General features: G+C 37.8%; 6 protein-coding genes and 1 long non-coding RNA gene across 10 annotated transcripts; 4 read left to right on the top strand and 3 right to left on the bottom strand.

Moving 5' to 3' along the window:
* Positions 1-71,355: 71,355 nt before the first annotated feature.
* Positions 71,356-84,196, bottom strand: DTWD1 (DTW motif tRNA-uridine aminocarboxypropyltransferase 1). 2 transcript variants are annotated; one of them, XM_076347821.1, is made up of 5 exons: positions 84,116-84,196; positions 81,559-81,840; positions 80,342-80,485; positions 78,792-79,065; positions 71,356-73,857 (listed from the first exon to the last, which is right to left on the bottom strand). In XM_076347821.1, exons 2-5 carry the CDS (start codon positions 81,832-81,834, stop codon positions 73,628-73,630), a joined length of 924 nt encoding a protein of 307 aa, XP_076203936.1. In that variant the 5' UTR covers positions 81,835-81,840; positions 84,116-84,196; the 3' UTR covers positions 71,356-73,627. The 2 variants fall into 2 exon arrangements, with proteins under 2 accessions (XP_076203936.1, XP_076203935.1); XM_076347820.1 differs by lacking the exon at positions 84,116-84,196 and adding an exon at positions 83,807-83,845.
* A 2,131-nt stretch (positions 84,197-86,327) lies between these two features.
* FAM227B (family with sequence similarity 227 member B) lies at positions 86,328-88,910 on the top strand. The gene is given in 3 exon segments (XM_076348690.1): positions 86,328-86,449; positions 88,054-88,100; positions 88,103-88,910. Coding segments are annotated over 3 exon segments (375 nt in total). The 5' UTR covers positions 86,328-86,397; the 3' UTR covers positions 88,379-88,910.
* Positions 88,911-90,124: 1,214 nt separating this feature from the next.
* Positions 90,125-210,836, top strand: LOC143164831 (uncharacterized). The gene is made up of 5 exons (XR_012996151.1): positions 90,125-90,223; positions 93,317-93,415; positions 96,461-96,592; positions 178,132-178,270; positions 210,186-210,836. It is a non-coding gene; the product is annotated as an uncharacterized LOC143164831 (long non-coding RNA).
* Positions 105,624-134,549, bottom strand: FGF7 (fibroblast growth factor 7). The gene is made up of 3 exons (XM_076348689.1): positions 134,258-134,549; positions 106,370-106,473; positions 105,624-105,971 (listed from the first exon to the last, which is right to left on the bottom strand). The coding sequence occupies exons 1-3, from the start codon at positions 134,541-134,543 to the stop codon at positions 105,777-105,779; spliced, it is 585 nt and encodes a 194-aa protein (XP_076204804.1). The 5' UTR covers positions 134,544-134,549; the 3' UTR covers positions 105,624-105,776.
* Positions 171,911-222,310, bottom strand: GALK2 (galactokinase 2). 2 transcript variants are annotated; one of them, XM_076347819.1, is made up of 11 exons: positions 222,189-222,256; positions 221,461-221,674; positions 219,409-219,497; positions 217,871-217,994; positions 212,700-212,790; positions 209,642-209,788; positions 196,467-196,565; positions 193,587-193,739; positions 188,310-188,520; positions 179,218-179,419; positions 171,911-172,388 (listed from the first exon to the last, which is right to left on the bottom strand). In XM_076347819.1, exons 3-11 carry the CDS (start codon positions 219,476-219,478, stop codon positions 172,181-172,183), a joined length of 1,305 nt encoding a protein of 434 aa, XP_076203934.1. In that variant the 5' UTR covers positions 219,479-219,497; positions 221,461-221,674; positions 222,189-222,256; the 3' UTR covers positions 171,911-172,180. The 2 variants fall into 2 exon arrangements, with proteins under 2 accessions (XP_076203934.1, XP_076203933.1); XM_076347818.1 differs by lacking the exon at positions 221,461-221,674 and having other exon boundaries at positions 222,189-222,310.
* A 1,682-nt stretch (positions 222,311-223,992) lies between these two features.
* Positions 223,993-247,096, top strand: COPS2 (COP9 signalosome subunit 2). Of its 2 annotated transcripts, none has more exons than XM_076347817.1 (13): positions 223,993-224,098; positions 234,000-234,113; positions 235,185-235,262; positions 235,863-235,988; positions 237,389-237,478; positions 237,597-237,674; positions 238,535-238,709; positions 239,761-239,939; positions 240,094-240,146; positions 242,415-242,512; positions 244,360-244,442; positions 245,489-245,547; positions 246,341-247,096. In XM_076347817.1, the coding sequence occupies exons 1-13, from the start codon at positions 224,045-224,047 to the stop codon at positions 246,483-246,485; spliced, it is 1,332 nt and encodes a 443-aa protein (XP_076203932.1). In that variant the 5' UTR covers positions 223,993-224,044; the 3' UTR covers positions 246,486-247,096. The 2 variants fall into 2 exon arrangements, with proteins under 2 accessions (XP_076203932.1, XP_076203931.1); XM_076347816.1 differs by having other exon boundaries at positions 237,368-237,478.
* A 7,368-nt stretch (positions 247,097-254,464) lies between these two features.
* Positions 254,465-286,458, top strand: SECISBP2L (SECIS binding protein 2 like). Its single transcript, XM_076347814.1, has 18 exons — positions 254,465-254,634; positions 266,087-266,265; positions 267,659-267,983; positions 268,487-268,622; positions 268,929-269,158; positions 269,247-269,271; positions 270,054-270,169; positions 272,030-272,161; positions 272,717-272,800; positions 273,569-273,736; positions 273,904-274,045; positions 275,696-275,865; positions 277,123-277,255; positions 278,251-278,413; positions 279,104-279,324; positions 279,993-280,147; positions 280,639-280,858; positions 281,866-286,458. The coding sequence occupies exons 1-18, from the start codon at positions 254,617-254,619 to the stop codon at positions 282,537-282,539; spliced, it is 3,291 nt and encodes a 1,096-aa protein (XP_076203929.1). The 5' UTR covers positions 254,465-254,616; the 3' UTR covers positions 282,540-286,458.
* Positions 286,459-288,358: the final 1,900 nt, after the last annotated feature.

Genomic DNA, 288,358 nt, shown 5'->3' with positions numbered 1-288,358 from the left:
TACATATAACACAAAACATAGCTCATGATAGAGGGTTTCTGTCCGAGTGAAAACAATCTGACAGGAAAAGAAATGTTTGTGTGATATATTGCTGTCTGATGGAAAAGCTTAGATGACATCTTTAGCAACAACTTTAATATGAAAGAACTTAATTATATCAAAATGAAATACATACTTTTTTGGGGGGTGAAACCAAATGTGCTTTAGATTGCATAACGGGCAATTATTGCACATTGCATTGGGCTACACAGTTTAGCAATCTTACATTAACCAGTGTAGTTCAGTTCTGACACTTTATATTGCACTTCACTTTTAACCTTCAGGGTATGTGAATTAAGGACAAATGCCTTGTTAACTTGGAACCAGTGACCAAACTTGGGGTACTTTATTTATATCACCTCTGTATATGTGGGTGGCCTGTGATTTCACCCTCAGCTTTCTGTTCCTGCAAGCTGTAGGTTGCTGCCTCTGTTGTCACTGTAGAAGAATTGATTCCAGTTGGCTGCTACAAGTGTTTGCTTTTGTCTTACATCACATGATGTCCAAGATGCTGTTAATGGAATCTCTTTAGAATATCTTGCCATCTGCTGCACAGTACTGTATGTTTGCTGGTTTTTCCAAATTTGAGCATTGCCTAATTAGGACCATGGAAAAAATTAAACAAAAGTTGAGGGGGGGAAGTAATGGGACAGCTGAAAAGAATCACTGGCATTCCAAAACGCTCTTTAAATAAACACAAGCTGTGTTCCATGGTTAAACATGCACTGTACTTGTCTTGAGCCTCAGTTTTCTGTCTGCGGTATACAGCATTTAGCCAGAGGATCATTTCTGTTTTTGCCAAAACATTTAAAGAAAGTGTTCTATCATAATGCCACTGAAAATGCAGCCTGACTTTATAGCACAACAGAATTAGGAGCTCAATCACAAGCAGAATACTAGAAACGTGAATTTTTCACTCCTCCCCTCCTATTTTCTTGAAAACCTAAATATTTAACTGTGAAAGTTTGAGGCAAATGCCTGATAGGTGGATGTTTCAAAGGACAGGTAACATCGTTTCACTCCTAATGCTGTCCATTTGATCCCAAGAGCAGGTTTGTTTTATTGTGATAGCTTAACAGTGATGTTTCTCTATAGGGGAAAAACAATTATCAGGTGCATCTGGAACCTGAGCTCTAAAGAGTAATGAGACATGTTCTTTGCTATGTGTAATCTTTGTTTAAAAGCAAAGATATGGATCTTATTGGCCAGTTTTCTGTTTATTAGTCTTTTTTTATTATCTGTGGATTTAGAGTTCTTTATTTGTAGTGCATAAGGCTGTCCTACTTCTCTGAGCCAACCAATGCAAGGAGCCTGAGGTATTCACGAGTCAAATTTGGGACCTGATGTAATCAGCTGAAACTAAACTAGGAAGTCTCCTCAGTTTCCCCCTGAAGTCAGTGGAGATAAATTTTAAGATCCTTTAACAAGTGATTCAGAGAAGTCTTGCATGTCTGCTGACTTCTTTTTAATGGCTTTAATTGCAGTTTGGAGAACGTGCCTGACAAATTCAGGTGCCTAAAGTTGTTATATTTCTTTTTCTCTCCTCTCATTTGTAGACACTCAACTTATATGTTTACAAGCCCCCAACAGCTGAAACGATGAGGTGACTGCCACATCAGTCGTGTCACAGGACAGTAAGATAACTACTTCATATTGTAAGATTAATGTCAATATTGCTTCCTTCATTCATGACAGGCAATCTAAAATTTTGATGTAGTTCATCTTGGTGGAACTTGTGACATCAGCAGCTTCTACCTTTTACCTTTGTTTACCTGCTGTCTCTCCCTTGTGTATTTGGACTGCTGAATTTTTCACAATGTCTTTACAAAATACCTGGCTGTCAGCACCACCAATATGAAAATAAATTTAATAATTATATTTGTATCTACAGAATACCACTTCATAAGTTTTAGTCAAACTTGCTTCTTATGGTATGAAAAGGTTTGCTTGTCTTCTGCTTAGAGGGAGGAATGTTATTGCAGAGTGATACATAGTATAAAAAAAAAATATACCTAGTCTTTATTGGATGTTAGTCCTAAGAACTCTCTCTCCCTCTTGTTTTTCTTTTTCAGGGGAAGCTGCTAGTGAAACTCCTAAAAACAAGTTAGATAAATTCACAGGAGTTCTCCTTTGGGAAGTTAGTAAGTACTCTGAATAATGAAAATGTTACTTCAAGGTTGTATGGTGAGAAACACTGGTGTTTTGGGATGGTTTTTTTTACATGTTGAGGGGACCCCCCCATCCCCAAACCCCCAAAACGCACTTTGATTTCTTTGATTTTCTTTCAATCTTTCAATTCCTTACATACGCACATCTTGTGTTTTGTATGAGTGTATTAATAGCTGTGTGTCACCAGTTCTGTGCCTCTGAGCAGAGGATAAGTGATATTAGCAGTGCAGGTACCTAGCTTAGTGCATATGCATGAATTTTTGAAGGTAGACCTTCTGATAAATCAGGCTTCTACATAGGATTCTACCCACTGATTTAACTCGCTATGACTATTCAAAGAGATAATAAACTCCAGAAGGTCGTGTTACCCCTCCTAACACAGTACTAAAATAATTGGCAATTCAGAATCGGCATTTTTTTTATATTTGGTTATATCATCTCAACTTGCTTTGAAGAGATTGAAAAACCAGTTTATTGTACTTCAAATGAAGGAATGCTGTTCTTCTGGATCGCAGTTGACATTCTGGTTATGCTTCCATCTTTTATTCTAAACTCTAAGCACAAATACAGCTGCTATTATAAGCTTGATTATTTTTAAAATGTTTTTAAGGTTTTTGAATAACATTTTTGTCGTATTCTCAGTGTGGAAATTTATATATTTATATAATATATAATTTATAAAGATATTTATTCACTTTCTGCTTCAGTCTGTCTTTCTAGAGCTTTTGCTCTCTTGTTTTCTCCCTCTGACTTTGAGCTTCAGAGCAGAAGACTATTCCAAAGAAACAAATGACTGTGATTCAAGGAAAACTGTCTAATCTGTGTCAACAGGAAAAAAGAGAACAGAAGGAGGAATATAGGAAAAGTAGTGAGGAAATACCCAAGAAAGGAGATAAACAAGACTTTTGAAAGCAAGGTTTGTAGAGAAACTAAGGTAGTCTGAGCCTTCTTACTTGATTTGAAAGTGAAGTATGCTTAACCTAAAGTTAGGTTCTTGGACTTGAGATTTAAAAAGGCCCAGGATCATGCAAAGATTAGCTACGACTTGCAACTTGTGAAATTATAACCCAAAATATTAATAACTTTAAGACTATATACTTTTTAAGAAACTTGGAAACAAATAAGGTGGACTGAAAAAAATGGATCTGTAAGTGAAACTGGACTGGAAGTTTCACTCTGTGTTACACATCCTTTCTCATACTGAAATGTTGTTTTTCGTAATGATATCTTCTGTTCCTTTTAAAAATACACTTGGACTATTTCTGTGTAATGGCTATTTTTTTATTGGTATGTACAATAAAATTGTAATTAGACCTGGGAGATCAAACAACCCATTAAAAAAACCACATGAAACCCCCAACAAAAATGATAACACATTCTTGTCTCTTCTTTCTCAGTTAAAAATCCAGATGATCAGATAAAGCTTTGTTGTAAAGGGCAGATACCATTGTATTTTAACAGCTTCATCCATCCAATGGAGTATTAATGTCTTTAGCATCCAACTGTCTTGGTGTAAGTGTTTCTACCTGGGATATTAATTCAGAAATTCCCTTAAATAGTCAACTTATTCAATTTAAATTAGAGGCTTAAACTTACATGGTCTGAATATTTTTCTTAGTGTGAACATAAATGCAGGAGGACTTTCTGAACCAGGACTAAAATGTTTTCTTGCTGTAAAGTTAGCCAAATGTTCTAAGTATTTTGTGATTAGAGAACTAAATCTACCTAAATATGGGTTCTGAGGGTTTATGCTAATATTGAAAACACTTTGAATATTTACATTGTGCAAGTAATCCATATCTTGGCATTCCTAGCTTGAAATCAGTGCAAGTCTATGAATGTGAATACAAATTTTCCACTTTCATGTTTTTTTTAAAAAGTATGCGCTCTCTGCTTGTTTTCAGAGGTCTCCCCTAATGTGACCTTAAAGGAAAACTGGATAAAAAGTTCATTTCTTTCTTTAAGAATGCATGTTCTCTGTAAGTGTCCATGCTTAATACAAACCATTCCATGATTTTTAAAATGTCTGTGACATTACTAAACCATCATAACATATACTTAATAGGGGTTACAAACATAACTATTATTTTCCTTTCTGTAATAGAGCTTTCTTGGCTTTCTTTTAATCTTTTCCAGAAGGCCAACATGTTTTATATGAAAGCAAAGCTGGAATCATAAGCATCTGATCTTTTTTTTACAGTTCCTTAGATGCTAAAACCTCGAGTTTCCATACTTATTCTGTAAGGTTAAGAGGGGGCTGTATGTTTGTGTGTGTGGCCAGGGCACAGCTGCCATCTGGACAAGGGGACACAGTGGTAGGCTGAAACTCCAGGGTATTGTACAGCATGCACACACTGAATTAGATGATGATGGCTGGCAAGACTTGTTCATTTAACCTCTTTCTGTCAGCTTGCACCTGTGTCTTTATAGTCAGTCTCCTCTCCCTTTCTCTGTCTCTTCCCCTCTCCTTTCCTTCTACTATCTCCCCTACACTCCTGCAATTTTTTTTCCCAAACAAATATGGCTTTCCCTTTATTTCATTTATTCGGTTACAAAACTTTGTTACTTTGTAGTCCATCAGTTGTTGATGTTTAATGTTCCTCTTTGTTTTTCCATTGTAATATCTTATACCAGAATATAGGGAATGATCCAGCTACACTGGTGGTGGTGGTGAAGCATACAACAGTTTTTTTGTTGACATGTGTTTAAGGTGAAAAACACTTCCTGACATACTCTTGCCTTTTAACAGTGAAACTGCTCATGATCTTTGCACTTCAAAGACATTTACTCACTGAAATTTTAAGTTATAAATACTGCAGTATATTTTGCTTAATAAAAATGCCTCATGTACAGAAAAGTACAGTAAAAGTACAAGTTTTTAATCCCATCACATGCATAGTAATATTGATATTCAAGAAGTAAGTTATCTGTGGATTTTTGAAGACTTTCCCCAGTGCAGTTGTAATGGGCATGGGTCTTTGGAATATCAATATGACGGATGAAAATCATCACATCTGTTTCTTAATATATTTGGAAGTCTTGCAATTTGGCAATAAAGTATATGTATCTATGTGTACTGGCCAATATTTACTTAATTATATCCTTATTTTCCTAGGTGTTAACTAAAGCTCAAAATGATCTTGGGGCTTATTGCAAGGAAAACATAATTCACTTGGCCATGAAACAGTAATGTGGAAGTGTTTTAATCACAGATTGTTCTGTCTTTGCAAATATATTTGTACAGTTGGTATCATAAAATACACCATTGAAATTAGGCTCTTATTAAGAGCTGTAGTAGAAATAATAATTTTTGTATTTCAGGTGAAAGGGCATCTTTAGTCCTAAAGTAAGTATAAAAAATGGTGTAACTATATCGGACAATTTAGTGTCATGGTAATGAAAGATTGTCAGGATAAATTACCTGTGAAAAGAAGTCACTTTAATTGCCATCACACTAAAATGGCATTAATATCTCTCAAACTGCCATGAATATTAGTAACTCCCATCATATGCTGACAGGTGCGATGAAGGAGACTTTCATAATGACTGGTCACACAGTGGTGAAGTACATAAAGAACGCTGTTAAGTAAATATGAGAGCAACACTTTTTCTGTCCTTCCAGACCAAATATCCCAAATGAATTCCTTTCTTCTAGAGGAAAAAAAATAATTCCTTTCAGTAAGAGTCTATTAGTTTTGTTGGTTTAACTAGAACTATGCAGACTTGTTTTGTCTTATTTTGCTTTGTAGAGAAAACTTTTTTCCACTGTTTTTAAATATATGAAAAAAATTGCATGTGTATTGAAGTGTCTTGAAGCCCATATGGTCCCAGGGTTTGGTTATTTGCCAGTCTTAGAAGTACACACAAAAACTATGTTAAAAGGATGATATTAATGATACAAAGACAGCCTCAAGAATTGTCAGCCTTTGTCATTGCCTAAACAAAGTTCAAGTTCTACCTCTTTCTGAATACAATCTTTAATTGCTTATCTTCAACTTTTGTTTATAAGATGTTTGTATTATTAATTTTGAAGAATAGGACAGTTCCACAAGTGAATTGTGGCTTTTTAATGTATTAAGCTTTCTCCAGGGGTGCACCTCACTTATTGCAAAAGAAGAAAGAAATGTAAAGAGTGATTAAGGCTTTTCAGGGGGTTAGTGTGAATATAAATTTCTTAATATAAATGGTGCTGACATACTGTAGTAATAAATGATCGAAAGATCTAAAAAAGAAAATAGATCATACTGTTTTCAGAATAATTGGGTCAGTGATTGTGCTTGCATATTTACTGCTTCAGTGTCTGCATCTATATTCTCCTATGAAGAAAGGCTGAGAAGAGAGTTGGGGTTGTTCAGCCTGGAGAAGAGAAGGCTCCGGGGAGACCTTATAGCAGCCTCTCAGTACTTAAAGGGGGCTTATAAAAAGAGATGGTGGAAAACTTTTTAGCAGGGCCTGTTGCGACTGGACAAGGGGGAACGGCTTTAAACTAAAGGGGGGTAGATATAGACTAGATAGAAGGAAGAAACTTTTTATGCTGAGGGTGGTGAGACACTGGCACAGGTTGCCCAGAGAGGTGGTGGATGCCCCATCCCTGGAAACATTCCAGGTCAGGTTGGACAGGGCTCTGAGCAACCTGGTCTAGGTGAAGATGTCCCTGCCCACGGTGGGGGGGGTTGGACTAGATGGCTTTTAGAGGTCCCTTCCAACCCAAACTATTCCATGATTCTATGATCTATTGCCATTTGCCATCCCACAGTGATTTAGGTGGGGTTCTTGTTTTTGCATTGCAGTCAGCTGGCTTTCTCTTGACCATCAGAAAGGGCATGGGTTGCTGACAGGCGGTATAATTAAGACTGTCCCTTTTCAGTCTGTTTTGGGTCCACCTTAGCTCTGGGGAAAAGAATATTTCAGGGAAAGCGTAGCTCTTCCTTGGCTAGAGCTTAAGTCCCCCTGTGTGGCTGCCGTAGCTGCTGTCTGGTTGTGCTGTGGACCCTGGGTACTACTAGCCACTCTAATTGTACGTGCAGGGAGGCAGACTTAATTTGCTTATACAGATCAGTCATGCAGCATGTGTATAGTAGATGCTGTCTGTGCATGTCAAACATAGCGTGTGCTTGCAGTTGGCTGCTGAGGCTGCTTCCTAACTGTTTTAAAATGTTTTAAAATGACAGTGTGCTCATTTGTTCTTTGGAGATGGTGTGTGAGCATTCTCATCAGTGCAGACGATGACATCTGAAAAGTGACAAACACCACAAACAAAGATTCCTAGACACTGTTACATTTAGCTTTGCCATGCCTAATGGTCTAGCAGCCTCTTAACAGCCCACCTATGCATGCACAAAGAACCTTTGTACTTCTAAAATGTTATTTTGATAATAGATTCCTGAAGAGTATTCAAGTGCCTTTGAACAGCCTGTTGTTGGGGCTATAAGACCCAGGTGTACTCGGAGTAGACTCTTCAGATCTTGTAACCCTCAGAGCATAACCAATTTCTCATCAGCATGTGATTTTTGAAGGTTTTTAACTGAACTAAGTATTATAGGTATTTCAGTCTTAGTTTTATAGTTAATATACGATAAATCTAAAAATGGAAAATATATTTGCAAGAGTTACTCTTTCATTTCTGCTTGTAATGTACATGTGGTATCGACATGTTATATCCAAATGCATAGTTCAGACTGAAAATTAGTTTTGCTAAATTTTATTTTTTATTGTTTCATAATTTATTTGAAATAGTTGGACAAGCAGATGCAAAATACAGGGGGAAAAATCCAGCATGAATACTAATCATGGAGGATTAGGATTTGAGAGGACATCTTGTCAGAATGAGATAGGAACAGTATAAAATAAGCATAATGATTCTTTTTCTCTTGGAAATACATTAGTGTAAGATAAATTCATGGGGGTACAATATGTATTGTCACAGTCGTCTTCTCTGTGTAATATAGAGACCTGAATCCTAGTGATGTATATTATTTTACCGAGCAACATGATGCAGTTTAACAAATGATACATAGGAAAATTTGAAATTATTAGTGGTCACTGCTGCCATCAGGTATTTTAATCCACTTGAATTCCACCATTTCTCTGAAGTCATCTGCAAACAGACAAGTGAGCCTGATTTGCACTTCACTCTTCTTTGGCGTGAACAACTTTCAAAGAAAAACGAAAAGGGAAAAAAAAGTAAGAAAGATTAATCTGCACTAAATTTAAAAGCCGAATTAAGAAACCCAAAATTCATCGTAGTTATTTCTGAGGAATAATTTAGGCAATTTTTGTATTACTGAAACTTAAAAGAAGTGTTTGAAATCGCTGAGGATGGAGAGACTTTGTGGTGAATGAGCGGACAAATGACTCCTAACTTGGGTCTTACAAATTCCTTTCCCTACCTCATTCACTGTGAAGCTTTTAACAATGTCTTTGTAATCCTATAGTAATTTCCACTGTGTTGGAGTGGCCATAACGACTGTTTTTATGCACTGAAAAAGTGCATCTCAAAGTTGTTATTAGTGAATGTACATCTTGCTTGGATGTGAAATTACTTAATAAATTAAGTAACTTTTACTACAATATTCTCTCTTATTCAAGGCTGTGGAAATACACGAAAACTTGTACAAGTAGTTTCCTCCTTTAGCTAACAACTTCCGTGCCACTCCTGTGGATCAAGGCATGCCTAACTGTTCGCCTTCATACACCGAGGTCGGTTTTTGTTTCTCCTAGCGCGTTGTCTCTACCCTTGAGGCGATTTTGAGCTGGAATGTGCTTGTTATCGCTAATCACAAATTCAGCCACCAGGTGGCCTTCAAAGAACAGAAGTCGGCCCTTCCCTGGGCAGCAGATGCCTCACTGCCGTGGGCCTCTTCCCGGGCTCCCGTGCGTGACAGTCAGATTGCTGTCAGGTTTACCGCATGGCATCATCGTGCCTTGCAAACACACGCTAAATACTGGGTTTTTTCAATGAAAACTTTCAAAGCCTCCTGCGAAATATGGTGGGAAAAGAAAAAGCTCACCTCTGCTCACCAGCGTTTATTTTAGTGTTTCTTGACTATCGTTGCTACTATCGCTACTGCTGTTGACTGCTGCTATAACTCTTGATACTGCCTACTTTTGTGCAAGCTCATTCTTTGAATTGGTAACTGAGCAGCCTTTTGAGAAACATATATAAATTTTTGGAATGAAGCATCAAGGCGTGATCTATGAAGATCAGACCTATGTTGTTGTGGCCATTTTTAGAATTTGGATATTCTGCGACTAGTTTCCTTTAAGTCTATATTATTAAAATTTAAGAAAGTAAGCTGAGTAATTTCTAAAACAAAATAACTAAAATTAAATAATAGATATCTGTAACAACATATTAGTTCTTTCAATGCTAACAGTTACTAAAAGGGCAAAAAAGGGAAAACAGCAGATATCAGTTTAATAAAGATCTCCCTTCATGAGACATATGAGCACTCAGATATGCTCTAATGCTGTAATATTCTACCAATTAATTGTCTATACAGTAGGTCAGCTAGCATGTATTGTGACAAAACGTTCTTAAATAAATGTTATGCCATAGGAATAAGACATTTAGAAAACACATAAAAAAACCTCCCTATGCATATTCCATTTGTAATAGTGTTCCATCCAAGGAGAGCTTCTAAATAACACTTTAATTTGTAGCTGTATCAGCATGATTTTGTAGAACTTACCAATAAGTGTTTCCTTGCTGTTGAGAGAAAGAAAATTTCCTTCATCTGGGGAAGGCTCAGAAGGATGTCAAGTAAGCTCATGTAACCCAGTGCTTGTTCTATTGTCCTTGTTTCAACTTACTTTTCTCCTTTCATATTCCTTTTCTACTCATAAATCATTACAGTATATTCATACAACAAACATCCTGGCAATGAGATTAACATTCAGTTTTAATAAATTTCTACTGAACAGCATAACTCAGCCACAAATTTAAACTTACACACAACATTTAGAAAACAAAAACAATAAAGAGATTCCAGGCCAAAAAATAATTCTAATACTAAAATAAAAAAACTCTAAAGTTAAAGGCGAGCCAGATCTGTAGACAGACTCTCTGGTGACACCTCTAAGTCATTGGTAGGTGGCCATGTTAATTTCTTACCCTTTTTCTTTAAAGGAAGCAAAAGAATACCTATTTGGACAAAATGAAGAACTTTACAATTCTCAGCTAGTCTGTGGAAAGAGTGCAAAAGTCAAACCAGGGCTCATTTTGGGACAAATCTGTCATTGCTGATTAATTAACTCCTTAGTTAATGGTTATGGCCTGGTAAGTAGTTTTATCATGTTTTGTCCTTTCATTCCCACTCCAATTGTATATATGTTGATGGTTGGACTCAATGATCTTAGAGGTCTCTTCCAACCTTAATGATTCTATGACTCTATGTTCTGTTCCAGGAAAGCCAGTTTTTTTCTCCAGAACTGCTCCAGTCTTAAAAAAAAGTTTTTAGATTGTTTGGAACAGAAAGAAAATTACTATTCTGTACAGCTTTTAAAAATAAATTTTACTAAAGAGGGTCTTGCAGTCAAAAATGTTTCACACAATCTTATCCATTAATTAAAATAAACCATTGCTGCTGTTAAGTGCTTGTGTGGGAGTAGCAGCACAGGACCAATGCCAATTAACTGAAATGCAAGTAGGCAGATGTAACACAACTATTTTTTCCTCATTTTGCTTAAGAGCACAACTTGACCTTAAAATCATTACTACATCAAATTAATGTCATTAAGTTACCTCCAGTGGATTTTCTAAATATTAGCATTTTATGGGAGTGCCAAAACAATTTGCTTTGATTAGAAAATCTGGTTCCTGTCATAAGAACAAGCTTGTGTTCCTTTCATGTACTTGGGGTTTGAACTCTTGAACAAAAATCAAAGTTTTTTTATTTACTAATTTAATAGGGCTTCAGGCTTCATTCATGAGAATGTAGCTGCATTAGAAGATAGAAGTTAGTAGTTCTAGTCTCCACCTGTTGTTCTGACTCTTCTTGAGTCTGCAATGCATACTTTCCTTGTTCCTGTGCGTTTTTCCTCATAATTTCACTGCCGTATCCTGTGACTTGCAGCACTCCAAAGCTTCTGAGATTCCTACTCTTTCATTTCAGAAAGATTTTCTCTTTACATTATATTTTAATGTAACAATTTTCATAAGAAATTAAATCCGATGATATATATGTAGATGCTACAGAATTTGTGCTCCTGGCCACATTCCTTATGTGGTTAGCTGTAGTATTAAATAGAAATCCAAAAGAGAACTGTCTGAAGGCATGGCCGAACATTATGTAATGATAACTGCAAAAGTTAACAACGGGACATTCTTCCAAGTACTGAATCGGAGAAACACACATTCCTGTACTAAATGCCTATTGAGTTGATAGTTCAATTTAGTAAGTCTCTTTGTTTACTCTTTAATCCTCAGTGTCAGCTGGAAAGCTGAATGTTTTTCTCAAGTAGCCAATTTTAGAGAGTTGTTTTCTTTTTAGCATTTAGTAGGTAAAAGTGAAATCAAATATTTTTGCAAGAAAATGTTTTATAATCTGATTGTGTGTGTTGAGATTATATGTGCTCTATATGTGTTTATATACACATAAGAGGATGATTTATGATGCTGAATAGGAATGAGGTTTTCTGCTAAATGCTTGAGTTGCTTAAAATTCCTTTGACTTTGCTACAAAAGAAGATACCCTGCTCACTAAATGCAAGAAATGACCAACATCATGCTGTCTTATAGTTACGAAACCAGCTGACTTACCAGAAGTTTTCAGGCTCTTGCTATTGAGGCTGATTTGGAGAAAATTCTTGGAACTTGATTGTATGTGTAAAACTGACTTGCTGTTGAGTCACTCCTTTACAAAAAGCATGAGTTTCAGAGCTGATTAGGAAACATAGGAAGGCAGTCATATTGGCATTAGGAGATGGAGCTAATGACATCAGCGTGATCAAAAGTAAGGGGAAATTTCAAATTTAACATGTCAATAAAAATGATGGTATATTAATGAATTTGTACTTACAGCAGGCCCATTACTTAGACATTTTTTATTTGAAGAATTGCTTTTCCTTTTATAGAAAAAATAAAACCAACTCAGATCAACCTTTAGACTATTATTTGGCACTTGACAGGAACTATGATAAAGAAATAAATTAGTTTGTGTAGGGTGAACTTAAACTGAGTCAGACCAAACATCCGTCTAATCCAGGGTCCTATCTTTAGCAGTGAGCAAGAGCAGACACCTAGGAAAGAACAAAAGAACAGGGCAACCATTCAAAGTTGCTTGCGCAGCTTCCTCCGCTCTGTGTCCCAGGAAGTTGTGTGGTTTTTTGTGTTTACTAGTTCTTGATGGTTTTTTTTTGTCCTATAACTTCCTTTTAAATATGTGGGAAATTATAGGTTCCACAATACTCTCCCAATGGTTATTATTTTGCTAAAATGCAAGGTTAGTTACAAATGTTTACATTAAACATAAGTAATGGAATATGACTGAAGGACTTGAACAAGTTGGCTGTATTTCTCAAATGGGGAGGCTGATAGCTGTCACTATTGTGCAATTTTTTTCATGACCCATTGGTTAGGTGTAGAATACAGCCCATGTAGCAACTGAGAGTATGAATAGAATTCTTATTCTCTGCCTGCCGTCATGGACTTCCATTTCATTCAAGGCATTTACTAAATACCGCATTGAATCTTCTTAACTGCCATCCTGAAAGCTCGCCTTTTGTCCTGCTTTAAGGAGAATTTTTGAGTAACAAATGGTGCATCTTCTGGTGTTAGCTGAAATGTTTCTTTTATTGCTTTATTTTGCTTATAGCTGGGTCTTTGGAATAAAAATAATCCAAGTCTGTTGCATAAAAATGTAGTTATTTTACCCACTCTGAGCTGAACTACCAAATGCTGGACCTGATAGAACTCCTACTGTATTACTGTTCAGAGGCACCATGAGCCTCAGAATGCGTAGAGGATATCCTTATTTGGGTCTCATTTAATTGCATGCAGGCATCTCAGTCAGAATTAATGTTTCAAGAAAGTAGAATACTCTTGTATTAAACATATGTTTTGATATCCTGTAAAATTTCCCACCTGACTGATGTTCCTATTCAGAATGCAGCGTGGCAGGATCAGAACATCAGACACTATTAAGCACAGGAAATGCTTTATACTTAAGTTAGTATTAGTAACTGCTCTGTTTATTTTACTATCAGAGACTTGGAAGTTCCTTTTTACAGTACAATAGCTATGTGAAGCTATACAGTAAATATATAACTTTCTAATTAATTGATGGGCAGTCATAAAATGATAAGATGACTTAATGATGTATAATGGCCTGAGTTGCTTGCTTACATTGTTTCATCTTGCTCCTACTAGCCTTGCCCCGTAAATTTGGCAGAACCTCAAATTCCAATGGCATATTGTTGAAGCAGGAAAAATAGCAGAATAGGTCTCCACAAAATATTCACAAAACAGAACTGTTCAGAACAATCCATTTTAAGTTTTGCTGTTGCCATCTAAACCTGGAAAAGTTTATAGTTAGTATAAAGTTAAGTTGCATTTGTTCATCTATTTTGGTGTGAAGAATTGGGAAATGGTTTTCCAGAGGCAACAACGGAAAGGGGAAGAATCAAAGAGGATGTGGAAGGAGAAAGAAGAGAAAGTATAGATTAGATAAAAAAAAATGATAAGAAATTAGTTTGCACAGGGAGCTTCTTAAGCTCCTGGAATGGGAGGGACTGTATAAGTGAGTCATGAAAGCAAGTGTTGATGTGAGACCATTCCCTCTTTGATAAACACTTTGGCTCTTATTTCAAATTTCTTTTAGTCTAGGACAATGTTTTCCACTGACAGTAATTATATCTATTGCCTGAAACTGTCTAGTGGTAGCTTAATAAGCTGACATCTGTTTTTCAGCTATTAGTAGAATTAAGTTTCCTTTCTCTTTGCTTGCAGGTGCACACATAGGAGTTGGCATCAGTGGCCAGGAAGGAATGGAAGCAGTCTTGGCCACTGACTGTTTGCTCAGTTCAAATACCTTCGGAGGCTCTTGCAGATTCATGGCAGGCATTCTTGTTTGAGAATGTAGAAGAAATAACACAAGAACTTGCACAAAACCTTTGCTTTCACACTGCTGCATTTCTGGTTTGTCTTCTGTGGCTTTTCTGCTCAGGTTTGTTACTGTTTTCTAGGTTTATAAATGAACAAAACAGTGATTTGTACACTTTTGATACCTACAAGTACTAGAAGTCAGGAGAATGAGTTAAGCAATCTAAATGTCTGAGTACAATTTTTTTGGAAGTTAAATAAAATAATTAATATTTCTTTTTCTGTTTTGAAAACACAAATGTATTTGACTGCAGTTATTACACTTAATGATCCCCTTCATTTTCCAAGTTTAAGACATACCATTTTCATATGCTATATGCTTCTGCCTTATATTTAGAAGGAGAAGAGAACCATATGTTCTGCTTTAATGGCAGAATCCATTAAATCCCAGGGCTTGTCTGTGGTTGTAAGGAGTGTGTAGATAAGCTATGACTAAATGGCTGCCCCTAACTAAACTACATCTACTACTAGCAATTATACTAAGGTAAAGAGCTGTCTTGGAATTTCATGCTTTTTTTAGACACAACCTAGATTTTTTTTTCTCTTTTTTTTCCTAATGTTCGCTCTGTAGGCATTTTTCTTCAGGAAACATTAAGTTGGTGATTTAAGAACTATTGAAGGGGACCAAGAGTGGAATCCTTGCAAGCTAAACATGTTTTAAAAATTATTAGTATGTTGGACTGAGTTTTATGGGAGACTATATTTGGAGATGTTTAATCAGAGTCCTAAATTTTGTCTCCTGAGCATTTCAAACATTTTTTTATGAGAATGAAGACTTAACCTCCCTGTTTCCAAATTTCTTCACTTGGTGACATTATATATACAAAAGAAAAAAATCATCTTTTTAAACCAATATTTAATAGAATAAGAAAAAACTGGTTTTTAAATTTTGTATGCTAGATTCCATAGACTCTAAGGAAACAGGGGTTTTGATCTGTCCCTTGTAAATTCTTTGCTGTTCAGAATCTTCCACCTCTGTTTAGGGGCTTTTACTAGACCTTAAAAATGGCCATACTAGTCAGACCAATGACCACCTTGTCTTGTCAGAAGCCTCTTTTCAAGTGTCCAACAGCAAACAACTACAGAAGAGTATAAAACTGGGGCAAACATGTAGTGTTACTTTCCTAGCTTCCAACAATGTGCAGCTGAAGGACTTTCTGAACCAAAGCTGGTGTTTGTTCAGTAAGTGTTGAAGGTTTTGTCTTTGAACATTCACAACATACAGCAGTAAGTTCTACAACTTAAGATTCCTTTCCTGCTTGCACCTGCTGTCTACTACTTTCATTTAATACCCCTTAGTCCTTGCCACTGAATTCATCATGATTTTACAGACTTCTTTCCTCTATACCTGCTCACCTCTTCCAGCTGAAAAGTCCTAGTCTACTTATTTAGTGTCTGATAAAGCAAATGGTGATTGGAATATCCTCTTCAAGATACTCATTTCCTAATTACTTTTCAGTAGGTAGCTTTGGTTATTAAGGTGGGTTGTTCTAGTAGGGAGAAAGAATGAAAAAAGAAATGTCTTCCTTGAATACCTTGAAGCATAGGGTTTTTTCTGTCCACATATAACTCCTGAAATCAGACAGAGGAATTGGGGAAAAATTCTGAACTGCAGCTGCAATGCATGTTTCTAAAAGTTATGCAGAGGTAACTTTAGAAGAGGAAACCACTCCTAATGCTACTGGCATGGTTCCAGAAAAGAGAGAATCAAGGATTGTGTGAAAGCATGAATAATTGAAAATGTTAGTGTTCTGAGCCTTGGTAAATAACCTTTCTATGTCTGTAGAAGGGAATGTTTTTCAATAATTGCAGCAATTAAACATTTGATTACAATTTCTAGAATTACACAGTATCGCAAAGCTTCTAGTGAACACTAGAACAACCAGTGTGCTTCACATGAGTATTTTTGCTGTTTTGGCTCACCTTAGTAAATGTAGTACACAAGTTTTTCATTGTTTTTGTTTGTTTTTTTATCAGAAGGGTTAAAAAAGCAACCACCCTACTTAAATTTTGTATCTATATGATTTGTTGTTAGGGCTTTTTTCCAGAGTTTTGGTTTGATTCAAATTTGAAGAGATTTTCAGACTTGTTTTGACTTCCGGCCTTTTTTATTCGTCTTTCATATTATCAATGAGCTGTGCTTACTGTGATAAAGAAAAGTGTTTGCTGAAAATGAAAGGGCTTTGACTGTAGGCTAAAGATAGAGATTTAGATGTAGACTTTAGAAGAAGTGCCATGGGTATTTTCCTACATGCTCATTCAGGAAATGGAAGTCTGTAGAATAAAATTAAAGAAAGTTTAGCATATAATCAACTGCCAACATACTAAAAATCCTTCAGTCTTGTTAAAAAAAAAAAATCTAGCACTTAAGCTTTTGTATTCAGGAGGCTGGCATGTATGTGTCATGCTCAGGTAATTGCTACTTTGCACTACTTCATGTTGTGGGCACAATAGACTTTGATTACTGTTGGTCCCTTATGTGCTTCATTCTGTTCCAACCAAAATTTCTCAGCAGGTGGGCTGTATACACCAGATGACATTTTCTGAAAACTTTCTGGAATGTAATCTTCTGGTGATATGCACATCTGAAAGCTGTTCTCTTGTGTGGCTGTGTGATATAAATACTGATGGTGGAGTGTGCTGGTTTTGGCTGGGATGGAGTTAATTTTCTTCCCAGTAGCTGGTACGGGGCTGTGTTTTGGATTTGTGCTGGAAACAGTGTTGATAACCCAGGGATGTTTCCGTTATTGCTGAGCAGTGCTGACACAGAGTCAAGGCCTTTTCTGCCTCTCACCCCACCCCACCAGCGAGCAGGCTGGGGGGGCACGAGAAGCTGGGAGGGGACACGGCCGGGACAGCTGACCCCAACTGACCCAAGGGATATCCCACACCATATGACGTCATGCTCAGCATAGGAAGCTGGGGGAAGAAGAAGGAGGAAGGGGGGGCCATTCGGAGTGATGGCGTTTGTCTTCCCAAGTCACCGTTAGGCGTGATGGAGCCCTGGGGATGGCTGAACACCTGCCTGCCCATGGGAAGGAGTGAAGGAATTCCTTGTTTTGCTTTGCGTGCGCAGCTTTTGCTTTACCGCTGTTAAACTGTCTTTATCTCAACCCATGAGTTCTCACTTTTACCCTTCTGATTCTCTTCCCCCATCCCACCAGGGGGGTGGGGAGTGAGGGAGTGGCTGTGTGGGGCTTACTTGCCAGCTGGGGTTAAACCATGACATGGGGCAACTGAGGCTAATAGTGCAGTAGTGTAATTTATCTGGCATTCATGGATAGAATATTCCTTACGCTTTTTTGCCTGATATAATTTCAAATGTGATTATTTTAGTTCCTGTTTTAGGAGTATATAGTATAAATTCTCCTATATAATAGGTATAAATTCTCCTTTAACACTAAGTATAGTAAGAATAACTTGTACAGTAACTGTAAAATCTCCTTGTATGACTTGTATACAGGAATAGTGCAGTGCAATATTCTTTCCTCTGCTCTGATCTGCCTGTGTTGAAAAACAAGCCTGACTGCAAGCTCTATGAAGAAGCAAGCATCCTGTAAAATAAGGCATTATTATTCACAAAACTTTTCAGCTTGGTTTGTGAGCAGATCTGTATCAGCTTTCATGCATTACATGAACAGAAACTAGGGTAAGTTTCCAGAATTTCTACAAAATGCAAACTCAGACTTTGAGGAAGCTGTTGCATATTAAAACATTTCTGGACTTTGAATCCATGACAACCTGCAACTTATGTTTGTATATTGTGAGTATTTGAGGCCAGCAGGTATGTTGCTACATCAACTTTGGGGACTTGTGGGATTAGTTTTATATCCTTGATTCAAACTGTTTCACATCACACAGCTAGCCTAGGCTGGGACTCATTTTGGAGACTTATAGATAATTGTCCTAGACAAGGCTCCCTCAATATCCAATGGAGTGAGAGAGAGGCCTCCATGAATGACTACTTAAATGGGGTCACTGAATAGACTGAGAATTTTGTAAATTGTATCGCTAGGAAATGATTGTAGCTTCAAATTGCTCTGAAGGTCTGGGCAAAAGGTAAAACCTGCTGCTTGTTGAGGATCTTGCTTTTACACTTAATTCAGTTGTGGCCAGTTTTTCTCTAGTGGATCCAGGTATCCTCCTTGCTTCATTGCTTAAGATGTAGCCGGTTTGCCCAATGGTTGTAAGAGAATGACTTCAATGGAGGGTGGCTATACCGCATACCCAAACCCTAACAAGCAACACAACTCTCTGGAATAGTAACACTCTTAATAAATAATCTTTTGTCATTGTCACTTTCAGACTGCATATATACTTGAAGCCTTTTTCTTGTACAGAGAAATGCTTATTGAATATTTCACTTGTCCTAATTATTCCATTGTATGTTACCAGCACTATACGATGATAAACCACTAAATCATTAGATATCTTTTACGATGTCTGTTATGGAAATTCGTATATTCTGTTGGAGGATTTTGTCTTTTCTTATTCCAAGAATCTATCAATGGAGACCTTTAAAATGGTTTTGTTGATACAGGTTTTTTGCATAAGCTGTCATCCTTTTAGACTGTTGTCCTGGTTTCAGCAGGGATAGAGTTAATTTCCTTCCTAGTAGCTGGTACAGTGTTCTCACCCTAAATCCAAAACACAGCAATGTTGATGACACACCAGTGTTTTGGTTGTTGCTGGGTAGTGTTTGCACTAGTCAAGGACTTTTCAGCTTCCCGTGCTCTACTGACTGAGCAGTCACTTCACTGTGATGCCCAGCCAGTCCCCGAGCAGCGCCCCCCCCCCCCCCCCCCCCCCCCCCCCAGGCCAGCTTTCCCCCAGTTTATGTACTGGGCATGATGTCCCATGGTATGGAATGTCCCTTTGGCCAGTTGGGGTCAGCTGTCCTGGCTGTGCCCCCTCCCGGCTTCTTGTGCACCCCCAGCCTGCTCAGTCGGCAGAGCATGGGGAGCTGAAAAGTCCTTGACTAGTGTAAGCACTGCTCAGCAACAACTAAAACATCGGTGTGTTATCAACATTGTTCTCCTCCTAAATCCAAAACACAGCACTGTGCCAGCTACTAGGAAGAAAATTAACTCTATCCCAGCTGAAACCAGGACACTGTACTCGATACGGCGTTATTTGACCAGGTACACTTCTATTTGATGTTTAAAATACAAGTAGTAATATGACAATAACACTGTGACAAGTGCTAAAGTGGTCCCAGCATCAGGTGACAAGTCTTTGAAGAGGCTACTTAAGGATTCCTATTTTTTTGATTGCTTTGACTGTACTATCCATAGCTTAAGCAATGAATTATCTAGAAGCTGGGGATTTGTGGATATGTTTTTTTGCTGATGCTAACTTTCTTGCCCTGATTCTTCTTATCCTGAGGATATGATGAGTGGATATAGTACAGAAATTACTGGAGATTTTTTTGGCAGAGCAATGTGTATGAGATGTAGAGGGTGAAAGACCGTTTCATCTGCTAGTGCTACATACAATCAAGTGCAAAGAAGACAGAGCAGTTGAGGATATCTTTCTCTTTGCTCATATTTAAAGACAGACTAATAATATCAAGCTCAATAAGGTCTGCTTATGCTTTTTCTTATCAAGAGGGCTATGGGAAACATGTCATCTGGAAGGAATGATGTACATCAGTAACTTGCATTTGTCATCAGGGTTATTGAGGACCATGCATAATAACACCAGTGGATTGATTACTTAAGGGGACAATAGAGACAGTGAGTAGTTTTAGTAGTGACAGAAATCTGAAACTCTAACAGGAAAACAAATTTTTTCTAAGTTTCTACTATTAATTTTCTAAAGTTATTGCTGTATCTTCACACTGTTTGCTATTTTGACAGCACTGAGCTCAGCATTACTGTTTGCAAAAGACTGGGATCAGGTGACTAACCATCTGCATTTTTAGGGCATGTTCAGTGGTACTGTGAACATTATTCCAGAGGCTATTCCTTTTTATTTTTCTGAAAATAACTTACCTTAGCAAAATAATGTGCCTTGTTCATTAAAGAGGTAAAGCATTGAATGGATAACTTTCCATATTAAAAGATTAATGCAGTACTTTTATATTTGTATTAGATATCTAACCTGAGATCTTTGTTTAATTCTGTATATACTTACATTCAATAGAGACATTATTCATTTGCATTCAAATGCATTGTTAGGACAAACTGAAATTTAATTTTTATTTTGCATTATTAGAAAATGCATACATGGATTAAAAGGACTTCAGAATTTTGAAACATGTTGAAGTCAACTGTTTTCGAAAGGTACTGCCTTTTTAAGGACAAAATTTGTAGGTACTGGTGATATCTTTTGTTAAATCAAATTTGTGTAGCTGCAAAGTGAACTTTAGGGTATACAAACCCTTCCTCAGGATTTGAGTTTGCATTCTGAAAGTCTTTTTTTTTTCTCCCCAAACTATATCAGATAATCTCTGCATGTAATCACCTATTATCAATGGCTCATCTAAAGTGCTTTTCTATGTTAAATAGACATGAATAACAGCATAATATTCCTACAAAATTGAGTCCCACACATCAGTTCTCATTTAGATTTTTAAAATATTTTTCAAAGCTCAGGTGTATTGGAGAGAAAGAAGCAATCCAAGCTGCACATGTAAATATGTACCAATAGCTTTGCAGAGCATGCTGCAATTTTATCTTGTGAGGTACTACTGAACCAAACATCTGAGTGTCAATTTTTTCCACCAAAGAACATTCATCAAAATCCTTTTTGACATTTATTCTTTTGATCTAATAAATTCCTGTTTCTTGATTATTAACAGAGACACTTTCATTTAAGGGAGACCAAAGGTGCCCTTGATAATGTTCAGTTGTGCCTCTCAAATTTTTCCCATTCTGTTCGCTGGATGTGTGCCACCATGTCTCTGCAGTTTGCTTTCTCATAGCCCACAAACAATATTTGCTTCATTCACATGAGTGTGTTTTCTAATGCACTGCCTTAACTAGTGGCCTTTTATCAGACACATGACTGTCTGTCTTATTGAATCAAATAATGTGATTTATTAATCTGTTTTGGATCTATTAATCTGTTTTTTGGATGACTACATTGCAATACTATTGACCTTTGCAATATGAGACTTTACATAAACAACATTTCATGTGTAACCTTTTCTGCTGAGATGCTGTTTGGAAGTTTCTAAATCCACAACTTTAAGCTTTGCAGCTCATCTTCCGGACACTATTTGTAAAATGTAATATTGCATTTTCTTTCATGCTAAGGATTAATACATCCAATGTAATCACTGTGCTGAATAAGATACATCGCTTCATCTAGCAGCTGCCTTTTAGTGGCTGTATTATTTCCCTAAAGTTCTAAGTTGGATGTCCTACTCCCTTATTTAGCATATTTTCTAAATATGCTTTCTAATAAAATCAGAATTTCAACTTGACTTTCCAAGATTAAACAATAGCTAATAATTCCTAGATAGGGTTATATGGAGGATACAGCTATCCTCCATAGCTGTCATAATTATGTATTAATAGCCTTATCCTGTATAGCTCACAATTTAGGTTTGTCCTGCACTTTTTGAAGCCTTGTTAGGCTTCATGCTCTACAGCTTCAGTTGTCCATGTTTTGAGAAATGAAGCCAGATAAATAATTTAGCACTTTCTGCAGTTTAAAATTTTCATCAAAATTAATATGACTATGTCAGGGAAGAATTCAAGCATTTGGTAAAGTTTTTGTTAAATTATACAATTGCTTATTAATTGGCTACTTGCACTTTTAAAATAGCTCTCCATAACAAATTCCTCTTGTTGTATAAAGCAGCTGCTCAGGATTAACGTTACATCAATGTTTCAGGCTCCAGGAAAAGGATAGATGAGTAAAGCTCAACCTCAAATGTCAGTGAGCTCTTTGTTTTTACAACAGAAATCTTTTCTAAGCGATTGAAACAGCTCTGTCAGGTTAAGTGAAGGAAAAAAGTCAATGACTTGAATACTATAGTGCTTTACCAGTGGCTTCTTTTTTTTAAAATATAACTATCTTAATGTTACTGTGTCATTATAATGAATAGGAACTACTTGCAATTGATTGTAATAGCAAGAATCGATCATTATCTGCATTATATGCTGAGCACCTTTTTCTGACACTTAATCTGGCTCATTGACACTCAATTTAATTTTCTTACTCTAGGCTGCCATATGCAAGAGACATGCAAGCAATCCGTTTGACAGCAAAATAACACACTTAATGTATCTGTATTGAAGTTTTATATTACTGCCTGTTAATGAATTAGGGCTTCCACATTATCCATTTGAACTACTGTAAGGTGGGTACTGGTCTGTTTTGTAGAAGTATTTGGAGTTAGCTATCAATGCTTTTCTCTCAAAATGGAAAGTTAAATATTGAGTAGAGTTTGGCAGGAATCAGTCTTGGGTCAGGTGCTACTTAACAAATTCATTAGTGATCTGGATGATGGAATAGACTTAATGAGTAAGTCTTTTGCATTTGAGATGAAGCTGCAGGGCACTGAGGTTTTATTCTAGGACAGGATTTAAATGGAAAACTAAATTATATTTGTAAGCTGGGAGGCACTCTGAGAAAAAAAAAAATACAAGTAACAGGAATGACAGCAAGCTCCCACACTTAGAATTTAGGAGAGATCTGCTGCCTAAATACAATGATGGCAACAATTGGGTGAATAACAATTTTGTAGAAAAAGCTCTTTGTTATAGTGTGCTAAGATTCAATGTGAGTTGACAGTGGTACAAAGTTATAAGAAAGGGAGCTATCTTACAGGGTGCATAGTGAGATTGACAGCCTGCATGACTGTCCTGATTTCGGCTGGGATAGTTAATTTTCTTCCTAGTAGCTGGTACAGTGCTGTGTTTTGGATTTAGCATGAGAATAATGGGATAACACACTTAGTTGTTGCTGAGCAGTGCTTATACTAAGTCAACGACTTTTCAGCTTCCTATACTCTGCCAGTGAGGAGGTGCACAAGAAGCTGGGAGGGGGCACAGCCAGAACAGCTGACCCCAACTGGCCAAAGGGATATTCCATAGCATATGATGTCATGCTCAGTATGTAAGCTGGGGGGAGTTGGCTGGAGGGGCAGTGATCACTGCTCAGGGACCGACTGGGTGTCAGGTGGGTGGTGAGCAGTTGCATCATCTCTTGAGTTTTTTGTTTGTTTTTTACCCTTCCTGGGTTTTGTTCCTCTCTCTTGTTTCCATTACAATTTGTTGTTGTTGTTGTTATTATTATTCTATTATTTCAAGTATTAAACTCTTATCTCAACCCATGAGTTTTCTTGCTTTTGCTCTTCTGATTCTCTCCCCCATCCCACCGGCGGTGGGTGGAGAGTGAGCGAGTGGCTGTGTGGGGCTTAGTTGCCGACTGGGCTTAAACCACAACAATGACATGTGAAGTAATCAGTCTAGTCTATTTAGGATTGGTATGGCCTCAACTTTAGTGTGATCAGTTTTGGTTGTCACATTAAAGGGAAGATGTGGACCAGTTGAAGAGAATACCAAGGTGAAGAGTAAGAATGATTAAGTGTTTAGGAAACATGACTTACAAGGAAAGAGAAGTGGAATTGGGCTTTCTTCGCTTAGAAAGGCAAGCTTTTATATCAGTCCTTAGATATGTAAAAGGTTGTTGCAAAACCAAAATTGATGTCGTTTGTGAATGAGATGTATAAATGCAGCTAAATTAAATTAGATACTTGGTAAATTAAGATAGTGGGTTTCATATGGAAATGTTTCATTTTTGCATATCTTGGGGCAAGAAACACCTGTAGTGATGATGACTTATAAGCAACTTAGCTCACCAGGTCAGTGAAAGTACATTTAAATTGCAGTAGTATAAACACCTAGCTGTACGATGTATCAGGACCAACCTGGATAAGATCTGGAGTGCCTGCTAAAATGGAATAAAGAACTGTCATGTTGTTCTGCACTTCCAGGAAGTAAAATATTTACATCAAAAGATGGAAGTACTGGAAATAAATTGAGAATGAGGAAAAAATGATGTTACTTGTAGAAATAAGGAGGGGAAGTAGAGCTTCTTGGTGTGTTACCACTCACAATCCTGTAATCTTGCTATATCTCAAACTGCTTCTGGGTGTTGAGATAACATCTTTAGCCAAAAGCAGGTTATAAATCAGGGTAAATTACTTTAAAAATAATTATGTAACCTGTGTCACTTGCACACTGGATCAAATAATGCATTGGAAGATAATTAATCCCATGCACTATTTTGTCATTTTGATTTATATTAAAATTCTCCATTGAATTTGTAATGGGTAAGAAAGCAAGTTAATATTTTTGGGTTTAGCATAGCTGTTTTACCCAATACAGACAGGAAAGGTGACATTAACTTTACCATTTGCTATGAAATCTGTATACTTAATTTGTATACATAATCTGTATACTTAGAATATTTTGAAAGGCTAAATTATTTGTGGAATAAACAAAAAAAGAACTTTCTACAGTTAGTTTTCATGAAATACATCAATGACAACTCAGATCAGTTAGATTGTACAATAATATGCAGGATGTGGTGGTGTTGTAATAAGGTATTATTCATTTGTCTTGGGAAAGTCTGAGAACAAGTCTTACTCAATGTAATAATTTTTAACACACCCCCCCCCCCAAAAAAAAACCCCAAACCCAAAACACCACCGTGTCTTTTACTTCATAGGTCAAGAGTTCCTTTTTTTTTTTTTTTTGCTGTGAAGCAGATTGATTTCAGTAGATTTCATTTTTAAGTGGCTGAGTAAGGATGAATGCTTACTAATTTTCCCTCGGAATCATTCCGTTCATGTGGTTTTGGTAGTCCTTATGAAGAGAGATTGTTCTATAAAGAAACTGCTTTCACAATACTGTTGATGTACTCATAGGTTTTTTTGGGGGGAAGCGAGGGTGCATTAAGGATGCCATGTTAACATTTCAAAAAGTTATGATATTACATCTGTAATGTCTGGACATTTGTATTATAACAGTATTGTATTTGCATATTATTCTTTCAAATGAACAATGCTCATAGAATACTGTTTTTTCTCCTGTTACTGTTCAGTGTGCGGTTCCCTTTTTGCAGACATTTATTGTCATCTGGAGGGACACAGTGAGAATTGACATCTGCCTAAAAAAAGCCTGAGGCAGGGCAACTGAAACACCGTGTGAAAATGTATCTTTCTGACTCTGAAGGAAGTAATTGAACTAGTTCAGGCTACACATCTAAAAGTTAGATGTCTAGAATTAGTTAAAATGGATCCCACTCATGAGTGCCTCAGGCTGGGCACCTAGAAGGTGAGAAACTTGTACACTGTGAGAAGGTAATTCTTTTCAGTCTTTAATGTAAATAAATGATTTAATATTAATAAAATGGGGAGACAATTTGCCTCCTTACTAATGATGCAGACTTACAAACAGGCCCAAGAGCCACAGCAGTAGTAATAACATGATGGTAAGACAATTTGACAGGACACTCCTACCCAGAAATAGGGCACTCGGAGTGGGTGTGAAAGGGCAAGGATAGCACTGATGTTAGAAAGGAAATAGTACCAGCAATGCAGAAAAGTTTATTTTCTTTGCTTAGCTTTGTCTATAACATTCATCTAACTTATAATAATAGTGTAAAAACAATTCTTCCAGTATGAGGACCCAACCAAGTCTTGGGGTAAGTAGTTCATGATACTGGCTGAAGTTTGTTTCCCTACATTGTCTTATTTGTTGCCTAAAATCTGAATGCTTTACACTGAAGGAAGAAATCAGTCTTGTAGGTTTTGTAATCAGCCTGTAAAGACCTTTGCTCTTTAAAGGTCTTTCCTCTTTATTTGAAGGATGCTGCTGATATAAAAATGTGGTAGTGTCTGGCTGTGCTACAAAGCAAATTCACAAGTGTGCTGAAAGAACTCAGGCTATTTGTGCATCTCTTCAGAAGGAAAATGTGGGTAGGGTTTAGATGAAAGCTGCTGCTTGTTGCACTAGACCAGTTAGGAGAGAACTTGGCTGATAACATATGATCACAGTTTTCAGAAAAAAAGGGTTACGTGAGCTTATTAAAAATACAATAGAACTGTGCATTCAGGGAATGAGTTAAAGGCTTTTAGTATTAGGGAGATCAATCCAAAGGAAAAGAAAACAATTAGCTGTATTTTTGACAGAGGCCACTCATGATTTCTGTAGGTTGTCAACCCTGAAGCTCATTCAGATGACATGGTGTGCAATGGAACACAAATTAAATTGCAAAACTGGTATCAAAGGAAAAATTAATAAGAGTATAGGAAATTTGTACTAATTTTTTCCACTATCCGTTAATATACTGGTGGTGGTTAAGGAAACTACCTGAAGGAACAGAAAGATGAAATTTCAGAATAAATTCTGCTAAAGCTCAAGGGAAACAGACAGCAGGCAGAGCTGTAGGAACTTGGTGTCATAGTGGAGTTGGTGTTTTGTGACAAACATAAGATGAATACTGTGTGCTATTCTGTAAGCATTTATAAGAGCTTGTTTGTTTACTTAAAGCCCAGTTGGATTGGATGCTTATTGTATTTCAACTCCTAATGAGGACAAGATGAGGTCATGAATCTCCCTGATAAACATGAGTATATACATATGCTTTGAGGAACACTGATCTACAGAGCCTTTTTTCTTGGCTGATGAATCATAGAATGGTTTGGATTGGAAGGTATCTTTAAAGATTGTCTAGTCCAATCCCCTGCCATGGGCAGGGACATCTTTCACTAGATCAGGTTACTCAAAGCTCTATCCAACTTGACCTTGAACACTTCCAATGCTGGGCCATCCACAGCTTCTCTGGGCAACCTGTTCCAATGACTCGCTATCCTCATTGTAAAAAAAATTTCTTCCTTATATCCAATCTAAATCTACCACCTTTCAGTTTAAAACTGTTGCCCCTTGTCTTGTCACTACAGGCCCTGGTAAAAAGTCTCTCTCCATCTTTCTTAGAAGCCCCATTAAGTATTGAAAGGTCTCCCCAGAGCCTTCTCTTCTCCAGGCTAAACCCTAACTCTCTGTCTTCATAGAAGAGGTGTTCCATCCCCCTGATCACTTTTGTGGCCCTCCTCTGCACCTGCTTTAACAGGTCTGTGTCTGTCTTGTGCTGGGGACCCCAGAGCTGGATACAGTATTCCAGGTGGGGTCTCACAAGAGCAGAGTACAGGGGGTAGAATTGCCTCTCTTGACCTGCTGGGCCACACTTCTTTTTATGCAGCCCAGGGTACAACTGGCTTTCCAGGCCGCAAGCACACATTGCCAGCTTGGAAAATCGTATCCAATTTTTCATCCACCAGTATCCCCAAGTCATTTTCCACAGGGGTGCTCTCAATCAGTTCATCCCCCCACCCTGTATTGATATTGGGGTTTGTACCAATTTGGTGCAGGACCTTGTGCTTGGCCTTGTTGAATTTCGTGAGGTTCACATGGGCCCACTCCTGAAGCCTGTCAAGGTCCCTCTGGATGGCATCCCTTCTCTCAAGGTAACAACTACACCATTCAACTTGGTGTCATGCGCAAACTTGCTGAGGGTGCACTCAATCCCATTGTCTGTGATTGAAGATATTAAATAGTATTGGTCCCCGTATAGACCCTTGAGGGACACCACTCATTACTGGTTTCCATTTGGACATTGGCCTGTTGCGTGTCTCTTTGGATGTGGCCATTGAGCCAACTCCTTATCTAACAGTCCACCCATCGAGTCTGTATCTCCAACTTAAGAGGCAAGAATGTTGTGGGGGACTGTCAAAGAAGTCCAGGGAGATGACATCAGTCGCTCTTCCCTTGTCCACTGATGCAATCACTCCATTGTAGAAGGCCACTAGATTAGTCAGGCATGATTTGCCCTTGGTGGAGCAACACTGGCTGTCTCTAATCACCTCCCTGTGTTCCATATGCTTCGCCATAACTTCCAGGAGGATCTGTTCCATGATCTTACTGGGCACTGAGGTGAGGCTGACTGGTTGGTAGTTCCCAGGGTCCGCATTATCCTTTTTAAAAATGGGTGTCATATTCCCATGTTTCCAGTCACTGGGTACTTTGCCTGACTACCATGACTTTTCAAATATGATGGAGAATGGCTTGGCAACTACATCAGCCAATTCCCTCAGGACCCTGGGATACATCTCATCAGGTCTGATAGACTTGTTTATGTAATGAAACTGTCAACTGAATGAATTGAGATGCATGGTTATTCATGCAGTTCTACATAGAACAAAAAGTTTAGAGGATATCCCTTCTCAGCCTGTCTTCATCAGTCCCATCTTCTTTTGGTTTCATGTGGAGTCTTTCAGTATCTTCAAATAGGAATGTTAATAGGTGTACTGTTCTTGAACTTTAAGGAAACAAAACCCCCACAATCTCTCCCCCAAATCTATCTGTGATAGCAAGGATTTACTTTATACGATGCTGAACGATTTACAGCTTATGGGCTGCATTTTTCCAGTGGTCTGAGACTGGTTTATCTATATCTGATTCTATGAACGTAGGGGTCTGAATTCTGAAGTGACTAGAGCCTGCCTTGTACGTGAATAGTGATGCAGGCTGCCTTTAAGACTTGTGTATGTGGTTCCAGAAGATCATCTTAAGGTATGTTGGGCTGAAATAACGATTCTGACACCATTTTATTGCTGTGAATGCCAATAACGAGAGGATGAGCGCGTGTATGTCTGTCCGTCTCCCAAATGTCACACTACCTCCTGAGGAATGTGTCTGGTATAAGTTAAAACAGCCATTTGGCCGCTGTAATAGTTATATCTGGGAAACAATCTTGTTCATAATAAGACCAAGATTAGGAGTCCTCTACAGTGATATTACACTACCTTTTTGCATCCTTTCTTCAATTGCATTATTTACTCCTTGGCTAAAGTTTTTTTCTGTATTACTTGGTTATCACTGTGATATTGCGATCATCTTCTCTGCACTGTGAACTGAATTATTTGGTATTTCTCAACTACAAATGCATCACTACAAAGTTCCAAGCCATGTCTTTTGTAATTAGACTCTGTTTCCAGTTTACTTTACTTTGCTTACATTATCTGGTTAGGCAATCATTGTCTGGAACATAATAAAATAATCTAAACTACTGTTCTTGTAAGAACAAACCAAACAATTAATATGCCATTGTTTCCTTAGGGACATTCTTTGGATATTTCAATGAAAAAATTGAGAAAACATGAAGAGAAATCAACAGAAAATGGAAATCAAGTTGCTATTAAGGAGTATTTGAACAGTATATTTCATTCAAAATGCTTAGAGAATGTTAAAGAATTAAATAAAATGTAAAAACTAAAAGATTTCCTATGGCAGGAAGCCTTTAAGGCCAAAGTCTAATGAATCATGTGAGGAATATTGCTCAAGTGCAGTTCGTGTTCTTAAAATCAAATGAGCTAGACCTTTACAAAGTTGTGGTATTAAGGGTGTGTGCTTTTGTTTACACGTGTGTGTGCGCGTGCAACTTTTTTATTCAGTCTAATGTAGACATAGTTAAACTAGATTAACCTAGTAAATGTGCTGCAAACAGTGTAACAGCAGCACTTTTTTTTACTGTAATCAGTGGTAGACTTTTGAAAGACAGAGTAAATATACAAACAAGATGGCTGCAATAAGGCGAACTGCCACAGACAGATACATGCTACTAGCTGATCTTGAGCTAGCCACTTTAAAGCTAATTGTGTGAGTAGCTGAAATCACATTTCTAAACATTTTTCATAATGTCTGTCGCATTAATTTCTGTTCCTAAATGAGGCCTTTAAATCTCTCGCCATACAAATAATGACAACTCCCCCTGAAACCAAATTAAAAAAAACCCAACAGCAAGAGATATGATAACCCTTCTCTAAAGCAGACTGCAAAAAGTATTTCATACTATTACTGCTTCTGTGTTTGGAATAGACTTCATAGATTAAGTCATGGTTGAAAAGATGGTGCTTTCTCTTGCTGGATACTCTACCTGTATGTAAATGAGTTAAATGTTCTGTGCCTCACTATATACGCCTCAAATATATTTGCCTTCCCACTGAAAGCAATGGCAAAACCTCAGAGACTGCCTTGGTAAATTGTTGGATGTCACTGTTCAGCTAGAATGAAAATGTTTTAAAAATGCCTATTTTTTTTCCTTCACAAATTTTTAATTGACTTTCCTGTTTTTTGACTATGAACTTCTCAAGGGCTACCTTTTCCTGAATTCGTAGAAAACTGTTAGTATATTCTGTGAACAGATATGGACAAATAACACAATAAATGGCTAACCCTGAGTAGCCACTATTTTTTAATAGATCTTAAGGCATATTGCAAAAATATTGCTTTACCCCACTCCAGGCCCAAGCTCATTGGGTATGTGTGCTGTTATATAATTTTTTTTTTGCCCTAAACTAAGCTATTGGAGTTCCTTTAGACTATAAGATGACATAAGGATGTGGTTTAGGTTGCTGCCAACTATATCCAGACTGAGAAGAGCTGTGGAAAATTTTAATTTTCTGGAGGAGATCTGATCTGGATGCACCAAATTCTTGTTGCAAAGGGATTTTAAACCTTTAAGTGTCTGACAGATGAATTATGTCAGAAAAGAACTATAAATGATTAGAGTGAATGCATGATCTACGATCTGTGTGGAATGAAATAATAAAACTAGTGATCTTATTACTAGGAGAATGAACATAAATTTAGAAAGCAAAATCTACTAAAAACAAACGTCCAAGTTCAACAGTACATTGAATTATATGGGAGGCCTACTACATATAAGAGACAGCTAAAGAAGATTTTAAAACAGAAGAATTGTACAAATGATTTTCAGCAATTTACAATTATCCATCCGTTCTTTCCTAACGGAAGGACATAACACTTGTACAGCAAAGATACATAACTAATGAATTTACTGACTTGCAGAAAAGAGCATGATTGTAGCTAATCTTGTACACGTACACTGGCTCACAGTCTTAATGAGGTTGTAAACTTGCTTTAGGGCATAATTATTCAAAACTATGTTACTAGAAGGTCCCAGGAGCATGACATTCAGAAATATTCCTGTGGTTTTGCTCATGGCACCTGAAAAATGTAATTAACCTACTTCATATGCATCCTAGTTAAAACCATAAAATAAAGGAAATTATCTGAATTCTTCAAAATACAGTGGTAAAGTTTCCTGTAATTATTCTTTCTGCTGTACAAGTGGAGGACTTAGTTTACCCTATGCTAATGTTAATTATTCTTAGGTAAATGTTCGACATTCGAGTGTGTTGTTTTCTATAAGCTCATTCACTGACTTCCTGTCTGTAGTCTATTGAATGTGTAATACACAATGTACCTTGGACCATTTGGTAAAATGTGCTCAAAGGAGGGTCAGGCCTGAAATAGGTATGGTTTGCAAGTGAAGACATTATTCATGGGAGCTCGTGCAGCTCCAGATTTATGACAGCGCTGCGTTTCATTAGCACAAATTTGAAATGAATCATCAGCTCGGCAAATGAAATGAACAGGTGTATAAGGGAAAGGAGTAATACCCAGCTCCAGATCCCATCCTAGCCTGATTACAGCCTGTCTTTAGGATTAGAACTATGTTGTTTGTTTTTGTTGGTGGTTCATGGTGCCGAAGAAATTTTTTTTTTTCCATTTGGGGGACAGTTACAGTAGTGAGCTTTGAAATGTATAAAAGTTTAGGCTGAGAATACAGGTGTTCCAGTGACCAGTTTACCAGAGGGGAGAAGTATGAGCCTTGAACATATCTGCTTCACAGGCTTGCTCTCAAGCTAAACTCTGCCAATTTTCAGAAAAATCTTATGGAGATTGGGATCCTGTTGATTCTAGGGCTGCCAGAACTTTTACTGCTTTTACATATATAGAGATAATAAAAAGATTACTTTTTATTTCCCCCAAAAGTGGCTATGGGAAGAATTGTATTAACAGAAATAGCAGGTTTAGAATGCTTTTTATCAATGCAGTCTATACTGCGCAAACTTATAGAATTGTATTTCACTTTAAGGTGATAGTCAGTTGCGTGCATGACACTGAAGCAGTGATAGGTCATGCAAGAGATTTGAGGATTCAGCCTTTTCAAATTTGGTATATGAAGGAAAATACTATTTCCAATCTAAAACTCAAATCTAAATCTTGAACACCAGATGCTGATCTGTAGTGCTGTCATAACATCAAAGAATGGAAGGTGATATAGGTGACCTATAGAATTGACTACAGATTGAAGGCTAGTGTTGAAAACCAATTCCTCCTATATTGTGCAACCAGTTTGCAAAGTATTAGAATGTTCTTATGGATAAAAAAAAATTAAAATGAGAACAGTGTTTGTGTGTTTGACCTTAAAAGAATCTAGGATACAAAAATTACCATGGGTTATACCTCTTGTTTCTTATATTTGTATAATTCCATTAGCCACATGGGGTAGAACAGGATATAGGTTAAGCATTTCCAGAACCCATTCTTGCTTCTCCTTTGGATTACTTAGATCTTGCGTCAGAGGTATTCTGTGCTTATTTCCTTCCTTCCTAGAGTAAATGGGCAGGGATTAGAGGGAGATTTTGCTTTACTTTACCTGCTACTCGTTAACCAAGCAACTGAGATACTGCAAGTGCATTGTGTATAGTAATTGCTGATAGTGATGAATTACTGTCTTCCTCCCGAAGGACAGGGAAGAGCTATTAATTTGAGGAGTGTATCTGAAGCATATTTTCTTTCCTTAACAGTTTGTTGTGTATTTTCCCAGGACTGTAACAGAAAGCTTCTGTTTTCTGTAGCACTTTACGTATAAAGGTTTTCCTCTTTAATAAAAAAAAAAAATATTTCTTTTAGCTTAATGGCCTGAAAATATCATGCACACATGTGCAGGATGAAACTGAGATTTTTCCAGTGAATTTGTTATGACACTTTTCTTTGTAGAATTATAAATATTGGCAGTTATTTCCTTAGTGTCAATTAAAGTTCTTATAGTTGTTCCCAGCTTTGCTCTAATGCCATGTGTATATCTTTTAAGCAAAATGTGCTCTGTACTAAATGGCTTTGTTTAGAATGTTTCTAATAGAAATGTCCCTGCCACATGTATCTGCTTGGTCTGTGTAATCTCTTGTAGAATGTCTTCTGGCATTGAACTGACAGTGTATGTTTAAGCAAGCGTGCTGTAGTTTTTGCATTTGTGCTAGTATTTAATGTATAGCTTGGGGTGTATCTAGTTAATTATGGGGACAACCAAGTTTTAATGAGATGTATGCAGTCAGGTGTTTGGTTGTGTGTAATATTAAAGAAAAACATTATCTGCAGAAAAAAAACTTCTGTGAAATGGTGTGGGTGTGGTGAAACATTTGATTCCCTTTCTTAATTGGTCTGTTTTGGGGCTAAATATCAGGTCTACCCAACGTTTGTGAGAACGTTCCTGTTGAATTGGACGGAACCAGTACTTGGATGAAACTGATTCATCTTTCAAGGCATCTCCCTGGTTCTCTGCGCATATTACTTTAACAGACAGCATTGGGTTTTGACAATATTCTGGAGGATCAAGCCATACAGGTAAATCTCTAAATAGTTCAGGGAAGCAGTATGTAGCCTTTCTATCACTTAAACTCTGTTTTGAAAGCACAGGCAGGATTTGGGTGATATGTAGCCCTCGAACTGCGATCAGCATAGGGGGAGTGTAATGCTTAGAAATCCAGCTTCCCTGATGTCAATGAAAACCTTCCACTGCCTGCAAGGGATAGTGAGTGAGGAGAATAATAATCTAGGACTTCATCCTTCTGTGGATCATCATATTTAGCATGGATATGTGTGTACAATCTGGCATATATATATATTTATATATTCCTCTCTCTATATATAAATGTTTATGTGCATATATGTGCTAAGGGGGAAGAGAGTTGTTCCTTAGTCTGCTTCACAAAATGACTTCACTTCTTTATTAACAAAACACGGTTTATTCACACACAAGCCAGGAAAAACAAAGTGTCCTTTCCTAATCCTGCATTTTTGTTACTGGTTTTCCCACCTCATGTGCGAGTGGAATTGAGGTTGTCACCTCATTGTGGTCAGTTCCACACCTTTTTCAGGGTAAACAGCATGCAAACTTGTATAAGCAGCATCTAAGCCAAGGCCCTTTTATAAACGAAACTTTAATTTGTTATTGTTTTGGCATCTATGAATGTGTGTGTGAGACCATGTGGGCTGGCTGTGGAAGACGCACTATAAAAACTAACAGTGGAATGTTCATCTGGAGATGGTCTGTGTTATTTATGAAAACTTGGGGCCCAATCCTGCCACCTTCTCTCACGCTAACCATCCCACTAAGGTCAGCCAGTGATTATACTTCTTTAAGGATGACTTATGCGCATAAAAATTTACCGGATTTGATATATGGATGGAATTTTCAAACTTCATAAGGGGATTAGATAAACCGTGTCTGCTGACATCCATTGGATGTTGAAATGCAATCTGTGTCTTTGGAATTAACTAAAAACTAAGTTGACACAAACTAGGGGAGAAAAGTCTTTGTATTTAGTTGTATCTTTTATTTTATAGGTGTTCACTATAAGGACCTGGTTATGGGAGTTACCAAAGAAACGTAAAGGTGAGAAGTGGGTTGCGGACTCTCCTACTGGTGTCCAGTCCTTGGTAAAACAAAGATTAAAAGTGTAAGTGGAACATAAAGCTAACAAAAAGGCAAAGAAGCCTGAGCAGTAATTAATGTTATGAAATCTATATTTGGTTCAGATATTGTTTTAAAGGTGATTTTTTCATTTGATGTGAATAATGTAACCATATTTATTCTGAAGACCCAAAGTTTCTTTTCATATTTGTACCAAATTAGTTGAATTACCTATAGTATGAAATCATTCAAGCAGATGTAGCTTCATACATTTGCAGGAAAGGAATGGATATTTTGTATGCCAGCACTGTAGATTTCTATTAAATTTCTTGTGTTAGAGATCTCGTTTTATGTATCTCCCAGACCATTCTATTAGTGATCTTTTAGCTTGTGTAACCTTTAGCCAGATGAGTCACCTGCCTGACTGGTGGAATTCTGGTCACTTAAAGCAAATGAATTTAGTTTACTTTTGTGTACTATTGCTGGTCCTAGAGCCTCAGTCCTGTGCCAGGATCTGTTACATCTGTACTTAGTATAGTGAACATATTGAGAGCATAGTAGAGGGCAGCACAAGGCAAAAGATTCTATATGATTACTTAAAGCTGAATCTTAAATTATACTAGCTTAAATTATTATTAGTATTGTGTTTAATTAAACAAGCATGATAGGTTTTGTATCCAAGCCTAAATGAGGATCTAGGAGTGCATGAAGCAACTTTGCTCAAGAAAAATGCAACACTTGTCAGCCTTATTTATCCAGCTCAGAACCCAGTCCTTCTGACAAACTTGCTGAATGCAAAGCTACAGCTCTAGCAATGGACTAAGTTGCTCAAGGACATGATGCCCTTAGCATCATGGCCAACATCTGCAGAGTACTACCAGATAATGACATTGGTGCACTACTGTTATTCTTGCACGCCAGATCACACCAGATTATTGTTTGTTCTGCTGTGGGCTTTACCACACAGGTAGAATTATCTCAGAAGGGAGATTAGAGCAATGCTGGCAGTTTTGAGAACTGGCTTTCCAGATGGGCACTGGGAGACGAAGAGCCAGCTGAAATATTGTCTACATGAAGCAAAAACAGAGCTAGCAAAGGATGGTTTTCCTCACTGCTTGGGGCACCCAGTGCAACCCAAAGGAGGGAGTGAAAAAAACCTGAATTAACCTAATCTGTTAGGTTAATCACAGCTAAATGTGATTGTCAATTTAGAAACTAGAGTACTTTGAGCTTTAGGAATACTCCCCTGTTTTCTGGCTTCTGCTTTACACAAGCAGTCCTAAAGAAATGGTTTTGACCACTCTACCAAAAGGTTGAACTTTTTTTTTTAGGGCTCATGTGTCATGTTTTCTTTTTTTCTGCTGCTTAAGCATCACTCTTTCTTTTTGTAAAATATAGTATACATGTCCTCTCTAAGAACGATAGCTACTATAGGTACAGAACAAAACTCATTTTAGTAAATCCATTGAGACATATCGTAAGAAATTCCATTGACAGCATGATAAATGTGCCTTACATTTGGCATAGCTTTAACGTACCACTTTTTATTATTTTTCCATGATAATCTCTCAGATAAGTAGGAGTGCAATGTAAGATTGTTTGCAAAGGAAAGTGTGAACTGATCACAACATGCAAACAGGATTGTCTTCAGCTTGGAGCGGAACCTATAATACTGTCTTTGAAGTCACTGTGTTTATTTTGAGGCCTGGCCCGGGGGACAGTATGAACTGGTTAAAAGAATCCGTTACCCTTCCTAAACTTGCAGCCTCTGACAACTAAAGGTGCAAACTTCTCCCTGCTAGTTTTGAACTCTGGTTCCCCATGTAGTATCACAGTGCGTTACTGGCCAAACAGTCAAGACCAGTCGTCGTTCAGTATAAGACACATTTTGAAACAATTCAGAAATGGAACTGATTTCAAAGCCATTTAGATTTCTATAAGGAACTCGTTAAAAAAAAAAACCAACACACAAACAACTAGTTTAAACACTCAACCAATTATTTATGTACATAGGCTACATATTGAAATGGATTAAAATTTGAACCAGTTCATCTCCAGCAGAATCAATTTGGTAAAGATACCAAACACGTAAGTGCTTCATTGAACAAGGCATTTCCCCTGCCACTTGCTGCCTTGCCACTCATGTTTTATTAGAAATAATCTGAAAAGTTTTTCATGTCACTACTTATGATATCATAGCATTCCACTGTGGAGGTACAGAGTGAATGTAGTCCTCTGTTTTCCACATCATGCTTAACATGCTGTAGAAAAGTAATTTTGTGTTTCAATTTTATGTATTCCTTTTCTGTTCTCTGTATATCCAAAAAAGTGAAGTGCTCTTTAATAGCAAGAAGGATGTTTGGGCCCATCCCTGGGCCACTCCTGCTTAGCTGTTAACATCCTATATGCAGAAGAAAAACAACTCTTTCCTGGGATTTTTATTTCTGCAAACCCTGTCCAGGGCTCGGATATCTAAGTGTCTTGTAAACAATAAGCTTAATTTTTAGTGATAAATTGTAAAAAAATTATGTTTTTATGCAAGACTTTCTTTAAATCTTGACTAGGTAGGTACAGCTGGCCTGATGTAATCAGAGGCTAATGCCTTTATCATAGTATGTCTAACAAAACAGCAATGGGACATGTAGGGAGTTAAGCTGAATCAAACCTAAATAGTTTGCTTTCTTTAAATCTGAACAACAATTCAAACCAAGATCTCATGTCGCTTTATAGGAGACCCGTTTGACAAAAAGGCTCAGCACTTACTGCAGTCTGCAGAGCAGCAATTCGTCCTCTCTTTTCCCCACTAGAGGTGAACACTGAACTGCTATTGGAGGGAGAGAACTGATTCACTCTAATACCTGTATTCTCATGCTGTTACTCCTTGGACTGCCCTGTAAGTGTTTGAGGTCACATCGGCTTTCACCCAAACACTGCCTCAATTCTATTGTAACTGTGTGTCGTCATGTGCATGTTTATGTTCTGTGCCATGTATATACAGGCTTAGATTTGCTGAGGAGAAAGGAGCTAAAAGAAATTCAATCCTCTTCACCATATTCTCCTATTTCCCACTTTACTGTCACAGTGCTGTCACCACTGGTTTCCAATGAAGTTCAGTTGCCAGCGTTTCTCTCGATCCTCAGCCTCACATCCTACACTGAGGGAGCTGGAACTACATTGGGATGCTGTTTTAAGAAGGTGGCAGCTAAGAAGAGACAGGGTTAATCTCTTGTGTTTTAAGTTTTCTGATGTCAAGGTTTCTCACATCATCCCAGTGAGAAACCTCACTCTGGTTCTGATGGAACTAGCTCTAGACAGATGGTGACAGTGACACCTTTGTGCAAGTATGAACCCTGACTCTGGTTCGCAGGCTCAGCACAATGACACAAAGCAGTTGTTTTCTGTGACCCCTGTCTACTTGCAGGTGGATGGAAAGAGGTTGCTTTACTATGTACCCTACCTGGTTTGGCCCTCCACACTTACAGGAAATCATAGGAAATCATCTACCAGTAATCTTTCCTTCCTGGAATAAGATTGACCCAGTAGAGAGGTCCATCTCCTAGTATTTCTTATTTCCATACCTTCTGAATCCATACAGTCCATGGACCTTTTAATACACCTATTAAATATCTTATAAAATACCAGTGTTCAAATTTCTCCATGTCTTCCCTTCTGGCAGTAAGCGTGTCTAGGATGAGTTAACTGATCAGTATGGTGGGAGCAAGCGAAAGCTAAATAAGTGAGAAACCCCAGTTTATGATTTAAAAAAAAAAGGGGGGGGATTCTGCTACTGCTTTAGTCCTTCCAGACCCTTTGGACTAAAATTTTTTATTATTCTTACTTGCAAAGTATAAATTATCAGGGTCTTTTATGTCTTTGAGGGAAAACACAAAGAAGTGGCTAATGAACAAAACTGTGCAGAAGTAAGCAGTTAATTCCAGTATGATCTGAATTAGTGTCTGGCTATGTAAACTGAGATAGTCGGAGATGAGCAAACTATCCGCTAACAAACATTATAGCATAGGAAAAGGGTGAGCTTATGGCCCTGTTACTCTCTCAATAGCAAAGAATCTGCAGAATAGGATTCAGTAATGATTACTAAAGAAGGAAAAGAGAGAACTAAAAACTCATATATGCTGGTATTTGGAGAGCTTTGATGTGGCATTTTCATTCCCTGGTGTTTTCAAACCAGACTTGTGTAGTCAGACTAAACTGAAGCATATTATACAAGCCAGAAATTATCTTTTCACTTTCTGTCCATATTTGAGAATGAAAAAAGCTAGGTGAGATAAGTTGGTGGGCAGTAAGGTGTGTTGATGAAGACAAGCTGGGAGTTAGCTGACAGCAAGTGGGGATTAGCAATTCTTTTTCCCCCCAGAGGAAAGTGATGTTAGTTCAGTGCCATCAGCAGTAGCAGTATTGGAGAGCTAGAAAAATCCTTTAACTGTATCACATCTGGGCTGAAGAACAAAGTAAAACTTCTAGAGACCTAATAGGTGTCTGATGCATCTCTATGCAAACGATAACCTAAATGACAGGCTTTCTTGTGATGAATGTGTATATATATATATAGCCTTCCCACATCTCTAGGGACACAAAACAAGACCTTGTCCTGTACCTGTGGGGGAAAGAAAAAAGGTCTGCTTTTCTTTCCAACTTGGTGCAGTTTTTCATCTGATTTCAGTAAGGTTTGATCAGATATGAAGAAAGGCCTTCATCCACAGCATAACAGTTTGGTTCAGTAGATTTGCTCCTTCATTTGTATCTCTGTAAGGAAATTATGACTACGACCTCACACTTCAAATTACCTTTAAGAGGAAATATTTCCTGCTTACCTATTTCCAAAGGCAAATTATTTTTATGATGGGGATTATGTGTGGTGTTTGCAATTGAAGGAGACTGGACCTCCTGACTTAGGTTGGGCCCTTCAGTTGCATCTTCTTATCTTATTAAAGGGGTATTTTTCCCTTTTGTTGCAGAAGGAGGTGAAGCTAAACAAATCACTTCATGTAGTCAGCCTCAGTGAAGTTAAGGGGGAAAAAATTACAAGCCATGATAATGTCAGCAGTCAATATTGTTTCTCTTTACAGAACCATAAACAATCATGAAACTAGTCTCTGAAAGGTCTTGATGACAGCTCTGGTAAACTTAAGCAATCTGGCTACAAAGATGAATGGTATTTTCCTGTTGCACATTCTCTCTCTCTCTCTCTGAAGCTATTTAAATCTAATTAACCTAGTGTCAAACTCTCTGATTTCCCTCCAATGTTCTAACATTAAATACCAACTTCTCTTAAAATATTTGTTTCTAACATTTATCCTTTTATTTGCCTGTAGACCAAAATAAATTATTACCTCAGGATTGTATGGCTATGACAATGAAGCAGATGGTACCCACAGAAGAAAAACAACTTTTCAACTAATACAGAAAGCATGTGTATACAATGACTGTCTTACCCAAGTTGAGCCAGGGCATTAGCAATTCTCACTTTTTTGCCAGTCTTTTATTTCCTTCCACTGGGTGAAATTTCACTTCAGTGAAGCCAGTAGAAATTTTGCCATTAACTTCAGTAGGAAAAATTATCACTCACCATTAGCTACAAAATACTAATTTTGCAGAGTTGTATAGGAATTCCTAGAATGACTGCCTATCTTACCCTGTAGTACTGACAATGGACCAACTTCTCTGCTGTCTGTATCCAAGGAATCAGGAGAGTTGCACTGGATGCACCCTGCCTCAGCATTTAGATCACTGATGTTAAACTGGTTTTATATCTGTCACCCTTTTAGGATAAAGAGGATTTTACTCCATGCCCAGCTTAGTTTTATTTTAAACTTTGAAAGAAGGAGAAAAAGGCTTTAAGTAAGAAAACTATAAAGATGGGAAAAGAGTTTTCCAAGTGTTAATTTTTCTAAGAAAAATCTTGAAGTTGCTTGGCCTTTTTGGCCAAATACTATAAAGCACTAAGAAACCCATAGTTAACTGGCCTGGAAATTGTTCTTTAACAAAACAAGCCCAAAACAACGGCAACCCCCCTTCAAACTACGGCATACCTGCAGCGCTTTTGAAGAAATCAGTGATTATGTCCTTAATTCTCCAATAAGTAAAAAAAATAAAATGAAATTAAAAAAGAAATTACAAAAAACCCCTACCCACCAAAAACTCCACAAGTATTAGATGTTGCTAACAAAAGCCTGCTGTAACAAAGATATATTCTTTATTCTAGTGTGGTCCATATAGCTACAAAACGTTGACACAAAACAGCATTTTTGTAAATGTTTTCTGGGCCACCTCCTGTTCTCTGAACAAAGAACAAGAAATTGAAAAGTTTTTTGAGCAGTAGCTTATTGGGAGTGACAAGTTGTACAGGAACGCTTAAGCAGCACATAACTATGAATGCAGCTTATGTTTCAAACATACTTCCTTTTTGAAGGTAACTGAAAGGTTTGCCCTATTTTCCAGTTCATGTAAAGTTTATATAATCATCAACTTGTTACTTTAGCAAGGGAATCTGTGCTGTAAATTCCTGGAATAGCTGTCAGCAGCCCTGTGCACTGTCCACATTCTGTGCAAGTGGGATGACAGTCAAGTATACGCATGTCAGCTGATCCACAGAATTAAAAATAAATAATTCAAATATTGCAGTTGCAAGAAGCACGTTATGCTATGAGTCACTACCTTTGGTATGCATTCTTTTCCCAGCATTTGTCCTCCATCAGACACTTAACTTTCAAGCCACTGATGTAAATTGGAACGACACTTGAATATATTGTTTCAAAATTTATTGCTTTAAGATGTCCATTATGCTATTGTTGTTATGAGGCTTCTATTAATTATCTAATTGATTTGTCTCAAGAGGTTTGGGCTCCGCTTCTGTAGTTTGTATACTGACATCTGAACTCTAGGGAGTGTGATATTTCATGTCGTATTTTTGGCATGGATACTTGAACGTTTTCTCATCTGAGGGTGTCACTACCTATCTGCAATGCTATCTGTTTACATGTTATAGGTACAAATCAGTAGTGCTGGCATCTAATCCTTTTGGCAGGGATTTTACTGGTCAGATAACGGCAGCAGGACAAGTTTCTCCTGTGGAAGTACAGTTGCTACAACTGATATTTACAGAGTAAAATTTTGCACTGGAAAGCTAGACTACTAGTGAAACAAGGCAGTTCAGCTCTCCCACATGACCCTTCTAAGAGATAACTAATAGCATTTGATTTCTTGTGACTTTATTTGGGTTTGCTGGATGGTACTGGCTTTAGACATTTGAGCCATCCTGTAAAAGTTGATTTAACTGCATTTGAGTGTTTCTGAATGCAAAATTTTCTTGAGCAGAACCTTTTAAGACTTCTCCAGGGCGTCAGGATTGGATTGCTCACAGGGTGGTCCCAAAAAGGATGTTGTACTAGATCTGCTTCTGCTTGGCAGGACGCTAACATCAAGGACTTCTCCTGTCTGTTCTCACCTGCCTTGAGTACAACCAAGGGCAATTGAACTTTGTAGGTGAATGTATTATGTATGTTTTAGTTCTGCCTTGGGTTTTTCATTTATTTTTGGAAAATGCTTGATCGATAGCAGTTATTTTAAGTGTAAAAATACCTTAAATCACATCATACCTCAGAAGGACACTCACTGTTTGTTTTTCTTTAAACAGTCTATTTTTTTCATTCTGAAACTGAACTTCTGATATCTATTTCAGCATACCTGTCAGAATTCATATCTGAGAAGAGCTATAGTAAAGGAAAACATTTGTGTAGCTGGACAAATAGGGTTAGCATCCTTTGTTATTAAAGTTTGAGTTAAGGTCTACGTCCAGTGAAACAGAAAAAGTGGCCCTAGTCATGTTTTGTTTAACTTAAAGTTTTTCAAACTTATTTCTATCTTATTTTCTACATATGGCACCTTTTGTACAGATGACCACCTGCTCTTATAGCCTAAACCAGCTGTTTAACTATGTTGCATTGTTGAGATAAGATTTTTTTTTTACTTCTCTGAAGACTTATAGTTTTTAGCCTCTGATGCTCTTTAAAGTTCAAGTGCTTTTGAAGATAAGGCATACTGCAGACACAGCATGTGATGGAATAAGTGAACATAGAATGCACTTTACTATCTGTTTGATCTCTCTAGATGCTGATAATTGGTGGTGGCGTTGCTAGGCTGGCTGCAGCAGGAGCTGCCAAAGCAATGGGAGTTACTGTCGAGGGATTCGATACCAGATAGAGTAAGAAAATATGGCTTAGAATCTAGAACACTGCTTAACATTTTATAAAATATTCTGGTCAAAGTTCTGCTCGCCTTTGCACTGAAGGATGTTTTCTGAAAACAATCTGCCAGGTTTCTCTGTCACAGGCAAAAGAGTCTTAACTTGCAGAATTTTTACTCAATTTATTGCTAATTAACACCAACTTCAAATTACCGATTTGAGTATTCAGAAAAAGAGAACGTAATTTAAAAAAACCACTTAAATATGCTTCTTCCCTACTTCCCAAGCCCAACTTAAGCCAAACATCATCATCCTCCTCCCCTCTTCCTAGTCTCAACTTTTCTCATTTTCCCTGCATGTTACACTTGGTCCATCCCGATTCCTTTGAGTGTGGGGTTGTGTGCAACTGTTTCTGACTCATCCCTCACGGCTGCCCCTGCCCCAGCATGGGTCATCCCTGGGCCGGGGTCATCCCTGGTGTGGAATTCCCTTTGGTATGGAATGCCTGCTTCCAAGCATCTCACCAGGTGCCTGTCTCCTCAGCCCTCCATGTGTCTCTTTATATATCTCTTCACATCTCCTGCCCTAGCAGCTACTGCTCACATGTGTGAGGAGGGGTGCCATGTGCTGCTCTGGCAGCTTTTGGTGTGTGAGAGGGTGTTGACATGGGTTTCAGAGCCAGCTGGAACTGGATGGCACAGGGCAGTTCACGGTCTTCTCCTGCTCAGGCTCCTCTGCAGCCCCTGCCACCAAACCTTGCAATTTATGCCCACTACAGTGCTCACATATGAACTGATTAGGTACTCATGCATGTAATAATTGGGTGTTCATGGGTAAATTAATTGTGTGCTCATGTGTTAACACTGCAATTTATGTCCAGGATGCTGGTGGCCTTCTTTGCCACAAGGGCACATTGCTGGTTCATGGTCAATATGGTGTGCACGAAGACCCCAGGTCTTTTTCTGCAAAGCTGCTTTCCAGTCATTGGTCCCAAGCCTGTATTGGTACATGGCGTTATTCCTCCCCAGGTTTCTAGCTGGCATTCTGCTATAGATCCTGTATTCCTGCCAGTCAAATTGCTTCATATACAAACTTTCAAAAACTGGAAAACAAATCATAATAATTTTGGATAGAAAAGCCTGGTTTGTCATTCAGTCCATTCCCCTGCCAGTGTAATCCATTAACTACAGTTTCTTTCTATTTGAATAGTCAAGTTTGTGTCCCAGGCAACTGAACTTCTGTGGTTCCTCTCACATCCTTTGGGAATCTATTTACCTGTAGTCAGGAAATGCCCTTCCCCCCCTCCCCCCCCATTTTATTCAGGCAGTTATGTAGATGTGATTGGGCTCCGATTCTATGTTGAAGTCTGGGGACTGTTCACCTGGCCCCCATCAAAATAAAATGGCAATCTGCACAAGAACAGCTGTTCCTCTGCATGTATGAGATTGAGTTGGGACCGTGGTATTGTAGCAGTGATGAGTAGTACTGCAATTCTAAACATACGTCGTTAATGAATATAATAGAATTATTACGGACTAACTACCGCAGTATCTACAGCAAAAAATGAAAGCACTACAAAAACTCTTTAGTAATCCTTATAGATTATAATATACTTTAGCCCAAAACAGAGAAAATATGCCATTTTATTGCTGTAGAACTTATCATAAACGGTTTATCCAAGGGAACAGCAACTCTCATTACTTAAGAAGGCAGGTAGGTTTTTCTAATGAAGTTATTAAATTGTATGCTTAAACGTGTGTTAGGCACAGAGTCTTTGAGCAGTGACTACTTGGCAAAACCAGCCTTTTTTTAGTTTGGACAAGGTAACTTCAGTTTTTCTTCAGTAAAATAAACACCCAGGTAAGTATCTTCACGTGTATGAAACTAATTTTATCAATCAGTTTATCTTTGAAATTTTTGTTCGAAATAAAAAAAGTTTAGAAGTTGCTGAGGTAAAGCTGATAAATAAGTTGGCACAGCCTGATTTGCCTAGTGCTTATTAAAAGCTGACTCTTGTTCCTTTTCTTTTAACAGATCTAGTTATGATGAGAGACTGTTAGCTACTGTTGTCTTGTGTCTGTTAACACAGGAATGACTATTTTTATAAACATAGAAGAAAAATGTAATCCTGTATCTGTCATCTCCATTATTTTTGCTTGGGCCTCCAGCACTGGAACAGCTTAAATTCCATGGAGCAGAATCTCCTGAAACAGGAAAGGGTGTTGGAGGCTATACAAAAGAAATGTCCTAAGAATATATTGAAGCAAACCTGGTATTATTTGCCAAAGAGTATAAAGAAGTGGATATTGATATTAGTACAGCTCTTATTCCAGGTAAGATACAACTTATAACTATCACAGAGCCTAAACATATGTCCTTATTAGTATAACATGCTTAGTGAAATATGCGTGTATCTAGATATGTAGTAAAAACTTTTAATGAGTGAGGGCTTCAGGATTAGGTTTTATTTCATTTTTATTCAATGGTTTAGAGTATTTCCTTCTCTTTGCTAATGATGTCCTAGTAATTTTCAATTCAGACTCAATGTGATTAATATTTTATATTTACTTCTGAAAGCACCCATGTGTATTACATATCTCCCCAATTACCCTCTTTATTTCTAGTAAGAATTATTAAACTTGTCTGGTTTACTTTCTTAAACATGAAATTGGGGAAGAAAGCTCCAATGCTAATCACTATGTGTATGATGGAGTCAATGAAAGAATGATCAGTAATTATGGAGCTGAGGCTGGAGGTAAAGTAGAAATCCTGCAGAACTTTACATTTATAAGGTGTGTAGATCTATACATCAGCATTTAGAAATAACTGATGTGCAGAGAAAATACAAATAACGTCAGCGTTGCTCTAATAAATGAAAAAGTAATAGATGTTATAGTAATAAAGACTGCCTTTCCTTGAAGCCACTGCAAGTCTGTCATGGAATTCTTACCAATGCGTTGTGGGGTAATAAAGCAGAGACTTTCATAAGTAATGAAACCACAAATTGGAATATTATCCAGACACCGTCTTTTATTATCCAGACAACATCTTTGAATGTTTTATGCGTTGTGACTTTTATAAGCATGGTAACATCATTTTTAACAGTGATATCCATAATGCCCTTAAATTCATCCCTTGAGCTTTATTAACAAGGATATTTAGTGTCCAATTCCAAATATAGAAAAAGAGAAAAACCAATTTAGAGATTTGTTTAATTTCAATATTAAAAAAGTGTTCTGTGTCACTGTTTTACAATATGAATGGTAGATTTTAACAGATTACCATTCAGAGGACTACTGTTTTTTCAATGAAGACTAAGTTCAGGTGTGATCTGGAAAAGTCAAGTCATGCAGTGTATACTGGTAAGATGATATAAAGGTGCAGTTATTTGTCTGCAGCCAGAGCATATGTTAGTGTTGTCTAAACAGTTCAAGTTTTACCAGTTGGGTTTTTTTTTAGAACAGTGCAGTCCTAAGTGGTGATATACCTAAGAAGATGGGAGACCATTTTCAAAATGTGTGAAGATGTAATCAATCTTAAACTCTTTCTTTCATTATTTCTTCAGGGGTCACGTTTCCAACTTATTTCTTTAGTTACAAGGAGATTTTTCTTTTTGAATGGAAGATTATTTTTCTGTAATGATCTGGTTCTAGCAGTTAAAACTTGAAGAATGACAAATGTGATAAAACTGATGATGTCAAGTGTTCATAGACTTGCTGGCCTACACTGATGGTCTTCTAGGAGGGCCTAGCTTTTTCTCCTGACTTTTTTGCATCTCCAGCTTTGTGCTAAATTGGTTGTCAAAACTACTTTAAATTTGTAATGTTGGGGCCTGTTTAAAGATAGTCAAGTTTGCATAATTCCCAACTCTATGTTTAGCAGAGCTGAGCAGGAGTTTGCTATCATCATCTGCTCTTAATGGGAAAAGTCCAGTTATGCCTTTTTCTCTGGGGGGAAGAAATATATCTGCTAATTTTCTGTTGAATATTTGAATTGAAATACTTAGATTTCATGTAGATCTTGCAAATTTAAATACTCCTGTTATTGAACCATTTCCAAGTATTTTGTTCTGGGTCAGGTTGTATGTGCCTGAGCTGACCTAATGTCACATATAATCAACAGTCTGGATATTGGCTGCCTCTCCTCCCCACGTATGCTACCTAGACTGCATGTCCCATGTTGCACTAGGTTTGTGTTTGTGTAGCTGTGGGCTTTAGGCACACAGAAGGCCTGCATGTGTGCTGTGGGGCTCAAAGGTTTGTTCAATCTATTAATTTAAATGCCCAGCTTACATAGTGAAAAACTGATCCAAGCTGTGAGAGTCCTGTAGTGTGAAAACACTTCAAATACTATTCTGCATGAGAAAAATCTTCTATACACCTACTATTCTCTACCTCACTCTCTTCAGTAATAACTATAATGCTGTATTTTCCCCCCTCTTTCTAGTACCAAGTCATCTGCTTTCCTTTGTAAAGACCCATTATTTGGGGCAATTAAAAATGTTATCATTTCAGTATGTGGGAATTTACCTAAGGAGGAAAAGTCTCTCATCAGGAGCCAGCTTGGGAAGTGGTCTATAAAGCAATAGCAGAATACTTATCCTCCAGGTAGTAGAGGTATGCATTGGCCTGTTCTGGAAAGCTAGGTGAAAAGAACAGTCCAGCTAAAAGGATTTCAATTTTACCTTGTATTGACTCCTTCTGTGGCTGCCATACTTGACTAGCACGTCATGACTTACTCCAGGATGTGTATTGAGGCTAACATGTGTGGCTGCATATGGGATGAACTGGCAACTGCAATGTCCAGATGGCTATCCTGGAATGATGCAATGAAAGAAAGAAACAGTAATTTAGGGTACAGTGTTCAAGATCAGAATTCAATATAAGTTGTTTTCAGAGCAAGGCATTAGAATTCTTTCGTGGCTTTCTGAATGTTCTGCATTCATAATAATATGAAGGGATGTTAAAGAAATGTGATCTTAATTCAGATGTACTTGCAAAGAATTTAAGTTTTGAAGGTATCTCTATCTTCTTCCTTGGGATTGACTGGAGTGCAATTAATCTGTGAAACACATTGTGCAATGTGATTCTTATCAGACAATCATGAGGGGTTTTCGAATTTGAAGAAGTAGTTGATTTCTTACTCTCAAAAATAAGCACCATATGGTTTTGTAACCAGTTCCCTGACTGGCCTCCCAGCTCATTTAGTCTCTGGCTTCCTGACAAAATTGCTGACTTTCTTTGGTCATGCATCAGAGTAAGCTATGAGTTTTAAACAGAATCCTTAACTTGTAAAAGAAAGCTTTAGTAACTCATGTCTGCAGTAATATGCAAATTTGATTTACTGGCATGTATAAAACGGGCATCAGATCTGTGGAGAACATGTGAAAAGTTTCCAATACATGAAAGCTTTGACAACTATTTATTTTTCTTTCTCATCAGGGTGTGGTGAACACTGGTTACAAGGACTTGCCAAGTAGAATGGCTACTCAAGCCAGTAGCCTTTATTCCAATAACATCTTGAAATTATTAAAGCTATTTCTCCTGAGAAAGAATATTCTCACTTTGAACAAAAGGACAATTTAGATTATGGGGCCATTGATCATGTCATTAGAGGAATTTTGCTAATGAAGGTGAGTTTCAACGCCACTTAAACACTTTTTCATAAAAACATATAAAATGCGTTGTATGAAAGCAGGTATTTTGTTAGTGAGTTTAGTCATTCCAAGGAAACATTATCATTCAATGTCTACATGATAATGTGGTGAGGGGAATTTCTTGCATGTTTCAAGACCTAAAATATTGGGCAAAAAGATTTATAAAAATTTTGGTACTGTAAAATTACCGTTGTACTTCAAACTTGTGTTTTTAAAGAATGTGTTACTGAGAATCAGCCCATCTCCTGACCTACTGAACTGTGCCTTAAGCAATATGACTTCAAGTGCTAGATAGTTTATGGACTCAAATCAGTATGTATTGAACAAAGGTGCTGACAAGTAGGAATAGGTGAGCTGTGTGTGATACTCTAAAGGACTTCAAGTAGTGCAAGTACTTCAAAGTCCAAATGGTTTGACACTTACTACGTCTTTGTGCCGAGGTCAGGAGAGGTAGAGCATTGTTGCTTATAAAGATACAATGGTTTTCTATTGAAACAAGCAGGGTTTTAGCCTCAGAATATGAAACGTATTTCAACCCTGATATGACATCATTAGGCTATATCCTGTGTAGTCTGTTGTAATAGCAGTAGCCCTCATATCTTCCTACATCCTTTGGCCCCTTATTCTGGGAGGGGAAAAAACTAGATATACAGTTAAATCAGGAGGCAGCCTTAAGATTTGTGAAAACTGATGTTACTTGTATGTTGGCTGCAATTTTCTGTATGCAAGATGTTTCTTAAGATAGACTGATTCTTTTTCAGTTGTTTGTTTTGGATAGAGTAAAGAGGAAGGCTTAATTTCTGTAGTCATGGTGAGTTGAAGATTGACAGGAATCCATATTTGCCTGCACGTAGCATTAAACCAAAGTACAATCATGCTAAACATTTAAATATTGGCAGACTGGAATTACTGTTTGGCTAAGAAAGTGTTTGTAAAGAGAAACATATTCATGTTCAGCTTTTAAGGAATGTAGTCTAGGATCTAGGTAGGTTTTCTTGTTTTAATGTGTGTTTTCTGGGCTTTTTTTGTGTGTGGTTTTTTGAGGGTTTGGGGTTTTTTTCCCCCCCTCCAGTGTCAAGTGTATTACATCTGAAATATATCAGGCCAATTTTGGCGCAGTAAGAACACAAAGATGGCTTTTACAACTGACTGAATTCAATGGTCGGTGCTATGTTACAGACCATGGGTTATTATAATCAATATAAGGTAAAGGCCAAATCCCATTCTATTTACTCATGTGAGTAATCCCACTAATTTCAGAAGGACAAATGAGTAACCATGACAGAACTTTGCCTGAAGGGCCACTCCATAATATAATGAAAAGCAAGATACAATAGGAATTCCATCATAACAATCGTTTTGTTCTGCAACAGGAAGGGGTAAAGTGTTATTTCAATAACCTTTCCCAAGAACAGCACCCCTTTCTACTTAAAAAAAAAAAAGCACAAGAACAGGAAGAGCCATACTCTTACTATCTAGGAAAATGATGACTGCAGCTGGAATTTATATAAAAGGTACAAGGGAATTAATTTATCTATATTTCTTGTTGCCAGTTTGGCTTTTAAATGATGAGCCATGCTAGGAATAATTATGTAAAAATAAAATGAGCTCCTGAAAGGTAGTGTGGATTAACACTGAAAAGCAGCAGGCAGTGGTAAATCAGGGTTGCTAACGTATCATGTTCCTTTCCAGTTGAATGAAAGGCTAAAAATTTAACTTTTCAGGATCCTTGGTGAATCATTGTATACCTTTTGTTACCAGGAAACTTCTTCTGATATTAATTATGTATGAAATAAAGAGCCAATATGGTATAGGTTAGGGATCCAATCCAAGGCCAATTAACATAGACTGTTCTCAAAAGCTTTTGGATCAGGGCCTGTATATACTGCATAACTCCAGATGTCACTATCTGTCTTGAAATAAATGTATGAAATGGAAAATGAATCATATAGCAAGGTTTTGATTATGTTGAATAATATTTTCCTCATAAACAAGATTGTTATGCTTTTTGTATTAACTGCCTTTAAAAATAATGATAGAATGAAAAAAAGAATAATGCAAATGATAATGGAAAAGGATACGTATAACACACCTTTTCAAGGGTTCACTACCTTCAAAGCTCCTTTCGAGGTAAATGAGTAACAGTAGAAATATTTATTAGTTCAAGGGAAGCAATTTTTGGTGGTAGAAAGTTGATTTTAAAGGAAGAAAAAAGAGAAGGAAGTCTGTTTCACTTAATGAACCGTTCCATAACCAAGCTTTGTACAGCATCTGAAAGACCTTCCTTACTGCCTCCTCCCCAGGGTCTCTGACTTAAGAGTTTTGTCCAAAGTATCATCCTTGTTTGAAGATCTATTTTCTTTGACTAATGTTGGGCAATCTGTATACAAGTTTTAAAGTTTTTATTAAAAACTTCCTAAAATGATAATCCAACTGAAAATTAAACTCCTGTGAGGTCCAAGAGCAAGATTGTGATATCTTTCTAAGTTGGGCTTTGTCTTTATAGGAGAAATTAATTCCATACATTGATTTGCTCAGAGCTTACTTGGGTATATTTAACAAAACATTGTGCAAGTGATGACAAAATATGTCTCCAAGTAAAATATCATATTATCTTGGATTAATGAAATGATCTAGTTTTTTCCTAAAGAGGGAAAAACATTTCCCTAAACCACCAACACATATGGTCAAAGAGACTAGTACTGGGAGCAATAATATTTTCTCCCAAGAAAGTATTGTTGAACTCTTTGTGTGGTCTGCATCTTTTAACAACGTTCAGATGCTACACTGTGGTCTGTATTCCTACTAAGCAGTAAAGGTTGTGAGAAGTCACTGGGGAATTTGACATATTTAATTTTGTTTTTTTGATGAACTATTTCTCCATATTTGCCCAAGTGGAATATTTTTTATTTAAGAAACCTAGTTTGGCAGTCCCATATGCATCTGCTGGATCCTGGGGTCCCCACTTCATCCTCAGGTTGACAAAGATTCTATTATTCCAAAATTAGTTTTCTGGCAAAAACAATGCATACAAGTTATGCATGTAAAAGCACGTGCAGGAAATGCCTTCCACCGCCATGGGTGCCAGTGACACAGCTTCAGTGGAAGTAGGGTTAGGGTTCCACGCCTGTTTTTATTTTACAGTTAATAAAAGAAAGTGCTTTTTTTTATTCTTCTGAGTGCGTACTTTTTTTTTATAGGTTTGGCAGGTATTTTAGGACTGATGCTTATTTCTCCTAATCCTTCTTTTACTCAAATGGTGACCAGATTTGTTCTTGCTTGGAATAGTGGTTATCACACTACCCTGGGAGTCACACCTGGCCTCCATTTGCCTCTCATACCAGAAATGGTATTTATTATTGCTAAGTGTACTGTCTGCTGCTTTCTTCTCTTGTATGCTTCATTATGACAGATTTGAGTTCAATTTCATTAGGAGGGACCTACAGGAAGTCAAAACAAGGTTAATGACTTACCCAAAGTGAATTACAAATGAGATTAGAATTTATGAGTTCCTGCCTCAAAACTTTTACTCCAGGCACTAAACAATGCTGTTTTCATCTTTACTTAGATCCATGATGCATATTCATGCACACAAATTTTACTGGCAACCAAAGGATTGTATAATGCTGATTGCTTGTAAATACCGGAATGCCAATATGAACATCAATGGGTATGTTTATACCCATTGTCTCTGCAGTAAATATACATATTTCTGTGAGTGATAAGATGACTGGAGAAGAAAACGTTGAACAGAATTAATGGGAATAGTGAGAAGATGTGATGGGAAAACTTTGATTTCACCTCAGGTATGTGTGTCTACATCCTTTGCTTTTTCATCTGCATAGGACCAGCTTCTTTCTGCATGGTCTTGTCCAAAAAGGAATATGTCTCCAAAAAAGGAGAATGTTTCTTCAGCTGATGAAACTACTAGGTTAAACTTCCTAAAGATCATTGATACACAAGTATCTAGGTTACTTTGCCTAATTGAGATACTGCATGCATTTGCCATGACATAGAAGTACAAAGCTGCATGTGGGAATTTACAATCTGAGCAGCATCCTTACTGAGTCAGCTGTCAATTTCTTGGAGTAGAGCATTTTGCAGAGCAGACTTTGCTGATGTTTTCAGCTTTAAATTTCCATTTATGATGGAAAAAGTATTTAAAAATTGGATTCTATTCTAAGCAAAGCTGAATGAAAGTGGACCTCAGTTTGGCTTTAGAAGCATTTTAATTCCAATTTAATTTTTTTATAGAACTTTAGGCAGAAGAACCTGCTCTTTTAATACAACTACTTAGGTATAGTCTTGTGTGAGTAGTCTAATTCTTTTGGTAGTAGAAGTCAGTTGTCACTGTTCAAGACCTTTGCTCTGAAAAAGCATTTTCTAGGACAATTGACTATTTTTTTCCATATAGCATACCTATCTCTGACGTTCAGTATGTCTAATGTTAGGTTTCTATGTTACTAATAGGGTGTCAAAATCAATAACCTGATTTTTTTGAAGTATTAAACTGCTAGGGCAGCCCCTGAAATCTCTTCATGCTCACCAGCTCTGTGAAAGAGGTGAAAAATAATTATGGACTTTTGGTCCATGCGATTGAGTACTCAGGTGTGGAAAACTTCAGATTACAAAAGTATCTGTGTCAGCAACTTAATGTCTAGAAGCAAACCTGTAACAAAAAACATTTGCAGAGATGTGCACAGTTGAGAGGAATAGGTTGTTAAGATAATTGATTCAAAGGGTTCATTGTAAATAGCCACAATCAAAACATACTTTCATATATTAGTTTGATCACACTTGCACTGAGACTACCCCTCCACAGACAGGGTTTCCTCCTGGAAACCTCTCTTAGAATCATAGAATAGTTTGGGTTGGAAGGGACCTCTAAAGGCCATCTAGTCCAACCCCCCCGCTGTGGGCAGGGACATCTTCACCTAGATCAAGTTGCTCAGAGCCCCGTCCAACCTGACCTGGAATGTTTCCAGGGATGGGGCATCCACCACCTCTCTGGGCAACCTGGGCCAGTGTTTCACCACCCTCAGCATAAAAAGTTTCTTCCTTCTATCTAGTCTCAATCTACCCTCTTTTAGTATAGAACTATTACCCCCTTGTCCTGTTGCAACAGGCCCTGCTAAAAAGTCTGCCGCCATCTTTTTATAAGCCCCCTTTAAGTACTGATAGGCTGCAAGAAGGTCTCCCCGGAGCCTCCTCTTCTCCAGGCTGAACAACCCCAACTCTCTCAGCCTTTCTTCATAGGAGAGGTGTTCCAGCCCCCTGATCATTTTTGTGACCTTCCTCTGGACCCGCTCCAACAGGTCCGTGTCTTTCCTGTGCTTGAGGGCTCCAGAGCTAGACACGGTGCTCTGGCGGGTGGGGGGTGGGTGTCTCACCAGAGTAGAGGGGCAGAATCACCTCCCTCGACCTGCTGGCCACACTTCTTTTGATGCAGCCCAGGATACGACTGGCCTTCTGGGCTGCGAGCGCACATTGCTGGCTCATGTCCAGCTTTTCATCCACCAGTACCCCCAAGTCCTTCTCGGCAGGGCTGCTCTCCATCCCTTCATCCCCCAGCCTGTATTGATACTGGGGGTTGCCCTGACCCAGGTGCAGGACCTTGTGCTGGGACATTTGTTTATCAGTTGTTTCAATCAGTGGGTTTGTCATGCTAATTAGAACCTCATAGTAATTTGTCTGTGGGTGCAGATGTAGCAGATCTTATAAGCTATCTAGCCAGTTTCTAAGTTCTGAGTAGTAATCTGCGGTCAACAGTGATGTAATAAAGGTGGAAAAGAGACACTAGAATCACAATTTTTTCAGTGATTAAAGACAAGAACCTTCATGCTAGCATTGTTCTAAAATGCTCCCCAAAACCATGTATAGAGACAAAGACTGCATTGATAGGAAAGAAAGATGTGTTTAGATTTTATTAGGAACTAGGAAACCTATGGAATAGACAGAGCTTACAAGAGAAGGATGGGTTCTATCTAATGGAAGATGAAAGGCTATTGGCGCTTATTAAAAAGATTATAGGGTAGTTTTTAAAACTCAAGACCAGGAAAAGCAGATAAATTAGATAACATAATCTAGAATGAAGTTCTGCAACTCTCAAGGAAAAGCGAAGGTAGAATTTGTCAAAATTAATTTTAAAAAATAGCATAAACAGTCAACTCGAAGTCCCTTCTAAGTAGAAAATGAAAAAACTAAGCAAACATACCATATATAGTATCACAGCCATGCTAGAAGTTTAGGAAATAAGATGGGTAAGGAAGGCCTGACTTTGAGAGAGAATAAGGAATCCATTTTAAAAGAGCACAAATAGTTAACAAAATTGAAAATGCTCCTACTAAAAGGAAAACAAAGTAAAGTCCGACACTATATGGGAACTGAATTTGCAACTGGAATAAGCTGCAGAACACAAAATGACGGTTACACCAGTTTTAACATGAAGGGATTTGCAGAGAAAGAAAGCATACTCACGAGAGTTTTACTTGCTAATTCTTACAGGTAAAACCTGTATTTCTGAACAGGTGGTTTCTTAATTACACAGAATGCTGGATATGTTCAAATGACCTACTCCAGAATAAGATCTCTGCCTTGTCCCTAAAGCAGTGTTTATAGGGGGATATGGTACCTTTCTATGCCATTGGAAATAACATTGAACAGGTTATTCAACATTAAGTTTTCTTCTGTTCAATAGTTAAGTAATCCAAAACTAGGAGGGTGGTCTTGGCTAGCAAAGCTAGTCATACGAGCAAGCAAAAAGCCTTATTCTGTCTGAAATATTAATGCTACAAGCAGCAAGGAATGAGGGGTATGTGCAGAATCAGGCCCTCCAGGAAAGCTATTCACTTATATGGGCAAGTATTTGCCATCCCTCTTCATTAGATCATGGAATCTGTTATCCCTAGGGCCAGGGAAACAATTTTATAGCCTTTTTGTTTTCTACTGTCCTTATTTGAGCATATTCCTTTGACTGTGTTATGTTTCATTCAAGAGAAAAGAGCTTTGCATTTCCAGTTCCATAATACTCAGTTACAAAACAGCAACACATTCATTCACTAGATGCCAATCTGTATCTAGTTTAGAGTGTCAGTACATCAGGAGAGAGACCATATTTACTTTTATTTGCTATTTTTTAATCCACCTCCAGATGCATGTGTTGTTCAAAACTTATTAAAACTGAGCTATTTCTTATTAGAGGTAGAATCTAATTGGCAATTATCTTTAGTAAAGACAGAGAAAGGAAGTATTTTGGGAAGAAAACAATCTGATAGTAATCAGACCTGAACTGGTTCTCTTACCTGCCCTTAAGGCTTCCTACATCCTAGAAAAGTGTTCAGCACTAAATCTGGAAGAAATGAGGTGTCGGATTTCATTAATTCTTAAAGGTTTTTTTAAACAATACCATCACTGGAGAGAAGTCTGATGGATGTCCTGGAACTTATCAGAAGGTCACATGGCAGTCAATATACATGGTAACAAAGCTTATTTTCCAAATGGTTGTTTCACAGTTAGTTTTACATTGGAACACCCCATTCTTTGAAATGATATTGTATTACTGTACTAGAATAGCTCATGTGTATTAAAAGAATAAAGTAAAATATTTCCCTCTGCCCTATAATACATGGAAGGAATGGATCAATAAAATCTTAGAAGTAATAAATGCTTCAAAGACTGAGAGAGCTCAGACTGAACTGGAAGCAGTAGCAGGTATTTTTGGTTTATATTCTGGATACAAATAAAGGAGACTCTAATTCTTACACTTAGCTTTTGACCTGATTCATCGTGAGGACCAGGTTAATAATTAGATAAACACTGGATCAAAATTATATGCTGCATTGTTGCTTCTTAAAGATAAGGTGTACAATCACTGAAGCTAATTTTTTTTTTTTCCCCACTTGCCTTACAAATGGGTATGGGAGTACTTGAGATGTGTTCTGGGAAGTTTATGTTGCTTCTCGCTTCTTGTTATGTTGCATCTTTTCCACAGGCCATAGTACAAGCCACATCAATACAGTCATACAGCTATTCCGTTTGATGCCAAATCTCCTCAGGATATAGTATCTATAAACTTGCTCCATCACAGCGTTGTTAATATCCTTGTATGACAGTTTCCCTTCCGTCAGACTTAAGTCTTTGGACTTAGACTTCTGAAAAGCCCATAAATATTTCTTGAAGATACCAGCCAACACATGGTCTTTGGCCTTTCCAAATGTTCTAAGAATGTTGTCGAACGGCTATATTTGTCTGTTAGTTATGATTTCAGCATCATGGATTTTTCTGACTATATTATTTTGGATCATACTTTCAACTCATTCAGTGATGCAGGTTAAAAGACAATTTATTATTTAAAATTAAGTCACCATGCACTCTTTAAATATCAGAAGGAAGACCACATGTTTACTAAATGAGGTCATGTAGGAATTTCAGAGCACTTTTTATATCAAAACATCTAAAATCATAATATGAGAGAATCAGAACTTCATATTTAGCTTGATAAAATACACTACTTTTACCCATAAAGAATATAATGGCTAAAACAGTTTTAAATTTGTCCAGTGCAGGGCAAGTCTAGCAAAGGTGTAATATCTTCCAGCTTGAACTAATGTGATAAGTATTTTCCTCTTAGGGCAGAGTATTAAGAAATAAGCCTGAAAACAATAAAGAATAAGGCAGTAATTGAGGCATTGTAGACTAATATTAGAAAACAATACGTCAGTGTTGATGATAATTGAAAACATGTACTCAAATATAAGTCAATGGATCTTGGAACTGAGTTGCTGGGATGCTAATTAGTTTCATGGTTGCTTGGTGGGTTGGTGTCATAAAGAAATACAGAAACCAGAAAATGTGAAGGGAGGAATGTGTAGAAGTCTTAGAATCAGAAATGTATATTCACTTGCATTAATAAACAAAGAAGAAATCTTTCTCATCTTTAAAGATAAACTATTGGTTCTCAGTCCTCCTGGAGATTTTAAAAGCCTTTCAATGCCTTTATATTCCTTTACAAAGAGTAAAGCTTGAAGTACAGCAATGTTCCATGTTCATTTTTTCTTTGTTTTTCGGATGATGTATTTCGGCTCAGTTGTGTGCTGTGCAGGAGTGCTGGCAAGGTTGTCTAGTCAGAACACTTCTGGATTTGGGAATGCCCTTGGTATGATTGGTATGTCAGATTTAGCAGCAAGCAGCAGTAGGAGCACCGAAATCCTCACCAGAAGTGCTTGCACAGATGTCTATTGCCATGGCTCTGGGTGGCACAACGGGTATGTACACTTCTTACACAGTATATGTGCTCAACTCACAGCATCCTTGTTAAGTGTTATTTATTAATTTACTATTCTTTGAGAGGATAGGAAAATATATTATGAAAGTATATGAATTCCTAAAGGTGGCCCTCTTAACTAAGCGGGGAGTATAAGTTAGGGTGAAAGATCTTACTTGCTGACAAAAAGCTTAAGTTTTGTCGAAGTAAAATGTTGTTCTGAAATGAAAAAACTGATGTTTCAAAAAGCACTGAAATCATTAGATGTTTTTCGAACTTCCCATTTATTTTCTCAGCTGAAACAATCTTCTTGTTATGAATCTACCAACTGCCTCAGTTGATATGAATTAGAATTTATTAATTTGTGGGAAAAGAAATATTTGAAAAATCTAATTTAGTTTTAGTGCTGATTCTCTAAGGAGGATTTTTTTGTCTGATACTATGGATGCCGATAGAAATTCTCAGAGGTTGCGCTTGAAACTTGGTGAGAGAGAAGAGGGGAAGGTACTACTTCTTTGCCGGTTTGTCACTTAGATTGTGGCAGTCTTCTAATGCGTCCAGAGGCATTTGGCCTGCCTTGATTCTCTGTAGGCAAAACGTGTTTAGAAACTCTGGCGGGTGCATTCACACAACGCTCCCCCATACATAAGAAACAGTGGCTTCAACAAAGCTGTTCTGGCTCTTAGCTCATTTGCGAGGGGAGGGAAGTAGCCTTATACAGCTTGGCTTAACAAATTCAGTAGGACTGGAACACGAGGAGGAGGAGGTTAGTGACTTTGGCTTTTGTGTTGATTAGGAGAGATGTTGATGTTGGTCTCAAAGATTTCTTTTGCTGGGTTTGCTAGAGAGTGTTTAACTAAGAGTCCGACTTAGATTCCATAGAGCATTACTCCTAGGATTCTGATGTGAACAACTAGAGGCTAGAGGAATTGTAGTAAGAGATCTTTTAGGTCCCTATGTATCAATTATTTCCTACTGCGATGATATACAGCTATTGAAGCTTTGTGTTCTGAATAATTAGTGTCCTATTTGCTACTACAAAGCAATCACATAGCAAACTGCTTTTGTTTTCCCATAATTAACAAGGCTGAAATAGAAGGAGTCATGGAGTATGACAGGAGCTGGAGCACTTCCATTTCTGAGAATTGCTTCCAAAAAAATTCCTAAGTTTTTGCCTTGTATCTGCAATAGGTGGATCTTTCTTCCAGTTAAACTAATTTCCAAGGAGACAAGTGTCTTTGGTATTTTTATTCTGTATCTGTAGCCTGTCTTAATTTCTAGTGCTTTAGCATTAAAAATATTTTAGTGCTAAAGTCAATACAGCGTTTAGAGCAGCATACTTGCTTCCAGGTTTGCTGAACTCGGCACCATTTCTACTTGGGCACCACTAGTTGAATGCTGGCTTGCTGACAGCATCTATGGCTAGTGTGGTAACTTTTACATTGGGTCCAAGCTACACTCCTGGATTAGTGTGCAGTCTTGGTGTTACAGGACTCTCCTCAATTATGGTAATAGTATCAAGAGAGCAATTCTTGAACCTCTTCGTTGCAAATAAATGTAAGGTTTTTGCACGCACATCCAGCACTTGCTGAATGCTAGCCACAATGCAGTCTTGCATGTTAGCTGAAAAATTTGGCATAAATTATGACAAATCAACAGAGCACTCTGCAGAATGTTTATCTAGCCCTGCAGAAATTCTGTAACAAGTCTGCAAGACCCTGCAGGATCCCACAAACCACACTGCAGAGATCCAAAACTTTTTAGCCAGCAGCAGTGCTGTAAAATAAGCTGTGGATGTTTATCTAGTCAGATGTATATGTAATCCTAGCCATTGCTGTAACTGTGGACTAGTTTTGCAAAGAAATGAGAGTAAGGGTCTTGTCCTTCAAAATAACAAATGATTTCAGCTCCTATTATGCCTGTAAAATCTTTCAGCAAAAATTCTAAAGGTGTATCTGCTTACATGACCAAACCCAATAATGATTGTAGGTAACAATCTTCTCTAACTGGGGTGCTTGAATGAACTTTTATTTGCTTTTGTTTCACTTATTTAATATTTTAGGAATTAAATAATTTCTTGAAATATGAATTTAATTTCTTTCTCTTATGTGGTGTTTACTAAATTGCAGGGACTGACACTGACAGCTGTAGGTGGAGCAGATATGCCTGTTACTAAATTACCAAACGGTTACTCTGGCTGAGCCTTGTGTGCAGAAGGATTTCTTCTTGACAACAGTCTTGACAATTGTGGGTGCCTTGATTGGTTCCTCTGGATTGGAGCTATCCTGTCGTGCATTGTGTGTGCGTGTGTGGTAAGGAAATACCACTGGTTTGTCCCCTTTTCTGTGTGAAATAAGACTAGGGCATCTACATTGGAAACTTTTAGAAATAAGATGTTGCAGGAGATTGGATGATTGGACTGGCTCCCTGACAGAATTTTGCTCATAATGGTAGTAAACAATGAAAAGTTATGACAACTGGATAGATGTCTGGTGGGTTTTCTAGAATTAGGATTTGGCAAATGAACTTCTTAAATGCCAAGGACAGCACAGAAATCGGAATATGTCTGGGTTGCATGATGTGGAGCTGTACAGAGATATCCAGCCAACTCAAGGGTTGCAAGCAGTATGTATGTGCTAGGAGAGCCCTTCCTCATGTAAACATGCTAACAATTCAATTCCTGATGGTCACAGGCATGGTGGACTGGGTGTTGACTGGCACTCATACATCAGCATGGAGATTAAACTACTGGCCTTGAGAGTGTTGATTCCTTCAGATCAGAGTGGTGGTCTTATACCATAAGAGAACTTGCATAGCTTTGCCCAAGTTCTAGCCATTCTGTATGTAAACAGTTCCTAGTACACTAAATCTGGCAACTGAACTTTAAAAACAACCAGGAAAAGCAATAACAGCAATGTAATTTACTCATAAAACCAATAATGTAAGTTAATATTTTGAAAATGCTGAATGGCCTTCATTGAAGGATCTCACCCAGCAACTGACTTTGAGGAAGTGGAAAATGTGCTGTTTCACAACAAGCAAGAGGGGAGATGTTATTTAAACAAAGAACATCTTTGTTTTGCTAGGGAAAAATGTTAAGGTAGTTTAGGGAGGAGAAGAGAAATTGTTTAAAAATGGCTGAAAAACAAGGCTTTCTCAAAGGCGTATCTGAAAATCTGTTTGAAATGTGTGATTTTTATGCCAACTGGGATGCTGAAGCTTTAAAAAAAAAAAAAAAGCAATGCAATACTGAACTGTTGAACCATTGCTGTATCAGCTTCGCAGCTTGTTAAAGTAAACTTTAATGAGCTGAAGAATAATGCAGTCTGCCTTCCCAAACAAACTACATGGGAATTTACAGCAAATGAACTATTTATTTTGGGATTCTTTTAATGGACTTGGAACTGTTGTTTTGACCAATATGCTCATTTAATACGTTCACATTTAGGCCATGATCACATCTTTGCCAAATGTCATTTTTGGGTGGTTATGGCACAGCATCTACAGCAGGAAGGAAACCTATGGAAATTGTTGGAACTTGCACTGAAGCTGGATTAGACCAAGCTATTGAAATGATAAGGGAGTCTAATTCTGTCATTACCCTGGGTGAGAGTTCAGATGTTTGTTGTTCAGTTACTCAATAGTAGGCTTTTCAAGCTACCTTGGATCTTGTATAACATTCTGCATATTTCACTGTTCACTATCACTTTAATCATGTCAAACTCATTTCCACTTCCTTTGAATCTATCCAATTCATGCTTGTCATCCAAATATTAAAATTGTTAAATACCTCTTCCCTCCTTATATGCCACCTGTGTCTCATCTGATGTTAGCAGTTATTCCTCCCTGGGCTTTGCCCATAAATACAGACCTCTACAATCATTAGTCAACTTCTTGCCTAATCATCCCTGTTCCTATGTATATGCTATGCTTCCTTGGAAGCTGGAGTGTCCTAAGCTTTACGAAAGGAGTACCATTTTTCTTTACCTTGAAATCTGTTTTGAAAGCCTAAGCCTGCAGAGTCATTTACTTACAGGCTGAGTGCACACTATTAAAGCATTGCCCAGCTTCACTCTGACAAGTCTACTCTTCTGTCTTTGACGCTAACTTTTATCCTTGATTTAGTGTTTCAGGGCACAGATTTTGCTTTCTTGTCTGTTGCAGACTAGTGCTAAGTATTAACTGTTATTTTAGTGATGTACAAATACGTGAGACTTGAAAATTTGCCTAATAGACATTAAAAATACAATATAAGCTAAGGAGGAGGTTGTAACAAATGTTTGGTCACAAACTACAAGGCTGTATTTCTTCTTTCCTATGTTTGCAGTGAAACCTCTTGTTCAGATGTATTCAAAAAGGACAGCATTTTTGGGACTTGGTGCCTACTTGTCACCAGTAAACCCATTTAATACACTGTCCTGTATGTATGTGACGTTAGTGAAAGCTGAATGCTTCCTGATGTAGTGAATTACAACCATAATTAATGTTCTAGTTCTAATGAAAAACGGTTAACTAGAAGTATCACACTTGATAATGTAGCATACATTTTGGCAGTACTACAGTCCTCATCCTTTTGTAATGATACAGCACAGGGCAAAAGGGTTCATCAAGGCCCTAGATCTAAGACTACACTAATCTTAATTTCATCAGGTTTATGCCATGTGTCATATCCTGGAATTTTGAGGTTTTACTGTTGCTGTATATTCCAGCCACGATGTCAGTCAGATCTGCTCTTTATGATTAGACCTTAATGAACAACGCCTCACTTCACATCTGTGAACTCTGCTGGGAGTTTTTCTCATCTTAAAAAATAATGAAGGCCTCTAGCGTAGAGCTGGGGATAGTGGAAATACAAAGAATTTGGGCACGAACCTTAAATGGATTTCTTTTTTTAACCTTTGAATGGTACTGGTTTATAGCAAAGAAATATGAGATGAAGTTACTGAAGTTACTTCACTGGGCCTCCCTCTTTGTGTTAATTCTCATAAAATAAAAACTCTCTTGCTTTTCCTAAAAATGGGTAACCCAGCACTGCCAAGATTTATGCAGGGTAATCAGCTATTCAGTCTGAGATTTCTTCAAGAATGACAAGCTTTGGCCAACATTCATTTTCAATTTGCAACAATAACAAAAAAGTTTATGTCATGACATTTTAGGAAAGTTTAATTTCTGTAGGAGAGCTATGCATGGAAAATATTAACGGAGATCAGGAAACATTCAGTTTTCACACATCTCATCTACAGGACAGCATAGCCACTGAGTTGAAATGTGCCAGCTAATCGTTCTTCTTTCATTAAAACAAATTGCAAAAAGTTATAGTATTTTATGAATGCACGAGAACAAAAGACTATGGCTTCAAAGATGTAGGAGAAAAACCTTAAATAAAATAGTTTTTATGCACTGGATTGCCTGAAGCTATTGAGCACTTGCTATGTAGCCGGCTGATCCGTTTTGCCCCTCCGCTGAAACCTGAGGTGAGGCCTAGGTCTTCTCTCCCCTAAGTTACGGGCGTTAGAAGCACTGTATATACCTACAGTTGTAATCAAGCAGACTTCTCCAGCTGACCCAAGAATACAGTTGGCTTCTTTCAGATGCAGCTGCATGCAGCCCTTAGCCAAATGGATGGGTCATCATGATGAGGGGCCTCTGAAAGGAGAGGGATATGGAAAAAAAGGAAGAGAACTGCCAAAGTGCCTCCCCCAGCAGAGCAGGCTGCTCTAGAGAGCAATGTTAAGTGCTGTTGTTTTTGTATAGTCACATTAAAAAATCCAACAGAAAACACTCAAAGTCCTAGAAATTTTTTATTAGTCAAGATGTTTATATACTCTTCCCCTGAAGATTAAAGAAATTATTTTTAAAAGGGTCAGAGGCTTTATTTGCAATAAAATAGTGAATTCCAAATAGAACGCTGCAGTGTTCTCACACACACACACACACAAATCAGTGTTCAGGGTGTTAATGATTTGTGGTTTTAATTTTCACTCACTTAATTATCTTTTTTAGATTTTTTTTCTGTATAAGTCCTAAGTTTGAGGATGGCAAATCTTTCCTAATATATTGCACACTGCATAAGTAGGGAAGGCCATAACAGCTGTAATCATTTCTCTGGAGATGTGCATGATCTGTAGCATCAGGAAGAAAGGCAAAAATGGCTCTATGCTGCCTCTAGACCTTCCTCCTCCTTCTCAGGCTGACTATTAAACCAGAGACTACGTAGGCCACTGATGACAGGTGGGGATCTGGCAATTTCCACAGCACCTTTTCAGATCTTTGCATTGCCTTGCACTGGCCGTATTTCCTTCACATAAGAATTCTTCACTGCTTTATCTGCTTTAGAGCTGCTTTGCATCACTGGACCCAGCTTAATGGATGGGAGTCAAACTGTATGATTTTGTTCCAAGCAAATATGCAGGTGATAGCTCATAAAGGAAGGTTTACGAGCTAAACTTAGCACCATGGAATCTTGAATTTACTGCCTCTGAGAAGACTCCATGTCAAATCTTTTCAGCTGACAATCTTAATGTTTCTGAGTCACTGTCCATCCTATAAACTCAGTCTGGAAAGGCAAGATGATGTATCTACTTTTCATAAACATCTGAAATAGGTGTAGCTTCATTGCTGCAAAGGAGGCTAATCTGCTTGCATTGTTGCATCTGATGATGTAAGTTTGTTGACATTATATTTGCATGCATTTTAGGAACTTAGAAACAGCAGGGAAAACAGATGTTTCTGTGTTAAGACGGCTTTTATTCCCCTCTTTGCTCAAAGTAGACCTATGGTTGTCTCACTCCTGGAGGCTGTTCTCCACGTAGCAGTACGATAAATTCCTTTGGCTCATGCATCTCAGTCACTTGGAGGGCTGTTGCAGAAGGTATAAAAATGGTACAGCCAGAACACCCTTGCCTTCTCTGGTTGTCAGGCTCCTGGGAGGCATAGCCAGCCCTGTGGTTAAAAAGGTTAAGAGGAATGGAAGCTGGAAGGTGATGCTGATTTCAGTAAGGACTCTAGGAGATTGAACAGATGTACAGACCATTAAGCTTGGCTTTACTAGGCAAACTGTGAACAACTTAAAAAAAAAAAAAAAGAAAGAAAAGAATTGATAGGCACATGGGTAAGTATTTCTGGTAGAGGAATCACTGCTGCTTTTGCAGATGTCACTATTCACAAACCCATTAAGAGTTCCTTGAAGGATTCAATGAGCATGAGGATAAGGGTGATCTAGTTGATACTGCTGGTGCTACAGCTCTAAACTAAGCCCCACCTCTTTATCAGTAGGGTTAGTCTAGAAATAGACCATTCATGAGCACTGTGGCTAGAGGTTGTAGGAATTGCTAGCAATTTTTAGAGCTGTGTTCTACCATCTTAACCCAAGCTGTGGAATCTCTTGGACTACTAAAACGTTAATTCCTGGACCTATGATGATTGTATGTAAATGGAGTGCTTCTTGCATGCAGAACCATGGAACTGAGGAACTGAACAGAAAAGAGATTGTAGATTTGGACGGTAAGTGAGTAGTGTTGAAATAAACTACATGGTATAACATAATGGACGTCATCCTCGGATCCCACATATGCGCTCTATTTAGCCACCTCACGAGGGCCTTGCGTAAGTCTGCCTCTTAAATCTTAGGAGTATTTATCTTCATGATATCTTACCCAGAGAATGCACAAGATTTTTTTTAATGGTTTTCATTAGCACATGTAACTGCCAAGATTCGATTCTAGGTTTGAACACCAACAGATGGACCTAATTTTTTTTCATTCAGATGAAACAACAAACTGTCATCATATATTGTATGCTTGATTAATGTGCTTTGGTGTTGTCTCGATAACTTGAAGCAGTGGCTTTTCCTTTCATAATAACACATTTTGTAATCTATTTCCTTTTTGTCTCAGATACAGACTTGGCTCTGGTCATTGGTGCAAATGACACAGTAAACTCAGCAGCACAGGAAGATCCCAATTCTATTATCACTGGCATGCCAATACTGGAACTCTGGAAAGCACAAAAAGGTACTAAAAACCAATGACAGAGTTCAGTACAGTGTTAGTTATGATACGTTAATTTCTCACAAGAAAAGTGCCGATGTAGAGAGACATAAACAAGAAATGTCTCCTAAACTGTGATGCCTTGCAAGATGAATATACATAGTCATGTTTAACTGAAAATAGCCACTGCAAAACTTTGCAGGGGCCTAGAAAAAGAAATCCTGGCCACTTCCATGGAACCATGCAGATGTTAGAACAGCTGCAGTATTGCACGTTACCTTGCTCGCTTGAATCTACTGTGTTAGGTTTCATGGACTGCAAAAGATTCAAGATTTCTCGTTTCTTACCCCATTGTATTTTTTCCGACAGATTCTCCTTTTTAAAATGAGCAAAATCAGTTACACTATGCCTATGTTAGAGATTATTCTGCATTTAAGTTTGGCAGTATAGTTTTGTTGGCAAATTCCCTGGCAGCTGCTTCAGGCATTGATTTTTAAACCAGTTCCCCCAATAAAGTAAGCCATATTCAAGGAGAAGAGGAAGCTTTTGGCAATGTAAAGGTTTCATGTATTTTTTGCCAACGCAGTCATGATAGAAAAGAATGCAATCACTTTTGTACTCTTAACTGACATAGGTATGCAGATCGAAGCCAATATTCTAAACACACTTAGACATGTGTGCGGTTAAAAGAGGAAGTAGTGGGATCCAACTGCTTCAAGTAGACTGAGGTGCTTTACACGGTATTTCTGAAAATTGAAGCTGTATCAGGTTGCTTCCTTGTCTGCTGCAAATATGAAAAAAATTGCCTCTGCAGCATTGATTCGGCCCAAAGGAAGCCTGCGAGCAGAGAAAGCTAGATAGAATGTTTCAGTTGCATAGATGAATCACTAAGAAATACAGATTCAGGTCAGCTGGAATTCATGCTGCATTTGGCAAACAACTTAAGTCATGAAACTGAAGCCCCAAAAATAATTTTTGAAAGAAATAAAACATGATGTTCTTGAAATACAGAATTTTTATTTAGCATTAGCAGCAGCATTTGAAATTAAGTCTGTAGTTTCAGCTTCAGCAAACTTTTTTGCCGGAACTCAAAGTGTTGTTCTTCTGTAGAAAAGACACTAAGGATACTATTTTTAGACTTACAAAAAGTCTGATTCTGTTCAATTCATTAGCGTCTGTCTCCAAAGCGAATAGTTTCAGAAATGGTACTAAAGCAGACTTTTAGGCTGTGAGGGTGGCATTCAAGCATGGTTTAAAAAAAAGACTCACTGATTATGAGACCCTTCAAAACGGAGTGAATCCTAGGAATGTTTTTTATAATTTAATTTTTAATTGAGTCGAAGTTAGGTTTTTCCATGTGGAAACCAGCCTAAGTCATTATGATGAAAGCCTCAGAGAGTCCTAAAGTATGTTTAAAACCAGGTCTTGTAGACATTAACAGATAGATATTAATATGACTAGAGATTATATCCCATCATTGTTGATAGCATGTCTGTTGAAGATGATACTAAGACGTAAAATGTTGCAAAAAATGAAGAGTCCATGTTATTTATCTCACAGAAAACGAGTTTTATTAAAGTTACATGTTATTCCAGATCATATGCACAAAAATGTGTTCTCACAGAGTAGAGGTTAGGTCTTATCTCAGTTTGGACGGACAGAAGGTATATTATAAAATTACAGTTACATTAATAGGTTTACATGCTGTTGTTTGTAACAAAACTACATTGAAATAGAGTAAATACTGGCATAAACCGAGGAATTTATAAACTAATCGCATATTATTAATAAAACCCCAAAAAGTCAGAGAAACACTAATGCTGGTTTGATTATTTTGTTCTCCAGTAAGTAGTCAAAAGACAGCAAGGAAAACATCACGTTGCATTATATATAAAATGAATTTTCTATCAAGGGTCATATAGTGCATGTTCACTGTAGGTGTTCATGCATGCGATTACTTGAGGCAAACGCGTGTTCCTTAGTACCAGGGTGGGTGCGCTCTTGCTCCTTTCTCCTCTTCTCTGCTAAGCAAATGGTGGAGCATGATCCATGGCATTTCCTCTGTGCAGGTGAGTCAGAATTTCTGTGTAGCTCAACACTCTCTAAACTTTTCTTTGCAGTTTTACTCTTAATTGTTTTGGAATAACCTGTTTATGCCTTTGGCCTCTTTCAGCATGCCCTGTTAAGCCTGGATGGATGTGCTTAACGCTTTTTTTTTTTACACAAATCTAATACTTCAGCGCTGCTTGGAGATGCAAAGAAAGCATGATACTTCACGAGATAGAGTAGGGAACTACACTAGGCTCATTAGCAGCAATATTCAGAATAGTGAAAAGGTATGAAATATTACTTGTTTTTCCAGTGTATTGTTTGGAGGGATAATACAGCACTTGTGCTGGATATTGCGTCCAAACTTAATAAATGAATTCCTAGTCAAACTACTCATCTGTGTACATTAACAGGCTCAGCTGTATGTATCTAAAGTACACATTTGCTCTGTACATATAACAGTTTATTCCTTAATTTTGTAAACTCTGATACCACACTTTGATTTTCTTTGTCTTTATGTTCCCTAAGACAGAAACAGCATAGGAGAAAATCTTTGGCTTGTGTCCTAATGCATTTATCGCTAGGAGGGAGGTATATATTTATTAATATTTACACATATACACATTTCTGTATAGCTCTTCTATGCCTGTTGGAAAAGCAGAAATTTTACAATCAGAGTAATAATACTCAGCCTTTAGATTTCATGCTGAGTTCAACTGGCTTACGGGTGCAGCTTCATATGTAGAGACATGTTATTCAGAGGCAGAAATTAACTTTATAGGTAAGGGAAGTGAAGCGCACAGAATCATAGGTCGAGTAGGACTCAGTCTTGGCTAGACTGATGTGGAGCATTCTCTTCCGTTCACTCTTCTGTGGTATGTTTCTAAACATCCTATTGCAACACCAGTGGTCTGAAAAGTCAGCAGTAAAATCATAGTTGATTTGAATGTGGTAACAGCACCAGTATTGCTAAAGTTAGACAAAAATTTCCATTTTCAGTGAGGTTAAAATACAAAGTCTGTTTTGCATGAGAGAAGTAGTTCCTGCCTCTTGCTGTGGGACTCAAGAACTATTTGAATGTTTTTTCTGGCAGGTAATGGTAAAACCACACCACTATGAGTGTTTTTAAAGTTTAATGGGATACGCCACTTTCAAAATTCTACAGCATCTGATTTCTCTTCAGAATCCATAAAATGGCAGCAATGTGTTATCTTTCCCAACAAGTGAACAGGAAGAATGTTGTAAATTTTTCTTAGAAACACTTTGAATGTTGGTATTACTACGTGTGACCAGTCAAAATCAACTTTCTTACTAATGACAGCACTGGAATTTTACTAAAATAATGTCTCTCAACACAGGGGATAACAGTTCAGGAATTATGTTGAGTCGTTCAGTACCTCAATGGGTGACTTCATATTCTGGTATCAATAGATCAGCACCTTACTGCCACACGATCTTTTCATCTTAGTGGGAAAGCTTTCCTGTTTTAACATTGCTGCAGTCACCATTAAGTTTTTGTGTCGCAAAACAAGTTTGATGAATTCAGCTGATGCGCAGCTTTTTGGAATACTTTGAGACACAAGTCAGTGGTACCTGGGAGTGTCGTAACTGCATTATAGTAAATGATGGGAAACTAATAGGAAGTTTCCCCCTCCTCACTTTGGTATTTTCAAAGATAGGGATAGGTGGAATGGATTTTCATGTCACGTTACATTTTATATAAGTATGCCAAGACCATCATTGATGAAGACAGACTGATTTTTAAAGCATTCAGGCAAAATAGTGAAACCCAGTGCAAGCGAAAAGCAAGAACAGATTGCTACATTACTCTGCAATTAGGGCTGAAGAAGCCTATATGGAAAACAAGATGGACTCAAACTGAAAAAAAATTGCAAGAAGCAGTAGCAAAAGATTTAAGTCAGGTGAGATTACAAGTGCTTTGGAAGGTTCTGCTGTAGATTCCAAGTTGCCATCTCTTTTCAATCTCAATGTATCTTTACCCCATGCACTGACATGACCCTTTATTCAACCTAGGCTTGGATGACTTTTGTGCTACCTTCCAGGAAAGGAATTGTTGTTTGCAGCTCCCTCTTACTCGTTTTGAGAAAGGATTAAATCCTCCCTCTGACCAAGCATACAGGCATGCTAAAGTGAAGCCACTTCACGTTCCTGGCCAAACAAAGAACAAAAATACCCACAATAAGCAAAAGCAGATGGCTTCAGTGGCAGGAAATGAATGAGCCAGACTGCAGGTAAAATGGTTCTCTGAACACATCTCGGAGGTTTAATGACAGGTTCTTTGTTATCTGGGGCCTCCCCACAGGAGGCCAGATGTCTTCTGTTGTGAAAGGAGATAGATAGAGATGCTCGTCCTTTTCCTCCCCCTTTAACTTATGGCTGTTTAAGTTACTGCTAATGGAAGTAGAAGCCTGTTTTCCCCCTTGCTCTCTGATGTTTTTGGAAACAGAAGAGATAGTTAGTGAGGGGATATTCTGATATGAAAGAAAAGGCCCAGAACTGGCCTTTACCTCCCTGTGACCCTCATTTTAAAGAACGGGGAGGTCAGTGCTGCTAATTGCACTTGAAAGGATTAACCACTTGATCGCTTTCATTTGGTGGAACAAAACTATTCTTTAGTCTCAAAGCTAGAAAAATGTACCAGTGGTATTGAGACATTTTCAGTGTGAGGTGGATGACTTGGTAGGTTTGGCTTCAGTATTTCAGTACCAGTACTGAAATTAAATACAAGATTTACATCTTTTTATTGAGGGGAGAGCGGGAGATGGGAGAGAAGGGGGAACTACGTCTGCTGCTCAGACAGAACAGATTTGCAGCAGAAGTGACAATAACCTCCTTCCTGCCCTCATAAAAGGTTATTGCAGGAATATCAACAGACCATAATTAATTACGGATATTCGATGTGCCTCTGTTGCTTGGTGTAAGAATGACTCTTGCATTACACTGAGGTTGCACTGGAAGAAAAAGAATCTGAACCCAATTCCTGGACACAGTGTTCCAGATTGAAAATCTTTTCTGTACGTTCATTTCACCTGAGAATTAAAATTAATTTACTTTTGGAATAGATTCTTAATTTCCATTGTTCAAATAAAGTGAGGTACACTAAACTTAAATTTGGAAACCATTTTTAACCTTATGAAACTATTTTCCAAAAGTAACAAAGAACAGCTTATATAAGCTTTTATCTGACCTCTGCTTCTTAAATAAAAAAAACATGTTTTCAGGGAAATGTGTCTTGGAAGTAACTCCCCCTCCCCCCCCCCCCCCCCGATTTTTCTCTCTGGTTCTTGTAAAACATTAGGTCAGTGGGTTCATTTTATTTTTGTTTGTTTAAAATGGGTGAAAGTTTCCTTCTCAAGCTATTATACTTGTGTGATTTTTTAAAAAAATATTACAGCAATCTTTGTTTAAGAAATACAAGAACAGATGGAAATGTCAAAAGACTATCAAAATTCATACCAAAGGAAATGGCATTAATCATTGTAAAAAGCCAAAATAACCCCTCAATAGCAATAAGAACCAAATGAGTAAGAAATGTGTTGTTTCAATAGCACTGAGACATGACTGCTGATTTTTCTCATTGCCTGGCACATGAGCTCACAATATACTTAACAGCTGTGCCATTATATATGTATATTTAAAACCAAGCTTTCTCATTCTGACTTCAAGCCTGTGTTTCCTGTGGTGCTGTTATAGTTCATGCACGCTTCATGTGCACTCATGTAACTTAACTAGCATTTCTTTTTGCAAATGGAGGAGATGTGTTTTGGTTGTGAACTGAAATGCATTTTTATGTACGTTCACTTGTGCAGATAAGCATACAAATCTGAAGATAAGTATCACTTGTGGAGAGAGTGTATTTGTATCTTGTGTTTTAAGCAATATTAACTTTTATTTCAATATCTTGAAGCATTAAAAAACATGGTACAAATCAGTTGTTTGAGCCTGTATGGATTGCTGTGTAAGCTTAAAAGGATTTTCTTGAAGTATTTTTTCGAGGCACTGTTTCTGTGTTCACCAGGGTGTGAGGGTGCCCTCCTGGAGAGTATGCTACAGGTTATAATTTAGCCAGATTTGCTGAGGAAAATATACAACAAAAACTTTGGAATTTTTCTTTAAAAAAAAAAATCTATTATTATTTTTCAATCTGTGTCACTTCAACAAGATTTAGTTTTTTCTTAAGTAACATACTTCTGAAAGTATTCAGAAATATTTATCCATCTTATATCGTACCCCTAATGAAACATTTTTTTCTACCTTAAGACTGTAATTTTTACCAACATGAATTTTTCTGGCAGAACATCCTAGTATGATAAAAATATGTTCGTATAACTCTGCTTGTAAAGATACAGCTTAGGTCTATTGCCTCTGCCAGCATTAGCTGTATGGTATAGGTTGGCAAAGACACTTGTATTACCACATTCACGTGGGATGACTCTGCCAGTGGTGCTACACATACCAGCAAAAATTTCATCAGCATAGACAGTGTCTTATTTATGCTGTTCAAATTCGCACCATTACTGCAAAGATAAAAAACACAGCAGATTCACAGTCTGCCTAATTTAAGGAAGTCTTGTCAGAAATGTTGTGGTCAGAACCACCGTCTTCCCTATTTCTTGTCTCTGCAAATTACTTTCTTTGTCTTAGGTCCTGCAAAAAGATCTGCATTTTCAGAGGACTCCTACAGTGCAATGAGCCTTTTCTGCTGCTTAGAATATAAGTATGTGGCATCTACAAAATTTTACTGTCTGTGATATGCCATAGTGACATTTGTTAAGTTAGTGTTCCCAAAAATAATAATGATACATAATAATAATAAAAACTTACCTAAATTAATTTGTTTGAAGAGGTCTAAAATTATCCCAGAAGTTGAGAATAATCTTAATAGAACAGTATGTGAATGGTACTATAGAAATCATGCACTGTATAATGATGTTTAAAGAGATCGCTCTTTTCTATTACTCGGACAATTTTCCAGAATTAATCTTGAAAGTACATAATTTATAGTCTATTCACTTCATGTTGTCTTTCGTTTTGTATTGGTGCCCCCATCCCCCCAAATTAAATACCATCCTAATAATTTCAGTAAGTTTTTGATGTCATGAAAGTGAAATCAGTATTACTGGGTAAAACACAAAGAAAACACCTGAAACAAAGTATTAATAATAATAATAATAAAAAGCTAGCATGCTAATTCCTATTTACAGTTAGAGATATCTCTCCTCAGGGCAAGAGGGGTCACGTCTTCCTACCCCCACCTCAGGAAATAATCTCACTGTGATGAGCATATCAGGTCTGTAGGTTCAAACACAGTAATATTTAGCAAAGCATAACTATTTTCACAGAAGTAATTCTAATCAGACTGCTCATCCGAGTAGTTCTACAACCTCAAGTGTGCAGGACATGAGGTCTGCAGCTTACTTTTGGACAAACACTGTAGCCATTATTAAGAGTACAATCTACTTCCAGATTTCAGTTAGATAATAGTTCCATTTGTGCAGTTTATCATTACAAAAGAAACAAAATAAAAGGTAGTATTATTTACCTATAGACAGACATCTTACTCTTTTCCTGCACAACACTTGGCATTTTTAATCAATGTGTACATAAATGAAAAGAAAAAAAGCAGATTATCATATTGTCCCTTGTACTTCTCTTTCAAAATCTCCTGATGATAGTCCACAAGGAAATAATAAATGGCTTCTATTGTGGAAAGGTATGTATCTGGCTTTCCCTTCTGATGACGCCAAAAGCAAGTTTTCCTTGTCTTCAACTCAATTTGCAGCAACCCTGTCAAGAAAAAAAGCTGATAAATTAGGCAATGTGGATTGCTGGACAGGATGCCAAACAAGTCTTTTGTTTTCTGACTTTGCTGCTAGCCTGCTAGATGCCTGCATGCAAATAATTTCTCTTCCTGTACCTCCATTTTTCATCTGTAAAATGGAGGCAATAATTTTATCCTCCTTTGTGGACCACTGTGAAATTTGATGGAAAAAGTGCTGTAAGTTCTAGGTTACAATCCTCATATTTGCAATTAAAACTTACAGGTTATCCCTTCATTCATACAACCTCACAGCCCTCGGTAAACTGCAGGGTCTCGTCAGATAGGAAGAGTGAAACCCACACCTACAGAGACTCGTCAGTGTTCACAAAATGATTAATCAAACTTCACCTTTTGCAAAGCTAATACCTTGCAAGTGTAAAACAGAATCCCTCATACTGTTTTGCTGAACTGAGGAGTATTTGCTAAGAGCCAGACACTTTTCATTTATGCTTGTTAAGTAACTGAAATCTCACTGGGATTACTTGGGAGCAAGCATGACAGAATCTGGTCATTAATTTTATTAGAAACTAAAAGCATTCCCACTTGAGATGAAAGAAAAATTTGGTCTCTGTATGGCATATGAAAATCTTTTATCTACTATAGTCTCTGTAACTGTTTTATTATTCAGATGAATTTTAAACATGTATCTTGATTCCTATGTTCCTTGAGATGCACAAACTAATCAAAATTAAAACCACCTTAATGTGTAATCACTTTGTAAACAGGATGGACAGTTGGATTATAAAGAATGGCGTATACACCTGTCAAAACCAGGATCAGGTTGTAAATTTATCTCTTTCTAAATGTTAAAATCAGATACTAAGTGTGTGTCATGGAATGGTTTAGTACAAGTAATACTATAAATAACAATATGGTTTAAGAATTGCTTGGAAGTTATGGACAGAGAAGTTTCTGTAAGGTCCAAATTCAGGAGCGCCAACTGGCCTATAGCCCAGCACTTTTGTAATTCTATACTTTTTACCTTCAAACTATGTTTAATTCTTTCTAGTGTAATTGCAAGATGGATTTAGTTGTTTGCTTTGCAGTTAGTAATGTATGATATCTTTCATAGTAAAAGAAATCTCTCCTACAGCGTGTTTTAAAAAAAATTAACAACAGGAGATTCCATCACTGAATTTAAATGTGACTGTTGGCATTTTGGAACTAAATATTCAAAATAATGTAGTCTAATTATTACCTCTAATAATCCCATACATGTGTATTCAAAATAGTAATAGGAAACTGCATTAAGCTTGTTTCTCTCAAGAGGTTTCAATACTTGAATTCTCAGCCCTAACCAAAGTGAAAACTTTCATTAAGTTCAGTGATGTTTCCACCTTAACAGCAGTGAACTAAATTTAGGGGACGATTCCTCCAATGTAAACTCCCACCTATTTGTGGTTTGAATCCAAACAAAAGTTCATTGAAGGCAAGAGCACAAACGCAGGATCAGTTAGTTTCAAACATAGAATTTTAGGAGTTTTGTAACAAAAGAAATTAGAAGGGGTTAAGGGTTACAGTTTACTGAGCATGTTTCTATCATCTGTACTGTATTTCTATCTGTACAGCCAAAGGCAATGTTTTATTACAAATACTGATTGTTCATATGAAAGCTTACAACACTAAGGAAATCAACATGTTTTGCTTTTTTAGCATCCACATACTTTGAGTTCATTAGAAATAAACGTTTCTATAAATCTGAGATCGAGCAAAATGGAAATACAACTACCTTTAAATCTACTTAGGTAATGTAACCAAACTTCCCTTACAAAAGTTATTCTCCTGTATTGTCTTATGGCAGACAATACCTTTCAGAGAGATCTCCCACCTTTCCTTAAGCCTCTGTTTTTTTCCTGATATGCTCCATCCTACTATCACAGCACCATCCCTGTGCTCCCTCCACTATAATAATCGACTGCGCAAACCTGTAGGATCCTGTATTAATCATGTTTGGTCACTGATGTTACATCTAAGAGATTCTAAGTTCTTATCAGCAAGATGTATGTAAGTTGTAAAGTTTACACACATGCTGAAGCCTGTTGTTTACTCTGAGCCTTCCATCACCTCTTTGTCCCCATGGTTTGTATAGTGAACTGGGAGATTAACTAGTTCAAGAAATACCAGTGCTGAAAACTTTAAGTAATGACTAATTATGGTTTGTATCTACGGTAGCTAGGAAGAGTCTAAGCTCTTACTAATGTGCCTATTGCTATTTTAATTACACCGTTAATTTCCTGAAGAGGTAACAGCTTGAAAATGCTATTTCAGGCAGGATTTCTGCTCCTTTCCTAATCCTTTAAATTCCCAAGGTTTATGAGTAACTTAAGGATTTAGGCTGAGGAAGAAGGGGTTTACATACCTTGGATTCACTTTGCTTCTGCTATGGCCCCCTGAATCATGTCAGGATACCTTATTTTAGAAAGAATGTGGAAACTCATGACAGAACTCCCACTTTTTCTTTGCATCACACCCCTGCGTGTGACTTTGAGGGAAGAAGAAAGATGAATATGTGAGAAGAGGACGAGATTTGTCAGAAAAGAGGCTGAGGGGAGTTTGCCTCGGAGAACATCTACTTACTGCTTTCAAGTATCCTAGCTGTGCATAGGCAAAGGCTACCATTTTCTTGCAGAAATGAAAGCAAGGACAGAAACTTTACCAAAAAAAAAAAGCCAAACTACTAAAGCAGATGTATTATTCAGCCTTGTACAAGAAAATGTATAAGCTAATAAAATACAACGTTTGGCTAATACAAAGTGGATCAGACTTACAGGAAAAAATACCAAAGCAATCTGTTTCTTTAACAACCATGTTGATGCTGCCAATAAGCTTCATCGCTCATATGAGAAAGTAATCATTAACATTAGATGCAACTGTTTCCTTTCTGATCTAGTGATCACTTTTAATGAAGTAATCAATCCTAGACATTACCAACTTTCAAATATTTCCTGTCTTTAACATAACTAATTTAGTTTTGCTTTCTAAAGATATATTACACCACTTCTCCACGATATAAAAGTACTTTTTGTCCAAATTTTCTAGACTTTTTTTTTAAGATTGATGCACTCATTTGTGTTCTCTTGCAGTACAATTAGGTAGATTTACTCTATGTATAAATGCAGGCTTACAAAACACAAGGCTCTTCTTTACATTTTCTTGGCTTCGTTAATGTTTCTATTCAGTATTTTTTGTGACTTCATCTTTCTGAATAAGTACAGCAATTACTTTTTATTTGGAATGATGAACACTCCTTTGAACTTTAATATATGAGGATAATTTTGTTGGATGATGACTTCATTTGTAGTTGAACTAAAAAATGACAACAGTTCTCTATTTTTCATGTGTGTACAACATAAAAATTTCATCAGTTTATGCCTAAAGAAACTCTGCCCCATTCATCTTGGAAGGCAAAATTGCAGTCTCTAAAAGGAGTATTAATGCAACTTATGTCCTCTACGAGAGGCACTTAGGAAAGCAACACATGCACGGGTCGTGCATACTGTTCTACTTGCTCTGTGGAGGATAAAATTCTCCCCTGGGTGTGGATAAGATAGACTGGCTTGCATGACGCTAATCACACCTTACTGCAACCCTGAAAGGTGCTCAGGGAAACAGAGGACTGGAATACAGCTGGAACAGAGATGAAGTTCTAGAAAGGAAGGAAGAGTCCACCAGATCAGCATTCACATGGGGTAACTGGAAACCATTCTTTTAAGAGCTCCACAGTAACAACAATCATGAATTTTTGACTGATACACCGCATAAGCTTCCATGGAAATCTTCAGTTCCCCTGGCTGCCTGTTAGTTTTCTTAAATTCATCCTTTTAAAATAAGTTTCAAATGCTTTACAGTAACTTGCAACATGCAATTACTCTAATCTTTACAGTAATACTTCAATTTATTTGATGATAGAGTATGTTTCCTGTTAAACTAAATACTTGGTAACAGATTTTAATTAGCCAATACATTATACTAACATGTGGGATTCTTTAATAAACTGACTAGACAGCAAGGCAACGTTAATCTTGCATGTAAGAAGTCTGTGAAATTCCTTGTAGGGTCCAGTGCGAAGCAGGCACTGGTAGACAGTTACATGTATTACATATAAACTTGATAGCCTGCCTCCCAACTAAGTGCACCTTTTCCGCTAATGAAAGTATTTTCAAACTCCTATTTATCTCAAAGGAAATGGACTGCTATTGCTAAATTGTTTTATCTTTTGTGGTTTTACTTAGAATACTTAACTGTAAACTTCTTGTAATGAACCAAAGACAAAAAACCTTTGCAGAATTACAAGTTTTTGCTTTCAGAGATGGGACGGTGTGGAGGGCAAGCAGGCATTCCCCTTTTGTCTGGAAAGCGAGGTCACTGAAATGACCATGAAACAAAGAACTTTACTAGAAAAAGAAACCAAGCCATGATATACTTGTGCTGTACCTCCTACATCCCTCTCTCACCTTCTAGCGGCCCGTCTGCCACTAGCGTGTACAAAAATTCTCCCCTGGGTCTCCTGAAAAAGCAGATAGCCACCTGCAAGGGAAATCTTTCTGGCTTTCTTCAGAGGTCATTCAAACTACTGTTCTTCTATTGTCTAACGTAACAGCTTCCATTCTGTGAGACTGAGGAAATTTGTTCCAAGAAAAACGTGGGAGAAATAAATGTAAATGCTTTCTTAATACTAGTCTTACCATTTTGCAAAACAAATTATATGACATGAAAAGTAATGGAGTCTTTGGCTCAGGAAGTCTTCTACAGCACTGAAATAGGATGTTGAATCTTTCATGTATACTCAGATATAGGGTTAGGTATACACTTATATCACGCTCAGGTCTGTTACATAGACATATATTTCCCTTAATCATTTCTGTAGCAATAACATCTCAATATCAACTTTTTTTTTTACCTTGAAGTCGTTCATCAGTTATTATTTTGTTAGTTTGATTCCAGGTACTGTCAATAAATATTATTTTCTTCAGTCTAGTGTCTTCACTCCTGTTGCTTGAGATGCATTCATTTAGATTTTTTTCTTCTTTGGGTTCTATTTTTGCTTGCTTAAGAAATGGCTCTCTGGAACAGTCATCGTCATTATCATAAACACCTTTCTTAGTGTATTTTTGGAGATGGAAAGCAATATCTTTTACTGAAATTGAATTGGGGCCAGGAAATATAAGTGCTATCTGAATGAAGAAAAGAAAGAAATCTGAGCGTCAACATAAATCTAGTAAAACACCAGGAACTGTTTCATTAAAGAACAGAAATTTTCTATCCCCACCCACAAACATTTAAGTCAGGGGAAGATGAAAGAGTATCTCTTAAAAAAATAGTCTATTATCTAAAAGGATAAAAGACTATATTAAAATAATTAACAAAGATACTTATTAGAGATCTTGAATTAAATGTTACCTCCATGCTTCTACTACCAACTCTAATACTTCTGTAAAAAAAAAAAGTTTTTTTCAGCCAAGGCAATGATGTCAGCCCAGAGGACGTTCAAATTTCACTTGTCATTGCAGTATACGGGGCAGGAAGGCCATAAAGAATAGTTTCTAATTTCATTCACAAATTTTAGATCAGAGGAAATAATCTCTTCTGCCCTTGTGCCTGTTGCAGGTCCCACAACTATCTTACGTGAAGTGACGGCCTTACTTAGTATTTTTTCAGCAGCTTATTGCAGCATTCAGAATCTGTGACTTGGGAAGCCTGGGCAATACAAAGTCACTGCGATCTCTTCCCACTTCTGCCTGCCTTCCCCATTGCTTTTCTCCAGCTTCCTGCCTCTTTGCCACCTATGCTTTCCTTGATGGCTCATTCCTTGAGGAAAATAACATCTTTGTGAGATACGTGTATTATCTTCTTCTCCATGTAGTTAAACAATAATGAAAGTGTTAATTATGACATCAAATGTGTAAATATTAGATTTCAGATTAATCACGCCATTTAAATGAGCATATAAATCCAAGTTCATAGCTCACTTTTTTCAGGCTCTGTGCTGACTGTGATGGACAACAGTTGCATTTCAGTAGGTTTTCTCTCTAACAGTGAATGTTAACAATTTTACGGATGTTTAAACACTGCAGCTGCTGAATATGATGAGCACAACACCTAACTGCTGTTTAACTTGCCGTAAGTTGAATGCTTTCATATGTTTGGGCAAAATACTTATGGCACACAATGAATCAAATTGTCCATTACCTAAGGTGGTGAACATAGGAAATTCAAGGTGGTTAGACAGTGCTACAGTTTTTCCAAGCTTTGGAGGACAGTCCGTAACCACTGTACGTTTGTAGGCCCAAGCTTTGAGAGAGCTCAAGGTGAAGTGGACTGGATTAAGAGAACAGTGCTTTCCTCCCGCTCCCTCCCAGCAGAGTGCAGTACCGCTGCAGGAGGAAGTACAGAAGATAACCTCTGCATCTCCCCAGCACAAAGCCCTGCTGCTTATATAGAATTTCTTACTTCATGTCGTTTTTCTTCATATTCTGGAATGCAAGGGTATTTATAAATTGTGACATCATCAGGTGCCAGGAGCTTAGCATGCACAGCAGTGCTTTTGCCATCTGTTTCATTTGGGTGTTTAATAATGTCAATCTTCAAAGGTAACTACAGTGAGAAAGAAAAAAAAAAAAGTAAGCAATATTTACGATCACATATACAGGTACAAAAATTTGTACAACAATTTATGCAAAATGCAGGTAAAATCCTAAGGGCATGTAACTAAGACACATTTGACAATTTTTGACAATGTTTTTGTTTTAATAGAACTAGACTAGAGACAAGTGACAAGAAGCATTTGTTACATTCTCTCAGTTCATGTAAATACCTAAGCATGCAATGAATGCAATTTGGAATGCTGCAGTAGTAGCATGGTACAACCTCTAGAAGTAGTCTCAATAAGGTAAATAAGATGTGGTCTTAATTTGAGCAATATAATGGTCCTAAATATGAATAGTTTTCTGTATTAGGTATTGCAAAAATGGCCATTTCAATGAAAATACACCTAAATCCACTATGTCAAATTTCCAAAGTACTTCTGAAGTATTTTCACAATACTTTCAAAGTACAGAGTGTCTTCAAAATGCATTTTAGTTCCTAGGTGATTTTGCAAAACGTCTCTCAGTCCTCCTTGATGGTTTCTCCAAGTATTTTAGCTGAAGGGCATTACACTTTTTATACTTTATTTATATTTTAAGAGCGGTTATCTGAATTATACAACCATGACATTTAGGAATGCCTTTCAGTTCACATATTATGTAAAATTCACTCTTGGTTATCGACAAATCACATTTTTTGTTTACAATACACTCTCTTCTGGCCAGAGTTTTTAGAAACTGAAGACTGAAGGTAAGAGCACTGTAAAGAAACTTTTAAGAACTAAGTGAAAACATAGTCATTTGCATGAGGAGCGGAGTAACTTCAGCTTATCTTCTCATCTAGTAGATACATAAATGTTTATGTGAGGACTGGAACATTGTCAGTGTTTGTACATGTGATTACTCAAATAAGCACAATAATTTTATCTAACTGTAGTTTATTCGTACTTATAGCTGTGTTGAAGATGAATGTCCATAAAGAATGAATCAGAAAAGAAATGGTCACGGACAGACTGTCTGTTCTCTGTCCTCAGTAACTAAAAGGCACAAGAATATTATAAAAAATCCGTAAGAAGTATTAACCTTCACAGTCGGAATTTCTTTGGTAGGGACAGTTTCAACAGGAACAAAGCATGTATAACAATAAAACATCCTTGAACTACTGCATCGGGGGCATTTTGATCTCCCGCTCTTTTTTGCCTTTTCAAGTACTTCCTGCGATGCTAACTGTAATTGTTGAAGTGGGTTATCTTGAAACGATGATGGAGTCTGCAATTCTAGACTGTCCAAACATTCAGTATTTCTTTTTGGTCCTTGAGAGTTTTCTTCGTTTAAAAGTGTAGATGAATTTAAAGACATGGTTAGCTGAAACAGACAATATGTTGTAGCTGTTAAATAAAAATCCAATATACAATGAACTAACTTATAGGAAATTATTCTGTGTGATCCTATTTAGCAAAAAACACTCATCAAAGAAGGTATTTCCTATAACAGAAAGAGTAATAAAATCATCGGATTCAGTTGTTATAGCACCAAAGAACTCCAACAGATTTCAGGAGAGCATGAGATAAACAGCTAGAAAGAACTTGAGATCTGTATCCTTAATGCACATATATGCACATTCATCATTTTACTAAGAGAAGTTATCCCACTCAACTCGTGCAGAATTGTATTTTTTTCTGTTGGTAGGATCAGTGTCTAAAAGCTTGTGAAAACACTGGTAGACACCATTTACCTGGATGAGCAGTCCCATTAGCCTTCAGCACGACTACTGACAATGAATTAAAGGTCTACAGGACAGAGATCCATAAGAGAAAAGTTAATTGTACAAATTTAGATCTCTATCCTGAAATTTATTGTGTGTGGGCAAACCAAACTACCTGAATGAAATCCCTGTCGACGGAACTTTGTGAGATGAAAGAAATCTTCCAGGAGCAAGGCTGGAAGCTGAAAAATTAGTCTTGAGCTAAAACACGGCTTTGGTGCTCCATAGACCAGACAGTAAGTGCTGACCCAGACTAGACTCATTCTGCAAGTTTGTATTTATTTAATAACGCCGATGGGTTTTTCAGACTTTCTTCAAGACAGATTGTCCTGATTTCGGCTGGGATAGAGTTAATTTTCTCCCTAGTAGCTGGTACAGTGCTGTGTTTTGGATTTAGGATGAGAATGATGTCGATAACACACCGATGTTTTAGTTGTTGCTCCTGCCCAGCTTCTTGTGCACCTGGAAGGGCACGGGAAGCTGAAAAGTCCTTGACTTAGTATAAGCACTGCTCAGCAACAACTGCCTTTTACACTGTGCTGCATCACTTAAAGTGAAAAAAGCCATTCTCAGTATTTACTTTCAGATAATTTAGGTTTACTTTTTCATGTCAGGGATCACACTTATGAAATGATGTAACAAAACACTCATGTTTAACAAAAACAAAAGATAATTCCCGAGATGTGATCCAAAATTAAGTGTTTGAATAAAACCAAGTGTAATTTAATTGAAAAATAACAAAACCAAAACACTCCGCTAACTTTCCAATAAAAATTTAAAATTAATCCCAGAGAAAAATAGTTGTTATTTTCTGATAAAATTAAGTACTCGTGCATGCTATGGTACCTTCCCCTCCCGCGCCGCCAAGCTCGAACTTTTGAAAGGTCAGGGATGTCCATTCAAACACACACAAAATCTAATACGCATACAAATTTCATAGCACAATTTGCTTTTAAGTATCTCTGAGACAAAGCAAATATACCCTACATCTCAGACTAACGCGTACCATTACCGGGTTTCCTCAAGAAGCAAAGAGGGCGAGAGGCCCCGTAATTTGACACGCATTCCCAGCCTGCAAACTGGCTCTGTTCAGTGTAAGGTCTTAGGGCACCACGGTGGTCAGCCGTGACACCCCGAAGCACTTTCATTATTGATACTGACAAGGGATATGCCGCTCTAACGGCACAGGGAAACCTTTGTGGTCTCAAGATAATGGCTGTTCACGAAGTTACAGCGGTACACAGACACACACAGACACACACACACAGACACACAGACACACACAGACACACACACACACACACACACCCCCACCCCCCCCCCCACCCCCCCCCCCCAGGACAGCTGCCGAGGACGCCGCAGAGACCGAGGGGGAGCGCGCGGTCTGGCCGTTTACAGGACTGGGACCTTCTGTGGCGGGAAGGGCCTAGGGCAGCATAAAGCAGGCGGTAGGAAACGCAAGGGAGCTCCGAGGGGCACAGGCCTTTGCCGTTGTGATGTCTCACGGAAAAAAACAAAGCGGTTCTCCCGCCTAGCCGTGACCCAGTGGCCCCTGTCCCCTCTCACCGCAGGGACACCAGGGCCTCCGACGGCGGAAAGCCGACTCCTACCGCGGGCCGGCCTAGCCGGCGGTCCGGGGCCGCCCCCCACCGCGGAGAGAGCTGCCAGGCCGCCCCACGCAGGGCCCCGAGGCCCCGCCACCCCCGTGGCGGCCGCCTGCCCCTCACGGGCCGCGGCCAGAGATGCGCTGCCTCCGCGCCGCGCTCCCTCCTCTCTCCCCCCCCCCCCGCCCCCGTGGCCTCGACGCCCTCGCGGCGGGGCGGGGAGCTCCGCACCGCACCGCACCGCACCGCACCGCACCGCACCGCTCCTCACCCGCTCCCTCGGCTCCAGCCCCTCCGCGGCCCGGCGCTCGCCGCAGAGGGCCGCCCGGCTCTTCCGCGGCCCTCGCAGGTCCCGGAACGAAAGTGTCGGGCTCGGCCGCCGCGGGGAGGAGGAGGGGGCCGGAAGAGTGTGCCCGGGAGAGTGCTTTTCGGCGGGGAACGGTTGCTAGGGGCCCTTAGCGACGGCACGCGCGGGCCTGGAGGCAGCGCGTGCCGCCCGCGGCCGCGGAAGGGCCGCGTGACAGCCCCACGCGACAGACCGACCGACCGACTGACTGACTGACTGACTGACTGACGGGGGGGCCTGAGGGCCCTCCTCCGCGGCGGGGTGTCCTCCTCTCCCCACACCTGCGCGGCCAGCCGGCTGGCCGCGGCTCGGGGTTGCCGCCCCGGGCAGAGGAGGGCGGCCCGGAGCAGCCCGAGGCAGAGCGTGGCTCCTAACGGCTCGTCTCTAACACCGCATCTTGCGGTGATTTGAGGGCCTCCCGCCCCGAACCGGCTTGCCCACGTTTTGTGTCACAAAAACCTGAACAGAATCCGCATCCTGTGACCTGCAGGGGAGGAATCCGCCCTTTCCAGCTGTTCTCCGTTCCAGGTTTCCCCAGCCCGGGGGAAATCTCCCCATGGCTTTACCCTCCTCGAGGCGTCTCCTCCAGGGGAGGTGGTGCCGCCCTGCGGGGTCTGTCCGCTCGCTGGAAGCACCTGCGAAGCGTTTTCTTGGGGAGGCTGAAGGTTTTCTCTCGCTCCCTTGTTGACTCCAGGAAAGCTAGGTCACTTGGATTTTTTTCCCTGTATTTTTTTTCCCCACCGGGTAGTATACCTACTGCAGACCTACAGCTGACGCCAAGGGCTGGAAGAACTGTGTTGCCGTATTCCTCTCTTGTTGTTTTGCATCTCTCTCTAAACAGGACGTGGGCTCTTTTCTGTGGAATTCCTTGGCCTGGTTGAGGATGCTGCTCTACGGTGGCATTTACCCAATATTCAGTGTTCAGTAACTGCATTTTTAGGTTGAAGTGACTAAACTAAACCAGTAATTCTGTTAGAGAGAATATTTCTCTCGACTCAATGAAATAAAGCCTGCGATATATTAGTTGTAACAGCCTTAGGGGAAAATGTTGACATTGTAGGCAGATTTTATGCCAAACTTTGATCTCAGTTACACCCCAAAAACCTCACTGTCTTCAGTGGTATTACATTCAGTGGCAGAGGATTTCCACCAGCATTCTGTTGTTATTTGTTTTGTGTTGACTTGATCCGTTTTTCATGCTAGCAGTATGTAATACATTGCAGTAGTAAGAAAAAAGGGCTACATTTCACCACCCGTATTTTTTTTGGCTCCTTATGCTGTGACAACACGTCTTGATGTGCAGTAGATAATTATGTCAAAATAACAAAATGTTTATTGGATGCAAAGAAGACTTTTATAATAGTTTCTAAAATTCTTTCTTGCCAAACTTAATTATAATAGGTTTTACTAAGTGTACCTTCTCTTACTTTGTTTGAATGATTTCTTTGGGTGCTTAATCCAGAACTTGTTGTTTGGGAGCAAACAGAGCCTGCTCATCATTTAAAAGCAGGCTCTGAAGTCTGAATTACTCCTTTGTATACTTTTATTCTATACAGTTATTTGCAGAAAAGCTGTGATATTAACAAAACCATTTTTAGGAATGGTTGATACATCATTTTTGTTTGGGGTTCTTAATTTCACAATTTACTAGAAAGATAATTTTTTTCAAACCGGTATTTCTCACACTTGGTTTCTGCTCAGATGTAACAGTGTAAAGTTTGAGGTTTTAATTGTACCGAACTCGGAAGATACCAGTTGATTGATTTCAGTAAGACTTCTGTTAATCTGCAGCCCTCACATTTCTTCCAACTTCCAAACAAAAACTGAATATATAAGAACGGAGCAGATTTGCCAGGTGATTGGACATCCACTTCTTCTTCAGTACGTATTTTAGAAGTACATAAATAATAATAGTATAAATATTTTGTATGGAGGTACTGAGAAGAAAATGGAAGTTTCCATCCATCCAAATGATGAAGTTTCCTTACATATCTTTCACATTTTTAACATGTTTCACAACATCTAAGAATGTGTTATTCTTCTGGTTATTGGAAGAAACAACAATGAACATGCTCTGTATATGCTATAGGGATGGCTTTGACTGTCAGTTTTAGTTATCTAAAGTTTAAATATTTGCTAATACATGTTATCTTAGGGTTTTTTAAGGCATTCTGGTGAGAACAATTCTTACTGTATGTCAGCAGAAAATGCAAAAGCCTTTTACTTTTGAAGAATTCTTACGGTCTCAAGATTTGGTGAGTCCGACTACTTATTATTTTAATTACCCATGTGTATGGTGAAGTGAACATGCAGGAGTCGGGTCCTGAGCAAAGCCATGTGAATGTAAATACTGAGCATTGAGTTTGAGCACAGATTGTATTTCCAAGACCCTCAGGCAGTGGAAACTAAGAGGTTCGTAGAAATGTCAAACCTTTAAGAGAGCAGCCTCTCTGTTGTTGACTTCCCTTTTTTCTCAAAGCTAAACCATGGAGGAAGATCTTTGTCTGCTGTACAGCAATTTTCTATTGTTGGAAGCATGCTTGAGTGATGACACTGAATCAAGCTTTGTTTAAAATATTTGATCAGTCCACAGCATTACTAACATAACAGAAGGTCCTGAACCCTGAGGCGAAAAGTTCTGATGGGCATGAAAAGGGGAATAGCTAGTTTTGCTTTTTAATGAGGTTGCTTTCTTTTCTTGCACTGATAAGACTGCTAGGGAAATCTTTGAATATGCCTTTGTATTTTGTTAAAGAATTTGTATAATGTGGTTACCAGTGATTCGCTGAAATTACATACTTTTTGGAGGAAACAGAACATTCCTTTTGACCTGCCTACATTATTTGCAAGTACTGATTCACTCAAAGCCTTTAACTACAGAGCTATGAGAAAAATTGCTCTTTTGCTTTGAACCAGAACTTTTTCTCTCACAGGACAAAGAAACAAAAAATGTTTAAAAGTGTTTTGATGGGTGGAACATTTCTTTATAAAACTTAATTTTTTCTTTAAAAGGTTTATTTTTAGGAGGGGCAATCTGACATGAAAATGGAAACATTTTAATTTGGGATAATGTCAAAACAAAATACTAATATGTTTTAATTTTCTAATTCGTTTTACTCACCTTTTCCCTTTTTACCCTAAAATGAACATATGTATATTAATAGTTTGCATTTGATATTTTTTAAAGAAATAATTTGTCTTGCTGTCCTGCTATTAAGATAGAATATGTCATTGTCTTTCAGCTAGGCTAGAGGGTTTAAAAACACATTGATTACTCTGTATTAACACTTACTAAGTTATTTCAGGAAAGTGACCAATTTGATGATTAACTTCAAATGACTGCCATTGGTTTCAACAATTTGCTCAGGTATTTAAGCTGCTAGTTTAAATTCTTTGCTAGATCAAGGAACAGAGTCTCTTCCTATGCTTCCAAGGCTGTTCTCAACAGATGGAAGGCATTACTGTCCTTTCCGAGAACTTAAATTGCACATGATTTCATTTGTCTCTTTAGAAACATAATAACCCTTTTTTTCTTGAGTTATCTCCTTTTCTAACTAAAAAATTATAGTCTTTTTAATTGCTCTGTGTATGCTATAATGGGCCTCCCTGGCCTATTCGTGTTTTTCTGTCTTTTGGAGATGATGTAATCATCTCTGAATGCAGTACTTGGGAGAGGAGGAAATGGCAGTCTCTGTTAACAATGTTGCCAAAAGTAGAGATTCTTAGAAGGTATATGTAAAATGCATTTATACTGGTATTACAATTCTTCATGCAAAATAAGGTTCACAGATTACCTAATTTAATCTCTGCATTTGTGTCATTTTCAGAAATAAGTATTTTTACTATGTACCGATTGCAGAAAGTGTGGCCAAGTTGTATCTCTCTCGATGAGCCTTATTCTTTGGTGGATAAAAGTTACAAAAAGATTATTCCTTCAATGCTATATGTAAATATCTGTATGAACATGTTCCATTGAACGTCAGTCCACTCTCAGATTTGGAGAAGAGAATAAACACATGTATCACTGAACTAGAGAAACATGCTGAAAAAATATTTTCATTACGATGTGGACCAGCATATCTAGAGGAACATCTTACTGCCCTTGAACAGAGTAACCGACAGACGTTGGCCCAGATAAGTGTTTACAGCTTTTCCTCAGTTTGCAAGTGTGAAGTGTCAAGTTTATAATTTAAAAAATTCTAATAAGCTACAGTCCCAATTCTGCCTGGGTTTTAGGAACATTTTGTTTCAGGCCTAAACAAAGTGCAGGCGAAAGTCTATGAAAACATGCTGTTCTCCACAGATGTTATAAAGGAAACAGGTGTTGTAAAGGAAAGATGAGACATATAGAAAGACCAGAACGGTGATTTCTAAGCCTTCCAATCATTCCAGTGAGGCAGCAGGACTATACAGCGTGTTAAGTTTTGTGCACGTACACATTTAGATGTAGATCTAGTTTTATAAAAAGTCTTTGCCTGATTAGAACTTTTAATCAATAAAATCATAAATCCAGGCTCTATTTCTAGCTAAACCTTGCTGGTATTTTTAAGACATTGCTACTGAGCAAATTGGTGCAGAGGAATTTCTGACTCAGACAAGCGAGATGGGGAAAGCAAAGGTATATTACATGTTTTTAATTCTTTTTATGGATTAGACAAGAAAGACCAAATTTTCAAGTTTTTTCCTTGGATCCAAAAGTGGGATTACACCTATCTCTGTATGCTTGGGGGGGGGGGGGCAGAACCCAACTTGAAAAAGTACTTTTTTTTCTTTATATCTCCAAAGGTATTTTGTAGATACCTAAAGTCTCAATTTTAGACCATTGCTCCTTATCTGAAATATATTCACAGTTTGTATGAATTGTTTTAGCTGAAAATATTGTTTATCTTATTTTGTGAAATAGCATTAATTATGAATTAAGTATTTAAACCTTTTTCAGGTTGCCAAATACATTGTTGAGGAGTCAAAGGGTAGAAATGTAGAGGTGAGCTTTTTTATGCCACTTGTAAAAAAGTACAGAGCATTCTGTCTCAGGAACATGCTTTGAACTGGAAGTCAAAGAAATACCTCTGATACCAAACCAAGGGAAAGAAAAGTTTTGAGATTCACTCATTCAGGAGTCAGTCAATTTTTCTAAGACTACATTAATTTAAATATATTGGGTAATGGAAAATCCAAATACAGCACAAGTACGATGATTAGTTTTATTCATTTGGCATATTATGGTCAAATCTTTGGAGCCTCATGTATGGGATGTTCCAATGTGCTAGATGAGGGACTTGAAGGAGAACAAATGTGTCTCTGGTAGTTTGGAATGTCTTGATCCTGGTATTTCTTGGATGTTGGTTAGACTTCAGGCATAACCAGGCATGAACAGGTTCTTTATTTGAAATATAAATGTGAATACTGACAAAACTGGGCCCTAAATTATTAATAACCCATTGAATTAATATGTTAAGTGATTCAAAACTTTTAACATAAGGCCATTTGTCATTTGGCTTATTAAAGCTTAATTAAAGTTTCCCTTGAAGAAAATATTGAGATATGTAAAACTAGCAAATCCTTTGTTAGATTCTTCTGAGACATCTCGGAAATTTGGCACGGGTTTAGTCATTTTCTGATAGAAAAGAAATTTTTGAGAAAGAAGAAACTCACAAGAAACAAACCTCATCAAAGATTGAAGTGGTCATTTCATGTAGTTTGACAGGCCCTTAAGGGTAATAACAGAAAACAACTGCTACAGACAGTATTTTTAGAAAATGGGGTCACCAGCAAGTGAATACCTCTATTGTAGAATATTTTTTAAATTTTACTTTAGGAAAAAATTGGTTATATGTTTGAAATAGTATTTTCTCATTAGGGCAGCTGTTTAACACAAAGGGAACATAATAATTAGCTTTACTTACTAAATGCTTTTCTTTTCTTTTTAGAGCTGTAACTACCCTGTTTCAAGGTAGAACAACTTTCAGCATTACCAAGACATTTGGAAGCCCCAAAATTTGGGACTTAGTTATAAAAGCTCAGCATTTCCAAGTACGTACTCTTTCTTTCAGTATCCTGAACAGAAGCTGCTGATAAAGAGTATTGAAAATATTTGGTCACATTCATCTTTGTGTTCCATCTTCATGCTCCTTTTAGGATCACTGTTAGCATTTCTTGAAGCTACAAAATTGACAAATCTAGTGGTCATTTATTATTAGGAGCCATTATCGTTGAAGAATTCTTCTTGCTGCCCTATCCTTATGTCCCAGAGCTGACCAATAATTAAAAGTACTGAAATAAATAATGTTAAACTAGTATTAAACTTGAAAATAATTTCAAAAGTGAGGTAAACCCTGAATGTAGAATATGTAATCTTATTGCAGTCCCCTTTGGCATATATATTACACATCATCTTAAATTACAGGATAATTTTTTTTTAATGTATCATTGAGTACACAGATCTGACAATGCTCAGGGCATCATTTAAGCTTATGAAGTGAGATGACTGACTGTAACACCTACGTCTGATTTGCTGCAGGAATTGTAGGATCGGTAAAGTAGGAGTTTGCAGCAAGTATGTAAAACACTTGAATGCCATTATGCAAATGAACTTCAAATGAATTTCAAATGAATTTCTGCTGTGGGTGATCATTCACTTTTACTCCACAGCTGGTGGGCATGAACCTCAAGGTTGTGAAACTGATCTCGTAGGAGCAGCGTCAGACAGGGCCTCGCACCTTACTGAAGTACATACTCGTGCCTCCCACCTGAGGGCATGAAAAGTGAAGACATCCCTTATTTCTTTCATATAACTGACAGCAGCAAAAAGCAGCAGCTGGACACTGTAAGGGCTTCAGTGTGCACTGTTAATTAATGCTAGTTAACAGCTCTTTTTAGTCAGCCAAGGCAAGGTTTATTTGATGATATGCTAATTCCCCCAGTGTGCATGCACCCATCTTTTACGTGACTGATGTGCGGTACTAATTATACGTAAAGGTAAAGCTTTTGCACCTGCCCTTTGGCTGAATTGGCCACAAAAATTGTAAATGACAATTTAGAGTATTATTGCAACCCTAACCTTTCTGTTTTGATTTTTTTACTCACTTCAGTGGGAATTAGCTATGGCTTTCAATACTCCAGGTACTTCACTAGCAGACAAACGAGAAGCCATATTCTTTCCTTGTGAATTCAGTATTTTAAGTAACAGTTGAAAAAACAGGGCTGATTTAGAGCGATGTGATCTGCTTCGGGCAGTGATCCCTATTCCTGTGGCCAGTTAGTTGACTGGCAGGTCGGGGTAGCTTTCTCCTTGGGAAAGTCCGTTTGGGGCAGAGTCAGAAGTCATGGCACTGTGAAAGGCCAAGATACGGTACGTTAGGGGTTTTTTTATAACTTCCACTTGAAGTGGCAATGTGTAAGCTCTCATTGATATTTATCTTTAAAATGTAAATGCTTAATGTAATAAGATACAGATTAGATAAGCATACATACTTAGAGTATAAATTAGACCGTAAGGAAAAAAATAATTATTTTATGAACAAATTTGAATTCTCACTATAGAAACATTTTAAAAATTTGATAAGTAGCTATCCAAAATTACTTCCTTTATGCTGTAGGATCAGTAGGATTGCATTGGTACCAAAATATATATGAACAAGAGGAACAGATTCCTAATAGTCATGTGATCAGAGTTATCACCAACATAAAACAATCACTAATTTGTTACTGGTATCAGATACTCTGAAATCCTGACTTTTGATCCATTTTACATATTCAGTTGTTATTATTAATCAAAATAAAAATTATTTTTATGACTTTTTTGCAAATTAACCTACCATTAAATAGTATTGCACAGACTGAATTTCACAATCTGTGTTAAAATAGTTACTAACTGATAAGACTGAAGAATATTGTAAATGGTATGTCACTTACATACTGCATTTTTCTGAATGAATTTTGACTGCTTCAGATTTACAAATGAAGGAAACTCTTAATTCCTGTCATTTGTCCAAGTCTAAATACTGTCAAGCTGATAAAAACAAGTTGTGCAGAGTGAAGGATAGATTTAAAATTCAGATTGTTGAGCTGCCTTGATAAACTCTATGTCTAAATAGTGACCCGTTGATAGTACCTGCTGCAAAACGTGTGCACGAATGTAACGTTTTTGAGGAAAAGTGTTAAATACAAACAGAAGCACGCTTGCTGACATTGACAGTGAAATATCAATATACAGAAGTAATCACTAGTCCTACAAAATATAAAATGTCATCATTTTTTTGCATAAAACCTAATGTCTTGGCTGTTTGTTTCTCTCAAAATCATCTATTGCACTGTTACAGGATTCTTTTTGGTGGTGGTTTCTCCAAAAGTTTAAGGTATAAATTAGTTTCAAGCATTCTTAGATCTGTTATTATCAAACAAATAAGCTCCATGTTCTGCAAGTCCAAAAATGCAAGTGTTTTACTGATTAAGCTCAACTGCATCAAGTGTAGGCCCAAGACTAACTTTTCATGTAACTTTAAAGAGCAGTAGTTGAACATATGAAGAACTAATTTAGTTAGCAGGTTTATACCACGAAGCTTAAAATAAACGTTTAGACCAAACTGACTGTTTATTTTACTTTGCTTACTTTGTGTAATGGTGCTGGGATTTATAAAAGGTATGAGTTTGGAATATTTAGGTTAAGAACATAAATCAAAAGTGTATGGATTCTGTTACCTCAGGTGATCACTATGTTCTTTATTAAGAAGAGAAGGAAAATATTCATGTGGCAGGAGACTGTGATTATGTACACTGGCTTTGATTCAGTACAGCACTTAGATTCCACCTTAATTGTTGGCTGATAGACTTAACATATGCTTCAAATAATGCGTGTTCTTAAGTGCTATTCCGAATCAGGAACTACTGCAATATACTGGAAAAAAAAAATATCTGTTAATACATTTAGAAGAAAAACATATTGGAGTAAGAGGTGGAACTAATTTAAGAATATGTGTTTCAGTGGTATTCCTTTGTGTGGTCAATGCCTCACATCATAGGATAGATAAACATGAGCTTTAATAATGTCATGTATCCATATATTAGCACACAACTATATCTGAATTTACACTGATACCTTTTTCCTGATTTTTTTCCCCTTTGAAGCCTAACCAAGAAGATCAAGACCACTTATTTGACAGAATTGCAGATTTTGTGGCAAATTTTCTTCTTGTTCCCAGGGATGATAAAGATGCTTTTTTTCAGGTAACGGTACAATTACTATTTTCAGTGATAGATGGGTAGATGCTGTATTTCAGCCCATAAAAGTATTAGCATGTCATATAAACCCATTTACGTGTATCCAGATTGGCAGCATTTGGCTCCAAAAGAGAGCTGGAAGCACATGCAGGTAAGTACCAGAGAGAGAACAATCAGAAATGGTGAGGAAAAGCTAGAAATTATCACAGGCAATCAGAAGTGAATTTTTTTGGCTCATGTAATGTGTGAATAGTAAAATTTAATGATAACATTAAAAGATGTGATTTCTAAGGAATGTCTTGTTTTTCATTAAATATAATGATTAGTTAAATGTTAAAAAATAATACTTTATTCTACATCCTAATTTTAACCCAAAGTGACTTGTTCAAAGTATGTAATTTGCTGAAATCAGTATCCTCCAGTTCAGGCTTAACTGGGAACTTTGACTTTTATGTTGATTAAGCAAAGTTTTGGGAAGTGAGTTCCCCTATTGTTGATACAGTTGCCCCGTGTTTCACACAAATAATAAAAGGTTGTACTATTTTTTTTTTTAGCAGAATGGCTTTGCAATTACTACAGTTCACTTGAATATTTTTACGTTAACTAAACTAATTGCAATATGAAATCTCTTTTGTAGCCTTTTTAGATACAGTGTTATTCTTATTTTGGCAGGTATACCCTGATTGTTTGTCACAAGTCATTTATTGAGCTTTCTATGAAGCATTTCCTGAATCTATTAAATGTTTTGATGATGATTTTAAGGATGGATTGGTAGACAAGTTTTCAGTAGATATCAGGTACTGGTGGGGTTTTTTTTCCTTCTCCCTGAGGCACATTTTGTCCACACCACCAGGTCTGCATTTCAGTGAGAATCTATTGCTTTTTCCCCCAGTAATTATATACGTATATATACATGCATAGAAAATTCCGTACTAGGAATACTATTGTTAAAGCTGTCTTTCTCTGCTCAGTAACAATAATGATATCTTAATTCTGATAGTTGGTATATAAATATGGATAAATAGTTTAAACCACTAGCCTGGAAAGGAGACAAAGAATCTGAGCTGACTATCCATGGCATTATTTCTCTTTAAGGAAAAATAAAACTGGATCTGACATTTTAAAATTTTTTTGGCAAAAGCATGTCAAACAAAGTATGTAACCTGCTTTAATTGTTCAGCTGTGCTGCCTAGATCTGTCTTGACAAACCTGTTTAGTATCCCACAGCTGACACAGTGGAGGCATACTGCATTCTAATTATTTATTTGCGTAGCAAGGTTAGCTGGACTGGACCTCCCGGTGTTTAATAATGATAAAGTCTTACTGCAAATATGAGACATTTCTGACAACCTGCTTGCGTTTCTATCTTTCTATCATGATACATGTTAGATCCAGTTTTGGAACTGTTCCCATGTAAGATGACTGAGGATGAAGCTAGACTGGCATTTTTCAGTTGGATTTAATGATATATTTTTCCCCATTAAATTAAGCTCTGATGTCACTCGGTGTTTAAAAGCTTATATGCCTCAGAGTTTGAGTGGATGGGAACTGGTAATTTCTGCAGAGTTGGTATCAGGATGATACTGAAAAGAAAGTATGGTGTTTTTAAGGTTATGTATAGGCTCTAATCCAGTCCAGTCATTGCCTTATTGCAGTGACTCTGTTCTGTAGTAGCTCTTTTAGCTGTACAAGTACTTAACTATTGCAGAATTAGCCAGCGAGGATATAATCATACCCAGAGACATAACTTATAATTGAACTGATGAATGCAGATATCATTTCACTGCTTGCTTTGTGATACTGTGTAGGAGAAGTATTCTGGAAGAATCTATGGTAAGCACATAAATGCAGTCGGGGAGGAAGCCTTAAAATTCAAGCCCTAAGCAAAACTGTACTAATTCCTGGAAAAGCTGCTGAACATAGTGAGGATTTTTTTTTTTTGTTAAAACAGAAGACTAGGAGATCTTCCCCAGTAACTATTTGTAGGTGGCCTTGAAGGTATCTCTCTATAAAAAATGGTCACTTCGTATAAATATTCTTACGGGATTCAGACTGTACCTGTCCTAGAAGTTTCTATTGGAAGTAGTATATATTACCATTAAATATCTGCATGTTTTAACAGTAACAGTTTATGATTTTTAGATTGTATATGTCATTTAATATCCATTCCAAAACTTAGATTTAGAGCAGATTGCTATCTTTAGTGCTCATTTATTTAGATTTCATGACAATGTGGATTTCATTATCTTGTATGTTGAGGCCGATTGACAAATGCAATAAAAATATGTTTTTGAAGTAGATATAAAATACAGAAATATTTTCTCAAAACCTTCCTCTGTGTCAGTCACTGTTTGTTGGGCAGAATTTTCTTTTTAGTTACAGACAGAGAAAATTGTATGTAGAAAAAGATCACCCTGAAAAATTTAATTTAAAGAAGGTTTGCATACTTCAAAGTTATGTATGCACCAAACTCCAAATGGGCCTTTAACTTGGAAGAGCTGGGTAAACCCACAGTATACTCTGTAATGTGTAACCACTATAAATAGATAATGGATAGAATTAACTGAAATTTAGTCAGGCCAGAAAAAAATCCCAAGAAACTAGGAGACCACTGCTATGGCATAGATTCTGCATCTGCATGAAACTTACAGTGTGGGAGCTGTGCAAAATTCTACTGGAATGAATATTGAAAACCACTGGATAAACTAAATTATGTATTGCTGCCAGAATAATTCACAACCTCAACAAAACATATGCAAATGTATTAAATTACCAGAATTGGAACAACCACAAAGTAAGGCTATTCACCCATGTGCAAAGCCAAGCAGAAGCAGAAGGGAGATAGCAAAAACTGTCCTGGTTGACTTTAAGTATATGAATATAATTATTTCAGTTAACAGGCTTGGATCCCAAGCCTCAAGTTGACCATGGGCATAAAAATTTGCGCATTGGAGGCAGGAAAGAAAGCAATTTTCATTTCATTTGGGAAGAGTCATAGGGTGATTTTCAAAATTAACAAACATTTTTCTAAATTAAATTTTTGATTTTCAGGTCTAAAACCAAGGAAATGTGTATGGAAGAAATGAAATCTCGAAAGCTTTAAGGCTGCCACAGTAAATCATACCAGTAAAGATGCTACTGCTAACATACAAGCTAGTGCATCTGCCAGTTCTACAGCAGCCAGTAAGTCTTGTAAATATTTTTAAACACATAATGCACATTACTTTATGCATTTTGGAATGAAACTTATAGCACATTGCAAAATCTAATTGTCAACATCAATTAGTAGTAATATTTTCAGTTTGTTTTGCACAAAATCAAAATGTTATAGCAATTAAAAATGAATGGTGCATTTTGATCAGCTCTAAACATATGTCCTCCCAATATACTGATACTTCCATTTAATTAAGCTGTAAACAATATTACAAGGTATTTAAAGAAGCTGCTGATACTCCATCTAGTAAAATCTGATGGTTTCGATTTGTCAGTTCCTCTAATACTAATGGCAGCTACTCTTTTTCCTACTCCTTTCTCTGGCACCTGGCTCCCATTTTCAGTATGTCTTGCATTCTAGCCCCTAACTTCTACCCCTTTGTTTTCCCTGTCCTGGTGGATCAGATCTTTGACTTTTATTCTTTCATACTAGCCTGTGGTTCTTTCTCATTGCTGCTATTTTAACATCTTTTCTCAAGCTTTTTGTGCTGATTTTGCCTCTAGCTTGCTCCCTTTCTGAATGTTATCCAACGCTTAGTTTCTTCAAGCTAGCCAGCTGCTTCTTTCTTCCCCCTGCCTGAAATAACTGTTCTCCTTCTAACAATTACAGCCATCATTTTATGTTACCAATCTTCTCCCCAACCATAACCAAACAACTTTTCCCATCCTTGCCTTTTTTTCCCCCCCATCCTTTTTTCTGTGGGCTCGTCTGCTTTTTCTGGATTTAGATCATTCCCCAGTCACCAAGGTAGGAAAACCTTGGTTTTGTTGCAAAATAATTCAGAGGAAAATATCTGGGAGAAAACTGATAAATTTGGGTGTCATTTAAGGCAGTGAAGTCTGCGAGTCTTTGGTTTTCCATTTTCTCATGTGTAATTGGCTATATAAAATAGAGATATTCATTGCCAATCTTAAAGATAAGCTGAAGAATGATTTTAGAAATTATTTAGTAATGGAATCTACCTGAATGGAAAAAGGTATCTCTGTGCAAATTTTCAAGGCTACTCACCCCGCTCTGTTGGTGACAGTCTTGCCACTCCCCAGCCCCTACTGTTTTCTGACATGTTTTCTCTACAGTTATGTCAAATGCTTAGGAAAAGATAGAGGGTTGTCTCTTGTATCTGTTAAGGAGAGAAGGTTTGGAACATGCTGTACTCAGGAAATCCTGAATTAGTGAAGTACTGCAGACATGTCAGAGGAAGGGAAGTGTTCTGGCGTGTGCCATGATTCCCACAAAGCTTTCTCTTGTAATGTAGATGTAAGAGAACTGCGTGGGTTTTTCCCAGTGGAACAGGCTATCTAAGCAAAGAGGAGAGTTGCTCTTGAGACCTAGCTGAAGGATTTGGTCTCTACAAATGAATACAGCTTTGTGGAATCTTTGTATGGATTGGCTATGCACATCTGTGGCTTAATAAAGTGAACTATCTTACTGTCATTATGTATTGCCTGTTAGCTTTCCTGAATATTTTTCCTTTTTTACTTTAGTATTTCTTTTCAAGTACAATTATAAAAATGAAATGTGGTTTCTTTAAAGTTAAAAGTCAGTGTTCCTTATCAAGTAACAGTCTTGAAAGGAAATTCTTGTTTACAGAATCCATTTTTTGTGTGTTTCTCCGTTTGCAGTTCAGTTTTTAGAAACAGAAATGATCTGTTTTTGAACAGAGGAACATTTGGGTTTAAAAAATAATATGCTTTTACAAAACCTAAAACCAGTGGAAACGTTTGCATGATTTTTATATATTCCAATGGTTTTGTTCTGGTATAGTCATATTTCCTTTTGGATCTTGGTCATTGTAGTACTTTACTAGTATATGAAAACAAGAATATGAAACTGAGTAGAAAGTGATTATTTGTGAAGCAGGTTCAGTGAATCATCTCAGCTATTGATTATAATAACACTTCTCACCTAACTGAGTCTGTTTTAATGACAGTAATTTCTGAAGTCACAGAAGCTCGTTATCTTGACGTTTCTCTCCAAGTTATAACGACTTGTTTTTTTCTACGACAATAAAATAAAAGGGAGAAGCCTTACTATTTTAGCTCATCTGTTAATATCCTATTCTGTGATCTACCTTACTGCTTTAGGCTTGCAGGACACTCACAGTTTTGTTCAATAATCGCTTGTTCTCTTTTTATGACCACTGAGAAGTTAGTTGCTTGTCCAGATCCACTTTGGTGCCTAGTTTTCGGTGAAATCAATAGGAATAGGGTGCAAGTTAGCTGTCATATTAACATGCCGTGTCTTACACAAGAATTGGGTGTCCATGGTTTCCAGATGTTCCCTTTCCTCTAAAGGTCTCATCCGGTGTTCCTGTACTGTGCAATAATATCACAGCAACTCATATAGACTTGAACAAGCTAACCTTGTTAGTCAGCTTGAATGAGATAGATAACAGTCTAACTATGACAGTATGGTGTCCTGTGTAGCAGCAGAAGTCACTATGAGTGTGGGTAGAAACAGCTACCTCTCCTCTGCTGACCTGTGCCCTGTTGTGATTAGTCTGGTAGTTTAAAGCTAGTCTGGGTGCATGTTTAATGTTTTAGCAGCACGTACCAGACTTGAACTTCTTTTTCTTTCTTATCAAATAGGACATTGAAAGTGGCTTGCTTAAAGTTATGTAAGAAATCTGTAGCAGAACCAGGTTACAAAGGCCAGTAGGCGAACCATGAACACTCAGCAGTCACTAGCCGATGACTTGGTTCTTGTCCATCACAACTGGTGCTGTCCAAGGTAATAGTAAATTGTGTTTATGCTTAGACAGCCAGTTGTAATTGTAAAGGGAGTCGGTCCTGAATTCTGATTAAAGTTATACCACATAACATTATTATTAAAAAAACATTTCTAGTGGTAATAAAGATATCACTGAATTAGTTGGAAGAATAGCGGGGTGATTCTTCCCCTCTACTCAGTACTGGTGATGACACACCTGGAGTACTGTGTTCAGTTCTGGGCTCCTTAGTTCAAGAGAGACATAGACATACTGGAGAGAGTCCAATGAAGGGCCACGAAGACGATTAAGGGACTGGTGCATCTCTCCCGTGAGGAAAGGCTGAGAGAGCTGGGACTGTTTAGCCTGGAGAAGAGAAGGTTCAGGGGGGATCTTATCAATGTATATAAATACCTGAAGGCAGGGTGCAAAGAGGACTGAGCCAGGCTCTTTCCAGTGGTGCCCAGTGACAGGACAAGAGGCAATGGGCACAAACTGAAAGAAGGAGGTTCCATCTGAACATCAGGAAACACTTTTTTACTGTAAGGGTGACTGAGCACTGGCACAGGTTGCACAGAGAGGTTGTGAAGTCTCTCTCCTTGGAGATATTAAAAAAACACCTGGACATGGTCTAGGGCAACTGGCTCCAGGTGGCCCTGCTTGAGCAGGGGGGTTGGACCAGATGACCTCCAGAGGTCCTTCCAACCTCAGCCATTCTGTGATTCTGTGAATAAAGTGAGACAGAGATTCTTTTAAATAAAGGTGGGACAATGAATCATCTTCGGTTGGGGTTCTTCCCTTCGGTAGGAGGGATATAGGCTAGAAGTAGTGCCTCTGCTGCTGTATAAAACCAGAAATATATAAGACATTACCTAAGGATTTGCATGAGTTGTTCAGTTAACATCACACCACAGATATGTCAGTCCATTGTTGGCACATGGTCAGAAAACAGAGGTGCAAGCCAATGAAGACTGGTCTGTAGAATGAGTTGTTTTCAGTGTTTACTTTGCAAAGTTAGAAAAAGATTTTTTTTGTGTTTTAGTCTTACAAAATTCTGAACACCCAAGTGACACAAATGCTTCCTAATTTCACAGACTCTGTTAGCTCCAGAAAGAGCTTATCTGCAGAGGACTGAGCCCTTAAAATTGACCAGCCTGACTCCTCAAAGATGGGGAAACTGTTGATATATGTGAAGTAAACTTGTCATAAGCTTCAAAAAGCTATCTGGGTACTAGGTAAGGCGAATACCTACTTTCATAATGTAGCTGAGCACACCAGATATCTACTTCCTATTGAAATCCGTTGAACTTTGGCAGCCTACTTATCCTGACGCCTCCAAGTTCTCACTAGGTACCAATATCCACCTTTTAGGTACCTGGTATCCTTTAAGATCTGTACTTCATTGAAGAACGCTCAGTGTTCAGATCTTTAACCATCTTCGCTAAAACACTATTTTAGAAATGATCTTAAAAGTAAGGATTCTTATTGATATTGGACTTCAGTCTGAAAAAACTGCAACCTTTATGTGACAAGTTTATGCATCTTCATTCGAATTCCTCTCCTTTTCTGGTTAGCACTGAAGGAAAATAGTTTATTCTCATGAGGAAGTAATTTCCTCTGAAATGAGTTCTTTTTTTTCCCCCTCTGTGTTAAGAGTCAATCTTTTCAAGTGCCAGGCCTCTAAGTAAAAGAGTTTTCTTAATGAAAAAAACAATCTTGGTAAGTGAGGATTTGCCTTCCAAACAGAATTGAAGAAAATCTCCCTTTTTAGGTCTGGAATGTAACGAGTTATAGAATTTCAGTGTCTGGAATGCTTGAGATTTACAAGCTAGCTTTCCTCAGCCAGGTATTATGAAGTTATTTACAGAACTCAGGTTTTAACACTTGGTAGTTTTAATACTATATGAATTTTATTTTTTTGCAAATTTTTATAATTAAATTCTGCAGTTGTATTTTATGTAAGACTATGAATTTAAATGTATGGTGTTAAAAAGCTTTTTTAGCAATTTTGCTGTGTGAATATCATTAAAGTTAATATAAATGTTATGTTAAAAACCTCATGCAACTCCTTGAATATTTTCTCATCTGAGTTTCTGCTTTAAAGACAGTACTAATCTTCAAAATTATTCTACTAACAGCACAGAGAAGTTAGCTTTTTTTCTGCTAATAAATTCACCTTTTCCCCTGTTTTAAGTAAACATGTGATTTAAATAACTGTTACCTTTTAAAACTCATCCAGTGATGTAAACAGTTGAATTTCTTTTTTTTGGTTATGAAATGTTAGTTTAAAAAAAAGTATAATATTAGTTCTAAGTATGGTTGTCAACTCTGATGATGACTGTTTCCCTAATTTGGGGAAAATAATCTAACCTGTCACTTTCGTTTTCTACATATGTTAAATGTTATGAAATTATTATGTTTTTTAAAAAGTTAGTATTGAGGAGTTAGATTGCATGGGCTTATGAAGTTAATTTAGACTACTCGGATACTGGTCGTTGAGTGCAGTGAAATACCGTTGTTCTCTTATTACTTTATTGAGTTAACGTTAACTTACATTTTGCTTCAGCTTATTCAAAAAGAATATACATTGTTTCTTAAAAAAGTAATTTAAAATGCAGACAAGTGTATTTTAATTATTACTCATCTAATCATTTAGTCATCTGATTATTACAGATGCTATGCACAGTGGTGTTCTAAAGTACTTGCAACAGAACTAAAAGTGAGACCATATTGTACCATACCATGTCTTTTAAAGGTCATGGAAATTGTCCGATTGTCATTTTTTTTATTGTGTTATGGAATGTATTTACACCATTTTGCATACCTTTAATGACATATAAGTTATTATAGATAAACTATGAGGCAAATGTGTGATTATCCCCCGAACATGGAAAATGTGTTTTGTGTAGTTGTTCAAAGAGGTTGAACTGCACTCTAAATGGCTGTTTTAAGAAAAATAACTTTCATATGGAATCACAGACTCATTTGGGCTGGAAGCATGCTGCAGGTCTCTTGTCCAATCTCCTGCTCAAAGTAGGGCCCACACTGATTTCAGACTAACTTGCTTAGGGCTTTGTCCAGTCAGGTCTTGAAAACCTGCAAGAATGGAGATTCTGCAGTCTTTTACGAGATTCCCCAGATGAGATTAGCTCATTTCTGTGTCACAGAGTATTTATCAGCACTAACACAAAAGATAAATAAGTAAGTAGAACCTTGTTAATTAAATTTAAAGAGCCCGCGTAATGGAGCAGTTTCTGGGAAATGTGAATGGTTGTTGAAGGTGGCTAAATAGAATGGCTATTTAAACTGCAGGAGCTTATATTTCAACCACAGTCTATTTACACTTTGTAGTATCTGTGGTAAACAAAGAAAAAAGCAAGATGAAAGCCAACGCATCTGAAGGAAAAACAAAGAAATTACACTTGAGAGTGGTTTTTACAGCCCACTTTGTTTGGATTTTCTTGAACCTTTAGTATTATAGAGGTCAGTAATGAGCCATATCCAGACAGGTATATGTGTTTCTTTTCATACAGACCTGTTTTCCTCCCACATGGTATATTGCATGATTGATGTTAAAATTGGATTGTGGTGTAATTGATATAAAAGGCTTTTGTGAGGATTTCTGACATCTATTTGAATAATACCTGTTAAAAGCTAACAGATTCTTTTTTTTGTCCTTATCTTTTAACAATTTGCTACTGTAGATCATCACTATAAATTTTCTGATTATTATTCTGTTTTTAGCACTAAACTGATTTTTTTTTGGAGACAGCTGAAAAGAAATGTATTTTATTGCAGAAGAGATTTTCTAAGTTTCTAAGTTTGAAAATTGCTCAACTGGGTTGTTCTGATCTTGCTTTTCTGTTCACCTTTTCCATTATGTACTGGAATAGAACAACCCAGGATATGTTCTAACCTTTAAGTCTGTTTGACTATTAAAATGCCAGAAGAAATGAAAGAGAAAGCATAAAAGGAAGGCAAAATACTGATTTTTCTCAAATACAGTCCTTCCTCTGCTAAGTCAACACAAGGAAGGTATTGCAACATGTAAGGCCGTATGACTGTGCTGCTGAAGGATTGTATCATTTGCACTCGGGTGTTTTTTTGTGAACCATTCACTCATAGGATGCATTTCAGATATGACAGCTGTAAAACATAAAGCAGCCTTGGCTTACCTGATAATGATGGTAATATAGTGATCCGTTAGATAAAGCATATAGCAGTAAGGGCTAATTACCATTGGGATTCAGGAATTCCTGTATTCTTAAATTACATAATGTAAAATTACAAGAGCTTGTCTGTACCTGCATTTAATTTAAGCTTTTTTTGGCACATATACTCATCTATTAATGTGCATATTCACATTTTAATTCAAACTTCAGTAAAACTTCTAACCACAAACAATCTTAATGAGATTTTGTTCTTTTAATTTTTATTTCAAAGCTTCAACTAACCTAGTTTAGATCTAGAAACTTTTGCTGGTATGTTAATGTTGATCATGAGCGTGAACTCTGTTTCGGTGTTTATATATTCACAGAAGGTAGTGCAGACAGTTATCAGCAAAAAAAGTCTCTTTGATAGTACAGTCTATTGTGTTCAGTGAACAAGTAATAGATAAACTAGCAAAAGCACAGTGAAGGTTTACTGATATAGCTGTATTGACAAATTTTTCTGCATAGACACGTTTATAGCTACACTTTGATGTTTGATATTAGCAAGTCAAAACTCATAAATTATTTCCAAATTATAGTATTTGTTAAACAAGTATGTTTTTAAAAAAGGAATATTTGTTAAAGGGAATTGTTGCCGTTTTCTGAGAGTGCTGTTACAAAGAAAGTGTCTCATGTAGGGAAAAATGGTTGACTCCAGACACTTGTAATGAAAAGTAGAGCATTTAAGACCATTAGTAATTAACTTGACTCCATCCCAGTCATCTAGCAACTGTTTTAGCTAATTTTTTGGTGATCTTTATCTAAGCGCAATTGTCACAATACGGAGAAAACTTGTAGGCAAACTGACCAGAATGAAATGATATAATGCATTAGTCATGTAGGGCTCAGTTGAACACTATAATAGCTAGAAAATTAAGAGGTCTTTTCTTCATCAGGTCACATTGATTTTGGCTGAAGTTTCAAACTAGTCATATAGGTTCTTACATATTTCTCTATCTGTAAGTATAGGTTCTACCATCTGAGGATTAATTCCAGTACCTGCTGGAGCTGTAACCTTCTTTTACCTGGTGAAACTCTGAGCATGCTGTTAAATTCAATTAGCAAGAGTATGTGGCAAAGATTTTTTACATTTTTGTATTGTTTCTTTTGAGATGTCCATTGTGCGATTTGCTGCAGGCTGTCATTTTTGTCTGCCATCCAATGTATGTTGGCAAGAGGGCTGTGTACTAGTCTTTGTGTCTGGTCACAGAAAAAAATGCATGCATCTCAGCCAGACCATTTTGTTATTCCTTTAGAATTAAAAGCATATGAAACAGATGCAGCTTAATAAGTATTTTTTTTTTTTATAAATAACATTTAAATAACTTAGAACAATAAAGTTCAAATACAACTTAAAATAAAGTTTAATGCTGTAACAACAGAAAAAGCATGTATAAGGATGGAAAAACAATATTGAAAGCTGTATGCCCTAACAGGAATTATACAAAAGATAGGATATGTTACATAAAAAACCTTAATATGTCTGAATTTTTGCTTCATCGTTATATAAAATGTTAATTTGTGAGAAGTGAGATGACGTACATTATTTATTCCTATTCTTATTTTACATACACTATTTGAAACATCTTTTAGAGCAGCATTAGGTATTTGTTTCATTAATAGATAGGAACATTTTGTAGTAGAGTAAACTTAATTTTTCCAAACTAACTCTTTTATCTGAATACAACAATAAACATTTACAAGATTATATATTTTTTTTTCTGATCATATAGTTTATGTATAGGATATCAGTTTCTTGGGGAAGTATTTAAAATACTGCTCAGCCTCCACATTTACTATTGACTTGATAATCTGACAACTCATTCCAGCAGCCTTAAAGTCTGACATATTTTACACAACATTATCATCTGCTTATTATTATTATAGCAGCCATATTTAAGAAGCAGATAGTTTTTTTTTTAAATAAAATATTATCAGATAATCAAGTAATGACTTATTCTTCAGGGTAAATTAATTTAAGAAACTACCCAGTTACAATGACTAAGATAATGATTGTACAACTCTTTAGAATTTTTTACAACTTTTAGTTAGTAAATCTGGTTTTGTGTATATTTTCAAATCTTTTTCATGTAGTCTCTTAAAAATAAACATAAATGCGCAAGTCCAGCTTGTTCAGTTTCTCAGTAGTATTCCAGCCTCTCTTGATATCTTGTCAAATAGTCGTCTTAAAAATAATCTTCCCGCTGGAACTAGTTCTTTATAGATCATTTGTGATTAGGATATCGCCAGAGGAAGAAAGTGGGATGCTCTATGTTCTTTCTTTGTTTTTTTACCTTTCATGGGGACCCCTTTGTGGTTTAATGTAACAAACATCTCCTTTCCTTTGTGTGTCCATTTTGCAGAAGCATATGTATTATAATGGTTTTCTTCAATCAGTTCTATGAAGTTGCAGTCCTCATTGCATACTTTCTGTTGAGAGTAAATAATAAAATAGAGTAAAAGAAGTACGAGTGGTTTTTTAAATACTTAGGTTAGGGAAGATGGGAGAAGAATATGCGTTATAACCCCCCCATATTATTAATAGTTTTGATAGTTAAATTGGACTTCTGAAATCTGAGTATTGAATATTTTAGCTTTGTCTATTCCTCCTCAGTATTCCACATTTTTAAAAAGTATATAAGCTCTAATCACTGAATTTATTAAATGGACGTAAAAGTCTAATATGGGATGTATGGGATAAGTACAGGATACATTTTAATTTGTTAGGAATCTATTTTATACAAACTACACAGATGCGACATCTAAAAATATGTGTCTTTAAGATTGTACGTGATGACTGTACACACAAGAGAAGTTTGCATCCATACCTTTCCATAGAGTCTTCCTGACTTGTTCATTGCCAGAAAGTATTCACTTTCCACTCCTTTGATTGCCACTATTCCAACTGCCACTGTTCGGATTTCTAGAATACCTGCAAAGGCACACAGTAAGGGCTGTAAAATGGTTGTTTGTTCTCCAGTCAGCTTAGAAGGTTTAGTTGAACTAATATTCTGTAATACTTCTGTGTTTATTGAAAATCTGCAGCGATCGTTCTTAGAAAACAGAAAAATTACGTATTTATTCATGTGGACAAAGGGCTAGACTTTAAAAATCGTCTGTGTGTGACCATGTCTGCACACAGCCACTTAAGAAATTGTACGGTGATAATTTTTAAGTATATACTGAAGTTGCGATGTTAGTATAAGTAATTTTTCTATTTTCAGAGAATCAGCGTATCTTAGAATTTATCAGGCTCAGGGTTTCATTTGGAAGAATTATATACATAGCCATCAAGGTTCACAGAATTTGTGTAAAGCCTTTATTTTGAAGACTTGTGTAGCAGTATCATCTCCTTGAAAGAGTATAAACCTTAGAACTTGTGAGTGATAGAAAACAGACCACAGTGTCTTAAATAAGATAAAGTATTTGCTTGACCTTTGTATGCTTTTATGACTGATCGGAGCTGTAAAGATACGTGTATTTGAAAATCATTAAAAGCTGCTCTGAGAACTTATTTATTCAAAACCAGAAAACATTTAGAGTTGCTTTCTATAAATTACTTTATTTTCATCTCTCTGATGTGTATCTGCAGTAGCTTTCTGTAGTCACTATGATACATTTAAGTTACCTGCAACATAAAAAAATATTCTTATGTTAATAAAAAAACCCAACAACTGAGCAAAGGCAGGAGGATGGTGCAAGTTATTAAGGAACATCAGGTTGTTTTCAAGCTTAAATATTATTGTTGTCGTTTTAAGCAATAGTTTAGAGTTATACTTCTGAGTTTGCGCCGTTTTCTTCCCTATTGAGTCACGTACAGAACTGTGTGCAGTAGCATCTGTACTGTGACTCGTTCTCCAGAATGGGGTCTTTCAAAGCCAGCCCACTCTAGGCAAATTCCAATAGCTAAGCGTGGGGGAGACAAGTGAGGGAGGGGGAGAGAGGCTTTTGTTAGATTGTCACCTGAATGATGACCTTCCTCTTGAACAAAACATTTCCTTTTTTTCTCTTTCAGGTCTCTATTGACTCTTCACAGCCACCACACATTATAATAATTTTAGACATTGAATATCTACGATATTTCTCCTTCCCTATACTTTTATAATATCCTGATGTCCCTTGCTTTCTTTACTGTTCTGTTTTGCTTTCTTCCTTGATATTACTGATGTATCGGTCCTAGCCTGTATTGCTTACTTTTTTCTTACTATTTTCCCTACCAGTAGATCAGTTACCTCTTCTCATGGTGTGTGCCCTGCTGGGTATCCATCTCTGAGCACTTATACTTCTGTACTTCTCTATAATGCTAAGCCAATTCCAAGTAAAGCTTTTAGAATTCTTTGACAAGTTCCACTCTGCTGCAGGCCTAGCAACAATTCTTACAAAGGGTAATTTCTAACTGAAACTTACAAAAATTCTATTAACTTTCATTTAAATTTCACTTTAGAAAAACCACAGTGAGGCTGAAAAACAGATGAACATCTGCATCTAGCCAAACAAAGAACATAACAGTGGAAGGGATCTCTGGGTCATCAAGTCCAGCGCTCTGCTAGCCTGGGAATTGCATCAGATAATTCTCTTTTCATAAACTTTGCCAATACTAAATTGGAGTTGTTATTTCTTTGCCCCCAGCGTTTCCGCCGAAGGCTGTTCCAGAGTTTGATTTATTTTAATGGCTAGGGACCCTGTAGTAATTTGCAATCTGCATTTTTTCAGCGACAGCTTATATCCATTTGTTCTTTTGCCTGTGCTGGCCATTAACTTAAGGAGAGGGGTTTTTTTAAATCTATGCTTGAGTTTTCTATTTATACAGAATTAAGATTCAAAATGACTTTTTAAAATAAGTCATGCTAATAGGAATTGAGATTTCCTTGAGTAAGCTGATGTTGGCTGAAGTTACAGTAGTAAGAAATACTACTACTTTTAGAAAGGAAATGCCAAAACCTTTTGTCCAAGGCAATATTATTATTAGAATTTTTACATTATTTTTTAGCTTTTTTTTTTCCCCTGAAGTAGATGGTGACATTCATACTAACTTGTAGGAATTATTTTATTTTGGTTTTGGGTACTTGTTTTTCTACTTTATTCTCAGTTGAGACATAAATGTGTTTCATGTGGAAACTTTACACTATCCACATAGAATTTGGTATATTTGGTATAGAGAAATTTGGGATGTAAAAATACTTTATAAGCCTCCTATATAGGAAATCTGAATGGCAAAATAAAATGTTGTCTATCAAAGTTATAGTCTACTTATAATTTACAAGGGCACTACGTGCGATAGATTTATTGTATTTGTATCTTTACATGGTTTTTAATTTTATTTGTTAACATCCCATTGTGCATAAAAAGCAATGCATTTTAATTAGACAGATAATTTGAGATTCATAAATTGTTACGCATATTCAGTACAATTTGCTATATTATTATGTGCTTTTCACAATTTTAAGCAATTATGTACCCCCAGAATTAGGGCTAGCTCTCACATAAATAACATTTGACACCCTGACTCAGAGGTGATATGAAATCCAAAGAATGTTTTAGGTCTTTGAATGGCACTTTTCTAAAGATACTCTGTCTGTGCATCTCTCCATAAAGCCTAGTGAGGGAATACCACATGAACTCTTCAATAACTATGTCACATGAAAAATGTTGTACTATTAGCAGTGTTAAAGAGCGAAAAAAAAAAAGACCACAGAGAGTTCAGTGGAAATAGAGCTTGTGTATTCTTGATTCTTTGCTCAGAACATGTCTGTCTCAGAATTAAATGGCCTATCATAAACTGCATGTGCTCGTTTTTCTGTTCCCAGTTCTAGATCATGTCTCATCTGTTCTGATGTGTGTTAACATATCCCCGAAGGAGAAACAAAGCATAATTTTTTCCCTTTTCTGCACAGCATTTATGTGATTTAGGTCTCTGAGGCAGCATCACACATGCACTTTTGTATTTGATGTGCAAGTGATTAATCACTGAGTTCCTCTCTCTGTTTTAAGGCATATGGCACAAGTTCCTTAAGCAATAAGACAGCATACTGTAGGCTCCCTTTTCTTCTTCTGGAAGCTGTGCCTCAGTAATTCTTCTGTTCATTTCAGAAATGTAGTATTGCTGCAATTCATTGCATATTTTTTTCTTTAAATTAAATAAATTATATAGCAAATGGAAACACGATTTTTAGCAAACTGGGAAAAGTAAGACTTTACTGTGTAGTTAGAACTGTGATAGCTGATTTTAGCTGAGAATTTGATTTATGATCTTTCAGTATGTAGTCTTTTGTATGGAACTCACTTGTTAATTACAAAATGTCATGTACATACATGAATTTAAAATTTCTTCCCTTATGTACAGAAACTATGGAGACTGTTAAGGTTGAGAAGTCATACACTGAAAGTTTATTAGTTTATCAGTGTCAGCACTGCAGTTGTATCACATGCTTAAATTTAGTATCCAATATCAGAGGTCTCTCACAGACCCGGAAGAATGATTTCTGAATAATATTCAATTTAATACAGACAGAGATTTCAGTATTTCAACTGTTTTACAAGGTGCTTCTGAACATACAAGATTTAAAAGGTGACCAGCTTTTTCCTGCACACCTATTATGCACTGCATAATTCTCAAAGCACGAGTTCTTTCATGAACTAGTTAATGGAATCTTTAACACTTATAAACAACATAATCTCACTGTGAAAACATCTAAACTATATATATATATAATATATTTCTATATATTATATATAATATATTTCTATATTTTTAATACTCAGCTTGATATATAAACACTCAACACAAACTTGGAGGTTTGAGAGATGTGGATAGCGGAAATCACTGTCTTTTCCAATTATAATTTTATAACATATTTAAATATAAAAATGAGCTTTTATATTACATCATAATTATAGCACCAAAGCAGGAAATACCTAAAGGATATACCAAAGAATGAAATCATAAATCCATAAAATAGAGAAATTAAGTTGTATTTTCCCCTCTTTGTTTAATTTCCTTTCAGTATCTCTATTAAGTCAAGATATCACATTATATTACACTATATGACATTATAGTTATATTGGTCTGTCTTTATTTTGTATGTGTTCCTGGTAGTCAATCACTGTAAGAGAAATTACGTGATGATAAATAGTCACTAGGATGCGTTATTGCGGATAAGAACCTCATCCATCAGTAGGTGTCAAGAGGTAATAAAACTGTTCAGCCAGAATTTTGGCCAACTGCAGATATTTCCTGTGTCTTCTATATTTTCTGTAATCATCTGCTACTGGCGATTCTTGCCAACAGGATGTTGGGCTAAATTAAATTTGGATCTGAGCTGATACGGTTGTCCTTATGCTCTTAGTGTATATGCTTTGTTATACAGTTGTGACTGTTACATTCAGCCAAGTCCGTGAATGTGGTCTTTTTCGTTAGTTAGGGGTTTTTTTTAAAAAAAAACACTCTTATTTTTTCTCTTCTCTTTCGTTTCGAAATTCTGCATCATTGCAATGTCTTTAATAAGACTAGCCAGGAACAACATTTGGTGTACTGGAAAGTAACCCAATAATCTCATTTTTCTATAAACGCAGGAATAGCTTTGCTTCTAAGTAATTGACAGTATTAAAATCAACAACAAAACAGTAATATACTCTAAAGGTTAGCTTTATAAGGATGGTAACCTGAGTTAAGGAAAACTCACCAAAGTAAAGAGTGTCTTTTCTAGTATACCACTTTTGACTGCCTTAAGACATGAACTGAATTAAAATGTATTAGTTTCATTGCTCCTCTACTGTGAACCTAAGTGTAGCTGAGCTTCAGTGTCCATGCTAGTTCTTGTTAGCTGATTCACCGGAAGGAGGTAAATCTCTATATCCACAGAAAAATGGTAATAGAAGTTAACCTACTATGCTGTGTTATGTTTGTAGGCCATTTTATACATAAAGGCAAAAATTCTGTCCTCATTAAAGTGGAGGACACTTTAGTAAGTGTCTAGTAAGACTATAGTAAGACCTCAGCTAACTCAGTAGAGCCAGGATTTTGTTCCTAAGGTAGCTCCTTCAGTGAGGCGGGAGAGGTATAGCAAGCTAAAATCTTTTCAGAAAAAACCCACACAGAAATAGAGAAAAATGCTGAACAGGCACACGTGAGGTTTGTCTGTGCCAGTTTCTAAGTGTTAGTTTATGTAGCACCAGATACTTCAGAGAAATGATAAAGAACTAAAATCTACAGTCAAAAATTCTACTAAGGAAAGCCTCTTCTCCTCAGTCTAATAGTATACTATTTCTTGTCTTATATTAGCAAGTCCATTCTTACGTGCTTCCTTTTGAAGTAAAAAGTTCTAATCCTTTCAATCTCTATTCATGAAAAGGAAAAAGTCACCAAGCTAGGATGGGAAAGAGAAAATTCTTACATGTAGATTGTTTCATTTAAATACTCTTTTAATACTCTAATAACCAAAATTACTTTAAAGACATGCTTAAATTGATAAGATGCCGATAATGAGAAGTTCAGAAGGCCAAACTTCAACAAGGTCTTAAATATCATTGGTTTAAAAATGAAAACGTAAACTGTGTTTTTCAGTTACTTTATCTAAAGCATCCACATAAAAGTTCAGAAGTTGTTTAAGAGAAGACTTGAATATACCACAAAGTAACTGAGAAAGAAATCAGATTAAAGCCAGAAAGAGAAAAAAAACTGAAAATGGGCATACAAAATTGAAAACAACTGTGATTTCTAGTAAAATCAGCATGAAATTCCAAACAATTTTATATGGTTGCATGGTCAGTGTATCAAATGTAGCTTAAAATTCCTGTATTGAATGAAGTTTCCTACAGAGCTGAAATTCTGTCCGGTGTATGTAAAAGACACTCAGCTGAGATGGGCGATAGTTTCTCTTTAGAAGAAGATGACTATGGATGCTGGCAGCAGTCTTTTTAACCACTTGGTGCAAATTAAATAACAGACAGTTGATATAAAATCCAGTAGAAAAAACCTAAAGAAACAAAACAACCCTTTAGGTTGACACAACAGTTTTAGTGGGTGAAATATGTATCGGTTTTTGGAGACAGTTTACATAATAAATGAGGTGAGTTTCCTGGCATTCTGGTCTAGAATGACAGTTGCTCAGTACCTTACAAGTAGACACTTTTGTGTCTGGACTTATTCCATGACTGTGGCCTGGAAGACAGGACAGTAGCTCGGGCTGGAAATTTATGTAGAAAAGTTGGCATTTAGCTACATCATTGATACAAAATTGAGCATTCTCATGTGAGAGAATTCTTTCCTGGCAAGTGGTATTTGATAATTTTGGTTTTAATCACCTGATATTAGGTGATTAAATTAAAAAAAAATCTTTTTCTGATTTAATTAATATTTTCACATTAACATTTTCATTTTCTTTTTATTTGTTAAACTTTTTTTGCTTTTACAGCACAACAATACTGTGACATTTTATTTGTTTTAACAAATCTTTGCTTTTATTGCTACACAGTCTGTTTACAGTTTATATTAAACTGATGTCTAACTGTATGCAGCCATAGCTGAATAGGCAGAGTTTCTTTGTCTTTGCCTATAATATCCTCAAATAATATCCTATCTATAACAAAGTAGCGAGAGCCTTGTGATTTAGCAAAATCGGGGCATTTTGCCTTTAATCATTTCGCAGCCAAGAGGCTGAAAGAGCAATTGCAATTCTTGCTTCTGAGAGCTGTAAGGAAACCAGTAAGTGCGGCGCATGACTGAAGATCCAGCAGGTGGTAACCAGTCCAATGGGTCTTCGGAAGAGAAGAGAGAGCAGAACCGCCGAGCTAGATCTTTTTTCACACGCTAGGGAACTGCCCCAATATGTTGGGTGATAAGATTGTTCAGGAAGATTTCGGAAGAGGTTTTAAAGTACACATTGTGTTCAGTCCCTCATCAGCTGGCTCTTTTTCCAAACATTTCATATGTTGCTGATAGCCCCTCAATATTTATCGCATAATGTTTCTAGTCACTGCTCCTCGATTTACTAGTATCAGAGGTTCTGTAGTCATTAATTGAAAGATAAATTTTGGCATCCATTACATTTTTCAGCAAGGCCGACAGCAATTTCATCCCAGTATTTTTCTGTTCTGTCAGGTACATATGTTATGAGAAAATGTTTAAGGGTAAGATGGAAACTGCTAAGAAGACTTCTGTAGTCTTCTAAGTGCTGGAAAGAAGGGAAGAACAAGAAAAGGAAAAGTATGGTTTTTAAGGAAAGAAAAGCAAAAGCAAATGTCCAGAAGCTAGTCGTTATTCTACATTCTTATTATTTCATTTAAAAAAAATAGCTAACATAATATATCTAATGCTGATTTTTAAAATATTCTAAATGCTTTACAATACCAAATTTTGTGTGATATTACACTACTTTATTTCTTGTGGCCCCTCTGTGCACTGAAGTTTGAAAAAACAGTCTGTTGCTGATTTTTCGGGGTAGGGAGGCTGGCACTGACAGTTAAGCACTTGTGAGGAACGTGTTCGTGAAACACCCTTTCCTAGGCAGAATTGTCTTAAGGCAAAATATGAGGAATCTCAAATAGGGAAAGAGGGGGCAGAAAAGGCTTGGGTGGAGAATAAGTCAAAACAAAAAGAAACTTCTAAATTTCACTAACTTGTGTTTCTAATTTATTAAATTTGGAGCACGTATTTATGAATTCAAGTGACCTTTGCAGATGACTCAAGGCCAAGAAAAATGCTCTCGTCATTGCTTACAAGACAGCGTTTAATGGTATTTAATGTAATTTGTTCTTTTGTTCTGGGATTTAATAAGTTAATGTTTGTGCCTCTTAAAGCAAGAAAATACAAATCACGATGGTCCATCGTACAGTGTTGTGGAAAACTTTCATGGTGTTATTAGCACGTGCGTGCACTTGGTGAGCCAGCAGAGTAAATACATTCATTAGCTGGCTTATTACACTTGAAATGTTTTTCCAGAGGAGTCTATCAGTATTTGTTTTCTGACAGTAAATGAATACTTTCTTTGGATAGTTTTGTAAGTCATTGGTTTCAGGAAACATTACCCCTTTCTACCTCTTTGAAAAAAATAGTGTGTATATTGTGAAGTATTTGTTTGTGCTAAAGTTATTTTGATTCTTAATGATATTTTTAAATGGATGCGTCGTAAAGTTCATTTTTAGGTAGATCAATTAGTGTGCTCATTCTCAAATATAAAATCTAATAGTAAAAAATTTACTGCAAATAAAGGTATTAATTTCAGAGATATTGTAATATGATTTAATTCTTTTTTTACCCTTCCCCATTATTAAATTACAATTGATAGAAAGTAGAATTTGCATTCGTATTTGTATTTTGTACTTTCCTTAGCAAGCAAGTGACAGAGTTTCCCAGATGGTACCTCCTAAAACTTATGTTCATAACCTTTGTAACTAGAAATAGATATACAAGTATATGTTATAATGGTTTTCAAAGCAGAGGTGAGATTGTCTCCACCCCAGGAATTTTCTGTCTATGGATATGATTTTAATAAACAATCAATTATGGTAACAGAAAACAAGCTGGTACATACAGTCACTATCACTTTCTTTTCTTAACTGTCATATAACAGCTTCTCCTTGTGATACTCAGAATTTGGATTTATGGCATAAACACATGTAAAATATGTTATTATTTATGGCATGGACCAATATGAAAGGCTAAAAAAGCTTTTATTTAGAGGCTTTGTGCTGTATCCATGAGTGTGTTCGCTGTGCATGTGTAGACTATCTGAAGCACTCGATATGAATATGACTGTAAAAGTGATCTGCACATAAACAATGGATCTGTCAAGGATTTTCAGTGGAGCAGTTGAAGCTACTGCTTCAGTGAGGTGCCAGACATCTGGATATCATGGACAAATATTCAAAGCACTCAAAACTCCTGGTTTTGTCCCGTCTGTAATTTCTAAGCAGGAAAAGTTGTAGTTGTCTGAGGGAACATGATTAACGATAGATATTCCTTGAGAACTTGATGCAGCATATTGTTCAAGCATCCTCAAATAGCAGAATTTGCTTGTAAGATTTAGTCTGGGGGCAGAACATGTTTGATTAAGCATAAGTAGCTGATGTTTAACTTTTTGCAATTCATTGGGCACAAAAACAGTAGGCATACTGTATTAAAAAAAATCAACTAATTGCTAAACAGAAGACCATCAAAGTATTTTTTGTACTTCGGTGGATTTTCATTTATTGATCATTTTAAAGATTCCTTAAAAAATTAAGGAATAAATTTCTCCACTGTTTGCCAGTCCTACAAACTGATTAATACATGCTTTGCTAGATACAACAACTTTATAATAAACCATTGTCCTGGTGGTATTCAACAGTTGACAGAGAAGTTAGTTACGGAATTTGAGCTGTGTCAAGGTTTCTGAAAGAAACTGCTAACTTGATAACTCGGTGAAGGTAGTATACAAAATGCAAGATGAGAACCAAACAGAAGAGAGAAGATACAACAGGGGACTAAAATGACTGTGTAGAAAGGCTGTTACTTTACTTACAAGATCTGCTCTTTGCATGTGTACTTGAACTTGTGGGTGTTTACCTTTATGACAGAAAGGGAAGGAGTAAGCTGAGTTCCACTCTTAAGTCTGCATTGTTCAAAGTACTTACGCAGTTTTACATGCGTCATCAAATGTATAATCTGGCCTTCTGAATATGCATTACTGGTACCACAGCATGAAAAGAAGAGTCTGGTTTGAACTTCCAGATTGATGTTTAGGAAATACTCCTTCCTTTTTACTTGCAAACTTACCACATTTGATCTGCAGCAGGAAATATTAAAAGCCATAATACCTTTTCTAGTTATTTTTCAAAGTGAATAAATGTAAAGCAGTGCTCATCAGTTTACAATGCTCAGTAAAGCTTACCTCCGCTAATTACTGTAGCGAGGATTTCAGTGACCATATTGCAATGAATTATTGCTGAAGAGAAATAGCTTAGAATTTCTGAGTATTTTTCCTTATTGTACAACCTGTTTGGCCTCAGTTTTTCTATTAACTCTCTGCTAATGTTGGTGAGTTAGATAGGTTTCTAAATCAAATGCTTCATTCTTCATTGAAAATGGTAGCGTAGTAAAAATTGGTCTAGGATATTCTGATTCTAAATTGCCTTCTCTCCTTCTGTGTACGTCTCTTTGGAACATCAGCGCTTTGGACCACTGTCTTTCCAATATTTCTCTTGATTTGATCTTCACAACCAAAAGGGGGTGCCATTTTTCACTGAAGTAGATTGTAAAACTATGGAACTTTTCAATTTAGAGGTCTGACTTGTGAATAGCAGTATATAGTAACGACTGAATAACACGCTGCCCCAGGCAGTCATTCACTTGTGAATTTGTCATTAAAGTTATTAGAACCCTTCACTTTGCTGATCTCCACTGTGCATTTCATATAAATATTTTTTTCATCAGCCCCTTATACAGCACGTAGTCATTTCTCATTTTTGCAGGAAATTACATTTCCCTCCAATAAAAATTGCCTTGGAGCTAAACATATGGTTATAATGAAAAATAACATTATTTTTTAGAATTAATAGTGTCATGTAAAATCCAAGTCTTAATCCTCAGTCTGAAAAAGTACTCTCTTATTACAGCATTAATAATTTACTGTTATTAAAAATGGAAAAAAAAGGGTGGAATGACTGTTTACAAAATATAATTGTTTCCAAGCAGTAAGAAAATTAATGATTTAATAGTTTAGAGCTAAACTTGTACAACAAATGCTTTCCCTACAGCTCAGATGAAGGATATTTCTAGTGTTTAAATCTTTTGTGCCAATTTCAGTAGAATAAATGATCTTTTCAAGCTTTGCAGACTTTTAAAATCTAGCTTCAAAATAGCAAAAGTAAATGTAAACCACTGCTAATTAATCTCTTCACAGCAAAATGAGATACATCCATTTAGTGGTGCAAAACTTCCCAAATTTAGAGTTTAGGTGCCTACAGCTATTTTGATTATCTGAAACCTGGAAAATTCCACAGAGCCTCCTGTCTCTCCAAATTCTTCCGTAATGCAAAAGTCTTTAAATATATTAATATATAATATGAAGAACAATTATTATATTAATTTGTTCTTTGATATTTGTTACTATGCTATTTTGTGTTTTCGTCTAGTAAAGAGCCAGTGGTTTGGTGTCTTGCCCCAGCATCTTTGCTGATTAAATTTCCTTCCCCCTTCCTGGGTAGAATTAGTGATCATAGTTGACATAAAATTAGTCATGTCATTTCTGTGGAAGACTTTTTCTTCTGTTTTTCTAAGGAAAACAGGAGTGCATATTCACATACCTTTTCTGTGTATAAGAAATCGAATGATTCATTGTCTGACTTGTGTTCTGAAGAACTTTAATTCCAAGTGCATTTCATGTGCTGTTATGGCTTATCACCTGTATAAGCTGGCTGCGGGCAGTTGCAAAGGTGGCATAAATATAACACGGCACTGTGTGCTGGACTTATTCCGTTGAAGGGGGCAAAAATACATCCAAGACAGAACCTGTTCTTTTTTTCTGTGAAGTATTCCCTCACCCTCAAGGTCTAGCTGTTTTGTTCTGCGTATTGTACTGTCTCCAGCTGTTCCTGTGGCAGCTTTTCTAGTCCCTGAAACAGGCTTGACAGAAGGAATAGCAGAGCCGTATTCTGGGGACAAACTGAATCTAAGAACTGCCTTCCTGTTCTTTCAGGATAATTTAGAATTATACATTGTTGACAAACATTACTAAAAGCTATTATTAGATTAGATTCTAATCATAGAATTATCATAATGACATTCTTGGTGCTGAAAACTGTATTATCAGTTTAAATATAAAGTAAAATGCATTTTTAATAGTGAAAATGTTCCCAGATGTAGCTAATAACTGAATTATTTAAAATAAGTAAAATTCAGAAAGTGGACGCATAAGAAAGAAGGTGGCTGCAGTATTCCAGAGCTTGAATGTATACTTAGGGGCCTCTGGCATAGGAGCAAATAATTTTAAATGGTTTGAAATTTTGGACAGTAAAATTTTGTTTCACATGGTTAAGAGAGCACTTAATTCGTAAACACCGCAATCAGTCCCTATTGCAAGAGAGAGACAGCTTTTCCCACTCTAGGTAGTTATGTTAAATGTAGGGCAAGCACTGCCCAACTGAATACGTTTTAGTTCAATTTCCAGATCAGATCTGCTACTTGATGCAGGAACAGCTGAAGCCAGACATGTAAATATACCAATTACAGTGTCTACAAGAACACAAGCAGGCAGTACGTAATTCCTTTCAAGGTACAAAATGCAAGAAGCTGCTAAGAAAATCATACTAACCCCTTGCTGCACCACAGAGTGGGAATTGATAGAAACCATCTGGCTCACTCTTTCTGCCTTCAAAACACTACTGGACATATATTTATATGATATGGTCTCTCAAATTGTTCTGGTTTGCTGCCGACAAATAATTTAGATTTAGTGGAACTTTCAAAACCTATATTAGACCAAACACTGAAATATAAACTAATAGAAGGAGAAAATTAAAAAACCCTCAAAATCAAAACCAATCTAATCATTTAATGCAATTCTGATAAATAAATTAGGATTTTTGTACCTGATGTTTCTCCTGTCTGGTCAGTATATGGATCAAAATGTGTGTCAATTATCCAACAATGTTGTGGTTTGGTGGTTTTTTTTTTTCAAATAGCTTAATAATTCCTTGTCTTAATTTTTGCCTAATGTCATTAATTTACTTCTACTTACACGCTGGTTTTACCAGTCTAAAAATTTTGTCTAAGATGAAAGCCTGACTTTAGGGAAATCAGTAGAGTATTTGCCATTACACACAGACAGCACTTCGGAACCTCTCTCTTTGTTTACATGATCAGATATTTAAAAATGTGTTACTGTCATCCAGTTAATCTTTAGTTCCCTTGTAGCTTTACAATTCCATATCAGAACTGAGAAAAACAGCAGGAGCAGCAGCAGTGGAGAAAACTGTTCCTCTGATTCAGGACCAATTGCTATTACCAGAACAAATATACTACAGGAGCTGTGGCCAAATTTCTCTTGTATTTTGTATTTATTTGTGTGATTTTTAATCTGCCTTTTTAAATTCAGCTGAATTATCCAGTTTGAAAATTGGGGTTTTTTTTCAGTTTTGACTTCAAATGCTAGGATGTAGAGAAAATCAGGTGTTAATGGTTTTGAGTTTGATGACACAAATATTCTTGCACACACTTAGTTTTGCCCATGTGCATAATATCAGGAAGTCGGTGAGAAAACTATTGCGACCAGTGTCATGTAGATATTTTCTAGAGTCCACAGCCTTCCTGTGCTTTGCTGTTCTCAAGTGTTACATCGAAATAGTGTCCTAGCTTTTTAGTGAAAGTTACTTGTACCCTAAAAGCAGAAAGAAGGACTCTAGGACTAAGGGCTGCACACATTCCAGTGTGTTGTGATAGAATAGTATGATGTTATCTTCTGAAGAGAAGTTATCAGTCAGAGCTAAAATGTAAAAAGTCATGGAATAAAGATAACCGTACGGAACACTAACAGAGCATAGGATTAGCCAAATTATATGAAAAGATATATAAGGGGGACATATGAAAGGGAAACTATGAAGTTAGAAAGCTGCCTTGGGTTGTTATCCACTGCTCCTTTGCATTATCACCAATAACCCCACCTACAGGCTAGTTTAAAAGGAGGTTTTTCATATATATCTATCGCTGCTTAACTCCACCTTTAGTTACTGAAACATTCTTAAAAACCTAGGCCTTAGTGACTCAGAAGACCAAGTCTCTTAAAAAGATTCTTTAAACGTTTTGACAGAAATTGCCCTAAAACAATTAAGTTAAATTTAAAAACGTTAGTAAAATCGGTATGCCATAACAGTTGTCTCTCAATTAACCAGAGGAAAGTATTTAAAATGTGATAGAATCTACTTCATTTTCTTTACCAACTAAGGAAAGCTTCTTGTGGCCCTGAACTGCGTAAGGCGGGATGCGAGCTCTCCTGTGCCCGTAAACTGCAGTAGTTAGTTTTCTTGGCTCTCAGAGCACGCAGGTACTACTATATCACTATATGGTGACTGTTTATAATAAAGTTATCTGTGACCAGTTTGTTAAAGGATTTAATATCTTAAATTCAGATCCATCCTGGCAGCCGTATTATTATATTGGCAGAATTCCAAATTTCCATCTCTGACAATAATCGAACAACTTGTTTGATAGACTACAGTGCAGTGCACTGGCATAAGCATAAAGACATACTTTTCTCTTGATCTTGAGACAAATGGAAGATTTCATACCACTCAGGCATTTGATAACATCTTCAGACAGAGGCCTTTGGGAATGCTTCACTTTTCAGTTTCGCTGCCACAATCCGCATAATTCTTATTTTGCTTTTATATGTATTGGTGTCATGAAGTTTTGATGAGCTCCATAGAAGTAATGCATAAGCAATCTGTAGCAGAATATATGGACCCCTTTAAAATCTGGAAAACAGCTGGTCTATGATTTGTAGATGTTTGAAAACATGCAATTCACCTAATGGGCTTAAACAAGGACCTTGTTCAAGCAGGGAAGAGTAAAATGTTCTCTGTAAGGAAGCGGAGTAACATGGTAGAGATTTCTTCCACAGGTTCATAGAGCTAGAAGACTCCGATAAAGGTTAGTGGGGTTTTAATATTAGACTATAGGCTGGGTAGCAGAAGCTGTATGTGCAAATAAAGGGTTTGCAGCTCTTACATTTTTATTTTGTGGAGGATTTGCATTAATCTTGTGTGATTTTGTGTTGGCTGACTCAGTTTGCGGGCCTTTTTTGATTCTGCGTTGTATTTATGATCATTTCTACTCCTTATGGTACTGTTCTCTCCCGGTGTTTGTAACATAAAAGCAAAAGAAAAGTTTCTGTGTAACATTCAACTCAGCAGGAAATTTTAGAACTGCCTTGAAGACCATGAAGTTCCAAGAGCGCAGAGCTTGGCTGTACCCATAGTGGTATGTTCTAAAATATATACAAAAAACCTGTTCTTGGTAAAGAATTTGCTATGCTTTTTGCTCTGACTGAAACAATTATGGCTATTCCAAGCACTTAAAGTGGTGAAGAAACCTTCTCTTTCTTTGCGTAAAATATTTGTGACTTCAGCTGTATTGCAACAAGGAGCTAGAGAAAAAGTACTGAAGTTGACTGAGAAGACTATTTTTATCGGGTTTTACCACACAAAACAAAACAAAGTGCTTCTGCTGTTCTTAACTTGGTCTTTTTGTGCCACCTTAATTCCTCCATGACTATCAATGTATTCTTGATTCATATGTGAATGCAAACGTTGTATGGTAGAAAAAATTTTACAAAAATAGATTATATTTCTACTATAAAATATATATTCAGTATAAATAATGCAATCAGTTTCTACTCTGTATAGAAACGTGGATCTGTGGTTTTAATATAGCTCCAAAAACCTTCCATTTATATCTTTCATACAGAAATATAAATCTGCACATATATTTGAAAAGTAATAGCTAACTATTTTTCAAGTTGAATATCCTAAATTGGGTATATTCTGGTGTATTGTGCTCTTAAGCCCGTATCTTGAGTAGAATAAATAGAGATAGCAACATTACTCCTGGATAGATGTTGGGAAGATACAGCTAAGTCATTCTGACTTGAAAGTCAGGAAGAGATTAATGGTGGAACAGGAATTTCATTTTTCTCTATGCCCAGTCTGTATTACCAAGGTTATGAAACCGTATCTTAAAGTAAAAGCACATGGATTTGCAGAAGCAATAGTTATTATTCGGCATCTTTTAAAATTAACTCCTCAAACCATTGATAGGCATCAGTAACAAAACTCTTACTGATTTCAGTAGAGCCAGGCTTTTACAAACGGCATATATTTGTCTCTTTCCTAATATGGGTCTTTCAACTCTTGAGCAAACTTTTCCTAATGAATCACAGGGTTAGAGAGCTTTTCCACTAGTCAGTAACTTAACTCCTCCACAGCTGTGCAATATTTTTACTTCCAACAGCAACTATTTAGACTATTAATGATAGTTCTCTATAGTTCATCAGTAAGTCAATATGAATAGAACAGCCACATTTTGACTGTATGTTGAAAAGAGAGCTACTGGGGTACTTCTCAGTGATTACTTTCTCATGTGTTGTTGAGAATGTATTTCAATTGAATACCATGCACACAGAGAAGGAAATACTTTTTCATGTATATTCTATTCATTTATTTCATTCTATGTTAATGAAATAAATATGGCACAGTCTGACAGGGCTCAAATCAGACTTTTTTGTACAATACCACCTGTGAGGTAAATTGCAGCACGTGATTACAGTAGGCGATATATATATAATTCTTTAGGGATCCACTAACAGAGGCTAGTTTGGGATGCAGCTGCCAGATAGCTGTTAAGAGGAAAACAAAGAAAGAAACCATCCTGCTGTGATGGGTCTGGAGTCAGAAAAGAGCAAACTCATGAAACAGGAGCTATAACTAGCAATTCTACTTTGCTAAGCTGAGTTCAACTGAAAGTACCCATAACTGCATCGTTGAAGTATGAACGAGAAGACAATATAAGAAGTCGTGATCCAAAATCTTCAATATTTACAGCGCTGTATACAGGCAGAAATACCCTGCATTTTTCTGCATCACCTACAGTGGGGTTAGGACACATTCTAGCTTCGGAATTCACGTAGGTAATTGTTTGAGGAAATAAGCATGATTACTTTCATGTGCAATTTGTACAAAACTAACGTTTGTCAAATATTCTCATATATGGATAAGGATACCCTGAACAAAATGGTATCACAGACAGAAAAAAGTGAACAGCTAATGTGAAAAGGGAGAAAGGGAAAAAAGATTTTTGTAATGGCAGTCATACATTTTAATTTAGCCCTAGCAGGAGAAAAAATTGTTTATCTTATGGATACAAGATGATCACTTGCAAGTGATTAGGAGAAAGTCAGGAAATATGGGTTCTATTATTTATTTGGTCTCACACAGTTGCGTAACAGTGGCTACTTGCAGATTTTTGAAAATACCATCTGAAGTGATTTAGAAATGTAAGTACCATATATATGCTATGGGGTTTAGGCTTAAGTATTGCTTTTTGAAATGTAACTTGAAATGTCCCTTGAGTACTTGTCAGCACTTTTAGAAAATTGTCTCTGGGATGTCTACAGATCCTGTCTGAAAAGGACAATGTACAGAATACCTACTCGTGTTTATGAAATATTTTGTTATATAAGAAGAAAAAGTGGGATTAGTATTTAGTCTTATTTTGGCAAAGGTAGGTATTTATTGCATTCCAAATGTTAAACAGTTCTGAATAATTTCTCCAATAATTTCTCACAATAATTATGATAAATATATCTTCTATCACTAGATCATTTTCTGCTTAAATTATATAGCCATTGGAACTCACTGCATTCTCTTATTAATCTGGTTGGATCAGAGCTAGGCTGTTCTCCACTAAATTAGTGGGTTTATGACTCATATGTTATGAATCACCTGAAAAATTCTGCTTTTGGTCTAGTTTGGTCTAATGCTAGTTTTATGATTTTGTTATAGATAGGTTTTGTTTCCAATGTTCCTTCTGGATGAAAATGCCATTTCAGAAATTCTCATGAAATTCAGAGCGTGTCCTAGAACAATATGATTAAAATAGATGAATTCAAATTCAAAACACTGGATTACTTGGCTAAAAAAATTAACAGAGCATGATTTCCTTGAAAAATGTGGTAACAGTTTCCTAGAAAGATGTGGTAATCTTTTTTTTTTCTTTAATTTTCTTGCATGACAGTTATGTTCAGTAATATAGACTGAATTTCCCAAGTCACACAAAGATGCAGTCAGAAATGAAGGCATATTAACTAATTTTAGTTTGGTATTTATAATCAAGTAGCCTGAGCACCAGTTTGCTAATTTGAACATTCTGATTGAAATTGGTGTGTAATAATTTAAATGAATGGTTTTATTAATAGCTGTATTATTTTCATTGCTCTACTTAAGAGACATTTAAAGGAACAAGTATAAGTAGCCTAGGACTCTTGCCGTTTACTTTATAATTTGAGGAGACTCTTCTAAGGCTACTCCCAAAATTCATGTAACATTTGGTTTCCTCTGAACTAATAAATATTAACTACAAACTCCAATACCAATTCACCCAAACGTATGGCTGTTACCCTGTTAGTAAGGTAGGAAAACATGCCAGACTGTTTGTCTTTTACAGCCTCAATAAGATTTCCTTCCTGACTGCTGAAACAGATGCTCAGACAGAATGCTCGGCACTCTGCAACGTAGTACCAGTACTGCAGGGGTGGCAGGGTGTGAGAGAGAGCAGGAGGCTCCCAACACCTGTGTGGTTGATTACATTAGTAAGTGGGAGGAAGGAGGGCACCACCAGCCCCTTGTAGCTGGCCAGCAGCGAGAAAGGAGGGTTCCTTACGGGGAAGAGGCTCTCCATGTGTTTCCCACTGTGGTTTTCTCCACGTTTCTCATGTTGTCTCTTACCTGAATGAGGTAGGTGGTAGTATTTGTTTCCTGAGTGGATGAATGGTCTTTTTGGAATCGTAATTTGGACATAAGGTATAAGAAAGTTCCTTTCTTTTTTCTGACTTGTATGCAGTGTTTTAGAGTACTCTAAAGGAGAGGTTGCTTGCCCTGGAAATTATGTACCTTTTTATTTGGTTTGGATTTTCAGTCTGTGTTGGAAATATTGACCAGGATCTCCATGCTCAGTAACAAATGTAAAAGGTTCAGTTAGAAGAATGGAGCTTACTTTAATTGGAAGAATGGCTTTTTGCCACCGGTTAGTTTGAAAATAGCCTCTTGAAGTTGTATTTGATTTAGTTTTTGATTAGTAACAACACTCGTAGGCAGAGTACTGTTTAAGTATTTGTCACACTTGCAGTTCATATGTTGTCAGAGATGTGCTTAGCACATGGCAGAGATTTCTTTTTGTACTATGTTATAGCATGGTATTGGTAAGATGGTGCTACACTAATAGAAGCAACAGTGCTGGGTGGGGAATTCAGTTGGGATGAATCTCACTTTGGGCACAGGTATTTGTCCCTGTCCTTATGTGAAGGTAGTATTACAATTTTTTGCTGTAGCATTGGAAAGTGATGTGGCTGTGATGACTTCAAGGCTTTTCTGGTGCAGTTTCCCTACATAAGCAAACATAAAGGACAGCTGCTGGGAAAGATCTTGTACTGGCCTTTCCCACAGCGTAAATCTGCCTCCTGTTGCAAGGTGGCCATAACAAGCAAGTCTCGATATTTGAATCATGTGCTGGTTTCACACAGCTAGTTCCCTAAATCCTTGTAAAATCTCACCAATAAGCCCTCAAGAACTGCTTGGATTTCTTTGTATCATCTTGCACATTATGTGCAGTCCCTAAGCTGCATAGGCTATTCCAAAGGAAATAAATTAGCATGGTGGAATTGAAGTTGCTTTTGCTGGTGAAAGTTGCACTTTCCACTTACTAGTGCTGGCTGCACACTCTAGGATTCAGTTATCCTTTTTATTTTACTTCAGAGTTTCTGTCGGGGAGTACAACTCTTGTTTTCACAAGGTCTTTGCTGCAGAAGCCGCACAAGCGCTGGATGGAATCAGTCCATTCCCCACTCTGCGCCACCTTCTTCCCTTGACTTAGCTAGATCCACATTTTCTCCCAAATCCATCGGCTTAGTGGCTAGCTAGAGAGCCTGAACATTGCCACCCTTAGAGTTCATGTAGACCACTCAAAGGGCAAATCTATCATCGTACTGCAATGTTGTGCATGTGTTATGCAAGAAGCCAGAAAGCTCTTGTAGTGAGCATTTCCACACACCTGACAAGCATCTAAAACTTCACATTTGTCACAACGTTGCTCACAGCTGTGCATACAAACAGCCCACAGAACCGTGGCACCAGTGCACCTGAGCAGCTCTGGGACTTCAGCACAGATTCACATGCAACCTTTTCAAAATTTGATGTTGATAGTGATTAATTTTTTTTTTCCCTAATATCTTCAGCTCTAGATAATATGTAAGTTCCTCTATAATAATTTCTGTCTTTAACAATCATAAAGTTCTCTATTTACTTTTTTTTCTGTAAACAGTTGCTTCTGATTGAAATATCACATCCCACTTGACATTTAAAGGTCATAATAAAAACTTATAAAATTAGCGTGGGTTATTAATGAAAATATGCTGCTTCTTAGCAGGTGGTTTTTTTCTGTTTTGAAATACATTACCTTCTAGTTAGACAAATATCAAAATTCCAAGGTATCAAAATGGCCAAGGACGAGTCTGATCAGCTTCTTTTTATAGACTATAGCACCTCCCAGTGTCTACTAACACATTTAAAAGAAATCAAGCCAGCTTACCAAAAATGGAAGTAAGGTGAGGCATGTATGCCATTAAAGGTTGAAGTACTAATGCTAGGAAGCTCCTTCAAAAAAACCCACAGGTAATGGGGGTATTCAAAAAGTGTTATGGTTGAACTGATGGAGGTGAGTGGTGTTTGTTACTCTCTGTTGAAGTTACTGTGGTTATAAATGCTATGAAATGGTCATGTCTTCATTTATAGTTTTGCATTGATCTATCAATGCTGTGACTGTGCTTAATTTTGAAAGATTGCATACTGAAGGAAAATTTCAGTGTTTTTAACAGAATATCTAGACCTTTTAATCATTTCATCCTGTTTTTGAATTGTCAGATTCCCACTATGGCTTAAAAGAGCAAATGCTCAGTTGGAATAAATTGACATAGCTTTGCTGATGTTAACTGGGATTTACCTGTCTGATCGTCTGATTCAGCCTGTTTAGAATATTGTAGTCTTCTGTTGATAAACTGTGCAGGTACTAGATTCATGTCGTAGGCAGTATGTGAATACTGTAAAAAAAATCCCATTACAATTTAATCCACATTTTGTTCTTTATTTCAAAAGCTAAATAATAGTCAAGAGAGCATATTGATTGCATTGGTATTTTTATTGCTTTTTTGGTGTGTTTTCATGAAGTTGTGGGCCACATCTGTGAATATCCACTTCCAACTTCTCAGCACCAATTGTTACAAAGAATTTTTTCCGTTTGTATAAATGATGTCATGTGTTATGAAAGTTTTAAAGTGTGACAATTCAGTGCTATGATTGTTAACCTCTATTACGTTATTGCCATAGGAATTTTCACTGTTAACTTTTTCTTAATAATGTTTCTAAATTACATACAACAGAAGGCTAACTTGACCTTTCCATCAGCTCATATCCAGAATTAAAAATTAAAAATAAAGTTAAAGGTCAAAAAAGACAATTGAAATACAGTTGCCAAATATAGTCATAGACAGTCAATTATGCAATGAAAGCAGCGTGCCACCCAAGAAGAGTAACAGCCTTCATTTGCCTAAACTTACTCTGTTTTGATGAGGAAAGTGTTCCAAAATATACTACTAGTTGATACATCTTGTAGTGTGGAACAGTATAATTATATGCTTTAGGATGTCTTGGTCTTCCTGAGCTTTAAGGAAGATGGAGGGGAAAACCAGTTTTGTTCTGTACTCCAGGATCCTAGAAATCTAAAAGAATCACTTTCAGATACACAAACAATACAGAAAGCTGGAAGCTGTGAAGGAAGATAGCTGGATCTTGGTTTTGTTTTGCAAGACTGACTGTGTAAGGAATTAAATTTTCTACCAAATTCTATTTGCCTGTATGGGAAATTGCTTCCTTAAGATTCGTCTGAGCTCTGTGGTTTTCTGTCTAGCTACTGACTTCAGTTATTTTAGTTAATACTGAGTTAGTCGATTAATATTCTAGAATAAAAGTATTTAATATCTATAACATTAACACACAATTCTTTTGTAGGTTTGGAAGTTTTTTCACTAATGGCTTTAAAAGCTTGTTAGAGAGGTGAATAATTCTTTTTCATAGAGGCACAGAGAGTTTGAAGAATTTTCCCAAAGTCTGTAAGCAAATTGCTTAAAAGTTTGGATTAGCCTCAAGTCTCTTGAGTCTCAGGTCAGGGCCACTTCACCACATTTTCTTCAGGATGGAACAATAACATGCTCAATGATACAATACTGAATTTTTTGTACATTCAGAAATTGTAAACAATGGGGGGAAAAAAGCTGTGGGGGAGAAGGGGTTGCAATTTGTCTTTTTAAATGTAACTGCTTCTGCAGTTGGCTGCTAAACTCGATTGATGGTTCTATAAAAATGTAACATTTCTCATTTCTGATAAATCTCAATATTGAGAGATTCAGAAAAACTGCTATGTCACAGCTGAATTACAAAGGTGTATCAAGGACAAATGAATCAGTTTAAGCACAATGTGTATAGATTCAGCTTAGATGTTTTTCACTGCTCATACTGACTTTAGCTCATACCCCAGTTTTGAAGCACACACAGGCAGACATAGCCCTGTTGGTGTGTGTTAGCTCGTGAAGCTGCTGCCTGTGCAGAGGTTTGATTCTCCCCTCACAGAGCTTATGCAATCACTTTGTGTTCAGAGTGAGAAGAAAGTGAGCATAAACTGCTACCGTTCTGACTTTACACAGATTTTTTTTTTTTAGCTGGTAAATATCACAGGATAGACAAGGTGATGAAGATTCATGAGGTAAATTCAGAAGTGATGAACAGTTTTAATTGTGTTTTGTGCCCCCCCCATCATACTGTGTCAGTTGAGCACTGATCTGGACATTGATACGTGAGATCTGAAGAATCTTGCTGCAATGGTTCAAGACTTTACTCCCTCCTTTCTTCTCCTCACTTCCCCCAAAGGGTAGTCTTATCGAAAAAGTCAGTAGAGGCTGTGACACAGGCATAACTCAGCTGCTTCTGTTATCTGCACCTTTGCTAAAACCCATCTTCATCAGCAGTTGATGGTGAAAAGCTGGGATTTGTGATAAGGTATAGGCTAAGGTATAGACATAGAGTCTCTTCTGCTGGTTGAAACTTGAGGGGTGGTATCTACCACCAGTGCTAGACAAAGAGCTAGAGAGGGAGCAGGGAAATCTGTTATATTTAGATCTGATTAATCACTGTAGGAGAGAAAGTCATCCTTGGCACTAGGCTAAGTTTTGAGAGGATGCACATACCTTGCCATTTGAACTAAATCTCTTCCTGTTATAATTTAAAAGATTACCAGAGTACTAACGTGAAGCAAAAGCACTTTCACATTAGTGAAGGTTTGTCTTCTCCTGACGTCAACATATTGGTTGAACCAACAACCTCTTGAAAAATCAAGAATGAGGTTCAGACAGACTTTCTGCTTGGTTGGAACACACATAACCCTTAACTGAATCTGGTACATCAATATCTGATTTTTCAGATACTGAATCTTCTTGCTCCTCTATGTAACATGTATTTAAGCAACAGAAATAAAATTTATATAGTGGCACAGCATACATAGTCCAACATTTGTTTTACCCTAAGAAGCATATATAAAATGCTATTGGAAATAATTTTGATTTCTAACCAAGTTTGAGTATTTAACCACTAAGATGTGTATAAAGTGTATTTTCTCATCAGTTAGGGTTTAGGTTTGAACAAAACTGAGTTAGAGTTCACTTAATATTACTGAAAACTATGACTTGTTGGATTTTGATCAAAATAGAAGTAGTTTTCCAAGATAAACATTTAAATCAAGATTTCAGCCATTTTTTGCCAAGATCTCACTAGACTATCTTTTCTTTTTTTTTAACTTTTTTTGGTTGGCTTTATCCACTGAAAAGAAGAGGAAGTAGGCACTTTCTGGGTTTAGAGCACACATGGAATATGATAGGATCAGACATCTTAGGATTCAGGTTCCGGGAAGGCTTTTCTAGTAACTAAGGGACCCTTTGAAGTCTTTAAAATGAGATTCCAAAGGCAACAGAGCGTGGAAAGTCCTAAAGCATCATCCTGTCGTAGTCATAAATCCTCTTGGATAGAGTCAAAATAAACTGATTTTTGCTGCCTTTTTTTCTGAACAAAATCAAATAAAATCTGGCAAAATTCATAAACACAAACGGAAATTAGAGAAGGAGAAAGCAGTAATAAGGAGAGATTTATTTTCTATTAAAGATAGAGTTAACAAATTGCCATATTATCTCCAAGATTTGTTCAGTCACTCTCACTTTTTACAATCATGAATTAAAAAAGTCTGTTTTGTGTGCCCACTTGGATTATTTTACATGAACAAGATACAAAATTTATTTTTTAATAAAAAGCATATAGTTTAGGCTTGGAGAAGGTATAATAAGAGACTGTCGAAGAGAAAAAATTTTATGAATAATGACAGATTTTTCTGGGTGACCTCATCTCTTGGCTGCTTCCTAATTCTTGCTTTAGTTTTTCAGTATGTGACTCAGTTCTCACTCTGCCTTTTAGTTTTCAGAATGAAAGCAAAGCTGTCAGGTGCAAAGTGATTTCCTCTGCTCAGTGGGGATCACTGTCCTCTGATTTGCTGTTTACTCTTGAGTTATCACCTTTATGTCTGCCAGAAGGCTCTACTGCTTTCTGAAGTGTGCACAGAATAACATTCTTCGGGTACCTAACAAGGTCATCGCTGTTGTAAACAGGATTCAATTATTTGCTTTCACTGAAACAGTACACACGTGTTTCTTGGACTAAGTAGTTAACTTCTAATGCGTTTTGAAACAAGTGAATGATAAATACAGATTAATTACAATTGGTGAGTGAGGATTTGGTTCAGTACCTAATTTTGTCATGGAATTTCAATCCACATACATCTAATACAGTAGCTTTTGAATTAAAGTCTTAGGAAATTTTCACTTTCATTATTTTTGTTGTTACTTCCATAGGATGCGTATATATATTTTATTCTGTAACTTACTAGAGAAGTTTGAAATACAAAGACCCTAATTCCTCACCGTCTTGGCATTCTTACATTCACAGTCTTGACTGATGTGAGAAGCTCTGTGAATTCTGGCACTTGCCAAAGTTATGATGAAGTTATAATTCTACAGACATTTCTCCATGTGAAGATTGCTCTTCACATTATTCATGCTTCACAGTTCATGGGCTGAAAACAAGTAGTTGACTGTCTGCAAAACTGTAGGTAAGCTATGATAGTTAAAAATAGGAATTTTTTCTTGTTTTCATTTTAGTAGCACATGTTAGTGACTCAAAAAGGAAAAGGGTTCCTTTTGTTTATTATGTAAGTGGAAAATTAGGATAAAATAAGAGGATACTTCTCGGAGCAACACTTTTCGTACCCATTGGTTAATTTGACTGCAGCTGTTCTGGGATTCCATCCTGAGAACCAGGTCTGATTTACCTTTTACTAACTTTTAGAACTGGAAGTCACTGAACAAGAATAATTGAATGCCCAGATTAATACATCTTTGTAATGGGTATGATTTTAAAATGATGCTTTTCAGATACCCTGGATAAAATAGCCTGTTTAGTCTTCTAATGTTAAAAATTTTGCTTAGGGAAGGTGTATTAGTCCAGCTGGGGTTTTCTGGTTTTGTTTTGTTTTTTTCCCCTTATATCCTATTATTTTCTTTATGGTATTTTAGTATAGAGCCATAAACACATCTTCAAAAAGGCTTCTTACATGTTCTGTTGAACAGAGGGTATGACAAAAAAGAAGTTTTTCACAATACTAATTTTTTTAGTTTCTCAGAAAATCTAATTTATCAGTGTTCACATTTTTCCAGTCCTCTTTGTCTATATTTCCCTATTCTACTTGTCCAACAAAAGCATTTGGATATTATTTCCTAGTATACAATAGATAAATTGCAGCAAGAGACTTAAACTTAAGATGGTGGGAGACTTCCCACATACTTTAGTTAAATTTAGTGGAGACAGTTCATCATAGCACACAACAGTTACCAGATAACCATTCAAGTATTGATTGTTTTTTCTCCTGATACTCATTGCATTTACCAGAAAAAGAATTCAAGATTTCTTTCACAGCAATATAAATGTAAGGGTTTAACGACTCAAGGTTGCCTTTCTGTGATTTGTAATAGGTAGTTACCATCACAAAATATTCATAAAGTGTTCAGAAAACTACAAGAAAATGGATTGCCTTTAGCACAAGATGATCTGATATTCTCTAATGGTTTCACTACAGAATGTTTCAGGGTGTCATTAGTGTGCTTCAGCAGCATGGGATCCTGCAGAGAATTGAGAACCTTTACTTGAATTTGAAATAATGCTAAATTACTAACAAAGTTTTTACTTTAGCAGCATGGAACTAAAAAAAGCAAATTTATGTAATTATTCAGCTCTATATGCTGTCATAATCTCTTTAAAGTGTTTGTAAATAATAACAGAAAAAATTGGGTACAGTGGATATTCACTTATCTGCAAAAAATTTAGAAGAAACTATTTCAACAGTCAGGAACATTTTTTCCCAGTGATTTTTATGGGAGCAACATTTCACTTTGAAACTAGCCCTATGGATCTCTATTGTAGCAATGTCCTCCTGAAACTCAATGGGAGTCGTCTTGAATATGGACCAAATAATTTATTTGGCTGCTGGCCATGTGTTGTCTTTCGGAGGAATATGGTGGTTCACTACGTAATAGTGTAGGAAGAAAGACATATGGAAACAAATTTAAAATGAAACAGTAACATTAGTCAATGAAGTTTTAACCACGCAAGTTGCCAAGCACTTAATGTAATCATGAGGTAAAGAAATAAATTATGAAGCCCGTTAGCCAGGCACTTAGCATGCAAAAGTACTGTTCTTATAGAAAATAAGCAGTCAACTTCAGTTGAAAGCTGAATCACGCTAACAGTTCTTGAAGTTTGATTTCTTTTGCTGCTGCTGTTATAAAAAGCACAATGATATGTACAACCTACATTAAAACTGTATTTAATAGCATCCTTGGAAATGTATTTGTCCTTTCAGTTGACTATAAACACTAGACCAGCATGTCTCTGGCCCCTTTTCCTTATAACTTTGTTTTGAATTATGCAGTGTAATCCTATGTATTTTCCTGTTGTATCTTAATAAGGTAATGTCTTTTCAAGTAGATGTTATATTTCTGTAAATAAACAATGTATTTGTAATAACATGAAGACCAAAGTGGCAAAAATAGTGACTGTAAAATCGATGCCTTCAAGTGTAAATGAAAGATACGTAGGTATTTGTGTGAAAAATACAGATTAGTACAACAATTTTTTTTTTGCCAGTTCAAAAATTCTATTTGGTACAGCTTTGCAAAGTATTTTATGTCCATTCTCTCTAGATGAGTCATGTTTTCGGAAGAAAGGGGGGAGAATATTTTTTCAGCATCATGATCATTGTAATAATGAACTGCAGAAACTATAATAGATTTTGTTCCTGGCTTGGCAAACTATCTAAAAGATTTTGCAAGAGAGTTTACATAATTCTTTCCATTGAACTTTCTAGTATTGCATATGTTTTAATTGTTAACTCAAACACACCGAACTTTAGGTAGTTTGCGGACTATATAAATGTGGTTTAATGTTTCATAAGTATTCTGAGAGCAGAGTTTGTGGTTATACATTTTCATACTTACAACCTTAATTCACTTGTTAAAATAGGCTCTCTGCTTGCTAATAGTTACCAGCTGTAACTAATACATTAGCAGATCTACAATGTAGTATTTAAAATGACGCATTTCAAAATCAGTAACAAATGTCCTGCTGTAGGATTAATTGGAAAGCTTGTCTTATACAATGGTCAGTACATTATACAAAATTCTTTTGAAATTACTATAAATCAAGGAATAGGAAACAATGATGTGTAAATTTCTGAAAACAGAAATAGGAAAAGCAAAAATATTACTTACTGTAGTTGTTGTTTGCTTCTCTTGTCCCTTTTACTTTGCCTCGCTTATCAATCCTCATATACCACTGAGTTCGACAGAAAAGTCTTCTCACTCTTACATCCCCCCCTTCCATATAATCATAGCTTCTGGTATGTCGCTCAGGGCTGGAACAGTTCACATTTGTAGCCATTTGCTCTGGAGTCATGTCATTGCAAGCTAAAGATATAGTGCCCATTAGAAAGATAATGTAAAAGTATGATCTGTAGAGCAAAATTGGCAGGATCCATGTCAGTATCCATTTGTGCATTATAGTGCAGTGTTCTGGGTGTTCATGAACAACATAATGAAAATTAAATCTCAAGTAGACTGTTGCTCTTAGGTCACCGACCTGCCTTCTGTCTTTACGAGTTACAGATTCATTTAAATGAGATTGTTCCCTCTTCTAGAATTCTGATCGTTATTCCTTAATAGTTAATGGCGAAATAGAAGAGCTTCTTAAATATCTCTTCAGTCAGAATATCCTTTAAAGACACAAGTTATAAAAACCTTTGTTGTCGTGACCTTCTGTACTACTTGAATTTGCTGCTTGCACTGAAAGTAAAAGATCTGTGAGAAAAGGTGCATGTGTAAGTCTTTATGCTCAATTGTTACAAACGTGCAAGGATACATTATGCTACTGAAAAGTACTGTACGTAAATGTATGACGTGCTAAGCTGATTTTTAAAAATACGCAAATGTATATACAACAGATATCTCTCACACAACTTTTTACATAAACAGGCATTTAAACGGATTGTAAACATAGTTCTGTCTTCAGTTTTAAGTCCTTCCAAAAATCCCTTATTGATGCAGTTGAACTACTTTCTCATGCACGGTAAAATTCTGCTGATTACTTCATACCTATATATTCACTAGTAGCACAATCTATCGGATAACTTTTCTCTATTTCAAATTTCAAAACAGACCTCATAGTCTTCGCCCTGTATTTTTACTCCTACCCTTTTCAGTTTATTACTAGAAATAGTTAATGCTTTTTTAGCATCTAGCATATACAAATGAAGATAAAAGTTATTAGCTATTAGAAACCGTTGAATGTTCTTGTAAAGGACAGATAACTTACTTGTTCCTGTTGATAAGAGCTGGATACCCAAGTATTCCATTTCTGTTGTCTGCTTTTTGCAACATGAGACACTCTACTGTAGCTACAAACTTTCTCAGCTCAGAAAGACTCCACCAGAATTATAATTGTTTCCATAAATCAACACGCTGGAGAGATGGTGTGTATGTGCTTATGCGTGCGCGTGCATGTGTGTGTTGAGCCTGTTGTTCAGTCCTTTTCGATAAATACCTTTGCTGACCTCACTTGGAAGCAATTAGAATTTAACCAGTCAGCTGTCAGTTGAATGCACGAACAAAAATAAAGGGAGACTTGCATTGTATCGTGTCCAATGGTCATCAGAGGGAGCTATGTACATAGTTTATACTTTAAATCTCCAAGAATCTACTTTCTAAAAACATATATTCTGTGGTGTGTGGATAGAATTGCTTCGTATGCTAGCTAGTGTTTCTGTGCTTTGATTTAGGTCGGTATTTTTCTGTTCTTAAAAAATTCCTCCTTCTGTCTTTTGTACTCACACGCCTATCTCGGTTTGCTTTCAGATCTCTTCTGCAGTTTGGAGGATTCATAGTCTGCTTAGTGCCTTTCTGATGGATATATGAAACATGTGGGTCCATTATGTACTGTGCAGAAGGGTGTGCTGTGGCCATTGTAGATCACGCAGTATATTTTTATACCATGGACTTGAAAAGAGGAATAACTGCACAGAAGATCACTGAGATTTTTATTTGATCAGCCACTAGGTGAAAATGAGAATGTATATTTGGGTGTTTCAAAGTCTGACGTTCAAACACAACCTTTATCAGCATGAAGGAAAAATTACTACTAGGGAGCAGCCTTCCTTAGCACACGTAGTTATTAGTTCTTGAAAGTCGCAACATGAGAATGAAAAGTGGCAGCAATGCAAGAAAAACCCTTATGCTGCATTGCATACCAACCAATGGGCGACCAGCAGGCTTAAAATATAGAGAATCAAAATAATGGGTAGATATGCCTGGTTTTCTGCTTCCGTATGCTTATTTCCATCTTTGGCACCAGTCTGCTATCCAAAGTCCATGTTCCACTTCAGCCTTAAATTCTGTTGAGTTTCTGGTAAATGTATTTGTAAAACATACTGAAGCTGAGTTTTCAATAGCTCCTTATCCTGTTTAATTTCCACACTGTTGATGTGAATATACCCCAGCCCCTTGAGTAAATAACAGTAACAAGGAAAGTTTGGAATTAATCCACGCATTAAGAATAGTTTACTTGCCTTTAGTTGTCTATACTTGGTAATACAATGCAGTTTATCATTCCCTGCTTTTATCGCACCCCCACTCCTTCCTCTCTGCAGAAATGGGTAACAGTTACTTCTTAAAAATGAAGTAAACTGTAGAGGCAGTTAAAAATCATAGGGAGTACATATGTGCCACCTTGTTGTGAGGGGGACATAACTAAATTGGGGGTTTTCCCTGGAGTGATCCAAAATGAGCATAAAGGTGTATGGCACCAGGCAACCTTGTATTACTCAGCCTTCCCTCTACACAAACACAGAGAATGAGTCATTTCCTTCCTTAACATCCTCAACTTCCTTCTCAGCTGCTCACTTGGATTAATCCCATTTGTCACTCGCTTTGCATTCTTTTTTTAACCATTTTCACTCAAAGTCCAAAGTTGATCAACTTTTCTTGTTATTATCTCCATTTCAGCATATGGGGCTGTTCCCCATACTCTGTGGCTCAGCCTAGTTTTCCTAGTTCAGCAAAAGGCTCAATATATGCACCTTTACGATGCGAAAGGTCTGGTGCTTAGGGCTTTCAAAGGCTGGATGCCTGCAGTAGATACACAAAGAAGTGGCTTTCATTACGTTAACCGTTCTAAACTGTGATTACAGCTATTTCCAGTTTGATTTGTATGTTGTCAACCCATGACCACCATTCTGACAAGAAGTGGGGACTGAAGTGATTTATCCCCGTTGCGATTTTTGCCAGTACATTTGCTGGATTTACATCAGTATGTTCTCTGATCCATTCCACAGTCTGAATTCAGAATGATAGCAATGAAAAAAATTCATGGTATTCAAAAGGCTTATCTGTTGTGTATTATAAAGAAAGCAATCGAGGATAAAAGGTAATCTGTGTTTTACTGAGCAAAGTAGGATGCAAGTAGAAATGTTTTGTAAACATTCTGGGTCTTTTACGTGCAATACCAACTTTCACTTTCAGATCCATACTGGTTTTAATTTTTCTTTTTCCTTGCTAAATTATTGTTTCTGACAGTAACAGGAGAAAAAAAATACGTACCTGAGGTTTGGGTTCCAGAAAGCTGGAGCTACTCATGGTCCAGGCATAGGCATGTTTTTCTCTTGGCTCTGAACAAATAAATCACTTGCTGTAAGTGTGGTTTTTTAAGTGGTGCTTCAGTTCAGACCTTTAGGAAGTTACTATTTAGAATAAATGAAAAGCAGTTTAAATAAGGCACTAGCTGTAAGTTTAGTCAGTGAACAAGGCAGTTAATCTTTAGTTACGGCTGATAACATTCATATCCTCACATTTTCTGTTATAGAATAACTTTTTTCCACAATGCTTTAACTGCAGTTTTATTTAATCACGCAGTTTTATGTGTTGCTACACAACAAGTACAGCTGCATATTTTTTAATGAAAGGATGCCATCTTGATCTGCGTATGCAAGTCAGGATTCTTTGCATAAATCTCTGGTTGCTTGAATGATCCAACCCACTTCTGTTTAAACCAAGCATAACTAAGATCTCTCTCAAAGTGAACTGGTTTAGTTTCATGGAAGATTTAGCTTGACTAGCACTTCTTCCTCTATCTTCTTACAAACGTGCATGCCCAGGGCTTTGCAAATCCAATCCCAAGCAAGTCCTTAATGATATGTAGAAATTGTCCACCTAAAATGCTAGTGATTTTGCATTTCTTTGGTGAGATTGTATTTGAAGAAATGTGTTAAGGAATCGGGACCACGTGAAACATGAAAATGTGCAAAATACACATGCTGTAAGCCATCCTTTAATATTTAAACCCGCCCCCTTTACGTTAACCCGTGCATTGGTTCCTGCTTCCTAGTTGATAGTTGTCCACAGCATTGCTACAGTGCACATGCTGAAAAGAGGAAAGTGGAAATGAATTGCAAGCACTTTGCTTCCAATTATGAAGATGGTGCGTAGGCCTCCGGTTCAAATAGAAAGAGCTTAATAAAGTCTGTTCCCTTTTCCCTCACATAGGAAATTACTTTTTGTCCTTTTAGATGAAAATATGACTATAGGGATGCATGCTTTTCTCATCTCCAGGCTGGCCTGTTGTAATATGTACCGCCCAGGTTTGGCATTGGGTCATGAATGTGACTTTTTAAAAAAAAAAAACCCTCCATTTTGTCCAGCTTGCCCTCAGGGCAACACATACCTGCTAAGAAACTATCATTCTGCTGCTCCTTGTTCCCTGATCCATTTAAAATTTGCTTTAGAACATCTTCCAGAACTTTCAGAATTTAAGACAGTAGGAAGATAAAAATCTCTGTATCAGACTTTAAACCTAAGATACTGGGTTTTAATGCCCTGCGGCAATAGCTAAAATGGGATTGGAAGGTCCTATAGCAAAAATTCCGCAGATGTGAGGGTGCTAAATGTTCTCATGGTTAAATCCTTATCCTTAGTTCCCTGATCTCAGAAATCAGGATTAGATCAAGGTTGACTTTTGCTACACGCAAAAGATACAAGAAAAGTGCTACTGTTTGTGCAAATCTTCCGTCAACATTGGTATCTGAAAAACACTGCAACATGCATGCAAAATAAACTCGCTTAACAAGGCAGTAAAAACAAGGGAGATGAGGAATATGGCACTGCAGTTTGGTTTTATCTTTTCAGGTAGTAAACTTAAGTGTAAGCTTAAGATTAAAAACCATAATTATAAAGCCTTTGTCTGCCTGACTATAAGAATGTCTCTTTGGATTTGGTAACTGGTATGGGTTATTAAAATCGTATTGAAAAGACGACAATAAATTTTTCCTAGCGATTTTCAAAACAGATCCCTTAAACATCATTCATTTCTTTGTTTCTTCCTATTCATCCAGATCATATTGAGCTGATTTAAATCTACAGGAAAATTGGAATGGGATGCTGTAGATCCTTAAAAAAACAAAACAAAAAAACCCCAAACAAAAACAAACCCAAAAAACAACCAAACTGTCAAATAGTTGACAACTATATAACAACTACCTTTTTTGTTAATTAGCTACAGCAAATGTTTTTTATATGGCTTATTTTAGGGAAAACAAAGGCTGGGAATACCTTAGCTCAGTCAGTAATAAACTTAAAAGGTAAAGCCAGCCAGGCTTTTTTCACTAGGACGATGGAGTGTCATGATACTGACTTTTGAAGGAGATAGAATAAAAACAGAATGCAGTGGCAGTCGGATGAATCCTTCCTTTCTGGATGGGGTTTGCACAGTATATGGCTATGATAGGTCTCCTTGTTATTCATAGCTTGATAACCCTCAACTTCAGGGAATCCTACTTGTGATGACATCAGGACACTCAGACTGTGATTCTCATAACCTAAGATGATGTCACAGAATTGAATTATAACAGTACTTTTTTGGTGGCGGTACCAAAAATACAGAACTGATACGAGTAAACACTGAGGAGAACCACTTGGTTCATCTTATTTATTACCAAGTATGAAGTTCGGAGGTCTCTCTTTCTGAAGTGATACATACGTTTGTATTCAAATTTTACTTCTACCAAAATACTTCCCATGTAGTGATTTCTTCTGCCTGATTTTAAATGTATTCTTTTTAAAAAAACCCAGATGTGTAGCATCTTTTTATATACACAGATGATTGGAGAAGAATCAGCTTTAAGACCTAGATTTGTGGAATTTTGCTGAAGTATCTTCTTAAAAACTTGTAGAAAACTATTGTTCCTATGACTTTACATGTAATCATTAAATTTTACAATAGTAGCAATAAATATAAAATAAGGTATTCATGTTTAGCTTTTAACTCAGATTGTAGCTATACATAGGTATGAATATTGCATATAATTCAAGACTGGATTATGCAAATTCCTTCTGTGTTTTTTTCTTTTCTTTTTAAGTGGCCAGACAAGCTAGCCATTTTTAACCCTTCACATAGGTCCATATATGGCATAACTATTATTGTAATTTACTTGTTGGTTAAACGTTTTATAAAAACATATAAAAAAGAATTTACAAATAACATCTAAAGCAAGAATAAAGCTTTGTTGCCACAATAATATATATCCATTATTACCCTGTCTATCTGCTGCTCTTTTAATCTTAGAAAACAATTTTAGCTCCTTCTAATTGGAGCCCACCTGAAGGCAGATTTTGGAGGACAGTTTTCTTTTTTTTTTTTTATAGTTTTGAAACTGTGGCTTCATTGATCAGCTAATACTACCTATATACCTCATTGAACAAAGGTTGATTGAGAATGAGAATGGAAAATTATCCTCTTATTCAAATATTTCTTTATATCTCTAATTAAAATCTAGTCATGGAAAAGAACTAGACTGTGCAAATTATATGGTCCTCTCTTTGATTTGCACCACAAGTTGCGCTCCTTGATTAAACCACAAAAAAGCTGAAATTATTAGCAGACTTCCAGTAACTACCTGTTGTCATCTAGTTAGATGGCAGTGTGCTAAGCGCTGCATTTTCTGACATAAAGATGCTACCAGTTAAAGTCAGAAAGAAAAGACTGTTAAAAGGATTAGTAAAAATGTACAGCAAGTATAATGGCACATGACTTAACATCTTACATAGATGTATACCTGTACATAATGAAAGGACTTGCAATATCACTTAGTAGTAGGTAACCTTACACGTAAATGTGTAAGGTAGGCTGTAACTCATCTGAAAGTGAGCTGGCTGTGCAAAGAGAAGACCTAGCAATGGGTCAGAATTTGGGGAAAAATGCTTTGGGTGGGAGAGCGCTAGGATTTAATTAGGAGATTGGGATTGGGCACTCCCAGGAATGCGCAGAGGAAGAGAGAGGCCAGCACTGAAGAGAGAAAGATCAGAAAGGGAACTGGGGAGATTTGAGGAAGGGACAGGGACCTGAGTATGGAGGTTGTGAGTCAGTAGACAAGGAAATTACACAGGAGCATTTCCAAAATCCTAAAGTGAAATGAAGCTTTACAGAGAAGCAATTTCTTCAGCTGCCCATGGGCTTACATTGCACACCTTTTGGCATGGCCCAAAATATTAGGTGCCTCTGTGTGCTTACCGCTTGCCGCCTTCTACAGCTGTGAGTTTCTCCAATTAAATAGGCATGGTAGATCCAATACGTACTGCCCCTATTGCACACTGTAGGTGCAAAATTGCTCCTGTGATGGAATTTTTAAAAACCTAGGCTCACATATATACACGCTCTACTTCGAAACATTATTAATGCTGTGAAGTAAAATACTCAAAAGGCACAAAATGCTTGTTATCCATCTTGTGCATTAAATCAGGGAGGGAACTTGTGAAGAAAAGAATGATGATAAAAATTAAAGTCTCTATCATAGTACATACAGACACAACCAAACCAATGTTATCAAAGTAAGCTCTTGGCATCTCCATATACTTCAGCAAGTCCAGGATTTCACCTGAGGTTTAACGTGGATTCCTTCTTTATGATTCCATGTTATTTGCAAGTGTCTTAAGTCTTGAGATTGAACTAGCCATTCTTGCAGTGGCTTGCTCTTTTCTATACAAAGTAGGCAATAAAGCAGGTTGGTATAATCTGTACAAACAAATGCAAAATAACAAAACATGAGACTGTATATGGCAGAAATGCTACCGGATTACTACTGTGTATTTAATATCTGATTTTAGGAAACAGCTGGAGTAAGACCTTTCGTAGCCTTCAGCTAATTACATGGCCTATTACACGTGTTCTAAAAGCAAAATAATGTAGGGGGAAAGTGCCCTGTTCCCTTGCAAAGCTGTGCTGTTTGCAGAGAGTTAAAAACTCACCAGTAGATTCAGAACAAGAGCAATGATTGCATTATTTATTACCCATCTGTCAGAGACAGGGACACCACTTAGTCACAAAAACATAAGGTTTTCCAGCTGTTTACCATTTGAATGGTAGATAAGCATTTGCTGAACTGAGGGAATCTAATAAAAGGGTGTCTTTGCTAGAGAATCTGTGTTAGTAATTGGTTTACAGAGTGAGCTCCACCACATTTCCTCACTTTTTCCATTCCCTCACTTACTGATAATGAAGTCCATGATATCCTACTAAATCTGTGTAAATTCAGGCCAGAACAGTCATTTGATAATCTAGTAATGGTGTGAAAGGAGGATGTAAAGCGCTAGGGATCTGAGTGCAGTTCACCATATCAAGGGCAGGGTTAGAACAAGCGTGTCAGCATCATTCCTGAGGCATCTAGTGTGGGCATGGACTGGTGAGCCAGTTCTTCTGATTATGAAAAGAAGAAAAGGAAGTGTCAAAACACCTTTGCATTCAAAGTAGCAGGGCAAATCGAGACTGTGTCAAAACTGCAGTTTCTTTCAGAGCTCCCGCAAGAGATTTAGGCAAGATGGAACACTATTGATTTCAAACTGACCGTAATTTAAAGGTGTCTAGACTGAGATTACCAGATAGTTGATTTTGCAAGTAAATAGCACCGTCCTGCTCCTCTGTGCATGCAGTTCTGTAGATTGAAGGAGTGATCCCTTCTATCTGTGAACAGCTGTACTTCCAAGAGTTTAAATGTCTCCCGCTGCAGCTGTTGCTCTGTTAGATGGTTGTTTGCCTGGCTTGTGGCATCAGCAAGGATTGCATTTTGTCAGCAACTGATGAAGGTCAGGCTTTGAAACAGATCTTAATCAGAATTGATGTTGTTCTGATCTGCCTCTCTACTCCTGGCTTACTTTGCTTATCATAACTATCACATTATTAAAATAATTTCTACCCTTTTAACATTAATTCCAGTTGCTAGTTTTTCACACTTACTTTTGACAAAGACTGTCCATTGCAACTAAAATATTCTCCACCCAAACCTAAATATTACTGTTATGTGAAGCTGGAATGCAGAACATTTGGGAGGTGATAGAGGGAAAGAGAGGGGGGGAAAAAAAGTTAGGACTAAGGGATCTGTGTATTCCCTTCTCCCCCATGGCAGACAACTTTTTAATCCTGTAAGAGAGGAGGGAAAACTTGATTCCCTGGTAGGAATTTGTCTAGCACAGTGGTAACTTCTCCTTATTAGCTTTTTATGATATTGGGTTGAGTGCATCTGCAGCATCTGTCTAGTTTGTACCTCTTGCATCTCTGTTGGCTCTGCCATACCTGACAGTGTGTTACTGCAACAGAGGCCTTTTCTGTAGTAGAAAACTTTTTTGACTTGACTTTGCCAGCAGACTGTATGAATACAACCCTTTTGCTTCAAGGACTTAAATGGTACAGATTGCCTTGACCTGTACATCATGGGTGAAAAACTGTGGCATATGTGTGAAAAACAAGTTTGAGGAGTAGCTGTTCCTAAAAAGGCTAGTTATTCACTTAGGCAGTAGAAATAATGTGATTTTGGAGGCTATTGACCACAAATATTAAGTCCGTGAAACAATTCATAAACATCAATACCCTGAAAATTGCTTTTTGTCTATTCCATAAATACACATACACCAGGTTGATTTTTTCCAGATACTTTCTAAAAGAAAAAAAACCCAAAACCAAACCAAAACCAAAAAAACCCCCCAAAACCCAAACCCCTTTTTTCCCCCAGAAACAAAAGGGTTTGTGGAAACTTTTTTCACAGTGAGTAGGTGTAGCAGCTCCTGTGCTGAAGTTACTGTGCTGAACTACATCATGCTGAGGTACAGAACGTGGCAGTCCCTTGACATGGCAGTCAACTGAACGAGTTGTTTTTTTTTTTTTAAATCCAGTTGACTGAAAACCACAGAATAAGAAAATATAAATATTTAAGAAAAGTTACTGAAAAGCTTTTTTTTTTTTAAAGAATATTGCCAAGCAGTTTTTTTGCTAGTTAACTGCATTTCAATAAAATTCCTCTCTGAAGATCATGCTGCTGTTTGTTTGCTTCGTAGTATTGTTAGACGTGAACAATACATTGGCAGTGCCTGGTATGAATTCTTGGTCTCTAAAAAGTCTCTGGTGAATAGTTTATCAAATTTAACATGTATTCTATAATCTTGAGTTACAGATTAGTTTTTCTGCTTGAGTAAATGGGCTGTGCCCTTCCCAACTGTTCCTCTTGGTGACTAAAACTTTTTATGTCTTTTCTTCATTGAGAAGCCTGTGGAAGAAAAGACAGCTTTCTTAAAGTATCCTAAAATCTGGGTGCTTGTTACAATTCTTAGACTCTTCTATGAGGATTGTGAGGTTTTATCAGTAATCCCCAATACCAAGATGATTTTGATAGCCATTACTTCAACAGCAATAAGAAAATATCTTTTATAGGAGTCTCTAGTTGTACAGCTGTGGAAAAAAATGTGATAATGCAAAGAAAGATCACCTCTGTACACACAAAAGTTGAAGTAAGGTTACATGAGCAATGTTAATTATGGTATTTCCCAAATTCAGAGTGCTTGACTTTGCGATCTTAATTTTCTTCTGATATTGGAGTAGTCGATAGTTATAATTGTTGGTTTACACAGTTTGTAGTGTGAGGAGGAGGAAGTACACAGGTACTTCTGCCTCTTTCTTCAGTGCAAGGGGCAAAGAATTTTACTTAATACTCTTCTAACCATCTCTGTAATAGTTACAGGCACCAGTATCTCAAACACAGCAGAAGATGTCTCAATGGAACTTTGATCCACTAGCAGTCTTTCAACATCCACAAATACTGCTTCTCGTGGAGGTTATTGTCTTGGTAAACTTTTGCATGAGGGCAGTGATGGGTGTCCTCAAGTATCCCAAGGGGCCTGTTAATGTACGAGCAGGTGCTGGCAAGTGGAAGAGAATGGAGAACCAGCTATGGGAAGAGGGAGATTAGGAGCATAAAAAACAGTGGAAGAGAAGATATAATGGAAAAAATTTGGGGAACTCCCAGAAAGAGGGAGAGAGGTGTGAGGCCTGAGGAGGAACAGACGAAAGGAATGAGGTCCTAATGTATGCAGTATGTCAGAAGAAATAGGAGTTAGGAAATAGGGGACCCCCGGCAGTAAACTCTACTACCCTGGGGCCATTTTAAGAAGGGGCAGGGAGGGATCAAGAAATTCCTCAGATAAATCCTCTCTTCTGTCTGATGCTTTTTCAGAACATATCTAAGAGAAATAACAGGCTGTACTGCATGGAATCTTTCATTTCTAAGATTTGTGTAAATATATTTAATATTCAATGTATTTTGGCTTTGGTAATCTGCAGTGAAGGATTTCTAGGGATGGAGTAATTACTGTACCACATGGTGACAAAGCTTTGTTCACACAAAAAATAAGATACTGATACCCAAAAGTGTTTGTTCATGAAAACTAGAAGTAAGTTATCTCTTCTGCCTTTATATGGTGTGCTATTTCAAGCCAAGTTTTGCAGGCCTGATTGTGTGGCCTATGCTTTTCCTGCTGGAAGTGACTCTCAGCTGCAGCAAAATGACCTGGTGCAACTGGGATGGTAGTCATTAGAGTTGGTGCTGAGCAGGACCAACCCAGTCTCTCTTCTAGCTCTTCTGAAATTAAGGTAGATAAGTGAGAAAGACATCCTTTTTTAAAAAATTTTTTTTTTTTTTTTTTCCCCTACCCAAGTGAAGAAATCCATTCTTCTCTATGCTTGTCAAAGACGACTGCCACCCTCTTCAGTGGTCTCTGGTTCCTGGCCTAGATGTAAAGGTGGAGGGGAAAAAAATATGGCTTCAGTAGGGCTACACTGATATCTGCAGTAGAAGTTGTGGTGTTGAGGATTGGTCCTGTAATTTCCTCTGTGATTTGTGATCCCCGTTCCTTTGTGAATGGAAATGTTGCTCTTTTCTAGTGCATGTGAAGGAACAGCTGGTCTACTCCGCGAAACAGTACCATTAGGTCATGCTCAGTCTTCAAGATTGCAGATACTGGCCTGCATTTAGCACAGAAAGAGCTCCCATCAGGATTGGCATGAAGATAAGGCCTTCATTTAGTGGCTCTCCGGACTTGAAGATAGATAATTTTTTTTTGGAACCTTCGTATCGTACTTACAGGCCAGTCAACCAAAGTGGTATTCCTGTAAAACACTGAGGTCTAAATGTAAATTAGTCTTTTTTTTTTTCTATGAGCTTTATTTCTTGTGGATTTATGAGCAAAACTGAAAATACTGATTTGCTTTTTTCTTTGTTTTCGTGTTGGCTGGTGCACCCAATTTTAAGATAGTGGTGCACTGGAGTATAATCAAAATAGGTGTCTGAAGAACTAGATTGTTTGATGTTTCTTAGGGATTTTTTGTGAAAGAGGAGAGTTCTGGTTTTGAGTGTTTTTCAGTTCCTGCCCCACCCTTCTAAAAGATACATATGCTCTCCCTCTTCAGTTTTGAGAAACACCCCCAGGGCATCCTTTTTATTTGAATTGATTTTCTGGTTGTTTATCTTTTTCAATCTGGTCATGAAAAGCACATCTGGTTCCTATTTTAATCAGTATTCCAGTGGGAGCAACATCATATTATAGAAGGCTAACAATGCTAAAATAATAATCCATAATGATGCAACTTCTGGTAATTTAAAACTGTTTTATCCACTGTTTGTAGAAGTGTGTTAATGATGTAGGCCAACTGATCTCTTTGTACATTAAACTCACCCTGGGTCCTAATAACAGAGAAATCTCTGACATCCACATAGGCAAACCCTTCGAACTGTCAGGAATTCCTGGTTTTTCTGAAGTGTCTGCGCATTTTAGTACTTATGGAAAGTGCAAAACTGACAGTTGTGGAAACTAAAGCAATCAGTTGACAAAGAGATTGGGTAAAGCAGCCCCGCTGCTAGTTTACATGTAAACTTGTCCTGCCTTTTATTTGATGCAGTTCTGAATCTAGAGGTGATAGGGTTTGGAGGTCTTTGTCTTGTTTTTCTTTACTTAGTTGATTCAGTACTTGGCCTATGTGGTAAGATGGCCAGAAAGCGACAGTGGTTATTTAATTACAGAACTGTGTGCTAGCAGTTAAACTGAGACCTGCCGTTTTAAATAGGTTGCCAAACAACCTTCAAACGGTAGGACTTGTTTTCTATGTTTCTTGTCTTGGTTTAAGCCAGCAACAAAGAGGAGAGACTGCTATCATTTCTCTGACTGATGCATACGTACGTACTTCAGCAATTATGTAAAACTGAAACATCTCTGCAATTTTCACATGAGTTCGCAACAGTCCAGCAAAGCAGCAGACTCCAATACCTTATGTGACAAGGCAAGGCTTTGCTGAAGTGTGGACCTGTCTCAGCTACATTCATATTTGCGTTGCCACTTGCTTTAAGGTATATCCAGTCTGATACCATCTCCAGACTAGGCTTCCACAATATTGCAGAATAATCTGAAGAAGCTCTCCTTTAGAAATAACTTTGAGAGGTGGGGAGAACATACTCTTATTTATTGAGAAAGCTCTGATAACAGAGTACTCTATCTAAACCTTTCATTCAGCCTTCAAATGATTTCTTGGAACTGTCACTTTAATATATATCTGCTTCTCCCTTGACTCTGGTTCAGCAAAGTTTCTCACTGAAGCAGGATGTAGGATATTTTAAATTGGAAGGTCAAATTTAATACCAGTATGATCAAATCAGGAGTGACATTCTTGACAGGATGACAGTGTTATAGATTAATTATTTTAGAGACTAAACTTCCAAGTGAAAGTCGGAGTTCATGACCTCTGCTTCTTTCTGCTCTGACCTGGTTTTGGGAAAAACTAAAGCCTGAAATAAAAAGAAAAATTAAAATTTTGCAAATCCAGTTTTTAGACAGGAATGGTTATGTTTTAGAGCACTGTAACTGCAGTCACCGTTAGTGGAATTCTCCTAAAGGTCTGTGTTCTTGATAGGAGAGCATGAAGAGGTATAGAAATTAAACTCAGCAGTAGGTTTCTCTAGTTCTCTAAGAAGCACTGCTCTTAATTTGTTTTATCAGCTCACTTTCCTATCTTGAGACAACTGATTAATGGATTAATAACTTAGCACTTCTGTGATTTCATTCTTTGGAGCAAAATAAGCTATTTTTCTCGCAGTTCTAAAAGAGCCAATTATATAAAACGTCAGAGCAAAGCAATGCAAGTTTTAGAGGAGTTAAGCTTTTGAAATGCTGTGCCTGAACTTCTGTAAATAATCTGTGCTTGAGGTCAGAATATCAGGTCAGGGATATCCAATGACTACGATTAAAGCAGGGGAGCCACAGTATCTCTCATCACTAAAGTTTTTGGTTTGCATTTTTAAATAAACCAGGAACAAGTGCAGGGTATATATAGTATCGCAGCCCTATGTTGCCAGAGGAAATGTCTTGAATAGCTTTGTTCCGTCATCTTGAAACATGGAGATAAACTGGTGAGATGTTATTTTTTCAACTACCCATTTAGAAGAGAGAATCTCCACTAGATTGTCAAGTGCTATTCATTGCTCTCATTTGAACTGATGCTACATTCCTGGTAGACATGGAGGCATTTCAGTGGTAGATAAATGGAAATATTACTACCTACTACATGCAAAAGTACTTTGGAACACTCATCGTATTGTGGAGCTATTATATTTCTCTGCCAGATATTATAAAAAAAACTTTAAGAAATACCTTGTTTAGGGAGGAATTATAGAATTGAAAAGAATGGAAAGATGGAAGATTCCCTTAAGTGTTACTTTGGTGAACTGGATTTTATTATTTGTTTGACTCTTATTCCTATTTTGACACTATATAATTTCAGAATTTCAGCTGTATTTTATAAACCATTCTCATCTTTAGAATGTTCCATTTTGAAGGGACCTTCGTAAGTCAAAAAATGTTTTTGATTCTACTGAAGAAGGGGGTGGAGAATCATTCTACCATCTATTTGGCACACTTGATTTCCCTAGTAGCCAATCTCAAGCTGTGGGTACTGAAATCAGTTTCCAGCCTGGGATGCTTTTCAAGTCATAGATGGTGTGGATTGGCTAACGTTTCTGGTGTTGAAATTATACCCTGAATACAAACCAAATTTGTCTTTCCAGATCCTTGGTTTAATTTCTGTATCCTTGTGGTCTAACTTCAAGTGCTTTCCTCTAGTATTTTTCTCACGTGTATCACAATTTAACTTCTACGTGAGTTGCATAAATGCTTTCAGGATACTTGGGCATAGCTGTGTAAATAATAAAAAGGAAAGAAAGCTTCCCAGTATGTAATATACGGTTTCTGAAACCTGGCAATTTTCTTCAGAAGAAAGTTTATGAACTCCATACCAAGAGGCGTATGCAAGCAGCAGTCATTCTGAGGAAATAACAGAGAAAGTCCTTGTAACTTGGGATCGTAGCTGGGGAAAGTCGGGTATACAGAGGAGATGTACGTTTTCCAAGGCTATGAAATGAGGTAGCCATAGATCTCGGTTCAGTTAAGTTCAGGTGGCCTCACTGCAGGAGCTTCCAGAATGAGAGCAACCACTTAGGCTGTATCTTGAAGTGTGCGTTTCGCTCTCTAGTTTTCCCCTCTGGTCATCATATTTTTCCTTTTTTTTGTACTATTTACAAAAGAACATACGTGCTCACAGTTTTCAATGTGCGTGTATTTAGGAACAGTATATATGTTGTCAAACAGAACACGTTCCCAGAATGGGATAAAGGCTCAGTAAACGATGAGAAGTCATGGAACTTCTGTGACTTTTGAGAACTACTTTTCCACGCCCCCGCCCCAGCATACTGCTCAGCTAGTTGCAGCTTGAGTATGTAGTTTTCCACAACTCTCTCCTTGACTTCAGTACCAGAACAGATGCTCTTTTTGCCAAATTTTATCAGAACACTTCTCCTCCCTCTCTCCCCGCTAAAAATCATTAGCTCCACCTTCTATTTTGGAAGATGCTACTGTCTTGTTTACAGAAGCCAGTTCAATTTTTCCTTTGGCTCAAGAAACAGTTGGTTTGCTAAAATTGTTCTTTCTGTGTGCATAGAGCCAATTTGGAATTTTGCTGAATAAATGAGTAAATAAGATGCAGGGTGGGTAGGAGAGAGGCTGAAAGAAATCTTTGGCCTGAACTCACTTTCTCCAGGTCGTTAGTCAAGCAAGTTAATAAACTTTAATAAATTATGATAGAATGAAATATAAATTTAGGTATAGTTTATAAAGTAAAATTTCTCATTTTTTCAATGGGCAAACTGTTTATAAATCGGTGGCATAATACAGCCTTTTCTGTTTCATTTTATACAGTTATACACCATTAGTTTTCTTTCACTTTCTCACTAGAAGTAAGATGATACCGGATCATATAATTCCTCTGTTCTGGAACAGAAAACCCACCTGACTTCAATGATTTTGCTTAAAAACTGATGGCATGATAAAGTCACTCTATTTAACATCCAATATTATAAGATAAGAATATTAAGAGCAGCTTTACTGTACAAAATGAAAGCAGATAAATTATCTCTGCTTTATCAAAACTTTACACGTTCTAGAAACAGATGCCTTTTCAAACCAATACAAAATTCCTAGATATTAACTTTTCAAACAATAACAGCTGTCAGAAATCAATCCCTTTTGATTAACTACTCTTGGAGTAGGCCAGTTTTGTTTTAAAATTAAACACTATCACAGAACGAGTTTCTAAAATCAATGTGTTGTTTTCATGCTTAGTCCAAGGAAATTAAAGTTAATTCAGAATTCATTGTATATTTCATCCCAAATTTCATAACGGGAAATCTTTTGTAACCTAAGTTAAAATGTTACTTTTGTCTTTGCTCACAGTTTAATGAACACGTAATGCAGCTTTTCTATTTCATTTTTTTGGTTGTTTTAATCTAGTCACAAGAGTGACAAATGAATTAGGGCTGGTATGGATTCAGTCAGTTGTGTTGCTTGCTGGGATAAATTATTCCGGCACCTTCTTAAAGAGACGAGTCAGTTTGGGAGTTTGACCTAGTCCTTTTTTTTTTTTTTTTTTTTTTTTTAAATTGCAAACAGATAAACATGTAAATTAAATATTTGGAGATAAAGTTGTAGGAGAGTGCCTGATGTCATAGAGCTGGACTCCTGCTAGATCCTCTGCCACATGCCTGTGTAAGGATGCAATTCCCTGCCCAACTGCACCTGTTCAGGCTTTTTGCTATTCTGAGAATACATTTGTGTGTGTGGCAACTAGGCTGCTTTTTAAATGGAGATGCATTTCTAGTGCCTTCTGGGCAACAGCAACCAGTGTATTCAGAGACTCAGATAGCGTGGTGCTTTTCCAGTCACGATTAAATTTAAAAAAAAAAAAAAAAAAGTCAATCATTCTTTCCTTCGCTGCTGTTACTGCAATTTTAAACTAAAAGGATTTGGGAATTCAGATGTTCTAATCTATAATTTGATGGTACAGTTTAGTGAGAAGTACTAGAGATAAGCAAAGCTCAAATGATTTCTCATTCATAACCTTCACTTTAGACATTAGTTTTTATTAACCAAAACCAGCTTTCTGTATTTTAGGTGATTAAAAGCAAGATGCAGTTTTACATGGAAAAAAAGGGTAATCTGTGGTTTATTGTCCATCTTTGGAAGGATTGCAGTTCTAACTTTCCACTCAACTTAGAAGCAGCAATAACTGCATAACTACACTAATGAAGCTGCGAATTGTCACAGCCAGAGAAACTATCCTTCGCAGGAATGTAAATCTTTGCTGATTAACTTTACCACAGTGCTTTTCCTTTACTTTGACACTGAAGGCAAGCACAATCAATATTTTATTTAACACCTAATGCTGTTCTCAAGCATGAGACCCAGTAATATAGATACAGAAGTACAAATTATCTTTGCTCAAATGTTGATGTTTGTATTCAAAATTAATTACATATGAACTTGTATCAGACCCTCAAAATAATATGAATAAATTTGTAGTGTTCAACTCGGATGCATCCCAAGGTGCATATTTTTAATAAACTCTTCCTCTGGTGGTGATCTTCTAAAAGCACTCAGATTGCTGTATAAGTGGCAATAATTAATTAATGAAGGATTAGGAATTATAAGCTATCTTCTGGTGTTCAAACAGACAGGGACAAAAAAAAGCAGGCATTCCGTTACTGTGAAAGAGAAAATGATATGTTAGACCAAATTTTCCGGACTCATATAAACACTTTCAAGAAAGAAGCAGTTTTAGGTAGTGTTAGGTATTTACACTGACTAAGAAAAATAGACCTCAGAAAGATCTGAGTTCCACCTACAGCACCAGTTCTTTTCTGCTTCCATCTTTGAAAATCGGGGAGCGTATTAAAGTGCTACCAGGTCCTCATCACCCGATAGTTGTTCATTCAAAATTACCATAATAATTAGAACCAGAATCTTAGCTCCTTCCTCCTTCTAAGCCTCAAATAGCCTCAGAGAATAGAAAGGCCTTACAGTGTTTCATCATTTATTGAAAAAATGGAAGCAAGCTGAATTCCTAAAGCCTCTTGGAAATTGGTCATTCAATCAAAAGTATCTTGAAAACTGAATGGCAGTAATGGGGAACAGAATTGCTGTACCTGTTTTTTGGGGTGGGGTTTCTTGCATGCATGTGTATTTGAACGAGCAAGATATCGCTAACCGTTTTTCAAGACTCATAAAAAAGTTTGCCACCATGTTAAAAATATATCAGCCTTTTTTTTTTTGCCAGTACTATTCCTGCTGTTAGTCACAGGTTAAAAACAGTATTTAATCAGGAAGAAAGAAAGAATATACATATTTTCTACTCCTCTTATTCTCCTATCATGCAAAAATATGCAAACCACTTTATATAGATTGTTTGGTGGCCAATAAAAAAGAGCAAACTTACTTTTGTTGTGGACTGAGTCCACTTCTGTGCCCTAAAATCTGCTGCTGTAGATTGAAATATTTTGCTAGTATCTCCCTAGCTGAAAATAAAGAGAGATTTTTCTCTTTCAGCATGCAAATACTGCTCAGAAAGGTTCTGGAAGCATTCATCCACCATGTAATCTCTGACAGTGCACACACTACTAGTGGAATTTCCTCGATATGCATGCAGCGGTCATTTGCCCCATCTCATAAAAGGGGGGAGGGGACGGGACGGGACCCATCAAAATTGTGTCATACTTTTTTGACTAGGTAATTATAAATAAAGCCTCACTTTCAGTTCTTAATAATTCTTCATATCTTGCTTTCATTTGCAGGTATTTCATGGCATGCTACAATAACTAACGACAGTCTAGATACTCTGGTTTTTAAATCAAAATAATCAAAAACATTTTTTAAGAGTTAAATGCTTTCATTTAAGCTGGAAAAAACCCAGCAGAGTAAAAGCTTATATAGTACAATTTGTGCACAATACTAGGGCAGGTTCAGAGTTCATTCTAAGTTTCTGCATGCTAAACGTCTACTGAAATCGATGGCAGCTGCACATGAAGAGGTATTGCAGAACCCATTCACAGCTTAATGATTACTAAATAGTAAATATGAGATAATCTGACTCTACTTCATTTTAATTGAGAAAATTTGGATTCAGAGTTTGGGATAAAACTGTACCTAGACTTCCATATGAGTTTATAAGGTATCAATTTACTTCTGAATATGTCCTGTATAACCTGATTAGGTACGCATCTTGAGCAGTTTGCTTATGTGGCTTTTCCTCTACACATCTTCAATTTATAAGTCTATTTTCCAAATCAGGTCTTTGTAGATATGAGATATTTTCAACAAATTCCTCTGAAAATTTATTGTAGCAAATGTGATATTGCTTCCAGCTGTTTCTACCCAGAACTGATATTAAATACTGGAAGATAATGCAACCAGATCACTTTCTCTATCAGACTCTGACATTAGGTCATGGGAATTAATAATGTTCAAAATGTATCTCAGACTGAAGCTGGAAAAGCCAGTCAGAGATCTCAACCAGCAGCAGATGTTAAAGCCAAACTCTGAACCAATTATTACCTTGCACTGCAAAAGAGGAAAAATATTCTGGAGGCCAGTCATGACGTTTGGTCTTTCTGGGTGACCTGCTTGTCTTCTCTTCAACCGATCTATTCGGAATACTGCTTTAGACACTTTCAGGTCATTCAGCTAGCAACACAACATTTCGTTCCTTCCCACCGCACATTGAGGTGTTGGTGAGATAAGATGTGGGTAAGATATCGAGAAAGACAGTATCTGAGCTAGTATAATCAGATTTGTTTTAAGTTCTTGCTGTTACTGCCATATTTTGTTAGGGCATAATATAACTGTTTGGCAAGTTTCCACACTATTTCCTAATTGTGTATGGGAGATAACACTAAAGGTGATATAAAAGTAATAATATTGAAAGCACGTGAACTGCTAATCGCTCGTTCACCAGAAGCAGCTGATTCAAAGTACTGGATGCTAACTACAAACTTTATATGCGCGTCTAGTAATTGCTGATATTTCTGGTGTGATGAAAGGATCGACAGCCACCAATATGTGGCTACTTAGACATTAATTCATGAGGTAAGGAGTATATGCTGCTCACGTGATTATAATTTGCTCATATGCAGCATATAATTTGCAGTGGTCTCTGAAGACTTCAGACTTACAGAACCCTGTTCCTGAGACCACTCTCCACTCGGGAGCAGTGCAGCAGCTGTGCCGCTATGATGTGGCATAGCTAGAATAACCTAGTGTGAAAGGTTGCCCATAGTTGCTGGGAGGCAGAATTTTTTTCAAGGATCAAGGGGAGAACTTAACTCCAAGTGTTTTTTATGAATTCATTATGTCCTGTACAGTAAAATTTGGCTTCTAAGAAACAAAGTAATCAAGAAAAAAAAAAAGGAAAAAGGGAATAAATCCTTGTATTGATAGCGACGGTATTGGTTCTCTAGAAGCAGAAGTCTGGGCAGCAGTGCTAGCAGCAAGAAGATATTATATTGTGGTAGTTGGCTTGCACCAGAACATTCTAATGTTATTTGATTACTAGTTGATTGATCCTGCCTGCATGCCAGGTAACGCATTCATCATGCCTGTACACCTTGGGCAACAGACTAGTTTGTCACTCCATTAAGTGGCCTTTGTTTTCAGGATGATGCATTTCTGCATCAATACATAATACATCAATCTGATGTATTATTTATTCTCTAGTTTTCCTAGACAGAATTGTGAATGTCCAACGTTTGGTTGAAAGAACGTCTGTGTAAAGCTAACAATCCCAATAAAGGAATAGTTCTGCTAGGAACAGGTCTAGGTGAATCCTGAAAAATGGTTGTAGATCAGAGCGGCTCTGCTCTTCTGATCCAGTTTATTTGCTCTTTCTGCCTCTTTTCCTCCCAGTAGGGCTACTGAGAAGAGTAGAATTTCAGGTGCTATATACTGACAGTGCCTCAGAGTGAATCGCTACTGAGAAAAGCTGTTTACTTTAACCTCTGAGCTATTTGCTTTGCTTAAGGACTGAGTTAAGTGAGGTATGATTGCTTTATTTAAGGACTGAGATAAGTGAGGTGCACTTTAACAATTGTGCATCTTGGTATCTTGGTCTGCAGACAAGCTCATTTTTACAGTGATCTATAAAAAGGTAGGGAGAACAGCTGAGCTTCATCTGGCTAAACAGCGTTGTAAAATCATCTCTTGGAAAAAATATAGTCTAACATTAAAATATTTGACAAAACTGCTATTAAAAGTTTTGGTTATGGTATAAGAACTTGAAAATATTGAATCCATAAAATAGAAATTCTTATCCAGTAGTTTGGGAATATTAAGTGAGCAGAATCAGGAGAAGGAACCTCAGTTCCTTCTGCCAGAGGACATTTTGGAAGAAGAGCTTCTGTTTGCAAGATGTCTTAATATACAAAGGTTTTCAGCTGTCTATTGCAAGATTTTATATGTTACGAGAAGTTCTCTGATTATTTCCTAATTTTAAAGCAAATGAGACTAGTAGAATATCAGATTAAACTAAAACAAAATAGAAATGGCTCTTCATACAATATTGTTAACCACCAAAGGACACTGTAGATAGTAGTAAATTTTAAAAAGTTTCAAAGATTACTGAACTAGTTAGAAAAAACTCATACAGAGCCATTAAATCGAGTGAATACCTCTGGTCCCCGAGCCACAAAATGCTTGTGGCCAAGAGAGATTTCTGTGGAAATATCACTGTGTGCTTGCCATGTTCTTAGTCTTCCTTAGGCATCTGATGTTGGTCAGAGCTGGAAATTGGATACTGCGTTCTATGTACCTTTGGTTTGACCGAGTACAGCTATTCTTGTATTTTTCTGTTGTAACAGGAAACAATCCAGATATGTCTTTTTTTTTTTTTCTCCTACTGAGAGAAGTCAGATTTTCAAGTATAGTAAAGCAGATACAGCCTTTAGCTCTCCGGTGACTTCTGGTCATACAAGCTCTCAATATGTTCATTTTGATTTTTAAAGTTTTCTCATCCAGTGATGAGCAGAAAACCTAATCTATAGTTTCTGTATTTAAATAAGAAGGAACCGATAGCAAATCTTCTTGATTTTTAAATTATCTAATTCCACTCTTACTCAGAGCCTCAGCTCCTTACCTCCTTACCTCCTCCTTGCCTCAGCCCCACAGGCTTGCTTAGAAAGCCATCTTCTTCTCATTTTTTTTCCTCAAGATTTTGAAAAGATTCGGAGGAATTAAGTGGTATCTGATGGTTGTCAAAGTTGTTCTTTTGCATTGGTGTTAGAATGATGTGTTGGTCACATTTTGAAATACCCTTCTATCATTGACCTCTTCTTGAACATACAATTTTGAATGTCCAGCCTCTGTCCGACATCCTGTTTTGTGGTTTACTTAGTGCACTTAGTCCCTTCAGTACTGAATGTCTTTCCCTTTAATCTTCCTTGGGTCACCAATCCTTACTTCTTTTAACAAATCCAGTTTTCTCTGAGGCTCTACAGTAATGTAGATAACTTCAAATTGGAGAAGCAGGTGACATGATGTTTGCACCGTGTCTAATTTTGAGTCCCTTACACAGTGAGGAAAGAGGATAAGCTGTTCATCTCTCTTCAATGACAAAATAAAAGCTCATGGATCTTAATGTGGTAAAACAGATTCTCCTCCACAGAAACCTTACCTCGCATCTCTGGACCGGGATGGCAATAGCACTACTCCTATAAAGATCTCCTGTTTCTTTCTTTTTAAATTGGGGTCGTATTTTGAAAAGCATTTTCATAATTCTTGTATAACTGGAAAACTTCAAAAGTTAGAAGTTACAGCACTTCATACGGCAATGCTGTTCTCTGTTCGGATAATCGGTGTTTCTCATTATAATGACAAAGGTTGGTCTAGTTTTTCCCATGTTGCCATGGCTGTAAAGAACTCGCACAAATTTGAGACACTAAATTAGATTTCTTGCAGTGGTTAACAGAATAATTATTTTTAATTATATATTTTTAAATTTTATTTGTATTTATAGAACATATTTAATTAGCCCACTAATGCTACTGTTTTCAAATTATTTCTTTTTATATTTGGAAGGCAAGGAGTAAAAAGTGCATATCCAAGCCTAGACTGACGATAGTAGACTGTGGCCAGTCATGATGCGGAAAACCAGATTACAGCTTAGTTTAGGAGGCTGTCATGCAAAATAAGCCAGTGGCTTTTGAACACCAAAAGGATGCAGATACTTCATGTGACAAGAATAGTTTAAAATCTCCAAAGCTACTTTTAAAGATTTCTTTAAGAGGTGGTCTCGTGAGAAGTCGTGGCTGGTCTCTTCGCTTACTGTTGAGTCTATTAGCTAACGGGCTGGGTACATCAGGGATCTGTTCGAGGCAGATTGTTGCAGCACAACAGCTGACCTGCTGTAATGTTTTTGGCTTTCTTTTTGGAATGGCTTTTGTCACCCTGAAGAGAATTTAGTAACATACTTCACGAAGCAAACCAACTTTTCCTTCTCCTTTCACTCCAGTTCTTTCTCCCCGTTAGGAACTGAGTCCTGTTGAAGAGAAGGCTCTAATCCCTTAGCAGTAAGGGAGAAATCAGGTAAAATGAAAGCCTGTGAGGCTCTTCTCTGTAGGATGACATGTTGTAAAAATACAACTGTATTCTGAAAAGTGACTGTAGAGATGGCATCTTGGGAGTGAGTGGGGGAAGGTTATGTTTATTATCTGTTAATGACTTCCAGATCAAGTTTGCTCTGTTTGCAAGTAAAAAAAACCCAACCCTTTTTAAACTGCCTTCTCTGCAGACTCAATTTGGGATTTAAAAATCATGCTGTACTAATTTTAATCCAAGTATTACTGTCAGCAATAAAAAGGTTCTTCGGGGTATATTGTGCCTTTAGTTAAACTGTCCATCACTGGACTGTAAATGAATGTTAATTCTGTTGATGAGAAGCTTGTCAAAATCAGGATTTGTCTAGTCCTGGTTATTCTTGATTAAGTCTTCCTTAGTTAAGTCTTATTAACTCTTTTTAAACACTTATGTCTGTTTAAATGGTTTCTGGACTTACCTACTGTGGAGGAATGTAAAAGGAAGAGCAATAAACCTCAGAGCTATTATTTTTGCATTGCTCATAAGGCTTGATGGGTGAGGTCATAGGAGTTATAAAAGAAGTCCTGCTGACATACTGACCATCTTGTTAGGTTTAAATTTCTCAAGGATTTGAGTATCTAGTGTTCATGTGTAACGCAAATGAGAAAAGTTTGTGGGGAGAAGCAGTATTTTAATTAAACTGAATGATGTCATTTGGAAAACGTCAGCTTTCAGACATGCAGGTCCTTCTTTAGATCCCATTGTAATCATAATGTTATCAGAGACAGAGCCAGCAATTCAGGAAATGTTGAGATGCATTTAAGTGTGGCCTCTGACGGTGCTTTTATGGCAGTGCTGCTGAGCTTGGTGGTTACAGCAAAGGGAAAAGGGGTGTCAGTGGTAATCCTGCACCCCTTCCTCTTTCCGACAGGTATCAGTGATTCAGATTGTACTCAAATTTTGTCAACCAAGACCTCGTTACTGACTTGTCAGGCTGCAGGGCTCAGCCACGTTCTGAGACGTGACTTTTCCACTGCTGCCCTCACTAGGCTGGCAAACTGGGCTGGATACTGCCTCTCCCTGTCTTGCGCAGCCTGGGACATTGGGATCCTTTGGGGTCAAGGTAGGAGGAGGAAGCGTTCATGTTCTTTGGCATCCTTTTCTCCTTTTTTCCTTCTCTGATCATCTGGCACCGTCTTTGATGACAGTAGCTTTTCTTTAGCCTCACCTTGTCGGTTACCAATCCTTTTCCACTCTGTCCGCTTTCTTCTTTCCAGGGAGAACACTCCTGCGCAGCAGGAGAGCACCACAAGGATTTGAGATCACTCCTAGTTTTAATAAGCAATATAACTTCTGCCCTCAGTACCCCGTCAGAGGAGCTCTTCATCTTCTCTGTTCCTGGTGTGAGAGTGTTTCCTCCTCAGAGGTACCCTGCACTGGTGACATCTACATTTGTCACTTCTATTGATCAGCCTTTCAGGCCCTTGTCCGCCTGCTTGCTGCTGCATCTTTCCATGGAAGTATTTTTTCGTGCCTGTCACTCCTGCATGCAGTGGGAGATTTGCGTACAGCACACAGATGTTATTCCCAGATAGCGTGTCTCTGAACACCACGTTGTGAACAAAGTTAGATTATAACTCAGTTTGAGTCAGGACATTACTTTATCTGTTTTCTTTCCTAAATTCACATCATAGGGCTAAAGTGTTTCTACACTCGTTGGTTTCAGAAAGTCCTGAGCTATGTCTGAAAAACCTGAAAAGCCTTTTCAGTGATGTCTTCATTTGGTTTTATTGCTGAGACATGTGACTAGACACATCTCTGCAGAAGGGAATGACCACTTAAATAATGGGCCATGGAAAGGATTGCTATGAGGCAATCAAAATTATTTTCTTCATTGGTGATTAGACCTGCTCCAGGAAGAGTTTACTGCAACAAGGATGTGGCCAAAGAATTGTTCCACCTCGCATCTCTGCAGTTGCAGCTACCTGGAGCTCCATTCATGCTTTTCTGAAGCTCTGAATACAACACCTCGTTTGCACTCCTTGAATCATTGCTTTGGTAAGAGAACTCTTGGACACACTTAGAAATTATTATTGAGTTTCTGGAGGGGAGTACTGCCTCCTCACTTACCGTGTGAAAAAGGACAAGTAAAAAAAGGGAAGAGTACTTTCCATTAACTACAGATTTCATGTATGTTGCCCAAATATACGCTCACTGTCACAGATCTGTCTTTCTTTTTCTACAAGTCTCTTCTAAATGCTTCTGAAACTGTGAAGAACTGGGTATCCCTATGACTGTGCACACAGCAGGGCTTGAAAAAGGTGGATGATGCTACATAATCTGTGTGTACTGCTAAGGCAAAAAGAAAAGTCATGAGATGCAGGCTCCTGGAGTAGACGTCTGGCCATGAACCATCATACCTCAGTATGAAGTAACTTTTCTTCCCATTTGTATTCTAACATCTTTCTAAGAATTCAGATTAACTGATCTGGAAGTGCTTGGTACCTCCTTCCCCCTTTGGCTAATTTTCAGCAGTCTGGAACATTATTCTCACACGTATTCTTCTTGTGAGTATATAAATTGCTTTGAAGCCCTATGGGATAATTGTTATTGCTGGAAAATGTTTTTTGAATGGTGTTTGTCTGCCAGCATCAGGACTTGAGGAGGTTATTTCATCTTGGCTTTCATTTCAGTTCTATTTTAGCAGTTCTTTGTCTTCAACTCCATCATCTTCTCTGTGCACTGAGCTGCTGTGTTCAAAGACATTTTTTTGAAATAAAATTCTTCACTTTGTGGTTCTTATTCGATGATGTTATTTCTCATTTTAGGAGCTTTTGTATTTCTTTAAGGCAAATGAGGCATGTTAGTGGTTATTTGTAATTCTTTCTTGTTCAGTGGATTTCCTGTTATGCAAAAATGTAAAGCTTTTCTCGCTGTTCTTCCAAACTTTTGTTTTCCTGTCTTGATAGTTTTGTACATCTGTGTCTGCTTTATAACCTGTGGCTAAGATGTACTTGCCCAGTTGAGATCTGGCTTTGTCTTCATGGATGCCTGACAACTTACGGTAAAACTGCAAGTTAGAACTCTCTTGCTTGTTTGTCTCAAGACCCTCAAGAAGTGAACAACTTTCTTTTTCTTTAACAGCTTTTCTGAATGGACATGAGGGTACCGAAGATCTATCTAAAAAATTCAGCGTGTCCTGCTTACGTACTCCATTTGTCCAGTAATCACTTTTACTGAGTTGTTACTGTAACAGAAGATCTACTTTGTAGAACATAAGGCTTGCACTTGGACAACATGTGTGCAGATGTGTGCACTGGTGAAGTGTGATGTTTCTGTACGGCACACAGGCAAAGCCCCATCAGCCTGCTTCCTCTTCAAACGGCGTGAAGTTGCGTACTCACGTGCCCGCGTTTTACAGCTTATTTTTCACGTCAGTAGGCAGGCGGGGTGGGGACAGGCGGGCAGAAGGATGTCGGTCTTGTGAGACTGGATATTTACTCTCTACTTTCTCCCACCCTGGGAATCTAGGATTATTAATAGTAGTCTTTTAAAAACATCTGAGATAGGCAGAGCTAAGGATCTGTGTTTTAGGGCTAGTATTAGTAATAGGTTGTCTAGTTTCCATACTGGTCGACAGATATAGATATAAAGAATAGTTTATTCTTTTGAGGTACAGAAAGTGGATTAAATAACCTTCTTAGCACCATTTTTCCTTAACGGACTCATTATCTGTAGTGAAATCTCTTTGCGTAGCATTTTGTCTGGAAAAAATTGTGGGAAATGTACTAAGGGGAGATTTGGTTTATTAACATTTCACTGCAAGTGCGACGTGTATCCTACAGTACCAAGAAAACGCTACACGATGAAAAGGGATGTCAGAAAAATAGGAAGACATCAATATTTATGTATTGCCAGTAAGTGAAACTGTATGATCTTTATATTTTTGTTAGCAGAGGGTATAATTTGCAAAGATCTACTTGAAGATAGGAAGTATATGGCAGATGAAGAAATAAGCGAAGATTGTGAACATACAAGTGATACACCAAAGGAATCCAAAACCATAACAGAGGTTTGCTTTACATACTTCTGATATTAAAAGGAGCGTACTATGGGTAGCTCACTGACAAAAGCCATGTTTCTGTTAATATTTATGAACTATGCTACTAAAATACTCTACAGAGCAGAGTTGTCTACATGGTGGCAATTTCAGAATATAGAGGACTATGGAGAGAAAACAACAATACATGTTTCTCCATGTAATTGGAGAAAATAAACTGAAAACCAAGGGGATTTTTCTCTACTGATTTGCAGTTGCAGTAATTTTAGGTGTGATTTGTTTTAACAAAAAAAAGTAGACAAAAAAAGTCAGACATAAATGTAATCTTTAAGTTTGTTGTATAGATTATACTATAAGTGGTTTTGAATAGTGCTGCATTTATGTTGGACTTTTCCTTTTATAACCTGGATTTGCGCTGGGTTCTTTTTCAACGTTTTATATGATTTTTTTTTTTCAACTCTCTACCATATTTTGATGCTTTCAACGTTCACAAAAGGAAAACGGTTTAGCCTTAGATAAGAATTGATCAGTCAGATTAAGGTAAGAACATGATTGTAGTAAACTGCAGTTTAAAATGGGATTCGCTAGGTTCTTTCTTGATAAAAACTCTAATTTATCACACCCCTTGATTTTTTTTTTTTTTTTTTTTTTTTTAATTACTGTGCATAAAATACTGCATTGATTTTAAAATAACTCAAGCTTACTTGCAGGTGTTTATATTCCATGCCAAGTACTTGGTCTTATGCCTATTGTAGCCTGCAGTTTTCCTGCTTGAAATGGAGAAGAGTCTCCCATAACATTAGGTCATTGCCATCAGTCTTTGTCAAAAATTCTGATGCCTCCTTGTACTGGTATCACCATTGTGTAGTACAGTACTTTGTTTTGGTGAAAAAAAAATCTTAGTTAAAAAAAAAACTTCTCAGCATAAATCTTTTTTTAGTATGTATGTAGAAGTTCCTAGTCTGTTCTTATTCTCAGACAGTTAGTTTGATAATGTCCTGTACTGACATCTCTCCCATTTTTACAGTCCTCTTGTATCGGTTCAGATCCAGAATGCAAGCGCGTGCTCTTCCGACTTCGGTGGCCAAAGTCCTTTGGTCTCCTGCTGTCTTAAGACACATGAAATAGATAATGCTGCGTCGTGTTCCTTGACTTGCAGGACTAATTGTACTGAAGCTTACAGCCAACCATATCCTTGACTCCCAACCTGTGTGGTATTTAAAAACCTTTCTTCAAAACTTTTTGCCAAGATGGTTTAAACCAGCTGGGGCAGGGAGGAGGAGAATGCATTACTAAAATCTCACCCATTTATTTTGTTTCCTTTTTCTGCTATGATCCACAATAGCTGGGACAGTTTTCTCTTTTCTAGGCTGAGGCAGACCACAGTAATGCAGACAATCTCAGCAAGTGGTTTGCCTAAAAGAGAGAAGCTTAGAAATACAGAAAAAACATTTGATTGGTCCTTCATCTTGTTGTCCCTTAACCTAACGCATGATTTAAAGTGTCTTAAGTAAGACTGCGCTTCAGCTTGGTTACTTTATTTTACTTCTGTTTGATTTTTGGGGAATAAGGCTGAATGAGAAACGTACGTCAAACCCCACAAAACGTAATGAAACTCCTATCGTATCTGGATTCTGGCTTTGTATATTGACTTGGTTCTATTGTGGCCCTGAACTATACTCTTTGGATCCAAACATCTATAAATCTTGAGGAAGTTTAGAGTATTTTCTGATTTTTGGACATATTTCTGTCTGGCACCTACCTTTCCGAATGCAGAGAGGATTTGTCTGTTGTGTAGTACAGATGCTCAGAGCCCTTTGTGTTTATCTCTCAAACAAAGGGGTTTCAGAAGCAAAGATTTTCTAATTAATTCTGTTCTTTTCCGGACCTACATAAAATTGTTCTAACTGGACGGTTTTTGGAGGATTTACTGAAGACTTACTTGAGTTCCCCTGAAACGTTTTCTCATGGGAATTCTTGGAATTTTGATCTTCTGTATATTGAAGTGTTTGCACACATCAAAGAAAAACTAGTTTGCCGCCGCTTTTCAGTGTATTCAGCGTAGGGAAGTCACAGCTTGCCGATAAAGAATACTGTCAATCTCAGCAGCTTTTGTTACGACAGGGCAACTATTATTCAGTGTATTTAGGTGTCAGATTCTGTGTTCCAGAAGTTTAAATTAACTTCACTGGCTTCAACAAATTTCGCAACATCATATAGAGGAGTGGAGAAAACTCCCTTTTTTCCCCCCAACTTTCAGTGTGGTATTTTTATATTGGCCATATTGTCTTTATGAACTTAACAAGTTTTACAATTTTTCCTTGTAATTAGGCTGACTGATGGGATAAAAAGAAAACTTTAGACTTCTTGTGAAACCGATTTATGTTTTTCTCAGCAGATTTTAGGTGACTGTTCACATTATGAGCAGAACTCTCTCTAAAAATAAGTTGTGTCCATTTCTTTATGGGTTTATTGAAAACAGAAATTTCCACACCATTCTCCCTTTAATGTGACCACAATGGGCAGTCGTAATTTGTCCATTTATATAAAAAGAATAAATTAGCAAATTAGCCACCATAAACTGTTAGTATATCCACTTCTGCTGACATGTTTATTGTAATTTGCAATATGCATGATGTTGATTTTCAAAAATGTTCCGTTTTCTGAGAGTATGAATTATAAATTCATGAATCACAGAAGGCAAGACTGTAATAAAAATTAAAAGTTGGAAACACTACATAGCACTCATCTATGTCACCCGCAAAAAAACAGGATGTTGAAATCTTTCATAGTTTGATTAAAAGCCTAAAACCTTCTATTCATTTTACAGCTAAAACAGAGGAAGACGGGTGGTTTTTCATGCGTTTATGTAATGAGCAAAAGGCAGCTAATGAACACGTCAGGAAATGTCCGGAGAAAACCTAAAAATGGACAAATGTGCACATTTCAGTGCACCACTCGGAACATCGCACAGCATAGAATCTCATAAAATAAACACACAACTTTGTCTAAAGACTTAAAGTATTTTTAATGTTTTGTGTTAATGGTATGTATTTCATAGGAAAGGAACTTATCTCCAAAAACACATCTAGGAATTGAAGATGGCCCCTAATGAACAGACAAAGGAAGTAAAAAAGGAGAAGCCTTCGCAGCCATAAAAGTAGAGTTCAAAATATCATCCCTCTTACAAAATATTTCCTGAAAATAGGCTTGTGGAGCACAAAAGTCAATTCTGGAAACTCTAGAACTATGAAAGCAAGGCCAATAGTCGGCACTTTCAAAAATAAATAAAACCATCAGGCAACAACTGCATGCTAATTGCATTTAAGAAATAAGAGACCACCTACATAGAAATAAAATAAATCTCATTAGCGGAGCTAAAGCAGATAGTTGAGATTCAGACCCTGTTAGCCCAACCCCTTAGGCTCGCTCGCACGAGCTTACAAAGTCTCTGCCATTTTCTTAGTGACGGAAGAGGAGTAGAAAATGTGCGCCAACATCTCAGTGCCCCGAACTCAGGTGTGCTGTAGCAGTTGACGTGCGTTTCTTGGCATGGTTGTGCCTCCACTTTCAGAGGATCCGACCAGATTGTTCTTGCTGAATGAGCACAGCTAAGATGGGGAGAAAGAAGGTCAGCAAGAGCAGGTTGTGTGCAAGAGGCTGTTGGTTTAGTATAATACTAAGAAATCCCACAAATCATTACCTTCTTTTTCTGTCGATAGAATTTTATTCATTTAACCATTTAATTTGTTTTACCCAAAATCAGCTTTGTGGTGGCAAAACCCGGAAATCTCATAATCAAGAAAGTTAAATATTTTATGAATTTCAGACAAGACAATAAATTTTGGAGTTTTTCAACAACATCAGCGAGAGGCCTGTAAGTCCTCGTAAGTCTCTTGAAGCAGCTTACACTAGCCGTCCTGTTCCCTCTAGAGGAAGTATTGAAAATCATTTGCGATAGTGTCCCCCTCCCTCCCCATTGGCCATCATCAGGTTATAGATCTGCAGAAAGAAAAGCTGTCCAGGCCTCCCCTCACTCTCTCAAATGGTCTTCTGAAAAGAAAAAAAGGAAAAAAAGAAGAAAAAAATAATCAAGGCTTTTGAAAGCTCATCATCTGTTCTGCTGCTGATACAGTTGGATTTGCTGTAGAAAGAATTGCACAGGAATTTCACTGGATATGTTCTTAGGGTCAAGGCCTGACCATAGCTAACTTGAAAAACAGCACAATAGGCATTTTTTCGTTGATCTTTAACCCTTTGTCCCCAAATCTTTCCATTCATAGTTAGTATTTGGCTCCGATTAAGTTTATGATTCAACTGTGGAGCTTTAACTTAATCTGACAGAAGTTCTGTAAATCCTTGCTAGACTCTTTTGGTTCTGATTTTAGCTCCTGTTTTCTGTTAGACTTTTTAATTCAACTATGAAAGTTGGAACTTTATGTTTCTAACATAAAATTAGGTTCAGACCTTCATAAAAAAATTATTATTCGTGCAGCTGCTATTGTTGCTTAAAAGTGGCTCACTGAATTCTTCCTCAAGGATAGGGTCGTCTTGTCTTAATTCTTCTCTCGACAGAAGCCTGGACAGGAAGGAGGCAGTTACAAGAAAGGATGTTCACTGGGAGAAAGCCAGTAGAAAAGTCTTCAGCCTTTAATCAGAACAATTTAATTCTGTTGATAATTGATCAATAGAAACAGAACTAAAAAATCCCGCTCGAACAGCTTAGCCAACAAAAATAAATATATGCGTTTGTCACACGAGGGACAGATAAGAAACCAGAAAATGTAGAACAACATGAATAAAACCCTCCATTATATGGAATTTGGCAAAAAATAAGGCCTTTAATAATAATCCTCAGGAACTGCTGTAAGAGTTTCATACAAACCTGCTTTGGTGTCCCTTGAAGAATTAATTTGGATTTTAAAAAAAAGGAAACAAACCCACACATCTGGCTTGATCATTGGCTAATAGAACGTATTTTTATTCCCATCCCAAATCACACACAGCTTGGCTGGAAAGAAGACAGCTGCTTGGGCACTAGTGTGTTTCAGTTTGAAGTACATCTAATCTTTATTGAGTTATTTGAGCCTTGTGTGCCAAGTGCAGAAAGGCATGCTTTTGTGGGGAGAGGACTTCCCCCCCCCCCCTTTTAGCATTAATGTGTAATTTTGGCCAACAAAGTAGTGCTTAGGAGACAACAGCAATTCTCAAAATGCATTAGACTTAAAATCCAATAAATATACCAAATGCTTTTGTAGAAATCCTCCTCCAGTTGGTTGCTTCTGCAGGAACCACTGCTAGTGGAAATCGATCTCAAACATTTTATTGGTCAATTAATTCTGAAAGCTCCTTAGTGTCTTCTCATCTGATTAGCTTCAACATTTTTTTACTCCTCTGCAGGTTTTCCATTCATAAGTCTTACGCGTATGATGAATTTGGCATGAGTGCCTTAATTACATGTGAGATTTTGGGCACGTCAGTTTTATGTGCAAACTCTCACTACGTGTTCCCCTGCCGAGTGAAGCGTTCGCCAGGGAGCGTGGGCCGGGGTAAACCCACGTTCTGCTGAACTCGGCGACCAAATCTGCAGAGACTTCAGGGGCTCCAGAAAATGTTCATCTGCAGGTTTTACTGGTAAAACAATCGTAGCTGACCTGAGGGGAAAAAAAAAATCTGCCCAGAAAACAGCAGTTCCCAACATATCAATTACAGCTTGGTCCTACTACCTTTGAGTGCTGCAGTCCCACTGAAGTAGGAGAGATTACAGAGCGGGTTAGGGACTATCCGCCGGCAGCACCGTGGCAGATTGTCTCCTAGTAAACCCGGCGCTGTTATCGGAGGCTGTGATGTGGCATCTCACGGAATCTCGTAGTTAATGACTTTTGATACAAGTCCAAAAGCAGAGGGCAGAGTATAAGAGATAAGATCAAGAACAGGATTCATCTTTTGTCTCTATTGTATGGGATATTGAAGCTCAGAAGAGCGTTCAGTGAAAAAGCTGGCTAAACTAGAACAGCTGAGGTAGGACAGATGCGACAGCAATATTGCTTGGCAGCGCTTCCTCTGCCAATCCTGTGTACGCCGGGAAAATCTGTCAAAGGCGGCTGTATCACAGGGAGTAATTTCCAGTTACAGGTTTACATTCCCCGTTGTGCTCCTTTCTGCATTGTGACCTAGTCTCTTATCAATACCTAGCCTTCCATCTCAAAATTAGCATTTAAAATGTTATTTAATAAGCTGCGCGATTTACAGGTTTCGTGACGCTAGGCCTTACCAGTCTGCTTTTCGTGCTGTTGCTACTTTGCAGTGTAAGTCCTTTTCCAGAGTTCATTTTGCTTGATGAAGCATATAATGGCAAGAATCGGAAAGCAGTACTTCAGTCCTGCCTGTAACAGCTACGATTTGCAAAGCATCTTTTTTTAGAACAGGATAGCTCTTGTGAATGTTGTTCTGGGGGTATCTTTGTTTAACTATATCTGACTGGGATTTAGCACACAAATAAACTTGGTAGTTAGCTGGAAATACAAATCTTTCACTTGACTGAAACCGTAGCGCTGCAGTTGCTCCAACGTATCAAGATGTTATTAAAGAGACACGTGGACTCGGAGAGGAATTTCGGAAGGATTATACTGAGTAAGTACACAGCAGTTACTAAAATAAAAGCTGGCATTCAGATCATATTAACTAGAAACCGATATTCCCAAAGACGTTATGTAAGTCATTACTATATATTAGGTTGCCATACATACATGTCGGTGCGTGTATGCGTGCTGTGCCCGAGAGAGCAAATGTCAAATAGACAGTCACGGTCCCTTCCCACCCAGTGAATGGTAAAATTACTCTCGTTCTATTTCAGAGCACGAGCGTGTTCCTGCATACGAGATACACAGCCAGCAAATGCAGTGATGGAGACGTACGTGTCAACGGGATTAAGATAATACGGAGTATTAATATGGCACCAGGCAACGTTGCTGCACTGAGATGTCCAACAGCGTCTCCATTCCAAATCCTTTTTGGAAAGGTTTAGAACCCATTTACTGCACAGCGAGACTGAACTCCTGATTGAATGAATTACAGTCAGACAGTGTAACGAGAGAAAATCACGCTCCACTGATAATCATAGCTCGTGCCAACAGGACGCATCACCTCTGCACGTATTCTGACATTTAATTTTCTTAGTTTTCCAAAAATACATATATGTGTGTGTGCATATACCGATTAGCATTATTTTAGCTACAGAATAGATTTTGAAAACGTAGTCAGAAAAAGCTATTACAAATACAGATCTGGAAAGACTTGCTTAGGAAATACGCTCAGGAGTTGCTGCTTTATACGCAGAAATTTTCATCCAACCCAAAATCTTCTTGCTTTATGATTAGAAATACTATCATCCTTGCTGCCTACCTTACACGTTGTTGGTGTATCATTCTCATGCTCTGATTTTCGGGGTTTTTACCATTATGTAGAAAAATGTCTTCAAAGGTTTAAAAAGCAAACCCCAAACCCCCAAACACAGATTAATTCAATGTTTTTTGTTTAAAAAGAAACATTTACTTCCTGTTGGTAGTCCGTAAATGAAAATGCCCGAGTGCCATTTTTATGTATATAAGCTTGAGTACCGTAGGTCTTTCAATGAACGTTATGTCCCGATTTTATTTGCAGATTTCAGCAAAAGTATTGGAAAGACATTGAAGCAATAAAGAAGGAAAGGAAAGAATTAATCAGGAGTTTAGAACGTTCGGTTTTATTCTCTTATACTGTGCCAGGTTTCTGTTTTCCTTTTTTTATGAGAATATCGTTTATAAGATTCATTGACAGAAAAATTTTGAAATGTACTGCGGCCCGCATGTTTTTGGGAAGATTCCATGACTTTGTGTGTCATGCTCAACTTAAAAAGAAGAAGAATAAAAAAACCCAAACAAACCTAACATACCTTTATTCTGCTCATATGCTGATTAGTGCCTCCATGAATCCAGCCGAACTAAAGTTCAATGCAAATACATTAATGCAAGGATTGGTATGTACCGTCTTGTACTCCATTTTTATGACAGGATAATAAACAGGGACTCGCTGAATTAAACTGAGGATTATATTTAATAAGGCAGTTGGTAACAGAGCCACGGCATTGTTTTCTGTAAAATCTCCAAGGGTATCTCAGAGATTCTTGAAGATACTGACCTACTGTTGTTTGATTTTTGGAGTCCTATGTTTACAGGTGTAGTCGAACCTACAGCGTGTCTGCTGCACATTACAAACTGGTTACAAGATCCTCAGTTTCCCTAGAGAGTAACAGTGACTGGTTTGAGATTAAACCTTTCTATAATTCTGCCTCTTGTTCTCATCCGTCTGCCTTACCCCTTGCTTTCCCCTTCTCAAGTGCATCCTTTTAACTGTCCTCCCTCCAAATCCCGTCTTTTCATCTCTCCCCGTCATGCCAGACCCCACCCTTTTCCTCTCTCGAGTACTTGACTTGCTTGATCTACAGCACTCTCTGTTCCGCTTTTCCTGGTTGTCAGAAAACAGAAAACTTCTCTAGCGATACTGTTACCGTTATACATCCCCTCTGAGGTTCCTGAAAAGATCTGGCAGTTTGCGTTGGCTGTAGTTCATCCGCTTGTTCAAATTTGGCAGAGTCCTCTCACAGAATTAGTAGCCTCTAAGAATTTGGGTTTGGCCTGAATGAGCATGGGTAATGTACAGAGGAGCTCTCTGAGAGGTCTCTAATTTGATGCAGACTTCTGGACGTTAACTTGTGCTCAGCATCACAAAAACGTGCACAGGGACAAATCTTGCTTTGTCTTTTAAGGCTGCAAGGGTTACGGCACTAGCAAAACTTCTCTCGAGTTTTCACTGTAGGTGAAAGAGAGAAGCGGAAGCTTGCGTGCTGCGAGGGAGGGCACAGGAACCTAATTTTCCACGTGGAAGCAGGGTTAGGACACCTTTGGGGTACCATCTTGATGTGCAGGCACCTCTTTCTGCAATCACAATCACTTCTCCTGCTGAGGAGATGGGTTGCGGATGCTGTACTTCCAACGCACTGCAGTTACAACCTTGGGACTGTCAGGAGTGTGAAGTGGGAGCGAGACAGGAGCTTGTCGACAATGTGTCAATGACATTTACTCTCGGTCTTACCTATTTGCTTTTGCTTAGTACAACTGAGTGAATTATCTCCTGAATTATTCCGCGTAGATTTTCACTGCTTTTTTACATGGTCAGTGGGTTACACTTAATCCTTTGTAATGGGTTTGCATAAAAATGCAAATGCTCTACCTTGTAGAAGCCCAGCTAGCATTCAGCAACGAGGATATGGGGTTTGGATAACTCAAACCCAAACTTTGCTTCATTATTTGTTCACTCACCTCGGGGAGTATGTTGTCATATTGTACGGCTCACAGATAGCATTCATTTTCATTGAACCTTTCACAAGAAGTCACCCTTGCGCAAGGATACATCAGAAACATAGCTAGAAGGAACGTTTTCCTGACAGTAAACGGAAGAGAAGAGAGATCCACTGTAACGAAGTATCATCTTTATTTCAATTTCAGTTTTCCTTGTCAATAGGTTTTGTAAATCAAAGTTTACACTAAAAGATATTTATAGTATAAAAAAAAAGAGATTTTTTCAGAGAGTTTTCTTTCAATCACTTCTTCAGAAATGTATTTTGATAATAGCAACTGCTCATTACAGTAACAACCAGCAAAGGCATTCATTTACTGTGGCATGGGAAGTACTGCCAGTTCTAAACGCCCTACATAGTTTCTTTAAAATTTTTACGTTCTTTAGGCCTCGACAAAAACCAAAGCTCCTCTTCCAGGTTTGGTAGCAAACAGACTGTTCTTCTCCAGTGCTAACCTTTGGACATCGGTTTGGTAATAAGCTTTTCTTACGTTTTTTAGGAAAGTATTCAGTTTGTCAGTAGGCACCATTGACACAGTGCAGCCACCCCATCCAGCTCCAGTCAGACGTGACCCGATGGCCCCAAATTGCCTGAAACAAAGTAACAGAAAAAAAACCATGTAAAATAAACCAAAAAGGGGTAATTTGTCACATACAAAATTCCTATGGAAGACCAGTGGATACGTTACTCAAAACACATCTATGTCATCTGATTTTTAGTGAGGTTCACTCCGTTGTATGCGACATTACAGCAATTTGTAGTTAACATTTTGGACCAAAAAAATGCTGACGCTTTAAACTGCAATATAGTGATTTCTGTCAATCCCAAAAGTCACCCTCTTTTATAATGCTTCAGCATCAGCTGTTTTAAGGATCAGAGCACAGCTGAGATGAAGAAAGCGGGAGAAGAAAGGAATTGTGTTAGCAACATTCATAAGACACCAGAAGTGAAAACAGAAATACATGACAAAAATAACAAAAGAGGGTTCATAAACTAATTGCACAGGATGTAGGCATGCAAGCCATTTTCTAATGTGGCAAAGACAAATAGCTCTATTCTTCCAGGACAGATCTAAAACATGCTGAAGATTCACAGGCTTCTGCGGGACTGCTGAGTGTGCCAGGCAAGAAAAGGAGAGTTCAGAAACCCTTAAAAAGTCGTAGAGAGTCGTTGCACTCCAACATCTGTCTATGCTGAATGGACAGAGTGAGGTACCTCTCTTCAGAGGAACCTCGGGAACTTAACAGATTTACAGCAGTAGAGGTAAAGTAAGAATTTAGTCCCAAAAGAAAAAAATGCTCTTAATAAGGAGGGTGAATAGAAAGAACAATGACAAATAAATGACATCCAAAATACAAACCATTCCCAGCCTCAAGATACTGGCCTGCTAGAGATGTCCTACAGCAAATCCCACGCTATTACTCGGCAAGATTCAGACGCCATCTTGTTAGAATTTAGTAGAGTTATTTTCATTAGTTTGCTTACCTGTGTTCCTGATCTTTACTTAAGATTCAGAAAAAGTAGGAAAATACCGTGTAATAAATTTATTTGGGGCTTTTCTAACCTACTCAGAACAGGATGATTCAGAAAACTCATTTGAAGTCTTATTCTCATGAGAGATCTAATCTGCTTTGCAAACAAACACTTTTGGTATGTTTCCAATACCCGTGCACGGAGAGATTTCCAGTCCTAGAACGTGCTGGAGGGAGCGATGGCATCACGTGAATAACATACGGGAAAATGACAGCTCATTCTCAGTAGGCTGTGGTAATTTTTCGTATGTGCATTTTATGTTAAATGAATCTGGTGTACTGCTGGGTTAGCAGAGGTTTAGGTCGTATTTCAAGCAAGTACTTACATGTGTGTTTGAGTTTAAACATGCTCACGTCTCCTCTTGAACAGAAACACTTTCTTCAGTGTGTCTGTGTGGTGCCACCCTTCATATTGACTCAATTTTATGTTCATTCTTTATTTCCTGTTGGAGTTTTATTTTTATTATTATTTTTCCTGTAAGCCACTCATTCTCTGATGCAATTTTTGTCGTTTCCGGTCCATGGAGCAACCTCCTAAAATGAGCAGGATCCAATCCAGTCTCAATTGCAATCAATAGGGAAATTCCCATCGACTTCATAAGGCCCAATCCACTTTTCAAAGTCGGCTGAATCAACTGTCTGCACTCGTTTGGTCTGTTACCTCAGTCAGAACTTTGTATTTCAGATGGTGTCTGGCTTTTATTTTGGTAGGCAACTGAAATCCCTTCAGAATTGTTCTGAACCTTTTACTGATTTCGTAATTCTCTGTGGTCATGCTCATGCCTCATTTTTACTGAGTCATTTTAAAATACTTAGTTGAAATAAAGCATAATGTAGACAGAAAATATGCCTGTTTCAGAGCTGAAGTCACTGTGTTTCAAAATACTGTGGCTAACAGTTTCAAATGTGGTGATATGATGAGACACCTCGGGCTTACTGCTGAGGAACTTGGCGTTTTGATGGGCAGTGCTGTAACGCCTGAGAACGAGGCGCCCGATATTACAAGAATTCAGAAGTGAGCACCTAATTCTGCATCTACTGGAGATGCGGTGCGCGGGAGGATCTAGGTCAAACACGAGAGAGTTAACTTTGGAACAGGTCTGAAACTATTTTTGAGTTTTACTAAGCGAGACTCCTCTGGTGAAGTGGGATTCATAGCCAGACACTCTCTCCATGTGCACTGGCATCTAAATCATGCGTTTCTGAAGAGGAGTATGAGCAGACAGTAACCTTGGGGATGGAGTGCTCGCCCACGCCGTGGGTGACGTGGATGTAACGTGTGGGAAAGTACCCTACGCACCGCCCGGGCTATGCCGCAGCCGTGAGGGACAAGTAATAGAGGGAGAGACGGAGCACACAAGAAAGATAACGTATCTGCAGTCCGGTGTTGGGGGCACTCAGCTCCCAGTCCCGGGTTCTGGCCTTTGCTTCTTGAAGAGTTTACACATCTTGTTCCAGTATTCACGGGATAAAAAGAGAATTATCTTACGAGGAAAGGGGGGTGGGGTGGGGTGTAAATGAGCGTAAAAACATGAGTACTGTAGCAAAGGAAGGAAGAATAAAAATGGAAGTCCCACAGTTTGGTGTACGGAAGCGATAGGTGAGACATTGCAGTGCCTCATTTTAAAAATAGTTGTGCTGTAAGAGGTGAAAAAATCAGAGCAATACTGTTAATTCCAAATACTCAAAATTATGAACCAGCTATTCAGAAAGCACGGGGTTAACATGATGAGATTTAAATACACAAATGGGGGGATGGGTATTATACTTATTCTGTTTTGTAGCTTAGTGTGCATTTGAATAGCATCTTTAAGCCTTTCTGGCTCTGAAAGAGCTGCAAACTTCTTTCTGTAGCGTGGTTTTTTGTTTGTTTTGTTGAATTTTCAAGTTGTGCCGTGACTCCAGGCTTTGCAGCTTTAAGAAAATCATCAGTGATAAGAGCTTTGATAAAATGCAGAGTTGTCTCGGCTACCATAACGCAGCTGGATGTAATGTAAAAACTGTGTCTTTTAAAAGCGATCAGAGAGGATTCGGCTATCTTCAACTGTAAGGGGCACGGCTGGCAACACTAAAATTACCAGGATTTATACCACTAAAAGATGGAGAGTAAGGGAATGAAAGTAAGTTGTTTGCAATGCTCAAGGATTCCGAGAGATTTTCAAAAGTACCTAACAAATTCAGAAGCTCAGATCCAATTTTTTGTTCCTTAATTGTTTAGTAAATCTTCTGTGTTACTTACTTTAAAAGGCTAACAGGTAAAACGGCTATGAACAGCATGAGATAGGTTAGAGAAAGTACAAGTCTTCTGTCTTTGCAAAAAGAAAAAAAAAAAAACTGACCAACTAGTGGTTACAGTTTTCAGCACTACAAACCACAGCAAGTATGGATCCCTTTCTTTCTTGGCAGAGGTTGTACAGTGAAACATAAAGATCTAGGCAAAACAGAAAACATCTGGATATGCAGATTATTCTTCACAGTTTTAAACCTTGTAAGGAGAGAGCAGCAGTAGACTCGGGCAATTCTGTGGAATGTATTTTTGGAAAGGCTTTTTAAAGTTACAGGGCAGCTGTATATCATTGTAAGTAAAGAATGTAACTTATGTAGTTCCTGGCCACTTCTATAATGGCATCAGCCAAGTTTTCCTAGAGTGACTAGTGACTTTATGTCCCTTAGTTTTTTAATGCACAGCTTTTCTCAAGTTAAGGCTCTTTTTCCAATAGTTTCCAAAAATTAGATGCTGGCTTAAGCTGCATTCACCTAGAATAGCTATACACTTCTAGAAATCTAATCGCAGAGTCAGAAAAACATTAAAGAGTATCAAACTTCTAAAGAAGAAAGATGTATTTCTTAGGAAATACTCTTGATGGGACAAGACTGTAAAGAATAATGAACAAATAATTTGTTTCTGTGCAATGAATGTAATTAAAAAAACCAGATTAAATAATTTTAATATACCAGTTGGAAATCGTTTCACACGAATGACACTCCACTGTGGCGCTTAGCTGTGGTCATCGTATTGGCTGTGGGCTTTTCTGCTGGTAAGTTAGAAATCTGATGTTACATGGGCACACACATCACTTTTTTCCTTCACTATTTATATTTTGGTCCCTGGAACTGAAATGCTCTGATCAATTTTAATTTAATTTAGTAAAACCCTAACTGCGTACTCCTTTCCTTTTGGGTTCTGAGGCTGTGTCTACGCTACCGCCTGCAAGTCAGTGTCACGATACCCAGGCTAGCTCAGAGAGCAGCAGCTGTCTAGCTGTGAAAGCACAGAGCTCAGCACAAATGAGAAACAGAGAATTTCCATCCCCATGCTGAGCTTCGTGCTACAATAGACTGTTGCGAGCATCCGTGCCAGCTTATTTAAATGTAGCACAGGTAACTCCACGCTGTAGCGCAGATCTTACCAGTTTATACCTACTTGTTTTCCCCTACTTGGAAGAGGACAGTTTTCTCCCAGCATTTCTGAGAACAGGCCTTATCAGTATGATTCAAGCCGGAGACCCTAAGCCAAGACACTTCAAATGGCTAGTGGCTTTTGCAAAGTTCAGTCATCAGGTGCTACTGACTGAGGCGTCAACACTGGGTAGCTACTGTACCTAAAAATAATGCAGATGTTAAGTTTTAAGGCTTTTCCTCCGTCAGTGGTGTCACAGAACAGGCAGTGCTGATACCTTGCACTGGATCAAGACTTTGTAGCCCAAGATTTCTGGTAATTCAGTAGAGCATAGTTTTTTGTCTTCGGATGACTCTGGAGACAGTTCTCCCTTCTCACACACAGATCAGCAGTTCCCTTTGAGTAGCTGCGACAACCGTGGTGGAATTGCCTCGCTAACTGAGTGACTGTCGTAGCTTACTCTGTTATGTGATCATTACGTGATACAATAAACTGAACATAGTCTGAGAGTTACGTACTGGATTGGCTCCCAAGAGAAGGAACAAAAATTGTATTGCTAAATTACTATCAGACTGTCCAATGGCTATCAGGGCTTCTCTGTGTTTTATCACAAAACAGCATGTGTATCCCATATGCAAAATAATATGCGAACGTCTAAAAGTCTTCTGTTCAGTTTTTAAGTTTGTAGTTTTCTGGCTCAGAGGCCATTCCATCTTGTCTGCAAAAGAAATCAGACTAACCTAAATAATCATCTGTATCATACTCTACCAATTTACAAACCTGGTAAATGGGTATTACAACTTACAAAATCTGCACGAGAACAGAAGTAGGAAAGCATATGGAAAATTGCATGTTTGTAAAATTCGTATTTTCATTAAAAGCCAGACTAATTTCTTAGTTTAAAAAAAAAAAAAGCCAGTTGCTGGTAAAGAAATATTTTTGTAACTTTTATTTTTAGGTGGTAAGGTATTCCTTTTTTTTAGCTTCAAATTGGAACAGTTTCTGTTTTCTTCAAGACTGAAAGATATATAGAGAGGATGGGATACTTCTTGTATTTGCTTCTAAAAGACAGTGAAACAACATTTCTTGACCTCAGCCCTGCAAACACTTATGGCACCCTACATTCCCCTTCTGGCAGGACAGTAACGCTCTGGCTTAGGGCAGAGTCTCCCAAACTAAGCACACCCTTCTCCAAGGAGAAGTATGAACCACAACAGTTGAGCAGAAGTATGGAGGTGGTATCACCAGCAGCCATGATGAAGTACATGAGGGAAGTAGCTGGGAGAAGGTGGCTGGGGCAGAGGCAGGGATGGAGCGGTGGTGGGAAAGCTCGGGTGGGCAGCTGTTTATTCCCCCAAGCCACTGTTAAAATCATCACCAACCACTGAATTCTTTCTACAGGCACTGAATTTAGATCAAAGCTAGCATAAGATGTCTGTCCCGTGATTAAACATACCAGAAAAATGGAAATTAAGAGGAACTGAAATGTGTACATCCTTTCATGCTGGTCCTGTGGTATGGATGAAATACTACGTAGAATGTGAGTACGAAGCATTCGTTTTTACTTTCTGTATTAACACGTGGTTATACCAGATCTCATCATCCACTGTAGTGGAGTTACAAAAATAACAGCCTGCTACACACAACAACCTGTGACTTCCAGCTTGCTTCATGCCATTTCTCAAACACGGTTTATTCTGGCTAGAGGATATGAAACTGGGGAGGAATAGAGGGAGAAGAGAAGGGACAAAATGACATTCAGGGAATGTGTTTTGGAGTTGCGAAGGCTTGTTCTATTGCGGCCAAACTGAGTTAGGGAACCCAGCTAAAAGAATGAGGCTGAGGCAGCGATGGAGACTGAGTAATGTGGGGAAAACTCAGACATACAATGCAGAGAGCAGAAGGAGAGCATTAGCCATTACAACAGTTAACACACTCATCTTTTAAATAGTGAGATACTGTCCAACCTATCTGATAGCCTAGACAACATATTTTTTAAATTGGAAAAAATGCAGTAACATTTCACAATATACCACTATGATTCCAATGCAACCTAAGAATCTGAAACAGCTTGCTTATGCCCCGGAATTCCCATGGCGGCAGTTCTGAAATGGTTAAGAAATACACAAAATGTATCAGAGTTCAAACAGAACAACTAAGATGATATTTTAAGAAAACCAGTTACGACTTCTTCTACAACTTAAAAAAAGAATAGCCGACAGTCTAACGTAACACTTGTGATGATGAGTCAGTCCAAAAGCAATGTCTGTAATAAAGCCATAAACTGCAGCTTTCATCTGAAAGTATTACACAGATGTCAGTAGGGAAACAATTGACCATGTAATGTCCCTGCAGGAGATTAATTTTGTAATAAGAGACAAGAATACTTTCATTTAAAAATTGCAATAGCCAACAATGTCGTATTTTCTCATCAATTCAAACAATATTCTCAACAGGCGACTACTCTTCCTTGTGGTCAAAACTTACAGGCAGATGTCTACCAGCCGATCCAGTTCAGGACAGCTGCATTCATACATTTCCCTGCAGCTGATATAGCTCTGGTTCATTAATTCTCCCAGCAGCTGGATTGCATCGGCAGGTGCTTCGTTGCATATCTTCTTAAATTCCAGCACTCTGGCAGCTTCACTGTACACGTGCTTTGCACGCTGGTATAACTTAAAGGTGGAAACTAAACAAAATGAAAATATTAAGTACTACAGTTATCCATTAATATTCACTACAAAAGGAACATACAAAAACATAGTAGAATTATATTTTTTTAGTAATTTGCATTTTATATTAGAACGCTAGGCTAAAAGTCTTCTGCAAAAGCTCACCTACATCTTCTTTAAAAGCTCTAATAAAATAGTATTTAGAGTTCATCAAAATACAACGTACACTTTTTTTTCATGTTGATAACTTCATGCACATGCTCTGGTTCTTTGCTGTGTCACTGAACAGACCCAGTCTCTCCTTTTACTTTGCAGAGGCAAGCCACACGTTCAAGAGTTAGCAGTGACATGCATTAGGGCATTAATGTAAAGCTTTCAGGTTTTCAAACGCCAGCAAAACTGAGTCATGAGAACACCAGAAAAGGTACCCAGAGCCCTGCAGGCAGCTGTCGGCCAGCACCTGCTGGTCCAAGGCGTTGCGTGTGACTGCTCCGGGCCAAATCTGCATCAATTAGGTAACTGTGCGGATGGACCTTTTCTTGAAAAAAAAAACAAACCACCCCACCAAAAATCCACCACCAAACCACAAAAAAACACCAACCGCTTTTTTTTTTTTTTTTTGAAACTGAGGTTAACAAAAATGCTGTTATCCATATTTCCTGGTGTGTAGGTAAGGAAGCCCTCTCAAATATTTTCACTGATGCAGGCTCACCCTGACTGTAAATAATGCCAGATTAAAGGCACAGTGAAGAGCACAGGTGCTTTGAGTTTGGTTTTCAGGGTTTATTTTTGGTGTGTGTTACCAGCCAGAGTGTCAGTGCTGCCTGTGTGGATGTGAAGAGATGTCAAGCCCAGACAGGTACTGCTTAGTGTTGACCTACTAAGATCAAAGGCTAATGCAAGGATTTTGGCTAAAATTTTTCTATTGTGCCGTGAAAAAGCAGTTCCTCTGGGAAGGGTGGGGGGTGTGCCTAAACCTGCGTGGCCGTCGGGGTACAGACCTCCACCAAGCCTGAACAATGGGGCATAAAAAGGAAGGGGATGGCTGTGGTTAAAGGCTCCTCAAGCTACTCCTATTTACAGGAGGGTCTGGTTTGCAACTAATATCCAAGAATTGATCTGCTTTTCCCAAGCTCGTGTTGTAGTTCATTGTTTTTCTCTCCCAATATAGTTCTGTTTGCTTTAATACCATGGCTGCTATTGAGGAAGTATTGTTCACCAGAAGCATGCATGACATAATTTATGATTAAATTGGTTTACTTGAGCTGTTTGGGTGGTAAATATTAGATAAGTGGACTTTATTTATGTGGAGCACCTACTGCAGTATTTTTCCTTATTTCATCACAACTCAAGCACGCTCTTGTTAAGAGCACCTCAGAACATCCCTCATTTTCTTTCTACGTGGAAATTCTCCTTTAAAGCAAGGTCTCTCCCCTCATTTCAGCTTCTGGTCTCTCTTGCTTTCTAAAATGGCTGATGAAACACTCAAATAGAGGTAAAAGGAGAAGAGAGACAAGCCCTGTATTCAAAACAGAACACGCTATCTGACCCAGACACATGGAGTTCCTACTTGGCTGTTCCGTGAAGACAGCCAAGCTCTGGAACCACTTCTGATGATTTCAGCAATCTACGCTTGCAAGTATATGCAGAAATCTTCCTTGAAAGACTGGAAATAAAATTGTGTCCAGTATTAAGTCTCTCATATGTGTACTCTAGATTGCAACCTTTACAGACTAAAACTTCATCAGCATCTGTATAATCCCTTTTTATTTCTCCAGACTAAGCGTAAATCACAACTGTAAATGCTGAAAATACAGTGCTGAGAGAGAGACAAGTAGTCTAAAATGATAGAGAAACAGTGAACATAGCAGCATTCTGCTACTGGTGATACTGCTTCTGGTGATATTTATTTTGTAATTCAATACAGCCTGCTACTGAGAAACCCTGTGTTGCTGTCTCTTGAACAGGCCTTCTGAATGCATTTCAAACTAGGACAGAAATGAGAAAAATGAGTGCCCCCCAGAAACATAATCTTGAGAGTATCACACAGGAAGAGCATGTTTTGGTTTCCCATTTAGAGGTGTGTTTTACCCCACTGGATTTTGTTGCTGCCGGAGTTACTTGCACTGTGTTTTGCAGCGCAATGCTTCAGTATATTTGAATGTTGAAGAAAGGCAGCTTGGCCTGTTTTTAAGGATGGTTTCTCTTTAAATATTCTTTTCTTATAAACCATTGTTTTAGAGCAAGGAGATTTCTAAATGTGCATTCATTTAGGGAATATCTAAAGTTGCGTGAGAGATTGCCATAGCTCACACTCTCTTGTAAATCACCATTGAACAGTAGTAACCCAAAGAATGAACTGAAAACACGTCTGGTTTCAATTGTAAGGCAACAGACTTGCCAAAGGCTGTGATTGATTCGGAGACCACCCTTTGGTAGAGCAATGCTCTACTGGCCAGATTACCTTAAAAATCTCTGGGGTTGTGTTGTGCTCGTCATGTTATGAATTGGCACCCAGAATGGGCGCTCCGGCTACTGGCTGCCAGCCAAAAGATCTGAGCTGTGTCCTTGACAGCATTCCCTCCCAGGAGAGTCACTCAGTGTAAGGGGAGAATTTGCTACCTTGACACTGGCTTTCTCTCGATGCGAAAGCAATCCTTTCAGGCAGTTCTCAAGTGAGAAAGAGCGGCTGTACGTTATTTTCAGACTCCTTTATGGACATTTACTGAATTAGTATCGGTTAAAGGCTGGTACCATTATGTTAGCTATCGGTTGGTTATGGGCAGTGTTTTATTTCAGAAAACTACCTTTGTGTTTAAAATTTTTTTTTACAGTTTGCTTTTCCTCTCTGGAAGCGTACTGTTCAGGTAAAATTATCTTCAGGACAGCAAACGCCTCTGTACTCTTTAAGTCCTATTCTAAAATAATGAAATGATTCACGTATTTTTGGCTTTCGACATCAAATGCCTCTTGTAATAGAGAAACCGTCTTGTATCTCTTCTGTTTGGATGGGTAGTCCAACTAACCACCTCTATATAATGAAAGATAGCAGAGCACACGTGATATTTCCAAAAATTACATCTATATTGGAATCTCCTTGCTACATCACAGCCTGTATATTAGCTCCACATAAATGAAATGTGAATTACTAGGACATGCCAAAGAGCTATGGAGGCTGTGATTTTAGGAGAGCGCAGGAACTGATCAGAATCTGCGTGCTTCATGTGGCCACATTTTTTTACAATTAAAAAGGACTGATTTTCTAAGCCATACTCTGTTACGGTTAAAAGAAACAAAACCAAAGTGTGCATGACTGATTAGTTTATATGTGAGCTAGGGCCGGAGTGCTCTGAAAGAGGAAAGACTGAAGCCCTCGAAGTAAACCTTCCAGTGCCGCACAGGACTGGGTTATATGGTCTCATCCTCTGTGGTGCTCAAAGGAGAGAAAAAAGCAGGGTTTAGGGAACTAATGCCAAATTCTTAAAAGCATGCGGATCCTTAAATCTATTATAGTGTATGGAAATTAGGTACTTAATCTGACTGAAAATGTAAATATACTTTCCTAATCCAGTAAACTATAAAGGCCTGGTTTCTCCCACTTAAATTTATTTCCAAATTAAGGGTACGGGTACCCTCAGCTCCATCTTCTGTCAGTGAAAAGGGCAGGTTAGGGAACCGTTTATCCCACCCGAGACCCGGATTGCCCTGTGATACCCGTTTCTCTGGTGACTCGAGAGGAACCTAAAACCTCTGGTGCATTGAAACTAGCTGGCTGCCACGCTGAAGTAAGAGCAATTGTCTAGGGCATGTCTACAGTAATGTTTCTTCCATAAGGGGATCTGTGCAATATCCAGTTCGGGTGCTCTGCTTGTTTAAAATGACACAGCGCCATTCGGACTGATGGAGATTTGTATCGGCTGAGGATCTAGTCTCTGACCAGAATCACGCTCTCAAAAAATGTTCTTTGAAATTCACTACACATTTCCTCTCTGCCATGTTGTGCGTAGCTCACTGCCATGCAGGAATGAACTCTTTGATTTTAGACCTAGACACACTCGCACAATCAGAATCTCAGGGTCTCTTTTGTCCCTGTCTGAAAAGACGGTATGGAGGTTGTGATTTATTTTGGATGGTATCAGCTGCACACAGAAAAAGTTTCTTGTGGACTCAAGTAAGGGTGAGCAATACCTTTTATGGATTGAAACAGATACAGATCAGAAGAAATTAAAGTAAACCTGAAAAGTCAAAATGAGACAAAAGAAAACTTTAAGGAGGACAAGGAATCCTATACCCCGGTCTGCTCTTAGTGACATCTTGTCACTAGGTTTTTAACACATTTCACCTGTATTCAGCCTGCTATTGGAGCAGCTAAATCCACCTTCCAGGTCATGGCCTCATTAACTGTGTTTCTGAAGTTTCAAAGAGGACACAGTGAATCTTCTGCAAGCAATCTCCTCCACTGTTAACTGCTTTGTATTACCAGTCCTTATCTGTTTTTCAGAGAATGTCAGCAACTCTTGCTGACCCTTGGTGGATTCTTTGCACCCTAGCTTTGCTCCTCTGCAGAGGATTTCTGTCATGTCATCCATGAACAGGTACATTCAACTCACTTACAAACCACCAAATGCCCTTGAAAGAAATGGTGACATTTTCCAGTGCATTAATAGCTCGCACTGCAGCAAGAACCTTCCAAGTTGTTAAGACGCAGCAGACTAACGTTAATGAAAGTTTGTCCAAATGCCATATAAAATCTCTTAAAAACAAACAAAAATCCTGGACTATTAGTCCCAAACAATTGGGTTAATTAAATATAACAGAGAAGTTTACTGTGGGTTTTCAACTGTATGGTCATATTTTTAATTTTAACTTTGCAAAACTTGTGCAAACCTGTCCATTCCATTTACAGGGATTTTTTTTCTTTATAATTAAATGTTGTGGCTTCTCAGCAACTCATATTATTTGTTACAACTTCAACTTCAGCAGATTCCTTTCTTTAGAGGCTTCCTGTACAATTCTATCTGACCTTTAGCTAAAGACCAACCTCTTTAGGCTATATATTTTTTTCTAGTTGCTTTGGCAGCTTCTTAAGGTATGTTTCACTGTAGATTAATGAGCTACACATGGCTGATGGGACTGTTAGAAATTTACAACAGGAAAAACTCACCGACGCAAAATCATGTAGGGGACAGTTTCTACCACCATTACTCATGTGGAATAGTACCCTTCTCTGTTAGGCATCCTGCTGATTGAACATGATGAGGGTGAAGGTTTCTGGCTCATAACGTATATAAGAAAATGCTGCCAGATGGCTTTAATTTGAGCCAGATTGTGAACCCCCTACTCAAAATGGGGAACAGTTACTCTACTGAGACTGCTCAAGTAACTGTTTGCAATCTGGCTTTCTGAAAATAAACCAGGGGACGAGTCATTGCTGGATTCAGTGACCCATTTAGCAGACACCTGCTTCGAGATTATGGTAACTACTGGTTTAAAGTGATTTCTCCTCCAGAGGAATGCTAGCTTTAACAAGGCTTTTGCAGCTAACCTAGACCATTCAGTGCCTGTGCCTAACTTGTGGCACGCCCCAAAGGCTTGCATTCTCCAGGTAGCTGTATGGGATCTGCCTGGAGCAGCCATCTCTCTGGGGCTCATCCCAAGTAAACCATGTTTTTGTGGAATGTTTTTTGGTGGTATGTTCCCAAATTTCTCCATGACATGGATCAGGCTGAGGCTGGAGTAGGCACCTGGACCCTCAAGCTGGGAAGCACTCTCAGGTCTACCAGTTTGGAGGTAATGTCTGTTCTTGTAAGACAAGGGCACTCTACTAATGCACACGACAAAGCTTTATATATCCCAGAGCAGCCCGACAGAACACCCGAGAGTCCACCTTCACGTACGCCTGTCTGTGCAAATAAAGTTGAAAGTGTTCTTGCACTGAGATCACCATTAATACAAATTACTTGGCAGTGAGAATGAAAGGCTATTCAAGCACCACTCACTGAAGCTACAGCACAGATTTAGAATTCTCTTTCCAGGGGACAAATAGGAAGGCAGTTAAACGGCCAAATCCACACAGCAAATGGATGCCTGCTCCTCCCATGGCAATTTCATTCCCAGGTTTAAATGTCAAAATTAGATTACAATTTTATACATGAAAAGGAAAAACGGGTTTAAAAATACTTCATTTAAGAAGGAAAAAAACATTTCATGTTTAAAGGAACACACTGTTTTACAGGAGAATATCCTTTTGTGGTGAAGTTTATAAATACTTAATGTCCCACAATCACCACACACTAGATGTTCTGTGAAGCACTCAAGTCCAAGCCAAAATTATGGCATAGTGCACCTTAGAAAGTAATAAATATTATTTTTTTTTCTAGAGATGTTCAGAAGCCACAAGTGCAATCCATGTATAAACATTTGCAAGGGGGATTTAAACTCGGGATTTTGGGTTGGCCAAGGAACAACTGAAGGAAGTTTAGAGAGGCTTTATGCACCATCTGTACTTCTCCAAACCTGGGGAACAAGTGAGCTGTATGGTGGGGAACTGCAGAAATCCTTGAGTACCTGCCTGTAAAAGGGATGCAAAGTTGCTGTGTGCTTCCAGACCTGGCCTGGGACTTGCCCAAAGCCCGTCCATACCATTTCTCTTCGGGATGTGGAGTTTTTATCTGATCAGCCTTATACACTTATAAAATTTTACGTAAGTATACAGAACCATCACTGGAGGAGTAGAGGAGGGGAAGCTAGACTTAAGACTAAAATAGTATTTACATAGCACTTTCAGATCCTTAAACATGAGATACAATGCCCGTACAAAATATTATTTGTAACTATCACTGGGCTTTGAATAATACAAAAAATTAAAACTACTGACAATTTCTATTCAGCCACAGAGAAAACTCAGAATCCAGTAAATGATCTAAATAGTAATTCTCGTGCAAATAATTTACCCTTAACATTATAATACTTTATCAGAAAAGTTGATAAAATGTGTACAAAGGAAGAAAGATACCCTAAATGTTATGGTTCCTTCTTGACATTGAACAAAAAAGTTCAATAACATTCTGAAATTCTCTGCAGAGATTACTTATTTGTCGATATGTTTTCTCTCACATGAAGAAGCCAGGCATTGTCATTAAAATATAGTGGGAAAGTAGAGGGGAAATAAGAAAAGTATTTTTGTCAAACAGCCTCTGGTTTTCCAAAGCCAACATAAAATGTAATTTGTTTAGTGTGTAACAAAAACAAACAGTGGATTTAGAGTCCTTCTTTCTGTGTCTGTCTTGTTTCTTCTTTGCACATAGTTTTACAGAAATCTGTTATTTAATTTTATATTGTACATGCAAACAGGCTTTCAGCATAACCCATTTTAGTTGGCCTTATCAAATGAAATCATGGTCATGCAAGTTTAAAAGATTCTGTTCAGCAAACATCTGCAAACGCTATTCAGAGCCACAGTATAAAATTTCCTTTGAGTTTTTTCTGTAGCTTTCATGTTTAAACTTTTTATCCAGACTTTAGTTTTTGAAAAAAAATCAAAATAACCTGTATAAACACTTCAATTCCACAAAACTGTAGAATTTTGTTTTATAAACCAGGTATAAGGCGTATAAACAGCTGTAAGTTAATAGTCTTGTATTGCTTCATGAAGGGGCAAGTAAGGGGACAGCGTAAAGGATTTACAACCTTGTAGTTTCCCATGAAAATGTTGCAGAGTGCAGGTACGTGGTTCAGTATATTTCCAATGTACATACAGTACAGAGTTGTTATGACTCTTTCTATGGAGATAAAGAGCTGGATTAAGATACCATATTCCATGCTGGTACCCTCTGGCAGTGTAATCAGACAGTAAGATAGTTTCATACTCTCTGATACCACTGGGGTGCAAAACAGGTTCTAGATTCAGGATCTGGTCCTTGGTCAATATATAAAGTTAACGATTGTTCCAGATATACAGATTATTTAAATATAAGCATCAGTATATATAGGTATGTTACTGATTCTGTACATCAAATATATACATCCCTGAAAGCAGCCTTGGGAAGGGATGGTAAGGATACAGTTCATCTACAAAACAGTAGAAGTATTAAGGCCACAGAATGGAAACAAGGAAGTAAGCATTATTTTAAGTTCTTAAAGAAAGATTCTGATCTCAATTGGAAACCTGTTATGAATGCAAATTAATTATTTCATAAATGCTCTATTACTCAGTAGTATTAGCAATCCTACTATATGCATCCAGGATCCTTTCCATGTGTGCCAGTGCTCATGATTACATGGTATAATCATAAGCAATAATACATAGCAAATACTTTAAATAGTAAATTGTTCACCTCCACCAACATTTTCCTAAAAGAAAAAATAACATTGATTGTGCCAGAAACTTCTTTCTCAGGAGAGACCTAGATGACTTGCTGCCCAGTGCATGTTTTATGAAGTGATCATGTATTTATCAATTCAAAAACAGAAACGCAAGCTCCATCTATGCTGGTCTTTAACACCAGTTAAGGGAGAGCAAACAAGATTCATTTTAATGATGCTGTAACCATCCAAAATGTTTGGGTTTGTAAGAGCTATTGCCTAAAAAGGAAGCCTAGTTTATACTTTTCCCTAGAATAAAACCTGGGTTATTTAGAGATGACTCTAAAACAGCACAGGTTAATCTAGAATAGTAAGTGATCTGCTACTTCTACCATTTTAGAAACAGTTCAATCAAAATCAAAGTTTTGCTCTATTTTAAGTTAAAAGTTAGAATGAAAATCATTGTATCAGTTCTCTCACTTGCCACCCAAGACTCTGGGGAGGTATTCTGGCAAGACTTCCACTTGCACTACTAGTTAATATATAAACTTTTATATAATACAAATGTTGTACGCTAAAAAACGCTATTTCATGTATGCTTACCATCTTGCGTGTTTTGACTAAGGATCTGAGAGCGGAGCTCCTCCAGGCTAATTCCCAGGCATTTACAAATTTCCTCTGTACTGTAAGGCTCAGGATGTAATACCTCCTCGACAATGGTCAGCATTTCCTCTAGGCCAACTCCTAGCTTGGTTTGCACATCATGGAGTCGCAACATTTTTTTCCAGTCCAAGCCTTTTGACTTTGAGAGAAGCTAAGATTCAAAAAATAAAACATAAAATATTGTGCCTTCCTGTTTAAAACTATTTAATTGTCCATAAGCACCTTTAAGACCCATTTGCTCCTTTCACTTCTTAATTGGGAACCATCAGAAGCTACATTCTATCAGTATATGGCAGATAATCATTATATTTATTTATAAAAGGTCTGTGAATGACAGATATTCTTCCCCCAAATCAGATATTGTCTGTAAAAGCCCTACTGGCATAATTTGTGTGATATCAAATCAGTGATTTATCCTTTTCCATGGATATTGTTACTTCAAGCACTTATTAACCGTTTACAACCACATTCGGACAACTGCTTATACAAATGCTACAATACTGTAACACTAAAAGTCCCTAAGAAGTCCATTTCTGTACTATTACAATTTGCTCTAACATTTAAAACTGTTTGCCCTTTCCAATATGCTCCTGGAGTTTTCTGATGAACATTTGAGGTTGTCATTAACACCCTTTCTCATAAGAGCCTTAAAAATACGAAAGTAGGCATAAGATTTGTGCGGGAGAATTAACCGCAACCTTTCTCAATCTCTAGAGTTTAAAGTAAATTTTAAGTATGTTCTTTTAACATCCAATTTAAAGGAAGCTTTCAGCCTTACGGGAAGGTTACGATGTGTTAGTCAGAATCTGCTCCATTCCTACATGATTGCTGTGATGCTAATTAGTTATAGATCTATCTGTTTCTCCCACTCCAGACAATGATGTCATGCTTTGTGTATCTTTGTGATCTTTTGGCAATTGACAGTAGTTACTTCAACCACCAGAATCCTAAAAGGCAACATGTCAAAGAGGCTTTTCTCTGAGAAGCATGCGTTGATGCTCTCGTGTGCCTAATGAAAATGGTTGAGTAAAGCAGCTTTCCTCATAAGGTGGAATATTTTTGATGTTATTAATTATAGCAGAATATTAAGTGATCATTGTGAGATCCTACTGACATACCACCTTTAATTTCAACAGATTACTACGGAGTAAGACATAGATTAGCAGGTACGTGCTAGTGTCATTTTATTGTATTCATAAGCACACGACATACCTCCAATTCTGCACCATTTACGCTGAGATTAAAGCTTCCAAGTATGCTAGATCAGGCTGCATGTTTGCAGAGAGTTCAAACCAGTGCAGCAAGACCAGGGAATGAAATCCTTTTCCTATTCAAATCAGCGTTAAAACCTCTCATCAACAGGGCCAAGATTTCACCCAGTGTGTTTTGCTGTTCTTTTCAATAAACACTGGTTTTGAGTGAGACTGGTTTGAAATCATTTACGTCTCAATTCAGCAAAGCCGTTTAACTTCCTGGGTTAAAAAAATCATGGGATTTACATACATGTCTGAAAAGTATTTGCTTTGCTTTGTGCAAAGTTACAGCATGAAATTTAAGCAGAAGATCTGCTGCCCAACTATCTGCTATAGATTCTCATCCTCCTTCCTGCTCTCCTCGAACAGTACTTTTGCAGCGGCTTTTCCAGTTTTGCTTTATTACAGTATATAAAAATTAACTACTTTTGGTGCCATCTAGTGACTTGCTAAGATTTATGTGAGGCTTAGTAGAGCAGAACAAACAAAATCCAATCAAAATCCAAATCATATGACTCTGTCGCCATCTAAAACACAGTTTTGTATGTTCAGTGGTAGAGAAAGAAGCAGCACTGTCTAGTGGTTAATGCAGAAATCAGGGTGAGAAAATTTTCTTGTAAAAGACTGTTTAAGTCACTTCTGGCCTGGTTTTCAAAAGCTCTGAGTACCTAGAATTCCACAGCCTTCATGAAGTTGTATTTTAGCTTACTTATTGATAAGTTAGAATAACAATTATTGCTTCATTTGTTTTACTTAAATACTCAATCTCTCTTACGTTGGTGCATGTTTGTGACATGTTCTTAAATCTGCTTCAAGGTGCTAAATGAATGGAAATTTTTTTCCTTGTACTTTAATCCTAATGTTCAGCATCCCCTAGATTTTATTACCAGAAGTTAAACAGAACTAAGAATTTACAAAAAATAGTGTTCTATAAGGTAACAAAAATTTTTCTACTTCATTTTTTAATAAATAATCCCCTGTAGAAATATGTCATGTATTGTCACATCTGTTCCCATTTCTGTACTTCAAGGGAGATGCTGTATTTCAGATGAGCTAACTACGCTGGGGTTTTACAGGTCAAGTGTTCCAAATGGAAACTGACCCCATCAGGCCAGTGGGCAGGGCTTTGTTGGAAAGGTCTATACTGCTTATAGCAAAGTTTCAATTCTAACAGCACTGGGAAAAATGTTATGGGCAAACAGAAATGATTTTTGAAAATAATCTAGCTCCAGCAGCTCAAATTGTAATGGACACAGAGCAGAAATGGGAAAAAATCCCATCTATTAAATGTATAAAAGTAATCCCAGTACTGATTCCACGGTTAGATATTTTCTTGATGATCTCTGACTAGATGGACTAAAGATGTGGACATCATCCAGCTGGCTCTTAACTGCCAGGATATAGCATCTGTAGGCTTTATTGTCCTTTATTGTTCAACACAGGCACACTGGAGAACTGTAAGTAACTGAGAGGAAAACATACTTAGTAAATGACAGGACAAATACAAATAAAAGAAAGTCTGACTAGGAGTAAGTATAGGAATACTCAGCCCTTATATAGCAACATCACTTTTTTTATACTTTACATTTCTATAATGTCATCTGAGCATCTTTCCACATTTGACAAACATTAGCTGATTAACTATATGGCATTCCAGTTGCAGACATTCTTGGCACCACTCTATAGCTGACAGTGAAGTGAACCACACACGGTGAAGCAGGGGAGAGCACAGCATTCACTAATGCTCATATTCATCCTGCAGCACCTACCGTGCAACTTTTCTGAAGTATAAAGTACAAGTTAATTTCCTTTGGAATTGCGAGTGTTCTGCAGAACATAAGTGTCTTTAAACATACTGTTTAATGGAGTACAGGAAAGCGCTTAGAGGCTACAACAAGAATAGACAAGGAAAAAAAAATAACAAGCAAAAGAATGACTGTTCAGAAGGGAAGGGAAAGGAACAGAACCTGAGAAAGGTAATTTTGTGAGGATGATCAAGAGCTCACTTGCTGTATGACAGACTGACATCAAAATGTTCTACACTAATGCCACCAGGGATATGTTGTGTTGGCATCTTTACTTACATGGAGCTTTCTGCAAACAGTGTGAAATTCTAGAATGACCTAAAGCAGAAAGGGGAAAAAAAGCCTATCCTAAAGCATTTACCAATGAGAATTTCTTTTAAAGCATTATTGCGAGGCCCAGCATGTTATTTCATAGTTCCATTAGCTTAATGGTGCTTAAAAGACTTCCCTGCTTCCACTTACATACCTGCCCTCCTTCACCCCACTGTGACCTGTTCCTAAAGAGTCTTTTCCTGGCTCAACGTATTTTTAGAGTGTGTGCAACTTTCCATCTGGGTAGCATATGTTTAAAAATAGACAGGTGTGTGTCGTTAGTCTCCTTAAAATCAAGCATCTGCTAAAGGTACCTTTTTGGAGATTGCATCATAGCTAACAGGAATGTAAAAAAAAAAAAATCGTCTTTCTCTACCACCTTTTCAGTTTACTGCACAGGACCAATAATTTAAAGCAATTTAGAAAACTGTGATTCAATTCACAAAATCTGGTATATGGAACAATACTTCAAAAGGTCTTACAACTTAATGCACTCATGGTTGTAGTGTGCCTTTTAGAATAGATCATCTATGAAGGCTCTCTGTTTCTTATGCAAAAAAATTTCCAGAAGAAGCTCTTCCTAAAATACATACTTAGTCAATTAACTATCCTAAATTAGAGGTTTATCAGTTATACCAGGACCAATACACAGAGAGGTCCTTATCTTGATTTTCTTAATGGCATAAGAATCTTTTTGTTAACTTCAGTGACAACAGCTTTAACTATGGTCATTGGTGCTCGTATTTTTACCGTACCTTATATGCACCTAAAATGCAGCTATGTTCTTTATACTTGAGTTTAAAGCCCATTTAAAAAGTCATCTGAAGTTTAGCTTCCCTCCTCGAAAAATCTCAACACAGTATTTCATATTACATTTTGTCAGTATCTGATCATCTCTTGAACCCTTTTTTTTTTTCTTTTTAGCATTAACTATGGTAATTTTTCATAGAATCATGATGCCAACAGATGCTCAAAATACTTTTGAGTATTGCTCAGATTTTGGCCAAATCTTTTGTGGCAAGGGGTTCCACACTGCAGTTTTTAAAAATTTCATCTAGACTTTGTGACGCAAATTCTGTTCTTTCACACAGCATGCTATGTTGGGTATAATTGCAGTGAATCTTTATGCTTACTTCTCACTTAATCTAATCAAAGAAAAATCCACTGTATTCCTATAATAAACTCAAATCAAACCCTACATCTACATACTCCTAAACATATGGTCTACAAAATTCAGAATTAAAGCGGAACTTAGATTTTTTTCATGTTCAAATTCCATACATTTTAGAGATAACTGCAAGCTGTAAACTGGCAGCACAACCTAAATGTTGGGTTTTGATTCAAGCCTGTTTTTAAACTTCACACTGACATACATGCTGCTATTCAGCATTTCCAATATTACTTCCAGGCCTCCAACTAGTAGCTTTGATGTCCTCTAAATCCTAGAAAATACACATCTATTGCCATATATACATATAAACATGTGACCACACTGGTTGCTTTCCATTATTTGTCATTATTCAGCTTTAATTAGAAACAGTCTATCTTATTAACTGAGAATATTTTTTGCTGAAAAATAAACTTATTTCCTCCATTGAAATATAATACAAAATAAATTGAATAGAACTAAATCACATAATCTTCTATATAAGGGCACAGTCCTTGCACTTCCATTAAACTCGGCAGGAGTTCTGTTTCTGCAGAGATGGAGGTGTCTGGTTCTGGAAAGAAAAATGCTACTTAAAGTAGCACCTAGCCAGGTGTTACAGACACGATTGGTCAGAAGTGGAAAAAAGCACATATTTAGATGAAGGTTTCATTAGAGTTTGACATAAGCCATACATTACCTTTGTAGCCAGACGACACTCCATTACCCTAATATTGTAATGAGAAGTTGCTGCTTTATTCAGTTCAACACAACTGTTAGCAATAACAAACGCCGCTCCACTTGGAAGTCTAACATCAGTTGCCCTCAGAGGACTGAACTCTATCAACTTGGCCTATTGAAAGAAAAATGAATGGTTAGTTTTAATTTACTACTAGCAAACAGTGCACTTAGTTCTATAAATCAAATGCAAATTTGCATGTTTTTTCTCTTGAAAATCCAGGGACAGTTAAGGAAAGAAAACTGACATGAAACAGTGAGAAAAGAGGTTTAACCTCATTGGCCAAGTTACACATACATTTCAAACCTTTCCCTTGTAGCTGGATTTTAAAATGTTTCCATTAAGTCTTTGGGTTTTTTCAGCATTTCACAGAACCCCACCCAACCTATTTTTCTTGCCTGTTTAAGACAACAGTTTTTCTTTGATCTACAGAAAAGTACCAGGCCTGGCTGAAGCTAATGTGCATGCCACTAGAAACAAGGGGCTTCACATTCCCTTCCCCTTCCCCAATACCCATCTCCCCCTTAGTTTTCTGATTTTCCACTAAATCAAGATTAGTTCACTGAGGTACAGAATAGTACCAAAATCTTAGGACTGACTGGAGACGGCGATCCTGTTACATACAGACAATCAAACAGAGAAATGAAATAAAACTATATATGAAAATGTAGTTACTGTGTCCTTCCTTCTGACATAAGAGACTGTCTTGCCTCACAGATGCCTTACACGGCCTGTGTCAGATGTTCCCAACATTTTGTGACCTTTTCATGGAATAAGCTAGGCATCCATTAATTAAATAATTCAGGATGTAATGTAATCAAAAGATTAAATTCACATCTGGTTTTTCATTGGGATAAGTTGTAAATCATGTGCCCTGCTTTGGCTTCTTAGAATAGACCGTAACTCTGCAAGCAGGGACGTCTTACTGGTTTTGGCATTGTTCACCCCCAGAGAGTTCCTTGAGCAGCTAGAGTGCTAAATAAACAATGACAAATCTGCTTGTACATTATGTACAGCATGTGTGTTACTCCCTGCCATTGAGATTCCAGACCACGTCACAAAATTACTATCAAGACAGACAAGCTTGCTTACATTTAAACAGACCCTTTAAGAACTGCTACATTAGGTCAGAACGTACCACTAAGCTGGTCCAGTGTCCCGTTTCTGACAGTAGCCATAAATGGGTATTTAGAGGGAATATAAAAATAGGACATATACAAAGCAATCTTTTTTGGGGTATATTTTTCTAGCTTCCCATAAGCAAAGATTACGGTGGTTATACTTACACTGGAAGACACGTCAGACAATTACGTTTAATAGCTACAAATAGGCTAATACTCTATCAATGTATCCAAGAAGGTCTTTTTTGAACCCTTTTTAAACTTCTGCCTTCCACAATGCACAGTATTTCTCAATTTAACAATGAATGTTTTGGAAAAAAAAAACCCAAACAAGCTGCTTGCTAATGTCATTGTGCTTCTATTAGTTCTTCGGTTATAAAAAATATTGAATTCTCGATTTACCTTCTCTTACCCATTCAGGGGTTTTACAGGGCTTCAAAATATTACCCTCAAAGATACTTGTTTTCCAAGTTAAAAAGTTTTACATTATTCAGTCAATGCTTATATAAACAAATAGCTTTGATCAACCTCAGCGTCCATTACTGTACTTTACTCGTTCTAGTATATTTTTTTTTGAGATGGGAGGCCAGAACTGCATTCAGCTGCAAGTACACTGAAGCAAGGATATTTTCTGGTTTGTTTACAATTTCTTTTCTAATCTTTTCTAACATTTTCTTTGCCTTTTTGATCACTATCTCTATATGTCAGAAAAGCCTCCACTTATATGATCATCTGTGTGTAGGCCAGGAAAATATGCTGCTTCCTTCAGCATTCATGTAGCTGTACCTTTACTACTAATAGTGTAAGTGTGAAGGAAAATTGTAGAATAGGTACAGGTGATGTGAAATTGAAAATACATGTGTCTCATGATGGAATTAAATGTTTGGTGTCATTCTAGGAAACAGCTTATTTTCTCTATAAGCTTATCCAAGATACGGCATTAAGGAACAACAGCTGTAGAGATATAATATCACAATTATAAGCAAAGTAAAGGTTGTCACGAAACGCTACGTTAATTTCAATAAAAGTATTTTGACAGGTTTTGGGTTTGAACATTTGCAGTCCTGTGCACCTTCTGGGACAGTAGATGAACTCCATGGTAAATTCCACTGCAAGCACTCATGCATAACTTGGCAGGTCCTGTATATCAGTGCTAGTCCACCTTCTGTCACCACGTTTAAGACAGCTAAATGCCTTCTACATCAGAATCCAGCCACAGAATTGTCTGGAATTAGCAAAACTGGGGAAAAAAAAAATCTCCATTGTCTTTGTAACTGGACCTGGCAAAACTTCCTAGAACTGTTTGGTTATAAGAAGTTTCAAGAAAGCATTTTTGTAATAATTATCCCATTTGCACTGAATACAAGTCATACCGACCATTCAGATTTCATTATATGGGAAACATTCGAAGTTCAGTGATGAATTAGCCAAATAGTGTGGAACCTGGTGCTCTAGTTCTAGAGTATGTCTTTCCCCACATCTTTTCTTTCCTCCTTCTTGCCATTTTTCATTTTCATCATCTTATTCCTTTAAACTTGTCATACTCGATTGCACACAATTTTATACATATAATTCCTGTTTCATTTGCATACCAGTGGTGCTTATACTGCTTACTAAGGTATTCCAGTTTCTTGTCTTTCTGCTAGATGCACGTGAAGATATTTTTTGTTTACATAAATTAGTATTACATTGTTAGTTTAGATTACAAAGATCCACATACAGTTCCTTCTTCTGCCAGGAAAGAGATTGACTGGTCCATTCCTCCACCTTCTGTGCCAATATAACGTTCGCTCTTTGTGCATATTTCTGCAAGTTCCACCTGAAAAAAACATTAACACGTGAACCTTCAGCCAAGGTTAAAGATGATATTCAGACTAGATATAAGGAAGAAATTTTTTACGCTGAGGGTGGTGAGACACTGGCACAGGTTGCCCAGAGAGGTGGTGGATGCCCCATCCCTGGAAACATTCCAGGTCAGGTTGGACGGGGCTCTGAGCAACCTGATGTAGTTGAAGATGTCCCTGCCCACGGCAGGGGGGTTGGACTAGATGGCCTTTAGAGGTCCCTTCCAACCCAAACTATTCTATGATACTTTTATACTGCTTACATATGAACTAACAAGAAAACAAAGGAGATAATGATAAAGCTCTGAAACCATTGCCTCTCGCACACCAAGTAGTGTGAGCTGGTATCAACCAGGATGCCACATGGCCCCTTTTTCCTTTTGTTATGAAGCAAAATAGAATCAACTACTCAGCCTCCACTGGACCCATCACAGCCAGAAACTTTTCAGGGTATCCTTGTTTAGACTCTTAACTCTTGTAGCTGTCCTCCTCCCACCTTCCTCATTCACCTCACACTCCTCCATCCCAACAGCCAATATTTTGTTAATTTATTAGTTCAATCCACCTCTATATGCATCTTGGTAGCTTACAGAAAAATGGCAAGTTGTTACTTTATACTATTTTAATGAACTGACTCCATAATCAGAAATTATGTGTTGAGCCTAACTCAGAAACCCCTTCTCACTGTAAACATTCTAATCAGTGGTGCTTGTCATTTCTCCTTGAGACATTGTACCCTGCTTACATTGTTTATCTGAACTAATTTGTAACTATATGTGATTTGCATTCTTTTGTGACATTTTAGGCATATCTTTGTGCATTCTGATACCTGCAGGTCAGAGGATACTGTGGGAGGGTGGACTATCACTATCATAACTGTCAAAAATAATTTACAGTAAAGCTTTCAGCCATCAGGCCAAGTCAAAACAAAACACAAGAGAAGCCTTGGAGAATGGCTGAAGAACATGGACTGGTCAAAAGGAAAGCATCTGTGTCCCCATATTATGACCCCTACCAGTTTGTTTTTCTAAGCACAAGGTAACCACGGGGAAGATGGGAAAAGAACTTTAGAAAAGCCGCAGTCCGTTTTTCAGTCTGGTGGCAAAGTCAGATTCAGATTCCACACTAAGGATGTAGCATCACAGGACTGAAACAAGCTCACCAGCAAGGCCGCGACATTAGCCAGCACACAGCTGTAAAAGGCAGCAGATAGGGGCAGTAAATCACCATCCTAAGAGAGAGGTATGTGCAGGGTGCCTGCTTGCTCGCTCGCTCCATTTCTGTAATGGCACCACAGACAAAGTTGTAAAATTGGTGCTTAGATCAATGGAATCAGGCTGAACTGTTTGCAAATGCACTAACAACCAATTTACTCAGCTTACAATGCAGTTATGGCCAATAAGCCTTAGGCTGATAAGCAGAAGTTCTCAAAAGAACATTAACAAAGTTACTCTAAAACTATGCAGACTGGATCTCTTTGAATCAAACATGGTAAATGACCACTCACAAGAAAAAGATCATTAATGAGAGAACACAGAAAATACAATCAGCAAAAATACTCTCCTTTTCTGCACTGCCTTTCCTTTGTGTATTTTAAAGATGAGCTGAAATAGAGATAATGCTTCTTTTATTTTTCTTGAGAAAGTATAGGAACATCACACATTTTGGTGTTCTTTCTTTTTAACAAAAGCCATCTCTCACTCCCTGACTTTTGCTGAAGATCAGGTTCATCAAAATTCATTTTTCCTCCGTTGTCCCACGTCTGCTCCAAGCAGTCCCATTTCCAGTTTGAACCTTAGATCTCTCCATCCCATCAATGAAAGTTTAACACCCAGTCACCACGTGTCCCTGCTCCACTACAAGTTGGAAATAATTCTGAATGAAATGCTAATGAATGTAATGCTGCTGCTTTTTTTCCCATTTAACACTAAAATACCCAGCAACAGCTCCACAGAAAAGAAAGAACAAACCTCCACACACAGCAGTCTCTAGATGCTCACCCCTTTCTACATGCGAAGGCACGCCTATTTACAAACATCTGTTGCTGAGATGTGGAAATGCCGGCATGTTTCAGCCAGTTCTGCTGAACCTGCCTTTCGCCCCTCTGAGAACAGAGCAATACCACATCCCTGATTTTTGTAGCCACTGGAAGGAGACATCAGACTGGAGTTCATGAATATTACTCACTGGCAGCAACAGAAACTTCTCTGCACTGGCTGAAAAGACCACGCCAGCACGCTGGTCACGCACGCTTAAATAGGAGCTGTGGCTGTGCAAACTTGGCCTGAAGTACAGCTCCTGAAGTACTCGCAATGTATATTCCACTCTTGGGCACAGCCGCCTGAGGTATTATTTCATCTGCAATTGCCAGATAAAGCCTTGCGAAGTCAGAAATTATGCATTTCACCCTTCACTTAGTCTGGCTGCATGTCATCTCCATATACACATCAGCTACCACTTGATTGCTTAAATCGTTTAGACTTCATGAGCCTGGGCTTATTAAATAAATATCAGGAGTCTTGCAGAGGAGGAATGTTAACAATTAGGACAGTGCCACTCCCCTGTCCCTTTACATGCTCTGGTGAATTGTGCCTGGTTAAGCATTGGGCCTTGCTTTGTCCCAGCTCACCAGCTGTCCAGCTGCGTATGCTGGACTAAGCGCTGTTCGAGCTTGAGCAACTTTTGTTTTGAAACTCAGCAAGGATTGGCAGGACCACCAAGTAGTAACTGGCAAGGGTTGAGAAGAACCCTCTCCACAAGACAGCCCAAGGCATCCCTGAAACATTATTTGGTTTCTAATTTAAACAGGCCCTTGCTGATACAGGCTGGCCTTCTAATACTAGGATGAGAAGCACGTGAATGGAGAGGAAATCGTCATCTGTATAGAAAGCAGTTTCTACTTACTAGTGAGACAAATGGGCAAATGTTTGCCTTTTTGCTAAAACGAGTGAAAGGGCAAAGTTCAGAGGAACTGAATTGCAGCATTGGAAACTAATGTGAAGACTAAACTGGAGAGTCTTGTGTACATATTTTATACTTGGAAAAAGATGGTCATATGACTGAAACAGTGAACCGAATGTCAGGAGGTCTGGGCTCAATTTCTAGCTCCACATTAAGTTTCTTGTGATTCAGGGAAAGTCCCTTTAATTCATCATGGCTCCATTTCCTCAATAAAATGAGGAGTATCTTTCCCCTCTGTGTAATTAGTAATTGCTACTTGGGATTCTTAGATGATAATGCTATAAATATGTGTGACTACATTACTAGAAACTGAAAAAAACACATTTTGCTACACAAGTTCACTGACTTTAGGCTTCCACAGAAAATATCTCTAAGGAAAAAAATTGCTAGAACCATGTAATAAAAGGAAATAACTTTTGCCTGTCTCAGAGCAATGCCTTGTTTCCATTCAACTTGCAATGCTCAGAAGCTCTTTAGGGCAGGGACTGTTTGAATCATCTGTTATTTACATCTCTCTGTAGTGCATGTCTCACCTGTAAAAATACAGAGCTTCTCAGATCTCAGATTTCACTGCACAATTTGGCAACATCTCAAATGTATGTCTGAACAATACCTAGGCATGCATCACCTTCTTCCTCCTGGCTGCACTGCGGTTCCTGCAGACAAGTAACTCAGAGCATTCTCATAGCCACATTTAGGGGGACCGCACCCCAGGCCACGCCACAGCATCACCTGCCAGGCAGGTAGGTCAGAGGGGGCCAGCTGCTCCTTGGTAGGGCTCAAAGTACAACTGTTATGCGTATAAAATAAACAATGTCGTCCCTATTGAGCTTGGCACGAGTCCTAAACAGGCATTCTTGTAGAGCTAGGTGAAAGCAGACGTTTGTTCTTCATGAAGCACCATGAGGAATATGCAGAAAGAATAAACCCCATCTGCACATAGACTACACTTCCATCCCACGTATTCTGATTCGTATGAGAGAGCACTTCGAGCCAACCACAAAACATAACTAGTTCTATGCACCCAAGACTCATAAGCATGGTTTTTCCATCCCTAAAGCAGCATTTCAAAAACACTAATAAATCATCATTTAAGTCTTCATAGAATTTTACATACTTTAAAAGCATTCCTATAAGGCTGCTGTTATCTTCAATTTAGAGACAGCACAGATATTTACATGATTTGTTCAAAGTCATGTGAATCAGTCACAAAGCTGAAATGAGAATTCAAAAACCTCCCTATTTCCAGTATTGTGGCTTATTTCTCTAAAGAATATGGTCTCAGGGAAACCTTTGCAGGGTGGGTTTAAAATCTTTTTAAGATGATGGTAATGAAAAGTGGAACAAAAAGGTACTAAAATCAAAGTAAAAATCGGTCTGAACAGTAGCATTATGACTCTAGAAAAAAAATGACTTAATCGGATGAATCAAAAATTTCCTTATGCCAACTGTTCTGTGATCCACATATGCTACTGCTCTCTGAATTTCTGTATTATTGTTCCGGGAAGTTGTTCCAACAGGACTGGCTAGACCAGGTCATCATTTGTGAACAACAACTATCATGCAGACAGTAAGTCCTAAGCTGTCATCTACACTATTAAACAAGCAAAGTGATACATTTAATGTAGTAATTAAAAAAGTAAAGCTCAAACATCAGGAGATGTTTCCTTTGATCTCACCCCCCCCCCCCAAAAAAAAAAAAACCCTAGCTGAGAAGGGAAGTGCATATAATGCCCATGGGTAAGGAAGGGATTGTCAGCTAGCTAAAATTCATTAAAAGACTTGGTCGGAATAAAAATATAGACTATATGAACATAAAAGCAGCCTTTGTGGGTCAAACCAATGCCACTTCTAGTTCTGTATTTTGTACCTGAAAGTGGGCTCTTAGTATGGACCAAAGGCCAAGTATAGATGGTATTTCCCCAGAATGTTATTTTTTGATAAAGAGCTTCCTGAGCTGAATGTGAATTCTGCACACTTAGTTACCGACAATGGATTTCTTACATATGAACTTGTCCAGACTCCTTTTTAATTCATTCAACATTTTACCATGTAGAACATCCAGTAACGAGGACTTCTACAGCTTGTCAGGTGAAGAACCATCTCCATTTGTTGATTATTAACATGCACCTGACTAGCTTCATTTAATACCTTCTGGCTCTTACAGTGTGAGGGGCAATGAACAATTGATTCCTATCCACTCCATCAATCACATTCATCATTTTATGGACCTCTATCACTTCCTCCTTCAAATGCCTTTTTCCAAAGAGTCCTAGCTTACTTTTATGGAGGTCATTCTGTACCTTTGATCATCCATGTGGCTTTTCCCTGAAACTTTTCCAGTTTAACTATCTTGGATGGTTAGAAAGGAGAGAGGCAGACTTATAGCTACCTTAGAGAAAATATCACTGTATCTTTTGCTATTTTTATATGGCAAATGAGCCACATAAAATGTGTGTTAATTAGTGTTGATATAGACATACGGTAATGCAACCTCAACCAGTTCAGCACTACTATTCCACCTCTTTCACCGAGGTTACCGTCCTGACACCATAGTCAACAGGAGAGATTACGTGACCATGTCAGCCACTCCCGTGCAAAGTCCCTTTGTTTAAACCTGCTTTGCAGTGGCATGGCTGAAGCAAACTGTTCCCTTTTGCTGACTGTAGTGAGGTCTGTAAAGATGAGTGATAGTAAGCAGGGAAGCTGGGATGGAAACTTAAATATCTAAAGTTAGTCTAGCAATACCCTGAGCTATTTTGTACAATTGGTCTGTTCAGCCTCTGAATGCGGGAGAGGGATGAGCATAACATGACAGTAGTAGTAGCTGGGAGGTGAGTTAAACCTTCAAGTCTCCCTGGTGATCTGTCAAGAAACACTAAATATTGCAGCTTTTGAATGCCAGACCCAATACGATACATACAAACGCAACCAGTGCTTTTATATCTGTTGGCAAGTACACGTGCCAGGTTGGCTGTGCTTCCATGGGAGATGTTTCGTATCAGGGAGTTATGTGATATATTAAGTTTAACATTTTTGTTGTTTATTCAACAAAAAAAGATACAATGTATTAAATGAGAATATCCATAATTAAAACAATACAAAGCAACATCATTAGGAGTAGAATCTCAGTGCATACAATTCACTGACTTGCTTAATAACCAATTAAGCATTAAGAAATTTATATGAAGTAATAATCTATTTAAGGAAGCTGCTGTCTCTCAAGGATTTGAAAACTGAACTCAGGTTTTAGACAACTTTAGTTGGAGCATTTGGAAAAATCTAAAACTAACAATGTACAAAATGCATTTTTTTCAGGCTGTTCCTTTTCAGAAGCTTAATTCTAAAGTCTGCTCAGAATGTATCCTATTGCAGGAGGCAGCGCTTACCAGTTTGTCTACCAGGCAACTGGCCCCCATGTGCAGACCTAGGCTAGCCTTTGATCTAAGAGCTCTACTAACTACCTCTGCTTTTTGTTTGAAACAATTTAAGGTCCTCCCTGATAAGGAGCAAGTCAATCTTGGGTTACAAAGAAAGAAATTACTACCACTTAGAACTGTTTTATCTTTGAGCCACAAGATTTCCTATCCAGCATGCAGAAAGTCTAATCTGGGAAATCATATTAGTGGAGATATAATTTAGTCTGACAAAGAAGGGTTGTGATTTTTCATTATTAGTTGCCTTATGTGTAGTTACTCTAGATGGAGAGATTTCTTGTAATAAGAACTCATCAATAGCTCCGCATCATGTTACCTTGTTTTGGATTTTTAATGGAAAAAGTGGATTTTCAGTAAAATGATACTTTTCAGTAGTATGTCTTTTTCTCTGCTTGTTTACGTTTCAATATGAAACACCTAAAACTCAGGTTTTGATTTTCAACTGAGTGTTTTTGGTCTTTCAAAAATGTTGAAGAACTGATAAAAGAGTATTTTTCTGACTGTTTCTAGGCACAATCCAACATTGTATTAGATTTGGCCATATATACCCTGATACTTCAGCAGCATGATAAATTATGAACCACCCAATACAGCTCATTTGATTCTCTGTTGCCCCATTGTTTAATATAGTTTCTCTCAGTTTGATGTTATTGATAATGAACATGAAGGCCTAAATGTACAAAGGTATTTAGGTATCCGAGGAACAATGGAAGTGAGCAGATGATCACTCACTTATAAAAAATTTCCTAAAAATAGAAACCTAAAGACTTATCTGAGTGATAACAGATAAGGGAGTTTCACCTTTAATAGTCCCCTTGCTCACAAAGAGGCCAAGGGCCAACTGCTCTGATTTTCACTCATGCAATGGGTCTGGACAGTATGTAAACTGTGACAGAATTTGTCCCTATATAACTGTCACTGTCAATATGTTCCATACCAGTGATCAATCCCTTTCAATCTCACATAGACCTTTAAAGAAGTAAACTTGTGTAAGATTAAACCCCTTAAAAGAGTAAGACAATTAGTGAGTAGGAGACAGGCAAATATTTGTTAGTAAAACAGAATTAGTGTTGCTTAGTATTTTTTTGGAACAGCTCACCCTACATTACCCAGAAACTTGATATACACAAATCCCGAGTGACAGCAGCTAAAATAAAGCAACCTTCTCTATAAAATGATAGTATTAAATTATATCTGCCTCAGTGGCTTTATGTGAGTTCATTTTGGCCAAAGTTAAACGTGCTAAATTTTCTATATATAACAATGCAGGAGTAGTGATAGCTAATCTTTAAAATTGAAAAACAATTTTCTCCCTGTTTTAAATGTTATTGTTCATGAAGGGAAGCTCCATGAAGAAAATACATTCGTTAATATGAATTATTTTTAGACTGTCATTTTCAGTGCTCCAAAAGTCTCTTCAGCATGCAAATTTAAGTAACTAGAGTATTTAAATATCTATTGAGCCAAAAGTCCTGTGCGTACATTTATTCTCTCTATGGCAATACAGTATTGGTTCCCCAATGCGCATTCATTAACATTTTGGCCAGTTTAATCTGAAAAGTCGGACTCATTCTGCTGCTTCCCTTTACAACAAATAATGTTGGTCATTTTATGGCAAATTTAGTGTAGATCTTCTATGGAATTCTACAGGGTTTGTTTCACAGCACACAGGACTGAAAATGGAGAAGAAACATTTATAGATAAAGATGAGTATTTTACAGCAAGAAGAAAACATTCTCCATCACTTAAGGCATATTGAAAGTCTAGTTAGATGTTGATTTTTTTTTTAATCTGTGCATGTTTTGTACTTATGTATATATGTACGAAAATACCTTCTGAAATATAAGACACTATGTTTCATTCATTAAGGTATAAAATGATGCCCAAATTTTGAGGTTATTTTTACCACCAGGAATGTCCGTATTTTTAGTATCTGGTCTTGACTAGGAATAGACTGCTGAAAGTTACCATCTGCTTCCAGTTTGCATACAAAATCTCAATTAGCTAAACTTCATATATGTTTTGCAAGGTAATTATGCTTACTTTTTTCCAAAATGGGAAAATATTTGTCAGATAGTATCTGGATGTCCTCATAAGCACAGGAATCTTAGCTTGACTTCGTCTGCCCTCTAACATGCTCAAATAGAAGGTTATCAATTTGGTTGATGAGAGATTACGGCCTTTGATTACCACTGCTCCAAAGTACTCCGTTTCCCCTTGATTACAAACACACATAGTCAAACTTAACAAGTTAAAGAACCCTCGTTTTTAATTCTACAGGGAGAAAGGAACTGTAACGTTTCTCAATATTAACAGTGATTTAAAATACAATATCTATGTACCATTTTTTGTGTAAGCAATTTGAGTTTCTCATACAAATAACCTGAGCGTGCATCTATCAAACATTTTCGATGCAGCAATATTATAAAAGAATCCTAACCAGTATTATGAGCACACATTACTAATTTCGAAGTCACACTACCAATATGAACACTCACAGATTTTCTTGCCAGATAGTTAGATATTGAAGCCCTATTGCACATCAGAAAAATTATTAGGAAGTGGTAAAGTATTCAATTAAAGCGTTTTCCTTATTATATACAGGCTTCAGAAACAAAGTAGAAAGGATTCCAGTTGGCCTATCTGTTCTCCCACTGTAATCAATGACATTACCAGGTATTGTAACTGTTTAAATACAGGACGATGTTGAATGTTTTGAAAATCCCACACTCAAATTCATCTGAGCCATAGTTTGAGAAAACTGAAGCCAATGAACGCTGTGCCATTACAGATTAGATTTAGGTCCTTTATTTTATCATTCTGTCTGACTTAGATTTTTCTCAGTCTAGATAGAGCCAAATATAATTCAACTTCCTAGGCTCAACATTTCACCTTAAATTAAATAAACCCTATTCGCTTTTGATCTATTTTTCCCAGTAAGTATGTGCACAGCTGCCCAGCCTTGAGCAACAGAAAAAATGTTAGGGTGGCTGAACAGAACTTAGTACCACAAGATTTAACATTTGGACAGCAACACTATCATAACACCTTTCAAGTAAATCTAGTTATTCACAAGTAGTGAGTGATTTTCTGTACTCATTAATTCCTACCATGAAACACAAAGCTGGGACAATTTAGAGCATTATTCTATTTCCTTTACAAAAAGTATCTTCTCCTGATGAAAAGTTGTACACAAGATTGATTTTGTAACAGTAAAATAAAAATCACTTTAAAATCAAAAGGTAATACTGAGCATTGCTGTTCTTTGAGTGATGCCAACACAGTCTTAGACTGGTATCCTGTTTGGAGGAGAAAAATGGATTCTTTTTAAAGATCGCATTCTGAATTTTCCATCTTGTTATTTGAATGCTATTGTACTGCTGCAACTGGTTAGCACTGCACATCTGGCTGAATTGTCTTGGACTGGTATTTTCCTTAAACTATTGTGTATGTGTGTGATGGGTTTTTAAAAAAAAAATATTGTATGCACACTGAAACAATGCCCTATTGCAGACTGCTACACACAATAATTAGTGAGAGCATTTTTTTTTTCTGATTTTGTTTTCAATGTCAAAAAAGTGCTATTTTTAAAGTAAGCCACCATGAAATTCTAGCCATGCTTTTACAATATTTTTCGGTTTGTTTTTTTTTGGCTCTTAATCTCATAGGCCCAAACTTCACACTGGAAGTGTTATCTCATAAAAGTTCTAAATTTCAACGACTTTTACTCTACAGCTACTATTTTAAACTTACATTTATCAGGAAAAAGAGCATATAACTCAAATATTCTCATAAAAATAGTTTCACAGAAACAAAACAGATAAATGTTCCATTCAGTAAAAGGTCAATTTTTCATAACTTTGGCTACAGAAGCACTACCATTCAGCCAAATTTGATTCCAAAGCCAAAAGTTTCTATGTCCTGCTGCTACAGACCATCCTGTTAAGATTTTGCAAAGTCCATCAGACTAATGAGGGGCAAAAAGTCAATCTTTTCTCACGAAATCACCACCATGACCAAATATTGTTACTTATAAATACTACCATTTACAACTTTCGCAACTCTTAAGCATTTAAAAAAAAGAGATGGAGGGGAGAGGTAAAGTGATTATTTCTTCCTTAAAAATAAACAAACACATAAATATCCAGAGCCCTAAAAATGCAAGGTCCTGGTTTGCTTTCTAGTAGAAAGGATCTGGAAAGCCCCTACTTCTGGTCAGCTAAGAATTCCCCTGCCATGGGGGAGCTCCCAGCTGATACACAGCCAGCATTACTGGATCCTGCACAGATACCATTTGACACCAGCACAGGATGCATTAGGAGCTGGAAAGAAGTGGCCAGAGCACGTTTTATACTTCTGAGGGCCCACATGCCTAGATTGCTCTAATTTATATTCAGACTAGCTCTGCCTTATACAAGGCGGTTCTGCAAGGCTAAGCATAAATTCAGTGCAACAGAGAATCTGGATTTAGCTAGATATAAGAGGTCTCTAATGCTAAATCATAAATTAGCCAAGAACACTGAGCTTGTTTTTACTGTCCTGTAAGATTTGGGGAAACTTAGAGCCTGGACAAAAGTAATCAGTCTTCAGAGCTGTCATCCTCTGTCTTAACCACCACAACCAGGTGTCTTGGTCTATGCAAGCACACAAAACCTTGGATATGTTCTTAACTGTGCTCCTATGTCGGCTATTGGGAATTCTCATCTGTACATTAATTGCTCATTTTTCATCACAAGTGCTAAATATTTGGCTGCAGACACCAGGATTTCCTGACAAAAATGTGCAATTGTGTCTTTTGTGTTTGTCCAACTGTATCTGAGACACAAGATTAACTTTCAGCACATTTTCCAACCAGCAAGCAGAAGAGATTTTGGGTTGATTGAACAGGACACATGAGGAGAAGGAAAGACATTCAGTGGAGTCTGTGTCTTCCTTCTGTTCCTCCACAAGTTTCTATGAAAATGCCAAAAGGAGTTTTGCACCTTTCTTTAGAACAGGTCTGGCATAATGCCGGCTGGTACTCCCAAGACGTGTGTAAATTCAGCTCAAGCTACAGGCTGTATCATTTATTCTCTGAAGAAAGCTGTGCAGCATTTCTTGGAATAATGAAAACCTGGCTTCTGGTTTTCCAGATACAGATTTCTACTACCTAGTAAAATTTGGGCTTTCTGACCTCTGTCTGTTTTATGGATTTTGCAGATACCCAATTTCTGAACACATGCACTCCAGTGATTCTGATCAGTAGTTCCCAAGCTTAGCTCATTTGGTTACCACCATCAGAGATGGTGCTGACCTGTGATAAGACCATCTATGCAAAACCAGAAGCTTCTTGCCAGGCCAGGTACACGTGTATAAAAAAGCACGTCTGTCACCTCCAACCCTCTTACTGCAAAGTCTGATTCATCAAAGTGGGATCCTCAATTCCATGTTTTCATCTACCATTGCACTACACGTCTCACCTCACAAACTAGAGCCTCTGTTAAGCATCCAGTCCCTTACTTACCTTTTGACCACACATCACACCAACACAAAGTAGGGTGACAGTGATTGTAGCCACATCCTCCTACACAAAAAAGCCACCCTGCCTCATCAATCCTGCTTCTTGCTGCCTTAACCTGGCTTGATACCTTCCTGAAGCGAGCACTGTGAGCTGTGCAATGTGGGACGGAGCTCTTACTGCTGAGCGGATTGCTGCAGCTGCAGCTACATAGAGAAGCAAGTCACAACTGATCAGCAAAAACCTTCTGTGTGTATCTGTTTACCTCATGGCTCAGAGAAGTGCTTGTATACAAGCACAGTTAACAGCTGCCATCATCATGTACCACTTTAAGTTGGCTTTGTACCACAATTTGGGAATGTCTGCCTTAGACAATAGGCACAAATATGCATAACAGTCACATTTAGATCTGTTCTTTTCTCTTCCTGACAATGTTCTAATTTAAGATCCTAGTTTCACTTAACCAGACGTTTTTACTGGAGAGAACTTCATTCCCATATGGCACCTTCAAGGACCATGACTCCTCCAGAAATTTGTATTACACGAGCCAAATTCTACTAACAGTTGTACTGCTAACAGGTCACATACTTGGGGTTTGTTTTTAGACTAATGTTTGTCTAAAAAAGTAAGGAATACATTTTGGATTGTAAATATGTTCATTCCAAAAGAACTGTGAAGAGAATAAGGAGAGTCAGATGGAAGAATTTTACCTCTGCTTTGCGCTGATTATATAATTTATCAAGAAATTGTTCCACAGGCCTCCAACAGATGCTCTGCTATTAAAGCCATGAAAAGTCATTCAGGGAGAGGGTAAAGGCCTCGGGGGTGTGGTCCACATGCTTCAGCACATATATCCTCAGTCCTGGCCTGCAGATAGCACATCTGGTCCAGGCATGGACCTGATGGTTGGCCAAAATACAGGCTTACAATAATGCTCCTTTTTTCAGCTTTAATGTAAGCCTGTTTTCTTGCCAAATTCAAATCCTGCCAAAATTTGGCCAAAGATGTTTGCTCAATTGTGCAATATCTTAAGTTTATATCCAACAAGTCTTTGCAAAAACAATTGTATCGTGTTTTTAATGTTTACAGGCATTAACAATATTTAATTTTAAGTAGAATTTTACTGCTGACACTCTCGTGTTTTACAGTAAATTACCTTAGAGAGGGTTTTTCCATTAGCTCTTAGTGTCACGAGTCCTGCACAGCACACCAAAGCGCTGGAGCTAGAGAGACCAGAACTTGGAGGGATGGTTCCATCTAGCAGACAATTCATTCCAGTTGGGTTATTAAGACCAAAATGTTCCTAACAATGAAAAAATAAACAATTTCAGTTTCAAGTACAGACAGGCTCAGGCTTGCAATTATCTGATACTTAGAAAGAGAATCTTTCTGCTGAGTTGCTGGAACCAAGGACCTGCTTCTGGTATCTCCAAAATAAAGCAAAATCTTCATTCTATTCCTTAAGAACAAAGCCAATGGTAGGGCTTCAGCCAAAGGTATGTCTGCAATTCCTGTACACAAACATATATGAGCTGACAGAACTGTACCCCAAGCAGAATTCACTGTGGGCTAAACGCCCAAGAATTTACCAAGCTTCGTGGGTGGGTTTTGCAGCAACTGGCTCTGCTCTGAGCTGCCATGGTGACAGTACCAGAGGTTACCAATCATTTTATACCCTACTTTTGTCCTTTTCTCCACAGCTCCTCACTTAAGGCATCCTGAAGAGCGTAAGGTCCACTTTATGCTTCACTTCTAATGCTGCTATGTGGTATTAGGGAGCTACAACATGCTGATGGTGAACTAGTAGCCATGCAGCTGTATTCAAAGCCAGATACTCCAATCTCCTGAAGTACCCACAGGACTGACACTGAAAAACCACAATGGTACTTGAAGGACACTGTGCTTTAGGAGGCACAAAGACATACTTACCAGCAGTGATGATCTCTGTCATGCTATTTTTAGAATAAAGTTTAAAATATTTTTACATACATGATAGATATCACAGATAATACATTTAATCCAGGTCATAAATCCTCGTGTACATACTCTTTTAATTATACTCTTTGGTTGCTCTGTCTTTTATTTATAATCACTTTAATATAAATTTCTCTCTTCTGTTAGTTGGAAATAAACATGCAGTACTTATTAAAAAATCATTGAATGTATATGGGGGGTATATGAATAGCTACATTCTGATACAGATTTATATGTCAATAAACTATGTTACAATGTCAATAATCAGAAAAAATGGCAGTGTTTCCATAAAGAAATGCCCACTGTCGAAAGATTTCTACTACTTTTCCTGAAACAACTTCAACCAAATACCAATGGTAGAGATCAGCAAACACAAAGAGCCTCCTTTAATGTCTTCTACCACCACTTCAAATTATTTTAAATTTCCCTTTCTACAAATATAAGGGAATTCATACCTGAAATACTATTGCTGCCCATGCCCCTTCATGAAGAACACTAGACAGGCTTGTTCAAAAACAGAAAATGCTTGAGTAACCAGAAACTGATCCACAGTTTCTGGATTGTCTTGAATGTGAATCAGGCTTGCAAACTTATCACGCAATGTTTAAATAGAAAACGTACTTCAGTTTCAAAAATGAAAATGGACTTTGCCAAGTTCTGCAATAGTTCTGTCCCAAAAGGATAGCATGTTCAACTTAATATAAACAGATTATCCCGCTGGACCCTCTGAGTACTTGTATTTCAGTGTTTCTTAAGTCTGTAACATTTATGCTTATTTTCTGCCAGTGCTAGAGTCTGCAAACCTGCTTTGCAAATTAACCTTCAAGTATGAAAGCTTGTCCTTAGGAAACAAATCTCAGTAGCAGACTGCAAAATAAATAAAGTCAATTGGTCATGCTAGCCTTAATATAAGAAAGGATATATTGTAAAGAAACCTAATCTGTATCTCTACAGTCAATGCAATTTAAACGCCTGTGTTACCGAGCAATACAAAATTGAAAATACTCATGTTACTGCAAACCTAAGTAATTTATTGGGGTCTAAACATAGGGGCGGGGGTCTGTTTAGGAACTGTGGATTGTAATAAAGTGATTTGTGGCACTGATTGTTCCAAATATTGTATTTTGAAGACTCCAGTGGCAGGTTTGAGGCAGGCTTTGTTGGCTGTCTGCAGTCCTTATCTATTGGATCGTCCTGTGGGGTGACCTAGGTGGCCTATCCTGAGAAAAGCTTCATGTGCTTTAAAAAGCACATTTACCCATAATTGGGGCTGGCTGTGGCGACCTGTTCCTGACCTAGCCATCACTGTTTATCCCATCTGCCCTTCCAGAAATATCACTGGATTGACATCGAGCTGAGAAGTCACCATGTTTTTTCCTCAAAGGGCCATGAATCACCTGCAAACAGCAAGTGAGATTTATAGGAAGCCTCAGTTGTGAGATCAGGCTGCCTCCCAGGACAACACTGACGATCAGCACTTGGTTTCACAAGCAGTTCAGTCTTCAAGTCAGTCTGGAGACAGGCTAGCTCACAAAGGAGAAGATAAAGCTCAAATGAGCAGACAAGAAAATGTCTGTCTGTTCAGTGTTCCTGCCATTACCGTACGTGTGCTGTTTCCTGCATAGCTGCACTCTTAACTCAGGAAATTTTGAAAATCCCATTCAAATTCCACATGCTGAAAATCTGGATAAGTAACGGCTCTTACTGGAATACTTCTTTTGTATGCTGTTTACTTACTTTTTACATTTTCTTTTGCCTACTGCATGAGTCAGCTTCACTCAGTTGTTTTGCACAACTGCGCAAGTTGTAGGTTTCCAACACTAATGGAAATTAATGTTTTTTAAAATGTTTCCATAGGAAGAAAATGGCTAAAATATGATCTTTGTGTCCTGACAGACAAGCCTCCAAACCTTTTTAAAACCAAATTTTAATTAGATTCCATGGGAAAGCATTCTTTCTAACTTCAAAATACAGAAATGTCATCTTGATAATGAGTTTGGTCATGACTTTACTAAATAATTATTCGCTATTGTAATTTATGTAATAAAGATGAAAATAGTGCTCTGCAAATATTTTAAAACAAACCCATTCATATCTCCCCTTCAAATTTTAACATAAAGATATTTAACTGTATGTCAAGAAAAGCTATAGAATGCAGGGAAGTATTGTGAGGGTGAATAGCTATGCTTGTTTTATTTTACTTCTACATTAATTTCATAAGTTAAACAGATTTGGCTTACCTGAATACCCTTCAGTCCACACAGGAAGTAGTTATGCCATTGAGGTTTGGTTTTGTTGATCTGAATGTTATTAACACTAGTACTGAAATCCCTGCAAAAACAGAAAAACCTTGAAGCTTTAACTTGTCAGTAAATTTAGTTTGAAAAAACATGGCTTATTACCGCCACCTGCTGATGAACAAAAACATTTTGATGTTAATTTTTTTCAGTGCAATGTTTTTCGGGGTTTTTTGTACAGTTCTTCTTTATTAATCAATTCTATAAGGATATTTTAGATGGAAGCATAAGAATTTCCGCTTAAGTTATAGAATTTATCAAAAAAAATCAGAAATTAAACTGCCTTTGGCATCCTTAATTAAGGCAGCATGCCTTCCATCACATGTGTCTATGTTCTCTTGCTCTCTTAGAGAAGTGAAAATCTAAATAATCGTGTCTGTCAAACCTAGAATAGAGATAAATACACTCCAGGCTCTCTGGTAATCCCTGCTCAGGAATTCATCTTCATTACCTTTGCTCTGAACGCACTTCACTAGAACAGGCCTAATGCTGCAAAATTATATTATGTATGATACAAGAGATAATTAAACTAATTTAGTTTAAAATAGTTTATCTATTTCCTCCAGGATAATTCTGATAATGGTTTTCCTACACCATCTTCATTTCGAAATAATAAAAATGGTAAGCCTCAATGTTCCTGAAGAAACTAATGCTACAGATAGGTGCTGTCAAAATGGGCATGGAGTGGTGCGCAGAGGCCTCAGAGGAGCATGCATTAATCACCAAGTGCAGATTGTTTAGAAGTCTATACTGTTGAACGCCCAATAACTGTATCTACCTGATGTCAGTACAGCAGATGCCCAACACAGAAATAGGAAAGGCACTGAGAATGTCAAGAAAACCTAACAAAAAATATTCAAAAGTTGCAGGCTAAGCTGTGCTTTACAAGTCAAGGTCTGCCAAACAATATGAACAGAGGCAGCTGAATTCCCTGGAAATATTTAGGTTTAATGGGAATAAAAACACTTCCAATAAATTATACAGCAGGGGACAGTCTGCAACTCCTAAAAGGATGGAGTTTTTCTTGTCTTACGCTAGTCCCAGTTCTGTATTTGTAAACTATGTAGGTTAGTGAAGTGCTGTTTTTATTTTTATCCAAAATAATATCGCTAGTAATTGTAATTCACCTGTAATGAATACCAGTGTGAAGGTGTTTTTATCGGTTAAGTATTCTGTTACCTATGGAGAAACAGTTATATTAATATAAAGCATCTTTACAATGACATAATTGTCTTCAAATGATGGCTGAAAACTTCACTTTCTTCTGGTGCAATTAAAGGCTGCAATTTTTGTATTATGCAACCCCCAAACCTGACAACCAGTGTAAAAATGGACCCACAATCCTGCCTCCTCTTCATATGGTCTAATGCTAGCTATGCTATAGTGAGCTACTCCACTTGTATTACCAGTCTACAACCTATTCCTAGCTCAATGTTACATGACAGATCTTACCCTTTAAGTATCAACTTAGAATTACCATTTTGTCAGTTATACATTCAATTTCAACATTCAATACAGTGCAGAAATATCAGAGATTGGTGTATAGTTTAACATATAAGTTGCTGTCCTTCAATCTGAACTGTTCAAAATAGTGCCACTTACAGGACTTTATCAACAACGCAGCATCAAAGAATTGTACAAAGTTAGTGTCAGAAATTACAGGGGTTTGTAGAGTAACACGAAAGATCTGAAAGGGAGTATTGAGATTATAACACAAGGAAAGTTTGAGAATACCTGTAAATTCTTCCAATTTGAGATTCATGTGTATTTAGAACAATCTCCCAGAGAATAAAACAACATCATTTTGCTTATGGCTTTTGAATATAATAAAAAAAACAGAAGTACTTGTAAAGTAGAAAATACTTGTCAAAAGTCATGAAGAATAAAAAAATCTTGTGTTTGCTTATGCTTGTTTTCTACAATAACCCTAAATAATTACTGTTAAAAAGCAAGGTTGATAGAAATCAATGCGTAAAAGTAATTAACAGAAAGCAAATTTGAAGTCCTCTTTCCCTCAAAAAAGAGTTCTAAAATATTTTATCTTCAAAATTCTTTTTATACAATCATACAAAGTAACACTTCAATGAACAAGAAGACGTATACTATGATTATATTTGCTGGTTCTCAAGATAAATTAAAATAATGAGTTCTTAAAATGCATTTTGCTCATTTCTGCGATCTTCTCACATAGAAAATGAAAGAAAAACTGGCTTTGATTTTGGCAGGTTTCATATGGACATAATTCACACAAACACAGAATGTGGGACTGTCAAGATTCCCAGAATCCTTAAGTCTATTTTTTTTGTTATCACATTCAATTTGTTATAAAAACTAATTCCTAAATGCCCAAGCTTTATCTTAAATCGGTAAATCTTCAGTCTTGCCGTCAATCCTCCTACTGGAAGGTAGGCAGTTTGATATAAGAACTTTGTAATAAAATAAAATAAAAAATTGGGCAAAACATACCCATAAAGTAAAAATACTCTGATATTATCTATTCCAGCCTTTCTATTTTAAAGGATTCTTGGGAAAGCTTGCCCTTCCTCCAAGGCTAGATATAAGCATTCCAATTCTTCTGTGTAATTAGAAGAGGTGAGTTTTTTGAGTAGTGTGAAAAAAACATGTGGCTGAGGGGTTTTTTACTGCTTGAATAGCAATTAATCCTTATTTTTGGGAGACCAAGTTGGCTCTTTCTCACAGAACCTCATTGTCTTGTCAATCTGTTAGTTTATCTGTTTGAGTCCTCTGTAAAAAAAAACTGATTTTTTTAAAAAAAGATTTTCAGGTTTTGCCACGAGATGGAAACCGATTGATAATTCTCATCCTCTGGTATTTCTGAAGGCGTTTTGAGAAGTATCATGTCAGATATTCTCTGTACACGTACTTCTCAATTACAAAGATGTTATGTGAAGGGGAGGTATCGGGAACTTCAAAAGACTGTAACTTTTGAATCTTGTTTTAGCCCAAATAACATAAAAGGCATCTGATCAGTTGGGATGATTTATGATGAAAAACACATAGGTGCCCTGTTTTTCCTAAAAGTTAACATGAACTATCAGGGTGGAAGAGGGCTACAGAACTGTTAAACATTTTACCAGTTCGCAAAACAAGAATGAAGTAGGAAACAGTGATTCTACAGAGGCTTATGGTTAGTCCTTGTTCACCAAAGGCCTATATATATGCATTCACCACAGGCATAAATCTACCAGTGTAACAGGCTGAGAAAAAAAGATACACTGTCAACAGTTTTGTTATGTGGTGTAACATTTAAAGTGTTGAAAACTATTTCTTTGTTATGAAATTATGGGCATGTTTTAGCTTTGTTTTTAAGCAACAGTGTCTCAACAAAACAGAGATGCTTAATGCTGTATTCTGAGACCTCTTCTTGGTTTATGGTTTAAAATATATGATTTCAAACTGAAACCAGGGCAGATATAAAAATATAGTGATTGTATATGTTTGAATTCAAAGGCTGTAATTCTAGATTTGGTAGGAACTGTATGTACCTTAGGAGAAGGCCATTTCAATTGCGATGTAATGTGTCAAAGCTTAAAGACCAAGTAAAAATGTTTACCTTTTGGTTACTGCTTTATTTAGAATACATTGTAACAACTTTTCCTAATCAAAGCTATTATAATTCTGGAACGATCGCCTCTTGCAGACTGGTTTTGCAATACAGCTTAAGGCCTGTTGTAGGTTGCTATTAAAGAAAGGGAAAGGTCCCGCTCACGACTTCCATTTCCTTTCCCCCTGCTCACCACTGCACATTCCCACTGTTTATCCCAAGTCAGCTTTAGTGCTGACTGCATGGCAATTCAATTCACTAAAATGACAGAAAATTAACCAGGCAAAAAATGGGTGAATAGTACACTTTACCTTAAGGTCAGACAAGTACTACACCTGGTAAAAGGCAGAGGATGGATCGATGTTAGAAGCAGGGACAGGGAGACTAGGGGTAAAAGAAGCAAGCCATCACCTTTTGGCAGTGGCAAACTCTTAATTCAGCCCAGCTATAATGTGAAAACATACCCCACAAAGTGAGTGAAAAATATTTGAGTATTTATACTTGCCACGAAGTAAGAATTCCTTTCAACTGTCTTAGTCACAGGCAGCAGCTCAGAACATGTTTTTATAACAAACTGAGCTTTAAGCAGGAGTATGTGCTTAAATAGTTCCCACTTGAGGCAATATGTTCCTGTCCCTGTGCTGCCATACACTGCACTTTCAGGGAGTAATTTACCATTGCCTTAAACCAATGGCTCAATAAAAATGGCTTAAACTAAGCTTGTGCTGATTCTGATTTTTGCAAAATGCCCACAAAAGTTCATGTGGATGAGTGACCTCATCTGAACTGCCATGCAACCACACAAGTATCAGTCTGTTACGAGGAAGGAGGCAGAAAAATGTGGCTGAAGATGAAACGAATGGCAGGATTATTTCCCTATGTTCAGCACTTGTGAGACTATAGCTGGAATACTGCGTCCAGTTTTGGAGTTTCCCAATACAAGACAGACATTAGCAAACTGCAGGGAGTCCAGCACAAGGCCATCAAGATGGTGACAAGGGATCTCCAAAGGTCCCTCCCAACCTAAATTAGTCTATGATTCTGTAAACAAGCAGCTGTGGAGGAAGTGGAAGAGGGGGAATAGAGATTCTTTGAGCCAGGATTGTTGCTAAAGCTGTTGTGTTGTGAAAATACAGCCCCACATTCTCCAGAGCAGAGGAGTGTGAACTTACATATGCAGTAATTGATTACAAAACATTTCACTCACTTCTCCAGGAGAAACTGAACTGCTGCCAATTATGGGGATTACATCAGGAAAGATGAGCTAAAAGAAGGGAAGACAGGATTGCACTTTTAGAAAGATTGAAAAATCAGAGGCCTCACAAGAGAAATCTGAACAAACAGGTGGGAGACAAGCAGCGAACCTATTGCTCTAAACTAATGTGCACAGTATAGAGTCAATGGGATTCCATCTGCTTATATCATTAATTTTACACAATTAAACTCTATATTGCAATGGAAGTTTGTCAGATCTCTGAAAAGTTAACCTGCATTGCAATTGCATAAAAAGGTTCATAAAAATTAGTGAATAAATAAAGTCATTACTTACAAGTACAAAGAATTGGTATTTGCCAGTTGCACAACTTGAGTTTTTACAGGTTCTACCGCAATCAGTATATCTTGTTCTATAGCCATAGGGAGCACAGCATAACCACAGTAGTCTATATGTTCTCCTACCAGAGAAACAGACAATTGAAATATTTTTGAATAATTCTTTCTAGAATAGCAGTAACAGGGCTTCTACAGGGTTTCAGTGTTGTTTACTGTACAAGACAATTTCTGAGTACAGTCTCAACTCTTATTATTTAAAGTTTGGGGTGCATTTCCTTCATTTCATATTACTGCACAAAAATTCAGTTCTTTCTTTAGTGATTTTATCTATTGCATCTGTTTATAAATCTTCATGTTTTAACATTGGCTCGTAAAAATTAAAAGAACACTATGTAGATTATTGTCCAGCAATGAGAACGACTACATCATTTGTACACTGTTGTGACAGTACAAAAAATTAAGTCAAATCAATCACATTTAACTGATGACTGCAAAAGACTCCTCATTATGTGATTTCCTCTGCTCACGTGGGTGATTCATTAGCCACTAGATAAGGCTTGTGGTGGAAATTTTTTTTTTCCATAAAACTTCTGGACCTTTTTCCAAGAAGATAATAATTGTATTTAAATAATCATTAATATAGTTACATGGAACACATAAAGTAACATTCAAATGGAAAATGTATGTAGTAAACATCCTCTCTCTTGGGAATAATTCCCAGTTATCATATGCTGTCTATTTAATCTGTATGATATATTCACACAACACTGAGACAAAAATTATCATTAATTGCACAATGGACTAATTAATTTTTAAAACTCTGTTTTGCAGGATCCTTTTATTTACAATGTCTTCAAATGCGTAGGGTTACTTTATGAATATACAAGAAATTGAGCACCAGGGAGAGTGCAATCCTAACATAGAGAAATTTCAAAAATAAGGCTGCCATTCATATTCATATTCAAAAATAAGAAATACAAGTAAGTCCTAAATACAAAATAATCGTGTCTCTCCAGTCTGCCAGTGAATCACAACCAACCGTTCTAAGTTCTGTGGACACATCTCTGTGGAAGAGTAAAGAAGAGGAGATGATGGTAGAATCATGTCATACTTTATCATATGCATTGCTGTGCGGCTGGTTATATTTGGTAACTTAAGTTATAATGGAAGAGAAAAAAATATACTAGTTTAATTTGTGGATGCACTGTTCATCAACTACTTTAGATTAGATTTGCAAAGCCTTTCAAAAAAATGGTATCCAACCATAAGCTGGCAAGTTACTCCAATTTTCAAAACCATCACTACTGTCTGTAAATGTTTTTTCCAAAACTGATATTTAAGCGTGCAGTTGTTTATAACAAGGTGTAGTAAAAGCTAGTAAAGTATTATATTCTCTTTTCCATTTATCATCACAAGCAACTTCTCTGAAAAAAATAAAATTAAGACCAACATTATTTTGATTCTATGTTTCAAACTACTAGGCTTCCATGATGGCAGACAAAATAAAATAACAGAAGATTATTTTTTCTCTTTTACCTATTAAGTTGACTCGCCCTGGTGCACGAACATAAAACTTGGGAGCTGATCCAAATTTTGATATAAACATCTCCTTCAGCTTCTGCAATCTGAAAGGCAGGTTAGAAACATTTAGAAGGACTATATTTGCATAAAAGGCAGGAAGTTTCAATGTTTCTTGAAGTAAATTCGATTCAACTTTTTGAAGTACATGTTTTCTCTGTTACATCAGGAGCGACATTAAGCCGCTTATTTTTGCTCTTCACATAACATTGATTGTGACAGAGAAGAGAAGACTCTATTTAGAATATTCTTATTAATAAGAAATTTGTATGTTCACTCGAAAAGGACTGAAGGGGCCTTATTTCATTTAAGTAAGTCCTCTGTTTAGGTTGGTTCTAGACAGAAGCAGGGAAGGCAGTTGCCTAGGCTAACAAAATACCATGGCCTCCACCTACCACAGCTCTGTAAAACTGTTTGCCATTGAGGAAGAATCCGGCAGTGTGGACCAATGGCTCATTTGTGGCACCGGGATTTGTCACATACACACAGAGGCACTCCCTTCAAAGTCAGATCTGACCGCACCGGGCCTGAGAAAATTCATTTTCTTCTAGTAAGTTCTGACCTTTATCAATTTCCATATTAGACACTACCCTATTTCTGTACAAATGCATATACAGAGAACTAAAATTCCAAACAGATTATCCCTGCGACTTATTTAGACAGTATTTACTCTACAGGTTTACAGCAACAGTTCCCAGAAAGTTCTTCAGGTTTTCCATTTGGAGGTGCTAGATGTGCCACTGAAAGTTCCAACGCAAAGAAAAATTTGGCATATTGCTTTATTTCCTAAGACTGTAAAGGTATCTAGCTTCCACTCTGTGTTTGCAAAGTTGGGATGCTTTAGCATGTCAGGTAGGAACAGTGGGTAAACAAAGACTGAGGAGAGATTAAGCCATTATCTTAGTGAAGCGTAAGAAATTTGATAGTGATTCACTTCAAAACTACCTTAAAGCAATTTAGGTTGCACACTAACCCATTAACTTTCATTAATGTAAGCAACAGACTAAAATGATGAAAAAGCAGTAAGAATACAAGCAAAATAATCTTTAAAATGGGACTTACAATATTTCACCGGCATACTCTGTTGGCTTTAAAGCATGTAGCCAATTACATTTATTTTTTGGGGTTTTAGTCTACTAACAAAAATCCAGTAACAGGAACCTTGCTAAGGTTTCTACATTTAGTCTAAAACTAGAACTGGAAGCCTAGTTAATGCAAAGCGTAAGTAAGAAGACAGCAATGAGAAACAGACGTTACAAAATTTCACAGTCAATTATTTAGTTTGTACTTCTTTGTAAAAGCTGTGTCACTGTCCAACTACATATATTCAAATGTTTTGTAAGATTTCTTTAGATGGAAAGCTACAAAATATTATTAGTTGTGATTTTTTTTTTTAGCAGATCTCTCAGTACTTTTCCATCTTGGTGCCCAGTAACAAAGCTGTATTAGGTCCTTCTATAATTTCCCCTTCCTACAATCTCCCCTAGTATTGACTAGTTTATCACTCTTCCGATTAGCAGAAGCAATTTCTGCCATTTCATTGTACAATCCCTTTTCCAGATCACATTAATACTACTACAGTCCATGGGGGAATCTGCTGGCAGAATTCTAGGTGTTAACTTTATGCCTTTTTGTGTCAGTATTTAGAATGCTGCTTTGTTTCACAGATATTTTTATAGTGGTGTTGGTACCAAGAGACTAAGAACAAACAGAGCAGTCATGGGGGCATGTTTATCTAAGTGCTGATTGATCTCTTTTTTTAATGTGGGTTTTACAAGCAGGCCTGATGAAAGGCTATTTACAGGCTTTGGTCGTGATGTTGCAACGCGCATGCTGCATTTTAAGCACCTACATCAAAGATGATTGTCAGAAGCGTTAAGCAAAGGCATCCCTCACAACTTCATACACCCAAGTCTGGAAATGCTGGACTCGTCCTTTCCACGTGACTGACTGACTTACACTGAAACACAGTGCAATCATACGCAAGTAACAAAAGTTTAAAAAAATTACCCTTCTCCAGTGCTAACACAGGTAAAAAGGTTCGTTTGGACTGTTTGTGCATTCTACTTCCACACACCGAGTGCAACTCCGTGGGGAAAGAGCATGCGTTGGCATGTGCCGCAGGCACACCAATGCAGAGCCAGGCCTACGCTATTCCAGGGAATCGCATGGGCATTTCTTTTACAGCCAAAAGGACGAGAAGGTAATCGGTATTCCCAAAATTCTGAAAAAAGAAAAAATGTTAGGAGGAAAAATGAATGAATTATTCCCCCTCCTGCCACAGTGGCACTGTGCGAGAGGCAGCAAGGAGGTCTGGGCTGAAGGGAGCTGTGTTTGGTGGAGAAGGGGAAGGAAGGGCCGGTGACGGGCGCGGGGCCCTGCGGCAGTGGGCAAAGGAGGCCGCAGGCCGCCTCTCTGCGAGCCCAGGCCCGCTTGCCGGCGGGGAAATCAAAGTACGCCCAGGCCAGCGTGGCTGCGGCACGGGTGCTCCCGGGGCCGCGCAAAATGCAAGTGTCACGCTATTTGCGTCGAGACGAATCAAAACATCGCAAGCCAAAACCCCCTCACACCTCAGCCTCGGGGCACGGAGACAGCCCGTCCCGCCTGTCCTCCCACCTCCCCTGTCCACCTGCAGACCGCCCGCCTGCTGCTGCATAAACGGCGGCGGGCTTCCGCGTCCCGGCTGCGGACGTGGCCTCCCGCTGCGGGGCGGAGGGCGAGGGGAGCGACCCACCCACCTGGGCTGCTCCACCAGCTGAACCGGGAGGGTGCCGGGGGCGTCCGCCGCCATGGCGATTCCCCCCGCCGGCCCCTGGCTGAGGCGGGCAGCGGCGCGGTGCGGCGGCTCTGGCTGGACCGCGGTCACGGGACAGGCGGACACCGTCCTTCCGGGCGGGGGAGCTGGCAGCCCGGCCTCCTCCCCGCCCCGGCCCCGGCCGCAGGGCACCGCTGAGGCGACGGTGCTCAGCCCCCGGGCCCGTCTCGCAGGCACCCCGTCATCCCGCAGCCCCCGCGGCTGCGGGGCCGCTCTGCCCTCAGCTCCTCACCCGCCACAGTCCGGGCGTGGCAGGAAAGCTGCTGCGACGCGTGAAGGAAATGTTTTTTTCCTTCATTCCTGTCAGAGTTTAGCTGGCAACAGAGAAACTTTAAAAACAGCCCCCGGTTCGGTGCGCGGGGCCGGGCGCAGGCTGCCCCGGTGGGCGCCTGGCGGGCCCTGTGGGGCTGGAGTCACGCTCGGCGCCGTGCGTTAGGCCAGCGCCGGTTCTCCGGCAAAATGCACGCGCAATGAAAACACTGAATAAATTGGCAATGCTCTCCCCTACAGCATTATTTTTCCCCCCCCTTGTTTTTTTCTGGTGTGTGGTTCTGCCGGCTTCCCCCAGTCTCTCGGCTCCTGTTGACCCCTCAAGATCAATGGCAGCAGTTACTTTGAGGAACCGACCTTTCCAAACGCGTTCGCAAGCTCACTCGCTCGTCGTCACCGTCTATTTTGGTGTGTATCTTAAAGCCCCCAATACTCATGAAGCTTTTAAGTGCTTGGACTGAGAAAAGCATAGTAACATTGAGAGTTCATTGTGGATTTACGTGTCCTTCTGAGTAAAACTTTTTTCTCCCGACTAGTATGGTTGGCAGAATAGAAATAAGGTTTTTAAAAGACTCAGGAGTAGCCATAGGAAGAAAAAAGACCTTCAGAAACTGTAACAACGTAAAACGACCAACAACAGAAAAATCTGGAAACCCAATAAATACTGCAAATGCGTCCAGGAGCCTGTGAGAACCACAGGTCTCGTGGACTGCGGAGAGGCAAAGCTTGTCTGTCCGGGGTTTTTGCCTCACTCAGTTGAAGGCGGCGGCAGAAATTAGCGTGTAAAAATCTTTAGAAAGCCGGTGCTTTGCAAGGCCCGTGTTTTTCACCGGTTGTAGGCCCTTTTAAGCCTGCTGCTAGTGTCTTATTTGCTTACGGTAAACGCAGCACGCGTAAACCGTTCAGCAGCACTGCGGGAGGCAGATAACCCGTGCTAAGGACGCCGCGACGCTGCCAGTACCCGCGAGCGGCCGGGCTTTTCGAACTCCCCGTCCAGGGACGCACCGTCCCAAGACTCGCAGCCCCGCTACGGCAGCCGGGCTCGCAGCGCTCACAGCCGGATACGCGGCGACCCGCCCCGGCGCCACCACGGCGCGCTCCGGGCTCCGGCCCGCGCGGGCGGCGGCAGAGCCGCGGCCCGGCGCCCCGCCGAGGCGCGGCGCCGCCGGGGAGGCCCCTCCGGCGCCAGAGGGCGAGGCGCTGCCGCAGCGCCCCCTCCACAGGCCGCCAGGGCGGCGGGGAGGGCGGGCGGGAGGCGGGCCCCGCCCGCGGGCCGCGGTTGCTAGGGGCCGGTTGCTAGCGGGGAGAGGAAGCCGGCGGCGGTGCAGCGCGGATTGGGCTCCGTGCGCCCCGGGCCGGGGGCGGGAGGGGAGCGGGCGGCGGCGCGTTCCGGGCGGAGCGGAGCCACATTGGGCAGCGCCGCGCGGGGTTGTGGGAGAAGGGGCTGTCCCCGCTGCCTCCTCCCTCTCCCGGCCCCCTTCCCCTCCCCCCGCCCGTCCTCCGGCCAAGATGTCTGACATGGAGGATGATTTCATGTGCGATGATGAAGAGGACTACGACCTGGTAGGGCGCGGGGAGGTGCGGGGGGTCAGCGGCGCGGTGCGGCGAGGGGGCCTCGCGGGAGTGGTGCCGCCGCCTCGGCCGGTGCCGGCGCGGCGCGTCCGCCACCCGCCGCCGCTGCAGCAGCCCCGCCGGGTGCTGCCCCGTGAGGGAGCACTGACAGGGTGAGTTTCCCTCCCGGGGAGGCAGCGGCTGCGAGGGGCGGGTGCCGCTTTCGGAGCGGGCCCCGCCGGGCGCCCTGCCGCCTCTCGGCGGAAAAGCAGGCCAACTTCGGCCCCGGGAAGTTAGCTAGGCCCCGGGCTGGCCCCCTCGGGCCCAGCGAGCCTGGGCCCCCGTTTGTCTTCCACAGGGGTCAGGGTGAGGGGAGGGCTCCGGCGCGCTGCCTCCCTCCCGCCTCCTGCCTCTGGCCGAAGTGTCGGGCACGAAATGAAGTCATAAAGTTGTCTGCCCTCCTCCCCACCCGCGGCCGCGCGAGGTCCTTGGGGGTAGATGTCATCCGTGTGCTTGCGTGAGCGTCAAACTGGGGAAAAAGTGGGGGGAAGAGAAGGGGGAGTGAGGAGGAATGGCCACACAGCCGGTTGCTGATGCAACACGCCAAGGGTGTACTCATTTTTAACTTTCTGCCTTTCTAGTCTTAGTGAGCTTTTTGCCCCCTTTTTTTTTTTTAATTGTAGGGTTTGGGCTTTTTCATGTTATATCTAGTCACATTTTCACATCAGGTTTTGTTCTAAAGTTTTACAGTTAAAAAACTGCTGCTTGCAGTTAGCAATGGACCAGTTTATCGGGAGAAAATTGGTAATGTAATGGGATTGTTTTGATGTAACGAATCTCCTTTAAATTATTAAAACCAAATTTTTTACAATGAATAAAACCATCTTGAGGGAGGTTAGTAAACTAAATAGCTGTCGTATTTGAAACGAAATATGTTTTCTGTGCTGCCTGATTAGTTGTAATTCTATTGCCGTTACCTTATATTTGAGCTTGAGGTTTGGTTGGTTGGTTTTTTGCTTTTCTGAACTTTGCATAGGTTTTTAGAACAGAGACATTTTTAAAAAAAGCTGTGCATGGTTGAGGCTTGAGAGTCTGTCTTTCATTCATTTCAGCTAAACCTGTATTTACAGTACTGCGATTTCACTGAAAACCCCCAGACACTTGCTTCTGGAAGACTTGCTTTCTAACAAATTATTTGATAATCATTCCTACTTATGAATTCACTTAAAAGACTTGCCTGATTTTATTTGAAATAGTTTCTGGGCAGTTTTTGTTACGGGCTGCTCAGAATGGCTGGATGACATTGGATATAGAATAAATGCATCTGGTTTTGGTTTTGAGTTTTTCAAATTCACGTAAGAGTGCTTGTTTGACGTGCGTTGTCATCTTGACCTTATCAGCTGCTTGTATCAGTATTCCAAGAACTGTCAGTTTTCCATGTAAGTCCGTGAATGAATTCACAAACTTTTAGAAACAAGCTTTCTGAAGGAAATACGCTGAGACTATTAAAAATATTTTGTTGATCCAGTTAGTTCCAAATGCAATTTCCATTCATTTTCGTTAACGCTGAAATCCTGGTCCTGATTTAAAAGACTGTGTTTATTTCTCCATGTGATACAATCGAAGGAACAGTAAACACAACAGAATTCATGTTGAATATCCATAACCTGAGAACTGGACATGTAGAGAAACCATTGGAATTACATTTTTCAATCTTTAAATGCAGCTGTCTACGTATAAATTTAAGTAAGAGTGCAGCTCTAAGCTCACCATGCGTTATGTCAGTTTTCACCAAGAATAATTGGTGGTCTAATGTTGTTTTTCCTGTGTTTCTTTTTCCTGAAATACTTTACTCCTCCTTGGAAAAACCTTCCTGAAACTTCCTGCTTGTGGCAAATTTCGGCCCCTGACTGTAGTTACTTTTCCTGGAACATTTTCATTATCATTAATTACCACTAGCCCAGACCTTTCCAAAATTTAAAAATACTGCTTGCGCTAATTAGGAGCATGTTAATTTTTTCTTTTCAGTATGTAACCCCCATATAAAGCGTCAAATAATACTTAAGCTACACCTTTAAGTAAAACAGATTTTTAAAAATTTAATTTGGACTTATAACTGCTGGGAAAAAAACTCCAGAATTTAAGAATAAAGGTATTCCAGCTAGACTAGTTTCAGCATTCTTGGACTAACAAACCATGATTTGATGTTGTTTTCAAATGGGCTTGAGACGGTAATTGCAGTGTTCTGCAAAATTGTTTTGGAAAATAGTTAAGGGCCCTGAAGACAGGGCCTGATTTCTTCCTTTCGTGTTGACATAAATCTAGTTAAATTAAGAGAAGACTGTAAGGGGATGCACGGTTCTCAAGTTCAGTGTAAAGACTGCTGCAGAAGGGTTTGAAACAAAAAAAATGGGTACAAGGCAAAATACTCAGCTGAGTACAGAATTAAAAATAAAAGAGCACGTGTGAGTGTTGGTGAGTATTTTTTTAAGGAATAGGAGAGACAGAAATTAGAGAAACAGTTAATGAAAGGAGAAATAGCTATTTTGTCAAAATACAGTATGGTGAAACTAGATTTAGGTCTCCCAGGGTAGCTCCTAGCATAAAAATAGTAGTGAAAAGAAGACTTCTGAAAAAGTTTTCGTCAGCTTTTATTAGAAGTGATTGTGGCTGTTCCTCTTCAAATGTGCTCTTGACCTGCTGATTATGTAGAACCAGTCAGTTACATTTCCTTAAGGATGCACATTTCGCACTTGAACTGAAATGTGAACAGATATTCTGAAGGCCCAGCTCTTTCCCAGCTTCATCGTGGATTTTTGTATAATTAGAGTAATTACTACACTGTTAAACAACTGAAGACTACCCACTTTACAGATCATAGCTGACTGTTTCTGCTTAGTTTTTCATTGGGTTAAAAGGCAAGGTTTTGCATGTAAATGACCTCAGCCGCTCCTATAGAAGTTAACTTTATCTGTTGGAGGTCTTGATATCAGGAAAAAATTTCATTTATATTTGTGGGTGGATGGACCTAGATTCACAATTTGCTAGTAATGTGCAGTGGCAGCCTTGATTATAACGCGGACGATTCCACTTCATGCTTCAGTGAACAGAATAATGTTTTCTGGTCATTATGAAAATCACGCAATTTTAATTTCTAGTTTGGTGCTGTTAGGTGCCTTATATGATTTCAGTCCAGGTTCTTTTTACTAGTTTCAGCTTGAGGGTGGATAAGGAGGAAGAGGGAAGGACCATTGTAAATTCCTTTTTTGTGTTCAGTCTCAGACAAAAGCTGTGTTTAGAATTGACTTTGAAACTAAATTCAGCCTTTCTCCAGAAATTGATTCTTCCAGGCACAATGACAACACATTGACAGTTGTTGCAATAAATCTACTTGATTTTTTGTTTTGTTTTGTTTTAAATAAATACAGAATTTGTCAGTGGTGTTCTTAATGAGACATACTATTGTGTTCTGAAATTCAACTTCAAAATTAATCTGGGGGAAGGATACCTAAATATGTTTGCTGAGCAACTTGTCTTTTTATGTGTTACGGAGTTGTATTATTTCAGTGACTTCAGTAGAAGAGCTGTATACAGTTCCAATGAACAGCCAGCGGTTTGCACCCCGGTGAGATGGCTACAGGTTCACGAGGATTGGCGTGGCTCAAATATGGGGAGCATACCTTCAGATTACCGAGGGTTTCCCTTTTCAGGCTGTGTCGATATTAGGAAATAGGCAGTCTTTTTATTTCACGCTGTCAGAAAGGCAGCTTAGTAAACGTGAATTGGTTTGCTCTTTCTTTCCAACAGGAAGAAATATACTCTGTTTCAAAGGGAATTTCTGTATGTTACCAAACTTGATAAGCAATCTCATCAGTAGACAGGGAAATTTTCCTACCTTATATTGTTGCATTTTTAATAGATATAGTTGAAATTTTGTTCAGCTATTGTCACCTCTTCCTACCTCTTTATGTTTCAGCATTGCCATCATTTTAAAAAATACATATATATTGCAAACAAGAAAGTGATAATGCTGCAGAAACAAGCATTTAGAACTAGGGAAGTACCAAATGAAGCAGATCCACTTTACCCTCTTCTGTTTCTTTGTTATGTTTAATTACATTAGTATGTGATTTAAAAAAAATAAATCAGTGAGCTTCACAGAGGACATGGGATATACTGTTCTCTGAATTAATTACTGTTTCATATTTTATATGGATTCAGTGTGTGTCCTGGTATTTTATTTTATGCGTTCTCTTCAGACTCATCTTTAAACACAAAATTAATATATTTGGGGCTTATTTTGCTTATTACCATAATGTCTCAGAAGGAAATATTGAGGCAAAAAGCATGAGAATAATTAGTCAGTAAAATCTTTCCATCTGAACATTGACAAGTATCAATAAGTTCTGTTTTTTTGGTGTGGTGGTTGTTGGGTTTTGGTTGGGTTTTTTTTTGAGAGAGTGATTTAGCACTCTGCTCAGAACAGAGCTCCCCAGGATCTGATATGCAGTTGGGTGTTAAATAGAAGTAAATTAGATCTAAGTTATGCTAAAAACTGGACTTTTAGAAAAGGATGCCCGTAACTATAGGAGAGCTGTGTGATAGAGGTAGAAAGGAAAGGCACTTCTTTTTGACACTCTTTATGCGTTGTGGTACCATTTTTTTTCTTTCTGCAGTCTCCTGTCTCATTTCTGTGCATCTTTCAACTTCTGCTTAAAAAAAAAATAAAACAGAGGCAGAGCACTGTCTTTCCATGGAACTGTACTGACCCCATTGCAAATCGCCGGCTTCACAGACTTCTTATTCCTGGTGTCAGCCCCGGTGTGAGCCAGCAGGCACTAGATGACTTGCAGAGTTCGGGAGTAGGAGCAAAAGAGCAGAGAGACCTGCAATGTGGAAAAGAAAACCAGGACTCCCAGTGCATGGTTGAGTGCTTGCAGACTTCTTACACAAATCACACTCTTGTTTTTACTCTCACGTTTGTCCTCCTTACTCTTTTGCATTCCAGTCTGATTGCTTTTTTTATATTCGTGTGCCTGGATACCGGTGCCAAATGCACATAGAAACTGTTACTTGCTTTTTGTCCTGGTGCCTGGGGGTCAGTGGTCAGGAAGAGCAAATGCAAAGAAAGCTGTACTTAGCACCAGGATCGGTTGGTCGCTTTTGGGGCCAGTACATACGAGCTATGTGAAAATAGTGCATGTTCTTTCTAGATGAAATGTTCAAGAAATTTAGCTGGCAAGCTAATATATTAATATATTGAGGATTTATTTTCCTTTTTTTTTTTCAGTTGGCCTCATTTGGGCATTTTTGTGTTGGTTTTTAAAAAAAACAAACAAACCAACTGCCGCCCCCCCCCCCCCCATCACTAGTGCTCTTGCAAAATATCAGGTCTTCGCTCCAAATGCTAGAGTTAGCAGACCTCCTAAATGCCATGGTTATGAAACAAAGTTAGCTGAAGTAAAATAAAATTTGTACCAGGCTTATTCTCAGAAACAGTTGCATTTCATAAAAAAAAAAGAATGGTTTCAGTCAGCCCAATGGTTGAAATTTGGTAAAATTACCAGCAATTGAAAATTGACAGTAATAAGTATTGTTAACAATGTCCTTGAAGGATAAATTTCTACAGAAATAGAACTCTGTATTGTGCCTTTTGTCTGGAAAGTTATTCTCTGTATAGCTACTTTCCCCCTTTTTTTTTTTTTTTTTTTAAAAAGGTTTGCAAAGTAGGAGTTTGGTTCCTATACTACTAGTGAACTGTACACAGAGAAGCAAAAGTTTAGATTATCATGCCACTTTCGATGTAGAGGTTAGGGAAGTGCTTTAGGCAAGAGAGGAGACAAGAAAATTAGTACCTAAACAACGGTAGTTTTCACAAAATATTTGTATCTTTGGCTTTGTACATGTTTAACTTTACCAGGTTAGTGTGCCACTCTGTCTGCTAGAATACCACAAATCTACCGTTAAACGTCAGTGATACAGTGTTATGGTCGTGAGGTTCACGTGCCTTATTCTGTCCGTGAGGAGAGGTGCCATACTTGAAGAGCTCTGTGTAATCTCTGGAGACCTCACTGACTAAGGCTCCTGCTACAGTTTTCTGAAACCACAGCTGGTTTTCTTACCCTCCCTGGTCACCTGCTCCTCTGCCATAGCTCACCAGCCTCACGATTGCGTCTGTGGAAGCACTGGCGGGCCTGTTCTCTCAACCCAAGCCGGATCAGCCATCATCAAGGACTCATACAGCATAAAATACTGAATCACCGCAATGAAGGGGGAAGGGGATGCTAGGACCAGAAGTGAACAGAGAAGGTCAGGGAGCGCTGGATGCTCTTAACCTGCCTTTGCTGCTGGAGAAACTGCAAATGGATCCATGCCCTAGAAAGAATGATTAGAGCTGACTGGGGTGAATTGTCTTCTGCGTGTGTTCGTTTTAGAAGCTGAGGCTTAATGTTTTAAAGCTGTTTACTAGATGAAATGAATTTTTTGAAAACTTAATACGTAATGTAATAAAGACTTGTAAATTAAATTGGTTCCTTGGTACTAATTTACCTTTTATTGAAATTATTTGAAAGAACGATGTCCGAGGCAGAGTAAGCTACATCAGCGGTTTTATCTCCGTTACAGTTGAGCTTGTGTGGTAATTTTTCTTCCCCCAAAAAGTGATGTGATGGGATTGGATTGTTTATAACTTGACTACATTTAGAACATGCAGATTTTCAAGGGAGCGATGCTTAAATAATGCCTTAACTTTTTTTAACGACCTTTTTTTTAAAGCTGTATCAGGGCTTTATAATTTCATGAGTAATAATAAAAAAGCCCCAATTACTTGTTTTGATCCTCTCAGGAAGGGGGAACTAAATGGGTTTCAAAGATCAGTTCTGCGTACTCAGACTTCTGTTGTTTTCATTTGCACTGGTAGTGTTGATGTCCATTTAAAAACTATCACCAAGATCTTAATAAAAAAAATTCTTATGCCTGTTACTTTTTTCTACGTCAGCTGGAGCTAAACTGTATCACACAGGTGCTTTTGTATCTTGAAGTTACAATCCAGAGTGTTCTTCACTATGCAGAATATTAGGTCTAGATGGTATAGTAGAGATTTTGAGAGTTATGTTAGAAATCCTTTCTGTAAACCTGATATTCTGCCTAATTTTGTGCACTTTTATTTTGGTACTGCATTGTTTGATGCAACAAACTTTCTACCCAAAAAGGTTGAGTTGGGGAAATTGTTCGGGCAGGAAGCAGGGTTGTTAAAAATGAGGGTGAGGAAAGGTTAGGTGTTTGGTATCTGAATTTGTTAAAAGAACTTTTCTGTTTTCAGTACTGGGAAGGAAATGAATCTTTTTCTTAGTTTGAACTTTGAGAAGACAGCTTCACACTTTTCCTTTCCTCCTTCTTTCCTTTTGCTTTTGGCAAAAGCTGAATGTTCTCACATTCGTATGATACTGCACTAAGCCATCTCTGCATCAAAAGAAGATAGAGTGCTGGTCCTTCTGAACTGATCAGCACTGGCATAATTAGCATTGATGCTTAAATTAAGATGGAGTATCTACGTGGCTGATTCTGTTTTTGTTTTTTTTTTTGATTGTCTACAGATTCACGGCATCATCTCATACTTAGTTCATGGTTTTAAAGTTTTCTTCACAGCCATTAAGTCTAAATATGTCTTTTAAAGTAAGCACCTTACATGATATTTTCTGGAAGTTGGAAAGCCCTATCTCCCTTAGAGCTCTGAGTCCATATCAACATCCTAAATTCGATGTGAGGCAAATAGGCATCGAGTGAAGGAAAAATATAGCTGTGGGAACATAAAGCACTACCTTTGATGCATTTCAAAGCAATTCCATTAGGAAAAAATGATCTCTAGACTTAACACTTATTCTTTATTATGTATTATTACCAAAATAGCTTTATGGGATATTTAAGTAGCATTGAGAAAAATGATCTGAAAAAAGGCTTCCTGCATGAGCCCACATCCAGAATCGCTGCCAGAGCTAAGATGAAAATTCACATGTTTCTGGCTTTAGGCTAACAGAGCACATTGCTTCCTAAAAGGAATTAATTTAGTTTGCTTTCCTTTTATCTTTACAAATAGATACTTGTGCCAAAAATATTCCCCATTGTTGAAGTTTAGTATAAACAAGACATCAGCTGATTACTTGTATCTTAAATGCTATGTGGTTTAAGCGTTGGCAGCCTATATCTTCATAAGGTGCTTGATACGCTTACAGCTGTTGACATCACGTGCGTGTTCTTGTAGCTGCTCCATCCATGTTGGATCAATAGGGTAAAGAATTTACGAAAACAAACTAACCAAAATGAAAGTCTGCCCAGTGAAATAAGCCACTTGCTTCCTGTTTTCTTTGCAGCTTTCGGTATTAAGTTTTATAGTTCTCTGGGAATTCAAAAAAACAGGTTTGTGGAATTCATTAGGCTTTTAAGTCCATTTATTCTCACTAAATACTATGTTCCGTGTGAGTATAAATAAATACATACGTGAACAACTTGCCTACATGTAACAATGAAGGAAACATGAGCAGGTTGAAGGATAAATGTCTCAAGGACCATGTTTAATAAAATTTGGGCCAACTGTGAGCTTCCATAATTAATTTTTCCATTAGAACTTCAGAAAACTTAAACTTTGAAAGATTTGCTTGCACTGTAGGGAAGAGAGCGCTAATTTAAAACTTCTCTTTTGCCTCATCTTTTTTTCATTCCTTCCCATGGTTTTGAAGGAGTCCATTAATATTAGCAATACATGAATGAACAAAAGAATAAATGTGCCTGATGAAGTACGGTAAAAGAAGAAGGGCACCTGACTATGCATTGTTTATATTGTTACAAGGGAAGGTTACTCTGATGACAGTAACTTTGAGATTTAAACAGATTCTGTTAAACAGTTCATCTCCTAATAGCTAAGCACTCTGTTGTGAGAAGTTGGCTTGAAAGTGCAGACGTGTGAGATATTTTTGCCTTGTGTAAACCTCAGATGAAACTATTATTTGAGTTTTGTTAGTGTTTTGTAATTCAGACACGTAACATTGTCCTTCAGCAAAAGAAGATAAAATGCTTAGGTTTTTTCCATCAGAAAAAGCCTCAGAGTACTTTTTTTAAATGAAGTAATAATTGGTAGAAGTAAATTCTTCAATTTGTTTGGTGCTAGTGTACATGATGGGTAATTATTTGATTAAATTGTTGTGCCTATGCCCCACCCCACCCTCTTTGGCAGTAGCTTTAGCATTTTCTCAATCATCTCCTGCTTCTCAGCACAGAAGCAGCTGGTGTTATCGTCATTATTCTTTTTTTTTTTTTTTTTTTTTTTTTTTTTTATTTCCTTAGACAAGTATGAATCGTTACGGCATAAAAAGGCAGATTAGAGAGAGATTCATGGAAGCATTTTATATCCTCCATTGCTGAATCATTACTTGTGTGGCAGCTCAGACTCAGCCAGTCTCTTTTCTGTGGATAGCAAAGGTCATGTAATACAGGGCCTTTTAGAAGACCAGTGGCCAGCATGTTCTCTCCCCCATACAGAAGCGACATATGCTATTAGGCATCTGTCCTAAAGCACCAAAACTGGCAGAATTTTAATAATACAGTCTGTACTTGTCATAAAGGTGAAGTTGGTAGAGCTATGAGTTCATTAGTCCAGAAAGAAATCTGTTGACAGGCAAGTGTTAGTGGATGGTGAGGCTGGCCTAGTAATGGGAGAGTGATGAAATCATCTTAAGAGTCCATACCTGTTACATGCTCTAAACCTGACGATTTTCTGTTAATATACAAGCATTCCGTATCAGTTTGAGCAATGTGTCTTACTATATTTTATCCTTTTTCAGCAGAATAGTAGATGTTCTGAACCTTTCTTTTTTTCTCTGATTTTTATTTGTTTTTTCTTTTTTTCCTTAAAATGTAGGAATATTCTGAGGACAGCAATTCTGAACCAAATGTGGATCTGGAAAATCAATACTACAATTCCAAAGCCTTGAAGGAAGATGATCCTAAAGCGGCATTAAGCAGTTTTCAGAAGGTTTTCTGGCTTTATATTCTATCTCTTATTTTTATATTCATTCACATTTAAAAATATTTGCTTACCATTTGAGTTATTTTCTGGAATTTTAAGAGTAATGTTTATATTTTAACTTACTAATGTGCTAAGTTTATCATTGGACAACTTAGACTCCTGGCTGAGTGCCTTTCAGGATCATTCTTAGGGAGCATAAATAGGACATGGAATAGTCCTATTTTATAGCAGAACTGAGTTTTTAATCTTCAGGATTTACTAAGTTAATTAAACAGTCCTAAGTGTGTTTTCATGTGTCTACTATAGAAGCCAGATCCATTCATTTTTTAAAATGAAATGGTGTTTTCCCCAGTGTCTTACGTAATGTATTATATTTGGTTTGCTATCTGATTCCAAAGCTTTAAATGTATAAATACTAAGTGATACAGAGTTTCTTTCCTTCATGTCAGTTTTAAATTTTTAATGTTTGCACACTACCACCAGAAAGCAGTATGTTAGATGTAACTTTTTAAAGAAAAAAGAGGTTTTTGCATCACTGGGCTTATTTATATGTATAACAGTATTATATACATGACTTAAAAAAAACTTTCTAAAATTTTTACTTACAAAACATTCCCTTAACTATGTTACGTTAAATCCTAGAAGCCTTTCTGATATGTGAAGAAACTATAGTAATTCAGAAGTGTAAATTTTTGACTAATTTAGTCAAGGGGTGGGTTGAGTCAGTTTTGCAGGGGGTGTTAAAAATTTTTTGTGTATATGTATTTATGGAGTGGCATTAAAATTTGGTGTTTGGTGTTAGACAACAACAACAAAAACATCTATAAATAACAATTCACCCTCCCTACATCAGCTAAGTTGTGAAAATTAATGAGATACCTACCCCTCACTAACTTTCTCAATAATATCAGGGAAGGGTAAAATTGAAGAACAGGCAGAGTGAAACATTACTTTGTAAGGAACAAAGTGGGGGGGAAAAGGCATGTATGGGTTATGTACATTTTAAACAAGATGCAAATCAATTTAAGTTTGAATAAAGCTTTTATAAATACTGTTTAAAAATTTCTTCTATTTCAGGTTTTGGAGCTCGAAGGTGAAAAAGGAGAATGGGGATTCAAAGCTCTGAAACAGATGATTAAAATAAACTTTAAATTGGTAGGAATTATGGCTATCACTTGAGAGTAAATGGCATAAATATGTATTTGATCCAGAGATCTTAAGCTATTAATCTAATTTATGGCTATGACAAGTAAATCTACCAGAACTTGTCTTTTGCGGCCTTTAATGGCTACTACAGACATGGCAGGGAAATTATGTGGTGGTTGCAAGTCAAAGGCAAAATAGATGCAAAATAGCTGCTGTAGTCAGCTGATACTCTCTGAAAGTTTGAGGCTCGGTCCTTGCTGTCCTGAGGTATCATACCGTTGAAGCCCGTAGTGTTTCTATATATGTGTACTTCACCAGAACAAATCCGTAAAAGATTTATACGCTACATATGCAACCATTCCAAATAGTTGTATAGCCAACTCTGTTTTCTTCGTTGAGATAGATATTTTAAATGTTTATTCCATGCAGTCTTGCTGAAGTTATTCCTGATTCTGCTGCTGATGAATAAAGTGGTGACGTAAAAGTTCCTAACAACAACCACTACTGCATAGTCTTTCTGTTATGCTTTCTTTTCTGTATTTGTATTTGCAAGATATAACTCAGTTTTTAATCATTAAAAATTACAACGTAATTTTGTTTTTCTTCTAGACTAACTTTCCTGAAATGATGAACAGATATAAACAGCTATTGACCTACATACGGAGTGCAGTTACAAGGAATTACTCTGAAAAATCCATCAATTCTATTCTTGATTATATCTCTACTTCCAAGCAGGTTAGATCATCAGTTCTTTCATCTTCATGGTTTTCATTTTTGCATTTTTAACTATGGACTTTTTTGTGTATGGTAGTCTGTTGGTTTGGGTTTTTTTGATCTCAATAGAGAACATTTGCAGTATTAATTTGTTGTCATATGTTAAAATATATTTCCCACATTTAATGGATTCTATCAACACACATAACTTTCCATAAATTTTTCTTTTTTTGGTAATATTTACCTGGGATTTCTATTCTAATAAGTAAAGTAAATACTTTTTTTTTTTATTTTTAGCATAGTAGCTACACACTATAAGTGTCTTCTCAAATATAATTTGTAATTAAACAATTTTTTTTTTACTTTGGGGGGAGAGGGGAACCTTTGAAAAACTTTGCAATGAAGTGTTGGTGTTAAATACTGCCTGTCTTTGAGCGTACTGTGCAAGCTAGGTACGTGTTCATAGATACACAGCCCAGCTCCTTTTCTTTTGTGTTGTTGTAGAAGCTTTACAGAGAGTAGAAAGCTCCCCTAACTGACTACCTGGAAGTAGCACCTGCATATGGAGGTCTTTAGCGATGACTCCTCTGTCATGATCACAATCCTTCCTGTCCTGCCGCTCATAGGAAATGAAAGTTTAATAGTTGAATGACGGTTTGCTCTTCAGGTCTAAAGGATTGTCTTAGACTGTACCTTGTTGGCAGAGGTCAGTGTGTTTGGTCTAAATGCAGTTGGAGCCAGACCTGGAGGGACAATTTGGAAATCTTAACAGACCTGTGGCTATATATTGAGTTATCCCTAAAAGAACAATGGCAATAAACAATACTAATGCATTCTGTGTAGAATATTTGTTAAAGGTCACACTCAGCACTTTGATTTCCATTTTGGACATTGTATTTTCAGGTTTTAGGCAAAGAAATGGTTTGATGTGCTCAAGAGCTTTCTTTCACACAGCATTAGTAGTAGAGAAAGGAGAAAGCATCTTTTCCTTTGACCATTTCTCTCTCTTTGTAAATAGTGTTTTCTTCTTGATATGTAAATTATTTTTTGTTTTCTTCTTTTAAGTAGGAGCAGTGTTGCCTGTGTTTTGTCTTTTGTTACACAACATAAGAATTTTATTACTTGGTTATGTAAGATGGGCTTGTTTAAGGTGGCTTTCATTTTTCACTAGCATGGTAGATGGTTGCAAATCTTAAAATGTGAATACTTTTTAATGATATCTATTTCATATAAGAAAAGCAAGTGTACTTAGTTTTATTACTTTAGAAGCTCTTTACAATTTAGAAGCAGACATTCAGTAAGATGCAGATACCTTTCTTATTTTGAAGTTCAAGCATGCACTTTTAGTTTGTTCAGATTGACTTTATTAACAGGTACAAATTTGCTGTTTACAATTATAGAATTCTGATTTTTTATGTCAGATGGATTTGCTTCAGGAATTCTATGAAACGACACTTGAAGCTCTGAAAGATGCTAAGAATGATAGATTGTGGTTTAAGACAAACACAAAGGTAAAATATATAACTTACTGTTTTTTGCTTTTGTTTGGGACACCTTCAGCTAACTCTTATAAATGATAATTGGGAAATCTGAATAGACCTTAGTACTTCAACTTTTTTTTCATTACAGCTTGGCAAATTATATTTAGAACGAGAAGAATATGGAAAGTTACAAAAGATTTTGCGTCAGCTGCATCAGTCATGCCAGGTACCTTTATATTCTAAATCACTGTAGCTTAGTAAACAACACTGATTTATTTATTGATTTATTTATTTATTTTACATCTGTTGTTGGCCTTTGAGGCATGTTGCTGAGCTTTAGTACAGAGGGAAGAAATACTGTGCCTGCTTTAATTTGTAATCTGTTTGATAACATGAACAAAAAAATGTTAAGTGTTTTATTCCTTGCTTAAAGATGATTTTTAAAAAATTACTCACAACTGCTGACTAAGTTTCTTTTTAGTCAGGTGCAAGGATGAGAAGCACATATGAATAATCTATAATGCATAGACATTTATTTTAAAATGGAGTGAAGATTCCAAGTGAGCTTTACTCAAAACTGAAAGTACGGTTGTTACTTTCCCATTTGGAAGGGGAAAAAAAAACCTACCCATGCAGCCTGCTGTGCTTGTTTGTGTCACCTTTTCTTCCTCCAGCATGGAAAATGGGTTACAAATATCTGGGAAATGGTTCTGTTATAGGCAGCAGAAGAGTTGTATGTATTTTCCATATATATATACGTATGTGTGTTAGTCATTGCATTTACATACTGAGAGTGTATGTAAGGAAAGTGGAAAAGAATAAAGGGCAAAGTTCTGAGGAAAACATTTAATTAAACAAAAATACTGACTTTTTTTAATAAAGGACTTCAAAACTTGGCCTGTGATAAGTTCTTTTAGTATTATCTTTTGTGTCAGTAGTTATATCAAAATTGTAAAGCTTTAGGAATATCCTTATTTCTGACAGGAAATTACTGAGAGTATTTGGTAATCAGTTTTTTTACTAGTATAAAACTGAAATCACTGTTCTCTTAAAATTTCACAGTATTTATTACTTAATCTATCCTAGACTGATGATGGGGAAGATGATCTAAAAAAAGGTACTCAACTATTGGAAATCTATGCTTTGGAAATTCAAATGTATACAGCACAGAAAAATAACAAAAAACTTAAAGCACTATATGAACAGTCATTGCACATCAAGTCAGCCATTCCTCATCCACTGATCATGGGAGTTATCAGAGGCAAGTTAATCTTGAATTTTTCATTTAACTTCTGTTGCATAGATTAGTTTTATGAAAATCTGGTAACTAATGTTTTTTCCAGTTCTAACTATAAAGACAGAGGATCCTGTGGATTCAGAGGCAGACAAACCGTATGTGAATAAAGGACTACAAATGCAGTGGCTACGGTCTCATCATTTAACGTTTGCCTCCTGTAGGACTTCAGCTCTGCTGTTCCGGTGCCTGAGTACCAGATGCACTGGTCAGAAGGGCAGCACAGTTGGCTACATATAGTGTAGGAGAGAAGCAATAGAAGAACAAGAGGAAGACTTGAGCTGTTTGACACCATGGCAGGCAACAAAGGATAAAAACAAAGGCTTGACAGGACTGCTAGTGGAAGGGACTGCTATTTCTGCAATCCCCATTTGTAAATTTGTGCTTGATGTCTCACCTCACTAAAATTCATCAGGAGCTGAAGGGCTTTAAGATGTGTGTGAAAATATTGTTTATTACCCGTAATGACGAATTATAGTGGAAACATCATGCCGTCTGTCTTGGAAAGAACTTTCTCCAGAATACTGCTGTCCCTTCCCTCTTCCCTGGGTGTAGGCACTTGCACAGACAATCAGGCAGCAGTGGGTACTTCAGAAATAAAAGGAGATATAGAGTATTTCTCAATTTTTCTGTGTGGTTTTGCTCAACAGCGAAAATTTCATAAATTTTCAGACAGGAAGTCTGTTGCCTTTGAAATGGAGATAAATTCCATTTCAGTTTTTACAGTATTTTCACATAAGGTTAAAATAATTATTGGCTGTGAGGATTAGTGTTCTTTTAGATTTATGGTGTGGGTTGGGTTTTGTTTTTCCTTCTTTGGAATGGGTTTATTCAAATGGCAATGTTGTATGTGAAGGCCCTAATGCTTTTTTTTCCTAGCAATTTCAGAGAATGAAAAGACTCCTGAAAATATTTCAGTAATCTATTTAGAAATGGCATGGAGCTTCTGAGTACAATTATTGTAGTCAGCAACAAGCACGCAGTGTTCCTTTTCTCTTCATCTGTGTTTTCTTTTCAGAATGTGGAGGCAAAATGCACTTAAGAGAAGGAGAGTTTGAAAAGGCACATACTGATTTTTTCGAAGCATTCAAGAATTATGATGAATCAGGGAGCCCCAGAAGAACCACTTGCTTAAAATACTTGGTCTTAGCAAACATGCTCATGAAATCTGGAATAAATCCATTTGACTCTCAGGAGGTATTTTGGGGGTTTTTTTTCAGTCACCCGTCCGTGCCCCCGCCCCCCCCCCCCCCCCCCCCCCCCGAATTCATAGGGAAATTTCCCAAAAGACAAAAATGGAAAAAAATATTTAAAATCTAAACATGCATATTGTGCTTTCTGTTCTGTGTAGGCTAAACCATACAAAAATGATCCAGAGATTCTAGCAATGACGAATTTAGTAAGGTAAGATTTTTAATTTTTCTGGAGAACAAAAAATAAAAAGATGTAGTGTCCAAACCAGAAATGGAATATTTTTGGAGATGGCTTTTCTCTGCACAGCTAACACAGTTATTTCATAAATATTGGGCAAATACTTGTAGGTTGTTTGTTTTTCTTAAAGAAACTTTTATTTACTATGACATACCGAAGTATCTATACTATACCAGGTAGGGGTACAGAAACATGCTGTTATCTTCTGCTATGCTGAATTTCTTATGCAGTGGCAAACCCCTCATTTTTTCCCTTAAATAAAGTTGTCCCACCTTGTACTTCAACTGGTCTTTTAGGGTTTGGCTGATTATGTGTGAGAAACTGAGATGATTGACATCTCATACCAAAGCCAATAGAATAATTGGATGCATGGATATGTCATGATTACTAAAGGAGTTTCATAATTTAGGAATACAAAACTCAAGTGATCTCCCCCATCCTTCAAACATATATGAAAATCAAAAGAAGGCTTCATTACCTCTTAGAGGCAACTGTGATGTGAGAACTTTTAGCGTATTAAGATCATCAGGCAAAATAAATTGAACTGAGGCAGTTTTTGTATACTGTGCTTTGAAGCTGACCTATTCCATCCACTCTATCCTGCCTTTGCTTTATCAAGTTAAAAAAAACCAGAACGAGGCGTAGGTAAACTTTTCTCATCTCTTCATTACGTAAGAAGTAATGCTGGCTCACATTTTGAAATACACAGTTGATCTCATGTTGGAACAAACCTTGCTCTGATACTGCTATGGTGTTGTACCATTGTATGCATACAAATTGTTTCTGAAAGTGAGGATGTTCATCCATTATTGACATAATGATGAATAAATGATTTGGCAGTTTATTAAGGGACTATTTCCAATAATTCCCCTTTAGACATGTCTTTTCTACTTCACTGTCATAGTTTCATGTGAATTTGAGGCAGAAGGAACTCCAGATGGCCTTACCCAATCTGATTTTGTTCATATTCCTAATTTATATCTTTTATCTTGACATTTGAGTATAACTGCTTCTGTAAAATTAATAATGCAATTAAAGCAGTGTAGATAAGAAATATGCAGAAGATAAAATCAAATCCAAAGATTACAAGTATGTTTTTAATTCTTCCTATACTGTACATTGGGAACTTGAATGTTTTACATATGATAAAAAGAGACTTCTGGAATAAACAATAAAATATTCTTAACTGAAATTCCTTTTAATTATGAAGTAAAATTTACTGGTTTCATGTGAACAGGCCATTCCACTCATATAACTCCATTTATAAACTGCTCAAGTTCCACCTTAAATTTAACAGGTCTTTTTCTTGCCCATTTTACTGATAATAAAGGATGACTTTTTTTGACCAGTTTAAAAACACTTTGAAAATGTACAGACACTATGAAGGAAAAGTAGATGTTGTTTTTAAAATGTTTGATGTTAGTATTAAACAGAAATTGAAAGCATGTATTGAACACTGTGTCTTTCAGGTTAAATATTGATAGCCTGTAGCTTAATACAACTAAATTACTGTGTAAGTTTGATTAGTTAGTAGATAGTCCCTATTACAGCTGACTGTTCCTGTAAAAGATGATGATAGATTTGAATTGTAAAACCATTATATTTCAAGAAAAAGGTCTTGTTTCAGTGGTTACAGCTCTTACCTTTAAATGATGCTGTGGTGCCACTACTGAACAATAGGTGTCTAAACCCACCTTCTTTTTGTAATCCTTTCTCAGATAACAAAATAGAAATCTAAAAAGTAATATTATGCCAGAATTACTGATGGCTAATCCTGGAAGTCAGGATTTCTTCTGTCTTCCATTATTTTTAGAATTCAGCTTAAGATGGACATTCTAGAAACAGCAACAGCACTCTAGACTCTTTGTAGCTCTTATCTTTCCATAAAGTATGGCTTCATGAAGCCAAAAATCAAGTAATGATACTTTTCAAAATTGGCTATTTTTAGGCTCTAGGCTTTTTTAAAGAATAACTTAAAGAACAAAAGTTTTGAAACTAGAGTGCACTTGTGGAATACCTAAATGTTCATACTAAACTTTTGTCAATGCTACTAAAATTGAAATAGGAGAAAGGTCATTTCTGTTGCATCTCATCTTGGAATAGTTTTTCCTTATAAAGATCCTGAATATAATTATTTGCCACCAACACTTAATACAGGTTTTTTCAGAAGATGTAGAGCACAGTCTTACGAGTCTGTTTAACTTTTAAGACTAATAATTCAGTCTCTTGTTTTTTCTGAAGTGCCTATCAGAATAACGACATCACTGAATTTGAGAAGATTCTGAAAACAAATCACAGCAACATCATGGACGATCCCTTCATAAGGGAGCACATTGAAGGTATTTTTACAGGCTATTTTAATCCTTTTTATCCTTCTTTCACTACTTGGCAAGCTTTCCCCCCCCCCCCCCGGTTTATTTTTCTTCTTGGCGGAATGAGAGTTCTTTGTAATTACTTGTGGATGATTCCTTTACTGTTTCCAAGTTCTTTAGAAGTTGGTCAAGACCAACATGCATCCAGGCATGTAGAATGACTGCGAAGAATTGCAGGAATGATGGAGAAAGTTCTAGCAAGAGTGGATATTCTAAGATAATTTCTACGGTAGTGTTAGGCACTGAATATTTTGAGTGGTGGGTTTTTTTCATTGGAAGGATTAAATGAGGGCAACCCTTACACCAACAACTTGTAAAGGTTGTTTGTGTCAGTCTCAGCAGTTAGATGTTTGCTAGTTTATAAGGTTAATTTTATGCTTCAGATTAAAGACAAAATATGTAGACAATGTAATGAAGGTTGCATTACTAAATGTGTAGTAATTAAAATATGTAACAAGATACATAATTCTAATGTATATGTTGAAAACAATGTTTGGATTTGTAGTACCTATACTTAATAAAACAGGGGAACACACTAACACATGCCCTTCCATGCCATTAACATGACAAAATAAAGTTAGCCCCTCCAATTGTCATGTATCTGAGAATTTAAGTGTCTCTTCACTTGAATATAGTGTCTAGCTTTTCAGATAACTACTGATTTCATCAAGAGTAGGGCTTACTGTGGCACTGCGATATCATTTAGCTGGATAGTTACATGAAAGAAAAGAGTTAAATCCTGAGACCTGGTTTTCTTACACTTCTTGTTTGTAAAAGAGAACATGGCAAACAGCAGGGGAAACTAAATATAACCCCTCTACTGCTGTTACATGTCGACTACTGGTAAGCTTCAAAGTCTTGTAGGGAGAGACTGTAAGATTAGAGAGACGGATGCTTAAGGAAGAAAGTGACAGAACTGGAAAGCAAGAGAAGGAGGACAGTTGAATCAGAGGATTGAAGAAAATTTGAGTTTCACCCCTTATATGATAATGGTCTGCTAGTGATATCCAGGGGAAAAAAAGACATTCTCATCTTTTTCACTCTGTGGCGATACAGAGTGTGTGTTCGTGGTTATAATGTTTACATATCTTGCCCCATAGTTTTAATCTCCTTAATTTTATTGAGTTACATAATCTGGTCTTTAGTATTATTTTTCATTATATAAACAGTCCTTGTGTAACTAGTTAGGTAAAAATGGATCTAGCTCTTTTTCTGTTAATTTACAATTGTAATTTATGCTTTCATTTTATCCAAATTTTCTTTAATAATGTAAAAATTTCTAAAACAATGGCTGCACTATCTTACCTAAGCAAAATCAGCCACTTCATGCAGACTTAGTTTTATACTTCTTCAGTTCCTCATCATAATTATACCATTAGGCCCTGATCTTTTAACTTAAAATGTGAATATTCCCCATGAAGTTAAATGCATGCAGACTTAAGTTTCAGACCCTTAAGAATACCTCTTTTCACTTTTGTACAAGGCAAGCATTCTAGCCATAAATTAGAGGGGCAGACATACCGTGCAATAATCAGTATGATTTATCCAGTTAGTTTGAGTAATTTAAATTTTTACCAAGGAATACGTTGCTCCATGTTTAAACAGTTTTCAACTCTATCTGTCCGTCTTCAGAATTACATACTGCTTTGATCCCTGGAAAAAGAGGGTCCCTTTATTTTGCTGTGCTTCCCCACCTCACTGAATTACTACCTTAAAAGATCATGGTATTTAGGATATCTTTCTATATGGAGCTGTATTGCATCTTTATTTCAGTACTGTTGTTTTTACAGTATTTATTTTTTCTTCTCTTACAGAGCTTTTGCGAAACATTAGAACACAAGTGCTTATAAAATTAATTAAGCCTTACACAAGAATACATATTCCTTTTATTTCTAAGGTATGTGTCAGTGGAGCCTTGCATTTGCTTAAGTAAATGATTAATTGTGAATAAAAACTCTTAAATAAATACAGTGCTTCCAGGAATAGAACATCTAAAATATAATCTAAAGCATAAAGTAGTACTGATGCACTGCTGGCAGCTTTGCAGTGCAAAAATGTACATTTCAAGTGTCATCGCAACAGTTTTTACAGTATGTACTATGATATACTTCTAAAATATTCAATTACCATATTCTGCTTGGTGTAGGAAAGCACTTTTCTGAAGAGAAATATAAAAAGTGAGATTTGTATAATTCAGAATGTAATTATGAATGTAAATTTTATGAACCTAAAAATCCAAATTTTAATTCCTTTTGTTCAAAAGATCTCTTCAAATGTCCGTGTTGTACGAGTTACAGAACTGTGGTAATAGAACAAACCAACTGTTATACTAGAATCACTGATTTCATTCCCTAATCTGGAAAGAACAAAATCAAAAACCAATGACAATAGACGACTATTTCCATCTCCTGTGAGTCTGTGATTTTTCTCCAAAAATTCACAGCGTCCGAAATATATCATGAAGTATTAGAGATGCCTATTTTTTATGCTTAAATTCTCTTTAGAACTCTATACTTTTTTTTTAAAGCTAGCCTTAACATTTGTAGAACTTGCTTGAGCCGGAAGATGCAATTAGCCTTCTAAATGATTTTGAGTACAGACCCATTCTTTTCTGATAATTGTTGTCTTATTTTATTTCCTGGGTTTTTTTGTGGTCGGCTTTTTTTTTTCCCCCCAGTAAGTCAGCAAAGGAACTCATTTCCGGAGCTTCCAAAAATTTTGCTTTAGCCTCTTCGGCCTTTTCTGAGAGGTTACTGATCTCTTGATCATTGGCCATATATGCTTCGGGTGGAGTTTTTTTGCTTGATAGATCATTATTGAATTGATGCTTTTGAACAGTAAGAAACAGAAATGAAACCAAATTCTGTATATGAAAATAAAGATTGGAAGGATTTAATGTTGCAAAACAGAGTAGCAGCATAATGAGTTTTCTTTTTCTTCTAGGAGTTAAACATAGATGTAGCTGATGTGGAAAGCTTGCTTGTGCAGTGCATATTGGATAAGTATGTACTTTATTCTTGATTACTGATCTTTGATTACTTTAAAATAATCTAAGTATACAAGAAGCAACAAAACAATATTTTTGTGCATTGTGACAATACTGGTTGATTCTAGAACCAAAAGGTAATGACGCTGACTTTGTTTGGATTTGCTTGGCTTATGAGCAGTAAAGTATATTTGTAAGACGTGAGCCAAGAAAATTATGCAGAGAGATTGAGTGGTATTTTTTTACTTGAATTTTGAATTACGTAATAAATGACTTGAATTATTATGAAATTATGAAAATTATTATTCTTAGCAATTGCTGCTTATACCCATGTATATTTCTGAGTACATTTTCAAGTCGACAGATAGTAGTCTGCTCTCCTTGACTGGCAAAACTTGACTACAGTTTGTAATCTTCTTTTGGAGGGTAACTTTGTTATATCTACTAGGAAAATATAATCCATACGTGGGTTTATATTTTAATTTCTTTTTACATAAATCTACATTTTTCATGATTCTTTGACTTTCAAGAACTGTTTACCTCATATTGCTTCAGACTTTATATGTGGGTCATAGCTAGGCAGATAAAATATGCATTGCCCAATGAATTAGTTCATTTGATTTCCAGTCATGATGATAACTAAATAGGCAGCATTACCCAGGACAATATATTATAAAAGTGCTGAATTCTGAAATGGACTTTGTGTCTCTCTTGTATAAGACAACCTCTTATTTGACCTCTGATTTATTATTAGCTCCTATTTCCATGTGCATTAGCGATTTATAGTTATTTTATTTATTTACTTCTAGCACTATACATGGCCGAATTGATCAAGTCAACCAGCTCCTAGAACTGGATCATCAGAAGAGAGGTGGTGCACGGTATACTGCGTTAGATAAATGGACCAACCAACTAAATTCTCTCAACCAGGCTGTAGTCAGCAAGCTGGCTTAACAGAAAGCAAGCTTTTACAAACGTACTTAAGGCAACAGTGCAGTGATGTAAACCTTAAAAGAACTGGGAAAGGCAAAACTACTGTCGGTTGGTGTGCCCTGAAATTATTGGAGTTATGGCAGAAGTGCTTTTTTGATCAGCTGGTTTGTGTTTTGCTGCTGCATTTATCCCAAGAAAAAAACAGCTTTAATCTCCAGAAGAAAACCAAAATGCCACGGGATTTATGCTGTATTGACATCTTGCCCTAAACATACAACATCCTAGTAATTTGTCAAAGGGCAATTAATGACCAGAGAGAAGATTTTTGTCATGATTTTAAATACACTGACACGTTACTGTTGGTCAAATTTAAACATGTTTTACCTGCAGAAATTCTTTCACAGAAATAACCTGCAATAACTTGAAATGCATACCCTTTTGAACACTTCCTTTTCTCATGTATAAATTGAAATGTTTGCTGCATTTTGCAAAATGTCAGTTCTCCAAAAATGTGTCCGTATATTTCTGTACCTGCAGTGTAGTAAAGGTTTAGAAGAAACCCCATAATTATAGTGGCATACTGTCACTTAGGTTTCAAGCAGCAAAATAAACAGTGCAGTTCAGAAATTCTACAGTTTGTTTCTTGATGTGCTTTCATTATACTTGATTTTTACTTTTGTTATTTTTAAAAGAAAATAGGTATTACTTCATCCTCACCTCACTTATGAAGGACAATATGGAGATTTTAAGGCTAAACCTTGGTATGTGCGCTGTTGATTTTTCTTTTTTTTTTTTCCCCCCTTGAAATAGTTAAACGTAAATACTGAAGAGTTCAAAAGCTGACATTTAGCAGTCTTGCTAACTTGACTTTTATCTTGCAGGATACCGAACTATTATCAGTCCTGTCTAGTTGATGTTGGTGGGTATTTGGCATTTCTCAGGAATATGCTCGTTTTTTATTTTGGTACTTCAACAATACAGGCTTGCCAAGCAGTATCCTGGGAATAGAAATGCAGACCCTGATTGTTGTCTCTCTTTGCCTAATCTGTGGTCTTTTTGACCAAATTCAGTCTATATAAAAAGACACTGTATGTATAGAGTGGGGACTGAGTACAGTGATCTCAGTAATAACGGAATCTGTTCTGTCCCAAATGTTTGATTGTATTGTAGTCCCTTCAGAGCTGCTATTCAAGCCCTGGAGTCCTACCACATAGTTGGCACATGCCTTTCACATCCCAAGATTTTGGGATGGTCAGATCTGTTATAGAGCTGCAATGTTGACTACAGCAGCTGTTCTTCCTGTAGCAGCTTGTCTGGAGCTGACAGAAAAATTCTCTTGTAGGTTTCAGAAACGTAGAAAAAAATTTGTAGGGTCACTTCTTCCATAACTGCAAGTACTCCATTTCAAACCGGAGGGTATGGTGTAATGGTGCACAAAGCAGTGCCACACACAGTCGTTGTTATAGTAGAAGGAAAAATACATATGTAGAGCAATTAACACCACCCCAAAAATAATGAAAAAAGCCTAATAAATGGCACATGTCCATCACATGTGCAAGACAGCATGGTAAACTCAATGTTCTAGGGCAGAATTTAAATTGGTAACAGTGTATAATTAAATAGGATAAAATTAACTTTCATCTGAAGGATAGTTATGTCCCTTAGAAAAGTATTTTGCTCTGCAGTTGTCAAAGCAAGTGATTTTTTTTTTTTATCCTAGTTTTTATACAGTAAAACTTAGTGTGTTGCATGAGTAGCATGATGCTGAATCTTGGGTGAACATTTCTCCTTCACTGATACATATTTGTACCAATAGGTGTTTCTAATTTATCCACTTAAAATAATAGTAAAATATGAATCTAAATTGAACTTAGTTTTTAAGCGAAGTTTTTTCCTTCATAAACTCTGTAGATAACATTTACTAACACACATTGTTCATATTTTGTTTCCTTACAGTGTTGTGATGTATATAACATAGTTTTTACTTTAAAAATTCCACTAAGATCTGGTGATGTGAAATTGAACTTAACAATACTGCACGGTAATTGGGACCCTTATCTACAGATCCAAAGACTTTAATTTCGATAGCCAGTCTTGCAAGGTTCTCCTTCCCGTGGGGACCACGACAGCTATTTCAGCATGTTTCCTTTCTCTGCCACTTCCTGCACCCTTGCTGTGGGAAGGAACAGCTACTCTCTTCTAAAGGAGGGGGAAAAAAAGAACTGTGCGTAAACTTAGGATCACTTAAAAAAAAAAAGTCGTCTTGACTTCGTCTGTAACTGATGTAACCTTTCCCATCCCAGCTATGTCTATTGGGGAGGTACGTTTGGATTTTTCAAGGAAATGGGAATACTGCTGTAAATCTTGTCCTATCCATCTAGTTCCCTTGTTTTATCTTTTTGTTGTGAAGGACTAATTGTAGTAGGACTAGTCCAACTAGTGAAGGACTGTTAGTTTGAGTAGTGAGGGCTAGCAGTGTGTTTTTAGACCAAAAGTGTCAGTCTACCTCTAATAAATTCTTGTGTGTTTTGGCATGCTTTAGTTCTTGCTCATGCATACAGTGCCTTAGCATCTGTGCTCTAGGCACATAATGAAGATTTATATAATCCCTAAGGGATTCTACCCCTCTTCTGAGTTCTCATAATTCTTAACCTGGAAGATGAGAATTTTCTGTGGGGAAATAGGGAGGAGCTGTGTTGTCATACAACTGCAGCAGAAATTGCTAATAGTTGCCATAGCCCACTTAGTCCCTGGTAGATCTGGCTCTGGTGTCACTTCTACCTCCTCAGGAAAAGTGAACAAGCAGTTGAAGGAAGAGGGTGAATGAATTCTTTTTTTTTTTTTTTTTTCTTCCAAACAACATTATTGCCCTGCAGGTTGTTGAAGAAGTGCTAAGCAGCCTCACTGCGTTCTCCAATCGGAGTTCCAATCACTGAATTTCTGCAATTGTCATTAATTGTCAGAGCCACGCTTTCCACAACTTTTTGGATGTTTTTATACACCTTTTGTTGCTGTTGGTGCAAGACAAACTGGCACCTTAGCTAGTACCAGTAACACTGCTTGCAAAAGAACATTTTACTGGCTGTTGTAATCTTAAGTAAGATTACAATAGTGATTAAGCTGTGTATATATAAACCCCTCTTTTAAGTTGCTGGCAGCTTATGCATTAAAACTGAACATCATGCAAATGAAATCTGGGAGGATGTGGGTGCTATGTCTGCATGCATTTTAGATTTTTTTTTATTATTATTGTTTATCAAACGTACTTTGGAGGAATGCATTCTTTTCTCACCTCAAAGTCCTTCTCTAATGGATTGGATCTGAAACCATAATGTAGTGAGGATTTCATTTTTCTTTCATTTTAAATAGGGTTAGAAATATATTGGGGAAAAAAAACCAACAAGGCAAGGCAGCTGAAATGCACCTGGCAGAATAATATAATGAAGGTATTTGAATTGCAGTCTGTAAATAAACACTGTGATTTTTGTAATTACTCAGTTGTCAGCTGTAAAACATTATGTCTGTATTTGAAGATTGTATTTTCACATTTACTTTTTTTTTTTTTTTTGAGAGAGGTGAATTAATTTACCTGAGCAGGAACTGTGTATATATGGATTAAGAGTCAAATGACATCGCTCTGGACAGTACCCCTTGCTTTCTCGAAAATACAGCAGTTATTTGAACTAAATTTCCATATATAGATGTTAATACTGACTTTAAAAAGAAAAGTTTAGCTGTTACTTTATTATTTTCAAAGTGCTGAAAATGTTTTAGAACCAGATTAGAGAACTAGGTAAAATACTACATTACAGCTAGTCATAGTTAAGTGTTAATTAAGATATTGACAGAAAGGATTATCACCGCCTTAAATGCTTCTAAATCTGTGGAAAGGTAGATTGCAAACTGCATCTGCGTTACAATAATTGCATATTTAGCACTAAATTTTAGATGTAATAACTGTAAGCATTACAGCAAGAGTAAAGGCTAATCCCTTCCTGGCCGTATTACAAAGAGTTGCAAGGCAGGATCTGCCCTGGTTGGCCCTACTGCCTCTTTGCAGCTGCTCTCAGTGGGAGTACTGGGCTCGCTCTGGCTGCTGCCAGGTAGTAATTGCACGTTGCTATCAGAATTGTGATTCTGAGCTTTGTGGGCTAGTTCCCAGCTCGCCTTCCCACTTTGGTTGCAGTATGTTCCCCGTTGCGCCTGCTCTTGGCTGCCTGTGCAGGACGCTACATGCCGTATCTCCCCACATCAGATACAAACGTTTATTTGCCAAGATACACTTTGCTTTCTGTACTTGCCTTTTTCTATAATTATGCTGAAGATTTTAGTCCCAGTCCAGTAAAACTGTCGTTTTGGAGTCAACTTCATTCCTGCTGCCTCTTCCACTTGCTCACTCTGGCAGCCTCCAAACCCGCTAGTGCTGTTGCGGTCCGCATTCAGGCGGTGCTGCCACGGAGCTCAGCCTCAGCCTGCTTAGACCTCGGGGCTGGAGGGGGCTGTCACTGAGCAACCCTTATTTCATACTTCCACGCCAGTGCGATTGAGCGTATACCTATGTTCAGCTTGCAGTAGAAGAAGCTGCCTTGATTTCAGCGAGATGTGCTTAATCACATCGTTACATGTTTTGTAGGACTCTCTGCCCACTAGCTGTAAATAGAGCCTATGTAAGCAGAGAGCGTGAGTGGCCAGACATACGCTGTTAGATTTGCTTGTAGTCCTGTGATTTTTAATTCTGAATACAGTCATTACCAAGTGCCTTTCCGTACTGCTGAGATACTTTGGTTTAGACTCCAGTTTTTATTTTTGTGTCAACCTAGATTTTCTTCTTCATTTGGTCGGTGTCCTCCATTGTATTCAGGAAGGGTATCTCCACTATCCAGCAGATGTAGCAATAAACCCAATAACTTATTAGCGAAATTGCAGTCAGCACCCGCTAGGTTCAAGCATAATTTTTGCTTCCAAACTACTCCCTTATTTGCTCCATATTGCAATAAAAAAGTAGCAATAATTGTTTACAAACTGCCAGATTTGAGAACTGGACCCTTAGGACTGAATATTCAAAACCAGCTACTGCAATTACCAGTGTGTTTAGATTGAACAGGGTTTTTAAATTTTTTTTTATGGCTTCCTTAAGGACTGTAACACTGTTGAGTTCCCTTACGCAACACTCGATCGAGATGACGATGATGTAACCAGGTACCCTGGCATAGTTGTGATAGCTGCGGATAGAGGATCGTAACATAACTGGTTCCAAGTGCTTTGGTATGTTTTTCTTTTTGGTGATAATACAGAGTTAAATTTTATGGGAGACTTGAGTTCTTTTCACCCAAGCGGCCACTCGGGTCACCCAGCATGACTTTCTGTATTATGTATGTTGTATAGATTTATGTAGATCTGATGTCTATTTAATCACTGCCCAATTTAGATCTTAGAACTTCTTGTTATTGTTGTTTAAGTATGCATAACAGCCCTTTCAAGTGTGACCTTTCTGTTGGTATGTATCTTGGGAACAAAAGAAGGATTTCATAATGAACAGCCTTGCCATAATGAGTCATTATTGTTTAAAAATACAGCAACTATCTTAAGCAAATGTCATAATATATATTCCGTGGTCAGCACCAATTTGGACAAATTAAGCTGCATTCCACACTAAAATGCTGGTGTGCTAATACAAGACAACAATTGTTCTTGTTGTTTCAGTGGGATTTTTTCACTGTTTTCTGTCCAGTCAGGCAAGTTCTCCCACGTTACTTGGGAGATGAAAAGTGACTACGTTTTAAAGAAGTCAACCTAATTTTGCACAAATAAGCACGACACATTCAACTATGGGGAATAAAATACATTTCACTCGGTAGAGATTTGTTGTTTGATTTATGGAGATTAAGTTTAGGTGGCTTATGTTTCATAATTATTTATCTGTAGATTTACATCTCTCATTTAAGTTCATCAATGACTGATGAAATGCTGTTCCATTGCATCAGCTGAAAGCTCTTGATATAACCAGCTTAATCCCCAGTTCTACTTTCATGACTTCTTGTGTTGAAATAACAAGTGTCATTGTGTAAAAGCCCCTGGGAACATAACACCGTAACCTCAAATTAATCTGTGTTACTACCTTGAAGTGGCTTCCTAGGGTTGTGAACACTTGTCTTGGTTCTGCTGACCACTTAATCTCATCAAGAAAAGCGCTGGGATGCAGAAGTGCGTAGGAAGCGTGCAACTGCTGCAGCATCTCCAGTTGAGATGAGGCTTCTGTGTCAATTAGGGTGCTGCAGCAGCCCTCCTGTTCTCTTCATTTGTAATAAAACATTGCCCTCACTGAAGTTAATAGAAATCCTAGTTAAATTTAACTGGGATTACAACTTCACCCTCTCCCTCTCCCATATGATCCGTGGCACCTATGCTTTTCTTGGCTGCAACCCCATGAAAACTTAAGTCACAGAGCATAAGTAATGTTGCGGACATCTAGGCAAAGGTTACGCTGAGCTGGTGATGCTGCCGATGCGGATGGACTAGCGCAGAAGGCAGTGATGGTCTGCACGAGTTCTCTGTTCGTGTCCTCTGTTTGCAAGATGAGATCTTACTGTGCAATGTAATGGCCATCTTCATAATACCGTATGTTAACGTATTAAGTTTTAATGGTGAAGAGCAACTCTTAAGAAAATACAAAGGGATTACGCGGATTAATCCCAGAAATAAAATTTTTGTAAAGCGGAACAAATTGTTACATAGCATAATGAACATAAATCTGGAAAGATTAAATAATTATAAAGGTTGAATCTAGGAAGCTCTGGCAAGATAGCTCTGTAGAGACGTTTTTGGTAGTTTTAGCTCTGTCAAATTCAGATATAGGCTTGCTTACTTTTTCCCTTAACTCGGCCATTTATTCCTCACAAGAAGCTCTATCAAGCAGAAACCCGCTTCTTGTATTAATGCATTTCATAAATGTATTTCACCCGAAGTGCTCAAGAGTCTGCTCCAGAATGTCCTTTGCGTATTTCTTTTACAAAGGTACTTAGTCTAGTTCTTTTCTTTTTGTTTTTTTTTCCTCCTCCCCTTGCCATGATTTAGGAATGTTGATAAAACATTATCAACCACGTGGTAAATAAAATCATGCCCGATTTCCATTAAACCCAAGGCAACAGACATAGGAGCTTAACGAAATGCAGGAACATCCCGCGCTGAACACGGCTACGGAGCCCAGGCTGCTGGGCAGCACCCGCCCGCACGCTCGTCTCCCACCCTCCGCGGTCTCGGGGTGACCGTGGCCTCGCGGACTTCGCGGGCGTTACTCCCGGTGATTAAACGCACGTTAAAACCAGGGCGGCAAAATAAATAGAAGGGACGTCACACGAGCTGTGCCGAAACCCCGCGTCTTAAAACGTCCCTCCCGTAACGGCAGCGACCCGGAGAGCTGGCGGATCTCAGCTGCCGGGGCCGGGCTGGGTGCACCGAGGGCCGCGGCGGGGCCCGGCCCCTGACCCGCCTCACGGCCCGGCCCTCAAGACGCTTGTGCGACGTTTTTAGATTTCTGCCTCTAAATAAATCACTTTTTTTTTTTTTTCCCTTCGATGTTCCAGATAATTTCGAGGACACGAGGCTCCCCCGACACCGCCTCCGAGGAGACCGGGCCCCGCAATGCACCTGCCGCCCCCACAGCCGCAGGCAGAAGCGCCGCGTACGCGACGGCCTCGGGCGGAGGGAATAACGCGGCCCCGCTCCCCGTTTACTTTTGACGATTTCTTTAATGTTTAAGTCACGGCCTCCCTCGTTTTCGGGTGGCCAGAACAGGGCCCGGCGAGCCACCGGTAAGGGGACGCCCGCCGCGACCGCCACCCGCGGGAGGGGGGGGGGACGAGCGCGCTCGCCGCCGCCGCCGCCCGGGCGAAGGCGTTCCGCGCGGCTTGGGCCCGCCCGGCTTCCGTCCCAGATGATCCCTCCCCGCCGCCCTCGCCCCGCCGCCGTCCCCCCTCCCCTCCCCGCCCCCGGCCGTGGCGTAGCCGGGCTCGGTTTCCGTGATAGCTGCGAGCGGGGCCAGTGCCGCCCTGGGTGTGTGCGGGAGCCCGGCGGGGGAAGCGAGCGCCATGGAGGAGGCGGCTCGGACTCTCCGCCGTCCTTATTAGAGCCGCCGCCCGGCCCAGCTGGAGCCATGGACAAAGCCGACAAGGTGCGGGGGGCGGGCTCGGCGCTGAGGAGACCGTAAACAGCTGCGGCGGGAGGGGGGCTGCGACGCCCCGGCGCCGCGGTGAGGGAGGGGGGCGAGCGGCCGGGAGAGGAGGGGGGCGCCGGGGCGGCGGCCCGGCTCTGTCAGACCCGTCCCGTCAGGCAGCGGCCCCGCGGCGCCGAGCGGAGGGGCAGGGCGCGGCCCGCGGCCTGCTGAGGCCGGCGGTGGCTCGCGGGGAGGAGGGGGACCGGTCGTGAGGGGGGGCTGCCCTGCCTCCCCGCCGAAGAAAGGTCCCCCCGGGAGGCTTCAGACGGGGCGTTTTCAAGGCTGGAAGCGGGAGCTCGGCGTGTGTTTGCCGGGCTGCTAACGCGGCCGCCGTCCCCTCACCCCGGGCGGGAGGCTGGGCGCCGGCCTCCTGCGAGAGGCGTCAGGCCGTGCCCGTCCCCAGCCTCGGCGGAGCCCGGGCTTGGTCTGTCTGGGGGAACGGGAAAGCCGTGAGCATCTCCCCTCGGTATTCGCGGAGGGATGTGGAGCTCCGTTTTGGCCTTCTCCCTCCGGTTCCTTCGGGCTTTGTTTCAAGCTTAGGGAATAACTGCAGTTAGTGACATTTAATTTAGACCTGCCTGGTCACTAGAAGAGGCTTTTACAGGCTTTTTGAGAACTTTGCAACGTGAGAGACGTGTCGCTCTTGTTGAAATGCTGTAAATATCGGGTTCAGGTTGAAGTTTTCAGTATTAGGGCATAGCTGATGGTCTCAGCTGGTTAGCTGCGTGGGTATAGCTCACTAATTCTACAAGTCACTATTTTTTTTTTTTTTTCCTTCAAATACTTAACTTGGCTTTGTCAAGGTAATCAGTTTGCATTATTCCTAAGACCTTTCAAACTGTAGGTATGAAAAAGCTTAAGCTGGGACTTAAGAGTTCATATGATTTGTTACGTATATGCAATAAAATCTTTCATCATCAGGAGGTAGTTCTAAAAGATATACCTGAAGTGAATGTTACCATCCATAACAACCTGATCTTACTTTTTAAGTTTCTATTTCAGCAGAAAGTGTTGAAAATTCATGGATTACTGCTTTTTTTTTTTTTTTGTAGTTTTCAGCTTTGGCATCTCCAGGAGTTCTAATAGTAGGGTTGATCAATAAAATAATACAAGCTCCTGTAGCAAAGTAGATACTGAGTAATAATGCACTCTGTAAAGATATATTGCTTTTCATTTTGTACATATGTCTAAGGAAGTTAGTGAACAGTGTATCTTATTACAGTGTGGCTCCCACTGTGTCTTTCTTACTAGGCTTTCTGGTGTGATAATGATTTTAAATTCACTTTTTTCATGCTTTCTTACTTGCCTTCATGTACTTGCCTTACATGCCTTCACCTGATCTTATTCTGTAAAATTTACATTAGCCTAGTCTGTTGTACGTTTGCTTTAAAACCTTGGCTTTTGCTGTGGGTTTCCCCACCACCACCACCTTTGGTTCATCTGTAGTTAGTACTGCGGTACGCTTGTGAAATATTTATTCCTTGTTGCTTGAGCTCTTTGTTACCGGAGGTTCACATGCATGCCCCTATCAAACCATTCTCTTTCTATTTGTTGCTCATGAAAACTGAGAATCATTGTGGAGTTCACAGTGTAAAGTGTTGACTCTGCCTGTGTGATTATCTTAACGAAGTGCAATATTTCAACTTGCAGGTGCAGTTAAGCTCTTTGAAGCAGGAACCATGTTCTTGCTTATTCTGTTTGCAGCATATCTAGTCCTGTTGGTTCCTTATCCACTAGTAAGGCTTCTAGGCAGACAAATAATTAATACCTGATGAGTTTCTAAAATGATTCAACTATCTTGTTGCTTTTGTCTTCTCATTATACAGTAGCATCTTGATTAGGAGATCCCTGAATGCTTTGGGTTTGAACCTTTTGTGCTGTAAGAATGTAATCTCCTTTGCCAGTGTAAGCGTTTAGTAAGGTTGCATCAGTTTTGGGTGCCGTTCCATCTTTTCTTTGGTTTGGCCTCCTTTCTGCACCTGTATTGCATGGCATTTGATAATATTAAAGCATGCAGATGTGTGTTAACAGCACTTAACCTCTTCTCCCCTTTCCCTCAGAATATTCTCTCAGCCACAGTATGGTAACTGTACATGCTGAGAGGAATAACTACTGTGGAATTAGAATATGAGGGAGTAGGAATATTATACTATGTTGAAGTATAGTAGTTCAAGAGTAAAGGGGGATTGCAAATGCTTTTGATGGGGAATGTATTGAACAGAGTTTTGTGTTGTTGGCTCAGTAAATCAGTACGAGATGTCATGCAGCAAGAACATTTGGACACCTAAATGACAAAAAGATGTCACTTGTAGATTGCCCTTCAGGTAGGTTTCTGTTACCTAAATTCTCGTATGACTTTGCTTGGTATAATATGCTCAGTGATATTTTGGCAGCTGACATAGAAGAAAACATGATAAAGCTGCTTAAAAACAGTTATTTTATGATGGGATGTGTTGTGATTTTTGTAGCGGGCATGGAAGTTTACTTCTGTCTATGCCAGAACTGGAACTGTTCCCATTTAAAAAGTGTATGGCTTTCAGCAGTTAAGTGTAGGTTATTTTCCTACAAGAGATAAAACTCAGCATGTGACGTCTGGCGCTCTTTCTGTTAAAGCTGATTGTGGTAGAAAACTAAAGAGAAACAACTTCCCCTCTCAAAGGTACTGCTGTGCTTTGATTTTTCTCAGTGTTATGCATTTGTCTTGCCCTATGATTAAGACATTTGGTTCCATTAGTGCAGTTGAGAAATCAGGTGAAGTTGCAAAATCAGTGACCTGTGTTTTGTATTAGTATTGCTTAAAGACAGCCCGTTCTGCTTGCCTCTACTATTCTTGACCGTTCAACAGTTGGCTTGATGATATGCGTGCCATAGAAGTAGATCTGGATCAATGTTTTGTGCTCTTTATCCTATCCAATTTCCTTCAGTGTTTCTTACCCATGGCAGAATTTTCAACTGAGGCAAACTGGAGAAGATCAGTTTTCCTGTGCCGTGTTTTGCATGTTACTTTCTCTTGAACCTTGAAAGTGCAGAAGAATTTGGGTTTTGTGAGAGTTTTGTATTATCTTACTGTAGAATAAGTTCTCCAGTGAATTCTATGTTATTGATACGATATATGAACATCTTAACTTTTTGATCACAAATTTATTTATCATTTACTAGTTTGTGGAGATGAAGAAGCTGATTTACATGAATGGTTTGTGTTAATACTTTTAGTACGTAGGCTACAGAGCACTCAAATATTACTACTTCACATTGATAGTGTGAGTTTAGAAGTTTGTATGTACTGTTAAATGCTGTAAACTAGATAAGTGAAGAGGATCCTGTTGGTAGCTTTATCTTTGGACAAGCTTTGTAACTGTAAATACTGAATTTTATTTTTCCCCCTTTTTTCTAGAATATTCTGGTGTTGAGTTTAAACGTGCCAACTTATCGTGTTGTGCCACTTGCTCATTTTCTACATATATGAGAAAATTGTAGTACTTAGCTTTGTTATATTCTGAGCATGGTACTTTCTTCTGTGAAAGGGAAGAGAAGTATGCATGGTTCCCTTATTGTGAGCTGAGGGAAAAGGGAAAGACTAACTTCATAGTGTATTTGCTATAAGTGTTGCAGTGAAATTATTATGTTTAATCTAAATAGGGAGGATTAAATTTTGTGCTTTGTTAAATGGCCTGCTGCTGGTGTTTCCAGCTGGACTGCATATTTACCATTCCTGAAGTATCTGCCACTTAGAAGCAACTAATTATAGAAACAATGACTTCCATATTTGTAAAGTTTCTTTTAAAATAGATGAAATGTGACCTGTCTTACTACTAAAATGACTTTTAAATTATGAAATCCAAAATTCAGAAGCAGGATCGTTTTCTAAAAAAAAAAAAGTTTTGAGCTATATTTATCTTATGTTTGTGATGAGACTTCTTGTTTCCAGACTTTGAGACAGTAAAACAGCTGATTTTATTATAGCCCTCTGAAATGTGGCATCTGTGTCTATTTTCTCACCCTGTAAATGGTAAGATTAATATCCAAGTGTCTCTTCTAAGAGAGCGAGCTGACAGAGATCCTATTTAATGGAAAATGCCGAATGACATTAAGCTACAATGAACAAAAACTTTGCTAAGATTAAACATACAGTGCTATAACTATAGGACAAAGTTTGCCAGTCTGTTCCTGCTTGTGTCATCTTCTGTCTTTGCAGCTGTTGATGACTACAGTAGCTTTTATATAGGAAACAAAGGATCGCTTCAGTATATATGCTGTCTTGAAAGAGTTGTAATTGTTGGACTGAAATATGTAATGAGCTACTGCAAAACATTTTGTAAATTGAAACTAGGGGTATCTACAAAAGACACTTCTGTATCAATCTTGGTTTCTGTTGAAGGGGTGTGCTTCCATTAATAGGCAACTGATTGAAAATCTGGTGTTTCAGCATGACTTAAATTTATATTTAGAATCGAGTTTGGTTATCAAAGGTCAATTTCAATAAAGCTTTGTTTAGCTTTGTGATGTGAAAGGTTGAATAAACATGGAAGAAGTTGCAATCCAAAATAAAATTAAGTTTGGTCTTGCAATATTTGCCTTTAGATTGCCTGATCAAAAACATATATTACTTTATATTAACTATTTAGGGTCTGACCCTGCATTTGCTGATGTCAGTGGCAAAGTGCTAAGTTTTTAGTGGATGCAGGCTAGAATAAATCTCGATACTGTGAGAGCAACTGGAGCATAAATTAGTATCACAAGTGTTGTAAGGATCAGGAAAAGTGTAGGAACCTTCCCCCAAATTCTTTAGCGTTTGACAAATCTTTCTTGTCTAATTATTTTTGTTTGCTTGTGGTTACAAACCAGTGGCGTGATCAGTCCCATTAGTTCTGTTCATCTGCCCTTGTCACTCCATTTGTACTGTGTGGATGAAGTCTTTGAGGAATTGCATTCATACATATTTGCATGTGCTTTGATTTATGCACTTAGTATTTGCTTCTGAAACAAAATGCTGTTTAAAAAGATCTCCTCTCTTATTCTGGAGTTTGCTTCAGTTGTCATCGGTTGCATCTTCCACTGAGTCTCAAGCGTGTCAACATGGTAATTAAAAAAACAACAACAACAAACTGTTTTATTTGGTGTTATTACTTCTGTATCTGGCCAAAGAAGCACAGAGACAACCTGTTAAAAGAAATAAGAAGTCTCAGTTGGAGGTATTTTTTGCTTGTCCAGTACAATGAGAAATTAGCAGCACCTTTACTTGCTACTAAATTGATTATTCTTTTCTTTTGCTTTTTGTTTCACTTTCTCTTCTTATACTATTAAGGGAATACTATTTCTGTTGTTCTGATAGCATATTGGGAGCCAGGAGACCTAAAATGCCGTTTATTAAAAAGAGGAGTTACTTTGCTGTCTGTCTTCACCAACCCTTCCTCCTAGCTGAGAAAACCATAGTCCTAAAAAAAAAAAAAATCTGCTTAGATAACTTTGGGCAAATTACTTAGCATTGCTATTTTGTTTCTGTCATGTGCCAAATGAAACCACTAGCCATCTGTGAAATGTAGTGAAATGTCTGGGTAATCACATTGGAGAGCTACTTCTTTTTATATTTTGGTTTGGTTAGCAGTCTCACCTGACTTAGTACAATTGTTTCCCCTTTTTGCTTTAAGTTTAATAAAGTTTAGCGTCCTCATCTGAAGATGCATCCTGTGTAAAAAGGAACTTTTAAGTATTTCAGAGGGACTGGTAAAATGCTATAAGGAAGCAATATGTTGAAGTTAATTTTGTTTAGTTAGCAATACACTTGAGCTGTTTTTCTGTTTTCTACCCTGAAGTGGAAATGGGGCCTTGTTGTCTACTGAAATGTATCGGTTGTGCTGAGGATTGCTTGTATTATGCTTGCAGAATGATTTTGAAACACCTGTATTAAGGTTTTTAAGTTTTCAGTTGCTATTCTGGTGAGTTAGTGCGCATATATATATATATATAGTGTCTACAGAACAAAATGCAAAATTTAGAAACAGAGGTTTACCCTAAATTCTTTTTGCTGAGACGAGTTTCTTGGAAGCATTAAAAAAACCTTCCACAAACCAAACAAACCTGTAGGTACAGATTAAATTGCACAAGAAAAGAGTGTCTAAGGTATAATGCATGTAAAAGATTTCTGAAATGCAGTTCTGATTCCTTTAAATAACAGACACTATCAAAGTTCTGTAGGCGGAAAAAAGAAATTAACTTTCAAATACATCTATATATGTGTATGATTACAGGATATGCTGTATCTTTATTTTACCAGGTAAGCTTTAGGTAAGCTAAATGTGTTATGAGCTGTACAGAAAAAGGTAGTTAAATATATCAGCCAATTGCTCTGTCATAGCAATAGTTAATCATTACCTGTATAAGAGACTGGGCAACAGGAAAGGAAACATTAAAGTTGTCCTTCTAGTTTGGGCATCTCTGAGTTGTTTGAACCTAGCAAAAGCAAGCAGAATAATTCAAATGAAATTTGCCTAAACTTGTCAAATTACATGATAACAGAATGTTGTGTGTTGTATACACATACAAAACCTGAAAGATGTATAATCCTATTTTTACTGGAAAGATTTCAATAAATCAAATTTTATCCAAAATACTTGGATGGAAAAGTAAGGTAGGGATTATCTTCGCAAATTGACAAGAAATACTTTGCTACGGCAGCCTTCCTGATGGGAGTCATTCGGCTCCTGCTTTGGTCAGTTATATCTCCTTTTTTTTAATACTTGATGTGAAAGACTGTTCTCTCATAATACTAACAATGAATGATGATATAATACAACATCACGAAAATCATTGTAATGAGACCATTCTGCAAGTGACTCACCATTAAGGAATGATTTTTGTATTTCCACATCAATCTCCCAAAATAATACAGGGAAAGAGCAGACAGCCAGATAGGAAAGACGTTTAAAATAGGGAATCTTGTCCCAAGCTGAATCACAAATAAAATGTTTTGACTATTTTCTGAGCTAGTACTAGAGTGGTTTATAATTAGTATCTTGGCTAAAGTTCACTTGTTGTGTTGCTGGGAGATAGTGGCCAGCAGATCAGGAATAGTTGTTTGAAAGTTTTCAGTGCTTCGTTAAGAATACCGTATTTGTAAAGCACTCATCCTAGTTTTACTGTTGAACTTTCTATGGATGAGACAGCCTTGGTGTGTTCCTTTCAGTGTTTATGCCATCGAGTTTTGTAGGCCAGGCCACAACTGAATCTATTCTTACGCAGATATTTTTGCCTGGCAATCTTGAAATAGCATGAAAAAACCCTCTTACTTTTCAGGGAGGGATTTGAGTGTCAGTATTTCTGTCATTTGTTACATGATCACTGTACATAAGCACTTGACAACTTTTTGTTTTAATGAAAAGTGTTTATCCCCATGGTGCTGTGTGTTGAGGAGGATGCCTTGGAGTTTTGTGGAGGGTAGGTACGTGAGTCCCCTGGCAGCTGAGGGATGTGCCTGAGGTCAGAGAGGAAGCTCTGGGTGGAGCAGGGTGTTTGATTTGTGTTGCACAAGTTCGGTGCTGCTGCTGCATCTGCACCACAGCTTTTCCTCTGAATGTAACTTCAGGAACTGAAGAAGAGTTAATGTAGAGGGAAGGAATGTTCACCTACTACCTAATGATCAAGAAATGCATTTAATTAATATTAAGGTGACTGTTCCACTGTAACGCAGACCTTGTTGCACAGCAGGTAGTGATACTTCTGTATCGGTGCTTATAGAATCATAGAATAGTTTGGGTTGGAAGGGACCTCTAAAGGCCATCTAGTCCAACCCCCCTGCCGTGGGCAGGGACATCTTCAACTACATCAGGTTGCTCAGAGCCCCGTCCAACCTGACCTGGAATGTTTCCAGGGATGGGGCATCCACCACCTCTCTGGGCAACCTGTGCCAGTGCTTCACCACCCTCAGCATAAAAAATTTCTTCCTTCTATCTAGTCTCAATCTACCCCCCTTTAGTTTAAAGCCGTTCCCCCTTGTCCAGTCGCAACAGGCCCTGCTAAAAAGTCTGCCGCCATCTTTTTAATAAGCCCCCTTTAAGTACTGATAGGCTGCAATAAGGTCTCCCCGGAGCCTTCTCTTCTCCAGGCTGAACAACCCCAACTCTCTCAGCCTTTCTTCATGGGAGAGGTGTTCCAGCCCCCTGATCATTTTCGTGGCCGCCTTCTTGACCTGCTCCAACAGGTCCGTGTCTTTCTTGTGCTGAGGGCTCCAGAGCTGGACGCAGTGCTCCGGGGGGGGTCTCACCAGAGCAGAGTAGAGGGGCAGAATCCCCTCCCTCGACCTGCTGGCCATGCTTCTTTTGATGCAGCCCAGGATACGATTGGCCTTCTGGGCTGTGAGCACACATTGCTGGCTCATGTCCAGCTTTTCACCCAGCAGTACCCCCAAGTCCTTCTCGGCAGGGCTGCTCTCAATCCCTTCATCCCCCAGCCTGTATTGGTACCAGGGGTTGCCCTGACCCAGGTGCAGGACCTCGCACTTGGCCTTGTTAAACCTCATGAGGTTCACACGGACCCACTTCTCGAGCTTGTCCAGGTCCCTCTGGATGGCATCCCATCTCTCTGGCGTGTCGACCGCACCACTCAGCTTGGTGTCATCTGCAAACTTGCTGTCAGAACAGTCATTAACAACCGCTTTTTTTAACAGGAATAGTGTATCTTGTCACTTGCGAAGACATACTTTTTCCCCCCCTGCCACTCTAGCTCCACTTTTATCCTTTTATTTATTTTTTTAGATGTTTTGTTTTCCTGTTTTGATTGCTGCTAAAGCTTCAGGTCTCTTATGCTACAATTTTATCTGTAAATGACTGATGTTCTTACTAAATAAGCATATCAAAGCAGAGACTCATTTTGTTGGAAGGGACACTTCTGCTTTCCCAGCATGCTTTGGAAAGTCCAAAGGCAGAGAAGCTTCTCAAGAAATGGTTAAAAATAATCATGGACTCTATACTTCACGATTTTTGCTTTTTTCCCCATTTTGTATCTTTTTTTTTTTGAGTTCTCAGTTCAATTATAAACAAACTTTGGCCTTGGTCACTGTGTTTTGCAGAATGTCCTGCCATCAAAGTTGTTGAGGATGTAACTTTGATCTCAAGTTAACACTTGCAGACATCCTGCAGACAAGGGTCTCCTGTCCTAAACAATGTTTCACTTATAAACCCAGGAGGAAGCTTTCTAAAGTTCATTTTTAGTGAGGTGCACAGTATTTGGAAAAAGTGAGTGATGTTTCAATAGAAATTATTTGATGAACTGATGTTTACAGGAAATGGCTAATGGTGAAATTTGAGCTAATACTGCATAAAATCTCATGAAAGAAGTATGAATTAGCAAATTTTATAACAGAAGGATAAAAATAAAAATGGAGGCACACGCTTTGTCTCTAATAACACTTTTTGTAGGAGAAGTTTGATTCCACTTGTACAAGTCACCCGAATAGCTGTTATAGAATGACTGCCTTCACAATTACTTAGTTTGGGTGTCACATTTGGAGTTGAAAAGAATGCACTGAGCAAAATTTCTGGCTTAATTTTTGAAATTGGCTGGGAATTCTAATTACAACTATAAGTAATATGTATTGAAAATATTTCTATATTACAAAAATATATTGCATCAGTCATTGGTAGTTATGATGTTTTAATAGTGAATATAATACTTGCATGTAAGTTAGGGAGCTTTACATTCTCAACTGTTTTTTTCTCTCCTCTTTCTAAGAGTACATGACAGCAAAATACTTAAATACCGGTTGGTTTTCAGCTTGGTTGGTGAATTACAGTGTAACTCATGGTCTTAGTAATTTACTTGATGATGATTCTACCTTTTGCTCAGTAATTAAACTTTCTTGTATGTAGTGTGTCAGACTAACTAAACAAAGATCCAATACTCTGTATGAGTGGGTCTTGACCTCGGTGTTGCTCAAACCAATGTTTGAGCTAGGAATTTTTCTAGTTCAGTCTGATACATTAAAGCACCTATTAATCAAGTAAAAGTAGCTTTTCTTACTGCCTGGGACAACTGTATTTTCAAAACATTTTTGGACTTGCCCCTCCCAACTCCTCCACCCCCATGCTGTTAAACAAATACGGGATCTGATCCCATGTTTTATTTAAAAAAATAAATTTTGGGGGCTTTTTTAATAAGTTTGTAGATTCAGATATTGAACAGTAAGGCTGAAATGTCTCTGGATGGATTGTGGGTTTGACACGGAGCAAGGACATGGATTGAGAAGCATGTGGTAGGCATGGGACTACTTGCCGTCGTACTTTCAGAGCTCCCATTGTTTAACTGATTCTGCTCACGTGGATGTTGTACAGGTAGTGGCAAGGATAGAAGACTGTCCTCAGCACGTCAAACCTTCAGGCTCTCCTTTTTGTAAAATAAGAGCATGTACTCTTAAAGGTTATATGTTGACTCTGGAATTGTTTCTTAGACAAATGGAAGGAAAAGTTTCTGGAGTCCTTGCCCTCTTTAGAGAGAATTTTCTTGGAAATCAGTATTCTATGAGCTACTAATGTGAGACAAGTATAATTAAGCTGAATTCTTTGTACAAAAAGATGCTTTGTGGCTGAATGTAACTTCTAATGGAATACAGAATTTAAGGGTACTTTGAATCCACAGTTGTCTCATTGAATAGAACATTTTTCATTGTTTAACTATAAGATCCAGCTAATCCATACAAGACCAAAAGTGTGGGTAAAAATGCCTTATAAACTGTTGAGGATACCCTCAGGATCGGGAGAGATATTTTTCTTTGAAAGTTTAAAAACAGTTTAAAACCTATTTCTAAGCAGTCTTTAATTCCCTCTTCATGGCAAAATTTAATCATATTCTTAACGCTTTAAAATATGTTAAAATTGTGCCAATGGAATGTGTGTGGGGGGTTCTTCTGTGATACACCATCTATTTTAGCAGTAAACCTATGGTTTACTGCTGAAAAATCTTTTTTATAATTGCCTAGGAACATGGTCAATTTTGTAGAGCAGACCAGGCATTACTACATCTTCCATATGTTGGTTTCACTTATGAAAGCCTACACAACTGTTCTCCACCTACAGTGCTAACTGGATTTCTTTCTGTGCTCAGACTAGTATATTCTCTGCAAGATCTGAACTTCAGTCCCTTTTAAATTAATTAGCATTTGTATTGCACTTTGAAAATGTAAAGGTTAATGCAAATGCTAAATGTTAGTGATCTGCATTACAGCCTGTGTGGATTGGAAGGATGTAACAAGCACTTGCCAACTGTTTTCCACCTCTTTCAGTTTACTGCAGAAATCCTGTAGTCTTGTCATCCATTTGTGTGCTATTTGTGATAATTGCCATGCAACTTTATGAATCTAAGTGTTCCCAAACAATTTATGATTGTATTTAATGAAGACATTGTTTCTTTTCTCTTTAAGAATGTCAAGCTGTCAGCTGAAGTAGAACCGTTTATTCCTCAGAAGAAGGGTCCAGAAACACTAATGATCCCAATGGCGCTTCCTAATGACAGCGGAGGAATTAATGGCATGGAACCAACTCCTATCCCTAGCTACCTGATCACTTGCTATCCATTTGTACAGGAAAACCAATCTAATAGGTAATATGTGGTTGTGGTCTTCATGGAAGATGATCTATTTTTAAATGAGTTGAAACTTCTGGTAGACTTCAGAGGAGTCAGTGACTGTTGGCTGTATATTCATTTTGTTCACTGTATTTAATCTTCCGACCCTTCACGGGTGAGGATGAAATTTCTCTGTCCCCAGTCTTTTTTTACTTACTTCCTTCCCTCTGCTTTTCTCTATTCACATTCTTTGCCACTTTTCTTTCCCTGGCTATCGAGGTTTGCTACAAATCCCTCACAAAGTCACCTGCTGTGCTCTTGCATCTTCCAGGGCAGTCAAGAGGTCTGTGTCTGAATCTCTGATGCTGAAGCAAGGCTCCAGGTGTCCAGCTTGGATCCTGCCATGGCAAAACAATATGCAGCTGACACTTGTATTGAGTGTAGCTGTTTCCAGTTTTCTTTGCATAACTAGTTATAATACATTGAGTTCAGGAACTCTTTATTCTAGCCCAAATGTGTTGTTTACTGAATGTGCAACTTCAATCTTGATTATTTTGTATTGAAGGCATAAATAATTATTGCTGTTTGGTTTTGAAAAATGTACCCAATGTTTGCTTAGGACATCACTTTAGTGCTGCTGCACTTGAATAGGTAAGAACAAAAATAATCCTTTAGCAACTGCCTGCTGCAGATCTGTAAAATTATCCTGAATCTTTACTCTTCCTATTCTCTTTCTCTAGTATTTGGGCCTCTGCGTTTTCCATGTAGATGGTCTTCTGGTCTCTTGGGGGTTTGAGGAGAAAGAGTATTGGGTTCATAGTTTCCAAGGGGGTCTTTTTGTAGTGTGCTGTATCACAAATAAACACAGGAAGAAGTCTCCGTGCTTGGTTTCAGGAGTAAGTTTGTAAACGCCTGTTTTCATGTGTGCTTCTTAAGGCCTGCATTTTCATAGGAATTTTGAACAAAGGTAAGCTGGCAACTTAATATACTGAAGTACTTGGCCCTGAGTTAGCTAATGAATGTCACTGTTCCATGTGTCTGCTAGCTTACCTTGTGTGAGCTAGCACACACGTGTGTTTTCTGAAACAATGAAATTGTAATGGGTCCGAAGTATTTGTCAAAGGAAATGCCTATATTTTATTTCTAAGTTAAATATTAGAAATTTAGTAAGTTTCTACAAATGCCAAGATCAACAAAGATATTTATTTTGCACTTGAATGTAATTTGAGCTTGTGAAGTATTTAATTGGCATCTCTAAGAAGTCCTAATGAATTTAAGTTCAGTTATTAAAAGCTAGGAGCTCATGAAACAAATGAGTTGCGGTTATTTGGTTGGTTGTTGGGTTTTTTTAAGGGGGTGGTAGAGGTCTGAATTTCCTTGAGAGGGGAAAATCATACTGAGCAGTTGTCTTTTCTTTTGAATTTTACAGACAGTTTCCGTTATACAACAACGACATCAGATGGCAGCAACCCAACCCAAATCCTGCAGGACCATACCTTGCTTATCCTATAATATCTGCGCAGCCGCCTGTTTCTACAGAATATACGTATTATCAGCTGATGCCAGCACCGTGTGCTCAGGTCATGGGTTTCTATCATCCTTTCCCTACCCCCTATTCTGCACCCTTTCAAGCAGCGAATGCTGTTAATACAGTTACTACAGAATGCACTGAGCGTCCCAACCCATCGGGCCAGGTCTTTCCATTATCCAGTCAGCGGAGCAGAAGCAGTAACAGGGGACCAGTCGTACAAAAAGTAAGTCTGTTTTTTAATAGGATAAGTAGAACTGTCTAAAGAAAATATCTCTGCATGGGAAGCATGCATCTCATTTGAGCAAGAACAGGTATGTCAGTAGTATCAATGGAAGGAAAGGTGGGCAGAAAAGGTGTTAATCAGAGACTAGCAAAACTCTTGTCTACAGAGACATTTTGTGGTAAAATACTTAGTGAGTTTATAAAGCCTGCAAGTATAACATGGGAAACTGCCTTCCACTGCCTCTCTGCTGGTTGGGTCTGAGCTTAGAATTACTTCACTAGAGAACAAAGGAAGTATACCCATACTTCCACATCATAATGAACCGTTCATGTGGAAAATACTGTGAAGGGGTTAATAAATCAAATATTTTAATGACTATTTCCCTTAATCTCTTGTCTTTAAACATGTGGCTTCTGTAGAGAGCATTAGAACTTTTAATTGATTACAACTATGAAGTCAAATCCTATGACTTACGTGTATGTGTGGCTAATCTTTTAAAACAGCAACAGCAGTTACAGACACACATAAAAAATAAACGTCCTCCAGTGAAAAATGTCGCCACTCAAAAGGAGACTAGTTCATCAGGTCCTGAGAACAGATCAAAGATTGTTTTGTTGGTTGATGCATCACAGCAAACAGGTAATTTCTTTCTTGTGTTCTGGGTGTATGAAATAACTAGAACTACATGTCGGTCGCCATCTTTCCTAAAAGAAGGTGGACTTTGCCACTGTCAAAGCCAGACTCTTCTTGAAGGAGTTGGTTATTATTAATAGTTGGACCTAGACATAATTTTTTTTAAATTCAATGCTGTTTTTAATTTTATTGAAAGGAAATTGTTGTCATGTGCAAAGACTTCGGCTTTTTCCGTTTGTTTTTGACGTGTAGGTTTTTCATGTCTCTTAACAATTCCTGCACAAGTAATTATATTTTTATTGTGTCTTGCAGACTTTCCTTCAGATATAGCTAATAAGTCACTTTCTGAGAGCGCCTCTACAATGCTTTGGAAATCAAAAGGCAGGCGCAGAAGAGCTTCTCACCCTGCTGCAGAGTCCTCTAGTGAACAGGGCGCAAGCGAAGCAGACATTGACAGTGACAGTGGCTATTGTAGTCCTAAGCATGGCAATAACCAGGCTGCAGCCATGACTTCAAGAAATACAGATTCTTGTGCAATGAATGTATGTAAACATAACTGAATAGCTTAACTCTCTTTATATCCTACAGACTAATAAAAATTACTAAAAAATTTTGTTTTCTCCTTTTCAGGTTGTAGAACCATCAATAAATACAAGTAAGTATTGTCTTAGCTGGTGAGCTATTTAAAGTTCAGCTGGGTCGCTTTTGTATTTTCGCTTTCCATTTTGCTGGGAACCATTTCTCGATCTACTTCCAGCATGCTACTCTAACTGATCAGATACTTCTGAAGATGTGTCTTTACTGTGATTTCCTCCACCTCCACCCCTGTTACTTGTTGAATGAACAAGTGTATTAAGTAGCTATCACTAATGACTTACCAACAGCTGCCTTTCTTTAAAGAATTAAAAAAGCCAGAGACTCCAATGGAGGCATTCAGACAAAGCTGTGCTTCTGTTGTATCTTATCCTCAAGCTTCCTTACCCTGTTTGTCTGCAGTTCATACCTGTGTAGTAATAGAGCCAAAGAGTTCTCATGCTCTGTTTGAGAAGTACTGACGCTTTTTTGGAAGCTTTAAAGAAGTCCCGTAACAGGAACAAATATTTTGATTAGTGTGGTAGTAGTGGGTAATGCTAGTGGCTGTTATTTATGACTGGACTGACATTGTTATGGATGGAAATCTCAGGTTCACTTTGTCTGACTGCTTCCTGATGATCAGTTGTTGGCAATTTGAATGTGTGTCACTTGACTTTTCCATAAACGCAATTCTGCTAACTTCGAGAAATAGCTACAGAAGTAACTGTTGTCAGATGAGAATTAGACTCTCTGAAGACTCTATTTGTATCAAAATTGTGTTCCTGGCTCTGGTGGCAAGTGTATCCTTATGATGCATTCTGTCATACTAATTCATTTTTTTCATAGATGGCACTTCTCTTTCAGCTGGTGTAAGTTGGACTAATGTAAATTCCCAGGCAACTCAAAAAAAACCTTGGATTGAAAAAACTCAGACATTTTCTAGAGGTGGAAGACAAGCTGAGCAAAGAAATAATTCACAGGTATGTTGTTAATGCTTCTAAATTCAAGTATTCTGTTTCTTGTAATATATGAAAATAAGGAATTAGAAATGGATTATAAAATTAACATAGAATAGTTAATGAAAACAGTGAATGAAAAGTGTAGAAACTCAACCTAAAAGTCCAGTTGCACATTTCTACCTTGTATGTTTCTTGAGCTAGCACTATATCATATACCTATACTAAAAAAAAGAAGTTCAGTGTACTTGGCAATCTTCTGCATATAGCCTGTTCTTCATATGTGTCTACCTAGGAAGATCATTACATATATAAAGTAACTTATGAAATGAAGACAGTGTGGGTGTAGAAAAGTTAGTTCAGTTTTTGACCCATTCACACTTTAGAAGAAAAAAAATCTCAAACTCTCTAAAGAAAGATTTTGATGTGATGGTGAACTAGAATCCTGTGTTCTCACTCCTGTTGTCTTTGAAGTGTTCTTTCTTAAATTTATATTAGCATACCATATTATTTAGCATTTTTATTATTAATAAATGAATTAAAATTGTTTTATGCTAAAACTTGAAGAATGTTTCTGTGAAACTTCCTTCAAGTGGGACAGGATTTCTGTAATTAGTATGTGAGAAGGTGGCCTTCCTAATTTTGATAGTCTAATTTTATTGAGGAGGGGGACAGAGAAGGCTGAAACATCTGCCTTTGCTTAAACATAGGTTTTGCTTGAATTCAGTTATTGCAGACAAGGATAGCTGAGCTTCAAGTGGGAGCTTTATCATAGACATGCCTGTATGCACAAATATATGTAAGCTAGCTTGCCCTGTTTAGTTTTTTAGATGGAATTGTTAATTTGTCTTGAATCTTCCCATTTGGTATCTGTGGGTTTATCACATAAAGAAGCTCGTTGATGCTTGTATCTGGCAGTGTAGCAGTTCTGAATCTTTTTATAAACTGTAGTCAAATCGGAGGCTTTTAGAAGCCACTATTTGTGATTTATGGCATTGGGAGAGTAGGAAGAAACAGATTTCCTTTCACCCAGTCACAGTTTAGACTCTAAATCTGGCAGTTATTTTAGATACTTAAAAACAAAGCTGGCACAAAGAGTTTTATATGAGGTTTCCTCAGCCAAATTCACTGTGCCTCAAAGCAGAATTGTCCCAGAAACTATTATTTTCCTTTGAAACTAAATTTGTACTAGGTCTGCAGGAAATTTTCTTGAGAAATACATTAGTATGAGAGATCCAGAATTTCAGATTCAAATCATGCTTTGCTTTCAGCCAACCGGTCTTGCACATAGGTTTCTACCAACCTTTCTTGTAATAAACAGAAGGATGTTTATACCACTATACTGATGTCTCTGGTCCTTAGAGAACTCTGTGCCTGTGCATTGTCATAAAACATGTTGAAAAGGCAATAATTGCATGCAGAATAATTATGTAGTGGGAGAAAGTTCTTTTGATCACGGTTACAGACAGTTCCTCAGGATTCATGTCTGAGTTACATAGTCACCAGCAACTCTTGTGTTTTTCTTCATGTTTGGCCAAAAGGACGCTATTTTTTTAAATTAGAAATTTAGAGATGAATGTACAGAGATACTCTATTTAGCTTGGGGGGGGAATAATCTGATACTATCTGTAGAATATGTTTGTGCAGGTTTAAAAAAAAAAAAAAAACAAAACCAAAAAAACCCCAACCAAACAAACCACCAAAAAAAAGCCAACCCTCCCCCCCAAAAAAACCCAACCAAAGCACAGCTTATTAAATCTAATTCTGTAAAAACTCTACCTTCTTAGTTGCTAATTAGCAGACATGAGAATGCCTTACATGTGTGTGCACACACATCTTGAAAAATTGAAATTGCAAAACGCCAATCACGTTCATTATTTTCAGTCCGGTTTCAGACGCAGAGACCACAGCACATCTTCAGAAAGAAGGCAGAATTTGCAGAAACGACATGAAAAACCTCTAACTACAAGCCAGTCAAGTAGAACAGAGCAGAGTCCGGAACCTTTGTATTTTGAGGTAGTGTTGTATGAAAACTGTTTCTGCATTATAGTGATGCAAGATGTACATGGAATAAGTGATGTTCTCTACAGGGAGAAGTTGCGAAACTTTCTGACTCCAAGAGGTGTACAACACAGTGCGCTAATTTAATTATTATATGATGCTTTCATTGTGTATGTACAAAGACTTGTATTTGGGTGATGTGGAAAGTGCAAGAATTTAGAACTATCTGTGACTGACAAATTAAATAAGCACCTTTCAAGTAACTTTTTCTGTTCACTTGTGAATAAAAATTACTGTGTTCTCTGCTTTATTCCCCCTCCCCCTAATTGTAACTGGATTTCTTTAGTATAAAACATGAATAAATCATTCTTTTTTTGAAAAAGGTTATTCGGATACAGAAATGCTTTGTTAATTTTTCATCATTTTTCTATTTGTGTCACTTTTAAGCCCTTCTAGCTTATGTGGGGCATCAAGATTCAATATGTTCTTCTGGCTTCAGCCGTTTCAGTTGATGCTTTTCATGTGACTTTTGGTTCCATTCTCTTCATTCTTAATTTGTGTATTGCTTAGGATGAAGACGAATTTCCAGAGCTAAATAGTGACAATGGCAGCAGCAAAAGTAGTAACATCCAGCAAAAGATTTCACCCAAAGTAGTAAGTAATTACTTTGTTTTGCAAAGCATTTTTAAGTTAAGTTGTTTTGAGGCAACTTAATTTGTGTAATTTTTTATGAATCTCTGCTACAGTACTTATGTGGTAATTGTGATGTTCTTAGGGTATTTGCGTTACCAGTTTTGGATGCTAATTAAAATAAGTGGTGCAGGGAACCCATCTTAAAAAAAGACTGCTGGATTTTTATCTGCTAATGAGATTGTATCTTAGTTTCGCTCGTTAACATATGATAGACACTTAGAATCATAGAATATCCCAAGTTGGAAGGGACCCATAAGGATCATCAAGTCCAACTCCCAACTGAAATGAAAATAAACTAAACTTTATCTGCTTTAAGGCTGTAGAAACAGTTGTTGGAAAGATGCTCTTTTAATACCTGATCTACTTAAATATTTTGTTGCAGAACTGTACATACAGACTACTTAATCTATTGGGCTGCTTTCCAGGAAAGTCAAGTCCTACATGAAATCTTTGTGGGGGGTAAAAAACCCACTCCCTTATTTAGTAATCAGACTGGAAAACCTTCTGAAGGCATAATTGGAGATAAATATAATAGTTTTCCCATACAAAAGTGAAATATACATAAGTTTCTAGTTTTATTAATTTATGTGTCATCTAGCTGTACTTAATGGGGATGTCATACTGCTGACCAAAGCAATGGTTCATTTGGTTTCTGGAGTGCCACATTTCCTATGGTCTTGAGAGAAAGGTCTTTAATTGTGTTTTTTTGCATTTTGTTTAAAATCCTAGTTGGATGACTTACCAGAGAATTCTCCAATCAATATAGTCCAAACTCCAATTCCCATTACAACCTCTGTACCAAAGCGTGCAAAAAGTCAGAAGAAGAAGGCCTTGGCAGCAGCACTTGCAACAGCTCAAGAGTATTCGGAGATAAGCATGGAACAGAAAAAACTTCAAGTGTGTAGCGCCGTGCCACCCCTGTCCCCCGTGCCAGTAGTTGGTGAAGAGGAGTATCAGTTAGCTGTTGCTCCTCTTTATTCTATAATAGCAAGAATCTCTTTGTAAAGAATGTTTTGCAGGCACTGTTTCTGTGTATTTATCAGCGTGTGATGTTCGTGTTACAGGAGGCTTTATCAAAAGCGGCTGGAAAGAAGAGCAAGACCCCTGTTCAGTTAGATTTGGGCGACATGTTAGCAGCTCTTGAAAAGCAGCAGCAAGCAATGAAAGCTCGTCAGATCACCAACACCAGGCCCCTCTCATACACAGGTATTTCTAATCTGCTTGACTATTGCTAAATGCATTTTGTTGTAATATAAATGTGATCAATCTGAGCATCTTAAATATGCTTTTTTTTTCTGTCAAGTTTTAGTTTTTGAATATAAACATAATAAATACCTGGGAAGACCTTCTTAATGCGTTTCTCGAAGAATTCACCTGTGCTATCTTCCTCTGAGCTGCAGTATGCAATGGTGAAAGTCCATGTAGAACTGAGGACAAACTTCTCTTAAAAGACCTGCCATTCAAAACTCAGGATTCATGTCTTGAGAGTAATTCAGTGCTGAAATGAATATGTGAAAAGAACTGTATTAGGTCAAACCAAACATCTACTACAGATATTAGAGAATTCTCTTTGAAAGCAGCTTAGAGAGGATAACTGTGACTATGATACAGAGGGATACCTCTCCAGGATACTCTTCCTGCCTCTACTGATTATAGTTCAGGGCCTTCTCACCCAAGGCTTTCTCAAACCGAATTTGTTTCTTAAACTGTCCATCACTTCTATCACATGCATTTATTGTCCATAAGGTCCAATAGCAGCGAATTCTAACCTTACTACATGCTGTGTGGAGAAGCTCTTCCTTCTTCTGTGGTTTTTTTGGGGTGGGGGTCAGGGGGTTTTTTTGTCCCACTTATAATTTTGTTAGCTTTCGTAGCCTTCGTATTACAAAGAGACTAAGCAATCTTTCCCTACTCTCCTTCTCTATGATTCTTAGAGGTCTGTCATCTCTCTTCTAGTCTGAAGAGTCCTAGCCTATTTAGTTATTCCATTGTGGAAGCATGTCTTTTCCAATAATCTATATCGCTTTCTCTGTACCTTCTTGTAGTTCTACTGTAGCTTTCTGAAAATAAGGAAGATCAGACATGCACAGAATATTAAGTTGTTGTTTTTTTGTAGTGCTTTTTTGTTCTCTATTTCTTTATCAACACTAACATTAAATTAGCTTTTTTAATACTTGCTGCGGAATACAGAATTGACACTTCTGTAGTTATCCATTATACCTCATGAATCTCATTCCTGAGCAGTAGTATGTAGCCTAGAGTCCATCGTTATGCACATAGTTACATTTTCCTTCTTGTGTGTTGCTTCATTTACCTGCTTTGAGTTTCAGCTGTGTTCAAACATTAATTCAAGTTGGCAAGGTTATATCAAACAAAGCTAAGCAAAGAACAGTTGGCATTTCCATTGGAGACCACATTTGTTTTATTCTCTTTCTTGCAGAAGAGATCCTTCTACATCTACGTAACTACATGCTGTACTCTCTCCTCTGTTTTGTCTTGTCAACTAATCAAGTCTTTGACAACTAAAAATCAATCTTTGGATAAATATTTGCAACTTATCTTACTATTATCATCTTACTAATAAAACTACATGTAGTCATTTGAGAGAGATCCCTTACCAGTATTAAAGTAATTCCTTTCCTGGAATCCATGGCTTCCTAAAACATGAGGCTAAGTTGAAGAAAGCTTAAAACCATCTGGAAGCAACAATATCTGATGACGTAATTTTCCTGTCATTATGAACTGCTTTTTTCCAAGGAAGGAAAATGTACTTTGAGAATTCATCAGTGGAAATTCTGAAAACAGTGTTGGAATAAAGCTGTCTTTTGGTGAAACTAATATCTTTCTTGTATTTAGTTGGCAGCGCTGCTCCCTTTCATACCAAAGAATCTGCCAACAGAAAGTCCTTAACAAAGGGACAGCCATCTATGGGTTGCCTTAATCCTTTGGATTCAACTGCCCCAAAAGTGAAAAGAGGAAAAGAAAGAGAGATTGCAAAACTGAAACGCCCTACAGCGCTTAAAAAGGTAAACATGTCAACCCTGGAGTGCCTTGACCCACAATCATACTTCAAAAATAAAAAGTTATTTTCTTACTTGAGGACTAGTGACTGTGAGCATAGGGTAAGGGAGTCACGAGCTTCTGCCTCTAGTTCCTGTTACACTGATGTCCTGTCCTTTGGATCTAGGCATGTAATGTGACTTTTATACCCCCATAATTAGTTGAAGGTGATACAAATCTATCTCAATACGGGTTGCAAGGATTTCTTTAACTGTAAGCACTAGGACATATGGGAAAACTTGCATAGTTTTTTCATGTTGAATCCTAGTTTGTAGTGCAATATAGTATGCTAACCTTAAATTTTCCTACTCTTTTTGTAGAAATGGGTATAAACTTGAAGTAAAAACACGTATTTTAATTGAGTAAATTTAGAAATAAATGGTTGTATATCTCTATATACATGCACATATAAAGTAGGTATGTACACAGAGAATACAGTATGTATGGAAATCAGAAGGTAAAATACAAAAAAACCTAGCCCTAAAAAAGAAAGTGTGAAAGCCTTTTTAAAAAAAAAAAGTGTGAAAGTCACCTGTACTCATGCACCACATTTCTTGCCAAGATCACTTTATGATACGGGCAGTTAGAATCTGGTAAAGCTGTGTTTGTACAAAGGTTGGCTGTGGCTAAGTTGCTTTTTTTTTTTTTCCCCTCCTCCTCCCCAGCAATCTTTTTTTTCTGACTTATCCATGATCCACAGCTACCTGTTCAGAAAAGCTTTCTAAACTCTCTGTTGTCAGTGCCTTTATCTTGTTGTTATTACTTATCGCAGTAATACCGATATATCCATGGCTGCTTACCTTTGCACTTTCCTTTCTTTTATAGACAGGATTCTGTCTGTTGTGGTGTTTCACAAAGATGACTAGTATTCTTGCATAAGGTTTTTTTTTTTTTACTGGGGTGGGGATGGGGAATTGCTAATGAGTGAATGTTATATATTAGAAAAGCTGTGAATAAGTACTTAATACTTAAACTGTTGAAAGCACTATTTATGTAGAAGTATGAGAGTATTGAGTATACCATCTGTAAAATGCTGGAATGAAATACTGTCTGTGATTAAAGAGGAAACTGAAATTATTTCAGGGTTTTCTATCCTGGCATGAGTAGGAAGGTTCAAAACAACTTGGTTAACTTTATTTTGTGTTATGTTCAGTCAAATGGACATTTTTCTTTACAGGTATCTCTAATTTTCAGATGCTGATAGCTGTTGGTTTTGTTCCTAGATTATTTTGAAAGAGAGAGAAGAGAAGAAAGGCCGTTTATCAGCTGACCATAGCCTTTTGGGATCTGAGGAACAGAAAGAGGTTCATATAAACTTGACTGCTGATCAGTCTCAGGAGCTGGCCTCTCAAGAAGGTTGGTCTCTCTCTCTCTAGTACCCCTTCCCTCCCCCCCTAATTGTACTAATCTGCTTGTTTTAATATTTTGTCTTTCTCTTTTTATGCAACACAACTTATTGATGCATCTTTTAACTTTCTTTAACATTATGAAATACTAGAAATTGGAACCCTCTTCTTCTAAAACATCTTGTCTGTCCCTCACTTGTGGAAGGCTCAGGCAGTATGGGTTCTTAGTACATCTCCATGCAGCCTTTTAATTCATTTCTCTTGAGTGGATGTTCACAACACATGTCAGAGTTGATAGCATTTTTGATAAGGGGACAAAATGTGACCTGTTGTCGACCATGCCATGTTGATCACAATGCTTTTTAGTGATGAACGTACTGAAAGTTTTCCGCATATAGAAGTTGCAAACTGTAAATAAGGTTTTCCAGTTTGTTAAACACTCTTGTCAATCAACTGCAATGTCTGGACTGTTGATTTGCAGCAACAGCTCTGAGCAACTGGGAAACTCCAAAGAATTTTCAATGTCTTGATGTGCTGGGGGGTGGGGGGGAGGTGTCTATCAAGATTCCAGATATATTGCTTCAGAACTTTTCTTCTGAACAACCTGTCTGACTTCACCTGACTGAAGATAAGTGTGAAAATCTTAAATGTTCTAGGAATAAGTTAGTTAAATATTTTTTTATATATATATAAAAAAATAGTAAAGGATTATTGGGAGAAGTTGTAGCATTTAGGCAGGTTTTCCCTTCTGCTCTATCCATTTCCCAAACTAAGCTCTAGAAATTTTTTTAATGAATATTCAAATATTGCTTATTTACCCAACCCGTGCTGAGTGTTGGGTATGTGCTTGTTTTGTCCTCCCACCCCTCCAGGGAAGAATACTGTTTTAGTGTTTTCAGAATGTAATTTGGAAAAAGCAAGGGAGTGATACATAAGAAGTGTGATGCTGCTCCTTTTATGTGAAAATGTCTTTGCATTTTATAATGTTTCAAAATTGTCTTTCAGAAACTGGACTAAGTATGCCTAGTGATACTTCACTTTCTCCAGCAAGTCAGAATTCTCCATACTGCATGACCCCAGTGTCACAAGGTTCACCTGCTAGTTCCGGAATAGGCAGTCCAATGGCATCTTCTGCAATAACCAAAATTCATAGCAAGAGATTCAGAGAGTAAGAGTTTTGCGTTATTAATAGAAATTCAAGGCTTGCACTTCAGTCACCCTCGTCTTTTCAATGTGGGTAGGTTTAGTAGACTTAGGAGGTCTTAACGAACATAAGCTACCCTTTCATCAGTAGAAGTTTCTGCAAGTATCTTTTTTTTTCTTTTGCCATGGATGGATTGCTCTGTGTGTGTGTATATGTATGTACACGCATGCACTTTGGACTTTCTTTGGTTGCTGGCACAAATAAGCTAGGTGGAAGTATTCTTTAAAAAAATATATTTTTAAAGGAGGGCTACGTACACTTTGGATGGGAAAGGAAGGAATATTTGTGAATGCTGAAAATACTGTAATAGTCACTCTTAATATATTACTGCTTTTTTATTAATGTATCGTTAGGGTACTAAATTAAGGAAGAGAATAGTTGCTTGTGGCACCTATTGGAGTATTTCTTTGTATTTTTTAATATTCTTTTTGACCGTCTTCTTGAGGTAAGGGATGTTACTGGAAATAGAAATATTTTTAGGATGTATTTTTAACTTACAGTATACAGTCTGATTTCTAAATCCTTTTAATAACTTTAACAGTTTAACAACTGTTCTGAGGAAGTAAAATTATTTTTATTTGGTAAAAGAAAAGGCTCAGTGAAATAGTATTGATTACGTGCTATGCTAATATTTGATGTTTTTTGAATTGACAGATACTGTAACCAAGTTCTAAGTAAAGAAATAGATGAGTGTGTGACTCTCCTATTGCAAGAGCTTGTCAGCTTCCAGGAACGGATTTATCAAAAGGATCCCATGAGAGCTAAAGCAAGGAGAAGACTTGTTATGGGGTTGCGTGAGGTTACTAAGCATATGAAACTAAACAAGATCAAGTGTGTAATCATATCTCCCAACTGCGAAAAAATCCAATCAAAAGGTATAAATGATAAAAGAAGTGGTGCACTTAACTGTTTACAGTTTTCTCGTGCTGATTAGAAGTGCTGATTAGCAAGGTTAGAAGCATTTTTTAGTTACTGTGCGTGACGTAACACTTCCAGAATCAATTGTGTAATTGCCACTCCACATTCATTCTCTTCTACTCCATTCTGGAAGAAACTTGTTCAGGTGGGTTGAATAGCTTAAAGAAACATAGATATTATTACACATACAATAGGCTTCAATTTTATTCCATCCAGTCTTTGATACACCTAGAGTCCTGAGCTCTGGGTGCTCTTAAGGAGGATTCCTTAAGAGGAATGTGAATTGGTTAGTTAGCCAACCAACACATTTTGCCACAACCAGAAATGTAAACAGAGGCTTCCTGAGATACAAGAAGAGCAAAGCTCTGCTGAAGAAAAGAGCTGTGAAAAATTCTGGTTTAATTTGTGTGCAGGACTAACAGAGAATACAGAATGTAGCCTTGATCTATACTCACTCACTATACTTGAAATGTATAGCTTGTTATCCTGTAGGACACAGTAGCTGGTGATTGTGGGTATTGAAGTTTTACTGACTAATTACAGTTAGAATGGGATATAGAGTTGTATCATGCCATACTATGACTTTAACTGACTTAGATATGTATTTAAAATTGTTTTCTTCAAGGTGGACTGGATGAGGCTCTATATAACGTAATAGCCATGGCGCGGGAACAAGAAATTCCTTTTGTCTTTGCTCTTGGCCGTAAAGCTCTTGGCCGTTGCGTGAACAAGCTGGTTCCTGTTAGTGTAGTGGGTATCTTCAACTACTCAGGTGCTGAGGTGAGCAATTCGATTCACGTGAATGGTTGGAGTAAACAATTATTTTTCTCGTAGTTAAGAATTGATTTGGCATGGAGAGCACATCTAACTAATATGCATTTGACAGTGGCCCTGACCTGATCTATATTAGGGTGTATTTTTCTTTTGAAATTGAGTATTTTCAACATAGTCTCTCAGTTCTGTAACACTTTGGTCACAACATCTCTGTAGCTTTCAAGTAGACTTAAATGCCATCTGAAACTCTCTGGAAGGCTTAAGATTGTAAGAAAAACCATGTTAAGTAAGTACATCTCCTCAAAGTTGCATAAACATGGAGTGGTGTGTTTATTTTTATTTACTACAGAGAAGAACTAACTTTTAGTAGAAGTGAAGGTATTTGGTGTTAATGAGCTTAAGGCTCACTATGTGGTATACCTTTGACTAAAAGGAGTTATTTAAAGTGAAAATTATTAGTAAGAACTACTGATTATAAAAACTGCCTTCATACTTAGGACCTATTTAATAAGCTGGTATCACTGACTGAAGAGGCCAGAAAAGCATACAGAGATATGGTTGCTGCAATGGAACAGGAACAGGCCGAAGAAGCCTTGAAGAATGTCAAGAAGGCACCCCATCATATGGGTCATTCTCGTAACCCCTCTGCAGCAAGTGCTATCTCATTCTGTAGCGTTATTTCTGAACCCATATCTGAAGTGAATGAGAAAGAATATGGTAAGTGTGTTAAAATTTACTTTTGTAACTAGAAGCTGGAATTTTCCAAATGCTCCTTATTGCAAAATGTAGCTAAAAGTACAGTATTTCTTCATAATTTACAGTATTCTACAATTTTCAGGGATAAGAGGAAATTGGTTAGTCTTCAGGTACTTTTGTAAGTCACTTCTTTTTTCCCAAACTGTATCGAAAATAATAATTTTAATTTCTAATCCTCAGAAGTGTTACAGTTACCTAACTCACATCACTGGAAGTGGTTTCTCCAGTTTTACTGAACTGGTATAGAACTGGTACCAAACACAGAGTTGATTATACGATTGAGGAAGAACTAATGACAGAGGGTAGGAACTAAATTATTGAGGTCTCTGAAGATAGGACATGTAGATTAAATTTTGGAACTTGAGATGGCAATGAACGATTCTAGTGTGAGCAGAAGGCAAATTTGTTTATCCGGTTGCTTAAGCCCAGACGACAGAGGGGATAAAAGGGAGAGTGCTTGTTTGAAGTCAAGACTCCTCTTTTTTTTTTTTTTTTTAATTCACCGTAAGACTAAAAGAATACTATCTTGTTTTTAGTTAATTATTTTGTAGTGTCTCAAACTTCTTTCATTTGTTAAGGATTTTTCGAAAAACATTTAAACAGATGACTTAATACTGTGGCAATTTTCTGCTTTTAATTTATACTTGAGAGTAACCTCTTTGACTACACTCGCTGTTACATTTGGTGCTTCCTGCAGTTTACATGGGAAACTAAGTGCGCAAACTTTCAACTTCGGAGTGTCTGCTTTAGGATACTGTAAAAACCCAAAGTTAATCATAGCTCTTTCTGTTGTCTCTCCCTTTCCCTTCTTCCCCCTTTTTCTAATTGAAATTTTTCTAGCAAGCATAGAATAATATTAAAATTATTAGCTCCTATTGCTATTTAAACAATTCTGGGATATTCAGGTGAAATATTTCTATATAGAAAGAATTAATGTTTCCTACTTAAACTTCTCTTGAAACTTGTAGAAACAAACTGGAGAAATATGGTGGAAACATCTGATGGGTTAGAAACCTCTGAAAATGAGAGAGAATCCTCATGTAAGACTGCGGTACCAGAAAAAGCTGGTAATGGTCAAATTGAAAAAGCCACTCTTAATAAACAACCACCTCTGGCTACAACTGGCACTACCTCAGCAGCAAATCATGGAAAATCCACACCAGGTGACAAAGATGAGGTGAAACCAGATGACAATCTGGAATGGGCCTCACAGCAGAGTACAGAAACGGGATCACTGGATGGCAGCTGCCGAGATCTTTTGAATTCCTCCATGACCAGTACCACCAGTACTCTTGTACCAGGAATGCTAGAAGAGGAGGAGGAGGAGGAAGATGATGATGATGAGGATTATGCCCATGAACCAATTTCTGTAGAGGTTCAGCTTAATAGCAGAATTGAATCTTGGGTTTCGGAGACCCAGAGAACTATGGAGACTCTTCAGCTTGGGAAGACCCTTAGTGGTGCTGAAGAAGACAATGCAGAACAAAGTGAAGAGGAAGAAATAGAGACTTCTGAGCAGGCTGATCCAGTCACTGATGGTGAGGAATGGACAAATGATAAGCATGCAAGTAACACTCAACATAAACCCACCATCTGCAGTTCTTTGAATAAAGAACACACAGATTCCATCTATATGCCGTAAAAATAAGCAGGAACTCAGGAACTTTTTAGAAATTATATTAAAACTAATTGTTGTAAAGGTTGTAGCCATTATTTCATATGCTTCATCTCAACATTTTGCACTGTTAAACATTTAATATGTGTATTTAATTCACAACAATATTTTTGTAGCTGTCTGTTACTTGTTTGATTTAAAAACTAGCTTAGCTTTTAATCAGTGTCTATTTCCCAGAATAGAAACTGTGTGGAAAATTTGTCAGTAAGTATTCATTTGATCTTTTGTAAAAGGAAACATCTTGTAACTGACCAGTTTTAAGCAAAATTCTTTTAAGATGTGACTGTTTAGATCATTTTCAAACAGATAACCGACATTAAGACTGACAAATTACCAACGCTTTACCTTGGTGTTACGCCAGGCGCGTCAGTGTATTTGGCCGTGATTTTCTAGTTCTATCTAGAAGTAAAAGTAAAATTTTGGTTCTCTTTAAAGAAAAGCTAGAAAACCCCGTTTGCAGTCTTAATGAAAAGTAAGTAGTAGAGAAATCTATGCGTGATTCTTATGCTAAGACAGATGCAGCTTTTTAGTTGGTCTCAGTGAATGCACCGTTAAAAAGCTGCTGATAGTTGAGATGGTTACAATAAGCTATAACAACTTTGATTCCAGAAAAACTAAACCAGAGGGATATAATTAATGTTTTGGGGGTTTTTAGGAAATATTGCATTAAAAAAAAGGAAAGAAAACAAAAATTCCCCATGGTCTCCACAGTTGCTGTCTGCCAAACCACACTAAGTGAATCATTAACCATAATCCCTATCCAGGGCTTTTAGTAAACTGATGACTTCCTTTTTCTCCTGTCACTTACCTCAGGAATGCTGTTTTGCATATTGTCATCTACATAACATTGCAAAAAGCAAGAATAATCCTTTAACAGCAAGTGTGAATGATATGGTGGCTCAGTGAATCTACGTGTTCATCTGCATGCTTTGATCCTGGCCACCCTCGCGTTGAGTTCAGGATGTATCTTAACAATTCTTACTCAAATTGTGACCTCTTCTTGTCTGCTCTCACAGTTGTAGCAGCTTTAGGAGTTGACCTCTAGAGTAGAAAAGGAAGTAGTTATTCCAGGAAAGGAGGAAGTGCCCTGTAGTATGGGGAGGTATTTCAGTGGTTCAGAGGTAAAAGAAACAAAAATATGCCCTCCCTGAAACGTACATGTTGCTAGAGAATTGTTCCATGTTTTGTTCTGAATATTGAAGCGAAATCCTTTAACTGATGATGAATTCATTTCAGATTGAAGATGGAGTATGTGTCTAAACCTTGCATGTAAGGAGTCTGTTTTCCATCTTTGTCTCATATTGGCAAGGTATGTACTGAAACTGCCAGCAGCAGGAGCTTCACTACAAGAGTAGCCAAAGAGTAACTCACATGATTAACACTTTTATAGCACACGTATGTTTCTGTTAATTCCACTTCATTTTTCTTGATCACTTGTATCAAAATGCGTAAAAATCCTCTGGGTAGGCTGAAAAACACAAGAAATGGATAGCTTAGTTAGGTATTTAGTCCACACTTATTAATATGGGACCAACGCTTATAGTACTAGTGATGCTGGCATTTTAAGTTGCACTGGGAAAATAAGACTCCAGGTTTAGAAGTCATCTACCCCTGGGGTTTTCGGATGCTAATGAGAATAATAGAAACTGTGTGTATTATGTAAATAATGCTTTGATAGGTATAGGCATAGCAAATGCTATGTAGATAAGCAGTATAGAGAGCTGCTAGGACAACTGGCTGTTCTGTCACGTTCTTAGTTCCTTAATGTAATCTTCCTAGATGTTAGAACAGGCATTTTATAGGAAAACAAAGGCTAGGAATGATGCCTCCTGAATGTTAAACCTTTTACTGTACGTACGGCAGACTTCTACTGTCTGTGTGTTTTGAAAGAGTTTTTGCTTTAGGAAATGATAGGTGTTTGAACTGCTGACAAGCAAAACTTGCCCTTGGATGTGTAAGCACGTGTCTCGACGCCAGCTGAGATGAGTGTATACACTGAGGGCAAAACTTCACCAGAACATCAAAAAACAAAGGTGTTTGTAACTTTTCCTTTTGCTTTTTCAGTGCCAGTGATTCAAATAACTTTTGATCTTGAAGTATTAACATCAAAGGCGCATCTTTTTATATATGTCTTTTCTGAACTTGGACTGTCATTTTAAAATTTTCTGACATTTATATCAAAGAAGTCTTGTAATATTCAGCCCACTATTTAACTGCAATTTTCCTACAGGTTTAATAGAGTTCTTGAAGGTGATATAGCACTTCTAATATCTCTCAATTTGCCAGCAAATAAGGAACTAGTCTCTCTTTTGAAGTGTGGCAGATCACCCTTAGAGGAGCAAACTGAAACTGAGTAAAGGAAACTGGGTTTAGTGCTTCCTTTTTGATAAGCTGGGAATGAGCAATAACTGTGAGAATGAAATTGCAATTCCTTTGGGAGTGATCCATTTTGCATCTAAAATTAGGGAAGTTCCTTGCCACTTGAAGCACTTGAGGAGAGTATCTCACTGTGGTAACTTTGATTCTATTATCACCAGAATTTAGAAAGAAAGCATACAAATGTTTTACAATACCATGATTTTTTTAAAAAGTAGCTGAATTTCTATTTCGGTATAAAAGTATGCAGTTTATTATACAGGTTGTTACTGTCCCCAAGAAAAGATGTTTCTGTAGCTATAGGTGTATAGATATTTTTGTTGTGAAAATGATTATTCGGAAAACAAATCTACTTTTCTTAAGACATTCATTATAGAAATGATTGCACCACTTAACTTATCTGGTAAAAGCAAAAATAATGTATCTGTGGTAGGGGTAGGGATCTTTAAAACTGATAGAGGTGGCTATGTATACAACCTATTTATATAAATACTTTAAGTATCTCTGTCAATAATAGAACATGGATTACAAATACGTGAAAGGGAAAAATTCTGAATAACTTTTGTCCTTAGTTGGACCAAGTAACAATGGCCGAGTAAGGTTAAGGACCTGGTCCTGCTAACACACGCTTAAGGGCGTTAGTTCCACTGGCTTGAATCGGTGGCCTGTTTGTCTGCTTAAGTTGTGTGCAGGTAGTTGTAGGATTGGAGCTAAACAGTGACAGAGGGTATTGACCTGTGTTTTAAAAGTTCATTATAGAAAATGTTCAGTAATGCACTTGTTGGTGTTCTTCTGGTAAAGATAAGAGGTGTCTTTGTGTTCATTTGGGTGGGTGGGAGCTTACACAATGTGATTCTGTCCGGTTCTTTAACACAAGCTTAAATTTTAATAATGTTCCTTTAAATACGTATGTTAAAAAAAGTATTATTGTTTGAAAAGCTGCTGTTTGCTGAAACTGTCATTAAGTATTTCCTGTGAAGTTGTGCCAACTAATGAAACTATTGAGTTGAATTTCAATGGTAGCCATTTAAAAATTAGACATGACGATTTGTTAACAAAACAAAAAACAGCAGAAACAAGCCATAGAAACAAGTATTGTGGGTTTTCTACCCACCCTGCCACACACAAGGAAACATGAGAATGTCTAACCCGAAACTTCCTCGCCAATGAACGGTAACGCTGAAAGTAGAAACCCAGTTGGCACAGCCCACCTCCTAAATGTTCATAAATAGTTCATATATTTTACTTTTAAATAGATTCTAATAAGGAAAGCTGTTTAATCTTTAATGTCTTAAAATTTATAGTAACATTTAGGTTAAAGCAGTAGAAAAATCATTATGAAATACAATATGAAGGGTTTTGTTCCATTTCCTTTTTGCTGTATGAAGGATAATTGTTCTGTCTACCGTACTTTTTGGAGTAATAACAGCTTTTTTGCACTATGTAAATACTAGTGGGGATTCTTCCATAACTAATAAAAACGATTGTAGAAATTTATGGTGTTATTACAGTGATATGTTTGTTCACAACTACTTTACCCTGAGTTTATGTTTGCAAATGCTGCCCTGGCAGTACAGGAGATGGAGAAGGTCTGTGTTACACCCTACTTGGCCACAGGGTGGAGGAGCCGTGTGGTGGCTCCTGGCCTCTGGCTGGTGGTACCCTGGGCCCCAGCTCGGGGGTCACAGCCAGCGCGGGGAGCTGAGCCCCTCCGCTCACCTAGACTGAATGGGCACTGGCAGAGAGGCTGAAGAGAAAAACAGAATTAGCTGAGGAGTTTTCACATTATGGAGTCCGGGTCCCTGTTGTCACGCACCATCTCCATGATGACCAGGAAAATATTACATCGAAAACCCTACCGTTCTTCATTGGCCATGGGACTGAGCTAGGTCCAGAACAGTGAGTTGGGAATAACATTTACTTAAGAGCAAATGAGTAGGAATAACCACAGGCGCCTCCAAAAACTAGGACTTCTTGCATGCTGCTAATGTATGAGAATTCAAGTTGACCTGCCTTTATTGTTATGCTGGTGCTTGAAGTCGCCTTTGGAAAGTAACACGAAGTTCTCGGCATGTTGTCCCTGTTCCCCAGTGACTCACTGGTAACTGCTCGCGCTTCCGCAGCTCTACTAACAGTGTCATTAACTGGTTTTGCGACTCCCACGTGTGAGAATATTTGTAGCAATTCAAAAAGGATACAGCTTCATCCTGTAATTTTGAATTTTCTATTTATGTGCCTGAACTTCATGTTTCAATTCTGCTATTGCAGTTGTCTTCTCTTGAAAGTGCTTCTGTTATAAACCTTACTTTGTAGGTGCTATCACTTACTGTCAAAATTGCTCCTCACATCTGAGTTCTACCTGCGTCTTCTCAACCTGATACGAATTTTGGAAAGTACAAAAAAGCAGGTGGCACCGTGTGACTTGTGCTATGGAAGTGACAAGAAAATTAACTACCCCAAAGCCTTACAAACTGAATTTTCCTCTCCATTTTTTCACCACTTAGAAAACGCTAGCCAGTTTGTAGTTCCCTTGAGGAAGTTCCTTGCCTCTATTGAGAATTTTTTCAATAGCACCATAGGTGGCACTTGGCGTTTTGCATTGCTGCACATGCAGAAGAACCACCACGAGAAAATAAATAAATTTGCTCCTGCTGTTGCTGCACTGAAGCTCCTACAAGCAGCGCTGGCGCTGCCTGCGCTCCGAGAGCAGCCCCAGCTCTGGGATACCCGCTTTATACTGACAGGGCTGGGAGCTTACGAACCTGCGTGTCCGTAAAGCGCGGAAAGACGCCAGTCAGTCAAACTGCGCTATTTATGCAGCGAAGATTGCTCTCTGGGTTTGCTTTCAGACTTTTAGGATCGCTGTGTATAAACATCAGAGAGATCTTTTTTTAATAGGTTTTTTTAAGTGTTTTTGTTCAATACTGCTTAAAAAACAACCACCATACAAAAAAAGCCTGCAACAAACCCTAAAGGAGATGATGCAGCTGAAGACTGTTTACCTTTTGGGGTTTTTTATGAGTTAGCAAACACTACAAAATGCAGGGAAACCGAAGCTGGAAGGTACCTTTTGGTAACAGCTACAGGCCCCTGGTACGCCCGTAGCTGTTAAATTACAGCTTTCCACTGACGCTTGGTGAGCGCTCTCTTGCAAGGCGGATGTGTGTGGGCGTCCATCTGGACGCTATCTAAAACGCCCAGCTATCTCTCGCCGCGTTGTTTTCCAAGGATAGGACTTTAATGAGTGAAGAGGAATTTAGTAATCGTGTTAACGCTGATAACAGACTTGCTCTTACAGAAAGGGAAATGGGAGAGGGGGCACGCAGTAAACTGCATTTCCTACAGTCGTCTGTGTGGCAGCTCGGTGCTCGGGTTCCCCTGGAGACTGCGGAGGCTGCGGTAGCACCACG

The sequence above is a fragment of the Aptenodytes patagonicus genome, chromosome 10, assembly GCF_965638725.1.
Source record: "Aptenodytes patagonicus chromosome 10, bAptPat1.pri.cur, whole genome shotgun sequence".
In the NCBI taxonomy this organism is placed as follows: Eukaryota; Metazoa; Chordata; class Aves; order Sphenisciformes; family Spheniscidae; genus Aptenodytes; species Aptenodytes patagonicus.
The sequence above is the reverse complement of the archived record's forward strand: the minus strand, read 5'-3'. Positions and strand labels throughout refer to the sequence as shown.

Bases quoted from the DNA above. Each gene is read 5' to 3' on its own strand.
- DTWD1 (XM_076347821.1), bottom strand. From the start codon at position 81,834: ATGTCTTTAAATTCATCTACACTTTTAAACGAAGAAAACTCTCAAGGA. The intron at 80,486-81,558 runs GTTAATACTTCT...TTCTCACTGTAG, and splicing joins AAGAAATTCCGACTGTGAAG to TTACCTTTGAAGATTGACAT. The intron at 79,066-80,341 runs GTAAGAAATTCT...TTCTTCATTCAG, and splicing joins ATGAAGAAAAACGACATGAA to ATAGCACTTATATTTCCTGG.
- FGF7 (XM_076348689.1), bottom strand. From the start codon at position 134,543: ATGCACAAATGGATACTGACATGGATCCTGCCAATTTTGCTCTACAGA. The intron at 106,474-134,257 runs GTAAGTAATATT...GTGCCTTTGCAG, and splicing joins AGAAGCAAACAACAACTACA to GTATTCTAGAAATCCGAACA. The intron at 105,972-106,369 runs GTATGGATGCAA...TACTCTCAACAG, and splicing joins CAGGAAGACTCTATGGAAAG to AAAGTATGCAATGAGGACTG.
- GALK2 (XM_076347818.1), bottom strand. From the start codon at position 222,241: ATGGCGGCGGACGCCCCCGGCACCCTCCCGGTTCAGCTGGTGGAGCAG. The intron at 217,995-219,408 runs GTAAAAGAGAAA...TTTCTCTGGTAG, and splicing joins AGGGCGAGTCAACTTAATAG to GAGAACATATAGACTACTGT. The intron at 212,791-217,870 runs GTAAGTAATGAC...CTGTTTTTGCAG, and splicing joins AATACCAATTCTTTGTACTT to GGATTTCAGTACTAGTGTTA.
- COPS2 (XM_076347816.1), top strand. From the start codon at position 224,045: ATGTCTGACATGGAGGATGATTTCATGTGCGATGATGAAGAGGACTAC. The intron at 244,443-245,488 runs GTATGTGTCAGT...TTTTTCTTCTAG, and splicing joins ATATTCCTTTTATTTCTAAG to GAGTTAAACATAGATGTAGC. The intron at 245,548-246,340 runs GTATGTACTTTA...ATTTACTTCTAG, and splicing joins GTGCAGTGCATATTGGATAA to CACTATACATGGCCGAATTG.
- SECISBP2L (XM_076347814.1), top strand. The intron at 269,272-270,053 runs GTAAGTATTGTC...CTTCTCTTTCAG, and splicing joins AGAACCATCAATAAATACAA to CTGGTGTAAGTTGGACTAAT. The intron at 277,256-278,250 runs GTTGGTCTCTCT...ATTGTCTTTCAG, and splicing joins GGAGCTGGCCTCTCAAGAAG to AAACTGGACTAAGTATGCCT.